Here is a 278471-nt window from a genome sequence, read left to right as displayed (position 1 = left end):
TGCTCCCAGCCCCTTTTACAATCATTCCCCAGGGAGCCCACAAATATGTTTGAAGCTGGGCCCACAAAAAGTTAGTCCGGCCCTGATGACCTCAGATTACCTTAATTTCTGTCATCTGCAGGACACATACTCAACATGGCCACCTCATAGAAAAAATTAATATAATTTTAAATGGTTAGTCTGATAATTTTTTGCTGACTTATTATAGAAAATTCAAATTTCAGTTCCATAGTGAGTAAATGTTCCAAATTTCAAGATTCTAGCTCACTGGGAACATGGAGATTTATTGTGTAAGCCAGTCACCATTAAAAGTATCTGCATTATGGAAACTTTTTAGCTACAACACAGTTTGCTCTGAGTTCTTAAATTAGGCACCAATCATGCAAGGAGAACACATGGGCAGAACACTAACGCCGCATGGACTACCTTGCACGAGGGGACGTACGTTGTAAGCTCTTTGGGGCAGGGATTATCTTTGATTGTCTAGCAGGAGAAGAGGCCTCTGCATACTACTGCAATGGAAATAATCAAAATAATAAGGCAAGTATTAAGTACTATGCAGTTAAATTGTGACACATTGTAGCCTGTAGGTTTCCTTTGGGCCTTTTGCTCCAATTCTAATAGCTAGCACTTGTACTCACAGCAAAACACTGAAATAAACCATTCTGAATGGGCTAGAAGACCAAAGAGTGGCAGAAGAAAGTGAAGCAGAGACAAGATGGAAGTTGGCAGTTCTGCATGGAACATAAGGAGAGAGTTAGTTGAATATCTATTCATGTGCTCTTCTCTCCTTCATAAAAACTATGTTTTCCGATGTTGACATTCTAGTGACTCAAGCTGTACCCTCTCCTCATTGCCTTCTAAAATATCTATTCTAATCATCAATCTCCAAAGTGCACTTTAACAGGCAGTTTAGCTTCATGAAGGAAATGTATTAAGTTAACAGCAATAAATGTGCTGAGTATTATTATAGTAACTAAGTTTTCCTGACTCATAATAGTAAATTTTCTACAACCGTTGGCAGAATATTACATATTATCTATTCCCATGTCATTCATCTAAAATCCATGCTATTTTTGTTTTCACTACTAATCAGTTGTTGAAGTGCTTGATTATCCTTCTCACGGAAGACCAAAATTGCAGCCAAAACAAGGGAATCAGTATTTTCATTCTGGGGGTCTGGGGGAGTAAATGTTTTATGCTGCCATCAAAGCAACACCTATTTCATTTGTATAAAGTGCTCAGAGCTAAGAGTTATCTCTGTGCTGCTAATGTAATATATATACATATGGGGTCTTCATGTTAGGCTATTTCCCTCCCTTCATCATTTACTGTGCATTTCACAACAAACTGAAGATACAAAATAAAGGAAAATTAAAATAGTTGCATTCAGTTTTAGTTTATGTTATATATCTGTAGGTCTATACTCATAAACCAAAGACTTGATCTTACTCCTATTAAGGTAAATGGCAACACTCTCACTGCCTTCTGTGGGAGCAGGAGTGGTTTTGAGTGTGCCCTGGATCTTGACATAAATCTTTTGCTCTTCCTATATGGTTTGCTGGTTGCCTGTGAATCTAAAGGCCAGATTCACACTGCAACTTAGGTGCTTAACTCTCATCGATTTGAAAGGAAGTTAGGTGCTAAAGTAGGTTTGTGAATCTAGGCAAGCCTCAGAGAAGAATTTTGCATCTAGTGAGAGGGAAAAAAATTCTTCCCTTTTCTGAAGCTAGAGAGTGGTGATGGTCTCTGAGCACAGACCTGTTAAGCTGCGTCTCTATCTAAAAAACAGATATATTAAGATCTGGGGACTAAATATTTGTTTGAACACCAGTGGACTTCATCTTGTACAAAAGGTTAGGCTCTCCCCCCACACTGCTGTCTGCATTTCATGTAGCTGGAGTAAAGAAATAAGGCAGTTCTTTATATACTTTTATTCCCTTGTGTGGCTGTGTAAGACAGCTCAGAGCCTGTCCCTATATGAGGTTGGGAACCATACAGAACAGAGTGCTGCTTCATTTTGTGTTTCCTTGCCTCTGATTATTTGTTTTACAATCATAGGACAAAAGGAGTTAGCCCTGCTTACAGTGGGTCTGAATTTGACTCTTCGGAATATAAAGCTGGATTTAGATATGACATAAAACCAACAAAAGTACCATAAATAATATTGTGTTACAACCTGAGCTAGTATGAATTTATATAACAAGTTTACTGTGCCAAATTCGTCTCTAATGCCACTCCACTGAAGGCCATGATATTTGCCCTAAGAGTTTTAAGGGGGAGACCAATATCAGACATCTTTGCAAAGCTTGGTCACACTCTAAAGAGAAGGAAGTCCTCTCTTTGGAAATGAAGCAGACCATATGAGAAAAAATCTTGGAGAAATAGCTTTTTGTGGCGTTTGTGACAATTCCTTTTTCCTCCCAGAATAAGTTAATTCCAAATACTCTTGAAAACTGCAGTGACCCAGTATGAATACATTAGATAATTAAGCATTTATTACATAAAAATAAATATATGTTCAAATTAATATTCAAATGAGTTTTGAGATATCCCTGTCATTGTTTCAGACCTCTACAAATATGCATGATCTCTCAGCAGAAGCTGTCTCTTCTGTGCCTCTGAGCAAGAGGCCCAATCTAATGAGGTAGAGCAGAATGCAGGGAATTCAGAACACATTGGCATAAAGATGAATTTTAAAGCTGTTGTAAAGTATGTTCAAATTTTATTAAAAAGTGGTTTAACTGGAGTCACTGGTGCAAGCAGCTAATATAGAAAGCTGACCAGAAATCCTGATGTACACTAGAGTAGTTCCTTTGAAGTTGATGACCCAATACTAATTTACGTTTCTCTCCCCTTACTGTAATAAAGAAGCAGAAAGGATCACTGAACTGTCACTCTTGGCTGGCAGGCTGATAGTTGAGAAATGCAGAATGAAGTTCTGCCTCTATTCTAAATCTTTTAAAGGGACTAGAGGGAAAGGTTAATGGCCTGTCATAGCCCAAGGAGTGAATCAGGCCGCAATATCTAGTTTGGAGTGAAATAAAATTCTGAATAGTTGAAGTCAGAAATTGGTGGATTTGATCATTACAGTAGAGGAAAAACTTTACAACTAAACAGAGACACCTACTGGAGCAGACAGAGACCGTCAAAAACTTCGAGGCAAGAGAAACAGTTTAATTGCACTTTAATTCAAAATATAAAAACTAGGTAGTATACTCTTAAAAACTGATGAGTCTTCATTGCAACTAGTATCAAGCCATCATTTTGCTAGCCAGGGTCTACTTCAGCCTATCTTGATTTCCCAGAAATTATTATGGGAATATTTTTGACTTGCTGCACAGAGTTTCAGCTAGACAGCTGACACTGAAGGTGAACTGCAAAGGTTTTACAAAGGAAAAGAAAAAGGGAAAAAAAACCCGACCCAGCTAATAGAATGGCATGCCAAGGTAAAAATCACAAGGACATTTAAAATATATTTAAAAAGCACTTCCTCCTTCACTTACCTGCCAAGACTTGAGTTCATCCTTGGTGCAGTCACACTGGGAGGTAATTTGGCCTGTATTTGGTTATGGGCCAATCCTATCCCTTCCCTGCTGACAGGTGGGCATGATTTACCCTTGGATGACCAGAGATGCAAAGCAGTTTTTAGCCCTTGCTGTTCCAATGTTAATGGAAGTCAAATGACTGCATAGCTGGACACTGTGGTGAAATTTCATACTTTTCACTGATTATTAATGGGGGCTCATGATTTTCAGACATACTGATAATGTTATTTTGCAGTGTGGCCACTTTCACTCCAGGTAGACTAACTCAAGAGAAGAATAGGATTGGCCCATAATCCATACAAGCCAATTACTTCGCAGTGTAATTGCACCAGGGCTGAATTTTGGCCCTATAAGTGCTGAATTCTGACGATATGACTACACTTTTTAAAAAGAAAAAAATCAATTTCTGTGTTACTTGCCTGACAAGATATGAGTTCAAGATTTTGTCTGAATCCTTCAAACAATCATGGCATCTGAACCTCCTCTGTAGTATTCCCTGTACTGTTTTTTGTAGTTGTGATATTATCAATAGTTGTACATTGAAAGACTTCTTTTAACTCTAATTTTATTTAAAATGTGTAATATACTAGAGCAAGGTGAATACTTGTTGTATCAACTAACAAACGTCAACAGGACTTTATTTTTAAAGTGGAAATCTCTTTACCAAGCTGCTGCTGCACCCTCTGTAACTCTCACTCTGCCTTCTCAACTCCTCCCCCTCCTTCCTGTTTCCTATCCTTTCAGACTCCCAACAGCCAGTGCTCCCAGTTCTAATAATCACAAACAACATCTAAAAACCACAATACTGCAAATAAATTCTGAAAATATTTGTTCTAATATTTACACAAATTTACTCCAGATGTGTTCATTCTCCTTTTGGGTTTGATGTCCACAAATATCCTAGAAGATTAGTTTACTAACAGGAATTGTGGAGTGGTTATGGAGTTCCTGGTCAACTACAGTTACCAAAGAGCAGTGGCGGATTAACAAATTTGGCGCTCCGGGCCCTCAAAAAATTGCCCCTCCCCAGCCCCGCCAGCTCATCTCTGCTCCCCCGTGGTAAGCCTTGGAGGGAGGGGAGAGAAGGGGAGTTGTGATGTGCTCAGAGGATGGCAGCGGTGGAGTGGAGGTGAGCTGAGGCAGGGAGCAGTTCCCTGCCACCCACACCCCCAAGAGTCACTCACCGCGCCCGCCAGCCCCAGCTCACCTTTGCTCCTGCTCCTCCAATCATGCCGCTACTTGCTTCTCCCTCACTCCCTCCCAGAGCTTTTGCGCAGCGAGCGTGGGAGGGAGTGGGGAAAAGGGGAGTTGCGGCACACTCGGGGGATGGCGGCGGTGGAGCGGAGGTGAGCTGGGGGCGGGGGGAGCGGTTCCCGGCCCCCTCCGCAGGTTACTCCTCGCGCCCGCAGGCCGCAGCTCACCGCTGCTCCGCCTCCTCCGAGTGCTGCTAGTCACTTCTCCCTCCCAGCACTTTCGCGCGGCAAGCCTAGGAGGGAGGTGGAAGGAGGGAAGCACGGTGTGCCTGGGGGAGGAGGCTGGCTGGGGATTTGAGGAAGGAGTAGAGTTGGGGAGGGGGCGTGAGCAAATTTGCAGCCCCTGCAAAATTGTCGCCCTAGGCCTAGGCCTTGTTGGCCTAGGCGATAATACACCATTGCCAAAGAGTGTTGCAAGGGGGGAGCTTAATCAACGAAGGAACTTCCTGGTTAGGGAGCTCTCAGGTTGCTGCTTAAAGCATGGCTCTTTGTGTCTATGTCTTCACACTACATGGTATCAAAAGTGCAAAAGTGAGAACAAGGTTTGGAAGACTACAGACTTGATAAGGACACATAGTGTAAAAACTGTAAATAGTTCTAAGAAATGTGAAGTTTATTTTGAACTGTTGTGCATATATACATTGGTTTATAATTTAAGTTTAAATCTTTTATTGTAAAGAAAGGGAAATGTGGAGTGGTTATAGAGTTGCTGATCCTCTACAATTATCAGTAAGGAGAGAACAGGATGTGTTGTAGCAGGAAAATTAATAAACATAGGAACTTTCTGGTTAGGGAGTTCTCTACTTGCTGCTTAAAGCATGGCTCTTCTTTGTGTTTATATCCTCACACTACAGGGATGATCATGGAAACAATTAATTTTAAGACAATATCAGAAAATGTTCACCAAAAGTGAATCTTGAATTCATAAACGCAAGGATCCTTCCTGATTCTCAGAGTTAAATTAATCCAGTCTGGGAACAGGAACAAACCATGTCACTATGTCCAACTAATTAATCAAAACAGCTCAAATTTTGAATACTGTACACATAATGAACTGCTCAAAGATTCATAGATTCTAGGGTCAGAAGGGACCAATGTGATCATCTAGTCCGACCCCCTGCACAAAGCAGGCCACAGAACCCTAACCATCCACTTCTATAACAAACCCCTAACCTATGCCTGAGTTATTGAAGTCTTCAAATTGTGGTCTGAAGACCTCAAGCTGCAGAGAATCCACCAGCAAGTGACCCATGCCCCACACTGCAGGGGAAGGTGAAAAACCTCCAGGGCCTCTGCCAATCTACCCTGGAGGAAAATTCCTTCCCGACCCCAAATATGGCAGTCAGCTAAACCCTGAGCATGTGGGCAAGACTCACCAGCCAGCAGTCAGGAAAGAATTCTCTGCAGTAACTGAGATCCCATCCCATCCAACATCCCATCACCAACTACTGGGCATACTTATCTGGCGATAATCAAAGATCAATTGCCAAAATTAGGCTCTCCCATCATACCATCCCTTCCATAAACTTATCAAGCTTAATCTTAAAGCCAGATATGTCTTTTGCCCCCACTACTCCCCTTGAAAGGCTGTTCCAGAACTTCACTCCTCTAATGGTTAGAAACCTTCGTCTAATTTCAAGTCTGAACTTTCTAGTGTCCAGTTTATACCCATTCGTTCTTGTGTCTACATTGGTACTAAGCTTAAATAATTCCTCTCCCTCCCTAATATTAATCCCTCTGATATATTTTTAGAGAGCAAGCATATCCCCCCTCAGCCTTCTTTTGGCTAGACTAAACAAGCCAAGTTCTTTGAGTCTCCTTTCATATGACAGGTTTTCCATTCCTCGGATCATCCTAGTAGCCCGTCTCTGAACCTGTTCCAGTTTGAATTCATCCTTCTTAAACATGGGAGACCAGAACTGCACACAGTATTCCAGGTGGGGCCTCACCAGCACCTTATATAACGGTACTAACACCTCCTTATCTTTGCTGGAAATACCTCGCCTAATGCATCCTAAAACCACATTAGCTTTTTTAACGGCCATATCACATTGGCGGCTCATAGTCATCCTGTGATCTACCAATACCCCAAGGTCCTTCTCCTCCTCCCTTGCTTCCAACTGATGCGTCCCCAATCTATATCTAAAGTTCTTATTATTAATCCCTAAGTGCATGACCTTGCACTTTTCACTATTAAATTTCATCCTATTACTATTACTTCAGTTTACAAAGTCGTCCAGATCTTCCTGTATGATATCCCGGTCCTTCTCCGTGTTAGTAATACCCCCCAGCTTCGTGTCATCCGTGAACTTTATTAGCACATTCCCACTTTTTGTGCCAAGGTCGGTAATAAAAAGGTTAAATAAGATTGGTCCCAATACCGATCCTTGAGGAACTCCACTAGTAACCTCCTTCCAGCCTGATAGTTCACCCTTCAGTATGACCCATTGTAGTCTCCCCTTTAACCAGTTCCTTATCCACCTTTCAATTCTCATATTGATCCCCATCTTTTCCAATTTGACTAATAATTCCGCATGTGGAACCGTGTCAAATGCCTTACTGAAATCTAGGTAAATTAGGTCTACCGCATTTCCTTTGTCTAAATAGTCTGTCACCTTCTCAAAGAAGGAGATCAGGTTGGTTTGGCACGATCTACCTTTAGTAAAACCATGTTGTACTTCGTCCCAATTACCATTGACCTCAATGTCCTTAACTACTTTCTCCTTCAAAATTTTTTCCAAGACCTTACATACTACAGATGTCAAACTAACAGGCCTATAGTTGCTCTCACACAATCTGTGGACCACAAGAATTATTTGTAGGAATTATTGAGCAAAAGATCAAATGCGAAATACATTTTAGAAAACTATAAGATTATGGAATATCCAAGATAAGGAAAAGAGGTACAATTATGTAAATAGAAAATTCACAATACTTATTTGTTCAGCTCTACAGAGGACAGAGTAATTATATATATATATATATATATATATATATATATATATATATATATGCCATTATGCTGAATGTATGAAATGTTAATTATGAATACAATACCTGTGGGATATACTTAACTAGTTATTTTTTATAATTTACAATATTTTAAGACTAGTTCAGGTTACTGAATGAGTGGAAAGAGGTTATCAATGTTAATTGACTTGTAAAGAGGCTGGGGCAGCCTTGTCACTTCACCATCTCATTTCCTTGACTCATCACAGAGTCCTTTTCAAACTACTCTCCTTGTGAAAGTGTTAATACTTCATAAAGCAATGACAGAGACTCTGCTCCAATTATCCTCTTTATCCTTCACCACTACAATCTTCTGAGTAGGCCATCTTGCTTGGACTACCCACCATTTTGTGACTTTCGATAGACATGCTTACCACAGGTGCAACATTTCACCTTTCAGTGCTTTGAGATATACCTTTGCATCTTCTAGCCGTGAATTTGTTATTGTCACTGAATTTTAAAAAAATTAAAATACCGACAGAACTTAATTTCTTTTTGGTATTTTAATTCATTATTACACTTTGTGCTCATTACCTTTTGATAGTCATCATATTACATTGGCTGTTTTTCTTAAGAATTTATGTTAGCCTAGATTCAGGACCAACTGTCAAAGTACATTAAAAATGTCAGAAAGTTTTATCATTTTAGTAGAATTGCAAGATTATAACTTTCTTTTTGCACAAAGGTGATTTACAGATTTTAATCTGCATATTTATAACATCATTGTTCAATTAATTTGCTTGATTACCCACTAAACTGATTGGCACACTTGAGCACATTTGCCAAGACCTGGATGTTGCTGTATTGTGTGTGAAGCATCACCTTAACTATGCATTTCCTGTTTTTGTAACACTAAAATTCCTTTCAGGGATATATGGGGAGACCTTAACTGGGCACTTTCTGGTGTGCAATAATAGATTATTGGTGCATATCTTGAATGTGTTGTGAGGCATGAGACTTATGTTGCTACTAATCTGGAGCTTGGTCATTTAAATTTGAAAAAAACCCACCATAACTTGAGGCCAGTTGTGCTATGCTGGCCTGGTGCATTCTCTTCTTCATAGTTCAAAGTAACAGAATTCTTTTAAACACAACAGGTGGTGGGATTCTCTTCTTGTGGGGGAGATGCCAATTGAGCACCATTCAGTGCTTGTACAGGTATGAGTTGGATTAAACTGCTTTGAAACTGGTATGTGTGAGAGAGACAGAAAAAGAAAGAGAGAGAGAGAGAGAGAGAGAGAGAGAGAGAAATGGGGTGTACAAGCCCCAAACTAGAAAGGAAGAGGTTAAATAGTTACTTTGGACCCAGGCAGTCCCATCCTGCCACACCTCCAAAGCATGTATGGGAGGGAGAAGGATCTTAAAAGGAAAGCGGAGCAGCTGAGTAGCTGACAGACAGCGTACACGTACTGACCTACACTCTGAGCCCTGGGAAGGAGCACTACAGGAACTCCTGCTGCTTGAGACCTGGCTATAGTGACTTTGCCAAACCCACAGAGAAGAGACTGGTGACTCTTGTTGGAAGGACTGACTGTTTAGTTATTTAAAGGCTTAACTTTATGTATTGTGAAAAGAGGTGACTGGTAGGAAATGATCAAGGGAGGCAGCAGGATAGCACTTTGGGGTGCAAAACTTGGCTGCTTACCACTCTGCCCTAGATTGGAACCCAGTGGAGAGGGTGGGCCCTGGTCCTCCTATGTACCTCTAGGGTTGCCAAAGGCATAAGTCAAACCATGATATGGGGAATGTAGATGAGAGAAAGCCCTAAAAACAGAAGGGTCAAGATCCTGGGATCCCTGACCATAGGGAGGCCCAGAGCCCCTCACCTATCCCAGAGAGCTACCCCGTTACTGGCCTCCTTGTATAACGTGAAAGGGGTGGACAGCAATGTGTGGCCTGGTTGTAGGGCTGAATCATGGAAAGGGCAGACTACTGCAGGGCCGGAATGACTGTCAGTTGGGGGCACAAGGAAAGAATGGAGACTGCTATGCCCTATCTGACCACTTCACAGTGTGTAACCACCACACTTCATTTGCCATTAAGCTCCTTTGTGGAACCAAGTGGTGAGACAATAGCATCCTCCAGCCCAAACACAGGCATGTCACTGCCAAAAACAAAGTCCCATCTCAGGAGGGGTTTCGCTAGCTGTTATTTTGTGAAGGTTCATGTGTCTCTGAGAGAGACAGTAGAAAGACCAGAGATGCTGAGAGGCAAGGCAGGAAGGAAGGTGGTCAGATGCTATGGTGATGAGTGCAGTATAAGAACTGAGAATAGGATTCATAGATTCATAGATACATAGACTCTAGGACTGGAAGGAACCTCGAGAGGTCATCGAGTCCAGTCCCCTGCCCTCATGGCAGGTCCAAATACCATCTAGACCATCCCTGATAGACATTTATCTAACCTACTCTTAAATATCTCCAGAGATGGAGATTCCACAACCTCCCTAGGCAATTTATTCCAGTGTTCAACCACCCTGACAGTTAGGAACTTTTTCCTAATGTCCAACCTAAATCTCCCTTGCTACAGTTTAAGCCCATTGCCTCTTGTTCTATCATTAGAGGCTAAGGTGAACAAGTTTTCTCCCTCCTCCTGATGACACTCTTTTAGATACCTGAAAACTGCTATCATGTCCACTCTCAGTCTTCTCTTTTCCAAACTAAACAAACCCAATTCTTTCAGTCTTCCTTCATAGGTCATGTTCTCAAGACCTTTAATCATTCTTGTTGCTCTTCTCTGGACCCTCTCCAATTTCTCCACATCTTTCTTGAAATGCGGTGCCCAGAACTGGACACAATACTCCAGCTGAGGCCTGACCAGCGCAGAGTAGAGCGGAAGAATGACTTTTCGTGTCTTGTTTGCAACACACCTGTTAATGCATCCCAGAATCACGTTTGCTTTTTTTGCAACAGTATCACACTGTTGACTCATATTTAGCTTGTGGTCCACTATGACCCGTAGATCTCTTTCTGCCATGCTCCTTCCTACACAGTCTCTTCCCATTCTGTATGTGTGAAACTGATTGTTCCTTCCTAAGTGGAGCACTTTGCATTTGTCTTTATTGATAGAAGGACCAGACGCAGCCTGAACAAGCACAGGTAACATGGCCCTGAGGAAAGCCTAGAGACAGAGCTTATTGGGCTATGTGTTGGCTGAAGGGGGCTAGAAGCTGCAAGCTAAAAAACTATCTCCTGTGTTTGATTCCTCCTGTATTCAGGGAAACAGGAGTTTGTACATTCTTTGTACATAAACAGGTACTATGCCTCACGATAGTGAAAACAGCAGCTCAAGTGAGAAAGCTTGTCAGTTTTTCTATGGACATTGTCCTGGCTGTTCATAACTGGTATGGGGCACTCCAGAGATGGAACTAATCCTTGTTTCCTTGAGATTGGCTGAGGTGTCTTGGACAGAATTGGAGCTATGTTTTTGCCCCGTTTGCCTGGTACATTAAGCAATTGTCAAATAGTTAAACTCCAATGTATATAGTATTCTGACTGAAACAACTAATTTCCAGGTTCTTATCAGATACAATATTTTTCTTCTTTCGTATGGAAGTAGCGACATTTACAAGTTCATAGAAAGGTTTGAAATCTATTTGTGGGCTTCAGGAGGATGCAGCAGTCAGCTTTGCTATGCTCATGAAAATGAAAAGATGGAGGTACTTGTTCATAAGATGTTCAATAGTTTGGAGGTCTCCATACTCACACTGTGGTGAATCCTTGATTCTCCATTTGTGCATTAGATGCATGCATATTCCATGTAATATCCTAATACAGTTATGGTCATCCGCTGTCTTTGGCAGAGCAAGAAACCAGGCAGCTGCTGGTGGGATAATCTATAAGGCATCCAGTGTTTTCTGGGTTGAAGCTGGGTGACAGAACACCTTGTCCAGCTGCCCAGAAAGGTTAGTGAAACGTAAGGTGAGTATAAGGCAGATTAACAAGTTTCTCTTGGCGTGGGAAGTTTTGGTTAGCAAGGATGTTGGGAAGAAGGATATTTGCAAGGACTGGAAGCCAAGACAGTGGACTTCAGGGTACCAGTCACAAGTCTCAAAGTTGCAATTAATTGAATATCAAGTGACAGTGTACAAACTTCTTGCCCAGATAGGTGTGCAGTACTCAGCCATGGAATAAACTAAAGCCAGCGTTGCCATTTGTAGCCTTTGAGCTCAGCTAGAGCCTGCTAGCTTTTGGATGATATTGATGCAACTCTTTATTTTATGGCTCACCTGCTTCAGATGTTGTTTATGCAATCAAGGATGACTCCTAGGTAGCAGAGGTTAGGATCATGGGTAATTGCCTTGCTACAAAAGTTTACATTCTGCATCTTCTTAGCTTCAGAAGTGCTCAGGTGGAAAGCTGACAAAAATGCAAAGGGAATTAAAACCAATAGTACAAGGTTCGATAGCCATATAAATAAGAAGAAAACAAAGAAAGAAGTGGAACCACTAAACACTGAGGATGGAGTGGAGGTTAAGGATAATCTAGGCATGGCCCAATATCTAAACAAATACTTTGCCTCAGTCTTTAATAAGGCTAATGAGGAGCTTAGGGACAATGGTAGGATGACAAATAGGAATGAGGATATGGAGGTAGATATTACCACATCCAAGGTAGAAGCCAAGCTTGAACAGCTTAATGAGGCGAAATCAGGGGGCCCGGATAATCTCCATTCAAGAATATTAAAGGAACTGGCACATGAAATTGCAAGCACATTAGCAAGAATTTTAAATGAATCTGTAAACTCAGGGGTTGTACCGTATGACTGGAGAATTGCTAACATAGTTCCTATCTTTAAAGGGGGAAAACGTGATCCGAGCAACTACAGGCCTGTCAGTTTGACATCTGTAGTATGCAAGTTCTTGGAAAAAAATTTGAAGGAAAAAGTGGTCAAGGACATTGAGGTCAATGGTAATTGGGACAAAATACAACATGGTTTTACAAAAGGTAGATTGTGCCAAACCAACCTGATCTCCTTCTTTGAGAAGGTAACAGATTTTTTAGACAAAGGAAATGCAGTGGATCTAATTTACCTCAATTTCAGTAAGGCATTTGATACGGTTCCACATGGGGAATTATTAGCTAAATTGGAAAAGATGAGGATCAATATGAAAATTGAAAGGTGAATAAGGAACTGGTTAAAGGGGAGATTACAACAGGTCGTACTCAAAGGTGAATTATGAGGCTGGAGGGAGGTTACTAGTGGAGTTCCTCAGGGATCGATTTTAGGACCAATCTTATTTAATCTTTTTATTACTGACCTTGGCACAAAAAGTGGAAATGTGCTAATAAAGTTTGTGGATGACACAAAGCTGGGAGGTAATGCCAATACAGAGAAGGACTGGGATATCATACAGGAAGATCTGGATGAACTTGTAAACTGGAATAATAGTAATAGGATGAAATTTAATAGTGAAAAATGCAGGGTCATGCATTTAGGGATTAATAACAAGAACTATTGTTATAAGATGGGGAAGCATCAGTTGGAAGTAACAGAAGAGGAGAAGGATCTGGGAGTACTGGTTGATCACAAGATGACTATGACCCGCCAATGTGATATGGCTGTGAAAAAAGCTAAAGTGGTCTTGGGATGCATCAGGCGAGGTATTTCCAGTAAAGATAAGGAGGTGTTAGTACCGTTATACAAGGCAGTGCTGAGACCTCATCTGGAATACTGTGTGCAGTTCTGGTCTCCCATGTTTAAGAAGGGTGAATTCAAACTGGAACAGCTTCATAGAAGGGCTACTAGGATGATCCGAGGAATGGAAAACCTGTCATATGAAAGGAGACTCAAAGAGCTTAGCTCGTTTGGCCTAACCAAAAGAAGGCTGAAAGGAGATATGATTGCTCTTTATAAATATATAAGAGGAATAAATACCAGAGAGGGAGAAGAATTATTTAAGCTCTGTACTAGTGTGGACACAAGAACAAATGGATATAAACTGGCTATCAGGAAGTTTAGAGTTGAAATTAGATGAAGATTTCTGACCATCAGAAGAGTGAAGTTCTGGAACAGCCTTCCAAGTGGAGTAGTGGGGGCAAAAGACATATCTGGCTTCAAGACTAAGCTTGATAAGTTTATGGAGGGGATGGTATAATGGAATAGCCTAATTTTGGCAATTAATTAGTCTTTGACTCCTAGTGGTAAATATGCGAAATGGCTTGTGATGGGATGTTAGATGGGGTGGGATCTGAGTTACTACACAGAATTCTTTCCTGGATGTCTGGCTGATGAGTCTTGCCCACATGCTCAGGGTTTAGCTGATCGCCATATTTGGGGTCTGGAAGGAATTTTCCTCCAGGGCAGATTGGCTGAAGCCCTGGGGGTTTTTCGCCTTCCTCTGCAGTGTGGGGCATGGCTCACTTGCTGGAAGGTTCTCTGCACCTTGAAGTCTTTAAACCATGATTTGAGGACTTCAATGGCTCAGACACAGGTTTGATACAGGAGTGGGTGGGTGAGATTCTGTGACCTGCATTGTGCAGGAGGTCAGACTAGATGATCATAATGGTCCCTTCTGACCTTAAAGTGTATGCTTCTATGATTCTATGTGTTTGATGGATTGGGTTTGAGTCATCACTGCAGAAAGTAGTTTTCCATCCTCTTCAGATCAACATTTAGGGTGTCTTCTGCTTCCACGAGTGTTGTAGCCTGTGTTGTTCATGCCAGGTCATCAGCGTAGATGAACTTGTGGCATGTCATTTCAGGTACATGACTTATGTATAAGTTAAAAAGAGACGTTACTAGTATTGATCCCTGTGGAAGGACATTGTGCAGACTCTGCTTTTTGCTAACCTGACTTTCTAACTGGACACAGAACATTCTGTTCAAAAGCACTGACCTAATGACACAAAATGGCAGGTCACACTGAAGCAGGTTGGGTAGCTTCAGCAGTAGGCCCTTGTGCCGGATGGTGTCATAGGCTGATGATGTTGATAAAAGCTGCAGCTATTTTAAGTTGCCCCCATCCTGGAGATTGCAATCCCCATGGAACAGGTAGGATTCAGAGAATGGTGATGCTGCTGTGACCAAGTGCTTGCACTGATACAATATTAAAATTTGGTATAATAATCACAATTCTCATTCATTATAGGCTACTGACAATAGGGAAAAATGCCCTATTTGAACTTTGATATTTGGCCTTTCCATCAGAGGTCACAAAAAGGTCACCAATTTGTTTTATTGATTTCAACTGTAACACTGTATACATTTGACACATCTCAGGCATGGCTTAACCAGCAAGATAGCAGAAAACAGGATGGCCTCTATTAAAAGGGAGGAATGGTGTTTGGGAAGCTGACTTCAGAAAGTTCTATCGTGGACAATGGTATGGAGTTGGGTGCAGGGCAGTTGAGGGAGAACCCTATGTACAAAAGTCCAGGAGGTCACCAACTCTGTTTCATAGATTTTACCCAAGAAAATGATCAAAGGCTAGTGACAGGTTTCAGAGTAGCAGCCGTGTCAGTCTGTATTTGCAAAAAGAACAGGAGTACTTGTGTCACCTTAGAGACTAACAAATTTATTTCAGCATGAGCTTTCATGAGCTACAGCCCACTTCTTTGGATGCATAGAATGGAACACACAGACAGGAGATATTTATACATACAGAGAACATGAAAAGGTGGAAGTATGCATACCAACAGGAAGAGTCTAATTAATTGAGATGAGCTATCATCAGCAGGAGAAAAAAAAACCTTTGAAGTGATCATTAAGATGACCCATAGAAGGTGTGAGGAGAACTTAACATAGGGAAATAGATTCAATTAGTGTAATGACCCAACCATTCCCAGTCTCTGTTTAGGTCTGAGTTAATTGTATCTAATTTGCATATTAATTCGAGTTCAGCAGTCTCTCTTTGGAATCTGTTTTTGAAGTTTTTTTGTTGCAAAATTGCCACCTTCAAGTCAGTCACTGAGGGTATGTCTACACCTACAATTTTGCAGCGCTGGTTGTTACAGCTGTGTTAGTACAGCTGTATAGGGCCAGCGCTGCAGAGTGGCCACACTTACAGCAACCAGCGCTGCAAGTGGTGTTAAATGTGGCCACACTGCAGCGCTGTTGGGAGTGGTGCATTGTGGGCGGCTATCCCACAGAGCACCTCGTCCCATTTCGGCGCTGTGGCTTGTGGGAAGGGGCAGGAAGTGTGATTGTCTTTCCGCTTCCTGTTCCAATGCCCCGTGGTGCTTTGGTACACATTCCGAGCAGTGTGGCAGCATTGTGATTGTACAGCGCTTTTTCTGCGATTTTTTTTATAAATGGATCCTGAGCAGCTGACGACCTTATTGATGAATGTTGCCAGCACATCACGCTTGGCAGTGGAGCTATTCCTTCAGTTGCAAAATGAGAGTGAGAGTGAGAGCGACAGTGAGAGTGACAGTGAGAGTGAGGAGTCAGACGATGATATTGAATCGCCTCACTGTGAAGACAGTAAATTGCTTTAAGCAGTAACAGACGTGCTCAGCTCCGTGGACCGGCGCGTTTGGGCTCGGGAAACCAGCACTCAGTGGTGGGATCAAATCGTCCTGCAATCCTGGGATGACGAGCAGTGGCTGCAGAACTTTTGGATGAGAAAAGCCACTTCCATGGCACTGTGTGCTGAGCTCGCCCCTACCCTGCGGCGCAGGGACACGAGATTTAGAGCTGCCCTGCCTGTGGAGAAGCGGGTGGCTATTGCAATCTGGAAGCTGGCAACTCCAGACTGCTTCAGATCGGTGGCGAACCAGTTTGGAGTGGGAAAGTCTACCGTTGGAATGGTGCCGATGCAAGTTTGCAGGGCCATTAATCGCACCCTGCTAAGAAGAACCGTGACTCTTGGGAACGTGCAGGACATTGTAGATGGCTTTGCAGAAATGTGGTTCCCTAACTGTGGAGGGGCAATAGATGGGACGCATATTCCTATTCTGGCACCACCCCACCTGGCATCAGAGTACGTTAATCGCAAGGGGTATTTCTCCGTGGTTCTGCAAGCACTTGTGGATCACCTTGGGCGTTTCACTGACATTTACTCAGGATGGCCTGGAAAGGTGCACGATGCATGCATATTTCGGAACAGTGCCCTGTTCAGGAGGCTGAGGGCCGGGACTTTTTTCCCAGACCGCAAGATCACAGTAGGGGATGTCGAAATGCCCACTGTGATTCTTGGAGACCCCGCTTACCCCTTAATGCCATGGCTCATGAAACCATATACAGGGAAGCTTGACAGGAGCAAGGACCGGTTCAACTACAGGCTGAGCCGGTGCAGAATGATTGTGGAGTGTGCTTTTGGCCGTTTGAAAGCTCGCTGGTGCTGTCTTTATGGGAAGCTAGATTTGGTGGAAAGCAGCATCACCGCTGTTATATCCGCATGCTGCACCCTCCGTAATATTTGTGAAGGGAAGGGTGAAAGATTCAGTGAGGAATGGACCTCCGAGGTTCGACGCCTGGAGGATGAGTTTGCTCAGCCAGAGAGCAGGGCTAATAGGGAGGCCCAGGAAAGGGCTTCAAGGATTAGGGATGCTTTAAGGGAGCAATTTGATGCTGAGAGCCAACAGTAATGTTTGATGCATTTGATGTGCTTTGCTTTACCTTGCTGTGTAATATTTACCACTTCCAGCAACAATAAAACGTAGTGAAAGAAATAGAAAAAAAAAACTTTTTTCAACATACAGTACATAACAGGCAAGGGGGTAGAGGTGGTGGACTGTACATTTACAGGTTTTAATATGTCCTATTTTGATCAATATTCACTGTCTGCTGCACTTCAGGATTACTATGCTGCAGAATAATGGGGGTGGAGTGAACAGGGTAAGAATTATAGTTATCAGGGCTGGTAGGTGATCTTATAGGTGTTGGGGGCAGCTGGGGATAATACGGAACTGGCTGCTGGAGAAAGTTGTTTTGTGGAAATACTGGGGAACAAGGAAGAGGGCTTTGGGAGGGCTGTGGGTTACCACGGTACATATTTGTCTGCATGGCTACAAGAGACTCGAAAGACTCAGTTTGGCAAGACAGGAGGCTTATCATCTGCTTTGTGGTTTTTTTGGCAGACAATTCCTTTCTCCTGCTTTCTGTTTGCCTCCATTCATGTACACTCTTTCTCCATTCATGTACAGTCTTTCTCCACTCATGTACACTGCTTCTCCATTCATAGGTCTTCTCTCTCCATTCCTCTGTCTTCCTACTTTCTCTGTTGTAGTGGCTCATTACAGACTTGATCAATTCCTCTTTTGATTTCCTAGGATTCCGTCTCAAGTTCTGCAACCTACGTGAGGCCGGTGATACGGCTGCAGTAGTCAAGGTCCCTAGAAAACAGAGAGATAGAACCATGTAATACACAGAGGCATCATTGTTTATTATCACAGTTTGAAGGACTTTTTAGACTTTTGGTAGCATCCTTCTCACATACCTCACATAACACAGGGAGGGCAGGCAAGCTAAGTCATGGCAAGCAATGGGGTGAGTGGTTTTGCCCCGATTTCCCCTTGGGAGTGGGAATTAACCGGGGGGGGGGGAACGCGGTGCTGGATGCCTGCTTGGAGGGGGGGTCTGGGAACACCAGAGCACACCGCGGGGCAGGATACCTGCTTGGAGGGGGGGTCGGGGAACACTGGAGCACACCGCGTGGCTGCCTACGTGCTGGGAAGGGGAGGGGTTAAAAACAGAGCGCCATGGGCTGGGGAACCGCGAATCTGGCGCCCTGCACTCAATTATCACTAAACTCTCAACAGGGTTTCCTACTGCCAGACATATCATTGCTGCGTGTTACCTGGGAAGAGAGGGAGGGTCTTCTACAGGAATGTGGATACCGCCCTGGCCCCTATGCAGCTTGCCTGTGTGCAGCCATGGTCCCCCCACCCCTCGCTGCACAGTGGATCGGACGAGTTAGCCTGACCGGGACAGGGACCACGGTGGCTCTCCCGATCAATTTGAGAAAGCAAATTGCAAACGCTCTTGCAGCAACATTTCAAGAGATTACCGAGGCAGATTACAGAGACGTTATAGATCAAATCAATGGGCTATTCCACGTTTAGGCATGCAAGCAGGCAGCCATAACCAAAATCCTCCTCTCCCAAAACATTGAAATCTACTTACCACGAGCACGATCCTCAGCTTCTTCCTCAACATCAGCTTCCAGCTGCTGCGACTGCCTAGCCTCCTCCGGGCTTGAGAAGAGCTCCTGGCTGCATGTGTCCTGGGACTCCGGGGTGTCTCCCTCCACGCCAGTAGCCTCACTGTCTCCGTCCTCTACAACATCCCCCACTTCTCCCTGCTCTGAACTCTCCATCGTGCTCCTAGGATTTGCAGTGGGGTCACACCCAAGTATGGCATCCAGCTCCTTGTAAAACCGGCAGGTTGTGGGGGCAGCTCCTGAGCGGCGATTTCCCTCACGGGCTTTGCAGTACGCACTCCTCAGCTCTTTAATTTTTACCCTGCACTGCAAGGCGTCCCGTTCATGGCCCCTTCTCATCAAGGACTGCGATATCTGCCCATACGTATCATAATTTCTCCTTCTGAAGCGCAGCTGTGTTTGCACAGCCTCCTCTCCCCAAACACTAATGACGTCCTGCAGCTCTGCATTGGTCCATGCTGGGGCTCGTTTGGTGCGTGGAGGCATGGTCGCTGAGTGATTGATAGATTAATTGCACTCCACACCTGGCTGAGCAAACAGGAAGGGGATTTTTAAAATTCCCGGGGCATTTAAAGGAGGGGTCAGGTGAGCACAGGGCAATGGAGTTTGCTTGATTACCAGAGAGGCTTCTTCAGGTATGCTGGGATACCTGCTTATGCCACGGAGGTCAACAAAAACGCTGGTGAGTGTCTACACCTGATGACAGCGCTGGATCCTCTACACCCGAGGCTCGACCGGGTGTACGGCCAGCGCTGCAAACAGGGAGTTGCAGCGCTGGTAGTGCCGTGCAGGTGTGTACACATCCTAAGTTGCAGCGCTGTAACCCCCTCACCAGCGCTGCAACGCTGTAGTGTAGACAAACCCTGAGTGGTTAGAGAGGTTGAAGTGTTCTCCCCCTGGTTTTTGAATGTTATGATTCCTGATGTCCTAGGCTATCCCTTTTATTGATGATTGTGTTGCCTATGTTTCAATGAAACATTTAAAACTTGATTCACTACTTTAAAAAAATTCTCCATAATTCAAATTGCCAATTTTTTTTATCCATGTTAGTATTTACCCCACATTTAGTTACAATATCATGCTAGTTGCATTTTGAAATAAAATATATAGCTACCATAATGTAGGAATGTATGTTTCTCAAACTCTTTGCAATTCACCTTTAAATGTCCTTTTTCATTTAGCAAAGATGATACGATATCTATAACTTTGTTTTAATTTTATCAATGAGAATGATACAAGGAAGGAATGGCCCACTTTAATTTCTAAAAATTATATACAAGAAGTTCCTAACTCAAAAAGTACTGGATCCCACACATGGGAATTCTCTGTTAGATCTCATCTAGACAGTTAATGAGGAACAGATCACAGGACTAAAAGCTAGTGGTAGTTAGGGCTTGACTAAACTGAATTATTAAACCACATCAAATCAAGTTAATACAGTTTGAAAACATTTGTGTACACACAATGCATCCCATCACTGTGTGATAACTAAGGCTACAATTTAGTCATGGGTACTTTTAGTAAAAAGCCATGGACAAGTCACTGGAAATAAACAAACAATTCAGGGTCCGTGATCTGTCCAGAACTTATACTATAAATACCCCTGACTAAATTTTGTGGGGAGGGACAATGCTGGGGGAGGGCCGCTGCTGGGGGTGGGGGGCTGAGGCCAGAGGTGCTAGTTGCCAGGGGCCGCTAGGCAGCGGCTGCCACGGACCGCCCCAGGACCGCTGCCAGGGGTCATCGGGCAACGGCTTCCCCAGGACTGCTTCCGGTTATCCCATGGTGCTTCGACTATTACCGAACTGTCCATTTACCTGTGTGCCCACCTCATGCTCCCAGGATGACACCTTCATCCCTTTAAAAGCTGACACAGAGCCAGATTTTCCTATTTGCTTCTGGATCCCAGTTCATCGTTCTTGCAATACAACCACAATTGCATCCCAGAAGCCACACAACATGCCTGGTGCAGCCGCCTGGAGCAGTGATGAGACCCTGGATCTTATCACCATCTGGGGAGAAGCATCGGTTCATGAAACTCTTGGGTGCAGCCAACAGAATCAAGGTCTTTTTGTGGACATTACAAAGTGGATGTTCATGAGGGGTCATGACCAGGATGTCGAGTGGAGCTGGAGAAAGAGCAAGCAGCTCAGGAGAAAATGCATTGAAACGCGGGACAAAAAGACATAATCCGTGAGCTGTCCATTGTTTATTCAAACAATCGTTTGTTGATAAATTGTATAGTCAGTTGCTTGACCACATTTTGGTTTGTTATGAAATATATTCAAGAGGCCAAATAATCAATGTCAGTCAGGTTTAATAATATAGCGCAGGAGAAAGGTTCAATGTGATACCAGTCTCTGGGAAGCGGTCTCACACAGCGATGTTACATTCACCTTACACAGAAGGTGGGCTCCCAAAGTTACACACTTCAGATGGTATCATTTATGAGATTTAACAAATTAAACATTTCTTTACACATCATTAAAATCCAGCCCACCAGTTTGTCCCAGTTCCCTAATCTTCCTTATCTTTGTTTGGGATACTAGCACTACAGGTACTGGTCCATGAAGATACTTACCTCATTTGTGTTAAGTCATAGAATGAACATACCTTGAATTTTCATAAGTTTCCTATTTGTTTATGCCAAATATTTACTTCAAAAAATGCAAGGTGTTATGAGATACATAGCATAGGTGAACATGATTTATGTCAAAGGTCTGTGTAACGGTAAAGGCCAGTTTAGGCTATATTACTGTTACAATATTTGTGCTTAATGTTATTGGCATACTAATATATATGTATACTAGTGAGTGTGTGAATAATACATATTATTAATATGATATTATGCTAACCAGCATGTATTAGTCAACAGAAAATTGGGTTAATGTTACTAGTTCACATGAGATACAATAATCATGATGTGATTACATTTGTTGTGTGCACACAGAATAAAGTGCAAAACAGTGATATATATACTTGGCACTTTAAAACAGCCAGTTTCTCAAAGGGGAAAAGAATTATGAGCCAAATGAGCTGGGAGAAACTATTATCATTCACATTCTTCTGTTTAAAATTCTATCTGTTTAGGAACATTTTAGTAGATGCCCAAAAACCAAAATTCCACAGTCTAGAAAGAAGACCACACTGATTTGAAAAAACCCAACCTAGCTTAGATGGGAAGTGAAAACAGCTATACATATATATAACAAATGTAAGAAAGGGAAAGCTAATAGTAATAAATATAAAATCAAAAGCTAGAGATTGTAGAAAATTGATAAGGGAAGTAAAAGGACACAAGAGGAAATCTGTGGCCAGTAAAGTTAAGGATAATAATGAATTTAAATATATTAGGAATTCTAACAATGGTATTGGTCCATTAATAGATGGAAATGGTGCAATTCTCAATAAAAATACACAAAAGACAAATGTATTCAAAAATATTTCTGTTCTGTATTTGGGATAAACCCAGGTGATGCAGCCATATCATGTTGATTATGTTATGATGAAATATTTTCCATACCAACAAAACCTAAAGATGTTAAACAGCGGTGACTAAAAAAGACATTTTAAAATCAGCAGGTCCAGATAACTTTCATCCAAGTGTTTTCCAAAAGCTGGCTGAGGAATTTTCTGGACTGTTAATGTTGATTTCATTGAGTCTTGGAACACTGGGGAAGTTCCAGAGTACTGGAAGAAAGCTAATGTGCCAATATTTAAAAAGGATAAATGGGACAATCTGGGTAATTATAGGCCTGTCACAAGTCTCCATTAGTCCATCTCCTGCTATTGGATGCTCTATTCAAATGGATTGAGGTAGGGCTGGTTGCGACACAGAGATCCAAATTCCAGTAGCTGTGGGTTTATCTTAGTAATTGTGGACTATGCCACTTGATACCTGGAAGTTGTGCCCTTGCACTTGGCAATGTCACAGGCCATAACTAATGAGCTATTTAAAGTATTTTCCAGAACAGGGATCCTGTATATGATATTAATTGATATGGGGAGTGCATTCATGTCCCAGCTAATCCAGGAGGTATGTTCCCCCCTTAATATATGATTAGTAAGAACCTCTGTTTACCACCCACAGACAGACAGGCCAGTAGAATGCGTTAGCAGGGAATTTAAGGGAATGCTATGAACATTTGAGACTACTGAATCCTGAAACTGGGATAAGATGCTATTGTACCTATTGTTTGTAGTCTGAGAAGTCCCACAGTCTTCTGTGGAGTTCTCGACATTCAAGTTACTATATGGGAGACAGCCCAGGGCCAGGGGTATTTAGACCTCTTGCAAGAATCCTGGCATGACCAAAGTACTGAGGCCCAGAATGTAACTCAGTATGTCCTCAGTCTACGGGAATGACTAGACTTAGTAGGGGCCTTTGCCAGAAAGATGATGTGGGCAAGACAACATTCCTAAAATACAGGAGGTCAGATTAGATTTTATGATCGCAATGGTCCCTTCTGGCTCTACAGTCTAACAACTATCTTTGATGGCCAGATTCACAACAGTACTTAGATGACTAATCTCTACAATTAGGTGTCTAACTCTCATTCTTAGGGCACCACTGTGATTCATAAAACTCCCATTAAGTTGCGGCCTAACTCTGCAGACATCTAAACTTGGTCAGAGCCTAAACTTTTGCAGCAAAGGCACCCATGTTTCTGCCTCTGGGCATACAGACTGCTCCCTCACTGTAGGCGCCCAAACACCTCACTCCTGCCTATGCCTCAGAGTGATTCATGAACCAGGTGAAGATAGGCACTCGCCTCACATATGGGGCCTGATATGGTAGGCTTGCTTAGAAGCTGTCTAACTCCTCACCACAACAAGTCATTCCTTTAGTCCTGGGGTTTGTGCACTCACCCAGTCTGTGGCAGACCACTGCTTCAAGTCCTCCTCTGCCCCATAAGAAGGGATTTGAACAGGGATCTACTACCTCATGGAAGAGTTCTCTAACTACTTGATTACAGTCAGTCTCACTCTTTCTGGCCCAATTAATGTTTAATTAAAGTGAAGCATCTTCAACAGGCAAGATTGAGGGAACCCCACATCAGTTCATTCTTTAGCTCAGGAGCTAGGGCACTTTCCTGAGGGCTTGGCTACACTTGCAGGTGTGCAGTGCTGGGAGTTACAGCTGTCTTCGTACAGCTGTGTAGGGAAAGCACTGGAGAGTGGCCACACTGACAGCTACCAGCGCTGCAGTGTAGCCACATTTGCAGCACTGCTGGGAGTGGTGCATTATGGGCAGCTATCCCACAGAGCACCTGGTCCCATTTTGGCGCCGTGGGTTGTGGGAAGGGGGCGGAAAGTGCAGGTCACTCTGCTTCCTGTCCCAACAACCCATGATGCATCGCTTCACATCCCAGCAATCTCTGTTTTTCCGTCCATGTTTGGCACCATCTTGACTCTCAACGGTTTCTGTGCAGCGTGATTTCTGTGGGAAATGGAGCCCGAACTGCTGAGGAGTATGCTGACGAGTCTCGCCAGCACATCACGTTTGGCAGTTGAGCTATTCCTTAAGATCCAAAGTGATGAGGAATCCGAAGATGATAGCGAGTCGCCTGATGCGTACGACACAAAATTGCTTCTGGTATTCACGGAAATGCTCAGCACCATGGAACGCTGCTTTTGGGCTCAGGAAACAAGCACTGAGTGGTGGGATCACATCGTCATGGAAGTCTGGGATGACGAGCAGTGGCTCCAGAACATTTGGATGAGAAAAGCCACTTTCGTGGGATTGTGTGCTGAGCTTGCCCCTACCCTGCGGCGCAAGGACACGTGATTGAGAGCTGCCCTGCCAGTGGAGAAGCGGGTGGCTATTGCAATCTGGAAGCTGGCAACTCCAGACAGCTACCGATCGGTTGGGAACCAGTTTGGAGTGGGAAAGTTGACCGTTGGAAACGTTTTGATGCAAGTTTGCAGGGCCATTAATCGCATCCTGCTAAGAAGAACCGTGATTCTGGGGAACGTGCAGGACATTGTGGATGGTTTTGCACAAATGAGTTTCCCTAACTGTGGAGGAGCGATAGGTGGGACGCATATTCCTATTCTGGCACCACCCCACCTAGCATCCGAGTATGTTAATCGGAAGGGGTATTTCTCTATGGTTCTCCAGGCGGTTGTGGATCACCGCGGGCATTTCACTGACATTAACACAGGCTGGACTGGATGGGTGCATGATGCACGCATCTTTCGGAACACTGGCCTGTTCAGGAAACTGCAGGCAGGAACTTTTTTCCCAGACTGGAAGATCACAGTAGGGGACGTTGAAATGCCCATTGTGATCCTTGGAGACCCTGCTTACCCGTTAATGCCTTGGCTCATGAAAGGTATACAGGGAAGCTTGAGAGGAGCAAGGACCAGTTCAACTACAGGCTGAGTTGGTGCCAAATGACTGTGGAGTGTGCTTCTGGCCGTTTAAAAGGGCACTGGCGATCTCTGTATGGGAAGTTAGCATCCCTGTGGTTATATCCAAGTGCTGTACTCTCCATAATATTTGTGAAGGAAAGGGTGAAACATTCAGTCAGGCATGGACCTCTGCAGTTCAATGCCTGGAGGCTGAATTTGCAGAGCCAGAGAGCAGGGCTACTAGAGAGGCCCAGCACAGGCCTTCAAGGATTAGGGATGCCTTGAGGGAGGAATTTGAAGCTGAAAACCAACAGTAATGTTTGCTGCCTTGCACAGGAGTGAACTGCAGTGGTTACAATGTTAGTAGGAATCTGTTTTTCCTAAGCTGATTTGCAGTGCCTGTTTCTTTCCTGGGCTAAGGTATCTTTATTATTGCACAAAGTCAAAGACTGTTCTCAAAGACAATAATTCATTTATTGAAAAGAAAATAACTTTCTTGACAGACACAACATTTTGGGAACCTAAAAGGGCAGGGGGGTGTGGTGGAGAACTGTACAGTCACAGGTTTGAATATGTCCTGTCTGGAGTGCTGTGCAATGACTACTGCACTTCAGGATGCCTATACTGCCTGGTGATGGGGGTTGAGTGCAGAGGGTGAGGGTCGTAGGTCTCAGGGCTGGTTGGTGAACGTACAGCTGTTGGAGGCAGCTGGTGGTGGTAAGAACCTGGATGCTGGAGAGGGGGGTTTGGAGCTGACATTGAGGCACAAGGGAAAGAGCTTTGGGACGGGGGTGGGGTCGGTGCGGTAGTGCTCTGCCTGCATGGCTACGAGCGCCTGGATAGAGTCAGCTTGGTGCGCCAGGATGCTTATCAGCTGCTTTGTGCTTTTCTTCCTGGCCACTGCGTTTCTCTGGCGGATCCTGCTTTCCCTTTCCCTCCATCCTGCACTTTTTGATTCTCTCTGGCAGAGTGATCCATAACTGTGATAGACCACTGTCATAAACAGATAGCTAAGGGTGATAGCTAAGGGTTAATGTCTCTTTCACCTGAAGCACCTGACCAGAGGACCAATCAGGAAACCGGATTTTTTCAACTTTGGGTGGAGGGAAGTTTGTGTCCGAGTCTTTGTTTTCTGTCTGCCTGCTTTCTCTGAGCTTTGGAGAAGTAGTTCTGCTTTCTAATCTTCTGTTTCTAAGTGTAAGGACAAAGAGATCAGATAGTAAGTTATATGGTTTCTTTTCTTTGGTATTTGCATGAATATAAGTGCTGGAGTGCTTTGATTTGTATTCTTTTTGAATAAGGCTGTTTATTCAATATTCTTTTAAGCAATTGACCCTGTATTTCGTCACCTTAATACAGAGAGACCATTTGTATGTATTTTTCTTTCTTTTTATATAAAGCTTTCTTTTAAGACCTGTTGGAGTTTTTCTTTACTGGGAAATTTCAGGGAAATTGAGTCTGTACTCACCAGGGAATTGGTGGGAGGAAGAAATCAGGGGGGAGATCTGTGTGTGTTGGATTTACTAGCCTGATTTTGCATTCCCTCTGGGTGAAGAGGAAAGTACTTTTTGTTTCCAGGACTGGGAACGGAGAGGGGGAGTTACTCTGTTTGGATTCACAGAGCTTGTGTCTGTGTATCTCTCCAGGAGCACCTGGAGGGGGGAAGGGAAAAAGGATTATTTCCCTTTGTTGTGAGACTCAAGGGATTTGGGTCTTGGGGTCCCCAGGGAAGGTTTTTCAGGGGGACCAGAGTGCCCCAAAACACTCTAATTTTTTGGGTGGTGGCAGCAAGTACCAGGTCCAAGCTGGTAACTAAGCTTGGAGGTTTTCATGCTAACCCCCATATTTTGGACGCTAAGGTCCAAATCTGGGACTAAGGTTATGACATGAGTAGCAGCGGTTGGGATATAGACAGAATCCAGAAGCCAGTAGGAATATTATATTTTTCTCTTCTCTGCTAAGGGCTTTTTAGCAGAGAGAAACAGTTTGGTTTTAAAAGGGAACCAGAGAGAATTTTTTTTTCTGCTCTCTCTGGCAGTTTGTGGCTTGCATGTTAAGCAAGAAACCATTAAGGTGCTATTAAGAGTCTTTTGTCACACAATAGCACTCCCATTGAGAGTCATTACCAGCACTATATATATGCAAATAAAGTGGTTTTTCAGGTTTACTTAACATTGAAGATTAGCTAAAGGCACTGTTGCTAGGCAGACTCCAGGAGGCAACAGAGCCTGCAGTTCAGAAGATAAACACCGGAGGGCACCCCAACACAGGAAAACAGGAATCATGACTTCTAAGGAAAAAATTGAGGCCGAAGAGCAATTCAAAGAAGCTGAACACAGGCGACAAATGGAGATGAAAGAAAGAGAAGAACAAGCCAAAGAGGCAGCACACAAAAGAAAACTAGAAGAAGAAGAGGTGGCCTACCGAAGGAAACAAGCAGAAGAAGAGGCGGCCCACCGCCGAGACATGGAAAAACACCAAAAAGAAATGGAAAAAACAACAAAAAGAGAATGAAGAGAAGGAAAAACAGAGAAAACATGAACTGGAGTTGGCAAAAGCTGGGCTGCATGTGCCAGCCAACCCTAACAACCCGGCGCCAATTATTGCTCCACAGCACAGGAAATTTCCCACCTACAAGGCAGGTGATGACACCGAGGCCTTCTTGGAAAATTTTGAAAGAGCCTGTCTTGGGTACAACAACCCCGAAGACCAGTACATGGTAGAATTGAGGTCACAGCTCAGTGGACCTTTAGCAGAGGTGGCAGCTGAAATGCCTAAGCAGCAAATGAATGACTATAAACTTTTTCAAACCAAGGCCAGATACAGAATGGGGATAACCCCAGATCATGCCCGTCGGCGCTTCAGAACCCAAAAGTGGAAACCAGAGGTGTCATTTCCCAAACACGCCTACTACATTGCAAAAAACTATGAGGCCTGGATAACAGGAAACAACGTTCAAACCTTGGAAGAACTGCACCTCCTCATACAAATGGAGCAGTTCTTGGATGGTGTTCCTGAAGACATCACACGGTACATACAAGATGGAAAACCCAAAGATCTCGCTGAGGCGGGGGAGATTGGAGCCAAATGGATGGAACTGGCAGAAAGCAAGAAAGCTACCGTCAAGGGGAACGATTACCCCAGGGGGCACACAGACCATAAACCCTACAACCGAGGACAGCCAAAGACCCCACATACCACCCAAGTAAAGCCACAGACACCCTACTCTTCCACCTCACCAGTCTCCAGTAACTCACCTCGGCCCAGTGACCCATCAGATGGAAGATGCTTTAAGTGTAATGAACTGGGACATATCAAGGCCAACTGTCCCAAGAACACCATGTGAGTGCAATTCATTACACCACCATCACACCAAAGATCCCCAGGCCCAGATGCCTCTCAAATACCCTTGGAGCGAAGGGAAAATTTGAGAGTGGGCGGAAAGAAGGTTACTGCGTGGAGAGACACGGGGGCACAAGTGTCAGCTATCCACCAATCCTTCGTTGACCCCAAATTCATCAACCCAAAGGCCAAAGTTACAATTTACCCCTTCATGTCACAAGCTGTAGACTTGCCTACAGCTCAACTGCCTGTCCAGTACAAAGGCTGGTCAGGAATGTGGACTTTTGCAGTCTATGACAATTATCCTATCCCCATGCTACTGGGGGAAGACTTGGCCAACCAGGTGAGGCGGGCCAAGAGAGTGGGAATGGTTACACGTAGCCAAACCAGGCAAGCTTCCAGACCCATTCCTGTTCCTGAGCCGTCCACAGAGGCCCCGTCTGTGTTACCAGAGACCCAGACAGAGGTAGTGGACTCGGATTCCATGCCTACCACTGAAACAGCCACAGCATCTCCAGTCCCAGGCCCGGAACTGGAACAGCAACCAGCACCAGCAAGTGCAACCACATCTTCAAACTCAACGCCAGAGGGCGCCAGCGAGCCAGAACTGGCAGAAGCAAAAGACAGCCATACCCAAAAGGCTCAGCCAGAGCCTGAAATACCCTCAGGTGCACCAGCGGAGAACGGTTCACCAGCAACGGAAACAACCCCATCACCTACATCGCTTCCAGAGGGACCAAGCCCAAGTCCACAGTCTGAGGAAGAACTGGTGACCCCAGCCTCAAGGGAACAGTTCCAGGCTGAGCAGGAAGCGGATGACAGCCTTCAGAAAGCTTGGGCGGCGGCACGGAGCACCCCACCGCCTCTCAGCTCTTCTAATCGATCCCGGTTTGTTATAGACCAAGGACTTTTATACAAGGAAATTCTTTCTGGTGGACACCGGGAAGAATGGCAGCCGCAAAAACAGTTGGTGGTTCCAACTAAGTACCGGGGGAGGCTCTTAAGCTTAGCCCATGATCATCCCAGTGGCCATGCTGGGGTGAACAGAACCAAGGACCAGTTGGGGAAGTCCTTCCACTGGGAGGGGATGGGCAAGGACATTGCCAAGTATGTCCGGTCTTGTGAGGTATGCCAAAGAGTGGGAAAGCCTCAAGACCAGGTCAAGGCCCCTCTCCAGCCACTCCCCATAATTGAGGTCCCATTTCAGCGAGTAGCTGTGGATATTCTGGGTCCTTTCCCAAAAAAGACACCCAGAGGAAAGCAGTATGTACTGACTTTAGTGGACTCTGCTACCCGATGGCCAGAGGCAGTAGCTCTAGGCAACACCAGGGCTAACACTGTGTGCCTGGCCCTAACAGACATCTTTGCCAGGGTAGGTTGGCCCTCAGACATCCTTACAGATTCAGGGTCTAATTTCCTGGCAGGGACCATGGAAAAACTGTGGGAAACTCATGGGGTGAATCACTTGGTTGCCACCCCATACCACCATCAAACCAATGGCCTGGTGGAAAGGTTCAATGGAACTTTGGGGGCCATGATACGAAAATTCATCAACGAATTCTCCAATAATTGGGACCTAGTGTTGCAGCAGTTGCTGTTTGCCTACAGGGCTGTACCACATCCCAGTTTAGGGTTTTCACTGTGATAGACCACATCAATGGGCTACTCCACATCTAGGCATGCATGCATACAGCGATAACCCTCCCTCCTCTCCCGAAACATTTCCATCCTGAAAATAAAAGCCGCTTACCGGGAACCCGCTCCTCTGCTTGTCCTTCACCAAGTACCGGCTGCTGCGACTGGCTGCCTTCCTCTTGGCTTGAGAAGAGCTCCTGGCTGCATGCCTCCTGGGACTTCAGGATGTCTACCCCCACTCCATTACCCTCACTCTCAGTTTCCTTCTCCCCCCGCTGCTCTGAAGTGTCCATCGTGGTCATCGGATTGGTGGTGGGGTCATCCGCAAGTATTGCGTCCAGCTCTTTCTAAAAACAGCAGGTCGTGGGGGCAGCGCGGGAGCGGCAGTTTCCCTCGCAGGCTTTGCAATAGGCACTCCGCAGCTCCTTCACTTTAACCCTGCACTGCAGCGCATCCTGGTCATGGCTCCCTTCCAGCATGGCCCTTGATATCTGCCCATAGGTATCGTAATTCCAAAGGCTGGAACGCAGCTGGGACTGCACAGCTTCCTCCCCCCAAACACTGATGAGGTCCAGCAACTCGCCATTGCTCCATGCTGGGGCTCGTTTGGCGTGTGGAGGCATGGTCACCTGGAAAGATTCACTGATTGCACTCCACACCTGGCTGAGCAAACAGGAATGGGATTTTTAAAATTCCCGGGGCATTTAAAGGGCGGGTCACCTGAGGCCAGGGCAGTAGAGTTCAAACTGATGAGCAGAGTGGCTGAACAGGCATTCTGGGATACTTCCGAATACCTCTGGAGGCCAATAACAGTGCTTTTGGTGGCCACACTGGCGGAGCAGCGCTGCATCACCAGCGCTGCAGTCATTATTCCCCAGGCAGAGGTGGAGTACATGCAGTGCTGTAGCCAGGGAGATACAGCGCTGTATGTGCCTTGCAAGTGTGGACGGTAAGTTGCAGTGCTGTAAAGCCACCACCAGGGCTGCAACTCTCCAGTGTAGCCAAGCCCTCAGAGGTGGCATATCCTTGTTCAAATGCTTTTGTCCTTATCATCAGAGTTGGGAACTCAAACCAGTGGTTTTCTGCATTCTGGTTGAGTGCTCCTCCTTTGGACTAAAGTTTGTAAGGGAGATCTACCACTGCCACAGCTGTTGGTTGTGGAGTTAGTTGGTCTGAGAGCATGCCTACCAGATTGGGCCCCACACACAAGTTAGATGGAGTAGCACCTATCTTCCCCAGTTCATGAATCGTTAGCAGAGATAGGCACGTAAGTTGGGCTGCAGGGAAGCCCCTATGAGAGAGGGGCAGAGCTTAGTACATGTTCCTGTCATTGGCATCTCCCATTAGCTAGGTGGCTCCCCACCTAGTATACTGGCCTTGTGAATCACATTGTAAGACACTTATCTCTTTCCATTGTATAGGGTGCCTTTGTGGATCACAGAATTGTTCCTGTGATTTTCTGGATGCCTAAAAATTAGGCATTGCAATGCTGAGAGTCACAACACCAAAGTCCCTTTATGAATCAGGGCCTGAGTGTGTTGGGACACTTATTCTTACACCTGGCACTCTTTAATCTGAAACCGTCTTTGGCCAATGGCTGATTCAAAATGCATTGAGTATAGCACAATCATATTGTTGCCCCTTTTGGCCCAAGTGGTCAGGCAATATTTGGGGACTTGCCAGGCTGCTTCCACTGGAAGGAGAAATTGACACTACAACTCAGGTACTTCTTTGATGCAAATGTGTTTATTTACAAAGAATGTACACCAAGTCCTGTTTCCATGATCATAGTAGAAATAAATAAACAGCAGGCAGCCCAAGTCTGCTTTTCCCACAAGCCGTGTGTCCAAAAGAAGCTCTGTCTCATCTTCCTCCCAGGGACACGCTTTGTCACAATTTCAGGGTAATTGCACCTGTATCCCTTTCCTCCATGATCCACTCCAGGAGTTTCTAGTTTGGTCTCAGGTCTCCAGCTGTCACCTGTTTCTGGGCAGGGACCCTTGTTCCATTCCCTTCTGACTGGTAGATTTTAAACCTGCACTGCTCCCTGCCTTATGCTGCAATATCTCCAGCAAGTCAGTCTGTCTAAAGGCCAACACTTGCTCTCTCCAAAGGCTATGAACAGTGTATTGCCAGCAGTTACAAATTACCACACAGCTCTTTCTAAGCAAGCCTATTTATTATTAAGGTAAAAGCATTACAGAGAAAACATAGAAAAATAAATAAAAACAATACACATGTTAAAAGCTTACCAAATGTCACCTATCAGTCTTATGGGACTCTGGTAAGCCAAAGTCTTTCCAACCCTTGGAACAAGGCATTTGAACAAGGATCTGCCACCTCTGAGGGCTTGGCTACACTGGAGAGTTGCAGCACTGGTGGTGGCTTTACAGCACTGCAACTTACCATCCAGATTTGCAAGGCTTGGGGCCTTTGGCCAGGAGGTCCCATTTGTTTGCTGGATCGGAGAGAAGACTGAAGTCAGCTTAAACACAGTGTTTTTATATCAAAAGGCCTTTCTTTCTCTGTTGGTTTCTCAAGAAACCAGTTTATGCAAGTATCAGAGGGGTAGCCGTGTTAGTCTGGATCTGCCAATATACAAAAACCTGTAGGAGAGCACTTCAACCTCCCTGGCCACACTATAGCAGACCTTAAGGTGGCCATCCTGCAGCAAAAAAACTTCAGGACCAGACTTCAAAGAGAAACTGCTGAGCTTCAGTTCATCTGCAAATTTGACACCATCAGCTCAGGATTGAACAAAGACTGTGAATGGCTTGCCAACTACAGAACCAGTTTCTCCTCTCTTGGTTTTCACACCTCAACTGCTAGAACAGGGCCTCATCCTCCCTGATTGAACTGACCTCATTATCTCTAGCTTGCTTGCTAGCATATATATACCTGCCCCTGGAAATTTCCACCACATGCATCTGAGGAAGTGGGTATTCACCCACGAAAGCTCATGCTCCAAAACGTCTGTTAGTCTATAAGGTGCCAAAGGATTCTTTGCTGCTTTTACAGTTTATGCAAGCTTCCTCCAGAGGTGATACCTCTCTGGAGGTGTTTATAATCTAAGTGATTCACCTTAATCACCCCCCATTTTTCTTGGCTCTTAGCAAAGCTGTGGCAATTCCCCGACCCCTCCAGAGTTGTATACATTCCCTGGCCCACAGTGATACATAAAAACACTCATACACTTAATACAATACAATCCACAAAGATATTGCATGTGGTTGCAATGTCTGTCACAACACTCACAATTGCTTCTCTCAGGGCAGATCTACACTACAGAAGGGATCCAGGCTCTGAAATCAAGCCACCGGCAGTCAATTTAGCAGCTCTAGTAAAGATCCGCCAAATCAGGCACAGATCACTCTCCAGTTGACCCCTGTACTCTACCCCTGATGAGAAGAGTAAGGTAAGTCGACAGGAGATTTTCTCCCATCGCCCCCCCCCCCACAGTGCAGACCCCGTGCTAATTCCACCTAAGATACTGTCAAATCCAACTACAATAGCCACACTTTCTGTCTCTAGCACACAAAGATGCATACTGTTACTACCAATCAATCCCCTCACCTGTGCACTTGCAACTAGTCTCAGGAAAACCCCTTCCATACTGCTTGATTACTTTGCTATGCTGTCCATTGCCTTGGGAGGTGGCTTCTGATTGTTTGCAGCTATCACTATCTTCAAGGGATATTTAATTGTTCTTTTTATTTAGTTTGAAGGAAGGGTGCTTAGCATACCCATCAGTATTAATGAGGTCTGTGATTGTCTATAGATCAAAGCCCCATTTCATGACAGCCATTAACACGTTCCAGCATAACAATAGACTGAAGAAGTATCTAGGGAAAAGTAATTTCCTAGTGATTAAAATCAATTTGTTCCATGAACATTTTCAGAAAAATCAAAATATTTTGTAAAACAAAGTGAAAAGAAAAGCATAATAAACATAATGTAAAAGTTAGTTGTGGAACTAACCCCATGTGTTATAGTTTCTAAAACACTCAACCACACAAAGATGTTCACAGGAAGCCTCATATGATCGTGGGTCCCAGTTTAAAGTCATTAGGATATTCACAAGCTACCCCAGAGGATCTTAGGTTGGTTTCAATGGAAGTTAGGAGCCTAAATACATTTGAAGACCTGGGCCTGTGCCTGCATGCTTTTACCACTGAAGGATGCAGGTTGAATGGGCAGAAATCCTGAAGTGAATGGTGTCAATTAGCTATTGTGGAATCATCAGTGGAACTTAACCACAGCAGCAACCTGTATCTGAGACTTCACCACAGGACCCACCTTAAATACCTGGCCCTTCCACTCCAGAAGTGTGCTTGGAACAATATTCCAAATTTCAGTAGGTTGTGAATTGCTTTTGAATCCTTCATGACGACAGCTGCTCTACCATACTCTCCAACATTAGAGGAAGATACAGAAAGATTTTGCATGTCTTAAAGAAAGCAACTGCTTTTTTCAGGAGTCAGAGGAGAGGCAGGAGACTTGCCACACCCCAAATATAGCCATTTGTCAACTTAATATGCAATTCCTTGTGATCTAGAAAGCACACCTCAAAATATAATTAACACCCCCGCCCCCAACACCTTACCAATGTAACTGGTGCCAGTCCTGGACCTGAAAAGGATTCAGCATACCTGCAGGAGGGTATGGCACGCACTATATACATATTCCCACAGCAATGAAACTACGTGACAATGCTTTTCAACAGGTAGGCTGGCAGGGCAGGGTCACCAGGGTTCATTCTACCAGCATAAAGCACCGTGTGCAAAGCCACAGGCTGCCTCCATCCTAGTAACACAAATTGGCAGGGGAGCCCTGCCATGTCGTGCCAGGAGAGTGGAAGCAAAAGCCCCCATGGGAGCTGGTGTGGAGGGAGCCCTGCCTCAAAACCAACGGCACGAGACAGCCCATTATTTCTCTTCCCTCCATGGCCCCCAAGTCCATGGCACGGAGCGAGGGGTGGGGGGGGCCTGCTTCCTCCCTTGCTGCCCCCCCCTCTGCTGGGCTCCAGGCCCTGCGGGGGAGGGAAGGTGCAGCTGGCTAGGCAGCCATGTTGTTGGGCTCGGGGACGAGCAGACACAGTCCTGCTGCCCGTGGTAACTTTCAGGGAAGTTTCTGTCACAGCCTCTGGGGGGATGTGAGCGAGGGGGAGGAGGGAAGGGGCCCGCTGCGGCTCCCTAGCGCGGCGCACACGGCCTGGAGCCCCCCTCCCGCCACCCAGCGAGCCCCTGTCTGCCGACACCAGGCACCCCCGCCAGCACAGGCGGGCAGGCCACCGCTGCGCTACCTCCCCCATCGGGCTGGGGACGGGAGCCTTATTCAGCGAGCGCTTTAGGCCGGCTCCCCTGCGCAGGCAGCGTACAGCCAGCAGCTTCCCCTTGCGTGCGCTGCGAGTCTCTCTCGGGCTAAGGCTCCGGCCCCGCCTCCCTTGCTCTTGCCTGAGTCTTGCATTGGCCAGCTGGTGCGTCACTCTCAGGCTGGACCCATCTCGCGCTCCCCATTCATGCAGTTTGGTTGCGTGTTGGTGTATTTTACTGTTTGCAATAAAGAGGGGGGGATTTTTTTTTTGTTCAGTTTCTGCTGCAATTAACTCTTGGTCCCTTATACGGTTTTTTTGGGCAATTTTGAAGAACGATTGAAACAGTTTTTTGTTTTGTGATTGCATTTATTTTTTAATAGATCTCTTATCTATTTTGCAATCAACTATTAAGGTGCAACTATGCCCAAAAGAAAGGTAAGTACAAAAATAGGGGGGAAGATAAATGGGGAATGAAGGGGAGAGATTAGAGGAGCGTTTGCAAAAATATCTATAATTTATGCGTGTGTATGTAGAGTTTTTGCATATTAATTTTTTGTGCATGTCCTAAAGTGGAGCTGGAACTGAAGGGCGATGATTAGAATGTGCGGTCGGGCTCATCTGTGGGAGCAGGGGAGCGTCTGAGTTCACTTTGGGCTGTTTTGTTTGCAAGGAGAAGGCTAAGCAGTGTCTCCATGCTGGATTACAAACAGCCATAGTGCTGCTGCTGCCCCTATGGAGAATACAGGCAGGCAGAGCTAGCCACGGAAGGCTGTGCTTCTCCAAGCGCCCCGAAAAGCGCACGGCTGGAGAGCCAGAACCTTCCCATTAATCGCCGAGGGCATTTTAGTGTTGATTGGGCCATTGCCTGGGAGAATTTGAGTCTAAACGGTGCCTCTTTCTCCTGCGTTTGTCTTTGTTCTCCCTTTTTTTTTCTCTCCCACTTCTTGTCATACCAGATGGTTGTGCAATGGTAATTTGGAGCCATTAGGCGGCGCAGAGTTTGAAACTGTCCTTGAAGGGAAGAGGGGCTGGGAAGGATTCACAACCAGAATTAGTAACTTTGGCTCTGCTCAGCAGCTGGGCTTCCCTAGCTCGCTCTTCAGCAAGCCCAGAGCTGTTTGCAAACGGGCAGCCTGCCCCCTAAAATTGCAACAGCTAAAATGCTGCCGCCTAGCAAACGGCAGTACAGCTTTGCCTGAGTGTGCATTTTGGTTATCTCAGCAACCCCCTTCATTTATCTGTGTTGCATGTTTGCAATTTGAAAGCATTCTGCTATTAAGTGACGACACGGGCATTCCCTGCCCTCTGAGAAATACACTTGCTTAGGGCTCTTATTTCCCTGGGTGTGCTGGAACTGGGTGTAGCCTGTGCTGCAATATCTGAAACGCCTCCCTTCCTCCCACTAATCCTGAGGGAACTAAAGCACGTCCCCATCCATCCAGCTGCTGCTGTCTCTTCCCCCTAGTGTAAGTGGGATGCCTCTAGGCGAAGCTAGTAGAGCCTTGTCCTTGTATAGCGCTGACAACGACCTTGTTGTTGCAGGTAATTTGGCGGGAACTTTTTAAATGTGAGGACGCTTTGACGCAATGACGTTTAACAAAAGTGGGAGTCCGAGGCATTCTGGGAGTTGTAGTCTTTTGTCTGGGAACTCTGAAGTGAGCTTAGGCTCTTGCACTGATCTGACTTGTAAGCACAGCTGCACGTTTTTAGCTGTGGGAAAGGTGGAGGAGAAGTTACACCTTTTTTTTTTTTTTTTTTTGCTTGATCACTTTGCAAACTTTATTTACTGCCAAGGATAGTATGACTAAAAAGTGCACAAGGTAGAAGGGCAAGGAGAAAAGTTGGTAATATGAGAAACAGCAGGGATATGAAACCAAGGAGAGCTGTTTTAACTGGTGAACTCGGACAAAAAGATAAAATTGACTGTGATATATTTGAAATTCGTGAGTTTACTTTTTAGTAGGTCTCCCCATGCTGCATGTAGACTTATTTAGAGAAAATGGCATGTTAGTATTTTCCAACCTCACACTTAAAATAGGTCCAGCATTAATTTTATTTTTACAGACTTTCTTTTTCTGGTCACTGCTATAATTTTCAAATGCCTGTTTGCTAGCATTTGGCATAATTTCCGCTTCATGACTGTAAAGAATGCAAATCTTTTATGTTTTCCTCTTTTAATTTTTTTATGTAGGCTGCAGCTGAAGGCGAGGTGAAGGAGGAGGTAGGTTTATAAAATTTTAATAAAGCAAACTTATTTCTCTCAGAACTTGTGTAGTGGTAAACAGTTTAAAACATTGATCACCAATGCGTAGATCACAATCGACTGGTCAATCCTGGAGCTTCTGACAGTTGATCATGATCTCCAGCTGCTGAAAATCCAGCAGCATAGGAGGGCTAAGGCAGGCTCCTTGCCTGCCCTGGTCCTGTGCCACAGAAACAGCCAGCATACCCCTGTAGCCCCAGGGGCGGGGGATTTGTTTCTGTGCTGCTCCTGCCTGAAAGCACTGCCCCTGCAGCTCCCCTTGGCCAGGAATGGTGAACTGCAGCCAATGGGAACTGTAGGGTGGTGCTTGCAGGGAGGGGCAGCGCACGGAGCCACGTGACCTCCTCCCTGCAGGGGCGTACTGGCTGCTTCTAGGAATGGCATGGGCCAGGACAGGCAGGAAGCCTGCCTTAGCCCCACTGCACTGCCGACCGGGATCCACCTGAGGCGAGTGCCATCCGGCAGGAGCCTGCACCCCTCTCACATCCCAGCCCGGAGCCAGCACCCTGTACCTCTCTTCTGCACCCCAACCCCCTGCCTCAGCCCTGAGCCCCCTTCCAGAGCCAGCACCCCATAACCACTGCTGCACTTGAACACTCTGCCCCAGCCCGGAGCCCCCTCCTGCACCCAAACTCCCAGAGCTTGCACCCCTCACCCCCTCCTGCACACCAACCTCCTGCCCCAGGATCAGTCCGGAGCCCCCTCCCACACTCCAAACCCTCGACCTCAGCCCAGAGCCTGCATCCCAGCCCCTTTCCATAGCCCGGTAAAAGTGAGAGAGTGAGGGTGGGGGAGAGTGAGAAAGGGAGGGAGAAGGGATGGAGTGGACAGGGCAGTGCCTTGGAAGGGGCGGCGTAGATCCTGGGTTGCTCTTAAATTCAAAAAGTGATCTTGTGCCTATAAAGGTTAGAGACCACTGGTTTAAAAGAAATTACTAACTGAGGCCCCCAACTTCCATAGATGTATCTGCTTGCACAGACCCTTGTCTGTGTGCACAGTCCCATGGGTCTGTGCTAGCAGATTTTGATGCAGGTTCTGGGTGTCAGGAATGAAATATCAGGTAATATGAAACCCTGGGTCCAGTCCATTGGACTATAACATGAGAGACATTTTGGAGAATTCACTGCCTATCCCAGCTGTTAAGCTGTCTGAAACTGGGAGCTTTGATGATCTAACATGCAGAGATTTAGAGAGAGCTGTTCCTGGTACAGGAGAATTTGCAGTTCCACAGCCAAAGATCATCAGTTTCAGGTTAAATGTGGTCCTTAGGCTACAGTCTTGAAGACTGCTTCTCTTAGGCACAGAGATCTAACTGTGCACAGGAGCTTACTATATTGGTTCATTACTATTTACCTGGGTTTGGTGAAAAGGGGGGAAACGGTGAAAGAAATAGCAATTCTGTTTTGCTTTTTAAAAAAAGGCAAACCTATTACATCCATAGCTCTATAAATGATCTTGGTATTTGTTTTAATGCTTCATTAACTAATGGTTGCATCAAATTATTTTATGATGATGATATAATTCTGAGAACGTATGGCTCTTTCTTTAAATTTTAGTGACACCTCTTTCTTTTATGCAGCCAAAAAGAAGGTCGGCTAGATTATCAGCTGTGAGTATCTTTTTTTTTAAATTGAATTTGTGATGTATGTGATGATGACAATTCAGGAAGATTGGAGTAGGAAGAACCTCATGCTGATGAGCAGAGTATATCTATATAGGTAGATATGTGTTCACACTTACATTTAAAAATAAAACTCATACTCCATGATTCCATGGCTTGTGTACCAACATACTGTAGAACCTATTGGCAGATTTTACATGTGAGATAAAGCCGCTATGCTAGTATGACACAAAAAACATCACATTCAGGAATGGCTGGATCCTGCAATCCTTACTCATAAGTGTAGTCCCATTGATTTCAGCAGCACAGCTCTTGGGAAAAAGAACTGCAGATTGGAGGCCCAAGATCTGCAAATACCAAAGAGGGCTTGCAGTTTGAATACAGGAAGGTTAAGGGCAAAGCCAAAGTACTATATAAGCCCATTCCTGTAAATGCTCTATGCCTGGGAGTCTTCTTCCATGTGCAGAACACTCAAAGGATTGGGATCAATGTTGTAATCAAGGAGATTACAACAGGAAACAAAGTACACCTCTACCCTGATATAACGCGGTCCTCAGGAGCCCAAGATCTCTACTGCGTTACAGGTGAAATCCCGTTATATTGGGGTAGTGGTGGCAGGGCTCCAGCAGTGATTTAAAGAGCCCAAGGTTCCGGCAGTGGGGAGCCCCAGGCCCTTTAAATCACCACCCAAGCCCTGCTGCCGGAGATCCGGGGTAGCAGCGGCAGGGCTCTGACGGTGATTTAAAGAGCCCGGGGCTCCCTACAGCGGCCAGAGCTCCGAGCTCTTTAAATCGCCAGCTGAGCCCTGCTGCCATAGCTCTGGGGTAGCAGAGGCAGGGCTGCAGTGGTGATTTAAAGGGCCCAGGGCTCCCCGCAGCAGCCAGAGCCCCGGGGTTACCGCACTATATGCGAACCCATGCTATATCGGGTCACATTATATCGGGGTAGAGATGTAAATGAATGCTGCCATATTGGTGAAAAGTTGCACCTCATTGTGGTAAAACAGAAGATACCTATGCATACCAGGAACCCTCTGCAAAGGATAGAGGTAAACGCCATCTCAGACGGCAAGAGACTTGAGAAAAGTTTAGTGTCCATTTCCACATCCTGTGGATCTTGATTTAAAATGCTGTCACGTGTAGTAGTGCAGGACTCTCATCTCTCCCGACACAGTACATGTACTTACTAAATATTTTAGCCATAACCACTTCCACATACTTCATTTTTTCCTCATGTATTTGAGTGAAATGACATACTAATTTATAAAAAGAACAGGAGTACTTGTGACACCTTAGAGATTAACATTCATTTGAGCATAAGTTTTCGTGGGCTACATGAGAGCTCAGTCTTAATCTTTCCCTGTTTGCTGTATAGGATGTTAATCAGGTACTCCTGTTGTTTTTGCAGATACAGACTAACACAGCTGCTACTCTGAAATATTAATTTATATATCTCAGTCTTGTAAATGATTATGGTTCGGATTCTTTTCTGGTCCTTTATATACAGGGGAGCATATAGCCCTGCATGTATGCTTTTCATATGTTTTAAATGTGTGTACGGAGTAAGTATGTTGAGGTTGTTAATACGACCACTGTAGTGCTCTTCAGGTGGTATATTTCTTATTTTACTATATGCTTTTTGTACAGAAACCTGCTCCACCTAAACCAGAGCCAAAGCCCAAAAAGGCAGCACCTAAGGTAAATATTTAAGACCTCTTTAATACAGCAGTTTTCTTTTTCAAAACATATTTACAGGAATAAAGCACATAGCAGGTCAACTAGCTTTTTAATATTTTTATGAGATTATGTATTTTGCCCAATTAGAGAAATCTCCATCAGTATCTTAGAAATTACAGATGGCAAAGAGCTATTGAGTGTTCTTTTTTGTCCTACTGCTAGTGCAGGAATATTGCCTATGGTAAAATCTTGAGTGATTTGTCTGATGAAATTTTAAACAAATTGTGATGATTCTTTCACTGCTTGCCATGGGAGACTGTTCAAAGCACCATTCTCTTAACAATATGTGTGAAATAGAGACCACAGAACCATAATTGTAGGCAATGCTGGTAGCTATGCCTATGAGTAAGTAAGTGTGCTTTACACTTACATAATAAGGCCCTATTTTCAGTTGCTTATTAATTTGTCAGACTTTAACCACTGGGATTAAAATTTTCCATGCTTTATCTCCTCCTCAGGCTAGATATATTTTTTAAAATGTTCAGCAAATATACCTTTTCTGAGAATGAAGTTAGCAAAACTATCTATTTTTTTCCTGCATCGTGATGCAGTCTAATTAAATGATCACATACTATTTGTTCTCCCAGAGTAGTGCCTCATTCATTGCACAGTGAATGAAGTAGTGGGTTGCAAGGAAAAAGAGCATGTTCTCTTGTAAGGCACTGGACTTGGACCCAGAAAAGCTGGGTTCTGTTCGTGGCTCTCTCAGAGACTCCGAGGAGATGCTGGGTAAGGCTATCAATATGTACACACAAGGGGAAGAAATGTAGGCTGCAGAAGCTACTGTAATTCTGGCACTGTCCAATTTTAATTTTGCATTCTTAACTGTGCTTAACTTTGCATCCTAAACATTCTTTTAACAGCTTTTTGTTTATAATTATAAGAATAACTTTCATCCTCTTAAATATATCCATATTAAATAAAGTAGGGCTGAAAAAAAAATCTATGATGTATTAATCAGCTGCTGTTGCCATCTTTGTGCTTCCCATCCATTCAGGAAAAATTAGTAAAATGACATTGTCCCTCCTCCCATAGAAACAGCTGCAGGAGGCAGCCTGGGAATGAAAAACTCCATCTGGATTCCGTTGTGCGGGATCATTCTGTTCTGGAGAGAGATATATCACACACCAGTGTTGCAGAATGGCCAGTAGTTTTGTCTCCAGAAGCCAGGGATTGACACTGATGTCGTGGGACCCTAGCAGGCTATGGCTTTCTGTGTAGAGATCCTTTGTCTCCAGTCAGATTCCCTGACAGCATGGCTCCATAAGAGTTGTGCAACCAAGGAATCCCCATCCATTGGCTGCTCCTGGAACCTCTTTTAAGATGGTGCTTTCTCAGTAAAGAGGGAGCTGTGGAACGGTTAATAAAACTCCATTAGTTTTGTGTGGGAGAGAGACAGGAATGGATTCCTTTCTTCAGCCATCAATCCCCAATCCTATGGAAAGGACTCCACAAGGAAGGTCCTATGAAGGTAGATCACCACTACCATTCTTTTGTTTGGGAAGTGGTGGAAGAGAGAGATACCATGAAGTGGACCCTCCACACCTCTAGTTCTGGGCAAATGTTTTAGCCTATTAACCTTTATGAAGGTCTCTTGAGGGTTTATACAAATGGTCCCATTTAGTGAGTTTTGCCACGTTAGTATAGTAATTGCCATACACTGCTAAGCTAAAAGTGTTAAAGAAATAGGTATGGTTGTAACTGTGTCAGTCCCAGGACATTAGAGAGACAAGGTGGGTGAGGTAATTGGTCCAATAAAAGATATTACCTCACTCACGTTGTCTCTTGAAGAAATAGATATTTTCATGAATTGTAATCTCTGAGACCACACCTTCTTTAAAGGATTTCTAATGAGCAGTAATTTTCCAAAGATTCATGGTTCCTCTGTCTTTTGGAGTGGAAGATGATGTTAGGGTTAGTATAATCAGAAGTTTTGGCACTCAGGTGCAAATCTTTGGAATTGAAATCAGTGGCAGTCTTGGTATTTACTATTATGAAGCAGTGGTTTGATCCAAAAGTATAGAGGCTGTTACAGGAACTCCTCACTTAACGGTGTAGTTATGTTCCTGAAAAATGCGACTTTAAGCGAATCCACTTTCCCCATAAGATTTCATGTAAATGAGGGGGTTTGGTTCCAGGGAAATTTTTTTCACCAGACAAGACTATGTATATACATATACACACACACGCAGTATAAGTTTTAAACAAACAATTTAATACTGGTACACAGCGATAATGATTGTGAAGCTGGGTTGAAGTGGTGAAGTCAGAGGGTGGGATAGTTCCCAGGGAATGCCTTTCTGCTAAATGAGGAACTAGCATTTGGCTGAGCCCTCAAGGGTTAACTGGTTGTTCATGTACAAGGGAGGAGGCATAGAGGGAGGGGAGAGAGCATAGAAGACAGAGACATGAGCAAGAGATGCACATTTCCTCTTTAAGTAGCTGACTCCAGTCTTAAGTACACTCCTTGTTAATTAGATCAGCTTGCTGAAATGCAGCTGCTCCTGGAAGCTCCCTCCATCCTGAGCCCTGTTGTGTGTACCCCTGCTCTATGGAAATGGGGTAAGCGGGGTGCAGGAGCAGGGGGACACCCTGACATTAGCCTCCCACTTCCCTTCTTTCCCCTGTACAGCAAGCAGGAGTCTGGGAGCAGCTCCAAGGCAGAGGGCGGGAGCAGCACATAGTGGTGGGGGAGGGACAGCTCAATGCTGGCAATTGCTGGCCTCCTGGGCAGCTGCAGCTCAGAGAACTTAGGGGAGTGGGGAGCTGATAGGGGGGCTGCCAGTACACCCTGGTTGCAAGCCTCCACCAACTAGCTCCAATGGGCTGCTCTTCCTGCAAGCAGTGGACAATGCAGGTGGCTGCCAAACGACGTTAGAAGGGAGCATTGCACAACTTTAAATGAGCATGTTCCCTAATTGTTCAGCAATGTAACAACGAAAGAACGTTAACCGGGACGTCTTTAAGTGAGGAGTTACTGTACTTCAAAGTTATGGTGTCAGAGGACTTTTTTCCTTCTTTTGATTTAATTGCGTCTCCCATATAAAAAGTTGCAATTATTGTAATATGCATTAAAACGTAATTTCAATGTTTTTTCTTTATATCTGTAGTGATTGTTGAATTTACCCAACTCATACATGATATATATTGCTTGGAACAACAAGGAATACTCTGCAATATTCTTTGGTGACTTCAGCTTTTCTCTCTCTCTCCTAATTTATATTTAGAGAATCTCTGAAGAATTCTAGTGTTTCCATTGACTGTGCATGCTCTTAGATTAGTCTTTTTTTTTTTAATGTCTTTTGGCAGGCAGCTCAACAGCCAAAATGCAAGCTCACCAACATTTTTAGCTAACTTAATAAAATTTATGTTTAAAATGGGAATTCCTTTAACCCCAGACATAGCTACCTTTGACCTTGTTTCTCTAGATTATTCATTCCCAGTAGTATATCAAGGACAGGATAGAGAATAAAGGATTTCTTGATAGAAATTTTCATCTGGTACACCTCACCTTCGTTAATTGTATTTCCGATAAGTAGTAGTAAGTTATACAAACTATAGACTTGAAAACATTGATGCTTTAATGCAATCTCCAGTTTTGTGTGCATCTATCATACATTTTTGTTCATGTGATTAACAGAAAGAGAAGGCAGCAAATGATAAAAAGGAGGACAAAAAGGCAGCAGCAAAAGGGAAGAAGGGAGCCAAAGGCAAAGATGAAACTAAGCAAGATGATGCTAAAGAAGAAAACCACTCTGAAAATGGAGATACCAAAACTAATGAGGTACCTTAACTGCAGTGAGTGAATATATTAAAAAACATAGTCACAACAACTTTGTTTTTATTGCAGCTGCAGAGACAAAGGATTCCTCTTACCTTTCAGAGGGTGGCATAATTAATTGATATCTATTGGGTAAGGGCCGGCAGCGATAATGGCAATAGGGGCCTCTTTCTGGAAGCAGTGAGAGAACTTTTTCTTCAAACACACATCTGCTCTGTGGCCTCATGCTTTCCTTTCTCCCATTGGGTCAGGGAAGAACCAGGTAGCTGCAGATCCCCTGATGTGTTCCCTCACCCACCCTGAGCTGGGCTTTGTGCAGGGTATATGCATACTCTGTGCAGCCTCTCCGAATCCTGTTATGCTGGTTCCACTCTGTAGGGCCTATTGCAGGTTTGTTTCTGTGCAGAAATTTATTCTGGGCTGGGAGTGGAGGAGAAAGAGGGATGTGGAATAGATATCATGTGTGGGTGATTCTTCTCTCTCCCTCTTCCCCCACTCTCCCAGCATGCTGCTTCTAGTATACAAGATTTCAGTTCAAAAAGGTCTCTCTTCAAGTCTTGAACATCTTTGTATTGTTTAATACCTTTAAAGAAAATGACTTTTTGACTCAACAGCCTGTATGATAAAAAGTGAATATTGGCGCAGTATGTGCAGAAGTGTCTTTCAAAGGCTGTGAGTATTTTTTTAAGGGGCAGGTGCAATCTGTTTTTAGCTAAGTTTGTTCTGCAGTAAGAACATTTTTGAAAACCAGTTGAAAGAACTATATTTGAAAAAGTTGGACAAAAGGGAAGCAGATCACTGCAGTTTTACATAGACATTTCAGATTTCCTTTCTGATCTATAGAAATGAGGTCTTGTATCCTGCCATCAGCATATGGTTGATGTGAATCTCAAAAATATTCCAAATCTCCACCTGTTTGGATTTACCTTAATATTGCAGTGTTAACTGCAGATCAATCCTGTTTTAAAATTTGTAACATTTGTCTACCAAGATTCCAGTGTGTTTATATCTCCCTGAATAATTTTGTATCTCTTTCTAGTTAGGTATGTTTTTTGCAAACTAACCTGTTCAGCCGGCAGGTTAGAATGGGGCTTTTCTAGAGTGAAAATGTAATATTTCTGTTCTTCCCAAACACTTTTAGGCACCAGCTGCTGAAGCATCCGATGATAAGGAAGCCAAGTCCGAGTAATGTTAAACTTGCCCTATATCTCCATCATCTGGTATCCATACCTCCATGCTGTATTGTTAACAGAGAGGAATATTTTTATCAACTATTTTATAAATGCAGGTTTTTTTAGCATGAATTTAATTATGGAACATCTTCATCTCGGTTACTTGGGAATTAAATCCCTAACAAAACAAAACAAAAAAAATCATTGTTTTTAAATTTTGTGATTGTAATAGTTTGTATGGTACATGGAAAGAATAAGTGGTGGTAGCTTTCGACTTCTGTCAGTGTGTCCCTTTTTGTGTAAGTCATGCTTACAGACTTCAGATTTTAATTTTACCCTTGTATGTGTTGTATGGTTTCTTAAAGTGGGGAGGTCTCAAAACAAATAACTGAGTTAAACATTCCAGTGGTTCTGTGGGTTGCTTTTATAAAGAAGGTGAGATATTTTCATGAAAATCCTAGGAGCTGGAAATCTGTTTCCCAAATGTAACTTTATTTTGTCAGTTTTGGAGAAAAAAATAAAGTGTAATCATGTTTTTAAATGAAATACAAACATTTATTTTAAAAGGGCAGGTTGGTTGTATGTACCCACTGTTAGGAATTTTGCTGGATTTATCTTAATAAAAAAGACTCCTCGAAAGTTGATTGTGGTTTGTTGCTTGTACTGTAAACTTGTATTGCTGGAAAAGTAATAAGTCTCCTAAAGGTGGTCAGTAGCACAATGCGTTATCTTGAAAAACATAGGTGATGAGCTTGAATTCACAATATGATCAATGCTTGGGCCTCTAAGCCATTTTCTCCAGCTGTGTAGATAAACACCACTTTATGGGCCATATCCTCAGTTGGTGGAGCTGGCATAGCTACATTGGTTTTTATGGAGTTTTGGTGTAAATCAGCATATCTGGTTCTACATCTTCACGTGAAGATTTATGTCCTATTTCACAAATGCTAATCCCTGTGAGCTACTTCTATCATTTAAGCAAAGATGATGTACTTGGCATTATTAAAATATATGGCAGAACCATTTTAGAAGTTAGGATGATTAATCTTCCCAAATTTAAAGAGTAGAACCTATTTAACTTAGACCTGCCTATGTCTCTGGTATGTTTTCTAAGGTCCTCCTTGCTGTAAGACCATTGCACAAGCTTCTGCATAGAGGCTTAAACGGTTTAACTCAAACCCTCAACAGTAAGAAAGGGCTTTCTGTAGTGCTAGGGGAATGTTCTACAGCACTGGATAAAATTATGAACTTTCACAATTGTTTATAATTTACTTATTTAAAAATGTATTGTGTACTCATGATATTCTTTTATAAGCCCCTTTACTCTCCTCTGTTAGGAGGCACACAGGTGCAAAAACGTGTTTTCCATTAATGCAACACTCTTCCTGATTAGTGTCAGCCTCGTTAAATTGGAAACCAGTAACTAGGCTAAGGGCCAGGGTTTGTATGGAGTAATAATAGTTTTCTATCTAATTTTATGCATGTGACTGTATATCAAGGATGTTTTAAATTTTCCTCCTAAAGTTTCCTTTTATTCAAAAGGCTCATTCCACACAGTTGGCCAGATATATCACATTTAGTCAGAAGCAAAATGACTGGCAGTGCAGAATTTAAAACCATTACTGTATAAGACAATCTAGCAAGCAGAAGCACGAAATACTATGTGCTTGTATTATTGTTTTTTAAATACAAGAAATTACTTGACATGATACATTTTAGTATAAGCCTTTGAAAATGCTAGGTTTGGTATAGGAAGGTACAGCAGAGAAAGAAACAGATAAAGCATACAGCTTATGAGAACAGAATATGTTCTGCACTTCTAGATTTATTTTTATAAGAGATGGGAAGGACAAAATGAGGATTTGTGAATTTGGCCCTTAGTGTGCAAAGTCAGAACTGCAGACAAACAGATGGGTGTATTAGGTGTGTTTAGTAAATAAATAAGTTGCAGCTCTCTAAACAGAATCTTTACTGGATATTTACGTGACTAACCTATTTTACTACATTGCATATAAATTGCAGAACTTGTTAGTATTTCTCTCCCTCCCTCCTCATCATTCTTGTACTCAAGGTCCCCATTTACATTACCATTATACCCAAGTGTCAACAGTTAGAAGTGATACTTAGCGGGAATGGGGCTTGTGCTATTCCTTGCCTTTTCTGCATTATAAATTCAATTCTTGTCTAACCGACCAGAGAACGAGTGAGGTTGTGGTCAGAGAGATACAACCTCTTGAGCTTCTTTCTGAATCATAAAGAAGCAACAGCAGCCAAACCATATAGACAGCTCCAATTCATGTGTGTTGCCAGGTCACTCTTAAAAGTCAATGCTGTAGACAGAATTTAACTTTTCCCTATATGTCAGTACAAGCCTTGGAATGTCCGTGATTTTTAACCCATTTATCTGATGTCATTATTATTTGGTTTGTATTGCAGTATTGTCCAAAGGATCTTTATAACACAGTCATGGGCCCTGCCCCAAAGAGCTGTTCAGTTGTGTAGAAGTGGCTTAAAAGAATGGTAGCCAGTAGCTAAAACTATTAAGTTTCAAGATGAATAGTTGAAAATTCCCCAGATCACCTTCAATCACTAGTATTTTAGTATCCTCCTAACTTTACTAAGAAGGATTGTAAATGGTTTAAGACCTGAGCTTTCCTTCCCATACGAAAAACTCCCAAGAGAAAGAATACTTGTGTTTTTATTCTTCTAACACAGCTGGTCCACCACTTTGTCTCCTCAGGTATGGGATAATGGCCTAGGGGAAGAAGCTGATGTCTCTCAACTGATTGGCCAGAACTCCTGTGAGTGACAAAATATCCCCTGTTCATTACTGAATAATCACCAATAGCTCAGCCAAGGGATATTAATAGATTTAGCTGGTGAAAGAGGGGAGTGGGTTGTCTTTTGGATCTTTATAAACTATTTTGATTTTAGTTCAGAAGAAACTCCATACCAGTTGGTGCCTATCAAAAGCTCTGGGAAGCCCTGCATACACTTCAAAACCTGATACCACAGAAGTAACCAAACATCAATCAAGGCAGCAGTGTTTCTTCTTCCCTTCACCCTATCACACCTCATCTGATCAGTCATGTGACCTCTAATAGGGTTTTAACCACCAACACCCCACCAGACAATCCCACCCACTGCTGCCTCAGTCCTCCACAAATGCCCACTGAAACAGATGGACTTTTTATGTGTGCCTGTCAATATATTTGGGCTGTTTTGGAACAGGTCGAAGAGAGAATATTGCAAAGGAAAAAGACCCTTACAGAGAATGCCAGGTCACCTTTTATTCTAAGGCAGATCCAACTCAAGCATTCTTGCTGATCTCAAATGGCAGCAGTATGGTATGGGGAGAGGGGTAAAGATTCCAGTCGCTTTATAGGTCAGACTATATTGTGAACTATCTTCTAACTTAAAAAACACCCTCAATGTTTGCCAAAAATGTTGCTGTCTCATTCTACAGATATTTGGCTGGACCATAGAATATTTATTTGGAGAAAGATAAATAAATTATACTAATCATCTTTCTCATTTCAAGGAATGGTTCCAGTGATAGCTACTAGTTTTCCAAACTTATTGCAAAATAGTATTTCATAATTGGCACTCTCATAAAAGGATATTGGGTACATGACAAATTCTAGTATTCATCTAGTTTCTTAGATGAACATCATAAAAGTTAAAAGTATTCTATCTTTGTCACTGGAAGTATGTGTTTAAATATAAGAAGTGATAACCAGCCAGAAGATAATTCATTACAATTCTACAAATGAAAAATGCTTTCTGAATTGAGCCTATTTTTGAATGAGTAAAGTTCTACCACAGTTCTGGGTGGCCTATTCTTTGGATGAACCCATGTCACATAGGACTTGATCCAAAGACTCCATTCCAAATGGAAAGACTCCCATTCATTTCAGTGGGCTCTGGAGCAGGTCCAGAATTCCATAAGAGGAAAATCTACTATGTTCTTATGCACATCTGAAAAAACAGTAATATAGTACCATGTATGCAATATACCTTACAAGATTATTTCTTCTAAAATTAACTTAAAATATCTGGACTGGATTTGCTAGAAATACAAGATGTTTCTTCAAACCAAAACACAAACTTTTCCCTTCACATTTAACCTGTATTTGCTTAAAGTGAAGTGCTTTCAAGTCTTGTGATCTAAATAATTGTAGGCATAAAGAATATAATATTTTCATTCTAGGTTAGGGCCATTCATATGCCAGGGTGTACATGTGTTAGTTATGGTCATTCTATGTCAAGTCATATTTCTGCATTTCAATATCCAGACTGTTACAGCGCTGTGTGTGTGTTTGGTATTGTACCTTTCCTCCTATTTGGTGCTAATGTAAGAGTTGTTCTTCGTTCTATAGTAATAGCAAGCATCAGATTCCATGTTTCCAACAAATAAAGAAAATTGCTTGAGAATTTTTACAGAAAAATCTCCTTGTGTGTTATTCATGGCTTTGCTATAGAAACTTGCACTCAAGAGAAGTTGCACAAAGTAAACAGATTACTTTTCTCCTAACAAATCCTCATCCCTAGTTGGTCCTGCCATTTGGACACTGGTTGACTGATTTGAAAAGCAAACACCACTTTGACATCTAGCGCTTTCTTGATTGGTTTATGGTATATATAGATCAGGTCCAAAGGGAAAAAAAGTCTTTAAACTGACAATCAGATGGATACACATTTTTTTATTATATGGAAAAGACTGGTGGCAATAAATTCAAGTATGATGACTCAGCAGGAATGCAAGGAGAAGACAATCATTACCTTTTATTGTGATTTGTGTTTTTTTTTAAATGAGTCATTTCCATAGGTGTAGAGGATTGATTTAGTTTTGCGATACCCAGAGCAAAAAGAATTTGATGTTGCGTCTTTAACGTCTGTTAAGAAAGAGTCACGGAGTTGCCAGCAATAATTGAACATGTGGGAGTTCAGTTATTGTTATTAAAAATAAACATCTTAGAAAAAAATATTATGTAATGAATGGATGTATGAGGCTACGTACAGCAACAGTTCTGAAGCGTTGTGGTTAATGTTAGCCAGCAGGATAGATTTAAGGTCAGGTTGGCAGCAATTTACAGTGCTAAAATGCCATTATAGCACTTGAATTATTATACAAGATGTGTATAAGAGTAAGTATGGACTTGGATTTTAAAATGAAACAGTAAATGCAGAATAGCAGAATGTAATATTTAGATATTAATCAGTGTCAGATAGGCACGGTTTGACAAGAATCAATTCCTTGTAAACACAAAAACTAGCAGCTATTGATGTTTTCATTTAATAAACATAAAACCTCTGAAACATTAAGGTTGAGATTTAAAGAAAACTTCTGAATTAAGGCTGCCACCACTTACTTAGCAAATTCTGTTTCGTCTAGATACGATAGCACATCTGCATTGTGAGTACAGGGTTGTGGAGACGATGTGTGAGGATGAAAGGGTGTCAATTCAGGTCTAGATAGGGTGACCATATTTCCTTATGCTGAATACAGGACACCTGGTAAGATTACTCGTATTCAAGCAAGTTCAACAGCAATCAATCAGAACTGTACAGTACAAACATTCAAATTAACATTGAGTTGACTGAGCCCATGTTAAAAAGAAATACTGCATAGTTGGATTCTTTTTATTTACCTTCTAAGACTTTAGGGGTTCACATGGGGAGAAGTGACACACACACACACATTGCCATACACCTCTCTCACCCGGGGTGACCAACTGACCCTGCCCGATGCTTTCCACCATTCATACTTGCTGGGCCCCTGAGATGGACCTGCCTCCCCTGCTTCCTGGTGCTGAGTCTTCCCAAGGCAACACGTGGGGGGGCACGCAGGTCACATGTCCCCCTTCCCTAGATTTCTGCCAGGATTCAAATCAGACTAGCCAGCAGCAGCCTTTGTGCACTGTGCAGGAGGGAAGGGACGGGAGCTGCTTCCAGCCACAGGGGACAAGGGGAAGGGATTACCTGGCCTGTGTCTTTGCAGAGCTCATCTCTTCTCCTCCCCACATGGCTAGAAGCAGCTTGTCATGTCCTGCCCGCACAGTGTCAAAAAGCAGCTAACACCTCCAGGCTGCTGCTGGCCACCGATATAACCCAGCTGCCTCCTGTCCCACTGACTACAACACAGGCAGGAAGGGGTTATACCCTAAGGATGCATTGTGCACTAGGGCCCAGGGAACCTGACTGCAGGAGCTTCAGCAAACCGGGCCAGAGAGGTTGCTCAGCAGGGGAGGGTGCCTAGGGACAGAGCAGCCGTGTGCTCCCTGGGGGCAGGATTCAGGGTGTGTGAAGAGGGTGCTAAGCCCCTGCCTGGGGGGCTGCTGTGGAGCCTGCAGGGTCAGGGCACAAACAGGCTGGAAATCGTTCTCCTCCCCTCCCCGCCATCACTCCAGAGCTTAGTTGAGGAGCAGGAGGCTTCCCCGTGCCAGCGCTTGGCGGGGCTTTGGCACATGCAGGGCTTGGCTCCTCCTGGCCTTGGCTCCTCCTGGCCAGTGCCTCAGGCTGATGGGTCTTGGGCTTTCTAGGGTGCTGGCCCAGCAAGAGGCAGTGGAGGAAGGAAGGAACCCACTGGCCAGGCTGCTAGTGAGCTGAGTGTTCTGACCAGGGGCTGGTTCTCCACCCAGCGCTAGGAGTGGGACGTGCCCCACTGAGGGGATAGGGAGGAGCAGCATGGTTGAAGGAGAGTGAAGGGGCAAAGCAGGGAAAGGACAGCAAGAAGGGGAGCACATAAAGGGTTGATGGGTGGTCAGCAGGGGTGACACGTAACTAGCTGCCACCTGGCACCTGTCCATACTCACCAGCCACCGCAGCTCGCAGTCACTCCTGGGCAGAAACGGGATGGGGGTGAGGCCCTGCTGGCTGAGAGCCAGCTCGCAGCAGGGGCTGTGCTGATGGACCAGCAGGGGAAGTGGCCAGCCCCAAAAGCTGCAGTTTTGCCCCATCACCAGCCTTGCACATCCACCCCCATTGTTCACTATTGGACCCCCCCATTCACCACTGGTGGGCGAGCATCTGGTGAACAGGGATCTGGCCAGCAGCAGGACATGCCAGTACTGATGGTGGGGAGAGAGGGACAGAAAATACAGGAAAATTTGCCCATTTTAAAGAAAAAGTCAGGACACCTGCAGAAGGGCTTAAAAACAGGACATCTGGTCACCCTAGGTCTAGAGAAATGACATAATGTCAAGATGGCAGCGAAGTGCTTCCGATGCAACTCAGTGGTGGTGACTACATTACCGAGTCAAAATGAAACATTGCCAGCACCAATCTAGAGAAAAAGTGTTACTATATCAAGAGGACAGCAAAGCAATTTCAGTGCAAGTCTGTAGCGAGCATGGTACCAGTTCAGACTCCCCATCTCCTTTCTAGGGAGATCCATCAGATGGCTTGGTTTAATAATAATTTTTAGACAATGTGATTTTTCCACATTACTATTTGTATTTTGCCTTTCAAATAATAATGTGACTGGGGATGTAACTGCAGTGTGGTAGTGAATTTACTTCAAGGTGATCTGATAATATTGTAGGAGAAAGATTAGCTAGGAATTTCCATATTCTAAACCTTCCCTTAATGTGTTGTTTTTCAACAGAATCAGTCCAAATGGGGAAAACAGAAGTTTCTTTGGTCACTTTGGAGGCATGCAGTCAGAACGGCCAAAAAGAGTATGGACCATGTCTCAGCACTGCTCTGAGTTCTGGAGGTGGTATTTTAAAAGTGGGAGAAAGGAACCACAGACTTGTCTTCCTGGTGTCTGTTAGTGGCAGAGTTCTGGAACTCTACAAATGGGGCAGTTAGGAAAGTAGGGTACAATCACCACACAAGAGACAAGGCCCATAAAGTTTGAAGTAGATGGTGCTTAACCACAATCTCTCTTTTTTTTACTATAAAAGTCAATTGTAACAACACACAAGGGACTCATGGTGCTTCAGTAACCTTTCACTGAAGTCTTATGGGATGTGTGTACACTCTGACCATGAGGAAGGAACCATGACAAGAAAGGAAAGTGAATACAGAACTAATTGATTAAAAAAAGGCAGAAAACAAGGAATGCTTTCGGGAGTTGCTACATTCTTAGGGCCATATTGTCCCCTTTGTGGGAAAAGACTACATAGGAATGAGGAAATTAGATTAGCCCGATTCTGTACTCAAATCAAAAGTAGCTCCTATGTAGTTAACAGAGTTATACCCGTGTGAACCTGGTGAAAGAAGAAATGTGTGTCCAGGAGTTGAAAATGATGGAGTTTCTTTCAAATGTCCCATTGGTAGTGTTGCCTCCCATGGAGCTTCTCAGGCTGCAGACCTTGAAACTTGCAGGTAGCTTGAGACCCATAGGGGTATTTCACAGATCCTGGGACATCCATGGAGGCCTATTGTCTAGCCAGGAGCCCCTCACATTTCATGAGAGTGCCATGCCACTGTGGTCTTCCTGCCAAGTGCTGTCCCAATCCCCTGAAGGTGAGAGGGGACCAGGTCATAACAAGGTAGTAGGGTGGGTGAAGGAGTCATCAGTATCTTACACTACTGAAATGCCCTGGGTTTGAAGGATGGAGTAAGGACAATGTGAGGAAGTGTGTCAGTCTCTCAGCTGTGCCCCCTACTGTCCTGGCTCCAGTGCCCTTCACAACAGTGGAGCTTGACTTTACAGACTTATGGCAGGAAGGAGGGAAGGAAACAGTATGTTGTTCAACCCACTCCAGATCTTCCCCATTTAGTTCTTCTTAGCCAGTGGAAATAGAGGATGACAACGTGGTGCTTTAGTAAGGGATCCCATGAGAGTTTATTATTGAATCTGTACTGAGTATTGAATGCTATAGATGGATAAGCTACTTTAAACAGTTAATGTGTCATGGAAATTCATAGGTGAAAGTGGTGGTGTACATTTATGACTCAGACAATATCAGACAAGTATTTAGCAAAACAAAACAAAAACAAAAATCCGAAGTTAGAAAGCTGTACTGCAAAAGAATAGAAATCAAGGTGAAACCTAACACCCATAAAGACACCTTCACTTAAGGGTGGACTCATCTTCAACGTTTCCAGACAATCTAAAGAACAATACAAATAAAAAGGAGATAACTATACAGCAGTGAAATGTAAAATTAAGGAATGGAGGCAATATTGAACCATTTCATTCGTAAAAGTTAAATATAATTTGTAATGATTGTTTTCAGAGGAGGAGACTAGGTGGCTCTGGGGATTGATAATATGGAGCAGAAATATACCAGTTGCTAGTGTGAACCTAATGTAGTAGTGGCTGAAAGTTATTATTTGATGGCTCTTCAGTTAGTCTCAGAATTTGATCCTCTCCATTCAGATCACAGTCAGATTTCCACATCACACAAATCACTACCACAAATGTCTGAAGACAGACTAAACTGCCATCTCACGGCTAGTCTAGGTTCCTCTGACATATTGATATGGAAGGAGAGGCTTGCATTATTGCTGCTGCTTCCCATATTGCATCTATTCTGTAGAAAACCAGAGGACTTAAGTGTTGACACTTGTTAGTCCAGCACTTTCACCTGTGCTTGGGGTCCTCATCCGACATCCTTGTTTAGAATCTTTGGATCTTTGAAATATAGTAAAGAACAAAATTGTCAGACACAGATGAACATAATTTGGAAGAGTCAACATGGTTTTTGTAAAGGGAAATCATGCCTTACCAATCTACTAGAATTCTTTGAGGGGGTCAACAAGCATGTGGACAAGGGAAAACAGTGTACTTTGATTTTTAGAAAGCCTTTGACAAGGTCTCTCACCAAAGGCTCTTAAGCAAAGTAAGTAGTCATAGGATAAGAGGGAAGGTCCTTTCATGGATTGGTAACTGGTTAAAAGATAGGAAACAAAGGGTAGGAATAAACGGTCAGTTTTCAGAATGGAGAGAGGAAAATAGTGGTGTCCCCCAGGTGTCTGTACTGGGACCAGTCCTATTCAACATATTCATAAATGATATGGAAAAAAGGGGTAAACAGTGAGGTGGAAAAATTTGCGGATGTTATAAAACTATTCAAGATAGTTAAGTCCCAGGCAGACTGCGAAGAGCTACAAAAGGATCTCACAAAACTGGGTGACTATGCAACAAAATGGCAGATGAAATTCAATGTTGATAAATGTGAAGTAATGCACATTAGAAAACATAATCCCAACTATACATATAAAATGATGAGGTCTGAATTAGCTGTTACCACTCAAGAAAAAGACCTTGGCGTCATTGTGCATAGTTCTATGAAAAGATCCACTCAATGTGCAGTGGCAGTCAAAAAGGCAAAAAGAATGTTGAGAATCATTAAGAAAGGGATAGATAATAAGACAGAAAATATCATATTGCCTCTATATAAATCCATGGTATGCTCACACCTTGAATACTGCGTGCAGATGTGGTCATCCCATCTCAAAAAAGATATACTAGAATTGGAAAAGGTTCAGAAAAGGGCAACAAAAATTATTAGGGGTATGGAAGGGTTTCCAGATGAGGAGCGATTAATAAGACTGGGACTTTTCAGCTTGGAAAAGAGATGACTAAGGTCCAACTGATCGCGGCTCCCACTGGCCGCGGATCGCTGCTCCAGACCAATGGGAGCTGCTGGAAGAGACGCCGCTTCCAGCAGCTCCCATAGGCCTGGAGCAGCAATGAGCGGCCAGTGAGAGCCGCAATCAGCCGGACCTGTGGATGGGGCAGGTAAACACACCGGCCCGGCCCGCTAGGGGCTTTCCCTACACAAGCAGTGACCCCTGTTTGAGAAACCCTGTGATAGAGGTCTATAAAATCATGACTGGTGTGGAGAGAGTAAATAAGGAAGTGTTATTTATTCCTTCTCAAAACACAAGAACTAGGGGTCACCAAATGAAATTAATAGGCAGCAGGTTTAAAACAAACACAAAGTATTTTTTCACACAACGCAGTCAGTCTGTGGAACTCTTTGCAGAGGATGTTGTGAAGGCCAAGATTATAACAAGGTTCAAAAATAGCTAGATAAACTCATGGAGGATAGGTCCATCAATGGCTATTAGCCAGGATGAGCATGGATGATGTCCCCACCCTATTTGCCAGAAGCTGGGAATGGGTGACAGCGGTGGATCACTTACTGATTATTTGTTCTGTTCATTCCCTCTGGGGCAACTGGCACTGGCCACTGTCGAAAGACAGGATACTGGGCTAGGTGCACCTTTGGTCTGACCCAGTATGGCCACTCTTATGATGCTACATCCATCCTTGTTGTTCATTTGTTTTTAATCTATTGTGTGTTCTGTGGCCTCTCCCCTTATTGAGAGGTGGGGCTTTCATTCTGGGTGGACCAAGGCCCACCTCCCAGGATTCAAACAGGCCAGCAGCTTTCCCTGTTCTCTGTTTCCCATCCACTTTCCTCATTTTAAACCTTTTATCTTCATTTCTGTTCCTGCTCTATCATTTGAGCCACATATTTATTTGATTTCTGAGCTCGGTGGCCCCTTCTTTTATTGGGTAGGGCAGAAGTTATTATATCCTAGGTTAGCTTAGACCCACTCTCCTGGGATTCAAATAAGACAGCACCTTTCCCTGCAACTAACAAACATCACATTAAAAAAAAAAAGGTTCTGAGAAAAGTAATAACTGATTTTACCAACAGCTGTAAGGTTACTCTTTGTAACTCCTCCCATTGACCGCAGTTTGTAGTGGACACACATTAGACACCATCTATGGCAGTAATGGAAATCAGGCCACTCATACATTTAAAAACGGCCTTAAAGGGAGAGAATAATAAAATCCAATACATTTTATAAAACTTTAAATATTACCTAAATTAGCTTTTCCATAGATCAGAACATCACTGCTTTAAACTCCAGTGTTTCACAATCAGTCAGAAATGAAAGCTTTAATCCCACCAGAAAGGAAGAGGGGATTCCTTATCTTCTAACAGTACACAGCTCCTGTTTCTAGCCTCTAGGACTCGGAAGAGATCAAAAACTTCATCCTGTTTCTTGTCCAGCACTGAATATTACCCATTTTAGCCAGTGCAGTTTTGAGGGGGGAGGGAGTTCCACATCATGTGAAGAAAGAAGAAAACATTTCTACGGATTTGATTGATGTGTTCAAGCAGCAATTGTCTGAAAGCTGATCAGAAGTTTGGAGTGCAACAGGTAGTGTGGGTGAAGTACAGGGGAGGTGAGCATAGGGTATAAATGCAGTTTATCACATGACACTTCAATTTATCAGAGATACACACGTGGTGTAATCTCTATCTCTATGTGTATACATACACATGCAGATTAATGTAAATTCTCTGCCATTACGATCACAGAGAAACAGCAAACCTAAAAGACAACCAGACTCAAATCTGCTTAACTTTGACAGACAGGATCAGGCCTATTCAGAGCACTAAAACCATCTGTTTTCAAGCATGCAGTTGCTGTCCCTTCAAATGCAATTTATTGCAACTCCTATAATGTATACATCCCAGAATGCATTTATATCTTGGTAATATCAGAACGTCATGCCATTAGCTTGAATGTTTAACATACCACTGCACAGACAATGAAATGCTGGGAATGGTTGTTATTATAAAGGGTGTTGTTCACCCAGAGTAAAATTTCTAATCTCTTTAGATGGCATGTAAATCTAAATTTCAGAATGATCTCCAAATCTGAAAGATTGCCAGGTGCAAACTGCCTCTTGCCTTTTATGATTGTATAGCTAAATAAAGGGATGTTTGGTGCATCACACTCAGATGTGTACTTAAATGAAAAAAGTAAAGTACTGCACATATTGAGTGCATGACTTTCTGTCTCTGAATGTTGGGGGGGAGGAGGAAAGGAGAGAGTGAGAAAGACTCTGGTCCACTGATTAGGCACCTATCTGGGAGGAATCATTCTTTCATTATTTATCCACAGTGAATCAGCTTCAACAGGAGAGATCAAGGGAGGCCCAGTTCAAAATATCCCACAGTTCCCCAACGCACATCACTTACTCTTGAATTCTATATTAGATCTTGTCTTGACAGATAAAGATAAACTGATCACAGAACTATAAATTAATGTAATGTAAGTACAAATTATCATGAATTGATCACATTTATAATATACAAACAGAATTGACTCCAGACCAGAGCTATCTATACTTTTGTGCTTTAAAGGGGCCAATTTCACAAAGCTCAAAACCCCTATGATACAAATCAGCTGAATGTAATCAAAAAAATGTGAATGATAAATGTGAATAGTTTAAGAACACTTTACTAGATGCTCCAAAAGTCACAACTGAGGAAGGGTTGATTCTGAAAGAGATTTGGGGGTCATGGTGGATAATCCGTTGAACTGAAGCTCCCAGTGCAACACTGTGGCCAAAGGAGCCATGTGCAGTGGGGCCAGCACAAGATCTATGGAGCACTTAAAAAATTCTTTAAGCCCCTGAAATAGACCTTGTGTTCCCCCTGTGCACAAGGATGAATTGCACTGGGAAGGTTCTGGTCTCCTGTGCCCCCCTCCAGGGATCATGGTTCTGAGGGCAGAAGCTTGGGGCATTTTAGGTAGAGGGACCCTTTGGTATGGGACCTGGGTACAGAACCTCAACCTTTCTATAGATCAAACAATCCAATGAAAATTCAGCAAGGAGATTTTTGTGGAGTTTTACCAGTCCAGCTCCCCCAAACCTCTTCCCACAGGGATTTCCATGAGGGGAGAGAAAGGCAGAGCTAAACCAAGGCTTGCACGGTTCTTACATTTCATTGCCCTTGTAGTCATAGAAGCAAAGTAAGAATTGTTAGATTGTAAACTCTTGGGGCAGAGACTATCATTTTGTTCTGTGTTTGTACAGCACCTATCACAACAAGGCTCCTAGGTACTATGGTAATACAAATAATAATAAGAGTTAAAGGGAAAGGCAGTGTATTGGTGCATTTTAGGAGTCACAGCTGATCATTGGAAACTTGGAAATGGCAGACATCCCTCAAACTGTTGGTATGCGGTGCACAGGTCTCATAGCTCACATTCAATAAAGCTTTAACTAACAATCCCTTTGATTCATTTGGACCCTTATTTTATCTAATATCCACTAGAATAAAGAAAGGAAAAATAGAAGTGGATCACAACTGAATTACCTGATTCGCTTAGTTACCAGTGGGTATCCCCACAAATATCTTCCCAATGTCAGGGGTATACAAGAGGAGGAGGACACCATATTGTCACTCTCAAAAGGTTCTCCCTAAACATACTACCTCTGGAGTGACATGTTAGCCTCCAGTCATCATTGGCAGATGTTGTCTCTTTCCTGGAAGGATTAGTTTGAAGCAAAGTTGCCAAAAATATTCAGCTTACACTGGGGGTCTCAGCTTCACAGTGGCTGGAGGTAGGCCAAAATGGTTCACACAAGTTTGGTTCTCTCAACTATAAATCTTATAGTTTAATTTATTATCTTGCCTCTAGGTGGTGTTCATGTCTGAGTATTCTTGTATAACTGCAGTGTAAGTTTAACTCAGTAATCACATACGGCATTGTGAGTAAAAAATTCAATCATCAGGTGGTGTCAGTTAACAATTAGCTGCCTATCAGGTTGGAAAGAAGTCTCTCACTACTACTCCAGCACCAGTGCAACTCCAGGGGTAGCAGCAACAGAGTGGGAGCACTAGTGTAGACAGGGCATAGGTATATTTACCACCATGTCATCTAACCTATCTCTGAGCAACTTTAGATACAACAGTGGTAAACACACCTATGTTCTACCTAGAGTAGCACTCGAACCAGTGTAGTTGCACTGGTGCTAGGACAACTATGGAGATTTCTCTATAGTCAGGGACATTGAGTGCTCCTCTGATGTGAAGCAAAATACAAACTCTGGGGCATAGGAAGGATGTCATTCTGAAGTGCCAGCACTTCTGTAGAACATTTCAAAGGCAGGCCACTGCATTCCACTGCTGCAGAGAAGCTGTGCCAGAAAACAGCACTGAAGGAGAAAATGGACACACCATGTTCTGTGTATGCCTTGTCCTGTCTTGAGTTGTTTTGCTTTGCCTTTAGATTTTAAGCCCTTTGTCAATAGAACTAAACAGTCAACCTGTGGAACTCCTTGCCAGAGGATGCTGTGAAGGCCAAGACTATAACAGAGTTCAAAAAAGAACTTAATAAGTTCATGGAGGATAGGTCCAAAAATGTCCATTAGCCAGGATAGGCAGGGATGGTGTCCCTAGCCTCTGTTTGCCGGAAGCTGGGAATGGGCGATAGGGGATGGATCACTTGATTACCTGTTCTGTTCATTTCCTCTGGGGCACCTAGCATTGGCCACTGTCAGAAGACAGGATACTGGGCTACATGGACCTTTGTTCTGACCCAGTATGGCCGTTCTTATGTTCTTAAACACTTACTGTCAGTATAATCAGAAAGGTGCTACATGATGCCACATTTTCCATGATGTGTCCTCAACTCTGGAATTTGATTTCCTCCTTGATCTAACAGAGTCCGAGGCTGATGACTAGTGGGACCCCTACAAGCTTTATCTATTTTTAAGGTTTCCCAGAAAGGGGTGAACTAGGAGTTTGCAGGTTTTTTAAAGGGCTGGTCATATTTAAAAATCCAGAGAGGACAGAGGGTGAGGAGAGTTCTGTTTGGTTTAATCTGTATGATCTGTTTATATTTTAATGGACATCAGCTTTAAGGCAAAAGGACTTTTTAAAAATCCAACTACATACTCTTACACTGGAGACTGGGCAATCACACATCCTCTGGAGGCTCCTGGGTGTGACAGCTAGCTTCCATTCAGCTTAAACAAGGAACAATTAAATACTCCTTTGTTGAAATAATGGAAAGCCACCATCCAAAGACTAGACTGCTTGCTAACTTGGGGAGTAGCTGGGCCATTTGGTCCACTGGGTTTCCCAAGAGTCTGATAAATGCAGGGGAAGGGGATTGATTTGATTACAGCTGTGTCTGTGTGGGAGAGAAGTAACAGAAACACCAGAGAAGCTGATGGGAAGGGGATTGATTTGATTACAGCTGTGTCTATGTGGGTGAGAGGCAGTAGAAACACCAGAGAAGCTGACAGAGAAACAGCAGGAAGCCAAGGGCATAGCCAGAGTGAAATGCACTTGCAGCATGACTCTGAGAAAAGTTAAGAGAACTTTTGAGTAAAGCACTGGTTGGAAAGATGCTTGGGAGTGTGAGAAAAAAAAACTGTCTCCTGCTGTTTGATTCCTTCTGTGTTGGGCGAAACAGAACTATCAGTTCATTCTTTGTAAATGAATAGGATTGTATCAGAGAATACCCGACTCCATCATCAATTTCTTCTCCTAATGGAAACAACCCACAAGGCCCTGAATTTTGGCTAACTATTCAGGTCAAAGGGGGTAACAATACTGTAGGTGAAATCCTGGCCCCATTCAAGTCAAAGAGAGTTTTGCTATTGACTTCAGTATGGTCAGGATTTCACACTGTGTATATGTATACTTAGAGTGCTGTATAAGTCAAAATGATTAATAAATCATAAATTAATATTCCAAATTACTTGAAAGACTATTAGCCTTACTAGGAATTCACGAAAACCATTAACTTAGCATAGAAACCCTATGTGCACTTTGTACTGTATGGAAGTTCTATGTACTGTATTTTATAATTCTGCCTGCAGTACCACAGTATTATTAGTGTCTCCCCAGGTTGATATTATCATTAAGGGACAGTAAAGCACTTCCATTATCATTTAATTTTTCCAGAGGTTTGTAATTCAGCTGCTGCAGTTTGCTACAACCTGAACTCTGAGGTCCATAGTCGAGCGCCTCATCATTTAACAAAAATTCTATTAAAACACACACAAGGAATGGGACTGGGTATCTCACAAAAATGGTATTGAACAGGAGCCTGGCACCAGCAAGTCATTTGGTTGAATCTGGCTTAGTTGGGTGGTATCTGAAAGTTGTTCCCATCTGATGGCTGTTCAGTGGCCTATGTAAAATGAGTTAATGGTCTCAGTCCAGGGATCTACATCGCAAAAACCACTGCCACAACTTACACTAATTAAAACCCTTGGTAGCCTTAGTAGGGAGGTAAAGGAACAAATTGGCAAGAAGACTAAAATACTCTCTCATCACGTAGAGGTGGGGTCCTCAAGGTCCAGGATGAGATACATCAGCTGGGTGGGACTGGGAAGTGGTAACAGGCAGGGAGTGGGGAAGCTTGCACTGTTGCTGCCAGGTATGCAGTAATTGCTACGTGCGGATAAAAGAGGACTTTGGACTCCAGGGGTGTCAGTCATTCCAGCCTCTTCCAGGAGAGAGACATTAATTTTAAATTTTAAACAAGAAATTTCCCTCCCCCCCAGTATGATATATTTTACATAGTACATAATTTCCAATTACATTATGGGATTTATTTGTGCTTTGATGCATGAAGAGTCACTCCTATGTAGTTCCACATTGAGATAAGGCTCTATATCAAACCCAGAAGAGCAAGGAAATTCCTAAATTAGGCTACCCCACATCCTTAACTCTTCATTGAGCCTAGTATAACGTAATCTGTAGCTCAGAGACTCCTACAGCACTTGGATGAGTGTAACATTACTCAGGTAACCTCTGCTTTGAAGTTTCCTTCTCTTGCTGGATTAAACCGAAGGTGAATTTCCTAGAGTAATTTATTATAGTTGATACTATAGCAGAACATATTCGTATCACCACAAAAGAACGCAGTTACTTTGGTTGAAACCTTGCTTCCATTGAAGTCAATGGAAAAACTCCCATTATTTCAAATGGGGCCAGGATTTCACCCTTTGTTACATTCAATGGCATGCCTGTGCTGGAAACAGCATATAGCATTCATATAGCCTATTCTTAGCTGACTGTAAGTAATGCTAAGGGTCTATTTTCATGTTATGCGAGTGTAGGATCATGTCTGTACCATGTCTGCAGCATATCTTCTGCAATTTTCAGCTATCTAAAACTAATTTGGCTGAGCTGCCTCTCAGATTATAATCTAACTGCATTTATATAGTCCAACTACAAGGTAGCGTTCTTATATGTAAAGACAATTTTCATTTATAAACACAATGGGCAGATAGATTTCTTTGTTCTTTCATTCCCCCTAGTCCTGATAATCAGTTGTAATTACTACAGTGGCAAGGCAGAAAACTTGATCCTGTAGGATCTCTATAAAGACATCAGCATTTAAACTTTTGTAATGTCAAGCTCTTTAGTCAATATTTTATGGCCATGGAGGGATCACAGTAATTGATAATCATGTAACCATGGTAACATTTATTTAGTCATTTGCATTTATTTACCGTGCCTCACTTATACTCTAGGTTTTTTATAAAAGAGGCTTCTTTCATATATTAAGAAAGTAGGGTGCCCAAACAAAGCTAACACACTAGATCTTAATAAAGGCCACCTACAACTTCCCAACTCCAAATAATATTACTCCAACCAAGTTCCCCAATTAATCACCCCCAGAAAAGGCCTGGGAAAGGTAACAACCTCAAGTTCACCAAATGTGTTGATGGAGAATAATGTTAAGGACAAGAATATCCAATGCCCGTTGAAGTAAATAGAAACCCATTTGTCCATTTATTTCAATGGCCTTTGGATCAGGCTCCAAGATATTATTTTAAAATATCTGCTACCTAATGAACATTGAACAGCTATACAGTGTAAGACTCCCAACTAGGATTGCCTGTTTAAATGGTACAGGTTCTGTTCTTTAAGAGGAACCATTTATCTGAGACTGGTGGAATTACACCTACTTCCCCCACCCCTACTGTGATATTGACAAAAAACTTGGTAATGGCTAGGCAGCTGGTGTACTGTGACCTCGCCTTACCTTGTTGACCAGTACTGACACATGATGTTCTTATGCTTCCCATCTGCTGGTTGCACCTACCTTTTGTCTCTGTTCTTATACTTGGATTGCAGCCATATCAGGGCAGGGACCATCTCTTTGTTCTGTCTTTATACAGCATCTAGCACAGTGGAGTCCTGGTCTATGGCTGGGGCCCCTAAGCAGTTCTGTAATACAAGTAATAATCAGGCACAACCACCAAAACACTGCCAGTAAGAAAATCTAAAATACTTCATATGCTGCAGGCGGCAACAGGGGTACTGGCTTTCTGGGTCTTACATCCCTGGGTTTACTTTTAACATTGCTCTCTATTCACTTCACCATTTTCATTAATAGGAATTTTGTATCCCCCACATTGCTCATCAAAATACCACAAAAAGGGCTATATTTAATGGGTCAGTATAAATATGTAAGGTACAGCAGCATCTACTCACTTGAACCAGGATTTTATTTGTCTCTTGATCTGATTCTCCCCACTGAATCAGCCTTTCTGCTGCCATAGCATGGACTGTGAGTGGGGTCACTTCCCTTTCCTCATTCTATACAGTCAGATGGTACATATAGGATTTTCCCTGCAATACTTATTTGTGTTTCATGGTCATACTTTATCACAGATGACTTCCTCTCTCTTTTAAATGAGGTTCAGAGGGTTGGAAATAACAGAAAAATCCTCAGACAGCTGCGGAGTGTTTTTTCTTTTACAGTCCATTTGTTCTGTTGCAAGATTCAACCAGTGTCTTTTGTATGACATAAAGCCTCTTGTTTGGCAGCTAGAAGTAGCATGACTTTTTGGGCACCTTGTACAGTATGTATTTTTGGCCATGAACTAGTTTTATGCTACACCAATAAGATATATCTATCGGGCATGCAGTTTTGGTGTTAGTTCTTAAAAAAAAAAAATAACCAAAATGCCCCTTGATTGGGCTGAATGAGGAGCTGTTCCTTTAAATGGGTGATATGAAATGGATGAACACTTACTTCAGTTTCTGTGAATAGTACTGTGCTTTATATCTTCAAAGTATTGTATAAGAATAAGTAATGAATACTCCTAAGCGCCTAGGAAAGCACCCACTCCCTGCCTGCTGTGGCATGGAGCAGTCATGGCTTCACTTCTGTTTCCCTCTTAGTCCCAACAGTAGTCCTGCAACAGGCCTACCATCCCACAAGGAAGCCCTCTCTAGTAGCAGCCTCTAGTACAAACAGCATAAAATAAAAGCATCTTCCACCTGTCTTGAGGTGCACTTCCACTCCACTCACTTGTAGAGCGCTGACCCTCCAGTTTCTTCCTGAAGGTCCACCTCTTACTCAAACCACTGACCTGCAGGGCTACTTTCCCAGAACTTTTCCAGTCCTTTATGGAAGTTACCCAACTCTTCCTCAGCTGTGCCTGATAATTGAATTGAGTCATCTGATCCTCAGACAGTCAGGATCAGCTAGGGATTGGTTAGCTGATCATGGCAAGTCAGGCTGAGCTTAACTTGCCTCAAAGGTAGGGTGACCAGATATCAAGTGTGAAAAATCAGGATAGGAGGAAGGGCGGGGGAGTGTAATAGGACCCTATATAAGAACAAGCCCCAAATATCAGGACTGTCCCTATAAAAGTCAGGACATCTGGTTACCCTGCTCAAAGGGCCAGTCAGCCTGTGACAGATTCATTTGAGCTATGTGAGGATAATTATTATTATCCTCAATTTACAGATGGAGAATATGAGACAGGGTGGGATTTGCTAAATCACCTAATTATCTTAGAAGCACAACACCCATTGATGTTCCCTATACAAGTTGAAATGGGCCATGTGCTCCTAAGTCACTTAGGCACTTCTGAAAAATTCCATTCTAAATGACTTGCCCAGTACAGGGAATCACTAGCAGAACTGGGATGAAAACTGAGGTAGTCCTGTTTGCACCACCACACTCAGTCCTCTAAACCACACACTCTGCTCCTTTTATAGGCTGATGATGATAACATGGTCTCTGTTACCCACACCTTTGTCACTTCTCAGATAGATCATAGCAATGTAATACACCTGGGCATGAAGCTTTCAACACTTAGGAAACTCCAACTAGTACAGAATGCTGCAGCACATCTCCTCAACAACAGAGGATCCCATGAACACATCACCCCTGTCCTCTCCTCTCCACATGGATATCCCACAGAATTTTGAATCAAGATCAAGGTCCCAGGAATGGCTCCACAAAGGTACTGAGGCACCTAACACTCATATTGTTTTTAGGTGTCACTGTGATCCACAAAACTGCTGTTTGGCTGCTGCCTATCCCCACAGGTGCCTAAATTTGCTCAGTGCCTACATTTTCGCAGTAATAGTTACCAAGGTGCCTAAGTTCTTGCCTCTGAGCATAAGCACTGCTGCCTCCCTCTAGGTACCTATTGCCTGCCTAAGCCCCAAGGAGCAATCCATGAACCATGGAAAGGCAGAGGTTCACTCCCTGTCTCCTGTGTAGGGCCCAATCTAGTAGGCATTCTTAGAGGACACCTAACTCCACACAAAAGAGGGGAGCTCCTTTCTTACAGCCAAGTGATTAGTGCACTCACCTAGGATGCAAAAAACCACAAGTTCAAGTCCCCTTTCTGCCTGATGAGGTGTCCAGCTGTAATTTTCGTAGGCCACCTCAACGTTTTATGCACTATTTCCATTTCTGTTAACTTGTTCTTCTTAAGGTTTTTATCCCTAGCTACAGTTACCCTGACCCCACTCAGTATTGCTCTTCTCCTCACTGTCTATGAACTACATTGTTTCAGTACAAGAACACTCACAGTAAGTGGCTGTGCAGAGACAAACCACCTCTTCATGGAAGTATTGTGCCTCAGTGAAAATTATAAATATATAGCAACACATACACGTTTTTTTTAAAATCTCCCTCCCCCACCCAGACTCTCCCAAAACAAGGGACTCCGCTGCACAGCTTCCACTGCACATGCATGTGACTGATATGTAGTCAAGTTGCTCAATGTGAAACTGGAAGGCACTCGCATACTATGGTGAGGAGCGCAGTATAAGAACCTATACAGAACAAGATAGAATAGAACAGTCTGGGATATCTCTGTATTAATGGCTAAATAACTTTACTGGTCATCAATCTGGCTTCAAATTAATTGCAGGGGCAAACCTGCAGAGATTCACTCTAATTGCTAGACCTTTCAGGGTTGATTTTTAAAGGAACCTCAACCTAACCTCCAGTTTTGTGCCCACAGTTAACTGCGGATACAAACCCAAGAATGTAGGAATCCAGCTCAGGGCCGGTGCAAGGATGTTTCACACCTTAGGTGAAACTTCCACCTTGCGCCCTCCCCCGTCCCCAAGCCCCTGCCCTGAGGCTCCCCACCTCCACCCTGAGGCGCCGCCCCCCACGGCAGCTCCTCCCCTCCACCCTGATGCACCCCCCCCATGGCAGCTCCCCACCCTCACCCTCACCCTCAAGTACCCTCCCTGCCCCAGCTCACCCCTGCTCCGCCTCCACTCCGAGCACGCCATTGTCACTTCACTTCTTCCGCCTCCCAGGCTTGCGGCGCCAATCAACTTAGGCACCGCAAGCCTGGGAGGCGGGAGAAGTGAAACAGCCACAGTGTGCTCGGCGAGGAGGCGGGGTAGGGGTGAGCTGGGGCGGGGAGTTCCCATGCATGCCGCCCCTCCCTTACTTGCTGTAGGCGGCTTTCCCCGCGCTTTCCTGCCCCAGCTCCCTCCGCCTAAATGCCGGTGGTGACCAGTACAGCCGAAGATCCGGCCGCCACAGTAGCTGTAGAAGAAAATGCCGCCCCCCAAATCCTAGCACCGTAGGCAACCACCTAGGTCGCCTAAATGGTTGCACTGGTCCTGATCCAGCTACTTGATTTGTACATGCAGGTCAGGTAGCCAGATGTCTAAATAATAGCATTTACACTTGTAATTACAGGAGGCTGGAAACTCAGTTTTACATGACATCAGGTCCTTCTTGATGTAAAACATGGCTGGAAATGGAGGTCCTGTCCTGAAATACCAGGAGAAAAGCTACCTCTAACTCAGCCCAGAAAGCACTGGAAATTTTGGTGTTCTGGTAGTTAGAAAAATACATTTTTTCATAAAGATAATTTGGCCTGTATTCAGTTCCTAGCTTCATTTATGTTGAATGGATCATATTGTACTGGCCTTTGTCAAGCAGCTAAGCCCAGTGCATTTGACCCTTTGTGGAATTTTGAAAATACTCTATAATACCTGGGATACTTAGAAGTAACCATTTAATAAGGATTTTGTGACCCACATCAATGTCTAAAAGCTGTCTGTCTTCATATTTATTTAGGGAACCACAAGGCTGCTGATGAAGACAATGAAAATTGTCTACAGCTTGTCTATGCAAACATTTAGTTCATAGCATGCTGGGATGTGAATCTACCTCGCACAAGCCTGCCACGGACTGTGTGTACCTTGCTGACATGCATTAGCAGTTGGTTAATGGGTGCCAGCAGGGTGCACATGGACAATTAGTCCGTGGCACGCTAATGTGAGGTAAATTTACACCCCAACTTGCAGTGATGAAATGTTTGCATAGGCAAGCCCTAAGAGTCTGAATGAATTCCTGCTGAAGCCAATGGGAGTCTTTCCATTGATTTTAATGAGGTTAAATCAGGGATTTCATTACAATTTAGATGATAAATCAAGATGAATCTCAAAATTTATTTGATATGTTTGAAAAAAATCAAATAAACTTTACACTACCAACAGCAATTGCTCCATATACGTTTTACAATGTATGGAATAAATTATACACGTTAAAAATTATCTAAATAAATGTTTAAACAGATGAAAGTACAATTTACCTTAGAGCTACTACAGGAGAGCAAATGAATAACCTTTGTTTTACCAACTCCGTGATTAATGTACATATTTGCGAGACTAGCCAGTTACAATCTACAGTGTCAATAGGCCTCATTTTGAACCGTTCTGGTCTTAGATCTCTGTTTCATGTTAAGAAGGAACTGATGATACATATTTGAATATCCTTGTCCGATGGTACAAAACTTTAATATAGTTTAAATGAATAATAATACTCATCACTTAGATAGTGCTTTTCATCCATAAAGCTCAGTGCTTTACAAAGCGTTAGGTCTCCTCTACGTGGCAATTTAGTGCATGGCAAGCTGGGGTATAAATCTACAGTGCACTAACACCATGCACGCTAAGTGACCATGTGGACTCTGCTGCTGCACACTGGGTCCATTGTGCACTTCGATCTACTGCTATGGAACTTTGTGTGTGCCAGGTTAGTGTTATAGATTTACAACCTAGCTTGCCATGCACTAAATTCCCATATAGACATGCCATTAGTCTCCCTGTTTTTACAGATGTAGAAAATAGGGCTCCTGTATTTTGGATCACAGGACCATAAAACTTTGGGAAAGCTTGAGTTCAGATCCAAACCCTACAACTGGCCACTTTCTCTAGAACTGATCAAATCAGAATCTTCATCCAAATACTTCTGAACTTTGGAAAGGTTCATATCTGGATCTGATCTTTGTAACTTGGACTAAGTTCTGATTTGTAAGGGAAATGTAGATTTTCAGGTGACCAAGAAGTTACTGTAGCAAGGTTCATTTGCAGGTAACGAGCCCAATGGTATTCAGTGCACAGAGGCTCAGTGCACAGTAGCAAGTGTAATAATATAATTTTGAAAGTCCATTTCTCATGGCAAACCCCTAGTTCCTTTTGTTTTAAGATCTATTAACTGATGTTGAGCACCAATTCTCCTGCACATAGTTAGCAGGAGAAAGTAAGTGGGTAAGTATGATGTTGGGCTGGGGGCAGTGGCGGATTAGCCACTGGGCTGACGGGGCAATTGGGGGACATGGAAAAATTGGTAGCCCTGTGCCCTGCTCCCTGGCACTAGCACCAGGCAGGTAGAGCAGGGCAAGCCCCTGTGCCCCAACCCCATTTCCCTGGCAGGAGCAGGGACGGATGGGGAGGTGGGTACTGCAAGTGGAAGAGGTGGTGAGTGGCCCCCACTTGTCCTTGCCCAGGGCCCCACTGTAGCCTGATTTGGGATGTGTTAGTAGTGTTGATTTAATTTATCCACTTAATTTAATTGTAATTAATTTTAATATATTAATAATTATTATTATGGTGTTAATTAGTATGGGTTTAGGTTCACCAATTTGTTTGATCAGAAGATAAAGTTCATCCTGAATCAGGCTTCACGGAGTTTATAAAAGGACCTTCAGGGGTATGATAGGAAGCTCACACTAAGACCTTTTATTAAAATCAATGAAATAGTAAGCAAATGGTAAAAAACAGTTAGAATTATAGAGTTACAATTTTCAGAGTAGCAGCCGTGTTAGTCTGTTTCCGCAAAAAGAACAGGAGTACTTGTGGCACCTTAGAGACTAACAAATTTATTTCAGCATGAGCTTTCGTGGGTTACAGCTCACTTCTTTGGATGCACAGAGTGGAACACACACAAGATATTTATACATACAGAGAACATGAAAAGGTGGAAGTACCCACACCAACTGTAAGAGTTCAATCAATAGTGGGTACTTCCACCTTTTCGTGTTCTCTGTATGCATAAATATCTTCTGTCTGTGTGTTCTACTCTATGCATCCGAAGAAGTGAGCTGTAGCCCACGAAAGCTCATGCTGAAATAAATTTGTTAGTCTCTAAGGTGCCACAAGTACTCCTGTTCTTTTTTTAGAGTTACAACTGTATTACTGTTATTCAAGAGATACATATGATAATACAATATTATGTGCTGCAAACTTTGGTTAATACTCAGACTCTGTTTTAATAACCTGGTGTTGGAAGATACAGAACCACACCTCTAGCAGTTCCGACTTCACGCCTCTAGCAAAGGAAGCTAATGCAGAGTTGTTAAAGCTGTTTACTCTCTAACTAAACTCAATAAACCTTAAACTGAAATAAAATGTAGGGAAACCAAGCTTAGCCTAGTCCCCTAAAGCTTAAAGTTTGAAAAGAAACAAAGTACAGCCTATTAATAGTTAATAGCCATCGTAGATGAGTAGCATTGATACGTTGTTGAAGATGGAGACAATGAAGATAGATTGCCTCTCAAATAGCGAGATGAATCGCCTTTTTATAGGGCATTGGTCAGAAATCCTTCGTCTTATGCCCAAATTTCATCCTTCCCACACAGAAGTGTTAGGGTACACTTACCCCATAGGCTAGTATGTATGTGCGTATGGATGACAGGTATGCACGCACTTGTGGTGTACTTGTTAAGTCTGTGGGTACAACGTTCAAAAATCCCCTTTGCCATCCTTCATTGTCTATTGGTTTAGGTAAAGGTCTCTAGACATCTGCGTAGGTGTTTTATCTATTTGGTTAACAAATATAGGTCATCTTTACTTTCCTAGGAAAAGTGTCCCAAAATATGCTAACTCTGCCTTAGCTTAACATACAGGGTTTTGGCCTGCAGGTCTCTTGCATTACAGCCAAACTTATTTTTAATATAAATCTATAAACCTATTACATCAAATACTCAAATTTATAAGAAAAGATATATCTATGCAAGCAAGCAGATTAAACTTTAGGGCTACACCACAAAACAGTAATTCGCCTCTAGCTGGGGGGCACAAAGAGCAAGTAGTGAAAGCAACTGTTTATCTGTGAGAACGTGACAGCAAGACTAGGATCACAGTAGAGCAGGCTTTGACTGCAACATATTCTACAAGAATTGCTTACCTTTATGCACAGGAGTTGTACCACCATTAGAATTACTTACATACACACAATATCCAGGCATGTTAGGTGCCCTGCCCTCATCTGGGTATCCTGCTGCATCCAGCTTTCATTTGTGTTCCCCACATTAACATTAGAACTTCACCTACAGAGATCATGTGTCTTAATTGGCAGAGTTCTTGGGCCAATAACTAGTCTCACTTTACTCCTTCGCTATTTAACCACCAGCCTTTCTCAAGTTTGTAATCTGTGAGCAGTTTCCAGTGATTTTTTTAATAAAATGTCTCTCTCTCTGACTCCCTCCATCGCCTGCCCTGTTCAGTCTGGTTTCTGAGAGAAGTCTTGTCTGGGTTCTGTCAGTGATCACAGAGCTTTCTGGTTTCCTGATTTCTTCCCTGGCTTCTTCCAGTATTTTTCCTCCTTCTTATGGGAAAATGTTTATTTAGTCATCTGTTCTCCATCAGCATTTGTGGCCTCTGAGGCATAACACTCAGTTAATTATTTCAGTAATCTCTAATGTTCCTGTTAATGTATTACCCAAGCCAAGTTTTGGAGGCCTGTCTTTCCTGGGCTGGGCCTCATTGATTTTGTGCTTTAAATAGTTTTTGTAGTTCATCCCATCTTGTGCAATGTTTCCTTTATTGTCTTTAGCCCAATCCCAATTTATAATAACCCTAATCCCACTCAGTATTTGGGTTTCTGTTACTTTTGGTGAACTACATTATCCCAATCGGAGAAAACTCACAGTAAGTGGCAGTGCAAAGACAAACTACCTCAGCACAGAAGTATTGTGGTTCAGTGAGACACACTAGAGAGGTGGACTAATAGCAGCTCTACTAGCCTGTACCAGTTCTGATGCTCAGGACAGTGCAAGGATGGCTTGTACTTGGCCTTTGCCTCTGTGTACAAGGGAGAAGACAGACTCTTTACCCAACCAACATTTGAATTCTTATAAATATTTTCCTTTGGGCCCCTGCACCCCAGGCTATATTATAATTTTCACTAATACTCTTTCCTATCAGTTCCCCATCTGCTTATAGAAGGGGGCTGTTTCCAGATATTTCACTGGTGCTGTACAATTGCCTGAATGCTTGTCCCTTCTTCTTACAGACTGATTTACATTAAGGTTGACTGAAAAATTTCCATCATAATTTGGTTTTTGACAGAAAATTTTTTTTCATTTAAAAACTTTATTTTATTTTATTTTATTATTATTATGCAGGAAGTGTCTGCATTACTCAAAGAAATTCAGTTTGTTCAGTTGAAAATTTCCAGGGAAAGTACCCCCCGCTATTTTGTGCCCAGCTTTAATTTACGTTCTCTGAGCCAGTACTCTGGTAAGCCTACTGTTTAGATGTAGGGAACCCCACCTGTTTGAAATTGATCGATTTCATAGAGAATTTAAGTGCCATAGGAACTGAAAAATCTTCTACTTGCATCATTTTTTAGTCACATATCCAAGTTCCTACTCCGCTGTTGTGATTCTTGGCCATAAGGATTTATAGTGCTGATATTACTCTTAAAGTTCTAGTCCCATCCTATTGTTCTCAGTAGATCTGCCTGATGGAAGTGAGCAGAGAATTTCTCGAATTTATTTCCAAATTCCACAAGCCTACAGCAGTTTGCATGATCCCTCTCAGTCTAATGAGAAAAAAGTACACTGCAGAGTATCCTTCTCTGTTAAATTAGAGACCAGGCTAATAATGCAAACTTCTATTTTCTCACTCTGGTGGTGGATGCCCATGGAGTGGTGCAACTTTTGGGGGACATGCTAGTGCAAAAGACTAAATAAGAGAACAGGACATTTATAGTTTATATACATAAGCCTCAGAACTTCAGATATTTTTGCAAGATAAAACCTCCTTATGATAAATGTCAACAGCAACATTCAAAAAAGGACATGTGTAAAGGTAACACACCTCAGTACGGGATCAGATATTGGTTTTGAGTGGGATAGTGAAGTTCCACTGGAGGGCGACAGTACCTCAAACAATTAGGAAGATTGTATTTGCCAGATGTGACAAAATTCCTCCTCTATCTTGGTGGGGCCTGCGCTTATTGGCAGATTTGCTCACCTCAGTGATCTTCCCCACAGTCTGGGTCAACTCCTCTTGTGTCTGATCAGGAGTTGGGAGGTTTGGGGGGAACCTGGGCCCACTGTCTACTCCAGGTTCCAGCCCAGGGCCCTGTGGATTGCAGCTGTCTATAGTGCCTCCTGTAACAGCTACATGGCAGCTACAACTCCCTGGGCTACTTCCCCATGGTCTTCTCCAAACACCTTCTTTATCCTCACCACAGGACCTTCCTTCTGGTGTCTGATAACGCTTGTACTTCTTAGTCCTCCAGCAGCACACCCACACCCTCACTGCTCCTTGTGCCTCTTGCTCCCAGCTACACACACACAGAAAACTACTCATCCAGTGACCAGTATATTTGCCCTCTATCAGACTCCTGTACCTGGAGGAGGTGGGGCAGGGCCTACAGTGCCTATGCACTCAGGTCCATGACTTCCACCTCCAGGCCCTGCAGAGGCTCCTGTATGGTGCAGGTAGTCCGGCGTGGAGCGTATTGGCGCACGCCTTCCTCCGCCGCTTCCGAGGGCTCCGATACAACCGGCAGCTCTTTTACCTCAGTCCGAGAGGTCTTCCGCAAGACCTCTCCGGCTGCTGGTCTTCTACCAAGACCTTCTCCGGACCTGGAAGCTCTTTTCAATGACCAGGTCCGTGGCGGCCACCGTGGGGGCCGATCTCCTCACGGAGTCCCTGCTACACAATCCCCAGCTTCATGTACAGGTGGCAGAGTCCCCCGTGGTGCGCCGGTGGCTGGTCTTGGCAGGAGTCACCAGAGTCGGAGACCTCCTGGACTACGACTGGGGAGACTGGCTGGATCCCCTGAAGCTCGCTTAGCGCATGGGGCTCTCCAGACCTCGTACTCCCCGGCGCGTACTTCAGGAGGTGAAGGCCGCTTTACTGCCTGCTGCTTGGGCTTACCTCGACCGGGTCCTGCGAGAGGGCACGCCCCGCCCACCCTCCACCCCAGGCCCCATGGACATTTTTATAGGGCCCCTGCCCCATGGACCCAATCGGCCCCCTCACCCTTTCACTGCGAGCCGGCTGCACGATCTGCAGCTGGTTCTGTTCCAGGCCGCGCTATGGAAACATCTGTACACGCTCGTGCTCCACACTCTCCACTACCTCACCCTCGCGTCCCACCCCGATACCAAATGGCGGGACCTCCTGCCACCTCTCAAGGGTGAGAAGCCCTGGTTGGCCAGCTTATACTCTGCCCTGGTCCCGAGGCCGGCCGGGGATGTAAGTTGGTGGCTTCTTCACGGGGCCGTGAGCACGGGCGTGTACTTGGCGCGGTTCACCCCTGTCCCCAACACCTGCCCTTTTTGTGGCGTGAAGGAGACCCTGGCGCACATTTATTTAGAGTGCGCCAGGTTGCAGCCCCTGTTTCGGCTCCTCTTGGACCTCCTATTGCGTTTTTGGTTGCACTTTTCCCCTGACCTGTTCATCTATGCACTCCCTATCCGTGGCCCCATGAAGTCGCGGGATCTCCTTATTAACCTCCTCTTAGCCCTAGCCAAACTAGCCATCTACAACACCAGGGAGAGGAGGTTGGCTGACGGGATTTCCTGTGACTGTAGGGTCTATTTCCGTTCCTCCGTCTGTTCACACATCCGGGCAGAGTTCCTCTGGGCAGAGTCCACTGGCTCCCTTGACGCCTTCGAGGAGCAGTGGGCGTTGTCCAGGGTTCCCTGCTCGGTGTCCCCATCAGGTTCCTATCGTTTAGCCCTCTGAACTCACTCCTGATCCTGTTTTTTCATTAGTTGTCCCACGGAATTACTTGGTGTCCCAGACCTGTGGGTCCTCCACTTAGGCTGGGGGGAGGTCCATTAGAAGTGGGTGGGCTTCGCCCGCCCACCCCCCCTGGATACCAATAGGACCAGACTCCTGTACCCCACTGGTCCGGGTCTGTCACATACTGTAGAGTTAATGGCATTCACTTATCTTTCTCTAGCCAGCCAAGCAGTTGCACAACCTATGATCTTATACTCTCTTGAGGGAGAAAAAACAAACCAAGGAATGCAAATGTTATTTCAAACATTTTCATTTCTTACCTAGCTGTACAAGCTATGCCATTGATGTTAGATATTACTTTTGAAAACATAAGTGCATAAGTGGGAGTGTGGGCTTTGGCTGGGGGTGTGGGCTCTAGGCTGGGGCTGGGGGGTTTGGAGTGTGGGGGCGTGCTCAGGGCTAGGACAAGAGATTGGGGTGTAGGAAGGGGTGCATGCTGCAGGCTTGGGGGGTGGGGCTCAGGGCTTAGGCAGAAGGTTGGGTGTGGGGTCTGGGAGGAAGTCAGGATGTGAGAGGGGGTTCTGACCTGGGGCAGGGAGTTCAGGGTGTGGGCTCCGCCTAGGCGGCGTTTACCTCAGGTAGCTCCTAGTCGGTGGAGCCACGGGGCTAAGACAGTCTCCCTGCCTGCCCTGGCTCCACACTGCTCCGGAAAGTGGCCGGCATGTCCAGCCCCTAGGCAGAGATGCGATGGTGGATCTGCACGGTGTGCACTGCCCACATCCATAGGTGCCATCCCTGCAGCTCCCATTGGCCACGGTCCCTGGCCAATGGGAGCTGTGGAGCCGGCGCTCAAGGCGAGGGCAGTGCCTAGAACTTCCCTGGACGCCTCTGTGCCTAGGGATTGCTTGGAGTGTTAGCTGCTGGATCTGGAGCCCTAACTGCACTTTGTTTACAGTTATGAACATCTCAGAGTTATGGACAACCTCCATTCCCAAGGTGTCCGTAACTCTGATGTTATACTGTATGTCACATTCCAAATTTATATTGCTTTTCCATACACTGATAGCATTTTACACCCAACTTGCACAGGTGTCAATGACCAGCAAAGAAAGCATGGGTGGAAGAGGACAGCAAAACAGCATTTGTAAGACTGAGGATATAATGGAAAGTGTGTCAAGAGAAGTTTGAAGGGAAAAGGATTGGAACTGTGTCACAGAGTGCTCTGCTTACTGTTAGGTGATGCCCCCTTTGGGCAATTCTGGGGATTAGCTCTGCTTGGCCAACACCCCTTTCCAGCAGTTGGACTTCATCCCTCTCTGTCTGCACCCCACTGTCTTGCTCCAGCAGGTGCTGCTTCCTCTGTGTGTCTCAACCGACTGGCCAGGTCACTAAGTGTTTTCCCCTTCCAAGATAGGATACTTTGCAAGTTTCTCTGGATAAGCAGTATTCAACAGTCCTCACGCCCACTACCCTGACTCCTGCTGTGACTCAGACAGTCTGCTAGTTCACTGCCCCTGGTAGTACCATTTGGCACTGGTTGGTGGGGGTACCCAGGCCTGCCTTCTAGAACTCTGGGTTCTAGTCCAGGGCCCTTTACCAAGCAGTGAAGGTGTGCAGCTTCCTTCCCCTTACTGCTCTTGCCACTGGACTACTGCCTATCATGCTTCCCCTCTTCCTAGTCAGACCCTCTCACCTAGTTCTCAGTGATTCCTATCCCTCAGAGAGAGTGACTACCACTCTTCAACCTTTCTCTGTTGCCAGTCTCTTGGGTTTATGTAAATCCCACCTGTTCCCTCACAGGTGACCTTGCTTCCAATTAGCTGCCTCCTCATAGCGTAAATCTCTCCCCTGTTTACTGCTTAATTGGTTGATTGGGCTTGTCTGTCCTAATTCAACCTCTCAGGGCCAGTGGCATCACAACTCCAAGATCTATGAACCCATGTCATAGACCAGGAGGAGTAGTGAAGAATTGTGGGCACCTCAGACCCTGTATAAACGAGAAATAGAGTTGAGAAATAAAGTTGCACAGGTGTCAATGAATATGTGTGGTGCAAGGCAGTGAAGAGCCAGGCTCTGAAGGAATTTGTTGTCATTGAAGAAATCGTGTGAGGTGTGGGCTAAAGAGACTTATTTTTTTCTCTCTTTTTGTAACTATAATTGTACAACTTGTATTGAGCACTAAAAGAGGAAGCTGTAATTTCTCACCTGAGATTCAGCCATCTAACATCGCTCACTCCAGTCCCTCTCTTTTCAGTGTTTGCCTGGAATATAATGAAAAGGCTGAACAAAAGAAGGGGCAAGGGTAGCAGTATTCTGTTTCCTTTGGCTTTTGATGTTGGACTCTTTTGAGGTTTCCTACATGGGGGCGGAAAATGCTGTGCTGCTACTTGGTGCAGTTAGATGGGGCTAGTGCTCCTTAGCTAAGGTTTTTATTGGTTAAATAAAGTGTACAAGTTGAACTCCATCAATTAGGGTTCCAGAAAACACCAGTGTGCTTAGTGTACGGTGCTTTATGACCCTGCTGTGAGAAGAAATGCAGATATTTGGCAGATCCTATCATTGATGTCATGTGACTCTAACAGATGCTGTTATCACTGTGACAAGGAAGCCAAGGAAATGTTGAGCCACTAGAGTCAGTTAGCTGTTGCTTTGAACTTGGTTAAAGCTTAGACTTAGTTTTACATAAGAACACACTGAAGGTTTCTGGGCACGCTCAGAGGGAAAAGATTCAGTCAGTAGCAAAGGGACTGCATAATTATTTGCCTAACAGCCACATAGACATGGAAATGTAAGCTATAGTGCTGCTTGAAGAACAGAGATACAGGCTGCCTGTCTGTGAGGTTCATGCCTGGCAAAGGGGTTGTGCCTATTCACTCACTCACTCTGCCTTTTACTATCCAAGCGAGCGATGATGATATAGGTTTGTATAGCTAATCAGTGTGAGCTAGTCAGAGGAGTGGTAATAATGTTAAACATTCCCTCTGCCTAATTTTCATTGTGTTGCATTTTGAATTTAATTATAGTATATGTTGTGCTCTAATAAGTGTAAAGAACCATAACCTTCCCTGTGGGGCCTCCTTCCATGTAGTAGCCAAGAATCTCAGTGAGTTTGCACATGGGGAGATTCCTTCACATTCTTTCATAAGGTCTGTGCAGTTTGCTCCTCAACACATGTCAGAAACAGGTGAGGGAAGGAGTCAGCCTCCAAAACCAACAGATCTCAGAGGTTCTGCTGAGGTCAGTTACATGGCTCCCCCTATTTCCTCTTCAATCCTTGGTAGCAGGACTCTTGGAGGAGTTGCGCCGCCAGGGGCTCCCCAAGCAGCTGCTACCTCCTCGGTATTTCTCTCAGTGGAATTTCCACATCGCTGAAGGAAATATAGGCCCCAGTTCAGCAAAACATTTACACACAGGCTAAACTTTAAGCATGGAAGTCAATGGGGCTTGTGACACTGCACCTCATGTTCTTCGTAAAAATATTGTTGTAATATGAATATGGCATAACTAAGATATGTTTTCTGTGAGGTGGGTCATGTGAGGTATCATTGGAAAGGTTATGATTTGCTGAATGTGTGCATGTATCAATTTGTAAGATAGGAATATTGACTATGTAACAATTACAACCGTATGTGCACTTGGGGAATGCCCGCCAGACAGTAGGCAATCAGCCTGAGTGGGCAATTAGGAAAGACAATATAATGGATCTTTGAAGATGCTGGGCTCTCATCTTCCTGGAGTTCTTTCCTGTGGACATTACAAATAAACCTTGTCCCATGGTGGCTTTAACACTGCAAGGTCATGTGATAATGTCACCTGGTATAGAGTACCACCTTGAACACTGCTGGTATTTCTGCACTGGAAACAAATTTTTACGTTAATCCAATTTAAGGCTGGGAAGTGAGTCAATCAGGGCTCTCCACCATTGCCTCCCTGCCCAAGAAGGAAGAATTCGTAATGCACCTGAAGAAACAAAGGAACTAAGCTGAGGAAAGGCAAGAGCTGAGTCCAGGCTGAGATAGAGGTCTAGCCTAGGAAGAGACATAACTGGAACTCTAAGCTGCAGAAACACTGCAACATGCCTAAAACAACATTTAGGGTGAAAAATTACTATTTGTAACCAGTTTCTTTAGTGAATTCAGCTTATGTTGTGTGTTGTTTTATTTGCTCAGTAATCTGCTTTGTTCTGCTTGCTATCCCTTATCACTTAAAATTTACCTTTTGTAATTAATAAACATATTTGTTGTTTATTCCAAAACCTAGTTTGTGCAATTCATAACTGGGGGAAAGAGCTGTGCATATCTCCCTCCACATTGAAGGAGGGGGCGATTTTTATGAGCTTACGCTATATAGATCTCTATACAATGCAAAACAATATAATGTTGGCTTTACACTCCAGAGGGTGTGTGCGCAGGAGAGCTGGGCATTCCCCTAGCTGAGCCATCCCACAAAGAGCTAATTGCAGACTCTGTGATTATACAGCTGGGTGTGTCCCTACCTGTGTGTGTGCTGGAAAGGGGCTTGAGAGCAGCACAAGCCAAGGAAAACCCAGGCTGGTTGGACAGGTGGGCTCAGTGGGACCCCAGCACATCCTGTGGCACCCCAAAAGGGGGGTCTAACCCGTCACAGGGCTATTCATGCTTAAGGTTAAATGTGAGTGCCTTGCTGAACTCAGGCCTTAATGCTGATGTCTCTCTATTTATCTTAGATCCTTATATGGCCCTGTTACCATATGCAAGTGCCTCACAATCTTTAATATATTATCCTCACAAGACCCCTGTGAGAAAGGGAAGTGTTGTTACTCACATTTTACAGATGGAGAACTGAGGCAAAACAGACTGAGTGACTTGCCAACAGTTACACAGAAAGTTTGTGACAAAGCAGGGAAGCTGGATTTGCCAAATCCCAGGCTAGCATTCCAACCACTACACCATGCATCCTCTCTCTATAGTTAGCACTAATTTCCTGTGGGGGCGGAGGGAGGTTCCCAGTCTCAACCTCTCCCAACCAGTGGAAGTCAATGCCCGTGGACCCCTCTTGGAGGAACTTCTGTGGGATTGGGAAAGGGGTATATTGCCATATAAACAGATCCCACTGGGTTTTTAACTTTTCTGCATCAAAGGAGGAGGGGATAATTTGGTTAGCAATTAAGTAATTTTATAGTGAATTACCACTGCAAAACACAGTTCACCAGTGCAGCTGGGGAGGAGGTGGGGAAGGCCACTTTTACATTTCTGGTCCCTATGAGGAGTTTTGTTATGAAAAATGAATGAGCCTGCACTGCTGGGACACATTGGGAAAACCAAACAGCAGAAGCTTGAATAAGCAAATTTCCCCGATGTAGGTAGAACTGCTATGTCAGAGGGAAGTTTTGCACTGATAGAACTTGTGAGGGGAGCCATAGCTACTGTGGCATTGGCTTGGAGTGGAGGAGAGGAGCTATGAGGTTGTTGATGTAAACAGGAGAAAGAGAGATACTAAATAAGCTGCACACAGCCTGTCTGTCTGCTTGCTCCTAATCATAGCTGGGCCAGAACTAGAACCACTGATAAACTTATCTACCCCCAAAACATTCAGAAAATGGGGACTGGACCTCAATCACCCCTGGGTTTTGCTTCTGCTCATAGCAGGAGTCCTGAAATAAACACATGACCCCCTTGAAAAATCAGAGGCTTACATCCTTCAGTATACTGGCTTTCTGGCACAAGGCAGCTGGCTCACTCCTTGACTAATGCTGGACATTCATTGGTCAATATGTAAACCAAACTTACATGTATTTCAATGTTTAAAGAGTTCCTTCTGCCCACAAAGAGATCTTCCACTTCCCTGAAGCCTCATTGTTCCCTGATTCACCACTCATCTCAAGCCTCCACTGTTCCCCTTCCCAACCCTTCATCCTTCAGGTACTCAACCACCATCCCTCCAGAGGCAGAGGGCTCCCTTTGATGTCTGGTATTAGCTGGCATGGTTACCACTTAGCAATCACAGACATTTCTTATCTCCAGCGGGTGTGAGTGGCTGCCTCCAAAGTAACACGAACCCCTGCTGGCCGAGCTACTAAGACTAGGAAAATGGCTGCTTCTCCCAGGAGAGCGTTACCGCACCAGGCCACTGGGCTAGTCCAGTATTTTGCTTTTGATTCCTGACTGATTATAAACACCCCCAGCAACAACTACCTTGTTTGTAATGCAGAAAAGTGCTGGCACATAACCAAAATGCTGAAGACTTTAGGATACTTAACCTCCTAAGGCTGACAATATGATCATATAACTATGCCAAAATGAATAAATATATATATACCTCCACATTTACTACTCAACAGTGAGTGACTATTTTCTCTGACTAGCATGCTTATATTTAATGATTTATTTGAAAACAAAATAGATACACAGTACAGGGTTTATGTATAAATCATCCATATTTTCTATTTACTTCACACACCTGTTCTGCATGAATGTGTATATATCTCTCTTTGTGCATTCTATGCCATTTAACCAGAAACAGACTTTAAACATTCTGCATTTACTATCTCTTCTTTAGTCTATATATTTTATAATGCTTATTTGGGTACCACAATCCCTCTCTCTCCACCCCTCAATAATGTAATAACAGTACACAAAAGCCTCAATACTAAGTATTACAATGCCAGGAAATATGGAATGAGAATATATTTATGCATAATGTTAACAGTGGCAGATTTCTGGTTAAATGGCATAGCATGCATGATTTCTCTTTCACTCAGTGAGACTGGCTGAACAGATAAACAGTGAAAGACATAGCAGCTTTAGTTGTTACCCGATTAGAGTATTTTAATCTCAGTTTCACTTAAAATCAAGAACCGCACTATACAACTGCAAGCTAAAGTTCATTTTAGTGATCACTTGCACCAGAAAGTGTATGAGTTTCATCAAAGGCTGGAATGATTTTAGGGTCTCAGTTTTTATTCGTTACAGCATTGGCTGACAAAACCCATTACATCATCCATTTGGAACAGAAATTCTCTGCAGCTGCTTGTGTTGTGTGATGGGTTTTGTTTAAAAAAAAACAAGACAGATTTTGGTTTCTTTCTTTCAGGGCAAGTTTCCTTTAAATTGCTGAAAACTGTATGCTAAAAGGCTTTAAAAGAAGTGAAAATGAAAAGGGCGGCACATAGCAGTTTTATCCATTCATTTTTTTAATTTCCCTTCCAAAAAGACCTAGGCGGGGAAAATAGCCCCATTACCCTGCATATCCAGTGAATCTAGTGAAGCATGAAAAGCAAAGCTCAGTGTCATGGCAATGGCAGATGGCACAAAGAAAGTAGGGAGGGGTCAAGCTCGGAAACATTTGTTCAATTTCTGACCTCAGAATGGACCATGGTATTAATTGGTTGAGTAGCAGAGAGTAATTAAACTGGAGGTGAGGAAAACTACTACTTTTCTTCAATGAGCAGAGGCACCGCACTCTAGGTTTATACAGAGAAAAACTGCGGCGGACTGGAGTGCCAGTGCCTCACATCCTGTTTCCTTCCCTTGAATATCCGTGGCTTTGTGCATATGAATGGTCTGCACTTGAGGCAGAGGGTTTTTTTAGTGTGCCAGGCAGTCCAAATGCTTTTCATAGCACGTGGCTGATATAGCCACATATTTAATTCTGAGATATCATTTTAGTTACAGCCAAGAACTCCTGCCCTCTCAGGGAACAACCGAACCAAAAAAGGCAATTTTGTTGTTTTATAAATGAACACAGGCTTTATATTAGGGAATAACAGACTATTGCAAGGGAATTGGGACAGGCAGTGTCTGGCTTCTATAGTTATGACATTAGAACATATTAAGAAATTAACATTTGTTGCAGTTCTAAATCATTTAGTATTGCTAGGGTGTCTAGCTTTTTAATGAATTTGCTTAAATCAGCCTGCAGTTTTAACCCTCTTTTCTCCTCACCATCCTTTTCTAATCATCCTGTCATGCAGAACAGATTCACTTTTTGGATCCAGTTCCCCCTGATTTTGATAGGAAACTGAATGATTTGAACGGAATTGTTTTGGTTACCTTTGAAATGGTTAGAGACCACCACACACAAAAGAATACATTTATAAACAGAAAGAAAAATGCTCATCTACTACTAAGACAAAATTAATTCCTTAATATTTGGAGTTTGCTGTCTATTATGATTAATGATTATTATTATTACAATAGACTTCACAGACTTCAGTCAGGACCAGTTCTAGGCACTCTACTAGCATAAATGAAGACGTGAGGCAGATCCTCAGCTGGTGTGAATTGTAGAGCTATAACAATTGACACCAGCAGAGGATCTGCCCCAGAGACCCTGCCTCTAAGAACTTCTCATATACTGTATTAAATAGATAAACACCTCACCTTTGGTCTCCAGCAGGTTACAAAATTGTAACAGTACCTAATCCTGCCAGGAAAATCAAAATATTCCTCAGTTCAAACATTCGACAGCAGGTTCACAGATTGTGCTGATGGGATGGTTACAGCTGTACCCTATGTGACCTTTACCCTACCTGGAATCCACTGCAGCCTGTAGCATGACTGGGACCTTGCTCTTTTACTGTGTTTAACCTGGCAATACCTTTCCTTTCTTCTTTGGACAGAAAGAAATTACGGAAAAATCTTCAATGCTTTCCTGTGACTGAGCAGTGTGGGTGTTTCTGTGATAGAGAAGGTAGAGGCAATACATGCTAAGTATTACATTTCCCCTCTCTACAATGCCTCTAAGGTCTCACAAGTCAAAGCCAGTGGTTCAACTCTATTTCTGAATCTGGGTGTCTCATAATAGGGCACAACATTTTGCAGAGAGGGCATCCATCTGGCTTTTCTTTAAGTGAACCATATCTTTTATAAAATAAGATGAATTAGTCAAATATTCCCATAATTCACAAGCCATGAGTTCATCACTAAAATGTGTAATGCACAGAAAGGTATTACAATTAAATTTATATAACATAATATACAAAAAAACACCTATGCTATAAGAATGCTAAGGTTGCGAAGTCGAGCACTCAGAAGTAAGGAAATGCCAGAATTAAGGTTCCCTGTGCATGCTCAATTTAACTCCCTTGTGCATATGCATTATAATAGGCTTTAATTACGTGGTAACATGATATTTTTTTCCCTGGGACCCCTGCCTCATTCAGTTCCCAATGGATGGTGCTCACTTAATGGGCAGTTATTCAAAATTTTGTTTTCGCCTCATTGTTCAATGCGTCGCTCTAGTCTAGGCCTTATTTACTGCACACTATTCCAACCCTGCTGTGAATACAGAATTATTAATTTCCTTATGGGCTTTTCTATGATGCTCTTCACTATAGTATGAGTGCTTCATAAACATCAACAAATATATCTTCAAAACACTTCTGTGAGGTGAGTGGCTTTTATTCCCATTTTACAGATGGAGAATGGAGATACACAGAGATTAATGTCAAAGGTGTCCACTAACTTCTGGTGCCCAATCTGAGATGCCTAGGGCCTGATTTTTCAGAACACTTCTCTTTATATAGTAGCAACTTCAGTTGCAGCTATAAGTGCTCAGCCTTAGGGTGTCAAATTGGTCACCCCTAAAACAGGGAACATACAGTTAGTGGTCACCTGTGAACAGTCTCATTTACATGCCTGGTCAAAGATGACATGGGAACTCTATGTCAGAGGCAAGAAGAGAATCCAGTTCTCCAGGGTAGCAGTCAACTGCTTTAACCATGAGATCATCCTTTCTCTTCCTGCAGTCCCTTGCCTCTTTCACAACACACCTTCCAGCTTCTGCAAGAAATGACACAGGGCTTCTATGGACAACAGCCTCCTGCACCACACCACCCTGATTCATCCCCAGAGCAGGTCTATGCTATGCACTCTAAGAGGAAGTGGGCCTTTGGAAAAAATAGTATGTGCTCATACAATTGAAGACTATCATAATGTATACATACCAGGGGCCTGAGTTAAGGTTTCACAAGCAAACTTAGTTCTGGCATTTCCTAACTTTTGAGTATGTGACTTTGCAGCTGTAATAGTGGTCTTTTAGTGTACTTATGTGTGTAGTTTCCTAGGGATTATTTTAAAACCAAACCGAAACCACAGAAATTCCATCTTTGACATCATATTGGTGTTCCTTTGTACTTAATGCAATGTGTCCTCCTGATCTGTGGTTTTATTTCATGTTTGAATTAATTTTATATTTTGGGATGTTAAGATTTTTATTCTACTGGGTTTTCTGTAAAGTGCTGTGTGCATTTTGGAGGTATAAGGGGCTATGTAATCGGGCGTGACTCACCCCCACGGCACCTCCTGCTGGTTGTCCTGGGAATTAGCTCAAATTCTAGCTCAGAGCACCCTCTGCAGGTCAGTGATCCGCCTTTCGGCTACTGGCCCCGTGTCCCTCCCTGGACCCCAGTGCTCCTTTTACATGGGGTTCTGCCCCCTGGCAGTAACCCCTTCCTCATTCTTAGGGGTTTCCCCTCCCTGGGAACCCCCCACCCTCTATCCCCACTTTGCCTCAGTGTCTTGGCAACTGCCCAGTCATTAGCTAGCCCCACACCCTTGGGCAGACTGCAGTATTAGTCTCTCATCATCAGCAAATGGGGTTTGACCTGCTGCCTTGGCCTATCCCTTGGTTGCACCCTGCAACACCCAGTATCTCTTAGCCTTCTGCTAGGCTGCAGCCTGGGGCTTTCCAGGCAGGAGCTCCCCAGACTATCTGGGCTCCTGGCTTCTCTGCCCTTATATAAGGGCCTGTAGCTCAGTTTGGGGCGTGGCCCCAGCTGCTGCCACTTCCCCAATCAGCCCAGCCTAAAAGGCTGCTTTCTCCAGCCACCAGCCCTTATCTAGGGCTGTTTTAACCCCTTCCGGGCTGGAGCAGAGACCTACTCTGTTACAGGCTACTTTATTCAAATAATTACTGGGCCAAATCTTGTTGTCTTTACTCAAAACATACTCATGCAAATTTTCCTCTCCATTACACCAGTGCAACAACGTTACACAGTAAAGCCACAGCAAAGAGAGTAGGGTTGCATTGGTATCCGTGAAGAATTTTGCCCACATGGAACTTTGCCTGAGTAGATTGTCTTGATCCTAACTTTTCCCAGTATGTTATTTACAGGGTTAAATATCAAAAGCATTATTAAAGTATTCAGTGTAACTACATTAGTTTGAGAACTATCTGGGATAACAGAGCAGAAGCTCTACTGATTTGAAATTACATAGGTGATGCTTTATTTTGATTCTATTCTATATAAATTTGATTGCATAGCACTTTGTCACTTGACAGGTAAGCTAGATAGCTGGCTTTAAAACTTACTCGCTACCCACTTATACTTTGGAAATGTATTCATTGTGCATATACTGCTGGTTATGAGCACAGGCACTTCTGCGTGCTATGCATGTATGTAGTCAGTATCATTGGACTGTGCAGAAGATGTTAGATAGCTTTACAGCTACCTTCTGATGAAACCTCTTGAGGCTGGCTATCAACACAGCAAAAGAACCCTTGACCTTGGCTGTCCTGTTTTGAGACATGAGAACTGCCATGATTACCTTATAAAGAAAAAGGGATGAGTTGAGGAAATTTCCAGTTTATTCCAGTGCTAATCAAAAAATGTAAGATTGTCATACAACATATGGCAGCATCACAGCTGGATTATATTTTACAGTAGTTTAGTCTTCTGAGGGCTCTCCTACTTTGGAGTAGTTCTAGTTTTTGGGTTTAGTGCACAGGTAGTTGGGTGGTGTTAATGGCTTGTGAGGAAATCAGTGTGGATGGTCTGGTGGTCCCTTCTGGCCTTAAACTGGACTCTAAACTTCACTCATGGAGAGCAGATAGGATTCATGAAGGAGAGAGTTGCACCAAATAAATTTGTGAGCGCCTTTGAGGAACCATCTTGCTCTTGCTTTCTCTTTTGATCCGGAAGAGACATGTAATAAGATTGAATAAATAGTGTTAATATTTATATTATAGGAACGCCCATGGCCCCTGTAGTATCTGGGATCCAATTTCAGGCTTCACGGCAGATGTTTGGTGTCTGCATACAAGAGGAAACTGTGTGATATGTGTGAGATAAGATGAATGCAGGAGGAGGCAAAAGGCAAGCTATCTGAATCTTGTTACACAATGTATGCACTTGGCTTTTGTGTATGTGTGTGAAAAAAATAATCTCCCACTGTTATTCTAGCACCACTGCTGCTCTACCAGTGCCAGCAACAGTGTGGGAGCATTTGACACAGCAGCTAGTGTTTTTGCCACTAGGTAACATGCTACAGATTTCCCTCCTGTTCAGATACTTGCAGCTTGAAAGTGGATTCTAGCTACTATCCTGGTCTAAGTAACATCCCTGGCACTTAGTAAATTCTCCCCTAGCCTCTTCCAAGCAGACACCACCCACAAGTTCTCACTCTTTTCCCACTACTGTTTTGTGCAAGTAGCCTCACAAGGGTACAATGTCTTCACATCTGTCCACCTGCAAACTTTGCAAGTGGCTGGGACCATTACCTGGATAACCAACCTGGGTTTGGGCTCATTGCAGCAGAATCTCAATTTTCATTTAAAAACAACAACAACAGGCAGGGGGTGGTAAGTTACTAGCCCTTCACTTTGTGAAAGCAGCTTGAAATGTAAACTAATCACTAGGGTTGACAGGATACAGCAGCTGGACTGTATTTCCACAGCAGAAGGCTAATGAACACCCTGAAGAGCCTCTGCCCCACATTTTTAAATATAAAAGGTCAGCCCAAATCATTGATCTCACTACAGTCCCGAGGCTGGGCCTGCACCTAGTGCTATGATAATGGTGGATAGGAATTGTGCCGGGGGAGGGGAAAGATGGCAACAAATTGGCTCATAGGCCCAGTCCCAAATATGCTAAACCCATGTCTGTGTGTTAAAGAGGTCAGTCCTCAGAGGCTGGGATTCAGCAACTGCTACCACACCATGGGGGTGCCTGCCACTGACAACAGTGCTGCAAAAGGAAATCTCTTCCTGTGTCCCCCACCAGCACCCTTAGGAAGAACACCAGGGGGAGAAGGGGCTCCAATTCCCCACTACCTTCTATGGAATATTTACTCCCTCATCTGAACCCCTACACCACCATAAGGGAGACACCCCCCACCCCTAAGAGTCACACCCACTATTGCCAACCCCACGTGTTCAAAAGCCACGAGTCAGCCAACCAAAGTCATAACTTTGGCTAAAAAATATATATTTTTCTAAAGTTTAGTGATTTATTATATGCCAGGTTCTTTTTGTTTGCCCCCTGGTTTCCAAGCCCTTGTAGTGCAGACGGGTCATGTTTTCCAGTTTTTCCTCCCATCTCATGAAGACTAGAAACACTTTTAAAATGAAAGCTCATGTTCTCAACTAAAGCAACAGACTCCATAAGCTGGGGCTTTAACGCCAAACATCATGAGATGCACAACAAAATTGAGAGAATTGGCCATGTTGCACACTCCCTTGACACAGGAGTGGTGGAAGCTCTCTGAAAGTGTGGGGGGGGAGAGAAAGGGGACACTGGGATTCAGCATTTCACAAGAATATTCCTTATCAAAGGATATTAAACAGCTTACCATGGCCCAATACAAAAGGTAATCTGCTGGAGTTTTAGGAAACCAAAATGGAGGATTAAAGATTAAAATAGATGAAAGGTGAGAGGAATGAAAACCTTCCACCCATTAATTCATTTTGAAGTCTTCCCAAGAAAAAATTAAACATCTGAGGACCATGCCTATGTTCTGCTTCAGATATTACTTGATCTTGCCTAGAAGGATTTATTATTAATAAGTTAACAAGGGCCTTCATGCCATCCCTTCCCCCGAGGCCCTGCCCACACACCACCCCTTCTTCTCAGGCTCCACCCCCTGCTCCTCTCCACCTTCAGTTGCTCACCCTTATGACCACCCTCCCACTTCTAAAAGTGATGGGGCCATGGCCCTTTGGTTGCCCCTGTTCCGGTGCTCCTGACCTGACACCACCATTATCAGCACGTGTCCCACACACTGCTGCCACCATCACTGTAGATGTGAGGAACAGCTGTCAGGTAGGGGAACCATAGACAGAATTTCCATGAGTGATGGGAAAGGGGATATACAGTTAGTTGAATAGAGTTAGAAGGATTGATGGATTTGGGTGCAAGGGAGGATTTATTTTTAGGCAGGGAGGGAAAAAAGATGACTAGTGAAATTAGCATGGGGGAAGGAAAGTATTAAATTGGAGGAAGCCTTGGGGACAAGAGCATCTTACTATTTTTCCCAGGGTACTACTGACTGAGGAAGTAAAATATCGAGAGAGCCCCTCGTTATGCTGGGGAAAAAAAGGTGTTATTAAAAAAAGTAAGGTCTAGACATATTGTTACTGCTGGAAATTCCTACTGGGCATTACAGCTGTTAAACTAGAATGATTGCGCACTTTATGATGAAATAAACATCCTGGACTTTATCAGTGCATTGTGTACATGTCTTTATCCTACTCATTTACCAAAGGGTAAATCCAATAAATCTCAGCATATCCTGGAGCATCCTTCAGCATATCAGAATGATCAGGAAATCAAACCCACACAGTTCGCTGCCTTCCAGCTGGAATACCCATCAAATGTTGTTTAAAGCATAACTTGACTTGATGAATGAATGGATTTATTTAGATCAGAAACTTACCACAGAGTAATCATGGGTGCACGTTAACCACAGCTACATTACACCCCTGAAAAACACGAGGACAGCTATGTGGAATAAAATAAACTCCTCTGAGCATTTGATCCGCAAGGTGTTGTACACACTCTTCAGCATTGATCCAGCAAAGCAAGTAAGCATGCGCTTAATGTTAAGCATGTGCATCATCCTGCTGAAGTCAACGGAAGCATGGCATTTGGTGTAATTAGAGCTAGTATGTGCCACATGGTGGAGCAATGGCCTACACTCTATTCCGGGTTCCAGCTCACAGACCATCTAATCAGCAGACAAAGTCTATTCCCTCCTGAACCTTGCTGCCCCTTTTCCTGTTCTTTTCTACCTGGCTGGCTTCTCCCCAACTCTGGGTTTGCCAGCATCCCAACTCCCAGAGAGTAGGCATAGACTACCTGCCTCTGTGGTCTCCAAACACACTTTCCTTCTCCCAACAAATGACTGCAGACTCTTCTGCTATCGGCTTCCTGCCTTTATAAAGCCAGTCCAACTGGGTCCTCCTCAGCTGGGCCCCCTCATTCAATGAGGGACCACCTGATTCCCTTCAGCTGTGGCCTGTCAGATTAATTGGCCCCCTTCGTCACCTATATTAACTCTTTCAGGGCAAGCATAGAGATGAACACACCATCACAATCTGTTTGAGATGCTTGCTCATCCCGCTTTGTCTACAACACTTCCCTATGAATTTTTTCCCCTTGGGATGCAGGCTTCAAAAAGATTCTGCAACTTTGACTTAAAACAGTGTTTCCCAAACTTCGGATGCCGCTTGCTTAGGAAAAGCCCCTGGTGGGCCAGGCTGGTTTGTTTACCTGCCGTGTCTGCAGGTTCGGCCGATTGCAGCTCCCAGTGGCCGCGGTTCACTGCTCCAAGAGCTCCCATTGGCCTGGAACGGCAAACTGCAGACAGTGGGAGCTGCAATTGGCTGAATGTGGATGCGGCAGGTAAACAAACCAGCCTGGCCCACCCGGGGCTTTCCCTACACAAGCAGTGTCCCAAGTTTGGGAAACACTGACTTAAAGTAATTCCAAGACTCCTCCTCATTCAGATCCTTGAATTCTTCAGTCTGTCTGCGTCCCTAACTAATTCCCTTAAATTTTTAAAGTTTGCCCTTCACTTCTATGTCAGAAATATTATGATTTAATTTTTAGTTACAAGTAACATATCTCTACTGTACAGTATTCTCATCATTCCATAATTAATATATTTTAAATTCTGTCTTTAACAGTACTTATAAGTTCTTATTACAAGAGAATAAAGAGAAAATAGAAAAGAAATAAAGAAAAAGAGATTTATACTAGTAATAACTGTATGAACTGAATTTAATACATCAGATGGAAGGATAGCATGTGGGCAAGTCTTTGGTATTTGTAAAGCAGCGTACATCTGCTACTAATGATGTTAATAGTCTGATTTATTTCAGTTGCTAAAATAGAGAATCTCAGTAAGTTAAGTCAGATGAGTGGGCTCTTTCTCTTCCAGCTGAATAGGACCACCTCCCTCACCCAGCGCGATAAGCCCATTTAGTATACAAAAAGGATTTAACATAAGATTTTGAGTATAATTGAAGGCTAATGCCAAACATAAACTGTAAAAATAGTGCCATCATTACAGCATGAAGAAATGGGTGAGAAATACATCAGAAATCAAAGGTAGGGTTTTTAAAAAAAAAAAATTTCAAAAATTATTTTATAACAAATGAAAAAGAAACCTAAGGTACAGCTAGAGCTGTCAATGTGAATCTTATGTTCAGTGTTATCCCAGGGGATGCAATGAGGTAAGATTAGCTGTACTTTGTGGTGAACATGGGCAGAATTTATTATCAGAAACATCCATGAATAAAGAAAGAAAAGAGGTTGATAGACTCGGATGACAGGTAAGCTGATGTGCTCTGAAAGTCTTGTGTCTTTAATGCCTTTCCTGTTATTATTCTACCCTTTCTTGATCTTACAACAGGGAAGCACAATTTTGGTCTCAGTGTTTTGTGACGTAGTGTCATTACCCTCATTTCTCCATTCCTTGATCCTAGAATGTGCAAGGATTAAAAGAAAGAAAGACCCACAACATCAAATCTCCAATATGGGCTAAACTGCATTTTATGCACAACCTTGTTTCACTGGCCCAGGAGACACCATGGGGTGGACTGTAGACTGTGTGGGGAAGTAATTTGCTAGAGCCTATTTGAGGGTGAAGCTTACTTCCTTGCCACAGAACCAGCAGCCCCTGTACTTCCCTTAGATTGGGGAAGCCCTACTATGACTCTTACTCCCTGCGTGGAGAAGTTAGGGCTAGTCACAATCTAGCCCTATAAACACAGCAGTTGGCTGTATCACTCATTCCACGAAACATAATGGCTGTTGTTTTGATTGTCATTTCTCAGAGGTCCAAATTAGAAAAATTCCCTGCTGAAGTTCGACATGCTCATTTTTTCAACATCTAAAATCTAAAAGAGGTGAAGTGAGTTGCTCAAGATCAAACAAAGAATCAGCCGCAGATTGAGGATGAGAATCCAGGAGTCTTCATTCTCAGTGCCTTGTTATATTCACTAAGCAACACTCTTTCACTGTGTTTAAGGCACAAAACATCTCTTATGGGCACACTATGGATTCAGAGCCAGATGTTCAAAGTATGTGAAACTCAGAAGCATATGCACAAACCCTTGATTGCACACAGCAGTGTACAAATGTACACGCACTCTGGACTTTGTCGGAACAAAGTGAAAATGGAAATTATGACCCTAGTTTTATTTGGTTCTAGGGCAGTGGTGCTTCTCAAACTTTTTTTTTCTTGGACCACTTGAAAATTGCTGAGGGTCTTGGCGGACCACTTAATGATCTTTCCAAATGTTGTTTGTACTGTTAGCTAACTATTGTAAAGCGCTTTGGATAAAAGTGCTATATAAAAAACCGTAGTAATTAAAAAAAATTGATCTACAAATAAAAGCACACAACTCATATTTTAATATCAGTAGTCTTACCTTTCTAATGTAGTGGATGTGCCCTCTCTCCCCACCATGGCAGCCCCAGAGCTGGGGCTAGGAAGGAGGGGGGTCTCTCTCCTGCCACAACAGCCACAGAGCTGAGGCTGAGAAGGAGGACTCCTTCTCCCCGGCAGCCGCAGCCCTGGAGCTGGGGAAAGTTGCCTTTCTCTGGACGCCGCAGCCCTGCACGTCCCAAATTCCCCTCACCTCCTCTTCTCATCCCACTTTCCCCTCCCACCTACCCCTATTCCCCCCAAGGCCACCACCTCACCTTACATGTACGTCTTCTCCAGGGTCCAGGCACCTAATTAGTGGAGCCACACCTGCACAGCTCCACTAATTAGGTGGGTGGCCCTCCATTCTTGTGTGCTGCTGCCCAGGCATGTACCTTAGAGGGAACTATCTGTGGACCACCTGAATGGAGCTCACGTACCACCCGGACCACAGTTTGAGAACCTCTGTTCTAAAGAACTCAGTTTTTGCCATATACTCAGTGAATAAAAACACACATCTTCTCTTTCATATTCCCTTGCTGGGGCTAAAGGAGGAGAGGAACTGTGCCAGTTCTTCCCCTTTCCCCCCCAACCATGTATGAGCTAGGTGTCTCATTATTTGGTGAAAACACATATAAATGAATCTCACTGTTGCATAATTTACGTGGACATATTTTCATGTCATTTTAGCTTACTTGAGAGAGAATGGGCCCTGAGTACCCTGCATATCCCATCATTAAAATTTTACTTGGTAGTCATGTGAATGCTTCATAAACTTCCATATGCTACATTTACTCCATTGTAATTAAACATTAATTGATGGAAATTTTACTTGATTTTGGCCATCCTCCTAATTGAAATAGTTTATTGCAATATGCAAGTTTGTTTTCTCTGATGCTCTTCTAAGCCTGATGGTTCTGCATATCATCAGTGGCGGAATACAGGTTGATACATATGAGGTGACCTGCACCATCTGGCTCTGTTCTAGGAGATGTTTGAGGGGATGCTTTGGTGGTTGTCTTTCCAGCTCAATAGATGGAGAGCAGAATTATGGTGATGCAGAGGGAGACATCCTGAGGAGGTGCATAACCCTCAACATATGATTTCCTCTACCTCAAGCATGCCATCTGCTCCTGAGATACAAAGGAAAACTCATTTAATCATCCCAGATCCATAAGTGTGGAAAGTAGGGTTGTCTTCCATGGCCATGTTGCTTCACTGTTGCTGAAGAGAAATGGCAGGCATTATGGTTCCCCATACACAAAGGAAACACTCTTTCATCTCAGTGGCTTTTATTTCAGATTAAAGAAAATAGAAAAGAAAGAATAAATATGAAGTCTCCATGAGAGAAACTCTAGTTGCTCACTCTTTCAGTTCGGCATCTCTGCACCAGGTGTGTAGATTTCTGTAGGTATAGATTTTAAATCAGTTCAGCTCTTAATAAGGGCAGTTAAAAAACTCCCACAACTATTCTCCATACTCTTCAATTCTTTAATTCCAGAAGGGAGGCCTTTCCTAGTCTGACTCCACCTCTACTGCCTGAAAACTAGGGTCCTTTCAGAAATAAATCCTCCCCCCTCCCCAGTGGAGGAGAAAACTGGGAAAGCCGCACTCAGTCTGATTCACCTTCCCCACAATAAGAGGGGCTCTCTTGGACTCAGTGTAAATCAGGAGTAACTCCAGTGTAGACAAGGCAGACAACAGCAGTGGTGGCCATGGCTGGTGACAGTAAAACTCATGAGGTCAGATCCAAGCCCTATAATTTAGTTTTAAACAAATGACTTTTTGGAGTGTGCTTACGCATAAGAACACCAATAAGCTCCAACCTCAATGTACATCCGCTCTAGCTGAGACTCTAACAATAACTCTAGCTTTAGCAGAGGCAGGGGGTGTGACTCAGACCCACAGAGTATAGCTAACAATAGCTGTGTGAAAGAGAGGTTCACGAGGCTTAAAATTTTAGTCAAAATGTTAAAATCACAATTAAAGGAGGGTTGAACTTTTAATGTAATTTTATGCACGGTAACCAGTTTTGATTATAACTTTATAACAAAAGACATACAGGCGAGTCTCATCTTACCCGGGGGTTCCGTTCCGCGGTTAGCGCGTAAAGTGAAAACTGCATATAGTCAAAATTACATTGAGTTGAATGGCGGGCGGAATCGCGATTCCGCCCGCACTACAGTTACAGTATTAAAAGTGTTATTTTTTCTTTTTTGTTTTTTTGTTTTTGCCGACCACGGAAAGCTGAAATCTCGCATGTTAAATGCGCGTAAGATGCGACAGATCTGTACTCTTAAAAACAATGCTAATATCCTTTGAAAGAACACTATTTCCTTCTTAGCATCATCCTGTTTAAAGAGTCACTGAGACCATATGTTGTCCAGAAGGAATTGGATTTATGAAATATACTAGAGAAAATAAAAAGAGGGTCTATGCTGAACAGTGTGAGCCTGGCATGGAGTCAGACCTGTGAAAAATATCTTGTCAGGTTTGCACCCAGGTCCCACCATTCTAGGAAGCACATTTAGATTTTGTTTTCTAGAAGACATGTCATACCTAAAGGGTCCCAAGGTTCTTCCCAAAGACCGGAGGCTGTGAGTTGTATGTTTTGGATTCAGGAACCAACCTTGCAACAAGATTTTAAGAAAAAAGTCTCTTCAGTATGCCACAGTCTTTAAGACAGGAGCAAACATAGTGAACTGAGGACCTTTGACCATAGCTGATGGCCTCACACCAGGCACGGTGTGAATCCATGTGAATCCATAACTCTCTGAGAAAGCCTCATAGGCAATGCTAGGTAGGGTCAGGGCGTGCATCTCTTAGTGTGTTGATGGAGAGTTTGAGAGCACAGGATTTGGCGCTGACAACACATACAGAATGCCTCTAGCCACTCCAACTCAGCCTGGAAGAGAGTCCAGGTTTCTGACCCATATAGCAATACTTTTTACATACACACAGGGCCCAACTGAAGTCATAATTTGGTTTCTGCTGAAGAGGTCAGTTTTGATGAATTTTTCGACTGAAAAATGTTGAGGTTTAGTTTGTAAATGGTCAAAACATTTTATTTTGTCATTTTCTAAATGACAAATTTCACTTTTCAACCGTGAAATAACTTTTTGGTGTGAAATGTAAGCTAATTATAGTAAGAAAAATGGCTGAAGACAAAACTAAACTTTTGGGGGGATTTTCGGTTCCTGAAAAATGTTCAAGATTTTGACTTTCAGCCCTGATTCAAGATGCCAAATTTTTTCAAAATCTCTCAGACTTTCAGAGGACAGGAACATTGTTTCCCACCCAGTTCTATTTGAAAACACAACCGCCCTGTAGAAACACAGGAGCATGGCTGATCTTCTTCCTCTTGCATTTGTATAAATTGAAAGATACTGCAATTTGCTGTTGGTATGGTTACATTTTTAATGGGAACAGGATTTGCACTTCAAGAGCTCCTCAGTTGGCTCCCATGACAGGGTGTCCAGGTTTCTCAGTAGCCCCTGGAGAGGATCATGCAATTCTGCCACACTCCCACCCAATAGTTTCTCTAGGAGCCCCAGAGAGGGCATGTCTACACTATGATAAAAAAACAGTGGCACCAAGCCTCAGAGCCTGGGTCAGCTGGCTTGGACTGTGGGACTAAAAATAGTAGTGTAGACATTTGGGCTTGAGACTCTCTCCCCTTGCAGGGTCTCAGAGCCCTAGCTCTTGCTTGACCCAAATATCTATGCTGCAATTTTATAGCTTTGCAGCCCAAGGCCATGAGCTCAAGTCAGCTGACTTGGACCAACTGCAGCTGTGCCGTGGGTCTTTTATTTAGCATAGACATACCCAGTGTGACCTTATTTTTAAGGGTGAGGGGAACATCCCAGCAAGGTTCAAAGTCAGCTCATTAATGCAATTCCAGCTGAGAGGTATTTAAATTCAGCACTATAAAGAGGGACTGGGTTACTTCCATGGGAGAGGGAAACAAGGCTCTTGCTAACCAGAAGCAAGAAGTGCTAGGAAAACTGAGGAGTGAGCTTTTCACTAACGTGTGTGTGTTTTCTGGTTTGGAATTTACTGGCTGTAATGCACCATGGCAGGAATGCAGCACCCACAGACTTTTGTCAAGTGTGTGAAGATCTTCTTCAACTACTCAAAAACCACATACAGAGGTTTTTGTGTCTAAACCTGACTCTCCCGTGATGTGTCCTTCTAACAGTCTAGACTCAACCTGGTCCTGGCAAAGGTACACATCTCTTAGGGCCAGATTTCCAGAGGTACTAAACATGCAAATTGGTGACTAGTTTCAAAAGTGCCTAAGCTGGTTAGGTGATTAACAACCAATGATTTCAAGGACACGGACATCTAACCTGCTTAAGTGCTTCAGGAAATCCCACTAGGTGCCTATCTGCATCTTTAGGCACCTAAATACTTCTGAAAATCTGGCCCTTAATACTAAAGTTTCATTGCTCTGCCCTGGAATTTATACACACAACTCTTGATATTATTAATAATAATGAATTTTTTGTTTTTTTTTGTTTTTTTCCCCAATAAGGCTTTTTAATCAAAATGGAAATAGCCATTTTCAACAAAATGTTTTTATTGAAAAAACTGAAAATGGAAGATTTCTTTGGTGGCTGAAAAATGAAAATATTCAGCTGACAACCAGCCCCATTCCCCTCTCCTTTTCTTTTGTCTGCAAAACCCAAAATATTTTGACCTGACCCTCAGACGTTTTAAAAAAAAAAGAACACCCAAAAACTTTCAAAGAAACATTTCTAAGAACATTAGACCTTTTTTCTGTCAAAAATGTTCATTGGACCAAAAAAAAATTTCTTGAGCTAGGCTGTGCTCTGTGGTGGCAGAAGTCAGAATAAGAAGCAACGGTCTCAAATTGCAGTGGGGGAGGTCTAGACTGGATATTAGGAAACACTATGTCACTAGGAGAGGGGTGTGGCACTGGGATGGGTTACTAGGCAGGTGGTGGAATCTCCATTCTTAGAGGTTTTTAAGGCCTGGTTTGCCAAAGCCCTGGCTGGGATGATTTAGTTGGCCCTGCTTTGAGCAGGGGATTGGACTACATAACCTCCTGAGGTTTCTTCCAACCCTAATATTCTATGATTCTATGATCAGCTCTAATCAATAATTATCAAAAAGTCAAAATACTTTGTCCTGGTGGACCAAAGGGGCTGGAAAACTGTATCAAACAGATAGACAGATTCCCCTGTGTAGGGGAATCCTTGAGTGGCATACAGTTGGTGTAGCCAGCTCTATGCAATCTACTCCTTGCCCAGAATGGTCCTTATACTGGAGACATGTGGTAGGGATAATCCAGCGCTGGCAGAACTACATAGGTTAGAACAATGGTTCTGAACTTTTTTCATAGTATTACCGCATGTTACAACAGAGAAACGTTTCAGGACTGCCCTTCCTCAAGAGATTTGGGACCACCTCTTGTCTAACTCTAAAGAGGGGGAAAATAATTTTGACATGTCTGGACTTGTTTGCATCTCTCCCTTTGGGTTCTGCGATGCCTAAGTGGATAACACATGAGTTGGTGCGTACCTGAAATGGCAGTAATAGGGACAAATTGGCTCCCTGCCAGGCCCAGGAGAGCACAAGGTGGCTTCCAGCCACCTTTACTGTTTTACTGGGCTTCTGTACCAATCAGGCTTGGGCAGGCCCAAGGATCTGGCCCAATGCCTTCTGCCTATAGAATCTCAGAGCATCTTACATATATTAATACAGTTAACTCACAAAGCCCCTATGAATTAGGCAGTAGTATTATGCCCATGAAAAGAGAGGTATTCTGTGACTGAAACTCCTATTTTCAAAAAAGGCCGCTGATTCTAGCTGCCTCTGTTTTCAGGTGCCCAGCTTGACACAGTTAGGACCTGACTTTCAGAAACGTCTGCCATTACAATTAGGGCTGTCGATTAATCACAGTCAACTCACGCAATTAACTCAAAAAAATTAACTGCGATTAAAATGTTAATCACAATTAATCACACTGTTAAACAATAGAATACCAATTGAAATTTATTAAATATTTTTGGATGTTTTTCTACATTTTCAAATATATTGATTTCTATTACAACACAGAATACACAGTATATAGTGCTCATTTTATAGTATTATTTTTTATTACAGATATTTGCACTGTAAAAATAATAAACAAAAGAAATAGTATTTTTCAGTTCACCTCATCCAAGTACTGTAGTGCAATCTCTTTATCGTGAAAGTGTAACTCACAACAGATTTTTTTATTACATAACTGCACTCAAAAACAAAATAATATAAAACTTTAGAGCCTACAAGTCCACTCAGTCCTACTTCTTGTTCAGCCAACCTCTAAGACAAACAAGTTTGTTTACATTTACAGGAGATACTACTGACTGCTTCTTATTTACAATGTCACCTGAAGATGAGAACAGGCATTTGCATGGCACTTTTATAGCTGGCATTGCAAGGTATTTACATGCCAGATATGCTAAACATTCATATGCCCCTTCATGCTTCGGCCACCATTCCAGAGGATATGTTTCCATGCTGATGATGCTCGTTAAAAAAATAATGTGTTAATTAAATTTGTGACTGAACTCCTTGAGGGAGAATTGTATGTCTCCTGTTCTGTTTTACCCACATTCTGCTATATATTTCATGTTAAAGCAGTCTCGGATAATGACCCAGCACGTGTTCGTTTTAAGAACGCTTTCACAGCAGATTTGACAAAACACAAAGAAGATACCAATGTGAGATTTCTAAGGATAGATACAGCACCCGACCCAGGGTTTAAGAATCTGAAGTGCCTTTCAAAATCTGGGAGGGATGAGGTGTGGGGAATGCTTTCAGAAGTCTTGAAAGAGCAACACTCCGATGCGGAAACTACAGAACCCGAACCATCAAAAAAAGAAAATCAATCTTCTGCTGGTGGCATCTGACTCAGATGATGAAAATGAACCTGCGTCGGTCTGCTCTGCTTTGGATTGTTATCGAGCAGAACCCAACATCAGCACGGACACATATATTCTGAAATGGTGGTTGAAACATGAAGGGACATATGACTCTTTAGCGTATCTGGCATGTAAATATCTTGCAATGCTGGCCACAACAGTGTTATGTGAATGCCTGTTCTCACTTTCAGGTGACATTGTAAACAAGACATGGGCAGCATTATCTCCTGAAAATTGTAACCAAACTTGTTTGTCTGAGCGACTGCTGAAGTAGGACTGAGTGGACTTGTAGTTCTAAAGTTTTACATTGTTTTATTTTTGAATGCAGTTATTTTTTGTACATAATTCTACATTTGTAAGTTTAACTTTCATTATAAAGAGATTGCACTACAGTACTTGTATTAGGTGCATTGAAATATATTATTTCTTTTGATTTTTACAGTGCAAATATTTGTAATCAAAGATAACTATAAAGTGAGGATTGTACACTTTATGTTCTGTGTTGTAACTGAAATCAATATATTTGAAAATGTAGAAAACATCCAAAATATTTAAATAAATGATATTTTATTATTGTTTAACAGTGTGATTAATCACGCAATTAATTTTTTTAATCGCTTGACAGTCCCAATAACAAGTGAAGTCAGTGGAAGTTGTGGAAGCTTCGACATAGGACTGAAAACCAGCTCTTTGAAAGATGCATAAAGATTGAGGCTCCTGGGGCTTGCCTATCAGGGCCCCTCAATACATTCAAGTTGCTTAGAAAAGTTATTTGACTGTTTGGATGCTCATCTCAATCCCAGCTGCAGTTCCAAATTACTATCCAAAACTACCTGTCACATTAGAAATTCTGAAAGAAAATATCTTCATTCTTTAAGGTCACATTCCCTGGTTTCGTTTGTGAGATCATCATTTTTGGAACATGGGTTGCATTATTTTAAGACTTCTCCTAGCAGAGGAGTTTTCAGTTGTGTTCAGTTCACACTTCATTTATCATAGAGAAGGTATTTTCCTTTTCTGAGTCAGCTTCTAGTAAACAGATAAAGAATCCAGAAATCAGTTAAAAAATGGTAGTATCTGTTTCCCTTAACAGCTGGAATACTGAGCACTTTTCCTTGCTTTGTGAAAACTTTGAAGGTAAGTTTTTTTTGTTGCCATAGTAAAATGCGCCCATCCAAAAATGTTATGATATTTGTTTTCCTTTAGGCTACACCTGTCACAGTCAGTCAGTATCCCTAGTCACTTCCTGTCGATGTGTATTACATAGTGTTGCAAATACCTTAAAACTTCAGTTTGAATCTGTAGGATGCATACTCAAATATCTTTGCTAAACACAGAATGCAGAAGCAAATGAACTATTCACAGTCAACTATGGGCTGCTAGGGCTGAGTGAAGTTGGGGAAAAAAACTCAGAAAATTCTTTCTCTGATTTGTTTTTCGAGTGTGTCCTGCTATGCAGAGTACCCCAGGAAGCACTCATGGCTCTCCTTAAATTCCTAGCGGTGTGCTGAGGCCACAAGCTCTGTTCCTTGTCACCCTTATCCTCTCAAAGGATGATTTGTCAATAGCTCTGCACGTTTCATTTCTTGTCCCTTTCCCCAATTTTTCCTTCACAAGAGATGATTTGGCTGACTTCAGTGGAGTTACACCACTGTTGAACATAGCCCATTATGTTTAGTAAAATGTATTACTTATTATTAAGGCAGTTAAGCGATTACAAAAATTGTGATTAACTGTGCGATTAATCACGCTGTTAAACAATAATAGAATACCATTTAATTAAATATTTTTGGATGTTTTCTACATTTTTAAATATATGGATTTCAGCTACAACACAGAATACAAGATGTACAGTGCTCACTTCCTATTTATTTTTATTACAAATATTTGCACTGTAAAAAAACAAAAGTAGTAGTATTTTTCAATTCCCCCATTACAAGTACTGGAGTCAAATCTCTTTATCGTGAAAGTTGAACTTACAAATGTAGAATTACGTACAAAAAATCTGCATTAAAAAATAAAGCAATGTAAAACTTTAGAGCCTACGTGTCCTCTAAGTCCTATTTCTTGTTCAGCCAATTGCTCAGACAAACAAGTTTGTTTACATTTGCAGGAGATAATGCTGCCCGCTTCTTGTTTACAATATCACCTGAAAGTGAGAAAAGGCATTCACATGGCACTGTTGTAGCCAGCATTGCAAGATATTTATATGACAGATGCGCTAAAGATTCGTATGTCTTTCATGCTTCAACCACCATTCCAGAGAACATGCATCCATGCTGATGATGGGTTCTGCTCGATAATGATTCAAAACAGTGCAGACCATGCATGTTCATTTTCCTTATCTGAGTCAGATGCCACCAACAGAAGGTTGATTTTCTCTTTGGTAGTCAGATTCTGTAGTTTCCACATGGGAGTGTTGCTCTTTTAAGACATCTGAAAGCATGCTCCACACCTTGTCCTTCTCAGGCTTTGGAAGGCACTTTAGAGTCTTCATCCTTGGGTTGACTGCTGTATCTATTCTTAGAAATCTCATATAGGTACTTTCTTTGCGTTTTGTCAGATCTGAAGTGAAAGTGTTCTTAAAATGAACAACAAGTGATGAGTCATCATCCGAGACTGCTATAACATGAAATATATTGCAGAGTGCAGGTAAAACAGAGCAAGGCACATACAATTCTCCCCGAAGGAATTCAGTCACTAATTTAATTAACACATTCTTTTTTAATGGGCATCATCAGCATGGAAGCACGTCCTCTGGAATGGTGGCCGAAGCATGAAGGTGCATATGAATGTTTAGCATATCTGGCATGTAAATACCTTGCAATGCCGACTACAAAAGTGCCATGTGAATGCCTGTTCTCACTTTCAGGTAACATTGTAAATAAGAAGCAGTCAGCATTATCTCCCGTAAATGTTAACAAACTTGTTTGTCTTAGAGGTTGGCTGAACAAGAAGTAGTACTGAGTGGACTTGTAGGCTCTAAAGTTTTACAATTTTGTTTTTGAGTGCAGTTATGTAATAAAAAAATCTAAATTTGTAAATTGCACTTTTATGGTAAAGAGATTGCACTACAGTACTTGTATGAGGTGAATTGAAAATTACTATTTCTTTTATCATTTTTACAGTGCAAATATTTGTAATAAAAATAATAATATAAAATACTGCACACTTTGTATTCTGAGCTGTAACTGAAGTCAATATATTTGATAATGTAGAAAAACATCCAAAAATATTTAATAAATTTCAATTGGTATTCTATTGTTTAACAGTGTGATTAAAACAGCAATTAATCATGATTGTTTTAATCATGATTAATTATTTGAGTTAATCGTGTCAGTTAACTGCAATTAATTGACAGTCCTACTTATTATTATTTATTTGTATTGCTGTAGTGCTCAGAGTCCCCAGTCAAGGGCTCATTGGGCTAGACACTTTACACTAAATCTGAATCCTTGTCGCACTGTCAGATGTCATTTAGGGCACAAACAAGGCTCCTCCACCCATCTATTATGCTGTTTGCTGGACTGGCTACCTTGTTGTTTCTATAACTAACTCTTTCATGAAGATAGATTGTTGGTCTATGGCTCAGCCCTCCAACTGGAGAACCAGTGATCTACTTTTCATCTGGTTCCTACTCTTTGACCTGTCCAGCTTGGGTGGCCTTACCAGGAGTTAAGACACATGCCAGCATAGCTCACAGGGTCAGTGGAACATACAAGCTTTCCCACAGCATCAAAGTTCCCAGGCAAAGAGATGCTGCACATACACATAACAAAAAAGGCAGTCGCTGCCCTCAAAGAGCTTACAATCTGAATAAATCCTGTTAATATTAATAGGATACCTTCCTACTGTTCCCTATGCCCCTGGCTGAGTTTAGCCGGTGTTATAAATGTATTCTATTATTGAGAAAACTGTTCTAAATATAAAGACTTTCAAACACCTCACCACTGATTTGAATGGGAAGACACAGTAATAGCACAGAGAAAGTTACGGGGAAAAAAAGAGCCCCTGGTTAGAACTACTTCTCTAGTCATTTAAGTGAGAAGTGTTTTTTTTAATTATTTTTTCTATGCTTTATTTCAGTTATTAAGGCACTTTTGCCACTGACTGTAATATGAAAGGTATGTTGCAGAGTATCTTGAAAGATAGTGTGTATGTGTCCTATTATATGATCAGACCACGGTGCACTTGTGCCAGTTGTTTCACTGCACAATCAGAGCTGATTAATGTAAATCAGTTTAGAAAGTCTATTTTTTAAAATTTTACTGAGAGTAAAACATTTTCAGATTCACAAATCAAGGGTACGTGCATGTAGCAGAAGACAGGTATCCATTTAAGCCTTTCAGATATTCAGACATCTGGAGAAATCCAGCATAGATTAATCAAGTCTGACTGTATAGCTTTCATTATGCAAACTCTCATTGAAATGAATAGGACGCTTGCATTGTTCTCACTGTGAAATTATATAGGTAAGTACAACGGATAGTAACACTGAGTAGGAAACTAATATGGAATAAGAATAATTTGGTGGTTATACCTCAAGGCAACAGTATTGGTCTGTAAACAGTTATGTTGCAAAATTTTTAAAAAGCAGAAGGAATTAAATACACAAGCTATTAAAATAACATGACAAGTCTAAACACACTAGGAGTCCAGAATAAAGCAGCAGTCTTAACACTGAGTTTCTTTGCTTTTATACGTTTTAGTCAAACCCTTTGTATTATTTTAACACCCTTTTTTGTATTTAAATTTCTAATTTCTTTGATTGGGGAAGGGTGAAAGGGGGGCAACCAATTTAATTCCATAATCCTCCTAAGCCTTACTTAATACAGTCACTTTATCTTGTGTCTGTGAATTTCATAATGATGCTTGTGGAGTTGCAGCACTTCACAGGAAAAAGTCCATCATCTCCATTCAAGGCAAATTGTTTACTCTGGTAAGCACCCTATTCATACCATTCATATTGCCAAAAACCAAACCAAAACATAAAAGATACCCACCCCATTTATGGTCAGGTCTCTTTGCTGCTGTAACTATTTATGATTAAGGAAGCTCATATTCTATTTGCAAGTCATTATAATAATAAATTACAAACAGGAACATTTCTCAGAATGAGGAATTCCATTGAGGTTCCTCAGCGATACAATGGATAGGCTCCCAGGAACCAGCTGTTAAAATAATAGCATGGAACCATGAGAGGGTGAAGGGGATTTTCATGACTCCAGTGAAGTTTGCCTTTTTGAATGCTGCTAAACCGCCCTTGCCAGACAGGACTTTTCCCTGGAGCTCATACAATGGGGCTGAAAAGCAAACTTTTTGCCTTAGATGGATGATGGCTGAAATAACAAATATTTAAGAAAAAAACAAGGGAGAAGAAACTTCCTACAAGAACTTCATCTACAGCCCCCTCTTTAAATTACACAAGTGGGATGCTCTCTTATGCTATCAATATACACCAGGGGTTCTCAAACTGGGGGTCGGGACTCCTCAGGGGGTCGCGAGGTTATTACATGGGGGGTTGCAAGCTGTCAGCCTCCACCCCAACCCCCCTTTTGCCTCCAGTATTTATAATGGTGTTAAATATATTAAAAAGTGTTTTTAATTTATAAGGGGTGGGGGGGTTGCGCTCAAAGGCTTGCTATGTGAAAGAGGTCACCAGAACAAAAGTTTGAGAACCACTGATATACACAGTGTAGTTAGCAGCACAGGGTATGATTTTCAAAGCTCCTTAAGTGACTCATGCACACAAGTCCTGTAGAAAGTCAATGGGATTTGAGGGTGGGATTTTTAAAAACTCCTAAGTGTCTTAGAAACTTGTGCTCCTAAATCACTTGGAAGCTTCTGAAAATCCTACTCAGTATGTTTTTCAGGAGCAAGGTATGAATATTTCCAGCAAAATGCAGCTTAATAGAATGTGTTGTATCCTTATATGGTTGTGGCTATGCTGAAACATTTTGGTTTAAATGAGGAAACAAATGAATAGATTCCCTCAGTTAGCTAACTACTTGACAGATAATATCAACTAGACCAGGGGTGCCCAACCTACACCCCATGGACCATGCACAGTCCACCAGAGCATTTCATGAGGCCCGTGGCCTGCTTCAACATAATACACTAATGGCTGATTTATTAGCGTTTTGTCATCATGTTTATATCATTTTAATTTACACAAGTGTGTAAACAGACAATACTGAACATAGAAACAACCTCTCTAAATACATACAAAACAAGCTGAACTTAAAATATAAATCAATGTAGGTGACTTTAAATCTTATTAAAATATGTAGAATCTGTTTGGCCCATACAAGGTTGTGCTTATATTCAGGGGTGGCTCCAGTCACCAGTGCACCAAGTCCGTGCCTGTGGCAGCAACCCGCAGGGGGCAGTCTGCCAGTCACTGTGAGGGTGGCAGGCAGGTGGCTTTTGGTGGCACGCCTGCGGGAGGTCCGCCGGTCCTGCGGCTTCGACGGCAATTCAGCAGCGGGGACGCCAATGGCACGGCACCGGTGGACCTCCTGCAGGCACGCCGCTGAATCCATGTGACCAGCAAACCGCCTGCAGGCACACTGCCGAAAGCCGTCTGCCTGCCGTGCTTGGGGGGGCAAAAAACATAGAGCCACTCCTGCTTATATTTATGTGGTCCTCCTGTGTAATAAGGTTGGACACTACTGAACTAGACCCTTGGTAGCCTATCTGATGAAATGGACACTGTGTCAGAGCAGGGGGAAGCAAAGAATCATCTGTGCTGCAATCTATGCTACACCACCACAGCCCTCCTCCACAGACAGAGTCCTCATACTTCTGATGTTCTCTATCTGCACTGCTCATTTCCCACCATATCTCTGAGGTTCATTCAAAGTACTGGATGGAAGTTCCAAATGTGCAGACAAAATTTTACTCAACCACCTATGAATTAAGCAAAAGCTGGTTACTAATTAAAGTCTGTGGTGAGAGGTTGGGTTCATTGAAAGGAGCTGATAATGCCTCTCTTAAAGCTAGACTGTATCCCACAAGCACAGGATGCTGCTGCATTGCTGTGCCACTCCAGGATCATCCCAGGATAGGAGTTGTAGCAAGGACAAGAAGTTTGGACTTAACATGGGGATAGAGATGGGACGGGGGGGAGGGGGTCACTTGGTTAGATTAATGAAGAACAGTGACAAAGGGTGGAGAAGAGAGGGGTTTGGAGAACAGATCAGGAATGCAGTTTTGGCCCTGTTAATTTTAACTTGCCAGTGCAGCAGCTAAATGTCAGAGAGACAATCTGAGATGCAAGACACTTTTGGGATGCAGGATTGGATGGTGAGAGTTAAATAAGGAACAAAGAGATGGTAGCTGAAACTGTGTGATGTTGACCTGAATTTTTGGACTAGTTTATTATGGCTTGCCATTGATCTGGCCAGAAGATACTTAGGTTCCTGTCCCATTTCAGGCTACAGGGTTAGAAAACTCAGAGAGTTCAAAGCCGTGAAAGGACCCTCAGGTTATGTGGAAAGGACACATATGGAGGACAATACCAAAATGTTAAGATCTTTATTAAAATGAATGAAAGAATAATCAAAAATATAAAGCACTGAGTCAAAAAGCAGTAATACAATTCTATGGCCCAGGGTGCTAACATTTCTATTCTAAAAGACTACCTAAACTAACATACTCAAACCCTTCCCTGAAGACCTGGTAGTGGGAGACAGAGGACCAGCTTCATCTCTGGCATACCTGATGAATTCGATGGTCCAGGCTTCCCAAGTTGGTAGGGATCAGTCTCGAGTGTTGAGTAGCTAAGCTGTACTGCAAAGCTGAGTTGATAGCTTGATAGAAGCTAGGAAAGAGCGATCTCCTGCTTGGTTGTTTACCCTCTTATAGGGTCCTGGCCCTGCCTTAATCAGGGCCCAACCTACCATGCCCAAATCCTGTTTCCTCACCCAGATAAATCTTCAGGTACACTTATTCTATAGGTTAACATATTATGACATATATTCATATGTATTAATATCAATTATCTCATCCCCGAAACTGTTACCTTTGGCCTAAATCATGACTTCCATGTTCTGTGGTGTACCCTGCGGTTACCGGTCTGTTCCTGACTTATGGTAAACACATTCAGTTCTTTGTTTGGTTCCATACTCAGTTCCCCAAAGTCAAAAGGGGTAACCGGTACGCCATTTATCTATGCCAAAGGTTAAAAACACTTATACTAACTTACTCTAGCTAATCATACAGAATACAGCCTTGTAGGTTCCTTGCATTACAGCCAACTATTATGAGTAACATATACTGAAATTCAGCATAAACAAAACCCAAGAAAATAACAATATAATCAACCAAACCAATGAAGAAAACACATTATACAAGGTAGCAACTAGCTGACTGGCCTTATGGGCTATAGTGAACAGATGAAATCATCCAAAGAGAGACTGCAGAAGGAGAAAAGAAAAAGGCCCCAAGAACAGAACTAGGGTGACCAGATGTCCCGATTTTAGGGTCTTTTTCTTATATAGGCTCCTATTACCCCCCACCCCATCCCGATTTTTCCCATTTGCTGTCTGGTCACTCTATGTGGAACCCTCACAAAAATGGGTGGAAAAGGACCCTCCAAGGAGATGCTGAAGGAGTGAATAGAGGGGTAGAAGGAGAACCTGGAGAGGACAATGCCATGAGGGAGAGGAAGTGATTGACAGTGTTAAAAGCAGCAGAGACATCCAGGAGAATGAGGCTGAAGGAGAGGCACTGAGATTTGGCTAAGAGGAGGGTGTCAGAAACCTTGTGAGAGCAGTTTAGGGTGTGCAACAGGCAGGAGCCAGACTGTAGGAGATCCAGGATGGAGATGGAGGAGGAGAACATTTAAAAGTAAGGCTTATTAAAGGCTCTTTCAATAAGCTAACAAGTGAATGGGAAAAAGGAGAGGGTATGGCAGGTGCATCATTTTATTTCAGTAAATGAAGGTAACATTTTAGGTACCCATTATAACATCATTTTAGACAGCCAATCATGAAGGCTCCTGGTAGGGTGACCAGATGGTAAGTGTGAAAAATCGGGACAGGGAGGGTGGTAATAGGAGCCTATCTAATAAAAAGACCCAAAAATCGTGACTGTCCCTATAAAATCGGGACATCTGGTCACTTTAGCCCCTGGGCACCTTAACAAAAATAGCTGATTGTATCATTCTGGTACAGATGATATACAAAAACTACATGATTTTTAAAAATCCTCAACACTTAATCTAAGAAAGGGGGAAAAAAACAGGCAATATTTAGCACAACATAACTATCAGCTAGATCAGGGTTAGGCAACCTATAGCACGCGTGCCGAAAGCGGCACCCGAGCTGATTTTCAGTGGCGCTCACACGGCCCAGGTCCTGGCCATCGGTCCAGGGGGCTCTGCATTTTAATTTAATTTTAAATGAAGCTTCTGAAACAGTTTAAAAATCTTATTTACTTTACATACAACAATAGTTTAGTTATATATTATAGACTTACAAAAAGAGACCTTCTAAAAAGATTAAAATGTATTACTGGCACGCGAAACCTTAAATTAGAGTGAATAAATGAAGACTTGGCACACCACTTCTGAAAGGTTGCTGACTCCTGAGCTAGATCCATAATTCTGTTAAAATTAAAGTAAGGTTTGTAAATACAGTGACATTGCTACAGAGATACTCTGAGTCATATATTCAGGTGCTAACGGTCCAGTCCTGAAAGGTACGGAGTGCCTTCAGCTCCTATTTACTGCAGTGGAAGTTGAGGGTACACTGGATTAGCCTTTAAAAAGGGATCCACTTTTTTTAAGGTTTGCAGCTGTCCAAGTACCTTATCAAGGAAATGTCATTACTGTTTCTAGGCGTAAGCGCCCTTCTGGGCACTGTCAACTTCCTAGAATTGGAGCTAAAGCTATAATGGTAGCAATTTGCATGAGAAGAAATGTCTTAGCTAACTAGAGCAGCGGTTCTCAACTGGGGATCCACGGCCCCCTAGGGGTCCATGAGCCCTTTCGGGGGGCTGCAGAGCCCCGTGGCTGAAACCCAGTGCCCCGAGCCCCAGTGCCGAAGCTGGGAGCGGCACGGGGCTGAAGCCAATGGCCCCACCTCAAACCCTTGAAGCCGGGAGCAGCGTGGGGCTGAAGCTGGCAAACCTCCCTCCCCAAGCCAGGAGCAGCGGCAGGCTGAAGCTGGAAGCCACACTGGGAGCGCCCCCCACCCATACACAACCCCTAGCTACTCCCTCTCTGCACTCTGAGCTACCCCCTGCCCACACATAGCCCCAAGCTACTTCTTTCCCTGCACCCTGAGCTACCCCTGCCTGCACACAGCCCTTAGCTACCCATCTCCCTGCACCCTGACCTAACCCCCCTGCCTGCACACCGCCCCTAGATACTCCTCTCCCTGCACTGAGCTACCCCCTGCCTGCACACAGCCCCTAGTTACCTCTCTCCTGCACCCTGAGCTACTCCCCTGCCTGCACACAGTCCCTAGCTACCCCCTCCCTGCACCCTGAGCTACCCCCCCACCTGCACACAGCCCCTACCTACCTCTCTCCCTGCACCCTGAGCTACCCCCGCCTGCACACAGCCCCTAGCTACCCCCTCCCTGCACCAAACTACCCTCCTGCCCACACACAGCCCCTAGCTACTCTCTCCCTGCACCCTGAGTGGTTTTCAAACTCTTTGAACTGAGTCCTCTCTGAGTTATATTTTTTGGCTGTGTCCCCCCATAGCCCAGACAGGCTCGGTGGCCTCCTGAGTGAGTCATGGGGCGGAGATGGCGCTCCCTCCCTGGATCCCGCTGTGCGGAGCTAGGTTGATCCCTGCCGGCCCTTAACCCCACCCCCAACTAGAAGTAAAACTATGCCTATGCCCAAGGGTCCCCCCTGGCTCGGAGCCCCAAGTTCCCCCTCCTGCTCCACTGGGCCCCGGCATTTTTATAGCATGTTGAAGAGGGCCTCAGCAAGAAAAAGGTTGGGAACCCATGAACTAGAGAATGTGTGAACATTCAGGGCCCAATCCAAAACTCACTGAAGGCAGTGGAAAGACTCCTGACGATGGATCAGGCCCTTAAACATGGATGTGTAAAAGGAGAATTCTAATACCAAAAATAATGAAAATTAGACAGTCAGTTAGGACCTATTCTGCTTTTTCCTAGTTTGAAAAGAACTGAATAACTTGTGAGTTTTCCTGTATACATTTTGTCTCAGCAATGTTGTGATACATATATTAATTAAATGGTAAAATTATTTATCTTGGTCTCTAATATATATTTCTATATCTGCGTGTACATATATGGACACACATTACCACTGTTGTTAGAATTACTTGTTTTCTTATACACTACATCCAATATAAACACTTGCACCTACATGTGTGTGTATTACATATTTAGAGAGATAATTATATTATCTGTGACCTTTGTAAATAAAAATTATCAATATTAAATCAATGACATACATACCATCTAGCAGCTCAACAGGACACTGAACAGCTCACACCACTTAATGGCTGCCATAACAGACATGAGATATGGATCAGTCCACAGCGGATCAGATGATATTATTCCACACAGATGGCATTTTGTGTTATGGTGCATAGGTTTTAAGATTTGCAAGAGCAATAAATAATGTATTTCTATTTTACTGAATCAGAAGTCTGTAAATTGCAGTACAAATGGAATTATTATAATACAGAATTTAGAGACAAAGGAGACTGTCTTCTTGACTAAGACTATTTCTCGGGAGTCTTTAGAATGGGATAGTATTAAATGTAATTCTTGATTATGGAGCACCATCTAGAGGAACATTTGTATGGCACAGAAGTAAAATGAAATGGTATCAAATTGAAACAAATAGCAAAAATGCAAACTAAGATACTCTAGAATATCACAACTATTTATTTAATAGTCACCAAGACAGCACGTTATAAAACAAGGGTCGGCAACCTTTCAGAAGTGGTGTGCCAAGTCTTCATTTATTCACTCTAATTTATGGTTTTGCGTGCCAGTAATACATTTTAACCTTTTTAGAAGGTCTCTTTCTATAAGTCTATAATATATAACTAAACAATTGTTATATGTAAATTAAATAAGGTTTCAAAATGTTTCAGAAGCTTCATTTAAAATTAAGTTAAAATGCAGAGCCTTCCGGACCGGTGGCCAGGACCCGGGCAGTGTGAATGCCACTGAAAATCAGCTCGTGTGCCGCGGTCATGTTATATCAGGTCGCGTTATATCGGGGTAGAGATGTATTTGCTAGGTATGTGATATGCAAGGCAGACATGTACAAAGGACAACGGTGAATGTATAAAAGCATTAAAAACTGCTTATGTTGTATAAATTCTGTAGCCTTTAAACTTCACATGGACACATATACCTATTTGTATATATCTAAGAGTCAAGGCAAATCCAGATCCAGACATATACCCATTTTGTATATATTTAAGGATGGAGGCAAATCTTCTCCCTAGCATGCCTATTCAATTCTGCTCTGGACAACAGGATTTGTTTTGATTCATTTCTCCTCTCAGAGCTGATCTGAACAGGATATAGCCCTAGACCTTCAGTCACATGACAAAACATATCCTTAAATCTTTCAAAAACACTATTTTCTGGAAGTATGTTATTTTTAGAGCATATTAAGGCAAGAAAGTGATATTACTGACTAGACACAAGTACAGTGCATGTTGGTGCCATGTAGAGCTGGGCAAATCTATTTTGGCTAATAGTAAATTTGCCAAAAATGCATTTTTTCAAGGAATCTAAACTATTTGTGAGTTCAGGTTGAATTCAGTGAATAGTTTTGGTTGAAAAAAATATGACGACTTTTTTTTTTAGAAATGTCAATATTTTTTTAATCTACATTTTGTTTAAAAAATGTCATTTTGAAATGATGTTTGAAACTTTTTGTTCAACACAAACAAATTTGTTTTGGCCACTGAAAAATGGCTCGGCTTTAATGCTGTGCCAACTCTCCCTCCTAGCACTATCAGTGAACTTCAGTCCTGATCTGGTCGGCATGTTTTGAGCAAAGACAATCATTTAAAATATATGGTGGTGTCAATTAGACTTGAAAAGTTGGTCCTAGATATTACAGTGGAATTCTATCATATTTCAGACAGGCTATCCTGCTGGGATCAGAGCTACACACCTCTGTGTTACAAATAGGGTTGCACAGGTATAATTGAGGACAGAATGTGATCTGTTATGAGTAAAGTGCTCCACAAATACATTTAACTGACAATGTTGAAAAATTTAATTGATAGTGTTGGGCTGGACTGTATGAGAGACATGAACCCTCCTCAGGAACTATGCTTCAGTGTTCTAGGACCTTCCGCACCTTCCAACCCCACAGGAGGTTATTTCATTGAAAACAAATGGACGAATTCTGCTGCCCTTATTCAGTCCATTGTAAATCCAGTCTAACTCTGCTGAAGTCTGTGAAGCTTCCCTGGATGTGTATAGCCAAGCGATGCATAGAGTGTAATGTACTGCCTGCTGTCCCTAATGATTTCTATCTTAGACTCTTTCTACCGACTGAGCTTTCCATCGTTTTGTTTCTTCTTTATGAAATTTGATCTTCATTCTTCATTAAAAGTAAAACTTTCAAAAGCACTTAAGAGACTTAGGAGCCAAAATCCTATTGAAAATCAGTGGTAATTAGGCTCCCAAAGCACTGTTATCTTTATGAAAAAATTCATGTAACTGTTTCCTCTGTATCACATGACCATGTGGAATGTGCTTTCTTCATGCAACAAATGCTTCTGCTGACAGGCTGCTAGGTGGGGAGGAGGACAGAGACAAGTACTTGGGCTCCACACAGGATATGCCGTTCTGTGAGCTGGCATGGGGAAGCGGACTTGGTTTCAGGAGAAAGGGGAAGTACCACCAGCTGAACCCACCCATCAGCTGCAAACTACAATGGGGATGCTGCAGAATTAATAGCATTAAGTGGAACATAAATTCCACGAGGGTTTAGATCAGGATGGGCAACCTGAAGCCAGTCAGGGTAATTTGCTGACGGGCCGCGAGACAGTTTGTTTACATTGACCATTTGCAGGTCTGGCTGCCCGCAGTTCCCAGTGGCTGAGGTTCGCCGTTCCTGGCCAATAGGAATTGCGGGAAGTGGTGCGGGCTGGCCACCGCTTCCTGCAGCTCCCTTTGGCCAGGAACGGTGAACTGCGGCCACTGTGAGCTGCGGGAAGCCATGCCTGTGGATTGTCAATGTAAACAAACTGTCTTGCGGCCCACCAGCAGATTACCCTGATGGGTCGCAGGCTGCCCACCACTGGTTTAGATGGAGATACTTACAGTTCAGGACCAGATATGAGCAGAAGCTCTTCCACACAGCAACACATACACATCACTGCCTCTATTCCAGCTACAGAGCCACTCCCTCTTCTCCCCCATCAGCAGTGCCATTTCAGACCACACTATCCTCTGCCATTCACACTACCACCTGCTGTCCAGCATCAACCCTATCCTTCAGCCAGCCAGACTTCCAATCTCTCTTCTGGCTCTAGCGTCCTTCCTTCTTTCCACCATCCCCAGCAGCTGCAAGTAGAACATTGCTTATATAGAACAGGACTGTAAGTTTTCACATACAACTTCCATGTGTAAGTTCTGTGTGAATACAAAAGACTGCAGTCTAAAGCATGTATTACTTACCAAGTATTGCTTTCCACACTATCATTGATGATCAGTTATAAGCACAACTTTCCCAGGAGGAGCACTGACCCATCTGTCTTTGACTACAATGATTCTTACTGCCAAGTGTATTACAACCAGAAGGTCTAAACTTTCCTTTTATAAAAGAATGCTACCACATCTCTATCTTAGCAGGATGCTGCAAAAAGAGTAGAAGTTTCTAGGATGCTGTAAAAGAATGATTGCTATTGGTTGCAGGGTGTACCTGCTGTGGTATTTTCCTGATTACTGCTCAGATAGGCCACACAATACATGGGATCCCGATGGAACACAGAGATGGGTACTCTCTTTCTCTCTCTTCCTATTGGCTGCCACTTTTGCTGTCTCTCATTTTCTTATTTCAGTTCACATTCCTCTCCCTTTCTGTGGTCTCCTCACACACTTTATCTTTTTACTATGGGAGATTGCTTCACCTTGGCCATGTTTTGGCATAGGTTGGTCACTCCCTTTCTCTTCTGCTTTTCAAGCGTTTTTCTGAAGGACCTCGGAAAGCTGGATCCCTTTGAAATGTAACTTTTAAATGGCCTGTATTTCATTACATTCATAGATTTCGAGGCCAGAAGGGACCATTCTGATCATCCAGTCTGGCCTACTGTATAATACAGGTCAGAGAACTTCCCCAACATATTTCCTTTTGCACTACAGCGTATCTTTTAAAAAAATCAATCTTGATTTAAATATTGCCGGTCACAGAGAATCCACCATAACCCTTGATAAATTATCCCAATGGTTAATTACTCCCACAGTTAAAAACGTACACCTTATTTCAAATCTGGATTTGTTAAGCTTCAACTCACAGCCATTGGATCTTGTTTTTAAGAGGCCAGATCTACACTAGGAGTGCATTGCCAATATAGCTATATTGATTTACTATACTGGCAACACACTCCTAGTGTGGACTGGCTAAACTGCACTTTTGTGGTACGACCCCCTTGAGCAAAATAAGTGGTACTGAAAAAAGTGCACTTGCTGATATAACTGTATCTACACTAGGCACTTTTGCCAACACAGCTATGTTGGTCACAAATCATATCTCATTACACCTCTGACCCAAATAGCTATGCTGGCACAAGTCTGTAGTGTAGAGCTGGCGTTAGTATACAACAAGCTACGTAAAAGGCTACTAATAGACAGAGCGTAAGAGGAACCCTGATAGACAAGAATGCAAACAACCCTGGTGTAGCAGAATGAGGCTGCTGGTTGGAGCAGAATGGCCTGCCTCTAAAAATTGATGTTTGTTCCTCTCACTAATAAATGTGAATGCAAGAGAAGTTCCTGATATTATCAAATGCAAGTATGGGTGAAGAAAGGAAGTGTTTGTGCGTTGCTGGCTAGGGTTTCTTAGGCTATGTGTACACTACAGACTTCCAGCAGCAGAGCTGTACTGCTACAGCTGCATTGCTGTGAGGTCTCCCGTGTAGCCGCTCTTTGCTAGCAAGAGAGAGCTCTCCTGCCAGCATAATTAAACCACCCACAACAAGTGGTGTTAGCTATGTCAGCAGGAGAGCCTCTCCTGCTGACATAGCACTGTCCACACCAGCACTTTTGCCAGTGACACTTATGTCGGGTCAGGAGGGTGTTTTTTTCACAACCGTGGACAACAAAAGTTTTACTGACAAAAGTGGTAGTGTAGATAAAGCCTTGGGCTTTGACTGGTCAAGTTGTATTAAGTATGATGACAAGGCACTTGTATTTTGAAGATGGGTCTGGTGAGTTTACACAGTAAATGGTGTAATGAGAGAATTATGAGGGAGTTTTTCTTCCTACCTCCCAAATATTTTTTATTTGACATACCGCTAATATATGGAGACAAGGTATGTTGGGGAAGGATGTTTAATTACATCCATGACAGAGGGAGATCAAAGATGAAGTGAGCAAAAGCAAAGGGAACTCATTAACACGTAGCTATATGAGAAAATGCACATACATATAACACATGGAAACATCATAAATCAACTTGAGACCTACATCAATATCAACCAGCTCTTCTCTTTCATAGTAATATAATTTCAGTTCGTGTGTAAAGGTTCATTACCTACCATTCCTACACTGTGTTTATCTGGGAGATTACTATAAACCATGAACTGTGTCTGGTAAAAGATCCATGCTCTCTTATCATCATCTTAGAGGGATAATGAACGAGACCCTCGAGTATAGAGATTAACTAGGTATGTTAGCAGTGACTCAACTATTTTACATTGGCATAAGGAAGTTGGCTTTAATCTGTTGTAGGGTTTGTGGAGATGTGAACCTGTATTTAAAAGGAGATGACCAGAGAGAAGCAATTGTGTATGAATGGGAGATATCCTTTAAATACGGCTCGCTGATAATTTATAATCATAAAGGAGCAGCAAGGATGCTGAGTAGACCTCTTTGTGTCAGCCTTTACAGCTAAGGCACAGAAAGATGTATAAATCCAGGGCTGTCTTCCTCTTCTTGCTATTTAAAAACATTAACAAACCTGGCAAATAAAGTTTTCCCCATACTCCTTCCATTTGATTTCCATAGTATGTAATCCTGGGATCAAACAACTGTTGAGGCTCCCCATTATCACAAAAAACTGGGGGGGTGGGGAGAGAGGATGTAGTTGTTAAACTTGGTCACATGGTGCTACATGGCTTTCTATGACCTTTTTCTCCCCTTATCAAAATGATCCTGCAGATATCACTGCACTGCTTCAATTTTCCCCATCTCTCTCCAGTTGCTAAAGAATCAACTGATTCCAACCTTCCATCTCTCCTCCTTTCAAATGTGGTACCCCAAACACCTACTTTACAACTGAAAAGATGTAAAGAAAAATAAAATAAAGGAGAATGTAATGAAAACCGAGAGAGGTAAACTTCAGCTAACTTCTTTCAATCTCCCCCTCCTCTTTGACAATTTTGCTCTCTTGCTTAGTAGCAAAAATTATCACGCTAATTAAGGTTCATGTTCTTCTTTATTTTTCCATACTGCTTCCCTCATTAGTCCATTTGTATAATAAAATTTGGATGTGGAGCAATTTGCGTAAGTGGACATTGGCATAGCACCTTGCTGTGGCTAAGAGACTCCCTGGTCCTCCAAAAGTGGTGTTTCTTGGATGAGGAGGAGCCAGAAAGAAGTGGGTCATGGAACTGCAGGTAGGAACCATTAGTGGAATAATTTTAGTATGCCTGGGGAGATGCAGGGTGGTGGTGGTGAGGAAACAGTGCTCGAGGGCAAGCAGGCATCACTCACCAGAAAGCAAAGACCACTTAGGATGAGATCTGTGGGCATGTGCAAAGCAGCACTGTTCACAGTCAAGGGCCTCATAACTAGAGGGGTACTAGAAGGTGGCTGGCAGAATGGGAACAATGTGAAGATATAGTAGCTTAGAACCTGACACATGAAAGAAAAGATTCCAAGGGCGGGAGGCTGCCCAGCAGTAGTATACGCAAAAATAATCTCTTGGATTGGAGGCTGGCCAGGGGCGGAGCTATGCAGCTGCCGGTAGGGACATGACTAATGACCGGTTTTTATTTGATTTGTACACATAGTGCCATGTTCCAAATATCTGTACTCCGTGAACATGAATTAACAAACAGTCATGTGAGTATTAAGGTGATGCCTTCTTGCTGATGAATTATTAAATCTGAACATTAGGGAATACTATACAGAGCTGTCATATGGCAGGTTTGTGAGTACAGTGACTAGGAATCCTGTGAAATCTTGCAGCATTTGGCAAGAGACCTCTATTTTGAATGTGTGGGAAGCATATGAGCAATAGAAAGGTGTGCCAAGCGTGGGAATTTTTTCAACCTGTATTAGGCTTTCAGTCTAAAGCCCACTGAAGTTAATGGAAAGATTCAGTGGGCTTTGGAATAGACCCTACGAAAATAATTGTGCCAAAGCTAAATATAGAAATGGCAAAGCCACTCTGTTGCAGTGGTGCAGTTTCAGGGTATGTTACAATTGCCATGGTGAAGTAAGTGCAGGTCAGGCATGCAGAGATATATTAAGACTGACACATCAATCAAATGGTTGCCAAGGAAACCTATCTTTTTCCAGATGAAATATGCTGGGTGACTGTTAACACTCAGAAGAAGGCCTGGGCCATGAAAGGACATGGTGCTACACAATGCTCTTGGTGAGATATTTGCACATGATATGGATCTATATTCAACTTTGGAAGACAAGGGATTTGTTATATTGCAGAGTATTTTCAAACCATATTATAAAATCTCTTCTTAGTTTTTGTTCAATCAAATTTCTGACATCCGTGAAAGAATATGCCTATAACTATTAATGCTGGGGGCGAGAGAAATATTACTTATGTTCTTCACCACTGACGCATAGCTCCAGAATAACACAACATGGTTCTTCATTAGTTTTCTTGTCTCCTACGTTGAGAACTAATTTAACAGAACTGCACTCTCTCTCTCACAAGTGCAGGTATGGTGACTTTCAAGAGTTTTGGGGGAAATATTGGGAAAAAAAAGTTACAGAGAGGAGATAATGTTGGAAACAAACACCAAATCTGATATTTACAGTTCAGCCTGTTTGTGCACAGCTTGCATCTCTGTCAGTAATGATGCTTTATCCAGCCACTATTTCATATCTGCTATCAAGGGCTGGAAGCTTCTTGGCTATTTTAAACCCCTAGCATTAGCAATTTCTATACTACCATGTATACAAAAGACTATGCCTACCCACCAACCAATTAATTCAAGATGCTGTAACAACATGGAACTACTATGTTAAAATGTCTCATAGAAAACAAACCAGCTTGGGAGTGTGAACAGTGCAGAGCAACCAAATTCCATAAATCTGATTCCTTCCCAATGGACTATTGCTGAAACTAGGGCAGATAATACTGAAGTCATCTGAAAACCTAACAGGAAAAAATTAATGTAGGCCAGACTGCATCTCTGTAATAACAGCACTGAGGGCTTTGAAACTGTACTTCACAAAAGTTTTTAAACTATGCATAAATCTAATGAAAGCAGAAACAATTAAATTGTTTCTCATGTTTCAGCTATGCTGAAGCAGAACACTGGGATTCAGCTACTTGTGTACTAGATCCATGTGTTTATTTTTTCAGCTTGAATGGCAACTTCTCTGATGCCAAAGCAGCCATTCAAAGCATTGTTAAACAGATACTGCTAGAGAATACCAAATATATCAAAATACAACTTCAAAATAAAGAATTATTAGTAAATAAGTGAAGAAACAAGTAACGAGAAGGTAGGACTAAGGAGATGTTCCCACAAAAATATAGAGGATCTGTAGTGAATAGCTGTCATTTTATCCGACAGAACGATACATTTTGGCAACCCCTTAAAAATATAAAGCTATCAGGTTTTGACATCTTTTGGTATGGCGAAGTCATTTTCTGAAGCTTTGCCAAGCCATGTTTCCTATGGGAAATTATCAGCTGTCCTTGAGGATCTTTAAGTTGGTTGCTATTGCATCCGTCTTCCTCTGATGGTTGCAATCCTTTTTTTAAAAAAATGCAATTTAACAATAATGTCTGTTTTCTTGAACACTGAGGGCAAATCATTTTTACTTGAGTGACTAAAGGTAGCCTAAGTGTGGCCCTGATCCTGGAACTGGATGAGGGTAGGTGGACCCTGGCACCTACATGGAATCTCATTGAATTCAGGGGTCGGTCCACATTGAGCTGACTGCAGGACTGAGGCTGGTCTGAACTTCAGAACAGTTGAACACTTGCAGGTCCAAGTCCTACTTAATCCAATAGGAAAAATGAGTGCACAGCACTTCTGACGATCAGACCATTTATTTAGGTACCTATCTATAGGCTCCCAAATTTGAACATTGTGGCTTGAATACCTTTATTTAACAGTTATAGCAGAGAGTAAATCACTACAAACATATACTGGTATTATTTATAGGTCTATTTAAGTTCTTTATATATCATTAGAAAACACTAACATGCACATTGTTGTGTATCTTAGTTTAAGAAAACTTTGACTCATGAACAATGCACATTATTTTTTAAAGTTAATACTTATTTCCAAATGGCTGCTGTATTCATGCTATCAAATGATCAGACATTGTCTTCAAAGCCCTACTTATCAGTAGCAACTATTTGGTAACCAGTCAAACAACAAAAATAAGCATGACAAGGTGGGTGAGGTAATATCTTTTATTGGACCAACTTCTGTTGGCGAGAGAGACAAGCGTGTAAGCTCAAAAACTTGTATCTCTTGCCAACAGAAGTTGGTCTAATAAATGATATTACCTCACCCACCTTGTCTTTCTCATATCTTGGGACTAACACACCTACAACACTGCATACAAAAACAGGCATCACATCCGTAAAATCCCTATTACTTTGGACTGCTGTTACCACTGCAGCTAAGCTTTACCTCTTTTCAGGTTGCCTAGACTAGATGACCTAATACTTTTTCCACCTCTCATTCATATAATAAAGTAGAACAATAACTGAATTTCATGAATTTCAGTCTTATATGTTAAGGGCTGAGAAAGGTCTGTTCTTGGCCTCACTCTTTCTTAACTACTTCCTTGTGTGGGCAGCAGGACTGTAATGTACTTCTGTAATCACACTTCTTCTGTATCCCAGTGCTTGAAATACCTGCCTCTTATACCAGAGGTGCTTAAAATATTATACATACTTTGTAAAATGCTTAGAGATAAACAGGTATTCATACAGATATGTAAAACATAGCTCAAAAAGGGATAAATGAACTTCCTTAAAACTTAGAAGTGTGTATTTGTGTGTGTAAAGGTCACTTCCTATCAAAACACTATATTTCAACCATGGGGAAAGACATGCAGATCAAAACCAAGGCACCTTTAATTTAAGCAGACATGACATTAGGCATAAGCAGACTAAACAATTGCTTAGGATCCAGGCAGCGCAGCTCAGCTCCCTCCCACCCATTAGTACTACTCCCCAAAATACCATTCATCTTAGTTAATGTGGGCTTTTTAACACGTGTACATAAGTGCTGTGTTGATGGATTGTCTGGCCCGGGAAATAATACAATTAGGTCACTGGCTGGACAGCACTACAATAAATGGTGGATGATCAGGCACAGGTTATGGGCCTGCTGCAGACAGATGAACAGGATGGTTCCTTCTCGCCTTACAGCCTGGGGGAGGAGTGATCTTGCTTAGAGCCCCCGTTGGGCAGGCACCACCTCTGACCCTACAGGCCTGCCATGTTTGAAGGCATCCGCCTCCCCTGGGTGCAGCCGGCCCCAGGATTCCGAACCGGGTTTCACTGGCAGCTCGGTCAGGCTGCGCTGAGCCAGCTCAGCCCGATCTCCTGGCTGGGCGCGGTCGAGGAGGCCCAGCGCGAGGCCGGCCGCCCGGGCAGCACGTCAGCCGGCCACAGGGCAGCCGGCGGCCAGGGGGCGCTGTGTGCCAGGGCTTACAATGGCGGGACTCAGCATCGCCCCCCGCAGGGGGAGGGACCAAGTCACAGCGCGCAGGACGCAGACCCGGAAGCCGCATAATCACCGAGTTTCCGGAATACTCGTACCAGAGCGTCGTGCTTCTGTCCCAGCACGTCCCCCGAGTCCGTCCGTCCTTCCTTCCGCTTGGACTTTCACCTGCCTGGGCGGCCGCCCCCTAGCGCCGGGCGGCAGCGCTACACCCTGCTCGGCCGCTGCCTCGGGCCGGGATATCTATGGGGCGAAACGAGATGCAATGAACCCGAGAGCGAGCGAGACAGCGACGAGCGCGGCGGATACGCACCGGAGCTGCTCCATGGGGGATCGGCCGCAGTAGGAGCGGCTCCCCTCGGGTACGATCCGCCCCTGTCCCCCACTCGGGCCTCTGGAGGAGGATGGCGACAGCGGCCGCCCCGACCCAGCTGGAAGCCGGTGGGTATCGCTGGCGGGGGGAGGCGGGCGGCGCTCCCTGACGGGTGTCCCCCTTGTAACCGCGGCCCCTTCTTCTCCGCAGAGCTCTACTACCTGATCGCCCGGTTCCTGCAGTCCGGACCCTGCAGGAAATCCGCCCAGGTGAGCGGCCAGCGCGGGGCTCCGGCCGGCCCGGCCCCGCCGCCGGGGCCAGCGGGGGGACGGGCTTGGGCGGATGGGGCGGCGGAGCCGCAGCTCGCTCGCTCGGTGGGTGCCGGACTCACGTCCTTTGTGTCTCTCCCCAGGTGCTGGTGGAGGAGCTGGAGGCGCACCAGGTAGGGACTACGGGCTGGGGCGGGCGGGCAGGTGAGAGTCGCCCGGCTCCGCAGCGGGCCCCCCTGCGGCTCCTGGGGACCCTTCGGGCGGCAGCGGGGAGGGGTCGGGGGGGTGCCCTGCGGCGGGCGCATCTCCAGGTGCTACCCGCGCGGGGGTGGGCAGGGCCTACGAGTGGGGTAAAGATCAGTCCCCGCTCGGCCCCCGCGCGCCCCTCGTCTGGGGCCGGGCCGTGGAGCAGCCGGGGCGCGGGGCAGGGCTGGCTGGCTGGCTGGGAAGGGGGCTGGGGGAGTTGCGGGAGAGGCCGTGCCTGCGCTGACTGCCCCGTCCCCTGCCGCAGCTGATCCCCCGCCGCCTGGACTGGCAGGGCAAGGAGCATCGGAGGAGCTTCGAGGATCTGGTAAGTGAAGTTTCGCTCCAACTTCCCGGTAAGTTCCCCCGCCTGGCTGCCGCTCCCCACCGTGGGGTGAGCGCTGAGCCCGGGGTGGGGCGGGGGGCGGCCGCCTCGCCGGTCACTGGGGTGGGGGAGTTACTGCCCCCGGCGCGTGTGTGCGGGAGGCTGCGAGCGAGGTGCCTGTTGTGGAGGGTTATCTGAGGGCACGAGAAAGAACTGGGGGGGAGCCTGGCGAATGGCACAACGCTTAACAAGCTGTAGTTCCGTGTTTGGGAATGGAAGCTGCCTTCTGATTGGCTGAAGCTCCAAAATACGGGAACTGAGGACAGGGCCAGTGTTTCTGCGTGGGGGAGCGGGGAGGACACCATGGCCCTGGCACAGTGGGGGGCTGCTGGCAGCCAGAGGGGTAGCTGGAGCCCAAGAGTCACTTACTGCGGCTGAGTAATAACGCTGTGAGCTGTGGGCCCCTCGTCATCAATGATGACAATACCAGCCACACTTCTTTGGCCTTCTAGGATTTCAAAGCACTAACACACTGTCACCTTTAAATGGGATCTAAATAAACCTTTTGGGAAACCCACCAACTACAGTGCTATTTCCACTTAAAAAAAAATCAATGTAAATAGTTTTTTTCCTCCATTTAAAAACAACAAGTAAACATTCCCCTGCAGTGCTGGAAACCCAGCCATCACAAGCAACACTAAGAACTTGAATGTGAAACCATCAATCAACAAATAACACTTTGCATTGGTTGCTCTTGTCCCAGATGAGAGGAAATGCCAAATGTAAACAAAATATAGTAACAAGAAAACAGATTATTAGAACTGAAAGAACTTCCCTGAAATCCAATATTACTGGTAAGGCAAAGAGAGTTTACAACATAAGATACTGCAATAGCTTTTTAATATCCTCAGAATGTTCCCTGTGAAGTAAGACACTAGCACCTACAGTTTGCAAGAGGGGAACTAAAAGGCAGGTTGATTGTTTAAGTGATACACAGGAAGTCACTGGACAGAGACAATATTATGATTCAAGGGTTCCTGACTCCTGGCCTATGTTCAATCCACCACACCACACTGATGTAATTGACTGCCTTATTTAAACAATAAATCCTGCACAAGGTCACTTAAATGTTTCAGGATTATGTAGTAAAAATATGAAATGTTTCATATTATAGTTAGCAAGTCCAGAGATTCCATGTGCAGAGACACAAGGCAGTCAGAGAGAATGACTCGTTTCTAGAGGAGTTGGCTCCCCTCTGCAGTGGAGCTACATATGGCCTTTAGGCCTCTGGAGGCTCTGTGGGCCTGATTTTCAGAGAGGTGGCACCTGAAGCCCTTGTTGACTGCAGATGAAGTACTTGGGCTTTAGACACTCAAAGTCTAATTTTCAGAGGTAGCGGGCATCTGCAGTTCCTGCTGACAGTATATGAAGTCGTGGTGGTTCTATATGGAGGCAGCAAAGACTGGAAGAAATGAGTTGGTTTTCATTGCCTTTGGAGGGTACATATCTCTTCCCTCTCCCCCCCCCCCCCCCCCCCCCCCGCTCTGCGCTTTTAAAGTTACCAGGAGTTACATACAATAAAGCTTGGCACCAGTATAGGACTTTGAAGTTCAGAATGACATTAAATCGTTTGAATTAATTTTCACAACACCCATATTTTGCACACACATGATCTTGACTTTCCCTGCTTGTCAGAAACTGAAGATAAGCACCTGTTTCCCTCCCCACCCCACAAATTATAATGATTGTGTGGAAGGGTGACATGGTATTACTCAAACTTTACTACATTGTTATTGACTGAATAATAAGTTTTTCATGTGGCAGTGTCCCCTGGAATAGTAACTTTGAAGTTAAACTAAAAAATGGAAAGGCCCCCTTACAGAGGGGACTTGCAGCATCCATACCTTGTGGTTTTTCTTTTCCCTAAGCTATGGAGAGTTGAAGGAGAATATCATACTCCATCTAACCTCTGTCAGATGGTAGTCTGGCCTGATATTTAAACTGAAAGAAAGAGAAGAGAGTAAGTACAGTGGTGAATAAAACTTCAGTGTAATATTTTTTTCTAGGGAACCAAATATCTAGCTGCTAGGTTATTTCATGTTTGCTCTGCTATTATATCTGTTACCTGAAATGAACTCTAACAGTAAGGGAGACCGAATCTGATTTCAGGCATATATGGCATTTGCTTCAACAGTAACATTAATCTTTGCATTTTTGTTCTTTATATTATTAAATCTATCCACACTTTCTGGAACACATTGGGGCACCTCTGGATTACCTTGTTTGTTCATCTAATGACATTTTTTGAGGCCACATAAAATTCTTTAACCTTGTACCAGTAAAATGAAGACAATAAAAGTCAGGTGGGGAAAAAAACAGAGAAAAAACAAGGTTTTGGAATTGTTTGCAAGTGGTTGTGATTTCTAGATTTTAATAGATAATTAAAAGGTTTTGCTTTCTGACTTTAAAACAGGCAGGAAATTTCCCTCATTTGCATTTTGTGTTAATATTACATAACTAATTAAGGTGGGTTACAGTAGAGTAAAGGAGTATAAATTAAATATTGTGTGTTTGTAGCTCCCTGTTTTGGCTGCCTTCATGTTGTTCATTTTCTTTCTGCTAGCCTTTTCTATCAGTTCCCAGAATAAAGCTTTATCTCACCTGAGGATGTTAGAGGAGTGGCTTTTCTCCAGCCATCATCATTCAGTGTTTGGTATACTTGATGTCTGGATTCTTGAATGTACGTGACTATATATATTTGGACTACTTGTCTGGCCTCCAGTGTTATGGGGGGAGTCAGACATTTTGAAGGTATTGAACCGAACAGTGCCACCATCATGAGGTGCCCAGGTCAAAGTGAAATTCATTGTAATAGTCTTTCTTGGAAATGTAACTGGGGATCTTGGAGATGCAGTTACCACTCCTTACCAATCACTTGCACACTCAGTTACAAACCTCTCTTTAAAAAGTTGCAGCATCGCTGTTCCTTCATGCTGATGCCAATATTGACAATATAGAGAAGGCAGATAGGTGAACTGCAAAGGAAGAACTTTTATTTTTGCTTGCTCCTATAGTGTATAAAGAGAGGCCTCTTTTATTTTTTCATTTTTTTTCCTGTCTTTTCCAAATCTTAAAAAAAATTAACTATCAAGTCTTGATTTCACTGTTCTTGCTGCAGGATTTGAATAGAGAAGGGGTTGTTTTACATCTTTTACAAAAGAAGCTTTTCTCCTAAATGATAGTCAGGAGCTTGAATTCAACAGGTTTTAACAAACTCGGTGTTTTATACAGTCTGACTAAATATTTGGCTTTTGGGACATGACCAGGGATATATCTTAAAAACCTGCTTTGTAGACTTTCCCTCTATTTTATAATTTTGTTTTTAACGGTATTCATAAGCAATTTTTAAAAGTACATTTTTAAAAACAGAGTTTTCTTTGTTAAATTTTAGAAAAAAAAGTTGCCCTCTGATTCTGTATAATTAACAATAAGAATATAATTAACAGGGATAAGAGAACTCTGGTTAGTTCTTGCCAACAATCTGCTCAAACTTCTGTGTTCTATCCAAAATTTTCTGAACTTCTGTGAAGATTTCTCTGTATTTCTATTCTGTTTGGACCTGGTCTTGTATTTAAATGGCAGATGATATGGGACATGAGAAGTCATTTAAAATGTGCTTAAGGGCAAGTAAGAATTTTAAACATACTTACTGAACAAAAAACTGTAGAGCTTTCTGGCCAAGTGTATATGTGTATTACTCTTCTTTGAAAAGATGGGGGCGGAGGAAACAACAATTTTGGGCACTTTTACGCAAGTGCTGTGACTAATGCTGTGCAACTGCTTGCATATGCAACATGAACAACTCAGTGAACTCTAGCAGGGATAGTCAATAGGCGGACTGTGGGCCAAATCTGGACCACTAGAAGCTTTTGAACGGCCCCCAAAATCTTTTTATTTACTTATAATTAGTATTGTGGATTTTTTTTCTTTGCTCTGGAGTGTGGACCTTGACCAAGAAATTTGGACCTTAACAAAAAATAATTCACTACCCGACTCTAAAGGCTTGTCTTCACTAGACTTTTTTTTTAACCTTGAGCTATAGATAACCAGTGAACTTTTGAGCTACCTCTGGTGCTTTTGTAAAGGCTAACGTGGATGCTCTCCATGTGTTTGTTACAGCCTATGTCCACACTAGCCTTCAGAAACTCTCGAAGTGCTTAGAGTTCATTGACAATCAATAATTTGAAATTTGGATTGTGGGAGATCTAGTGAACACACCTGCTTGGTGGTTGTGCAGGCTGATTATCCCAGCTGGCTTGCCTCTAGCTGACTACTTTTACAGGTTTTGTTTGTTACATTTAAAAATAGATTTGCTGTGTCCTGGTTTCTGATGTGCCATCTTATTTTATTAGAGGTCTGTCTGTCTGAAGATGTGTACATGGTTTCCTGGGTTCCCTGAGACCTACTGGTTTTGCGTACTAATCCTGCAGTTTGATCTATGTAGGCATTAATTCAATGGGACTTCATACCAATTAAAGGCTCTGCCAGTATGGATCGGATTGTGGGACTGGATCCCAAGTTCTTACCTTGTCTATCTAAGTTACTTAAAACTAGTTGTGAGATTGTGAGGCTGTTATTGACTGACATTGTCAATGCCAATTCTAGCAAGGGAGAAGATATTGGAAATCCTTGTAAGTCAGTTTGCCTCAACTCAAACAAACAACATTGCTTTATAATAGAGTGCTTGTAACCCATTCTGAAACCTTTTTCTTTTAGAGAAGGTAGTTGAGTGGATGGTGGCTTTACAGCCACAGGTGCATTTGAACACCAGTGACATCCTGGGTGAGTTCTAGATTCTGAACTTCCTTTTGAGTTGAAACTCCACTCATCAGGGTCTTGACTAACTTCCTGCTTACCTTATATAACAGTCAGTTATTTATTTGGGTCCTTCTGGACTTGGTTGCTTTTTGATACAGTTGACCATTGGCTGTTTCTTTGGGAGCTGAGGGAAACTGGGTTTGGGTGAAAGATTTCTCCCCTCTGCTCTAGATATGACTATCATTGATGACAACTGTCCATCCACAAGGAATTTGGTATGCAGGGTGTCTCAAGATGCTATGCTATCTCCTGTATTAAATACATATGAAACTGGTGAGATCACTTCAAAGAAGAAAGTGGGGTCTGATCAATATGCTAATGAGATGCAAGTTATTAGTTCCTGCACCACAACTCCGCAAAGTCAGTCTCTAATATGAATGAGTTTGCCTAATGAATATGTTGGCGCTATCTACTCTCCATCTCTGGGAAGAAAGAAGTTTTGCTTGTGGATAAAAGCTGTCATGAAGACTCATTTTTCTTTTATTGAGGGGCCTCTTTTACAGACAGTGAACAACGTTAAGAGTTTAGTCACTTTTGACTTAATTGTATTATGATGACCCTTAACAGAACAATATACTCTTGTGATTGTGAGGCTTGATAGTTGAAGCTCCCTTCTAGCACTGGTTCCAGCTGCTCTTCTTCATTGCTGGCAGCAACTTGTTTGCTGCCTAGTTTGGGCAATCATGGTCATATTACATTCACACAGTGTTCTTTATGTTGGCTGCTTATGAAGTGACAGATTCACTTTAATCAGTTCTGTTTGCTCTTTAAATCCTTAAGTGTATTGGGTGTGGCTCTTCCATGAGCCTTATCTTGCTATTAAATCCAGAATCTTTGGGAGAGCTTAGCATTACTGGAATTATTGCTGGTTTCTCTGAGTGCTACTTTTCCTTTTGAGAAGCAATGGTTGCTCAGGTGGCACTGAAGGACCTGATTTTCTGATCCCCCTCATAGTTGAATCAGAAGCATTTTATTTCTTTTAATCAAGTATTACGTTGTATTTGTCATTAGAAAATCCTCCTTTTTCATTGGCCTATTGATGTTACTTGTGGAAGTGTATTGTAGAGGATGTAGCTCATCATGTTGTGCCAGGATAATACCACTGCTATTGACCATTTAGAATCCTAATGTCATAATAATCCACTTGACAAACTATCCAGGTTGGAATGAGAGTGCTCTGTGCATGCATATCGCTTCTTTGCAATGGATGCAATTCCAGAACTTCTGGCTCTACTTTAGTAATAAGTAGTTAGTTCTGCTGTTTGATGAAATTAAAAGACAGATTACAGTATAGCGGGACAAGGTGAGGTGAGATAATAATTCTTATTGACTTGACTTCTTTTGATGTGAGACAAACTTTCGAGGTTACACAGAGCTCTTCTTCCATAGACTCATTTTAGCTAATGGAAATTTTTTTCATTGCATCGGAGCATGTGGGATATAACCTATAAATGCTTGCAGTGTTATTGTAGTACTGTTGGTCCCAGGATGTTAGTGAGATGAGGTGGGTGAAGTGATATCTTTTATTAGACCAGCTTCTGTTGGTGAAAGAGAGAAGCTTACACAGAGCTCTTCTTCAGGCCTGGGAAATAGCTATTAGTGATACAGTGTATTTTCTGGTTTTCAAATCTGCAGTATGTAATTATGAATGTTCCCTTGATGTTGACCATAAAAAGGAGGTGGAAGCAACTGTGTGTTCTATGTTGGAAGAACAATTTAAACTGAAAATCTTAACACTGAATTTTAAATGAAATGTATTAGAAATAGCAAAAGAAAAGTTGGCTTAGGAAATTTCAGATGGCCAGAGCTACTTGCTTGCTAGTCATACTGGCTAATGAAGAAGTGATTTGCTTGTTTTTGTATTGGGGAAATAGGCTATCTTTGTCTAGGAAAGGACAATACTGAAGAAGAGGGCAGACCATTTTCTTATGATGGGAGACTTGAATCTTACACCATGGGTATGGAGTAAGCTCAGTTAATGTCAGATCTTAATTGAATCCATTCACAACAGCTAAAAACTGAGCAGACAGATCTTGTGGCTGTTGTAATGTTTTCAGGTTATCCCCCACTTCCTATTGTTTAGGATTTAAATGGAACATGTTTGTAACAGTATGGGGTTAAAATGTCTGGCAAGTGAGAAAGGCCATAGTTGCTTAGCTGAGTAGCAGATACTTTATGTAAAAAGAATAAACTGGTGTGGTAAAATAGAAAATGATTCCCCAAACTGCTCTCTGCTTATTCAAAGTTCTCCTTTGAAAACACTGAGGTTTGGGGGATTCATGTTTCTTCCTCTCTGGCTTTCAGAATTTGAAGTCCTCATGTTATACTTGAAACTATAATACAAACTATTGAGTTGGCTGTTCGCATGACCTTACTGGTCAATTTTTTTAGTGTCCAAGATATTTACAGGATTCTGTTAGATATACTGGGTATAATTTATGTTGAGTTTTAAAAAAATTGTTCTTGCTTGTCTGTGTACGTAAATATTTAAATATGAACTAAACAAATAAAATGTTAAATGGAAAAAGCTCAGATGAAGAGGAAAGAAATATTTTTTCTACCCTTCCAATTTAAGGAAAAATAAAAATGGTGTGTGGTGTTTCATGTGTTTAGGTGGCAGCCAATACACACATCCCTCCAGACTATCTTCTGAAAATCTGTGAGAGAATTGGACCCCTCTTAGACAAAGAGATCCCACAGAGTGTTCTTGGAGTGCAGACATTACTAGGTGTAGGACGGCAATCTTTGCTAAGGGCAGCAAAAGGTAAGATTTAAAAGTCCACATAATCACAACTAATTTAAACAGTTAAGAATGATTAATATTTAATGCAAAGTATCTTTTAAGTTTAGTATCTGAGGTGTTTGCATACTTGTGTGAGCACTCCTCATGCTACTTTACATGGACAGTTTCTATGTTCTAGTTACAAACTTGCTAAAACACAACCACTAGGAGAAAGTTTGGCCTTCTCTAAGGCCAGGATTACACTAGAAAAGGTTTGCTGGTACATTATAGCTATAATGATAAACCCTCCAAGTTTATACTGGCAAAAAAGTGCATTCACTGATGAGGCTTATATTGGTTCTAGAAGCAAAATATGCTATACTGCCAAAAGCCTTTTTATACCAATATAGAGTATCAGGGTTGGAAGGGACCTCAGGAGGTCATCTAGTCCAAACCCCTAATAAAAGCAGGACCAATCCCCAGACAGATTTTTTTTCTCCAAATGGCCCTCTCAAGGATTGAATTCACAACCCTGGGTTTAGCAGGCCAATGCTCAAACCACTGAGCTATCCCTCCTCCAAGGAGTTCTGACAGTACAATGTTGCAAAAACCCATTGCCCCTAAACAGCACTGGCAAAAGGCATACTGGCCTGAGGCTATGTCTACAGTAGCACTTTTGTTGGTAAACTTGTTGATCAGGGGTGTGGGAAAAAAAAACACTCTCCCAACTGACGTAAGTTTCACCAACAAAAGCCCCAGTGTAGACAGCACTATGTTGGCAGCTTATATGGGAGATCTTATAGGAGTGCAGCTGCAGCAGTACATCTGTGCCACTGTAAGGTCTGTAGTGTAGAAATAGCCTAAAGTTGGTAGGAGGTGTAGAAGCGGGATGTGTGCAATATCCAAACTGGACATAGGGGCCATTGCTTTGCTTGTAAGCCATCAGCTATTGTCATCCTGAAGAATGGGAGTCTTGAGATGTTGCCAGCAACTTGTTAATTATATCCCAGACTTCAATATGTCATGAAAAAACCCAAACCATAAACTCAGCATCCAAACCCCACCATATACTTATAAATTTAAGGTGCTATAGTTCAACATGCAATAACCTGTGAGATAGAGCTTTTCTTGGGAGAGAATACACATTGCCACTTAGCACTATGCAGGTCATCCGAAGCAAGTGTCCATAAAACCTTTTATACCATACCAGCTTTTATTCTGTCTATGGATATGTGTACAGAAAATTATTTTCGAAATATTCAGTTATTTTAAAAGATGTTGCTGAAACAGTGTTTAGTATCCCTGTTCCTGTAAAACTAGGTACTTAGTTTTGAATGTACATTACTAGATACATTACTTTGAATGTAATTGTGTAGCATTTAGAAGGAGAAGAAATGAAGCAGCTGTAAAAATGAAGAGCTATATCTGGTCCTTTCATGACTACAAGTGAGTGCTGGGTCCCATTGGGAATCTGGGAGTCTCCTCTTTCATTTGGATGTTGTCCCTGAGGGTGGTCCTGCTAAACCATGGGATATCCTTTAAAATTGTGCCATTTTTTAGGTACAGAAAAGCTGCTGCAAGCCCAGGGCTTAATCTTGCCTGACGTGGGCCCTTGGCAGGTGTAATGTAATGGAGAAATTCCATACTTGTAGGGAGAAGAAGAAAACATTTCTGTGGCAGATTGATAAAGCAAACAAAAGAAAAAAACAATGGCTGGTTGCAAACCCCTGTTCCAGTTTCAATGTTAGAATAAATCTCAGGGCAGATGATTACTGGGCAGAGCTCAGATGAGTCAGTCAGAGATATAGGATAACTTGAAGAGCAATGTGATGAGTTACAGGGAGATTTCTTCCATGTATTTGACTTTCTGTATAGAGAAAATATATTGGCCTTGAGCCACTTGGTGAGTAAACAATATCTTTGTTCTAAGAAGTAGTTGTTCTTTCCAGATGACAGTTTTATGGATCTTTTAAAGTTGCACTTGAGTAATCTAAATCAGGGCTTTTCAAAGCCAGTCCGCTTGTTTGGGGAAAGCCCCTGGCGGTCCGGGCCGGTTTGTTTACCTGCCGTGTCCCCAGGTCTGGCCGATCGCAGCTCCCACTAGCCACGGTTCACTGCTCCAGGCCAATGGGGGCTGCCGGAAGTGGCACAGGCCAAGGGATGTGTTGGGCACCCTTCCTGCAGCCCCCATTGGCTTGAAGCGGTGAACCGCGGCCAATGGGAGCTGCGATTGGCTGGACCTGGGGACACGGCAGGTAAACAAACCAGCCCAGATGGCCAGGGACTTTCACTGAACAAGCAGTGGATTGGCTTTGAGAAGTACTGGTCTAGATAGTGACAGAAAATAGAGAGCTCACGCCTTTGTTCTAGAAAGCTTAAGTTGCACTTCTATATATAATTATTACAATAAGAGAAAGCTGAGAATAAGAGAAATTTTGGGTTGTTATATGTTCCATCAGGGTTCTGCCTGGATTTGGACACTCCGTGTTCATGGATTCAATGGTGATGCATGAGTCCATCCATCACTGGCATTAGCCTTCTGCTCCACAGACCTTCCTCTTCATAGAAGTTCATTTCTCTCCTTCCAGATGGCCACTAATGGAAAATGCCCAACTGTGATTTCCGAGGCACTTTGTTGAGCGGGCTCTGAAAATGCTCTATTTTTTCCATTAGAGGGAAGGCTGTCTGAGGCCAACTGGCAGCAGAGTGGCTGGAGAACCTTAAAAGAAAATGGCCTTAATTCTAAAAACAATGTTTTAAAAGAGAGAGAATGTGGAAAGCACATTACCACCAATTAAAGGAAACCAAATTTATTAAAACAAAAATCTTACTCACTCCCATCTCAAGTATAAAGTATTGGTGTGTACTGTCTCCCAGATGTATAATACACTGGGATTTTCTTAATGCAAATTAAGATGAAAAGTTGAGATTGTTACTTTTTAGTGTTCCTTCCTCATGTGAAGTTTATTAAATGTTATTACACTGTTAATTACATGTACTCTTATTCTCTCGCACTTTTTTTACCCCATCAAATTTAGACTTTCTAAACCTGAGAAGCCAAGTAAATAAAGATAGAAATGTTTCCAAATTCTAAGACTTTATCACATAGTAAATACAAATCAGAGTTTCAACATCACTAGTTTGTCTGAAACCTGACTCTTTAAAATGATTTAGCTGCGTTTTATGAAAACTCTGATTCTCTGTAGCCAGGACATACTAGATAGTTAGGGGATGAGTTTTTGGTGTTATCAGTATTCGGACAAATGGGTCAGCTGAATGCAGAACCCACCTCTGCTGCTCTTTTATTTTTTTTTTTGATCAACTGTTAATTTCATTGATCTAGACTGCAGGCATACGCTATGGAAGGGATCTGCATTTGCAGCTCTTCACAGAGGCCGTCCTCCTGAACTACCTGTAAATTATGGGAAGCCACCGAATGTTGGTAAGTAATATCCCATTAAAATATAAAGTGTTTTGGATTTTATTTGTATCTTTATTAGCTTTTTCAATTGAAACTTTTGTTATTAATCCAGATGCTACTTTAGGTTTTCATTTACATTTTTTGATGAGTTTCAAGATGAACTCATCCCAAAAGCTTTTAATTTATTCTACAAGTGTTTTGCTTCTTGAGTCTTTTTCATATGCTCTCTTGCTTTCTCATTTTTAAATCTGTGTGTGCTTGCACGCACACCTGTATATACATAAATTATATTGTTGCCCCTCTGCCAAGTGGTGGTGGATGTCAGAGCCTGACTTGTTAGCATCCCTTTGGAGGAGAAATCAGTGATATGAAATCGAGGTATGTTCTTGTTTGTTTAACCTATACATGAGAGTCTTTTCAACAGACTTGGTCAGAAAGAGCATACAGGCAATTCCTTATTCCAGGAATCTCAGCCAAAACACCAGTTCTTGGTTCCTCGGGAACACTTCTGCCTCAAGGATTGATTAGAGAGATTAAGACAAAGCGAACTGCTTGTCATAGCTCTCTCAAAGAGAAATTGAATCACAAAACTAAGAACCCAAGCATTGTGTCAGTCTGAACAGCGTACATATGTTAAGGAAAAATAACTTGTAAGACTATGTATAATAGCACCAATGGTGATTCCCACCATAACTATAAGACATGTAGGCATTGAACTGTTTAAGCCCTTTTCTACGTCGGAGTGCTTTATTAGATATACAGCTATAGTTATATTGGTATAGTTCGTGCTCCCCCTCCTTCCCCAGTGAAGATGCTTTTATTCTGATATAAACATTCCTTTTGTTGGTTTTAGTAGAGACACCTTCCCAAGTGATTTAAAATAAACTAAAATAACAGAAGGAATGCTTATACCAATACAAATCCTAATGTGGACACTCTTATTGTGATATAACTACATGGATTTACATTCATGCCGTAGTCTGTGCTGAAAAAAAACCTCTCTTCTGTAGACAAGGGCTAAAACTTAAACTAGCCATTGTTACAGCAAAGAAACCAACTTGATGGCTTGCCGGAGGACAAGCAGCTGCCCTCTGCGCACACCTTCTTTGTTGTTTTATTATTTTATTTTTCAGATGGGCACACACAAGTGCACACTTTTTTTATTGTCTGTTGAGGAATCTGCTGTCACCCTCACATCTCTCAAATAGAGCAAGCTGACAAATGTAACAGGGAAGATTTTCTAGGTTTCTGTAGCATCTAGTCCAACTATTGTTTTTAATTTAAAATATCAAAAAAAAAAAGTTTTTTTTTCTTTTTTGTCTCTCTTCCTTCCCACTATCCCTGCTTTAGCCTTTTTGGAAATTTTCCCCTTCACCTTCTTAGTGAGTTTCTCTATCCGCGGTCCAAAGCTAGGACCCTCCCATCTGGGATTATTTTGATTTTCTTCTTCATGTTGAGGATGCTTATTTTTTGTTCCTACTGTCCCCATTCCATTTTTTGTGTTTCTGGTCTCCATCCCAACCTTTTTCCTCCTTTATTTCCTAAAATTAACATCTGCTGAGAATGAAACCCCGTCAGTGTCACTCTGCACAAGATGTGTGTTATATAAGTAACAGAATGTCTCATTATTACTTCTATTCTGTCAATGAGTGGGTGAGGTGATATCTTTTGTTGAACCAACTTCTGTTGGTGGGAGAGAGAGAGATGCTTCCGAGTTTACACTTGAAGAAGAGCTCTTTGTAAGCTCGAAAGCTTCTGTCTCTCACCAACAGAAGTTGGTCCAATAGAAGATATCACCTCACGGCCTTGTCTCTCTAATATCCCGACAAATAATATGCAACAATGTAACATTTGTAAATTTTCCTTGTGTTGGCTAATAACTCATATGTGATCCTGATAGTTAGAGGTCACAAAGGGATTATGACTTTGTATTACATGATAACGTCTCTCCATTTATTCTTTTAAAGTAGCCTAGTAATGATAAAGCAACAGTTGTGTTAATGGACTGTTAATGGGTCTGACCTTAATTATTAACATACAACTCCTATTGATAGAAATAGAAGTAATACATATGTAAAGGCTTCTGGATCATAACCTTAATTAGGTGATTCAGCCAATCAAAATACAGCTGGTTTTGGATAATTTATATTACCATTCGTTAATTATAGTTAGGCTCAAAAGTTTGATCTGTTTTCTTCATGGCTGTTATGTCAAAGAGCTATATATTACCTCTGACATAACAGTTGTAAAATGACTTCAGGGTGGTAAAGAGCAGAAGAGTTTTCTGTTTTTTTGCATCCTTACTGCTTCATCTCTTGTCACTTCTGAACCCACCAAGATAAAACTGTGATGATAGAAGCAGCTGTTATGTACTTTTGAATTCATTGTATAAATATTAATATGTGTGGTTACAACTTAAAGAGTTTTTTCTGCTTTCCATATGTATGCATAACTGCTGTTAGGTGAGACAGGAAACTTAGTGTACAGGTATGTGTAAAAAACACACTCCCTAAAACTTGGTTATAGTTGAACTATATGGTCATTTTGGGATATGATTTCACAACAATTCCTACTCCCGTTTCTGAACTGTTTTCCGAATTCTCCTCTTGTACATAATAGGTTTTCGTGGATCTGATAGGCTGTAAAGTTTTTAAAGATGTCCCATTGTATGTTTGTTAAGTACCAAGCAAACTTATAATGTTGTACTTAAAAATCTTGTTGCTTAGAAGGCAAGATGAGTGTCAGTGTTACATGCTTTGTAGAATGGGTTGAATTCCGGTAAACAAGCAGGTTAATATTTAAACTAGAAATGTTAAGCTCCTGACTGCCGCTGTGACAGGCGGAGATGCTGCAGAATAAACGTTTTATCTTAAAATTGACAAATTCCCCTTTCCTTCCACATCCCCCTATTTTTTCTTTATACAAATACATTCCAGTGGGTACGCTTGAGAAGAGAGCCTTCCAAATGTGAACTCATGTATTCCGGTCTTAGACAGCTGGAAACAGCTCAAAGTGAACAGGGTACTTCACAGATCTTTTAAATAATAAGTTAATTCTGAAGCCTAATGTTGCTTTAAGTGTCAAATTTCCAGTAACATAGGCACATAATTGTTTCGTTTGTTTATGAAATTGTGGTTGTGCATACAAATGATTTACACTTGAAGATTAGACAAATAAACAAAGGGCAGAAATAGCAGGTGTAAAAGTGTCCAATATCATTTTTCCCCTCCGTGAGTAATGTTGACTTCAGTAGTAACTTAACCAAGGACTTGATTATGCAAAAATTTACTAACCGATATGATGCTACTTCTGTGGGAGTGCTCATAGTTATCTCCTCATCCTTCAGTTGTGTGCTGCACAGCACCTAGATCCTTTCCCTCCAGGTCAGGGGATTTGTGGAGAGTGAGGTAAGATTGGGAATGATACAGATCATTTCTTCCCCCTCCAACAAATACAAACACTCAACTTACAACTGGGAGATTGGGGAGGGAATGCAGTAAGAGTACTGGTATGTAGTGCAGTTGTGTGCTTATACATAGTGTGCGTTAGGAAACTCTTTGGGACAGGAGGAAGATGTGTCTGCGGAAACTACCAGCTACCAGGAATCATGCTGCCGGCCCCTAGATAGGGGCTTATACCACAGGGATGTGGAGTTTCCTTGTTGATTCTCTGAGACGTGTGCTGATGTCCTCTTCCCCCACTAACAGAATAACTGGGATGAAATTTCCATGAGGACAACCTCATCGATATAAATGCTCTTTAATCTGCTCCTTCAGAAGTGGGAAATGAGGCCACTTTTGTGCCATCACAGCTGGGAGATGGAGAATGAGTTGTGAACTTTCTAGGGCTCCTGGGGGAATTATGGTGGAGAGAGAGTTGAGAGTTCTAACAGCCCTTTCAGTGGGTGGCACAAACCTACTCCTAGGCACCTGTTACATCTTGCAGGAGACAGGTGTCCTTTGTGCAGACATAAGGAAGCAGGCAGGCTTCCCTTCTCTGTCCCATGTTAGAACTGTTCTTAAAAAAGTTAGTGCTGAGAGTATGGATCAGTAACTTAAGGGTGAACATTATTATGTAATCACTGTAGGTAGTACAAAAAAAATTAAACCAGAAAATTCATAGTTTAACATCAATATACAAGAAACACAATTGCATGTATGGAAATTCATTGTTAAGGTATCCAAACTACCTTAAGTCTGCCCACATAGCAATGCTCTGAGAAAATCAGAAACTCTGAAGATTTACCTATCCATAAAAAAAGAACTTTGTCATATCAGTGACTATGAAGGCTAAAATGCTCTATTCTTACAGTAGGTGTTCCAAATTCTGCTCCTTTTTTTGGCCATATGCAGTCCACAAAAATATTTTACAAATATTTCACTATAAAAAAAATGTGTTGAAGGCAATTATTCCCCAACTCAGAGCCCAATTCCCTCATGTGTGGTGTTCCTAGTCTCCTTGCTAAATCAGGCCTTCTGATTGGGTTAGCTAGCCAGGCAGGTTTCATTCTCCATGTAAAACTCCATATGTCCAGATTATGAAATTACAGTGCTTACATTAAAAGAACAAATGCTAATGTGGTGCAAAGGCACCACACCTAGTATTGGAGACATGTATATATAGTGCTGACATTGGCGTTAATGTTCTGTGGCTCATGTTTTCAGTTCTCCACCCATAAGGAAGGGATCTAAAGTAGTTCAAGCATTTGTACAATTGAGCAACTGTTTCTGTATTTTCAGATTTTTGTGTTTCAACCGTTAACTCAATTTCTTGGGTGTGTATTTTTTTAATTGTGTTTTATTTAAATAACATGCTTGTTGGGAATTTTACGCATAAATTACTAATATGTGTTCATGGCTTGGACTCTAGTTTAAGTATTTTTGTCTAGGAATTGGCGTAATGTAAGAATGTGTGTGTATATCTATGCATTGAGGGAGTGGAGCTAGCTGTCAGGGGAAAGCAGGAGAACAGCCACACCTAAAGCATGCTCCTCTAGTTTATAGGCAGATTTTTCAGATGGAAAGTTCATCCAAAGTTAATGCTGTTCCTTAATAAGGTGAGGAGGGTTAATATACCATGTGGATCAGGGAATTCAGTGTCAGCACAGCCACAGAGCTAGTTGTGCTGCCTTTGGGTGGGAGAGGAGAGCTAGGACATTCAACAAAGGGGTTGGCTTCCCCTTGAGATGTCCCAACATCTATGAGTTGGAATTATAAATTCTCAATGGATCTACAAGCTTCATGTACAAGGGAAGCTGCAGATTCCTCCTCTGAGAGAAGAATCCTCTCCTTCCTGAGGGGAGAATAACTCAGGTTATCTGTGGCATCAAACAATTGATATTTTTGGGAGCATGGATCTCAATGTGTAAATGAATATTATGGCTGCAAATGGCAGTAAATAACCAGAAGATTTGCTGGCACCTATATGTCTAAGTGATGAATCATTTAAGCAGCTAGAAATTAAACTCTTACACAAGAGGAACACTCTAAGGAAGCACTTGTTTTTTTTAAAGAGTGAACTGGATGTGCTTGTGTTCTGTGCACCATGCCATCTGCAGTTAGAGAGAGCCCATCCTATGAGGGGGTGCTACATGGAAATACAGTTTAAAAAGGTCCTCCCAGGAGAAATAATTGTGGTCAGATAGACTATTTGGCTGCTGTTACGCCCGATATAGCATGAAGTAAAGCAACTAGTGAGAGATGTTGCTAAAATTTCTTAGGGCTGGTATGTTGCCTATTTTCTATGTGGGAATCCCAGTTTTAAAGCTTTAAGCATTATGAGCACAATAACATCATTGTACTGAAGGAACCAGCCTTCAGAAAGGCTTTTTGGAGAGTGTGTGTTTGTGCATGCATGCAATTCCTTGTTATATCTAAACTTGTTTTAATCCTCCACTGAAAGATGTGAGAGCTGGGATTGCGTATTTTTTGTTTGCAATTTATCTGAAAACAGCAATTCACTGAAATATAAGAATATAGAAAACCAATTGCAGCCTAATTTTGTGTGTGTGTGTGTGTGTGGTATGCGTGTGTTTTAATATTGGCTGCTTTTTTAAAAAAAAAAATGGGAATCCAGTGTGTGAACACTTCAAAACTGCTAACCATCTTCTTTTTGCTTAATGGTACAATAATACTTGATATTTCTTAAGCACTTTTTAGTCAAAGATATCCAAGCACTCTACAAACATGAATATATTTAAGTTTTATTATCATCCACTTAAAGTCGGGAAGTAATAGTATCTCCATTTTACACATGGAGGAAGTGGAAACAGAGAGAAGTTAAAGGGGCTTTCACATGGTCAAGGTGTGAGCGAACTGCAAACCTGAGAATAAACCTAGGATTCTAAGCGGGGAGATAGATGCCAGATTGCCATTGACTTTCAGTTGGAGTTCAGCACCTCACTGCTGTTTGTTTTTGAAAATTTCCCTGATATTGTATATAGCAAATGTGAAGGAGGGGAGGATGCTAACATTTTCAAAATAAATCACATAGATGCTTTTAAGTTAAAATTTTCAACAAAATAAACCATGTTCTACTTTTCTTAAAATAGGGTTTCTGATATATTTAATTTTAAGATGAATAACACGGTGAGAAAAGGGTTGTGGAATTTATAGTAGAGGGAAGATAGTATTTTCTAGCATATTTTGATATGTATGTGAAACTTCCTGGTTCATGCTACTATTAAATCTTTTAAACATTTATGTTCCAGAAACAAAACTCTGGTGCAAAGCTGTTTGAAATTGCTAAAAGGCAAATACATTGTTGCCTATCATATTATTTACAAAACCTAAGCACTGAAAAGCAAGGAAGAATGGTCGAGGTTAAAGGACTACACCTTTATATTGTTATGACTGTGTGCACACTAGGGAGTTGTACTGCTTTGACAATATAGGTTTAGAAACTGATCTAGTTAAAATAGTACAAAAACTGTGTGTAGGCAAGCCCTTCCTATGTATATACAGAACCTAGCACAATAGAACCTCTATGCACTACTGTAGTAATGGGGGAAAAAGATACATGAATAGTTAAGAACATTATTATGTAGGCAGTGTAAGAATTAACACAATGTTCTCAGGTACAGTTAAATGGAAAATATCAGTTAATATTTTGGCATAGTACTGTTTCCTGAGAAGAAAGTTGAATATGTATTTTAATAGGTAAAGTGTAAGTTGATGGACGGTAAAATTATGTTACTTGTATTGTGGACTTGTATTTAAGGCTGATCACTGTGTGTAATGTGCACTTACTATAGATAACTCTGAAATACAACAAATACCATTTTTCATCACTAATGTCAAAACACTACTCATCTGGAGTTGTCTGATATGAAATAAATATTTCTTTGTACTTGAAAACAATGTTTTGGTTGTCTGGGCAGTTTCTTTATTACCTTGCTTCTATGTGCTTGGGATTTGTAAATGATGTGATAGGTGTGTATATATATATATTGTTGTATGCAGTGTTTTTGTAGCTGTGTTGGTCCCAGAATGTGTAGAGAGACAAGGTGGATGAGGAATATCTTTTATTGGACCGTCTAGTCAGTTGGCAACCTTAATTGGCTTCTGAAATAATGTCATTCTCCCACTCCCTACCTCCCCCTTTCATAAAAATTCTTCATAATCTTTTGTGTATGTAGCTAAAGGATGATAAAATTAAAAACAAATTATAAATGGGACAAACAGTTCACCAGATTTTTAAACTAAAGGAGTGAGAGGCGCTAATAGTGGCTACAGAGGAGACCTTCATCCTTCAACGTTCAGTTGATAAGATAAGCTTAAATTAATAGGATATGTCTACATTGCAATTAAAAACCCACGGCTGGCTCATGTCAGCTGATGCAGGCTCGTAGGGCTCATGTTAAGGGGAGGTTTCATTGCAGTGTAGACATTTGGGCTTGGGCTGGAGCTTGGGCTCTGGCAGCCTCCCACCTTCCTGTGTCCTAGAGCTCCGCGAGTCTAGCCTGCGCCCGAACATCTACACTGCAATTAAACAGCCTCTTAGCATGAGCCAGCTGATACAGGGCAGCCAGGGGGTTTTAATTGCATTGTAGACCATAGATTCCAAGGCTGGAAGGGACTGCTGTGATCATCTAGTCTGACTTCCTATATAATACAGGCCTTAAACTCCCCCAAAATAATTAGTAGAGCATATCTTTTAGAAAAAACATACAATCTTGATTTTAAAAATTGTCAGTGATGGCGAATTTAGCCCTTGGTAAATTTGTTCCACTGGTTAATTAAAGTCACTGTTAAAAATGTGTGTGTGTTATTTCCAATCTGATTTTTTTCTAGCTTTAACTTCCAGCCATTGGATCATGTTATGCCTTTCTCTGCTAGTTTGAAAACCCATTTTCAAATATTTACTCCTCATGTAAATACTCATAGACTATGATCAAGTCACCTCCTAAGCTCCTTGAGTCTGTCACTATAAGGCATGTTTTCTAATTCTTTAATTATTTTCATGGCTGTTCTCTGAACTCTCTCCAGTTTATCCCTATCATTCTTGAATTGTGAGTAGAACTTGACATAGTATTCTAGCAGTAGTCACGCCATTACGAAAGACAGAGGTAAAATAACCTCTCTACTTTTACTTGAGCTGTTGGGAGCTCTTTACAAAGCCAAAGCCATGTATGCACAACAAAACCCTATCGATGCTGTGATACAGACCTTTAGCTGGTATAAGTTTGCCTATGCTGATAGACACCAAATGAGTATCTGGTCCTGAATATTGGTTTAAAAAATATACTGAAAACAATAGCAAGTAAGCACCAAACCCAGGATTGGAACTCTGATCACTGTTTGGTTCTACAGCCAGTGCCTGTTCTATTAGGCCACAGTGCTTCCCAGCCAAGTCATTCACCCTCTTATTCCTTAGTTACCTCATCTGGAAGGAGGGAAAAAAGCCTAATAATAGTGTTTTTAATTTATTTAGCATGTTATGTAAATAGAACTTGTGGTACTCTACCAAAGTGTTATCAGTTCGTCTAAAAAAAGATTAAGTAATTTTGTGTGAGAGGCCCTGATCTAGGGCGGTGGCTCCCAACCTTTCCAGATTACTGTACCTCTCTCAGGTGTCTGATTTGTCTTGCATACCTCAAGTTTCAACGTATTTAAATAACTACTTGCTCACAAAATCAGACATAAAAATACAGAAGTGTCGCTGCACACTGTTACTGAAAAATTGCTTACTTTCTCATATTTACCATATAATTATAAAATAAATCAATTGGAATATAAACATTGTACCTACATTTCAGTGTATAGTACATGAAACAGTATAAACAAGTCATTGTCTATATGAAATTTTAGTTTTTACTGACTTTACTAATGCTTTTTATGTAGCCCGTTGTAACACTAGGCAAACTAGTTGTCAAACTAGGCAGGGGACTGGACTCGATGACCTCTCGAGGTCCCTTCCAGTCCTGGAATCTGTGAATCTATGAAATATCCCTGATGAATTGGATGCATCCCCTGAAAGATCTCTGAATATCTCCAGGGGTACGTGTACCTCTGGTTGAGAACCACTGATCTAGGGGATAGGCTGTGGGGCTAATGTTTCTTAGATCAGGACTATGTTCCCAGTTGCACCACAAATTTCCCATGTCTTTTTTTTTTTTTTCTTCTTTTTTTCAAGTCACTTAGGGAAACTTAGGGCTGGTCTACACTACGGGGGGAAATCCATCTTAGATACGCAACTTCAGCTACGTGAATAACGTAGCTGAAGTTGAATATCTAAGATCGGATTACTCACCCATCCTCACCGCGCGGGATCGATGTCCGCAGCTCCCCCTGTCGATTCCGTAACTCCGCTGGGGTTGGTGGAGTTCCGGAATCGATATAAGCGCGCTTGGGGATCGATATATCACGTCTAGATGAGACGCGATATATCGATCCCCGAGCAATCGATTTTAACCCGCCGATACGGCGAGTAGTCTAGACGTAGCCTAAGCAACAGAGATTCCATCTGGAAAATGGCCCTGTACTCCTTCTCTATAGGCTGTGGGGAATGTATGTGAAGAGGCCATTTTATTGGGTCCTGGAGGTAGTTCTTTTCATTTGTGAAAAGTAGTCTAAGCCCGTTCAGAGGGTAATTATAAGCATTCTCTATCACCATATTCTCCATCACGTACTTCAATTACATCAAATCGTAACTTATTTTTAAATAATGGCACCCGCTTTGAAAATTGCTTCTTACTACTGTTTTAATGTTTGTGTTAAAAGCAATTTATTGAATGTGGTAATTTAAAAAATTAAAAATAGGAGCATCCATTCTGCTTCAAGTTGGTAGCTTCTTAAAATGTGCAAGAGATACATTGTAAGTGCTCCCGTTTGCATGTGTATAAAGATCAATTTTGCACTCTTCGTTGACCTACAGGAATTTTTCTCTTATCTACAGAATGTACGTTAAGGGTTGGGAAATTCTTCCTGTGTGTGTTGCTTTAGTGTTGTTCATTTTTATTGATGAATTACATGTTGACTTGCCTACAGCGTTGAATAGAGATGCTTCATTTTTTACCATTGACCCTTTCTTATTCTTCTCAGAAAGCCAATGATGATGATGATACAACTGAAAATTTATCTTAAGTTCCTCCTTCCAGTTCTTCACTTTTCATTTATCTGGGTTTGATTTTGTTCATTCTTGTTTCTCTTTGATATTTCTATATGATTAAAATATCTGATTTAATTTTTGCTTATTAACACAACTAAGCTGTTTCTTAGAAGGATGGTTAAATATGAGAAGCATAGAAAGGATTGTAGTTATGGTCTTTAGCTACCTCCCCACCCCCGGTGGTCTGATTAAAAAGACACTGACTTTATTTTTATTTTTTTGCCTTAATTTTTGCCAGTGCGAGCTGCTGTTCTTATTATTTGCATTGTCATAACCCTCGGAGGCCTCAATCACGATTGGGTTTCCATAGTACTAGGTGATATACAGATATATGTAAGAAATGGGAGAGTCAGTCTTAAAAAGCTGTGGAATCATACTTTCCTACTAAATGTGATATATTTAAATTAAAATCCAGGCCAAACAAGGTCTTAGGAGATGATTATGTATTTTTTTTTCCCCCAGTAAATATAATTTCTGCCAAGCAATTAACTGGATATGGGCGCTTCAACCATTTATTCCCATCATCCAACTATCAACATATGAAGATGCACAAGAGGATTCTGGGGCACTTATCATCAGTATATTGTGTGGCATTTGACCGCAGTGGGAGACGAATTTTCACAGTGAGTTTAAAAATTGTAATATCTTGGATCACTGAATGTTTGTTTTTATTATTTTTTTCCCTTGATGCCCTAAACATGTCTTCCTGGCTTACAGAGAATGAACTTTGTCATCGAGGAAGAAATAAAAACAAAGGTTATGAAAGGCTTAGAAATTCAACTCTTTCTGCACTACCTCTCCCAGAATTTCCACCTTCCCACGCGCAGAGTCTGTGTAGTATACTTGTTTTATCTTTGTGTTTTTTAGAACAGCTCACCGCGTCAGGGAACAGGCAACTGAAACTATTAGTCAACTATCCACTTCCCCACACAGAACTATAGGAGAGTTGTTTACAGCTCAAAGCTGTGTGATTTGTATCAATAAATGTGTTATGTTTATAAGCTTTTCTGCTCAATGGTGCCAGATTCCTGTGATACTCTGGGGTTTGGAAATACTTCAGATGCATCTTACTTGAATGAGTCTGGTTTGTTTTTAAACCATTCACAGAAGTCCCTCACTAGCGTGCATTTTGTTAAGCTACACGCTTTGAAAAACTGGAAGGCTTTCCCTTATCTCTTATTTAAAAACTAGATAGCAGATGCTATAGTGAGGTCTTTTATTACTGAAGTTTCATTATTAAGATTATCTAGCTTCTTTAAAAAATAAAAACCTCTCATACATTTATTAACATACTATGAGGTATAAAAAATAAAACTAAACTGCAGCTGTCAAAATAAGTGAACAAAATATATTTTGTGATGTTATTCCTTACCTTTTATTGTGTGTATTCACTTACTAATCCACAAGAGTTTATCTTGCAGCTGTAAATCTGAATTTGTGAGGTTTTTATTGTCGTTCCATGTTCAAAGGCAGCTTTTTCCCACACTGTAGAAAAAACGTATACATTATCAATACAAACTGTTCTGTTTTTATTTTAATCTTCTTTCTCTTTTCTGCCTGTATTCCCAGCAACAGATACATGCTGTCATGTAACACACCTATCTCTGTAATTTTATTCACTAGAGTGGAATTAAATGTGAATCCCCATTACACTTCACATTATATTCAATTGTGCTAGTATATTGGGTTACACTTTAAAAAATATGCTGGCAAGATTCTCTCCTGTGCTGAGCAGAGCTTTGGGAAGGCAGAGCCACAGACCTGGATCCAAAACAGTAATGCTCAGCAGAGAATTCCCCTGCACCATGAAACTTTTCTGATGGGTATTAGTGTCTAGATTATGCTGAGTGGTATACAGGGCCATAAACTGTGAGCCCTAAGTGTTTGGTTGTGTTACAGTTTCTATTACAGGGTTGTGGGGTTTTTTAGTGTAAAGTCAAGTCTTGTAGACAGTATAATATGTAATGGTATTTGTTTAATCTGGGTAAAAAGGTGTTTAACAAATTCAGTATACCTGGGATTCACTGTACTTACATGTAAGAAGGATGAAAAAGAAGAGAAATCCTATTCACACTACCTTAATGACCAAATTCAGTCCTGATGAGCAGCTTTTTCTCGATTAGCTTTCATGGAATTACACCTGCTTCTGCTAGGACTGCATTTGGGCCATTATTTTGAAGTGTGTATGTGTCATATAGAGTGATGTGGTTTGGATAAAGGCTTCATTGGCATGAAATTGGGATGGCTATGTCTTTCCTGGATGGTGAGGCCATGAGCATGTTGTGTGTTGTCATAAGACCTTTTCTAGCACATAACACTAACCTATATTAATCTCTTTAAAAGAGTTTTTAAAACATGTTGTGGCTTGGGTTTTTTTTGTATCATTGCATCTCTAAATCTTGGTGCCTCATTTATTACTAGTCCAATTATACTCAATTCAAGGGGAGCCAGAGAACCATTTTAAAACCAGCCAAACAAAAACCACCTCCTAACCTTAAATGCTTTTCTGTATGTTAAAATGTCATGATTTTAAAGTCCACAGCTTCTATCAGAACTAGAAGTGAATGCTGGAATCTCGTCTTTTAAGGGTTTGAAGCTCTTTTTCTACTGTTTGGAGGTGTGTGCAGTATTGTTGGTCCTGTTTACAGAAGAGCTGAATGACCATCGCTCCAGCTAGTCAGTGTAAGCTGTAGGTGTTCCATGACATTGTTGGGTATCAAAAAACTATCAGAGGCTCAGGGCTGAGTCTTATCCCAAGACCTTGGGTGGTGTAATTTGGTTGGAGAAATTCCACGCTTGAAGTTTCATTTAAAAATATTCAAGGTGTACGAAATGGTTCACAGTTTGGAATGGTAGCTAATAAATCCTGATAGGGATGGATTATTGATCAGAGATCCCCTTAGACAAATTTATTTATTACATAGCTCTGAAACTTCATGTGGGTCTTTAGTCTATCAGATACGGATCATTTCCACAAATGTGATGTGTATATGATTTTATTATATAGAATAAAATGATTGAAAATATATGTGGTAGGTTCCTATGTGTACCTCAGTTATTGCTGACCTGATCATATTGCAGAAGGTAATATTAACAGCAGTAGTCTTCCTTTTGTGTTCCATGTTCAGATATTTTTGTCATTTTAAGAAATATTTAAAGTCCTGATCCTGCAAAGGCATCCACGAGCTTAGACTCTTATGTTCGTTGGAGCCCTCTTGTAGTCATTTCTTGCAGACATGGCCCAGCGACTGTTGTTTTGTTTTGGATTCTGATCTGTCTAAAATATATGGAAATATCATTGCCTAATCTTTGTGTTTGTGTAATATTAGGGCTCAGATGATTGTTTGGTGAAAATTTGGGCTACAGATGATGGTCGTCTGCTCTCAACGTTGCGAGGACACTCAGCTGAAATTTCTGACATGGCTGTTAACTATGAAAACACACTGCTGGCTGCAGGCAGCTGTGATAAGGTAGTCAGAGTATGGTGTCTTCGAACCTGTGCACCAGTTGCAGTGCTGCAGGGCCATTCATCTTCCATTACGTCCATACAGGTAAGGGATAACACTTGCTCCAGATTCCCAAGTGTCTTTTAAAATGGTGGGGAAGGGTGTGGAGTAGCAGTGGGAAACAGACCTCTTTCACATCTGAGTCAGCAGTTCAAATCTGCCTCAGCTTGAGAGTTGTTGCCGTGTAACCACTTTTCTGTGGTTTGTGTAAAATCCATTGATTGGTGTAGTTCCTAGTGATCAGGTATCTCAAAGGCTGTCATCACAACTGTCATCCTTTTGGCAGTCTGCACAGAGGGTTGTGACTGAATGGACGCACCTAGAGGTTTATTTACTTTTAGCAGATATTTTTTGAAAAAGCTTTTTATTTCAGATCACTTGCATTTGATTTGCATATATTTTAATCTGAACTTCAGAGAACTGTGCTGGAAACTGTGGCATATGTAGATAGAGGGCAGTATAACTACAATGGTGTGGCACATGCAAGTGTGGATAAGGGACAAAACTGAAATAGCATGGTCACTGTGTGCAGACTTCTCTGGTAGTACTTGCACTGTTACATCCTCCGTTACGTTACCAGCAGTTCCATTCTATAGTGGCAGTGTAGTCTGTAATAGCGGATGAAATCATGTTACATTGTTGTAGTTAGTTTAAACATGGTGCCAAGTTCAAACACAGTTCCCTAATATGGGAGGAGGCACAGTGCAGACTGAAGTTTATGCTACTGGGTTATAAATGGAAACAACTAATTTACACTAATACAATTTCATGTAGGTGGATGTTGAAAGGAGCACATAAATATGAACACATAATTGGAAAATGAATTCATTCAGGAGTTTATTCAGTAACTGTTGGATGTTTCAGAGCTTTGTGTCCAAAGAGAGTCAGTTTTTTACTTCTGAATCAATGGTTTTCATTTAAAATATTTGACTTTTTTTGCCATGTTATAATGAATCATACAATATGTAGCTCCTTTGGAGGTTTACATACATGTACTGAATGCAGAAACTGGTTGTAATAGCTTTCTGTGACATTCCTATACAAGTTTACAATTTGTGTAAAGAATGTATGCTGTTTTAAATTGGTTTTATTGTTTATAAGCAGAGCTTAAGCAATTTATGAAATACTTAGTTTCAAGAGCATTAAACTTCCTATCTAGACGGTGTCACCAAAGACAAACCCGTGGCCACAGGGTGACACCCTGGTGAAAAGTGTCATTCCCCCTCTACTCCCCCCCTCCCCCGAAAAACAAAACCAAACAACAACCTGCTGGGAAGTGGGAGGGTGCTCAAATTCCTGTCAGAGTGCTATCCTGGATCATACTGGATCCAGTGTCCAGTTTTCTATTACTCTTTGCTAAAGTGTGTCAGATAAGTCTCAGCTGCTGGAAAGGAGGGGTATTCTCTCACTTTGTCTTGTAAGAAAGGAAGGTCTAGGCTACTCTTACCTTCTCCCGGCCTCCTAGCTTCTGAGTGCCTTCGCTACTCAAAACATACACATGCTCCACTCCCTTTGTTTGATTTTTATGAAAGCTTAAATTTTGGAGCTATGCTTGTTTAGTCTTTTTTTACACTCAGAGAAAGTTTATACTGTCAGTGGCAAGTAGATTCTTTTCATAAGATACCTGTATTTAAGAGGTCAGGGAAGTCAGCTGATTTAACTGCCATAACTGTATTTTTAGTTTTCTCCAGCAAGAAAAGGAATAACCCGATACCTCACTTCTACTGGTGCTGATGGAGCAATCTGTTTCTGGCAGTGGCATGCCAATACAATTAAATTTAAGTAAGCTCATTTTGATGATTTATAATCATTCAGTTAAAGAAGCAATTTATGTTAACTTATTTTAGAAAGTGTTGAAGCGTGTGGAACCAGAGAGGGGGCAGTGAGATGTGTGCAAAGAAAAGGTGTGTGTTCTTTTTGGGGTTGATAAATGAAAAGAGAGCAGTTTGCCTTGCTGTTTATTCCTTTGCCTGATTGGCATGATGCTTTCAGTGAAGAACTCAATCTGCAATTCCCCATTCCCCAGTGCCCGATTGCCATACTGCTCTTTGGACAGTGTGGAGTGTGAGAAGCGATTGAGGGGGTAGCCACATAAGCCTTTGCAGCTATCTTAGAGAGTGTGCTTTCTCCTTGTGTGCTGTGATTTCCACAGGGCTGCAAAGGATTGGTCCCTGAGTTCTTTGCTCTATGCTTTGCAAGTCATAGTATGTTTAGGCCCAAATTCTTCTCTAAAATGTGCAGGAATGCAAATTCCATTGACTTTAATTGGAGATGTACACCTCTTTAGACAGAATTTCATCCCTAAGAAGTATGAGTTTGATGACATGCTACAGGCTGGTGACTTGTCAGTTTCTATTTTAAGTGTTTGGCTTGTTGAATATAAACAAAGAAATGTAAAAAGGTTAAAAGACCTTTTTTAACTCTTAAAAGTAGAAAGCATGAGTTACTTTTTTATTAAATATCAGAGGGGTAGCCGTGTTAGTCTGGATCCGTAAAAGCAGCAGAGTCCTGTGGCACCTTATAGACTAACAGACGTATTGGAGCATGAGCTTTCGTGGGTGAATACCCACTTCGTCAGAATACATGCATCTATAGAAGTGGGTATTCACTCATGAAAGCTCATGCTCCAATACGACTGTTAGTCTATAAGGTGCCACATGACTCTCTGCTTTTTTATTAAACTGATTTTAAGGGTATCTAGCTGATGGCAAACTTCAAGTTACAAATTCTGTAATAAAAGAACTTAAATTGGAAACACTGACCTTAATTTTAACCACAGAGTTACTCTAATACTGCTCTTCTTAGGGGACATGAAGATAAGGTCATAAAATTAAAATTGTCATGTTATTTTCTTGTATTTAGGGATCGCCCTGTGAAATTTGCTGAGAGATCCAGGCCTGTGGTTCAGATATCTTGTTCATCTTTCAGCTCTGGTATGTATAGAAGTCAAGAAATAGCACTTCAGTTTTACTGTGTGTGTGTGTGAACATAAACAAAAAATGAAGGTTAGCTTTAAAACAATCTCTGGTCCTCTGTAGCTACTGAAAAATAATGAAGACAATATATCTGGGAATACATTGATATTCTACAGAACAAAGTTTGCTAATCTGAGATTTTTTGGGGAGAAACAAAGTGATTTAAATTAAATATTCAGTGGCAATTTGTACATTTAAATTGGCTAATTCTTCAGTAGGAAAGATGATTAGCTTAATTTTGCCGTCATGTGGAAAGTGGGGGGAAATCTGTAGTTAAGAAGCATTAATTTTTCATATGCTCAAATCACAAAGTCCATATTTAGAAATAACGCCTATTGACTTCAGAGGGAATTTTGCTTCAGCATGATGGCTGGTAGAAAAGAATCTCCATCTCCTTTTAAATTTATCTTTAATATTAAACTCTTTATTGCAGTATAATGTAAAGGAATTACTATTTAGCTCCTGTCTGTGACATTGGTAGTGTTATAAAACTCTGAGTCAAACTTTAACTCATTCCTCAATAAGAGTCCAGAGTTTTCTAATTTTTTTTTTTTTTAAAATAAGATCTGTTTCCGAACTGGGAAGTAATGTTGTTCTCAGCCTGTATTTCCTGCCACTGTTGTGTTCATGGCTTTGTCCAACATTCTATGGTTCAAAAGAAAATGTATTTTTTTTTTACCTTCCTTTCCCTTTTTAAAATCTTTGTACTTTTAAAGAGCATTCTATGAACTTGAAATTGGATAGAAAACAGTTTCATATTGAAAAGATCACATGTGTTCCCTATAGTAGATATCATAGGCACAGCTTGAGCACTCCCTACTATTATGGTAGTCTGACACTTCCCATTATAAGATCCTATTTTATTTTTCTGTTGCTTATAACTTTGCTAAACTTCAAATTTTCTGTCCTTAGGTGTTTTTAAATTTCAGCCAACATAGTTAATCCGTTTCTGAGAATGAGACTGGGGAAAAATACAATATTTTGCCCGTGTAAAAAAACTCTGGTGACTTTTTTGTTGAAAAGCTCTCTCATGCCCCTCCGTAATTTGTAGCGCAGACTTGAAATTTAGCAGTGGTGTGGCCTCTGTGTCAGAGCTGTTCCTTTTGCTATCCCTGTGAAAAATCTGCCCAAATTTGGCCAAATCTGGGAGGGAAAGTATATGATTTAGTTAATTAGACTGTGTCATCATGCAGATGCTCAGCATGCTGAATTAAACTTATACAGGCCTCCTTAATTTGGGCATTTCCTAACTTTTAGGTCCTTGACTTTGCATCCTGAATAATGTTCTTTTGACATTTTTTGTGTGTAATAGTTCGTCATGTAACATAGATGATATTGTAGATTATAAGTAACAAAACTAATCCAAAAGTGTCAGGGACTTGGTTCAATAACACTTCAGTCACAGGGCCATTTTTTGTGGTAATGTATGTTTTTGTGTCACGCTGTGTCTTTCAAGATATATACTCTGTTTCCCTGTTTTGATCCAGGCTTGTAGTTTGCAAGAGAGAAGATATCTTACTGTGGTACTTACTACAGAGTGAAACAAAATCATTTACCTGTAATTATCTTTATGTGAAATTGCTAGTCTGTTTCACGTCCACACTAACCGTGCCTTTTCTCCCTTATGAAAGTTAGGATTTCAGAAATCACTAGAGCACTTTCACTCTCACAAGTCAGGCATCCCGTTCTGAATAATGACTCTCTGTGTGACACTGTCATCGGACAACAATCATTACAGGAAAATAGTTTATGCTGTCAGCCCCGATTCAACAAGCATGTGAAATCACTTCAATAAGAATTTGCTTGAGTCCTAAGTCTTTTGCTAAATTTGGGCCTAGAGATTTGTAAACCATTCTTCGCCTTTTATTTCTGCGTATTGATCTGGCTGATAGAACTGCGGTAGACTTGCTGTAACTAAATGCTGTATTTTGAAATGTTATCCTTGTTTGTTCAGTAACAGGTCCAGTAATTTCAACCCTTCTTTAGCAGTAAGGAGATACGTTGAAGTGTAAATGGTCTCAGAAGGTGCAGATCAGGGAAACATTTAAACCAAGATTAAATATTTATGAACAAGTTTAATTCGACTGAAAATCCTCAATTTAAAACTGTGAATTATGCTCCTCTAGCAGTAACACCATGCTCACAAAGTTTTTAGTTCCTTTAGTGGCTTTTCTTCTCACAGAAAATACTGTCTTTCTCAGGTGGCATGTTCATTGCGACAGGTAGCACTGACCATATGATAAGAATATATTATTTGGGCTCGGAATCGCCAGAGAAAATCGCTGAGTTAGAGTCCCATACGGTAAGAGCTGAAAGAGAAATTAAATCTCTTTCCATTTTTAACTCACCCTGGGTATTTAGGTTTGGTCTTGTAAATCCTGTTGGACTAATTTCTGTCTGTCTTTGGTGATGGGGGCCGTATAAGTAGCTTAGTATCTGAGCACATGACAGTCTTTAATGTATTTATCTTTACAACAAACGTATAAGGTAGGGAAGTGCTATTGAACGAACAAACTTGCCAGGGGTGATAATACTTATCCTGCTGGGGACTGGAGTAGAAGATCTCTTGAGGTCTGTTCCAGTCCTGTGAGTCCGTTCTGTGATTTTATTATTCCCATCTTACAGATGGGGAACTGAAGCACAGAAAGGCAAAGTGACCTGCCCAAGGTCGCATGAGAGGTCCGTGGCAAAGTAGAAAACCAAACCTGGACCCCCTATGCTAGTGCCTCAACTACTTGACTACACCCTCACCCTCTTCATTTTATTTTTAAGTATCTGACTTTAATATTGATATAGATCAGAAATGCCTGTAATGAGAGAGAACAAGTGTTCTGGTTTTAGAGTGTGAAATCAAACAGAGCATACAAGTGTGGTTTCATTTTGAAAGAAAAAGATTAATGAGAATCCTTTTAACAAACAGCATTTTTTGAAAAATGTTTTAAATATCAATCTGTCTTTAACGAAGTTATGAGTCTCAGTGGCTTTTGTTATAACTAATGTATTTCTCAATTTTGATGAAGGGTGATGGAAATTGCTAAACCCAGCATTAGAACATTTCTTAATACCCATTTGATATTGAGCCCTGGCAGTGTGCTTAGCGGTTGGACAGCGCATGTTAACATCACATGTTCTCTATATGGTTCCTGCTCTCTGCTTTATAGCCCCAGCCTTGCTCCTCTTAACTCTACAAACTGCTGTCAGCATGTTCCTGAAAGGTTGAAACATCGGAGACTTGTTCAGGATAAATCTTCATTATTATTTTTCTTTTTAATTATAGTCATCCAGTCAGGGAACAGAATCAAAACCATGTGATTAAAATAAGCAGTCAGGAATGGTGAATAAGAAAGGCACATGGCCAACATGTCATGGGAGCAGTCCATAAGCTGACTCTTGTTTGCATGAAATATTAATCAAAAATATGAATTGTGAGCAAATTTTTAATAATGTGTCTAGCTGAACAATTCAAAAATGGGAATATGGTTGAAATTTGAGGAATAAATTGATCTCACATCCTGAAATAATCGATCCAGAAACACCAGCAACCGTTATGGCTTTGAACTAAAATACAGTCTTCCCCAGCCTCCTTGGGAGTTGGCACTCACTGGGCCTCAGTAGCTGAGAAAGGCTCTGGTCCTAGCAATTCCCCAGTTATTGTGAGTTCATAAAATATACAGGCTCCCAGCCTTGATTCCATCTTATGCTCATGGCAGTATAGCTATATCAACGCATCTGGGAGTGTGTGCTGTGACAAATATACATCTTTTGCAGCACACCCCCTCACAAGAATAGGTAGCGAGATTGTGATTTCCTAAGCCAGTTTCCTTCCCAGGCTGCTCCAGTGGCAGTACAATAACTACTACTTAACTAACGGTATAGATCATAATGTCTAGTAATATTTGTTTCTGGAAATTTAACTCCAAATATTTTTACTTCCGTATTCTGAAATTCTATGAGATCCAATTTAGTATTTTTAAAACTAGTCAAAAACAATTCCTGACTTACAAAATGCTTTCTGCTGTTTGTTTGTTTTTAGGACAAAGTAGTTGCAGTTCAGTTCTGTAACAATGGTGACAGGTAAGCATGTATTCTGGGCTTTTTCCAGTATGTTGTTGTTGTAGTAGTAGTATTTAATTTTCCAAACAACTTTTTGAGAAAGAGTCTTTTGTTTTCTAACAGTAGTCGTACTTTACACAGGGTCCTCTCATTTTAATTGACTTGTCCAAGGTTATATAGCTAGCCAATGGCAGACCTGAGTCTGGATTCAGTCTCCTAGTTTTAACCACTACTTTTGCAGAATTCTGCACCAAAGAATTAATTAAAAATTCTACACACAATATTTAAAAATTCTGCATATTTTGTCATAATAACTCAATATAGTCATGCCAGTTTCAGTTATTTTGGTAATTTATTTCAAAATACCTGTCAGCAAGTATGTCTGCAACAATATAGACAACAAAAAAGATTTCCCCAGGAGTAGAGAGTTAAAGAAACCTCTACGACTGTCCAAGTCCTGTTTCTCTGTTGTTCCTTTGTCAGGTGCCTCTGTCTGGGTGTGTCACGTGCCAGTGGGGCACATCTTGGAGGGGAAAACTCTGCACCTCCAGTCTTTTAGTCAGTTCTCATTTTTTTCACCTTGCTCTCATAGGATTACTATATTTCAAGTTCCCAAATAATGGAAGCTGCCTGGGGGAAGCGGAGTTGGAGGGGAGATATGTTTGGGGGATACTGGAGGTGTATTTGGGGGTGCAGGAGGGGTCTGTGTACTGGGAGAGGATATTGGGGATGCTGGAAGGGGCTCCGTGGGGCTCCCCAGACCAGAAGCCTGCACGCGCACACACCCCTCCCGAGCTCAGCTGCAGGCTCCGCTCTGCATAGCTTTATTACTGTCCTGCCAGGGGAAATGGTGCAGCCCTGCCCTTCCTTACCCTTTGCCAGAGCTGGGTCTCCGAGGCCCACTCCCGTCCCCAGGCAGATGAGGATCAAGCCCAGCAGCCAAAGCATGCAGAGCCACAGGGCTCCATTCCTGCTAGGCCAGGTGCTCTGCTCACTGCAAGCTGGGGAGCCTGGCTCTGCTGGGTCCAGTGGCCCCTAGTTGTGGCCAGCAGTTATGCATCACCGATTCTGTGGGGAAAAATTAAATTCAGTGCTTCTGCGCAAATTCTGCATTGCACGGTGGCACAGAATTCCCTCAGGAGTAAACCACTAAAAATAGTAAGTTCTTTTTTTTTATGCTTTAGAAAAAACAAATCGGGTGCTCAGTTCCGTATCCTTATTTCTGTTTAGTAGACTTGTACTCCACATGTAGCGTTATTGAGTACAGTGGGATTGCATAAAACAATAAGAATGGGCATGCTGGGTCAGAACAACAGTCTATCTAGTGCAGTATCCTGTCTTCCGACAGTGGCTGGTTCCAGATGCTTCAGAAGGAATGACCAGAACTGGGCAATTATCAAATGATCCATCCTCTGTCATCCAGTTCCAGCTTTTGGCAGTCTGGAGTTTAGGGATACCCAGAAGAAGGGATTGTGTCCGTGACTAGCTTGGCTAATAGACATTAATGGACCTATCCTTCATGAACTTATCCATTTCTCTCTCTTTTTTTTTTTTTTTTTTTAAAACCCAGTTGAACTTTTGGCCTTCACCACATCCCCTGGCAAATAATTCCACAGCTTGCGTTGTGTGAAGAAATATTTCTTTACGTTTGTTTTAAACCTGCTGCCTGTTAATTTCATTGGGTGACGCCTGGTTCTTGTATTTTGTGAAGGGGTAAATAACACTTCTCTGTTCACTTTCTCCACACCATGCATGATTTTATAAATCTCTGTCACATCCCCTCCACCCCCCCGAGTCATCTCTTTTCTAAGATGAACATCATACTCATGGACTGTGGTACTATTCCACATGACTAAGGGTATTGGAATCTGGCCCTAAATGAAAGATTAACAAAAATGGTAGACTTATCATGGATACACAGGTTACCCAGCAAGTAAACTTGACATCATGCTTTAGAGGATTGTGATGCTGCAAAGTGCTTAGCACCCTCAGTCTTCTTTGAGTTTAACAGGAATTTAGGGTTCTAAGCATCTCATGGGAGATGCTCTATGCGTTATAGGATTAGGTTCACATTGAGTGACATGTCTGTATTTTTTTTAATTAATTCTAGTAGGACCAACTCTGCCAGTAAGCCTAGGTTTCTGTACATCTCCTAACATTAATAACTTCTCAGCTGGAAATTGCATCAGGTTAAAACATGGCATCTAGTTTTTCAGCGCTGTGGCTTTAGTCACATTTAGAGCAAGTTTTTAAAAATATGCAAGTTGTGAGGGGTTTGTTTGCTTTAGTGCAGACTAACACCCTTAGAGCAGTGGTTCTTAACCTGGGGGTGCGAGATGCCCTTTCTGGGAGTGCGAGACATGTCAGATTTTTTTAGAAGGTAAATCATCAAAAACACAAATTAAGCTCAGGCACGTCAGTAAAACTACTTTGTTTCATCAAACCTGTGTATTTATTAACATTATACATTTTTTTAACAATTACTGTAATATACAAACAAATATATCTAGGTTTAAAGAACTGACCTACTTCAATGATTTTTGATAAGGGCTACGAGAACATATTTTGAGAACCAAAGAGGTGCAGGCTGCAGTAAAGGTTAAGAACCACTGCCTTAGAGCAACAATGTTTCTTACAGAAAGTAGGATCAAAGCTTCCTGGAACTCCAGAGATCACAAGGAGAGTGGTTACTGTACCACCCTTGCAATGGTCAGCCAGCTTTGATGGCTATTTCAGAAGAGGTGAGGCCATAACCACAGCCCCTATTTGGAGAAGCTACCACTGGCATTAGTGCTTTGTTAATGTAGTTCTCGAATTCAGATGAGCTGTATTTTTCCCACTTCCTACATTGAGACACAGAAGAGGAGGCTACTTGTGTCCTCTTCCCCCACTATTCATTGCACAATCCTGCCTTTGCATTAGGCACAATGCAGAATTCTTTGATTTCAAAAGAAATGTGCTTGGATCAACATCCTAGTGATGCAATCAACAGTGCAGCTGGCCAAAAGAACTCATGAACCCAATGTGATACTGAATGAAAAGGCAGTTTTATTTCTCCTTTTTTCCCTTTGTTAGTTTTTTAAAGGTGGTGTGGGAAGGCAATTAATTTAATTTAGACTCTCTTTTTTTCTTAATTTCCTTGCTTTTATTAAATATGAAATGCTAAATTAAGAGCTAAGGCTCACTTTTTTTGTCCTGACCCCATCATATACTGATCTCACTTCTGTAAGAGAGATATTGGGATTGAGGGCTATTTTATTTTTGCATCTGATTTAATAGAAAAATATGCCCCCGTTGCATAGTCTTCTTGGGGGCATTTCCATTAGTGTTGTTTTTTTTGTAAGTGAATAGTTGGCATATTTTAAAATGCTTTCCAAATGGATAAAACTGCTGATATGCTACTGCAAGACAAGAACAGCAACCGCTACTGACTATCTGACCTAATTCCTTGACATCTGATTTCTTCTGTCAGGCCTATCTTGGGCAATGGCGTGAGTAAGCAAATAGTCCTTTCCCATGCCCTGAAGTTCAGCAAAACAGAGTTCTGAAAATCATGCGAGAGAAGCACGTTTTTAGTTACTAACATGCTGCCTCCCATCCCCATGTATTCAGATGTACATGCTGTTCAGTGAAGCACCTTAGCTGATCTCAACTTTTGGGAGGTTCTGTTGGGAAAGATGTACTGTGTAGGGGTAGCCAGGAAACTCCCCATCCCCCATGTTTTTGGCTTGGGATTTGTGTTGGTTTGTATGTAAAGGACAAAGCAGAGGACCATGCTCCAAGAGGAGTGGGAGATGCAGTTTATCTTCATGTACAAATGTCAGATTACATCTGTTTGTAAAATAGATAACAGTTCACTTAAACAAAATCATATTTCATCCCTCCTATTTCAGATATATTGAAAATTACCTAAAAGCAGCTCTCAGTTAATTGTTCTTGTAATCAGCAGCAGAGAGCACTACAGTCCAATTTTCACAAGAATACAGATGCTCCATGTATTGCTTAGTATTCTCTCCACATTTTATTGGTCATTTATGTACACTTTTTTCCCCAAGTGTCATTGTGTGGAGGAACCGTATTAATAGAGTTTAATATTGTGTAACAGTCTTAATATTTCCTAAGCTGAAATACCTCTTATGTGTCTGGCATGAATTATTATGAACGCTGGTACAGATTTTTAGTAAGACTATTACCCTGTGTACTCTATTGTGGATCCATATTACAATAAGTAAAATAGTTAATATACGTAAGCAGCATCTGCTCTCTAAACTCCCAGCCTTCTACTGGCTCCACTTTTGTAGGATCAGGATTTAAAACCTTAATATCCTGGCTATCATTCCTTTGGTATGTTTTATTCACATTTGTTTCCTGTCCTCTGACTATGTCACTGGCACTCTGCAGAAAACTAATATATACGCTGTCCCTACTTGCAGGACCTTTTGAACTAGAAGATAAACACTGGAGGAAAGTTAGAGAATAAAACCAAAAGGCCCATGGTAGAATTTTCAAAAGTTCCTAAGGCCAGCTCTGCTCTACAAATCTTTGCTGGCATACCTCTGTCAGTCAGTGGTGTGAAGAGGTGTGATTTCTGACCAACGTAGCTGTGCCAGCAAAAACTCCTACTGTAGTTTATACTGGCAGAACTGTGCCCTTTTTGCCAGTATAAGCTATGTAGACCGTAGGAGTGCTTTGCCTGTGTAGTGTTCTGGTATAGGTATACCAGGAAAGTGCTCCTAATGCAGATCTGGCCTAAGTGATGTAGGTATAAAAGTCTCACTGAAAGTCCTAAGTCACTTAGACAGTTTGAAAATTCCTCAATCAGCCTATTATATTGATGCTTTTAATATAAATTCCACAACCCCCGTTTAGATTACAGGAGTAATGAAAAGTCCTTGAAAGAAAATAAAGTCAAAATAAAGGAAGAATCTAGCATAAATGTATTTATAGGTGATTTTTCCCTTCTTTCTCCATTACAGTAAAAATTAAACTTTTAAAAAAAAGAAACTATCACTTATTAAAATTCTGTAGGCTTGCATTTTTACACAGAAAGCTTCAGGTGATTTTTTTTTTTCGTAAGAGTAAAAAATGTTGCTGGGCATCCTTGAATTAAATGTACAATACTTGGGGAATTTCTCTATGACAAGAAAAACTAAATATTGTTTCGTTGATGACCATGACAGTTTTATGTGGGTGTGTCATTTTATTAAATATTTAACATTTTAACCTAAAATAGTTTGAAAAATAAAGCTGTGTACATTCATCTTCACAAACAGGACTATTCTTGTGCAGATTTGGGCATAATCTGTACAAATGTTAATACAGTATAATTCATAGTAGAACCTGGCCATATATTTTCTTTTCTGCTGCCGTTATAAACTGTTTCAAGGGATTTTCTGCTCTCATTAAAAAGAGAAAGTGCAGCTTATATGAAATACAACATTGAATTCGCTCCAAGGCCATCTGCTAGCTGTAACTGTAATTAATCTTGTGTACAATATCTAATAGAAAAAATATAAACTCATTGTTTTCTCATTATACTCTGGAACAGAGATGTACAAACAAAATAGAAAGAAAGATTAAATATTCTCTGGCTTTGATGCTAACAAATTACGTGACTTATTTTTTCCCCATTTGTCTACAGTTTAAGGTTTGTCAGTGGGAGCAGAGATGGAACAGCAAGAATATGGCAATACCAGCAGCAGGAATGGAAGAGTATAGTCCTGGATATGGCTACTAAAATGACAGGGTAAAAGAAAACAAAACACTAATTTATATTGTGCCATCATCTATGTGTAACAACAAAACCTTTCCAGCAACTAATTTGAAAAATGTTGTATTTTATATTTTGAATTAATCTCAGTGCATGTAGTTTAATGTGTATTGAAAGAGCTGTGCCCTTGTCCATTAAATAACACAATTCTTTTGAACATTTTAATTAAACTTGAAATTAATCTCTGTTAACATATCTACTCAGCAGTTTCATCGCTCCCATGGATGGCACATTCTTCCTATTTTACATAAGAAACTAGAATGTTGAATAGTCTCTCTCTCGTAAAGAAGCTGTAGTGCAGGGGTGGGCAAACTTTGTGGCCCGAGGGCCCCATTGGCTTTAAAAAACTGCATGGAGGGCCCCCCGAACCTCTGCCCCATCCAGCCACCCCCTGTCCCCTGACTGACCCCCCTGACTGACCCCCAGGAGCAACATGTCTGGCAGCTGTGCTGCCCGGCCGGAGCCAGGCACGCTGCCGCGCTGCTTGGCAGGAGCACACAACCCTGCTGCCCAGAGCACTGCCCACGTGGCTGCGGGGTGGGGGGTGGGGCTAGCATCCCCAGCCGGGAGCTCAAGGACCAGGCAGGACAGTCTGGCCTGTGGGCCGTAGTTTGCCCACCTCTGCTGTAGTGGAACCTCACTTGTGTGCAGTTTGAGCTGCATATTTTATAAGACGCACAAAAAAAGTATGGTCTCTCCCACCTATGTGAAGATTCAATTGTAGTTACTGTAGTGTGGCCTTAAATTCCAAAGATTTCTTTATTTTTTACAAAATATGCCATATTTTATATTTATTATATACTATGAAGTATTAAAATAAACATTTAAATTAAACTAAGAATGGACAAAAATAAACAAAGGACATTGTGTGATTCATCTTGGTGTTGAATCCTATGAATTCAATAATTTTTCATGGATCACCCTGTCATTAGTGTATAGTGAAGATTTCCTGCAATTACAGTTAGAATACTAGTGAATTAATGTTTTCAGTAAAAGGGTGTGAGGTCATTTTGAAAATTGTCTTATATAGTTGAAAACAAAGGGCAGAGAGCAGAAAAGTGCTGAAAAGGTCTGAACTTAGTTCTTTTATTTTTTTCCATATTATGTCCCTTTTAAAATATATTTTGGGATTTCTTATTGCTTCATTTAATATGGTTATAAGACTTTTATCTGAATGTTTTCATAGTGTTTCTTAACATTTTTTTTTCCTGTTGGAGATGCAACATGATGTAAGATTTGATATGCTGGTTGGGTTTTTAATTTTTTAGGGTAGTTTTTTTTTGCATGTTCTTCAAATGACTTCAATAAGTGGCCCAGTATTAGAACAAACACAAGCACAGAAAATAGAGATGGAAAAAACCTACTGGAGAATTCTGTCCATTTCCCTCTGCTGTTGCAGAAAATATATATCTCAAAAGTTACATGTGTAGTACTAAACATCTTTAAGGTGGCCATCTAACTGTAATTTAGATTTATGTAACTAGTAGGTACTTGTGATGGAGTTTACTATAGCACAGAACAGTGGTGGGTGGTTTTTTGTTTTTTTTTCCAAGTGCCTACTGAAAAAAGGGGAGAATAATTGATTGATTTTGTAGGAAAAAGAATGATCTGTTACACAGAACAGAAAGTGAAACTACTTCTGCTTTTCAAAGAAAGTGAAAATCTTTCAATATAAACCAACTTTTCCACAGTTTTTTATAAATATGTTTATGAATTCCAAATGTTTATAAATTGCATGGATGTGCATGCATCTCTCAAATTTCCACAGTTTCAAAACAAAAATTTATTTTAAGACTAAGGAGAGAGACATTCTTTCCACTTCAATTGTAAGCTCCTTGGGGCAAAGTCTGTCATTCATTATATGTTTGTACAGCACCTAACGCAATGGAGCTGAAGCTGGTTGCAGCCTGTAAGTGCTGCTGCAATGTAAATGTTTAATAATAGTAAGAGCTGCTTTACTCAAGTAGAGAAATGAAGGATTAAGGTTAATGTCAAATGTATTAAATATTTCCTGTATCCTGCTTCCACCACAACAAAATATATTCTAGAATTGCATGAACCATTATTTATTTTCAAATTCAATCAAACTTCACTGTCCTGTTATACGCAATAGTATACAGCAGAGATTGGCAACCTTTGGCACGTGGCCCATCAGGGAAATCTGCTGGTGGGCCGGGATGGTTTGTTTACCTACAATATCTGCAGGTTCGGCCAATCGCAGCTCCCATTGGCCGTGGCTTCCCGTTCCAGGCCAATGGGGGCTCGAGGAAGTGGTGGCCAGCGCATCCCTCAGCCCACACCCTGACGGGCCACATGCCAAAGGCTGCCGATCTCTGATATACAATATAGTGGTGACAGCCAATCGCCCACTAATTTCCAATTGAATTGCTACTGAGAGGTTTTGCTATAGTTACTGAGGTATGATTTGTACTTTTCAATTATGAATTTCCACAGTAACAACTTGGTATCTGGGGAGGACAAAGTAACTAAACTGAAGGTTACTATGGTGGCTTGGGATCGATATGATACCACTGTCATCACTGCGGTCAACAACTTCCTTTTGAAAGTATGGAACTCTACCACGGGACAGCTTCTTCATAGTTTATCTGTGAGTGAAAATCCAGTGTATATTTCAAAATTCTGTACTTCTGTGACCAGAACAAGATTAAGGAGTGGAGTCTGCCATCCTTCCAGGCACTAAGTAATGTCTTACTTCTGAAGTAAGTCAGCTGTATGCTTCTCCTGAGTCCTGGTTTAAGGAGTGTGTATTATGGAGAGAGAGGAAATTATCACGGTGCTGCTGCTCTCCAGAAATTGCTGGTTGACATAAGGGCCTCAGCCCCATAGCCAGCTTGTATTAAAGTAGCTCCAAGATCAGAGCTGCAACTGTCCTTTTTGTTGGCCTCCACTTTACCTTTGACCAGCTGGGAATCTGGGCTAAGAGATAGTGAATGATAGTAAATGGACCTAAAAGTCCTCAGAACAGTGACTGAAAAGTGATGCGCTTACATATCACTGACCACAAAATAAATATTTAGTTGCACATTAAGCTGTTATGTAGAAACATTACTTTCCTTTCCCACTTTGCTTTCATCACAGGGCCATGATGATGAAGTTTTTGTTTTGGAAGCACATCCATTTGACCAAAGGATCATGCTTTCTGCAGGTCATGATGGGAACATTTTTGTTTGGGACCTTGATAAAGGAACAAAAATTCGCAATTACTTTAACATGGTAAGAATATTTTCACACTTGTATGAAACTAGGCTTTAGGAAGGAAGGAAGGATTTTAAGAATTACTTTAAGAATAATACTAAGTCATTTGGTAATCTATCATGTTTACATCTCTGAAAATCAGTGGAATGTTTTTGACCAACTTTTTCACAATGGAGCTTAAGAGCATTGGTATTAAGGTTTAGGAAAGATGGGACACTAATTTAAAACTTAACTGAGAATTGTAAATGTTAAAAAATAGCTAAATGGGGGAGGGAGGGAATTAGTGAAATTCCATTTCATTGGTGTGAGATGGATCTTACATTAAACTGGGACCTATATATAGAATGTGTGCTGTTATATAATGATATTTGAAGAATCTGAAGTAGGGCAGATTAAATCGTCATATTGAAGCTAGTGTAGAAAATAAATGATTTTAAATGGGTATGCGATGTTTGTATGTTTCAGATTGAAGGCCAAGGCCATGGTGCTGTTTTTGATTGCAAATTCTCACCAGATGGACAGCATTTTGCCTGCACAGACTCACATGGGCATCTGCTATTATTTGGTTTTGGATGCAATAAATATTATGAAAAGGTGGGTTGACTGAATCTTAGAATTTTCTGCATTTTGGGCTGGTTTTGTTTGGGAAGTGTTGTTTATGGTACTTCTCTCATGCTGAGCTCTAAATGGTACTTGAATTATGTGTCAGTCACTGGTTTTCTAAATCAAAATCTGCATGTATTTAAATATCCCACAGTAAATTTTCCTTTGGTAGTGGGAATAGAGGAGGTTTGGCAGACCTGGAGAGAATGATGCAAGCCTGCACTACATGTTGTTGTTAACTTAACGTGGCAAGGAAAAGTGTCACTTTCTGAAAAAGCACTCAGAACACCAAAGAAGGTCTGTAGGCATCTTAAGAAAGAGATAAGGGTTTTATTTGATCAAAATTTGTCACTGGTATTCTTTTAAGTTTTACACAAGTTCTTTTCTCCATCATAGGTGGTCAGTTGGTGTCATGTTCTGTGAGATCCAATAAAATCCTTTCCTCCATGTTGAAACTGAACAGAAAATTGACTATGTAAAACTAGATTTTCAAAAACATAGTGTTTAGATGTTCCCTTATGCCAGTGTTTCCCAAACTTGGGACGCCGCTTGTGTAGGGAAAGCCCCAGCGGTCCGGACTGTTTTGTTTATCTGCCGCATCTGCAGGTTTGGCCAGTCGTGGCTCCCACTGGCTGTGGTTCGCCACTCCAGGCCAATGGGAGCTGCTGGGAGCGGCGGCCAGTACGTCCTTTGGACCGTGCCACTTCCAGCAGCTCCCATTGGCCTGGAACATGCTCAGCTTGCCAGGAGCTTTCCCTACACAAGCGGCATCCCAAGTTTGGGAAAGACTGCCTTACGCTAATAAGGGTCATTATCGAGGTGTGCTGGCTCCTTATTAGCCGTGTAAGAGCACAGCACTAAGGGTTGACAAAGGGGCATTCCCCACACCACCTCCCATTCCCCACACCTCGTCCACTGCTCTAACACAGCCCTGCATTCCCCCACTCTCCTCTGATCTCCCTCTATTCCTTAGCTCTGCACCAAAATAGTTATAAGAATCAGAAAATCTTATGAGCAACTTTTCTTTGATCCCACGTAGTCCCATTGTTCAGAAGGTTGAGACAGGAGTGCATTATCCTAACTGCTTACTATAGTTGTTCATCTTTCCTCTGTTTAATTAACACTAATTTTCTTGACAACGCTTCTACAGTAGAATCAGTGTCTCCTTGTGGATTTTAGAGCTCTGTAAAGTAGATATATTCATCTCAGCGACAAACTTCCAAAAAGAGCCTTTGCAGAGTGCAGGCAAAGAGCAAGGAACGTGTACAGGGCACACTTGGAAGCTGCAAAGGGTAGGGTTTGCCCTTGTGGTACATGAGTGTAGCTCAGATTCAGTGACCATAGGATGTCACCTCCCAGCATTTGTAATAACTGTCTGGAAGCCCTCTGGCTTTGCCAGGGACCATGGTCTGGTTTTGTTCTCTTTGGCATGTCAGTTTTACTCATGCTGACCTGGAGTTTTAAACTTTACCCTCAATAGCTTTTGAAATGTGCTTCTCCAAAGGGGCAGTGGGTCCAAGCACTAGATAAATTCCTAAGGGTGATACCAGTTTGGAGAGGATCAGAGCTATAGTTTGAGTCTGAGACCCATGTGTGGGCAAAAGGAGTTAGAACCACCAATTGACTTTTGTAAACACCACCATTTTGTGGGGCAGTATCTCAGGAACCCTTTGCACACATGAACCTGAATTTGGACCTCTCACTCATGAGATACAGTCAGCATGTGGATTTTAGTGCACTTACAATAGTTGCCTTTTAAACAGTGACTCTGAACCTTAAATAGAGCAGAACTGCTGCTCTACCATAGTAAAAATGAAATGAGGCCTTTTCAGATATATTCTAGGATATGAGTAGCGGTGGGACCAGTAGTGGTTTTGGCTTTGGGGTTTTTTTTCGTAACCTATAATAGAATTATGTTTAGTTTACAGGAAATGTGAAACTTGGTCTTCTGAGCTTCTGTTGGCACCTGGCTACCTCATTCTCACTCTCTTCCCCATCTACTTACATGTTTAATTTTTGTTATTTCTCCATTTGCTCTTCATTATGGCGAGTGGAGGACTGCATGCTTACTTCCAGAATCCAGCAATGTCATTCTCTAAGCTGTCCAAGGAGAATCATTAGAAAGGGCTACAAGGCAGTCTTCCTGCCTCGCTTGGTATATCCTGCTGCTGAAGTTTGATCCATGGTGTCAGAATTTTCAAGCCTTGGGTATAGAATGCATTTGTGTTCTTCATCATGTAATTGGCTCTGCAGATCCCCAGTGTTGGAGTTGTGTTCTGTGGGTGCAGAAACCGTTCCAAAGCAGACTGCAGTTAGTGGACACTCACCTATTACTAAATTGTCCTTCATGTAGATTCCAGATCAGATGTTCTTCCATACGGATTATCGACCACTGATCCGTGATGCTAATAACTATGTGCTGGATGAACAGACCCAACAGGCTCCACATCTCATGCCTCCCCCATTCCTGGTGGATGTGGATGGAAATCCACATCCCACAAGATACCAACGTCTTGTACCAGGACGTGAAAATTGTAAGGATGAGCAACTTATTCCTCAACTGGGATATGTGGCTAATGGTATGTTATCTAAAATTCTTGTTTAACAAACTTATTGAAAAGTATATAAATGCTAATTAACTAGGGCAACACTAGAGGGAATGATCTATTATCACTCTTCTTCAGCTAGATAGTGATCTTCAGTCCAGTGTTAATATGTGGGGGATGAATTACAACATGAATGAAGCAATGTAAGTGAACGGATTGGCCTGTCTTAAAATCAGAGACAGGATTTGAGTTACTGTAGAGTATCTGTAGCACTCAAACATTAGTGAGCCTTATTCTGTATAGTCAACGAATCCATTAATTTCAGTGGGGCTGTATGCCAGGCTGGCAGAATAGGGCTCTGTATTTTTTTAATACAGTAGTTATAAAGTAGTCTTTGAAAAGGAAGAGGGTTTTTGGTTTTGGAATCAGATTTGTTCTTTGTAATATAAACTTTGCTACAGGAGGATTTCTGTAAAAAATCTGACTGTTAATACCAAGTGAAACATTAGTACAGTATTTGTTTTCTCTGCTGCTAAATGTGGCTTTAGGCTTAATACTTGCAACGGGTGGGGAGAATCTTTTTAATTTTGGACTCTGTGTAGAAAAGTAGTTCCCTGTATGACAAGAGAAATTTGGGTAACAAATAACAAGGTATAAGAACCAGATCGCAAGAAGACTTCTCTTGGTTCTTTTATGAATATATGCTTTCATACAAACTCATAGTCTTTGGCTCTTGCTGCTATCCATATGAATGATAAAAATAGTTTTTAAAATCTGTGGCATGAGTGGAATGAGAACCCACTAGAGCTGAACTTAATGGGAGAGTATTCAGAGGAGCTTGGTATCTCATGGAAATCTTTGTAGTCTACCACCTTGTTGAAATTAGTTGGTAAGCAATGTATTTTACAATAGAAAAGTCAGCTTGGCTCTATACAAATGAAATGCAAAATTATATAGTGTATGTGAATGGAAGGCACTTGGTGCGGAGTTTGAGTTGTTAGTAAAACTGGTGTTTTTGTTCTCACTAAGGTGATGGTGAAGTGATTGAACAGGTGATAGGGCAGCAAACGAATGACCACGATGAGAGTATTCTGGATGGAATGATTAGGGAGCTGCAGAGAGAACAAGATCTGAGGAGAATGAATGAAGGAGAAGCTATCCCAAACCCTCCATACAGTAGATCACACTCTATTAATGGTGGTAAGTTTTCCCCCCTTGTCTTGATTACTCATTTAGTCAGACTGCTAGGAAAACACTTGAACTACTGTGACTAGGTGCCTGGATTGGCTGCACCGAGAATGCCAGTGCTTTTGCAAATTTGACCCAATAGTTTCAGCTGAGGAAATGTTTTTCAGGGCCAACTTCAGAAAAGCGTGTGTGTTTGTCTGTGTCCATCCAGATTCAGATCTTCTCTCTGTCTGTTTCAGAGGATTGATTTCAATCCACATCACCTATCTCACAGATGAGTGTGTTAATCACCAGGCTATGGAGGCATTCTTTCTCTCTCTCTCCTTGCTGAGTGAATATTTATGCAAAGTGGAACAGCTTCAGCCAGAGAGATTCAGAGCAGAATAGCCTATAGCCTGGTGGTTAGGATGGTTACAAAGAAGGAGAGAGATGTGAATTCAGATCCCTGCTTCAGACTGGGGATTCAAATGTGAGTCTCCCAATCCCAGACAAGTGCATTAACCGCTGGCTAAAGGTTATCAAGGGACACCACACACACACTCCCTCAAAGTCTGTTCCCCCTCCATCCCCTGAAAATGGACTTTTTTCTGTTTTTTTGACAAATGCCTAACATTTTACAGAATATTTTCTCTGTTTTTTTCAGTTTGCTGATTTTAACCAGAATATCATTTATTCACCCAGTTCTACCATAATTCTGTCTTGTGTGTGCTGTCTTTCCCTGTCTTGCCCTATTCATTTAAGCCAGGGGGTCTCAACCTTCATTGCACCGTGACCCCCCCCACTTCTGACTACAAAAATTACTTCATGACCCCAGGCGGGTGGGCTGAAGCCCTAGCCACACTGCCCTGGGCTGAAGCCCTTGGCTTTGGCCCCAGGCGGTGGGGGTCGGGCTTTGGCGCTGGGCCCCAGCAAGTCTAAGTCCAGCCCAAGCAACCCCATTAAAATGAGGTTGTGACCCGCAGTTTGAGAACCACTGATTTAAGCATTAGTAACCCATCCAGAGGTCTTTGGACCTCAAGTGATGACTTAAAGAACTGAGAGTGTGAGGTACAAATGAGGGCACTTGATGATCTAGCTGGGCAGTGCCTGACTGCTTAAGATAATTAGACCATAATTCTCTTACAAACTTATTTTAATATAAACTTTTACTATATTATCTTATTATCATATATTTGCTGCAGGGATGATGCTTTCTAACTTTTCATGTCTTAATGTCATCACAACAGTGTATAAGTAATATTTAGACAAAGTTATTAGAGTACAGTGCTGCAAAAGGTTAATGCTCTCTTGCTGCTGCCTATGTATAAAAAAAAAAAAATCTGCTTTGTCCCAGTGTTTCATTTCAAAGCTTGAATTTGTTCTCCTGTCCCACTGTTCTGTTTCCCTGACTTCTCTTCTGATATTGACCATGATTAAAAACTAAAATCAAACCCAGTCAGATCTGACCAGCTGATTACAAAGCAGCTTACTGTCTGTTGTAACAGATGCTGTGGACTTGTGCTGTAAGTCAGCTAGTCACAAATCAGTTTATTCATAGTATCCAAAGCTCTTAAAAAGTTTACTGTACATTTGCTAGTAATCTGGTTTTAGGTTTTAAATGACTGAGTGACTTGCTTATATTTAAACTATCTGCCACTGGTACAGATCCATGGGAGCAGTATGCTTAGAACTGCCTTTCCTTAAACCAAAGTGATAGGAAAGGATTACCAACAGAACACCTAATTTTATTTTGATCTAAACCAGTGGTTCCAAACACCTAGCTCACAAGCCAGATCCAGCCTGCTTGAGGTTCTTATCTGGCCCTTGTGACCGATTTTAAATTTTGCATAGTGCAACGTTTCATTTAAAAAAAAAAAATCTAGTCCATATGGTTAAGATAACCCTCCAAACACGAACAGAGTGTAAACAGATGCCCCATTGCCTTCCAGAGTTTGCAGGCCACTTTAAACAGTAGCTGTGGGACACATTAACTACCCGTATTCACCTCAATGAGATGTTTACATTTAAGCCTAATTGACACTTTAAGAACTAGATTTTCATACGACTTTGCCTAATTATGAGTATACTTTCCATGTGCACCATATTTGTGCATATAGAAATTAGATAATTTCACTTCTAAATAGCCAGGTAAACCAAAGATAGGAATAGCTGTGGTACTAATACAGCACAGCATCTTCTTATCCCCACTTGACTGACTAAAGGAAAGATTCAGACTTTGTCTGGCTCTGGGTAAGTGGCAGCATATAGCTGTGCTGCCTTGAGAGCAGCTCAGGGACAGAGTTGTGTTGAGAACATAAGAATGGCCATACTGGATCAGAGCAAAGGACTATCTAGCCTAGTATCCTGTTTTCCGACAGTGGCCAATGCCACGTCCTTCAGAGGGGATGAACAGAACAGGTAATCATCTAATGAGCCATCCCCTGTCGCCCATTCTGAGCTTCTGGCAAACAGAGGGTAGGGCCACCATCCCTGCCCATCCTGGCTAATAGCCATTGATGGAACTATTGACCATTAATTTATCTAGTTCTTTTCTGAACCCTCAAAAAAGGCACAACAAGGTAGGTTATAGAAACAGAGCAAGTGGGTGTGTTGGATCCTACAGTGATCTCATCCGCTTTTGTAGCGTGACACTTTCAAAAGCTCCTAAGTCAAAGTCCTATTGAAAATCAATGGGACTTTGGCCCCTAGGTACTTACAAAAACTTTACATATACATCTTATGTTGGCCTAGTTGTTACTTGGCTGAGACATCTCCTCAAAAACTCCAGGTACCTGACTGATCACATTTTTTATGAGTGTGCAAAGTGGTTGGTAACATTCCAGCGACATATAGAAGTAGGTATTCCCCTAGATATTCATCAAAAGCATCAAACCCCCTCACCTCATGTTAGTCACTGATTTTCAGTTTATCAGTAACTGTAATAAAACTGCCCTCCTCTGGACCAGCACAGCTATGCTCTGCCACTTGCAGAGGGCTGAGAAGAAACTCTCTGTCTGGCTCTAAATTTTATTTTTATTAAAATAGTTGTGGAAATGAAAGAGATCTTCATTTTTGTGTTTTAGCTCTTAGAAGTCCAGGTTTGGACTCCCCACCAAACGTTGGTCTCAGACGTAGTGGTCAGATTGAGGGGGTCCGGCAAATGCATCTCAATGCTCCTCGCAGTCAGATAGCCACAGAGAGAGATCTCATGGCTTGGAGCAGAAGAGTAGTGGTGAATGAGCTGCATCCAGGGGTTAGCAGGTAAGATGAAGCCATTGATGCTGAATTTCTGTTGGAACCATCTCCATTCCTTTGCAATACAAGAATACTAAAACATTGAGTTAATTTGTTCCTATTTCTTTATGAATCCAATATGTGCTGTCCATATGGAATCAATTGTACAAACATTATGAACTATATATACTAGTAAAGATCATATTGTGTGCATGTATAATGTTCCAAAGCATGCTTGGGGGAGAAAGAGAATAAATCATGTAGTGTTTCAATGATGCCTCTTTCAAAAATGAGAGATTTACGGTTTTTTTTAATAAATTGATTTTTCAGTTCCATATTTTCTTCAGACTTAGACTTTAAAAATTAGGATTATATTCTGCTTGGGAATTCGAAGACTGATAATTTCTTACCTATGTGCTTATTTAATTCCTTCTTTGCTGGTTCAGATACTCCATTCTTACCTTTTTGGGGCCAGTTTTATTTCGACTGTTCTTTCTCTAAAGGTTTGTTTTTCCTACTGCAGCTTTTAAAAATTTTAATAGGTCGTCATGCTCAGTGAAAGATTTCTTGAACTATTATCAAACATCCAGCCAGCTCCCCTTTTATAGGGAAATGACTAATGGCATCAAAAGAGTTGTTTTTGTTTTTAAACAAAGCAAAATCTCTGGGTGCTAGGAGGACTTAAGCCCATTGAGCTGGTAGCAAGGAAGCAAATATCGTTGCTAGTCTGTTTAATGATTTAGTGAATAGGCTGAATGTCTGCTGTATGTTTTAAGGGTTCAGGAAGAATGCCGAGCTGCCAAAGGTGATATGGAAGTTAATCTTTACACTGTTGAAAAGAAGAGAAAACCGTCCTACACTTTGCAAAGAGTGAGTAATTTTCACTAGAAGAAAAGGGAAAATAAGCATGGAGACCATTTTAAGCCATTATGCAAAAAAAAGTCCAACAGCAATTTTTCTAGATGTTTTAATATCATTGCTACTTAATCTTTCTAATTTTACTATATGTAGCTCCATTTTTAATTTAGTCTGTGCTGTTAGCTGTGTAGACCATTGTTATGGGAGGGGAAACGGTGAAGTACATGGTTTAAGTGAGAAAAGGCTTATCTTACATTTAAAAAAAAAACATTGGTACTAAGATCTAGATCCTGCAGCTTGCAATATTTGGGCAAATGCTGCATCCACATGAAGCCTCCTGTTCTTTAGTGGGGCTCTGTGTGGATGGAAAGAGGTCTTTCCACATGGTGATTTTTGCAGGATGAGGGCCTAAGGTATTTTCAGGCTCTCGGAAATGTAATAAATATTTTGTTATGCATAGACTTTGAGGACCAAATATGTTGGATTTTAAATTGAAAAATAGTTTAAATGGCTGACTGCTTGACAAATTATCTGTTGTATATGTGTAACTGCTTTACTCATTTTTTAAAAGGGATTCATATAACATCTCTATTCTACAACTTCTATCCTGGGTCTATGTGAAGTCCCTGTGTTTGGGCACAGAGGCCCCTAAATTGCAGCAGCACTGTTCTATGAGTTCATATTACACAGCCAGTTTAAGATACCACATCAAAGATCTGTTTTGTACGCCTACCAGATAATATTGATATCATTCAAAGACGAAGTCACACACCCTGCTGTAAGGGCTTTTTAAAAAGTGCCATTAATTAAAATACAAAACACCATTTTTAGTACGTCTGTATTGGATGAAATCCTGTCCCCACTGAAGTCATTGGAAAAAAACTCCCATTGATTTCATTGGACGTGGATTTCACCCATTGTATGCAAGTATTGCAGCTGATAGGATCCTTTTTTCAGGGATCTTCAGTCCCGCCTTCCTCCTCTCTATTAATATTATTTGGATTACCATAGTGCCTAGAAGTTCACTGTGCTAGTTTCTGAACAAATACAGAGTAAAAAGACTGTTCCTGCCTGAAAGGGCTTTCAGTGATGGAGACCTTTTACTTCGTTAAAAAACACACATTGTTCATGTTTGTTACAAGTAAAAGAGATGAGGTTCTTTTTCCAAGTGCCAATTCTGTAAACTCAACCTGAGAGCTGAAAGTCAAGCTGGCTTCATTGCTGCTGATGCGTAATCAATAAAATCATATGTTCAATCCTATGTTTTTCTTTGGAATCAGACATGTAATAGAGGGTAGGCTTTCTCTTCTTGAACAGCAGTGGGAAGGTTATTTGAACCTTTTGTGCTTTTATGCCAGCAAGCTACATCCACACTAGTACTAAAATGGTGTTGACTGAAACAGTATTTAGAGTCTTATTGAAAGCAAGTCTAATCTCACAGTTTGATGTGTGGCATTTTTATCCATGCATTATACAAGTACGCTAGAGGAACCACACAATTCTTAGAACAGTAATTTCCTTTTTTGTAGTCAAGACCACAGGGAACAGCTGTTCAGCAAGAAAGTGGTATTTTTGCATTACCAATTTTTCAGGGTCAAATCACTTCTTAAAACAATGGGCAATATTTTTTCCAGCAATACCTAGCCAAGCCAGAGTAAGTTAGGGTTGGCATTTCAGCCGGAACTCCAGATTTTCTGGTTTTCGGTTGAGAGTTGGACACTATCCATTCCTTTTTGATATGGCATATTTTTGTAGTGTGTATATATATTTAACTGCTAAAAAATCTAATCTTTGTCTTTTCCCCCCCAATAACAAAAGAATGATTATCAACCTGGGAGTGGACGATCTTTGAGAAGAAACCAACGCAAACGCCAGCATGCCTACCAAACACGCTCCACCATTGAACACAATCAGCAGGGAGCAAGTCAAAATCCACATACAAAGGAAGAATCTGAAAGCTCCTCTGAGGTATGATACATCAAGTGATTGTTTCAATAGGTTCCTTGTTCATAGATTGTGTGGTTTGACTACAGATGTTCTCAAAATGGTGTTATTAAGACTCAAGATTTTCTCTTCCTTTGTGAAGAAGGATTTGATTCATATTGTTTTTAGGATTCATGCCATTATTTTATTAAATCAGTCTGGGAAGGAGATGAGCTATTTATTTCAGTGCCTAAATTGGCAGAAATATAAATATAAAAGTATTCAAATCTAGTTAAAAATGGATTGTTTTATGGACATCATCTGCTAGGAAGTCTTGAAGTGTTGTCAGGTTAATTTAATTGGCCTGGACATTTGCTATTCTGGTGTTTCATGCAAATAAGAGACTTCATATTGCACGTGTATTGTAGATGTCACTAAGTAGGTTGGTTTCGTGTACATCTGTGCAGCAACTTTTAAAGATACTGTGTTGGTGTTAGTGGTTGATATTGGTGAGAGTAAGGACTGAAAATTTCACAGATTAAATGGAATTTCCTCTCAGCAAGGAAAGGGGAGCATGTAAAATAAGACGACACATTATACATATTCTAAGTATGCACTGCTTTCTCCTGCTCTAACTTAAAACTAAAATACCTGTGAATTAAATTCTCAGTTAAAAGCTCTCCATAGTTATCAGAATTCTGATGAGAAGAAAAAGCTTAGTATTTGATTAATGGCCATACTTATATATTAATGGATATATGTTTCAGATATTAGAAATTAATACCTTTTAAGCTTTTAAGAAAAAAACATTTTAAGTATTTTTTTTAATTGTTTTAACATCTGATGATATGAAGTTCTTCCTCATGCATCTGCTTTTGCAACTCTCCACTGTAGGAGCTCTTTGCCTTGCAGACCACAAACCTTCAGTAGCAGCAAGAACCATTAAAGGCTATGTGCATCACCCCCCAAAAAATCAGGCTTTTCTTCTTCCACCTGTTCTGCAGAGGCAACTTTGTGAGAAAGGAACGATGGTCATGTACCAGTAACTGGAATTCTCTGAATATATTTTGGGTCTGTAGATCTGCGATGACCACATCCAGCCTTTTCCTTTCCTGTGGATTTTGGGTTTGGTTTTCTGAGGTTGCAAGGACCTGAAGGACAGTTTAATAGGGGTGTGAAATTATATATATTGGTTCTAGAATGCCGCAAGGGTGGGTGCTGTCCCATGCCTTTAGTAGTTCATGCTACTATCAAAGGTTCAGTGGTTTGTGAGGGGAGTCATGTCTTGTAACTCCTCCTACATCACTCTGGAGAGACCTTTTTTTGAGAACTTGAGTTTCCTTTGACAAATGACATCTAAGTGTTTGCATCATGACATTTTTAGGCGAATACAGTAGAACCTCGGATATTAACACCTTGGGAGTGGAGGTTATTCATAACTCTGAAACGTTCGTAACTCTGAACAAAATGTTATGGTTGTTCTCTCAAAAGTTTACAGCTGAACATTGACTTAATACAGCTCTGAAACTTTACTATGCAGAAGAAGAATGCTGCTTTTAACCATCTTAATTTAAATTAAACAAGCACAGAAACAGTTTCCTTACTGTCAAATCTTTTTTTTTATACTTTCCCTCTTTTAGTAGTTTGTGTTTAACATAGTACTGTACTGTATTTGTGGTGGTTTTATTTTCTTTGTCTCTACTGCTGCCTGATTGCATATTTCCTGTTCCAAATGAGGTGTGTGATTGACTGGTCTGTTCATAACTCTGGTGTACTGTGAAAGAGAAAATATTTGGTGAAAGTGTGGCAGCAGGAATAACAACATGACTCTTTTGTTTTTAATGCAGGAAGATGAAACAGTTGGCACAAGTGATGCCTCTGTGGACGACGCTGTAGCTGTGTGGCAAAGTGAAAGCAGTTCCAGGTAGCTTTTCCTGTCCTAAATATTTCTTCTTTATCTAGTGATTATGTAGTCTTAGAAAGCCATACCGTAATGGCTGGTATTTCTGGAGCCATGACTGCAATATTGAAATGAGTATCTAGGACTTATTTCACTATAAAATAAGTAAATCTGTTACTCCTGTGAGAGATTGGTAAGGAGGAGAATCACACCTTGTTTAGTAGACTTTTGCGCTCTGCACTGCTCACCATTGAAGTTCACAAGCTCCATCACTCTGGACAGAATGTTTGTGTCTCTTTAACTAGGAAATATCATAGTGAAACTGACCAAGTAATTATAAAAGTGTTAACAAAAGGTAAGTGCTTTTGTAAACACTTTTAAAGGCAGTGTGAAAGATCTGTACTTTCAAATGTTGTTTAGTCTGAAGACTTTCTTCTTTTTTTCTTATCCTCTATACAGTTTTTTGTATTCTCTGTGCAAGATTAGGAGCTAGGATGAAGTAGATCTGCAAAATGAAGCGTTTTCATATTTGTGAGTCAGCTATCCAAAACACAAATGTTACGTGATTATTTGACTAGTGAAGTAATAGTATTGACACAGGATGACTGCATTGTGCTAAAGTGGCCAAATCTGTTCTGCTCTCTGTAATGAATTTGTTAAAATATCTTGGTGCATAATTTTTAGAATTTTTTAAAAATACAATGCTTGGTGGTATACAATGCTACTATAGGCTAAAACTTTGGCAAATTCCAGTAATAAATCCATTAAGAATTTATGTGAAACCATGAGGGCAGTAAAATATGTTCCTACAGCCTTCTGTGAATGAGTGGAATCATTACTATGATGCAAATATTAAATATAATGCTGGCTTGTATATGAATTTGCAAATGAAATAGTATGCTGAAATGTCTAAATTATGCACAATTTAGGCTTTCTATAGACTTCATGTGAATATAGTTCTAATCCTGCCAGCTGTCCTCTCAACCACAGGAATCCACCTGCATGGAGCAGCATGGGGATGAGGCCTAGGACTGTATTGTGTGAAAGTCAGAGTTATGGTTTTCTTGACACCTTTTTGTTTAGCTTTTTACTTTGTAATATTTACAGTGATTCTTCAAGTGAATATTCTGACTGGACAGCAGATGCTGGAATTAATCTCCAGCCTCCAAAGAGACAAACCAGACAGGCGACTCGGAAGATCTGTAGCAGCTCTGAAGATGAAAACATGAAGGAAACTAAAGGATTGGAAGAGAAACGAAGGAAACCCAAACAGACTAGAAAAAAGGTTAGCTTTTTTTTTTTTTTTTTTTTTTTAAATGGCTTTATGGCTATAAATCTTTCATAAATGGTTGTCTTCAAATTAATTTTTTTTCATTAACAGTTATATATGAAAGATGACTGACTGATAACACAGTAGTCACAGTTCACTTTAAAGTAGAACAGAATAGGATTCTGGATGTGTAACTTTGTTATGCTATTGTTGTGTAGTGGTAATTTTGATATTTTAGTGATTTGTAATTAGGATGCTGAAAAGAACAGACTTTTATAAAAGAGCTAGGTTAGTGAGAGAGACTTTTATATTTACTCGCTACAGACCAAGTTATTTTGTGTTTTCTGAATAACTGTGGCCAGAGCCAGGCCCACATGAAGGACCTTTTTTTGTCTGAGGATTTCCTTGTCTAGTGCAAAGCCAACACAGTACACTCCATGCATAGGAGAAGGGGTGTAGTGTTTTGAGGATTGGAGAGGTAGGGCCAGAACTCAGTTGTGCTCCAGCAGTCCCCACTGCTGCAACATCCCTTGGAGTCACGACAAACGAGAAGTAAGTCAAAGCATATTCATGGCTGCTGTAACTTGCACCAGGGGCCAGTTCAACCCCTAGCCAGCGTGAGGATCTTTGCCACAAAGGTGACTTGGAGCCACTTTTGTCTTACCTCAGTGGAACAGATGAGCAGTTAGTCCTTAGATTCTCAAATTTTTCAGCTGTCTATTTTACTTTTACTCTTATGTATATATTGGGAGTGGAGAGGATGGAAAAGAGAAAAACAAGTGATTAACACCCCCTGACATCTTTCCTTTTGTATAACTTCATCTCAAAGGGCAAATGTAAAGGGTCAGATTCACACCAGAAGTGAGCCTATTGACTTTGAATGATGTCCCAAATAGACAGAACTACAAAGGGTTAGTGGAAGGGCTGCAACATTAAAGGAGTTATGTTAGTTCCTTATTTTAAATGTTTTTATTATACACTTCTCTTGAAGAATGTTTGGTTTTTGTCGAGGCAGATGTTTAGCATGCTGTTAGGCCTGTTTTTATTTATATATATATATAATATATATATATATATATAATATATATATAATATATATATATATATATAATATATATATATAATATATATATATAATATATATATATATAATCTATAATATGAAATGAATTCTTTCCTTACTCTGCCATTATATTGATGATTATGGGTGATCACTTGATCTTCTTGGAGACTTGGCATTTCAGGATTTGCTTTGCTTATAATATTTAATCAGCTTTGTTTTACATAATGACTTATTGACATGCCTTGCCAATAGTAATTACAGCTTGTTCCCTAAAAGTAATGTAATTTGTTTAAGAAACCAAGTGGATTACTTTCGATGGAAGGTGAACCCAGTGAAGAATGGTTTGCACCCCAGTGGATCTTGGATACCATACCACGTCGTTCACCCTTTGTCCCACAAATGGGAGATGAGGTAATGTGCATGTTCTCGCTGACAGCAGGTGAAATTGCCTTAACTAGGGCCAATAAAGATGTTTCAGATGCCTAAATATAAATATCCTGCTGCTCAGGAGGAATAAGAGTGTTTTCCAACAAAATAATCATTATGGAAATAGCCTGTAGAATTTAAGAGGGATGGTCCTTGTTTGTAGATATCTTTAAAAAAAAAAAAAAAAAACCCTATGGATTAACTGTATGAATAGAATGAAATCTACACATTCCCTTTTCTTTTCTTTAAGATTATATATTTTAGGCAAGGCCATGAGGCTTATGTGCGGGCAGTAAGGAAGGCAAAAATTTACAATGTTAACATGCAAAAACAACCTTGGAACAAAATGGAACTCAGGGTAAGTCAACTTAAAAAAAAAAATACTTCCATGATCTGTGAATTATGTCATTAACTTCTGCATTAAAGTCAAATGTGAATAAATAAAAGAAAAATGCTGTTTAAAAATGTTGTCTTGGAAACCAAACTTTAAAGATTTTTTATGACATACACCAATCAATCAATCACTGATGGTGGGAACTCAGCAGGAGCTTCAAGTTGAAGGAAGATGTTTACCTAGAATGGTATCTTCACTAACAAAAGTTAAGACAACTGTAATTTGAAATATTACCTTTTCTTGCATTCTAACTCATGTAGAACTAGCAACTCTCAAGTTGTTAATGTAGTCACTTCAGCATTCTTAGAATGAATGAACATACAGCTACTGCTCATTGTTCAGAACCTGAGAGTAACAAATAGGGGTCCCAACTATATATATATACTTAAGAGGAGTAAATTCTTTCCCATCCCCTTCAAACTGAAGACGTCTTTGAAGACTCGTAGTTGGCCCCAAACAGCCACCACTGACCCAAATTTTTATATCTATCTATATCTATATATAATTTATTATTATATATTATATATAAAATCTCTCTCTATGTATTATATAATAATAGATATAGATAGATATAAAAATTTGGGTCAGTGGTGGCTGTTTGGGGCCAACTACGAGTCTTCAAAGACGTCTTCAGTTTGAAGGGGATGGGAAAGAACTTACTCCTCTTAAGTTACATCCACATTTGGAACTAGAGTGTGATTCCTAGCTCAACTAGACATACTTATGCTGGTTATCATTGAGCTAGTGCCCTAACAATAATATTGTACCTGTGGTGACATGAGCTAGCAGTCCCAAGAACATACCCATGGGATCCAGGTGGGTTTGTGCTCGGGAGCGGTTAGCCTGTGCCACCGCTCGCCGCTGCCTGTGCTGCCACAACTACACTTCCGGTTTTGACATGCCCATTGGATGAGAGCTAGCACGAGCATGTCTCTGTGAGGTGGGACTCACACCCCTAATTCCAAGTGCAAACATAGCCTTAGAGAGGCATAATGCCATCAGGTATTGCCTCTCAAGTCCTAGCACTTCCAGAGGCATTCATTTAGCTCATGCTGAACCTTCTTTTTAAAAAGACCATACTTTGCTTCCTCTAGTGCTGCCTCCTGATGTGCAAAGGTTTGAGGTTGTGGCCTTGGCCAGAGATGCCCACCTGGGGCCACTACTGCTTCTGGAAGAACAAATGCACTATCCCCAATACACTTTCCAGTGCAGTTAACCAAATTATGACCTGCCTTGTGGAATGTGTTACCGGGGAGGAGTACCATGTACCCTCTACCCTCTCATCCTTCTTTGTTAGAGAGACCATTATGCTCTTGGATTTTTGGGAGTGAAGCATATGACTGATAGAAGGATCTAGGCAGGAAGGAAGAAGCAATCTATAAATACATACCTTTCTTTGCACATATATATGAGTGAGTTTAAACATGAATATGCTGCTTTTAAACCCTAAACATTGACCCACACTGTGTTTTGATCATTAGGAACAAGAACTTGTGAAGACTGTAGGAATTAAATATGAAGTCGGACCTCCTACACTTTGCTGCTTGAAGCTTGCATTTCTAGATCCAATCTCAGGCAAAATGACAGGAGACTCTTTTTCCATTAAGTGAGTAATTGACTAAATCATTTCTCCAAAAAAAACAAATATTCTTACGAAGTGTCTAGAATCCCTTTTTTTCTGATCTCCTTGCACTTGAAGGCTTTATGTAAGCACTTGCCATTGCTGCAGTGAACATGAAATAGTATTTGAAGACTAAAAAGATGGCCTATGGGATTCCACAAGAACAATTACTGTTGAAGCAGTATCTTGTTTAGAAGTAAGATTGTTTTCTGTTATTCATAGGTACCATGATATGCCAGATGTTATTGATTTCCTTGTGCTGCATCAGTTTTATAATGAAGCCAAAGAAAGGAACTGGCAGATTGGTAAGTACCGTTTTACCACATCCATGTGTTTGGCATGCTGAATACCAATATTGGACGGGATGCAATTCATTATCTTTATTCTAAATCTAAAATGTAAATATTTGCCCAGTTTTAATGAAAGAGGCACTTGTAAGTCATTGGTTGTTCACTTTTAAATGTACTGATTATTTTTCAAGTGCAGTCTTCTCTTTGAGAGCATTCTAACACACCTTTTGATGTGAACACCTTATGTTTTATTTTCTAGCATTTTAAACTTACTTAAAAAAATTATAGTTTGTCACTTCTACAATTTACGTATTAATAATTTCTGATCATGACTGGTATGTTTTAATGCCAGAATGCTCAGATATGCTTGTGATAGGAGCCATATAAATACTCACACAGAATACAGTTGTGACTTTCAGAGAGAGAGTCTGTATTTGTGATCCACCATCACCAAGTTAGCGGAGGCTGGTGTGCTGGTAGGATCATGTACTTGGTCAGTATCAAATTATGTAAAATACACTGACTTCTCTAACTTCTACAACAGGGATCGGCAGCCTTTTGCATGCAGCCCGCCAGGGTAAGCTCCCGGCAGGCCGTGATGGTTTGGTCACCTGCTGCGTCTGCATGTTTGGCTGATTGCAGCCCCCGTTGGCCGCAGTTCGCTGCTCCAGGCCAATGGGGGCTGTGGGAAGCAATGCGGGACGAGGGATGTGCTGGCTGCCGCTTCCTGCAGCCCCATTGGCCTGGGATGGCGAACTGCAGCCAGTGGGAGCTGTGATCAGCTGAACCTGCGGACGCGGCAGGTAAACAAACCGGCCTGGGCCCCCAGGGTGCTTACCCTGGTGGGCCACATGCCAAAGGTTGCTGATCCCTGTTCTACTATATGATAATGATTGAATCTTTATGGCACCAATGGAAGCTGTGCTTTCAGCAGCAAGGTGACTAACAGCAGCAGTAGGAGGAGAGGAAGAGAAATGTTATAATATTGGAGGAAAAAGTCAATAGGTCCATAATGACTGGAAGAATCTGTGGCTAGGTTGTGGTGTGAGGCTAGGGGAAATCTGCTGTCAGTCTCCAACCATGTAAAGATGCTCTCCTTTGGTCTTTTTTGGCCCCTGTATGCTGCTGTGATGAAGGAGGCAGACATGCAGATCCTTGTAAATTATTTACTTTATTATGTAAGTAAAGTGTTTTAGCTGTTACATAAGAAATGGATATATTATTATCTGCATTACTCCATTGCTAAATGTAACTTTTTTTTAAAAAAAATTTTATTACAGGGGATAGGTTTCGCAGTATAATAGATGATGCTTGGTGGTTTGGAATGGTGGAGAGTCAGCAGCCTTTCCAGGCAGAATATCCTGATAGTTCCTTCCAGTGCTACAGCGTTCAGTAAGGATTACTGTAGTTGCAATATATCAGATATATCTAAGCATGTATGGGTCTCGTCTCCTCTGCGTATTTATATGTAATTTACATGTTTGCATCAAGGAAAAAACAATTAGGTGAACAAACAGCCCTCCTTTCTTTCTGACCTACCTACTCCCAAAACTATAATTTTGCACTAAAATCCCAATTTGATATGAATGAGAGCCCCAGACAACTGCACTGAGTTCCTGGTTCTTGCTACGCTGGAATTGCCTTACCAGATCAGACTGTGGTCTTTTTCGTCCAGTATCCCGTTTCTGACAGCGACACTAAATGCTTCAGAAGAAGGTTCAAGAAACCATGTAGTGGGAGTTATGAAATAACCTGCTCATAAGGAAGGTTTCATTCTTACTCTGGCCACTGGTTGTCTTTTATGTGCTAGAGCAAGAAGCTTAAAATGTTTTTAAGAAATTAATCCTATCTAATGTAACTGTGACGTTCTCGTCTACAAAAATGTAGAATTCCCTTTCTGAATCCTACTCAACTTTAGCCTCACTGATCATGTGACAGTGAGTTCCACAGCTGAATTATGTTGTCTTTTTTAAAAGTTTCTTTTTATTAGTTTTTAACTTTGCCTTTCAATTTCATTGACTGTCCCTTAGTTTTATTATAAGGTTAAATAGGAACACCTGATTGCCTCTGTATACCATTCGTTATTTTGTATACGTCTGTCTCCTTTTTATTAGTCTCCTTTCTAACAAGTCCCAGTCTTTGTAATTGCTTCTCATATGGAAGTCTTTCCCTGCATCTAATAAATTTCATCACCGGTCTCTGGACCCCTTCTTTTTCTGTCATCTCTTTTGAGATGGGGCGACCAGAACTGAGCCAATGTTCCAGGTGAGGGCATACTATTGATTTGTATTATGGCATAATAATATTGACAGTGTTATTGTCTATTCCATTAATTTATGCTTAACATTTTGTTTGCTGCACATGCAGCAGATGCATTTCAGTGTTTAAAGATGTAATATAATTAACATTGAAAATAATAATTTGAACTATTCATATACAATGTTGAATTCTGTGACAACTCAGGCTTTTAACCTGAATAGTTACAGTTAATTTGAAACCCAGTAGTGTGTGTAAATAGTTCAGATTTGTCCTTTGATGTGCATTACCTTACATTTGTCAACACTGAATTTCATTTAATGTTGTGCTGCCCATTGGCCTGGTTCTCTTGGATCCTTCTAGTGCAGGGGTGGGCAAACTTTTTGGCCTGAGAGTCGCATCGGGTTTCAGAAATTGTATGGAGGGCCAGTTAGGGGAGGTTGTGCCTCCTTAAATAGCCAGGCATGTTCCAGCCCTGCCCCCTATCCATCCCCTCCTGCTTCTTGCCCCTTGATGCCCCCTCCACCCCGGGACTCCTGCCCCATCCATCCCCACCGTGTTCCCTGATGACCCACCTGGGACCCCTGCCCCATCCACCCCCCCAGTCTCTGTCCCCTGACTGCCCCCCACTGTCCCATCCAACCCCTCCTCTCATTCCTGACTGCCCCCCGGGGACCCCTGCCCCATCCAACCACCCCTTCCTCCTGTCCCCTTGACCACCCCCAGAACCCCTGCCCCTGACTGCCGCCTGCCACCCCATCCAACCCCCCATCTCCTTCCTGACTCCCCCCCCTCCCCCTGGAACCCCTGCCCCATCCAACCACCCCTTCTCCCTGTCTCCTGACCGCCCCTGGAATCCCTGCCCTTGTTTGCCCCGTGCCACCCCATCCAACCCCCAATCTCCTTCCTGACTGTCCCCCGGGACTCTTTGCCCCATTTAACCTCCCTGTTCCCTTGCCTCTGACCGCTACATCCCTGCCTCCTGACCGCCACCCCAAACTCTGTCCAACTCCCTTCCCCCTTACCGCGCTGCCTGGAGCACCGGTGGCTGTCGGTGCTACAGCCGCGCATGCCTGCTGGAGCCAGCCATGCCACCGTGCAGCACAGAGCACTGGGTGAGGCCAGGCTCTGCAGCTTCGCTGCCTCAGGAGCTCGTAGCCCCACCGCCCAGAGCATTGCGCTGGCGGCACAGTGAGCTGAAGCTGCCGGGGAGAGGGGACATCAGGGGAGGGGCTGGAAGCTAGCCTCCTGGGCCAGGAGCTCAGGGGCCTGCGGGCCGTAGTTTGCCCACCTCTGTTCTAGTGTTTCTTAGTCTTCTTTAGTTTTAACTAACATCATTTGAGTCATCTGCAATTTGTGTCACCTAATTGTTTCCACACTTTTTCAGATCATTGCTAAATATATGTGTAAAATAGCTGTCCTAGTGTGGTTCTTTGGGACATCCGACTGTTAATGTTTTGTCACACTGAAAAACAAGGATTTGTCCCTATAGTGGCTTTTTTGGGGTTGGTGGGGGTGGGGGTTTGTGGTGTTAGCCAGTTGCTAGTGTATGGCAGGACTGTGCCTTGTCCCGTGACAAAATAGTTCCTTAATAGCCTCGTGTTTAGTCAAAGGATTAATTTAAAAGTTCAAATAAATAAAATCAACCATTTTTCCATTATCCACCCTCTTGTCGACGTGTTCAAAGTGTGCTACCAAGTTGGAAAAGCTCCATTTTCTGTTACAGAAGCTGTGCGGGTTTCTTCCTTGCATATCACTGTTCATGTAGTAGTAGTAACCAAAATGCTATGTTGTTCTGGAGCGCTACTGGGATTCTCAAAAGTGATCTGTAGCTATTATATTACAGCCTTTTCTGGTAGATATCATCTGACAAAAACATTTGTTAAAAATATTAATCTATCAGTTACTGGTTGCAAAAATAATCTGTGGTTAGTGGTTACAGAAATGTTCTGACTATTTTTCTCTCGTGATGGTAGTTATTGATTGCTGTAAAACAATCTTCCCAAACATTAGGTTTTATTAATTGTTGTCATTGCTAAGGCAAATACGTTGCTGAGATTTGACCTGTACTCTGTGTATTAGAGATGGGCTTGAATTAAAACCCTGGATCTAAATACCCCCAATGATAATGGAAGCTGAGATCCACTTGTGACTCTGGCCCATCTCTAATATACTTCTGGGAAGATCACACTGCCATTTTATTTCATGTCTCTTTTGGAAGAAATTTTACACCCTACGTGCATCAGTGAAAATAGGTAAAAATTAAATATTTGCATGTAAGTAATATGGTTTTCATTTGTTTTAAATAGCTGGGACAACAACGAAAGAGAAAAGATGAGTCCATGGGACATGGAACCAGTTCCAGAAGGAAGTAAATATGCTTTTGAATTCATTATACACCGCAACCCCAATATAACACGACCCCATATAACACGATTCGGATATAATGCGGTAAAGCTGTGCTCCGGGGGGGGGCCCTAGGAGGGGGGGCTTCGCACTCTGGCGGATCAAAGCAAGTTCGATATAACGTGGTTTCACCTGTAATGCAGTAAGATTTTTTTTTTTTTGGCTCCCGAGGACAGTGTTATATCGAGGTAGAGATTATACCAGGATAGCATTAATGGCTCACTGTTTTTGAATTCTTCACCTTTCTTGTAGCTGCTTATCCAGATGAGGTTGGTGCTGGAGTTCCCGTGTCCCCAGAGGAACTGACATCTCTGCTGTATAAACCCCAAGAAGGAGAATGGGGGGCCCATTCCAGAGATGAAGAATGTGAACGAGTTATTAGGGGAATTGATTATCTTCTGACCCTTGGTATGTTGGGCGTGAAATAAATTACAGGAGCATCCAGAAAATCAGCGTGATGCCAAATGACTCTTTGGGGGGAAAATTTATTTAACAAAAAACCATTGGAAATAGCCTCTTATTCCTCTAGGTACCCTTTGCAGGCACACTTTCATTTTTATACCTGCTCCCATTCATGTCTAATGATAGCAAGCGAGCTAGACGGAGTCCCTATTGAACAAAATGTAATTAGTTTTAACTAATCTTGGTATGAAACTATTTTATTTAAATGTTGTTAAACAAGGAAGGAATCTGGTTTACAATTTCTGATGTTGGACACCCCTACTTCAAAGTTTATATGAGATGGCAGTTTTCAGCAACAGCTACTGGCATTGAAATCTCAAATGCAGTTTTTAACTAAAAATGCATTTTTTAAATGTAGTAGTTCATACAGGGGGAAATTCATTTTCATCCCTTGGGCATTCAGAATGGCTCACTGAGCAACATGACTGTAGATATATTTATCGTTGGGCCAATGATTGCTGGATTTTTCTTTTTATGAGGGATCTAATTCTGTTGTTGTTATACGGCCAGGGCTGTAATCCGCAGAGCCTAACTGTTTCTGATCTTTTTGTTTTTAGATATTTCTAACCCCTTTGCTGTTCCAGTGGATCTTAGTGCCTATCCCATGTATTGCACTGTAGTTGCTTACCCAACTGACCTCACCACAATCAGGAGGAGACTTGAAAACAGATTTTATAGGTCAGTTTGATTTGTATCTCATTTAAATTCCTGTGTATTTTATCATGTATCCCACTAGAACAGGGGTTCTCAAACGTCATTGCACTGTGATCCCCTTTGGACAATAAAAATTACTACATGACCCTAGGAGGGGGGAACTGATGCCTGAGCCAGCCCTTGGGCTTTGATTGCAGTTCACAGCAAATCTAAGCCAGCTTTTGGGGTCCCAACCCACAATTTGAGAACCGCTGGACTAGAATGATCTGCTGAGCTGAATGTATTACAACTCAACAAATTAACTTCAGTGACTATTATCACTTACTGTAATCAGTGTCCTCAGCGAGTCTAGCATAAGACCATACCATACTCCATCTTCAAAAAATAGGTCTTGATAATTTTATTTATTTATTTATTTATTTATTTATTGGCATATTGCAAAAACAAAACCAGATTTCTGGATCTTGATCTCTTTCCTGAATCTGAGACATCTGCCTTGTGTCTTCCATCCTGCAAATATTGGAGGCAGTTCAGACTTGCTTGATCACGCCTCTTCGTGCTCTCGCACCTGATTCTTTCTCTGCAGTGCAGCAAACTTAGAGGCAGTTCAATATTCCTGCCTTCATGTAGTAGCATCTCAACTTTTTGAGCTGATTTTGGGGCAGCAGCAAATAATACCTTTGTTAGCCCCATCTCCTTTCCCTAGGAGGACAAACATTTACCATCGGGACCACTCAGCCATGTTCCTTCACTGCATTTGTTTCCACCTGGGGTAATTCCATTCATTGTTGATTGTGGCATGTGAGTTCCCTTACCATATAATAGGCCATGGAGCCTGCCACTGCCAACCTGGCATGTGCCAGACATCCTGGCCATCTGAAGAGAGGCTTTGTGTCTTGGTGCTGGGCTTGCAGGGACTATCTCTTTTCTAACTTAAGTTTTTTATGGCACCAAAGGAAAGTAACATTTTTCTTTCATCTCCTTCCCCCCGCTCAGGAGAATCTCAGCATTGATGTGGGAGGTTCGATACATTGAGCATAATGCTAGGACTTTCAATGAGCCAGACAGTCCTATAGTTAAAGCAGCCAAAATTGTAACAGATGTCTTACTTCGCTATATTGGGTGAGTACTTTGTGTTTCCTTAGGCCAGCATTTCTGGGTTTCTAAACCAGTTCTGAAATGTATTTTGACTTGTCCTGTTGCTCTGCAGGGATCAGAGTTGTAGTGATATATTGGATATATATAATAAAGTGAAAGCAGAAGATCTAAGCAGTACTGATGAAGAGGAGGAGGTAAGAGCAGTAAGCATGATCATCAGAAGCATAACTAGCTCCTTTTTTATTCAATAGATAGATGGAGTTTAAAGATTGTTATGGGGTTTTTTTACATGGTTTTTTGGGGTTTGATGCAAGAATGGTGGTTATGTAACTTGTGTTGCATGGTCTTGGATGATAAACTCTCCTCATTTAGTAAGATTGATTCTTTGAAGTCTGGCTAGCCATCTGGATCTTCACAGAGTGCCTGAGTTTCACAGAGGAAATGCTAAGAGTCAAGGGGAAATGCATGAGGTAATGTAATATTATATTACTCACTGCAAAGAAACCAGGCGGACAGTCATCTCTCTGCAATCTGTCCACCTTCCAAGTGGCACCATCGTGGATTTTGTCTATTGAGACTTTACTTTTTTTCATTTCTTGGTTTTGCCTTGTAAAGATGACTGACAGACAGAAACTGCTCCAAAGTTTAACACAATTGTCCTGTTTTTATCTATTTAAAAAATGCAGTTTTCAAGAATATTACAGTGTAGCACTTTCCATTGTGATGTGGTGACTGCCAATAACTAGAACTTCTTAGTTTTACCTTTAGTTCTTTCAGAATCTGGTGTATGTGCCTTTGACAGTGGGATACATTTATGATGGTCACTTGCATCCACCCTCTCCAACCCCCTTACCCCAATATATCTATTATTCAAATCTTTGAATGAAAACTGATTGCTGGATGAACATCTGTACCAAATGAATAAACATCACACATCATTCATAGCTTTTTATAGTAGACCAGAATGAATACAGTGGAATGATTGTGTTTGAGGGTAAGAAAGGAGTGGTTGTTACTTTTGTCCTAATCACTATTGTTGTGAATGCAAGTTTTTTTTCCTCTAAACGTGAGTAGGTTGAGGGAAGGAGTTGACAGGCCTGGTGGGGGAAACGCAGTTTTCCCCATCCTCTGGCACCACGCAGCTCACCCAGAAAAGATAATAGTATAGGCCTGTATTAGTTTTTTATGAAGCCCTCTCTACAGTGAGGATTTTCCTTTTGAGGGAGGTCCCTGGGTGCAGCTGCAGTTACGGTGAATCCTTGACAATAATGCTGCTCACTAGAATTGCTGGGACTGGTGCCGGAGCCACTCATCCGCACAGATGCTGCTGGCCTCCTACAGATACCCTGGGATCCACATTTACTTGGCAAACTTTGTGGCTTATTGCTCAGGGCAGCAAATCCTACTTCTCCCCAGCAGAACAATGTGGGAGTCTCCACAAGGGCTCACCATGGAGTTTTCCACCCTGTAAGCTTCCTCCCATGGTTTTTTTTTGGGGGGGAGGTTTTTTTTTGTTTGTTTGTTTTTGCTTTTTTTTGGTGGACAAGAAGGGGACTGTCAATCAGGGCTTTCATGTTTAAATGTTTAGCTTCATTGAAAAAGTCCAGCGTAAGTGTATTGTGCTAGACATGTTCGTTAATATTAGTAATATAAAAAGCACAAAACATCTCTGAATTTTCTCTTTCCTCACAAATGTGGGATAAATAATTTTAATAAAATGTTTTGTTGCATATTTTTGTAGTACAATACTCTTGCATTTTACCTGTCAAGTAAGGTGTTTTTCTGTTTGTGCTCCTGTGCTATTTCTTGTTCTAGTAACATGTATGTAATTAAATGAATAGAGACTTCTTCAAAAATAAGAGAGCACTGAACATACATTGTATATTCTCTTTGGGGTCTTACAAGACTCCACCTCATCCATCCATCCATCCATTTTAATTTTTGTATTTATATCTATATAGATATATTTATTTACGCCCACACACATCAGAAACAAACTCATGCTCCAATACATCTGTTAGTCTATAAGCTGCCAAAGGACTCTGTTGCTTTAAACTCAGGGAGTTGAAGCAGCTTTTCTGTTTAAAGATACTAAAATATAAAAAGTGAAAGTTCTAGTAAAAAAAAAACAAAAACCACTCTAGTTTTGCTTAAATCATTTTTTTTATTGCAATTTTACCCAACATGTTTATTCTCACAGTAATAGTTTGGTTTTGTTCTTTGTGTTCATGCTAACATTTGTTTGAGCATAATCATTATCGTTTCCTTTAGGTGGCAGAAGTAGATGTGGATTCAGATGGGCCTGGAACTTCATCTGGGAAAAGAAGAGTGAGTAAATAACTTATTTGTGTCCAGTTTATGCTGCAGGAGTTGGGTTGGTCCACGGAATTAACAACCCTCACTTAGGGTCTAATCCTGGAAAAATTTAACTTTACACAGGCCATTGTCAAACTGCTTGTACGTATTAAGTTTAAGCACATGTGTAAGTGTTGGCAGAATCAGGACCTTATATTACTATAGAAATAATTTGATGATTGCTTAGTGGCTGTTACTGTCCTGATGCTTTGTATAGCTGTACAAAGAGCATTAACCAACAATATGCAAGCTGTTTGTGCTGCTTCAGTCATGGAAGTGGACAGAAAAATATTGAATTTTTTTACTTTATAAATACATACTATTCTAAATTAATGACCATGGAAGGCTGCCTCTATTACATGTAATAGATAAAAGTTTAACTCTCAAAAAGCAATTATTTTCCTATGGTAATTAATGGGCAACTTTCCCTTAAGCCAGTAAGGCATTGTGGCCTTTCTGAAATATACAAAGCTCTGAACCACAGCTCTTGGCAACTAAAATGTTGTGTGGATATTGAGTTGGGTATTTTTATATTATTAAAAGAGAAAATGCATTCTTCAGTAAATTGCATAGTCCATACTGTTATATCACTCAACTTTTGTTGCATGTTTTTAGTTATGGATTTCAATTTTGAACCATTCTCTGAGCACATTGATAGTAATTTAAAGCCAAGACCAGTAGATACGAAAACCTTTACACTTTAAAAGTTATTAAAATACAACTTTTATTTTGTTCCCTTAAAATCTTCAGGTAAGACGACCAATAAAAAAGCAGCCCTTCAAAGCAAGCCCTGATGCTTGGAAAGAACAGTGCAAGCAGTTGTTAAGCCTTATATATGAACGTGAGGACTCCGAGCCTTTTAGACAGCCAGTTGATCTCTTCTCCTATCCTGTAAATATATTTCAACTTTTTGTAATTAAAAATCATTCTTATCATAATATTTCAGTCTTTTAAGAATCCATATATTCTTCATGCTGCTGGATACATTACTGAGCTCCTCTTTGTCAGTCACAGTCGGTCGTCTTTCATGAGTGCTAAATTAATTCCCTCAGAGAAAATGAGGGACCCGTAGCCTTGGATTGAGCAGGAATAGGGCCACCTTCTTCAGAGAGCTCAGCCAGTGCGCTTCAGACTCTCCTGTGGTTCCTACATCTCACGATCTCTTGAGCAGAGACTGCCAGACACATTCTATTAGTGCTATTTGAATGGAGGAACATGGATTAGCCCATTAAACTTATTTTCACCTCTGATGGAATGTGAACCCTTGAGTGCCAGCAAAGCCCCTTGGAATCTGTAAATAGACTCTTGTAGCTAGAAGATTTAAGTTTCTAAAACAGAGTTTGTGAAACAATTCGATTATTTTGTGGGTTAGGATAAATTTGAGAGCTATTGGACTGTATAGGGACATGAAGCAAAACACATATAATGTTTACTTAACCAGTTCATGGCAGCTAGTGATAACTTTACCTAGTTGTTAATATTACATATGTTATTTTTGTAGGACTATCGAGATATTGTAGATACTCCAATGGATTTCAGCACTGTGAAAGAAACTTTGGAAGCAGGAAATTACACCAATCCTCTGGAATTTTACAAGGACGTTCGCTTAATATTCTGCAACTCTAAAGCTTACACACCTAATAAAAAGTCACGGGTAAGTGATTTAAAATGTGGATACGTGACGTCTCAGGCCATTTCTGCTAAGATCTTCAATCACACTTTCATATAAGGAATGAATGGCACTTGGAATGTGCAGATCGAGGTTGTAGCATAATATTTTTAAATATAAATGAACAGTGTTTGTCATTTTAAGGACCTTGGATGATGATTCCTCTTTGCAAAGCCCTCCCAGAACATGTTTCAGGTGACTGTCTCCGTTTCTTGAAAACTTTCAGGCACAACATTCACAGATATTGTAGTTATAGTCTAGATCAGTGGTTCTCAAACTATGTACCATTGTGGGCCGCATCCACACCCTATATATACTACCTGTATGGATCTTAGGATGTCATATGGACTGCAGCGCTGTGCTGATGGGGACACAAGTGGGCCATGGGTTGAGAACTACTGATCTAGATATTATAGGTATATCTACACTGTAGGAAAAACCCATGGCAGTGAGTTGGAGAGCCTGGGTCAACTGACTTGGGCTCATACTGTGGGGCTAAAAATAGTAGTGTTAATACTATATATATCTGGAACATCATCAGTGTTAAAGTTACCCAGACTGGCAGGTGTAGTTACTAAAACTACTTTTAATTCATCTGTTGACACTGTCTGAAGTTGGAGCTGTTTTTGTTCTGGTAATATATGCGAGAGCTGAAAGTCAGTAATGTTACTGTGATTCCAGAAGCCAAGCAAAACCAATGTAGGCATGACTGTTAGTAATGCAGGAAAATAATGCATATTAAAAAAACAGTGCCCTTGTCCCGGCACACTCATTTAATGCCACCATTTAACATACTTGGAAAGAATGCCGGTTCCCATTTCAGGTACCTCTGCCATGTAGGAAATAGCCAGGCCCATTGGTTTACTTGCGGCTTCTGCAGATTCGGTTGATCATAGCTCCCAGTGGCCACAGTTCACTGCTACAGGCCAATGGGAGCTGCTGGAAGTGGCAGCCAGTATGTCCCTCGGCCCGCCCCACTTCTAGCAGCTCCCATTGGCTGGGAGCCACAATCTGCCGAACCTGCGGAGGCGGCAGTACACAAACCAGTCCAGCCCGCCAGGGACTTTCCCTGCACAAGCAGTGGAACAAGTTTGGGAACCAATGATCTAGTGCACTTTGAATTCACATTCTATCTTACCATGCACTAACTTCCCCATGTAGACAAGCCCTTAGAGTCTCAAGTGTTCTCCCCTTTTTTCTGGTGTGGAGGAAATTACTTCACCCTTTCTTGGGGTAAAGCTTCCCCCCACCTCCATACAATCTGCTAGCCACTGTATATGGAGGTAAAGCTGTGGCTTCTCCCACTCTCCTCCCCTTCCTCTCCACTCACTCACAGTAGGGGAGTATCAGATGTACAGTCCCTGCTTTTCCCTCTTCGTACCGGAGGCATGACCCAAGCAGCGCTAACTTGGCTGCTCAGAGGGTGAGATGCCTTGGCTATACTTACAGTGAACTTACCAGGCTTCTCTCTCAGCTGTATTGGGGCTAATAAAAAAAATCTATCCTTTGATTAAATAGGCTGAACTTGACTTCATGCAAAAAAAGAAAATAAAAATGATGTTCAACTTCACTTGAGACTTTGGGAGGTTTAATGAATTGTTTTCACCCTTTCTTATTAGGGGTACCCCCTAACTTGTTTATCTAGTTTGTCATCTATTTGGTTTGTACAATAAATAAGATTGATTATATTTTAAGACCATAAACTCTGAAATACTTCATTCTTGATTTCTATAGCTAGATACAGATGACTTCCATATACTAGTACATGTGTTATGATCTTTCCAGTTGTCTGTCGGTATGGATTTTGCTTTTGGAATATTGAGGTTGATATATTTCTGTGAATCTTTACAATGTTGTTTTGCTTGGAATTGATCTCCACAAGTTAGAGGAATCAGTAAATATGGCCATAATTTCTTTCTCCAGATCTATAGCATGACGCTTAGACTATCTGCCTTATTTGAAAATCATATTAAAAACATCATCTCTGAATACAAGCTGGCCATGCAGTGTCAGAAGAGGAATAGGCAACGCTATAGAAAACGACTAAGGAGCAGTAGTAGTTCGCCATCTAGTAGCAGAGCATCCAGGTAACCTTAATAATGAAACTCTCTATCTGCATTGTGAGAGGGTAGATCACAGAACCGCCCCCCACCCCCAGGAGCTGCCACCCAATGTGCCAAGATTACTTCTACCCCTGCTTTCCCTGCCAGCTCAGGGCTCCAGCACCCTGTCTTGCTGAACCAGACACTCCCGTATGCTCCAACAAAGACCCAGGATCTGAATTACTTATTCCAAAACTGCAGGTTTACCTGAAAGCAGCTCATAGAAGCGTGCTTGTCTTTAGCACTCAGACACCCAACTCCCAATGGCATCTAAACCCAAATAAGTCCATTTTACCCTGTATAAAGCTTATGCAGGATAAATTGTTAGCCCTCTGTAACACTGATAGAGAGAGAGATGCACAGTTGTTTGCTCCCCCGGGTATTAATACATACTCTGAGTTAATTTAATAAGTAAAAAGTGATTTTACTACATACAGAAAGTAGGATTTAAGTGGTTCCAAGTAGTAACAGACAGAACAAAGTAAGTCACCAAGCAAAATAAAATAAGATGTGCAAATCTATGTTTAATCAAACTGAATACAGATAATCTCACCCTTAGAGATGCTTCAGTAAGTTTTTTTTCCTCAGACTGGACACCTTCCAGGCCTGGGCACAATTCTTTCCCCTGGTATAGCTCTTGTTCCAGCTCAGGTGGTAGCTAGGAGATTCTTCATGATGGCTTCTCTCTCCTTTGTTCTGTTCCACCTCTTTTTATATATTGTTTGCATAAGGCGGGGATTCTTTGTCCCTCTCTGGGTTCCCACCCCCTCCTTCTCAATGGAGAGACACCAGGTTAAAGATGGATTCCAGTTCAGGTGACATGATCACATGTCACTGCAAGACTTCATTGCCCATTTGCCAGCACACAGGTATACAGGAAGACTTACAGGTAAAACACAGCCATTTGCACACAGTGGTCCTAGTTAATGGGAATCATCAAGACTCCAAACCACCATTAATGACCCACACTTTGCATAATTACAATAGGCCCTCAGAGTTTTATTTCACATTTCTAGTTTCAGATAAAAGAGTGGTACATTTATACAAATAGGATGATCACACTCAGTAGATTCTAAGCTTTGTAATGATACCTTACAAAAGATCTTTTGTGTGAAGCATATTCCAGTTACCTTTTATTCACTCATTAGCATATTTTTATAAAATTATATAGGCCTGGTCTACACTACGCATTTAAACTGATTTTAGCAGCGTTAAACCGATTTAACGGCGCACCCGTCCACACTACGAGGCCCTTTATATCGATATAGGACTCTTTAAATCGGTTTCTGTACTCCTCCCCAACGAGAGGAGTAGTGCTAAAATGGTTATTACCATATCGGATTAGGGTTAGTATGGCCGCAAATCAACGGTATTGGCCTCCGGGCGGTATCCCACAGTGCACCACTGTGACCACTCTGGACAGCAATCTGAACTCAGATACAGTGGCCAGGTAAACAGGAAAAGCCCCGCGAACTTTTGAATTACATTTCCTGTTTGCCCAGCGTGGAGCTCTGATCAGCACAGTTGGCGATGCAGTCCCAAATCCAAAAAGAGCTCCAGCATGGACCGTACGGGAGATACTGGATCTGATCGCTGTATGGGGAGACAAATCTGTTCTATCAGAGCTCCGTTACAGAAGACGAAATGCCAAAGCATTTGAAAAAAATCTCCAGGCTACACAGTGCTGCATGACAAGCATAACGGAAAGCCAAAGAATCAAATAGACGCTCATGGAGGGAGGGAGGGGGTACTGAGGACTCCAGCTATCCCACAGTTCACAGCAGTCTCCGAAAACTATTTGCATTCTTGGCTGAGCTCCCAGTGCCTGTAGGTTCAAACACATTGTCCGGCGTGGTTCAGGGTATAGCTCGTCAATTTACTCCCTCCCCCCATCACGTGAAAGAAAAGGGAAAGAAATCGTTTCTTGACTTTTTTCAGTGTCACCCTGTGTCTACTGAATGCTGGTGGTAGACGCGATGCTGCAGCATGAAGAGCAGTATCCGCTCCTCTCCCCTTCCCGGTGGGAGATGGTACAATATGACTGCTATCCGTCGTCACAATCAGCCCGTGAGTGCTCCTGGCTGGCCTTAGGTGAGGCTGGCCGGGGGCGCCTGGGTAAAAATAGGAATGATTCCTGGTCATTCCCAGTAGATGGTACAGAACGGCTGGTAACCGTCCTCATCATAGCAGCTGGGGGCTGAGCTCCATCAGCCCCCTCCCTTTCCTGTGTCAAGAAAAGATTCTGTCCTGCCTGGACTGTCATAGCAGCGGTAGGCTGCCTCCCCCTCATTTTATCTCACTAACAAGTCACTGTTTCTTATTCCTGCATTCTTTATAATTTCATGACACAAATGGGGGGGACACTGCCACAGTAGCTCAGGAAGGTTGAGGGAGGAGGGAAGCAACGAGTGGGGTTGTTGCAGGGGTACCCCCTGTGAATGGCATGCAGCTCATCATTTTTGTGGGATCTGACATGGAGCAGCTGTGCTGTCTGATACACTGGTTCTCTAGTACACTTGCCCCATATTCTAGGCAGGACTGACTCTATTTTTAGAAACCATAAAGGAGGGATTGACTCGGGGAGTCATTCCCAGTTTTGCCTTTGCGCCCCCGGCCGACCTCAGCCAGGGGCACCCATGATAGCAACAGACAGTACAGGACGACAGATAACCGTCATCTTACTGCCAATTTACAATGGCAGCAGACAGTACAGAACGACTGATAACTGTCTCTGCTATCATGCAAAAGCAAACGAATGCTGCTGTGTAGCACTGCAGTAATGCCTCTGTTAGCGGCATCCAGTAGATATACGGTGACAGTGTAAAAAAAAAAAAAAAAACCTGAATGGGCTCCATGGTTGCCGTGCTATGGTGTCTGCCAGGACAATCCAGGGAAAAAGGGCATGAAATGATTCTCTGCCGTTGTTTTCCCGGAGGAAGGAATGAGTGATGACATTTACCCAGAACCACCCGCGACAATGATTTTTGCCCCATCAGGCACTGGGATCTCAACCCAGAATTCCAAGGGGCGGGGGAGACTGCGGGAACTATGGGATAGCTACCCACAGTGCAACACTCCAGAAATCGACGCTAGCCTCGGACCATGGACGCACACCACCGAATTAATGTGCTTAGTGTGGCCGCATGCACTCGACTTTATACAATCTGTTTTACAAAACCGGTTTATGTAAAATCGGAATAATCCCGTAGTGGAGACGTACGCATAGACTGCAATGTCACATGCATATTTTGAAATCCTCCGTTTTAGGGGGAAATAAACGTTCAGATAAGAAGGCAGTAACAATATGGCTTATTTTATAGTACAGTCTCTCCTGTGAGTGACCAGATTGAGAGTATAAACACTGGAACTCGTGCGTAATCCTAGCAAGGGGAGGGGTGCTTTATAAAAGTGTGAAAGGAGCTGTATAAAAGCCATATTAATTTCTATAACACTTTAACAAAGCAAACTATATGTTCCTTTTAGGAAAGCAAGATAAAATCTTGTTCTTGAACAGTTGTATTCCTTTAATAAATTCCCCCATATTTTTTCTCTATTATATATTTTAGAGTACTACAACTATGTAATCTTTGGGATAGAAAATCAGATGCTCCATGTTACATTTAAATATCACACTTATACTGATAACCTGGTAACAGTGTTATATGTGGTTTTGTTTTTTAAGTCCTTTTGCATTAACATTTGTATATTTTTGGGGATGTTTCATATCTTCAGCCCTAAAGGGAAACAGAAACAAGTGAAGGTGCAACCTAAAATCAACCAGAATACCTCACTGCCTTTGACTAGGACTAGCTCTTCAGTTTCATCTCATGGTAAGTAGAATAAAAAATGGTGTACATGGCAGAACCAAATTCTGAAAACAGGAGTGCCTAAAGTATTTCCACTGCTGCTTCCTAATAACTGCAATCTGAAGAAAAGCTGAGGGGTATTTATTGCTGATCTTAAACAAATTCGTAGTCATCTATCAAAGGCTAGTATCTAATTGCTGTATAATTAAAGATTTTGGTTATGTAAGTATGTTTGGCATAGATTACATGCAAACTAGATACATCCCTCAAGTTCTTGATAAATTACTAGTATATCAAAAATTTGGTTTCCTCTGCATTAGTTAAAGAAAAGATTGAGCCATATTGGACCTTTGAAATCTGATTGTTTGCACTGTGCCCTAGCACGTCAGTATAAGGAGAGGTTAAGGAAATCGTTTGAGGTTTATGCTGTCCTGTTTTAAGTTTCAGATACTACAGAGGAGGCTCTGGGTTCAGCCATTGGTGAAGAAACTGAGGGCCAGCCATCCTCATCTGGGTTAAATACACAGAACCGAAGTGGAAATAACATTGATCCAGGGAAAAATAGACTAGTCAGGAGTAAATCCACACCAGTTAAACAAGGTTGGAAGTTATATGCTTTCTGTGGATGACTAATTTTACTAGAAAAGAAATCTGCTTCTGGTATCTATGAACTACTGTAGACAAACACTTACTGCACTGCAAGCTGTGGTATAAATCTATAGTTCTCCAGTGTGCTCCTCAAACTCCATGAGGACTATGGTCACCAACTTTCTAATTGTTTAAAACCAGAGACCCCTGTTCTCTCTTCCCCAAAGATGCCCCCTCCTCCCCTGCTCACTGTCCCCTCCCAGGAAGCTGGTGTGATTGAGCAAGATGGTGCTGAATTTTGAGACTTAGAACAGCGTGAGAAGTTTAAAAAGTGTTTGCTCTTTGCCTTTTGGAAAACTTTGTTTTCTCATACTTGATACCTTTCTACAACAAAATTCTCCACTGAAAAATCATGTAGAAAAAACCTCTAGCCTTAGGAGCGTTCATTAAATGTCTCATCTATTCTGTAGGCAGGCTTTCCCCACACACGTTTTCAGGGACTTTTTTTATTTTTAAAAGAGAAGCCTGATTACACACTCAAATGAAGCAAACATAATGAACTGATTCAGTGTGGTATTATACAAATACATATGGACATTTACCCAATGTGCACGTATTTGCAATTGTGTCCTAATGCTTAGAGCTTGTCTATATTTGTACAACTTTTCTATCTTAACTAAATTAATGTTGAAGTCTGTGTAGTTAAATAGATGATACCCCCTAATGTAGATGCACTTCAACCCATTTAATCCTTGTTTAGCATGTACTAGTAAACTATTACATCAAATTAAACTGATTTAAGTGAGAGTTAAACACATTTAAGTGCATCTACATTAAGTGAGATGTAGCACTGCCACTAATATCCAAAAAAAAGTTTACAGATTTTCCTATAACTTGGTTAAAAGCCTATCCCACCTCTTTTCTATGTGTTAGATACCAAATGGTACAGGAATGTGAGTTTTTTCTTGGGGTGAAGGTGAATGAGAAGTTCCACAAACTTAGAAAAGGCAAGTTTCAGCTGTACAAACAAGAATGCCTTTCTATAACATCATATATCAAGATCACGCCAAACAAACCTGGCAGCATATGTAATGCTGCTATAAAATGCAGCAAACCATTTGCCAGGGTACTGCTAACTACCAGGCCCATTTTCCATACTCCTGATCATCTCGTTTCTGTTTTAGAGTCTATCTAAATTTGGTACAAATTTTATGGCTTTTGGCGTACTATGCACATTAAGATTTGTTTTTGTAGAAATTAAGTCTTTTTAGGTGTCTAAATAGTTCTTTGAAAAGCTGGGAAATGATTTTTGGCTGTTTTAAGAAACTATTATATTTGAAGTCAAACTTATTTTAAAAGCTGTCGCTAGAATAGGCATCTCAGAATATTGTTTGACTAGAAATGTATTAATCGACACTCTTGATAACTCACAGAAAAGTAGCCTTGCCCTACTTCCCAAGTGTGTGTTGGGGGGTGGGAGCAGTAACTGGCATTGAAGAGTGCTGGTACTGTAGGGGCACTAACTGGTATTGAGGGGGGGAATGCTGTGTGTGGGCACTAGAATTTTAGGGAGAGCAGTAAGTGTCACTGAGGGGGTTCTGGGGGTGTGGAGGGAGCAGTACATGTCATTGAGGAGGGGTATGAGGGGATGACTAACTGGAATTGATGGAGCATGCTGTGGGTGGGGGCACTAACTGGCAGAGAGAGGGCGGTGGAATTGGGGGAACCATTAACTGGCAATGGTGGGGTGGGGTGTGTGTGATGGGGTTGGGGAAATCGGGCCACAGTGGGGTGAGGTCGGTCCCCAGAGCAAGAGGCCAGGGCAAGAAAATGAGGGCACAGCGGTGCAGATATGGGGGACAGACAGGATCTCCCCTCTGGTAGTGGCTGTTCCAGTACCTATCTCTCCACACGAGAGGCTGGAGCTGGGTCTGGGAGACAGCCAGTTCTCCCCATTAGCATCTGAGTAGCTGCCGTTCTTCCTGCCATCTTGGCGTAGAAGCTGATCACAGTTACTCTGGTAACCGGACTTTTAGTGTCCAGTCAGCAATGCTGAACAGACACTGCCAGGTCCGCTTTTTGATTGGACTTTGTGGTAGAAAACTGGACACCTGGCAACCCTAGAGTGAACCCTGTACTGAAAAAGTTACCTAGTGGGCTTAAACCCTGCTGTTTCAAACAGCTAAATGTACTTGTGATCTCTCCACCTGAGTACAGTATTAAATTGAGCTTATTTCCCTGCTTTGTCATGTTTCCAGACACATTTTTTACAATTCTGAAATCTGTTATCTAAACTATGGGATAAATGTTCTCCAAAGATTCAACCAACACCCCTAAAATGTTGCCAAGATGGGAAAAGTTGATAATTCTCAAAGAAAGTTAGCAAAGAATCCTGTGGCACCTTATAGACTAACAGACGTTTTGGAGCATGAGCTTTCGTGGGTGAATACCCACTTCCTCAGATGCATGTAGTGGAAATTTCCAGGGGCAGGTATATATATGCTAGCAAGCAAGCTAGAGATAACGAGGTCAGTTTAATCAGGGAGGATGAGGCCCTGTTCTAGCAGTTGAGGTGTGAAAACCAAGAGAGGAGAAACTGGTTCTGTAGTTGGCAAGCCATTCACAGTCTTTGTTCAATCCTGAGCTGATGGTGTCAAATTTGCAGATGAACTGAAGCTCAGCAGTTTCTCTTTGAAGTCTGGTCCTGAAGTTTTTTTGCTGCAGGATGGCCAGCTTAAGGTCTGCTATAGTGTGGCCAGGGAGGTTGAAGTGCTCTCCTACAGGTTTTTGTATATTGCCATTCCTAATGTCTGATTTGTGTCCATTTATCCTTTTCCATAGAGACTGTCTAGTTTGGCCGATGTACATAGCAGAGGGGCATTGCTGGCATATGATGGCGTATATTACATTGGTGGATGTGCAGGTGAATGAACCAGTGATGGTGTGGCTGATCTGGTTAGGTCCTGTGATGGTGTCGCTGGTGTAGATATGTGGGCAGAGTTGGCATCGAGGTTTGTTGCATGGATTGGTTCCTGAGCTAGAGTTATTATGGTGCGGTGTGCAGTTACTGGTGAGAATATGTTTCAGGTTGGCAGGTTGTCTGTAGGCAAGGACTGGCCTGCCACTCAAGGCCTGTGAAAGTGTGGGATCATTGTCCAAGATGGGTTGTAGATCCTTGATGATGCGTTGGAGGGGTTTTAGCTGGGGGCTGTATGTGATGGCCAGTGGAGTCCTGTTGGTTTCTTTCTTGGGTTTGTCTTGCAGTAGGAGGCTTCTGGGTACACGTCTGGCTCTGCTGATCTGTTTCCTTACTTCCTCGTGCGGGTATTGTAGTTTTGAGAATGCTTGGTGGAGCTTTTGTAAGTGTTGGTCTCTGTCTGAGGGGTTAGAGCAGATGCGGTTGTACCTCAGTGCTTGGCTGTAGACAATGGATCGTGTGATGTGTCCGGGATGGAAGCTGGAGGCATGAAGGTAGGCATAGCGGTCGGTAGGTTTTCGATATAGGGTGATGTTAATGTGACCATCACTTATTTGCACCGTGGTGTCAAGAAAGTGGACCTCCCGTGTAGATTGGTCCAGGCTGAGGTTGATGGTGGGGTGGAAGCTGTTGAAATCATGGTGGAATTTTTCCAGAGTCTCCTTCCCATGGGTCCAGATGATGAAGATGTCATCAATGTAGCGTAGGTAGAGAAGGGGCGTGAGTGGACGAGAGCTGAGGAAGCGTTGTTCCAGGTCGGCCATAAAGATATTGGCATATTGTGGGGCCATGCGGGTGCCCATAGCAGTGCCACTGATCTGGAGATATATATTGTCATCACATTTGAAATAGTTGTGTGTAAGTATAAAGGCACAGAGCTCAGCAGCCAGTTGTGCTGTGGCATCATCAGGGATAGTGTTCCTGACAGCTTGTATTCCATCTGTGTGTGGGATGTTTGTGTAGAGAGCCTCTACATCCATGGTGGCTAGGATGGTGTTTTCTGGGAGGTGACCAATGCATTGTAGTTTCCTCAGGAAATCAGTGGTGTCACGGAGATAGCTGGGAGCGCTGGTGGCGTAGGGTCTGAGTAGAGAGTCTATCTATCCAGACAGTCCTTCAGTGAGAGTGCCAATGCCCGAGATGATGGGGCGTCCAGGATTTCCGGGTTTGTGGATCTTGGGTAGTAGATAGAATAACCCTGGTCGGGGCTCTAGGGGTATGTTGATTTCTTCTGGTGTTAGTGTAGGGAGTGTCCTGAGTAGATGCTGTAGTTTCTTAGTGTATTTCTCAGTGGGATCTGAGGGAAGTGGCCTGTAGAATTTGGTATTGGAGAGTTGTCTGGCGGCCTCCTTTTGGTAGTCAGACCTGTTCATGATGACCACGGCACCTCCTTTATCAGCCTCTTTGATGATAATGTCAGGGTGGTTTCTGAGGCTGTGGATGGCATTGCGTTCTGCACGACTTAGGTTGTGAGGCAAGCGATGTTGTTGTTCCATGATTTCTGCCTGTGCACGCCGGCGGAAGCATTCAATGTATAGGTCCAGACTGTCATTTCGACCCTCAGGAAAGTTAGGAGTTTCCCAAAGGCTTTTAGGAAATTGCTGACATTTTATTTGGCATGTTAAAGCTGAAGAGAAGGGAAAAAATATTTTGAAAGTTGAACAGAAATGTTCTGACTAGCTCATGGCTTTTTTAATCAGAGGTTACACAGTGGTTAGAATTTTCACAGGTATAAGTGTTTCAGTCTTCTGAAACTGTCAAAGAGTACACACATCTTTGTGAACATATGAATATTTTTGTAAATAAAATTGCTATCATATTAAGGTGCACTTATAAAAATGTGTTATTTGTTATGGGGTATGGCTTCACTTTTCCAGCATTAATGTAATTTTTCAAACTTCACAAGCAGCATATGTTAACTGTGAAAGGAGAAACATTTTAAGCCCCAACACAGCAAAGGCGCTAAAGCATGTGCTGAGCTTTCAGTACCTAGTAATCCCATTGATTTCAGTTGACTACTCACATGCTTAATATTAAGTATGTATTGAAATGCTGATTGGGGCCTTACAGAACAGATGTTTGATGAGGGCTGATAGCACAAGCTATTTGAGAGAAATGTAAATTTTAATAGAAAATCCTTTTTATATTGGAAAAGAATTTTTCCCTTGAACTGCAGCAGTTCAGATTTAACTTTTTCACACTGTTAACAAGTGCTTTGTTTTTTGTGTTTGTTTAGATCAGTCTCTTGATGGACCACTTACAAATGGTGATAGCCGAGAGCCTCGGATAGCAGTCAAGCGAAAGTTAGTAAGTGCCTCAGAAGAGGAGGAACACCTAGAGGAAGAGGAGAAGAAGAGAGAATTAAAAGAAAAACCTGGTTTATCTTCATCAGAAAGTGGCGAGTCAGAATCCAGTTCAAGCTCTGAAAGCAGATGTGGCTCTGATTCAGATTCTGAATCAACCTCTAGAACAGATCAGGATTACATTGATGGAGATCATGACTACAGTAAAGTTGTGCAAACTAAACCCAAAAGAAAAATTAAAAGGAAAATTGCTGGTGGGAAAAGAAACTGGCAGGGCAGAGGAACAGGGAGGAGAGGTAGATGGGGCAGATGGGGTAGATGGAGCAGAGGGGGAAGAGGTGGCAGAGGAGGAAGAGGAGGCTGCGGCAGAGGAAGAAGAGGAGGCAGGGGAGGAAGAAGAGGCAGAGGAGGTAGAGGAGCTTCACGAGGAGCAACCAGAGCCAAACGTGCACGAATGGCAGATGATGAATTTGAGAATCTGTTTGGCGGCCGATTTGGCGAGAATATGTTTGGAGGACGATTCAGTAGGCCACCACGAATTAAAACAAGGAACGAAGGCAGGAGAACTGTTTTATATAATGACGATTCAGATAATGACAACTTTGTGCACACCGAGGATCCTCTGAATCTTGGTACTTCCAGATCGGGCAGGGTGCGGAAAATGACAGAAAAAGCCAGGGTCAGCCATCTCATGGGATGGAATTATTGACAGATAAACATCTTTGAAAAATTTCAAACGAACTTCAAAGGCCTTCTACTGCAGGGATTTTACCAGAAAATCTACCAAGCAAGCTGTGGGGGGACTCCACTCACTTTCTACAGTGGTGCTTTTCCATTATGCCAGTATACATTTGTTTTAAGACTTCAGATTGCCACACTTCATTGGTCAAAAAAAGCCTTACTTAATAGGCCTTAAATTACAGAAATTCTTCCCCACGCACTACAAGTTCATTTTGTTTCAAGGAGCTTCCAGCTTCTCAATAATAGCATGACCTTTTGAATCATGATTATGAAATCTCTCCCTTCTTTTGTTTTTTTTGTATTATAGAAATAGCACCTTCTTACAGAGTTTTTATATGGTTTGTCATAAATCCTTATACACAGTAATAATTATAACTTTTGCACAATACACCAATCCTAAAGGCAGCTATAAAATGTTTACCGTTTCTATATTGTAAGAAGGATCTGGATTATTTTAATCTTCCCAGGCCAAACTTTCATGAATTGTGCTGAACTGAAGTATGTTTGTACTACAGTTTAGGAGGGTTTGAAATGCTTTCTGTTGGTTTGTAATTCGTGTAAAAAGTGAGAAAAGGGTTGGTGCCTTGTAAATATGTAGCAAACCTTTGATGTGGTGTGTCCTAATGTGTGCATTAACTTTATTAAAAAGAGAATACTTGAGAAGTATGAATATCTAGACAGAAGGTGCCAAATGCAAAAGTTACTTGCATCTATTTTCTTTTTGTCGTCTCATATTTTTATAACATTGATAGAGATTGTGCAGCAAAGGGTTAATGTCAACATTTGAAAGGTTTCTCCTCTTCAAAGCATAACATGTCTTAATAGTAGCTCAGCTACCTCTGTTTACAACTAGTGGAAACTTAAAAGAAAATGTTATTTTGCAGTGCTTATTGAAGAAGAGGCAAGAATGAGTATAGCAGGGATGGAATTGCTCAAATTGTGAAGTAACTATTTCTTCATCATATTGACACTCTGAAACAAACCTTAGTGTAGCCATCTATGCTTTCACAAGCCTAATATACTTTTAGCAGATGGTAATTTGTTGGGCAAACAGCCAGTAGGCACTCTCACATTTCTGGTATTGCTTATTCAGTGAAAGTCTGTGTTCTGTTTTTAATTTGATTATTGAAACGTTCAAAGAAACCTAAATTGAGCTATCGTGTCTCTATTGGCTACTCATATTTTTGTATCATTACTGATAAGTTTCCATTCATATCATTGACAAGAGTCCTTGTAGCTCAAGCTTCCAGAAGAGAATTCACATTGTACTGTACTCTTAGCTTGTAAGTGTTGCATTGAAAAATAATAACTTGCAGACTAAGGTAATTCTGGCAGTAATACAGTATGCAATGCTATGAGGGAAATGTAGGGTTAGGAGATTACTCTGTATCTTGCTCTTCAGACTGAGTGACTGGCTGTGTTTTAATTAATTGGAACATGCTTGTTCTTGTGGAGTGAGAAGGAGAGTTGCAGCCTTCTACTTTGTAGGGTCCAGTTAAGATTTGTGGGACTCTGTCATGTTACACCAAGGAAGAGACACCTAGCTGACATCTCTAGCTGAGTTGAGCTAGTGAGTCATTGATTACATATGGAGAAAAAGGGATGAGAGAGGAGGTTTGGAAATCGAAATAAATGAGGGATGCAATTCTGAAATTTCTTCCTCAATGTGCAACTTTTATCACTTTGTCAATAATTCTGGAAAACCTGGGCGGGGTGGCGGAAGGAATAGTGAAGTGTATATTCTCATACATAAGTAGATTTGGTTCTGGCCTTTTTTCTATGACAAACATTAGCAGGCTGATCACTCTTTGCAACAGTTCTAGTCAGGTGAAAGATAACTGGAACAAAGGCTGTGATGATCATCAGGCTTGGGAGTGGGGAGAAGAAAGCAGTCTAAGTAGTATATGGTAAAGATCTGAATTTATGGTACAGTAAAAATCTCTCAAACTTTTTGTTACAGTCATTGTCCTGATTATGCCAAAACTAATTTCTGGGCATGACTCAGATGCTCCATTTAACAAAGAAATGGATACAGAGGATCTCCTAGCGCTGTATTGGGCTTTAAAATACAAATGCCTGTCCTATCATTTCGTACAGTATGTATTCTTCCCTAGAGTTATTGGTCCCCATATCTATGTAATCAGGAAAAGCATGGATATGTCAGTTCCTAGACATAACCATACACATTCTAGATCAAAGTTCTTTTCAACCAATATAAATGCTAAGATTCCTATGCTAAAGTCCTGAGATTCTGAAGAAATGCTATTCATATGTTTCTGGCTGGCTGAAGCTGTAATTATTAATTTATTGGGGTGGGGGGAGGAAAAACATGGATTCCTGAAAAAATCATGATTTCCTAAGTTTAAATGTATTTTTAGCAACAATTAGAATAAGAGTAAATATGTTCTTAAATGTATCTTTTATATGTCTATTGGAATAGATTGCCTAGGGAAGTTGTGGAATCTCCATCTCTGGAGATATTTAAGAGTAGGTTAGATAAATGTCTATCAGGGATGGTCTAGACAGTATTTGGTCCTGCCGTGAGGGCAGGGGACTGGACTCGATGACCTCTCGAGGTCCCTTCCAGTCCTAGAGTCCTAGAGTCTATGAGTCTATGTAATGAAGTACTGTGAAGATAACAGTAAAACGGCACTTTGCTGTGGTGTAAGTATTAATCTAAAATGTGTTGTGATTAAGAGCCAGACAGCAGGGTGTGCTAGAACAACAGATCTATTACTTATTGTAAAGAATATGAGGATTTTTTATTTTATTTTATTTTATTTTGTGCATGAAAACCTTTTTATAAGCCTGAAAGAAATAACTTATATTTTTGAATGCTATTTTTACTTGATTTCGTATCTGGATTTTTTTCCCAATTTAAATATTTGATTTCTCTCGCAGCCTCATTCTGTGGATGAATTATAATTTGTAATAAGTTGGACACTTTTTTTTTTTAAACTCAGACGTTAAATTCAATTAGAAGCCACTTACTTAAAGCTGCATGACACTTGATTTTACCCTGACAGCTGCAGCAGGAGCAATGAAACAAGAATAGCCCTTGCACCAAAAGGGTTGCAACCCAGTCCTTCAGACCCCAATCCAAAACTTCTGTGCCCATGTAATGCCTCATTGAAATCAATGGGTTCCATGCAGGCAGAGAGCTCTGTCCACGCTGAGTTCATTGCAGAATCATCAGCATTGACTTTATTCATACAGTTTTAACCAAAAGTAACTTCTGTGTGTATCTACTCTTTAACACTTGTGTATGAAGGTGATTTGAGCATATATTTAAGATACAAATGGCTAACAACATCCGTAGTCGGGCTGTAGATTGCTGATATTTAGTTACTATTTAAGTACCGGTGCTTCAAGACTTTCTCCAGGAATAGGTATGAATGAATGGTCTCACTCCCTAGTGTCAGCAGTTTGAGGGCATCCCATTACCAGGCTTAGGAAACAGGACTGCAAATAGAGCCACCAGTCAGCAGTTACATGTGATTTGTGGGTGTTGGAGGGCTCCTTTGGCCCCCACCAACAACACACTTTCAAGAGCAGGGAGCTGAATGAACATTTGTGTGTGTGTTTGATTCTTGTGTGTTTTGAATACTAGCTTACTACCTCTGGAGCACGCCCAGCTCCTGCAGGCCCAGGGTACACAAGCCCAAGCTTGGTCCTGAACACTGATATGCTGTCACTAGGCCTTCAGCCCAGTCCCACACTTCCATTTTGCCTCCCCTTATTTTGCATGTCTCTGCTCTGTCCCCTTCTGGTTTTGTGGCTTTGTTCCATCCCTTTTTCTTTCCGTTCTTTGTTTCTCTGTCCTCTCCTACGAGCCTGCCTGTGCTGCTGCTCCTGCACTCCATAGTATTCTCCCCATTTGTGTCAGCAGGATCAGCTGCAACTTAAACTCTGATGCTCTTGCTGGGCCATTAGGAATACATTAAGTTCTTTCTCATTTGTCCACCTAACAAACCTTCCAAAAGTGGTGTTAGTAAATGAATAGAAATGTAGAAGGTTACTGGGCCTGATTCTCCATTGTCCTGCACTTTAGGTCTTCATTTACACCAGTGTAAACACTCAAATCAGAGCCAATACTGTTTGCACTCACTCTGAGGTAAAGGTACAGGCCCGTTCTGACTATTTGAATTAAAAATTTAGGTCTCACCTGGCCTGTATAAATTGTTTCATGCTATTATCTGAATTATCACATTTTCTTTATCTGAACGTGAGTTAATGTAACACCTGTAAAGCTCATGTGTTTCCTTTCTAATGTCTGAGATAGTGGGATTAGCATACAATTTTACCTGCACTTTGGAATATTCAGTTACAACACAGCATCACAAACACCAATCAGCATGGTATATGTTGAAGGTTTAGGTTATCTGTTTATTTTGGGGCGGGGGGAGTTTTTGAAAATTAAATCTTTTATGGTACGTGAAACATTCTGAAATGCTGAAAATAGCTGAATAGCATTAGGCAATTACTAAAAAGTGTTTTCTCCATTGCCTTTAGTGTATGTGTATTTTTTGAAATCTTGGATTTTCAGTTGGATCTTTCAGTTGCAAGCAACCTATACTACTTTATTCAGGTTCTTACACAACATGGATCACTGTAGTATCTGATTTTAAGTTTCTCAGTCCCTTTTTTCATTTTGTGTCAAGAGTCTAGAGGATTCATGGCTTTTTAGCTGTTAGCTGGTCTACACTAGGGGGGGAAATTGATCTAAGATATGCAACTTCAGCTACGTGAATAGTGTAGCTGAAGTCGAAGCATCTTAGATCAAGTTACCTACCATCCTCACGGTGCAGGATCGACGTCTGTAACTCCCCCTGTTGACTCCACTACCGCTGTTCGCGTTGGTGGAGTTCCGGAGTCGACAGGAGCTCATTCGGGGATTGATATATCGTGTCTAGATGAGACGCGATATATCGATCCCCGAGAAATCGATTGCTACCCGCCGATACAGCCGGTAGTGAAGACGTACTCTTACAGAGCATGAGGTGTACTTAAGCTTCCCAATGAAGTTTCTTCCATCTCAATATCACATCCTTTCTGATGTCTTACTTATCCCCACTTGTTTTTTGTTGTTGTTTTTAAAAAGAGTACAAACCTTACAAAATTACTCATGGCTATAGTCTGTGCAGGCTTGAGCCCTACAATAGCAGGGTCTTGCTAGGACAAAAGTAAAGTGTAATAACTGAACTGTGTGAGGAAGTTAACTCAGACCTATGTGTATTTATATCTGCTTCACGTCTGTAATCCTCACTTTCAAACCTACTAATTTCACAAACTGCAAAGCAAAGATTAAAAAGGAGAGACATGATGGTATGTTTGCTTGAAAAAGAGAAGTATTAGAGGACTAATTCACCTGAAAAATGAACCATGTAGGAAAATTATCAGTCATATTTGTAATACAAGAATTGTAATATGTAAAAGAAAGGAGGCAAAATATTTACAGTTAGGAAACCAACTTGTGGGTGATTTTAGTTTAAGTTCTTTATACTGTTTGTTTTAATCAACTTCCCTTATGATTAAAAAATAAATGTAGACCTGGCTGTTTCTACTGCACATAAATATGAAAACTGTATAGTATATAAATACTGAAGAGAATTGAAGTCAGGTGTGTGGTGGGTAAAATATCCATGTACAGTAATGAAACATTAAGGAAAGACAAATTAAAATGTATTGCTTCTGACAATGTTTTTGAGGAACTGATTACTAAAAGTGAGATGAATCTTGGCAAATATTTGAAAATATGGCTCCGAGATGTCTATAGAATGTGTCTGATGAACATTCCAAATCATACAGTATTAAAATGAGAAAATACATTTAACTAACTCAAGACTAATAATTCACCCTTAACCTCTGCAGATGATGACAGAGTAAACAAACCAGTTTTAGGTTAAGGATGTTATCAGCCTTAACTTAGTGTGTCCTACTATTGTTGGTCTGTATCACAACTTTAATGTTTTTAAGATGTACTTTTGTGTTTACATTTCTTGGTGTTTGTTTTTTTAAACTGTCACAGGAAGTTTTATGAAATGCTCATTATTTACTTGATAGACTGAAGGAGCAGTTAACAATCTACAGATAACTTTATGTTTAGTAATGTATGAAGCTGTCGTGTTATTACAAGTATGTATTATAGAAAATTACTGCTCAGGTGCGGTAGTTAACTTTCAAATATTAATATATCAGATGTTTACACATTTTTTTAAAAAAACCTCCTTTATGTATAGTAAGTAATAGCCTACAAAATTTTGGTTTACAAAGTTGTCTTTTTTGGTAATAGAAACACACAGACCTGTTGGAAGCTTGTACATTTTTACTATGTTATGCTTCAGCCCACAGCAAATTTCTGCAACTGCTATGAATCCCTGAAAAATTAGATTTCCAGTGGAATTGCTGTCACAGCCTTAACTCTAGTATGAAAATGGTGCTTAAATACATATATATGCATGGATGTGGGTACCTCAAATCTGATAAGAGTGTTTAAATGAGAACTTCCAAGTTCAGCGTTTGGTGCTGAAAATGCAGACAAACTAATGCTCCTGTTAGATAAGGACAGCCATGTTTTGTGAATTCATCATTAAATATTTTAGCTTCCAGACCTATTAGAACAATTTCCGAGTCTCTTAAAATAAGAGGATAGTGCATACCTTCCTGGTTTCTGGGTGCATTAAACATTTGTGAAACTAAGAGCAGGGCAAAAGGAAAGCACTTGAAGTGTTAGAGAATGAAAGGGTCCATTTGAATGCAAGATAAATTGGTGTTTCTATGCTATGTGGTGTTACCATTCATAGAAGTTTTCTTTTGACGGACAAATACCCCACTTAGTTTTTCAAAATGCTTTCTCAGTAAGTGGCATTCACTCCTCATACTCCTGTATCTAAGGCTGATTTTTTAATTTTCCCTAGGAACATTAATATAGGTTATTCATTCTTTACATAAGAATCATTACGCAGATTTCATTTAGAAATATCAGTTTTTACAGTTGAGGGGCTTGGAACAATGAAATAGTGCTGTCTAGCCTCGCTCATTTCGATGTTCTTGACCGTTTAAAATACTCCACCAAAAATGCACAAAACTGATTTGAACTGATATGTCTATAGTTTCCGTATTGATTTTTTTCAAGGGGATATTTATGCCCCTATCTTCACATCCACTATCTCAGGTCCCTTTAAATGAATACTTCAGGGATTTTTAATGCCACTTGATGGCAGACCAAATGTAATATTTATATGCAACGAGCTGTTAGTTTTTGTATTGTAAAAATGTAAATTTGTAAAGATTTTTTTGTAGAGTTTTTTGAAGTCACTTATGTAATTTAGGATGTTTCATTTTTCCAGCTGTGGGATTGTCTTAATAAAAAACGTAAATCTTACTTTGATTTTGCATTACTTATTAAACAGTTTAGACATTAAAAAGACAAGTGAACTAGTTAGAACTTTAAGCATACCTAAAATTCACCTTTTGATTTAGCTCTGGATAATTCTACATTGAAGTTAGAGAAAATTGTTCTTTTAATACTGTAGTAATCATTGGAACATTGGTTGGTTGATGGAAAGCTCCCACATTCCTTATTTAAGGTCTTTGGGCCGTACAGGATAAGCCAGGATGGAGGAAAGGAAATACGCCAAGAGTGGGAACTGATTATGTACTTTGAATTTTTGTCAGCAGGAGGGGAGCAGACACTGGCACAGAAAGGGCACAGAATACCATAGACATCCATGCTTCCTAGCAGCATTTTGTGCCCAGGTATTAATAGCAACTGCTTCCTCCAAGTCACCGGTGTGGAAGTTTTCCACTGTGTCAGGTCTCATGGTACTGGGCCCCTTCTCCCCCAGCAGCAGCCTGCAATCTTAACCAGCATTTCTCCCTCATGTAGGAGTGGAGAGTAATGCTGAATAGTTTGTTCCCCATGGAGCACTTGGCTAGTGGCATCTGTCAGGTCAGAGAAAGGAAACAATGCTGTGGAGCTGACCCTGCTCAGAAACATTGGGTCTGGGTCACCTCCGTTTATGGGAATGGAGGGGACAATCTAGCACTTTCTAATACCATTAATCTGAAAATTGCTCATTTAGGATGGAATTTGCATTGTAAAGCTTGAGTTATTTGGCTTCCTGTGGGGAAGCATGAAAGGACTCGAGGAGATTAAATTCACCTGCAACTACAAAGCAGGAAGAGTAGGTCAGGAAGGGTGCATTGTAGACCACAGCCCGGGACAGTTATTTCTATCTCAGCAGGAAGGCAGGGCTCCTGACTTCCTCCATCCTCTCACAGCGACAACATGGTGTTATGTGATGAAGACAGCTTTGTGTTGGCTCCCAGCCCCAGGGTGAATTTCACATCTTAGAGTGATATTTTGAGGAACACAGTGAGCAGAGCCCTGGCAGTGGTTTTAGTTTGCCCAGGTGCTTTTGGAAGAAGATTTTTAGCATTGTACCAGTTACAATTTAAAGCAAAACTGTGAAATACAGTTACTCTTAACATTGTAGTTATGTTCCTGAAAAATGTGACTTTAAGTGAAACAATGTTAAGCGAATCCATTTTCCCTATAAGAATTAATGTAAATGTGGGGGTTAGGTTCCAGGGAAATTTTTCTCTCTCTCTCTCTCTCTCACACACACACACACACACAACGTTTTAAACAATTTACTACTGTGTACAGCAATGATGATTGTGAAGCTTGGTTGAGGTGGTGAAGTCAGAAGGTGAAAGAGGGTGGGATATTTCCCAGGGAATGCCTTACTGCTAAATGAACTAAACAGCTGAGCCCTCAAGGGTTAGCACATTGTTGTTAATATAGCCTCACACTCTACAAGGCAGCACAAATGTATGGAGGGGAGACAGCGTGTCAGGCAGAGACCAAGACACACACCCTGTGTGTGTGAGAGAGAGAGAGAGAGGGGTGCATTTCCGCTTTAAGTTTGCTGACCCCACTCTAAGTACGTTGCCTTTTTAAATAGATCAGCAAGTTGAGACAGCAGCTGCTGTCGGCAAGCTCCCTCCATCCTGAGCCCTGTTCTGTCACCCCCCGCTCTATGGAGATGGGGTAAGCAGGGAGCAGGAGCAGGGGGTAGGGGGACACCCTGACATTAGCCCCCTTTCCTGCTCTCCCTCCCTTGCATAGCAAGCAGGCTCCCAGGAGCAGCTCCAAGGCAGTGGGCAGGAGCAGCACAGGGCGGTGGAGGGAGGGACAGCTGAACTGCCCGGCAGTTGATAGCCTGCTGGGCAGTTGTGGCGCAGGGAACTTGGGGCGGAGGGAGCTGATGGGGGGCTGCCAGTCCACCCTGGTTCCAAGGCCCCACAAGCTAGCTCGAACGGGCTGCTGTTTCTGTAAGCAGTGGACAAAGCAGGTGGCTGCCAAACAACGTTATAAGGGAGCATTGCGCAACTTTAAACAAGCATGTTCTCTAATTGATCAGCAATGTAACAATGAAATGTTAACTGGGAGGACTTTAAGTGAGGAGTTACTGTACCTAATTAGCAGAGCACATAGTCTTTCCAAGGGGCATGGAATTATGAAGGTAAAAACCCATTCTAATGGAAATGCTGGTGGACTCCATTCGCCTCTTCCAGCTGGTCTTGGATTTCTGCAGGGTGGCCAATAGACTAATAAATCCAAGATTACCTGGCACGTTGCAGCCCTTCTCTAAGAATTATACTTATGGGAGGAGCAGATGCTGTCCTCATGATTAGTTTCTCACTTGTAATTTTGTTAACATTTTTTGTGTAAATTCTTATCCACCTTCTAAGCATCTGCCACAAACCTCCTGCTCTGACCTCCTGACTGTTGTGCACTATTCATGAACATGGATACCGGTGTGATTCTCTTGCTCACGTGGGAGTAATGGAATTTCAGAACGGTTTTAAAGACTATTCTCTTTGGCTCTGCAGGGATTGTGTGGGTGTCTGGAGTCAAAGGGACAGGTTAGACAAGCTAACTTCAAAGCACCAACATCTGTCTAGCTTGTATTAGTACATTTTTATGGTGCTGGAGGACCACAGAAGTTCCCAAGACCCTAAATAAGGAAGGAGCAGCTGGCTTTCTATGCTGTAAGGGAAAAGGGAAGTTGGGGGCAAGATTTCTAGAGTGATGGGAGGAATTCTGGGATAGGGTGACCACCCTATGCAGGACTGAAAGGAGTTAAAGTAGCTGGTCAGGCCACTCAACTCCACAGGCTGCACCTGTAGGAAGAGCCAGAGAGCAGGGAACTAATTAGAAGCAGGTTCAGCTGTGCTGGAACAGGTGGGGCCTGTATGAAGACAGGTAGCTGGAAACAGACTGGGGCTGCGGAAGGCTTCAGGAAAGCGGGCAGCAGTCACTTTCTGGGAAAAGGGAAGCGGGTTTGAGGCTGATATACCCAGAGAGAGAAAGGGAACGAGGTTTGCTAGGAAGCAGTTCAGGGAAGGAGCAGTAAGGGTTGAGAGGGCAAAGCCCAGAACTGCTGAGCTGAGGGTCCCTGGACTGGAACCTGGAGTAGAGGGCGGACCATGGTTCCCCTACCAGCCATTGAGGGAGTGGCACCGAGGCAGTGGAAGGGAAGACTTCCTAGAACTGCTGGGGAGAAGGGATTTTGCTACCCCAGAAAGGGGAACACTGAGTGATCCAGCCAAAGGGCTGAGTCACAAAGAGGACACTGCGGTTCCTGGGGCTGAGAGAGGGACTTCAGACCAGAGGTGGGGGAGAGCATGTTGGTGTGCAAACTGCAGACAGGGGCATCAACCTCAAGAGTTAATCACCAGAGTGACCAGGAGGAGATTCCAGGCCAGGAGTGAGTGGTGCACCCCATGACAGAGGGATGAGAGGAGGGTTTGGGGGGAAGAAAAAAGAGACTGACAGAAAGGAATGGAAAGGAAAGTGGCAAAGAGAGAGAACCCCAACCCTTAATTTGTTTTGTTTGGAGTTTGGCAACTCAGAGAATAAGAGGAGAAGACAGAAGGAATGAAAATATTGTAAGTGTAAAGGAAAAGGAATGAAAATTGAAAAGGTCTGATGGAATGAAACTAAAATGGGAAAAAGTCAGAGAATCCCAATAACATATTGCAAGTTTGTTTTTCCACTTCCCTTCTTTTTATCAAAAGATGAAGGAAAATCTACAGAGGAAAAGATTAAAAAGAGTACATAAGAACGGCCGTAGGGGGTCAGACCAAAGGTCCATCTAGCCCAGTATCCTGTCTACCGACAGTGGCCAATGCCAGGTGCCCCAGAAGGGAAAAAGGAAGCGTAATCTCTTCTCTTGTATGTGTTATTTTGATTATAATAGTTGGCTAAGAAAGTGCCCATTTATGTACTCAGAATAAGGTGGTGGCACATGTTTTCTAGAGACTTTTTTCATGCGGTCACACGTTGCCAGATTTGGCGCAGAGAGAGGTCCTATTTGGACTCCACTCTTGTACGGAAAATAGCAATATTTCTTGCTGTGAATATACTGGATTATGATGAACCCTGAAGGAGAGGGCAATAGAGTATTTCCATATTTTTTCCCAGGATGTTAGTACAATAAATCCTATTGTGCAGTGGAATTGCACATAATTGCTGCTTGTATTTCAAAGAGATCATAATGATGCCTGTTATTAAGTTATCATATAATAATCTCCTTTTGTTGCTACTGTAAAGAGTTGGGAACAAATTATATGCACAGCTCTGAGCAGCATTCTAAGATGATTATAAGCTTTTGATTATATACCTATAAAAGTCAGCAAGATAAAAGTTAAAGATGCATGATAACACTTTTCCTGGAGCGAACCAGTGAGGAATGTAAAGATTTAATGTGAAAAGGTTGCATCAAAGGCAAATACAATAATTAGTAGCAGACATGAAATTGTCACAGCAGCATTCTTCACCACTGCTGTGTAGCATAACGGTGGGCTACAGACTGAATCCTAAAGACATCAGTAACTGCCTGGGGCTATTCTAAGGACTAAGGCTGGATGCAACTCCTGCTCCTTAAGGATCTTGACCTCTCTAGGCTGTAATGTGGTCCCTTTATGTACATAAACATCCTTGATATTTAAACAAATCTTCAAGGGAAATGCTAATAACTGCTTTTAGCAGAGTGCAACTTTCAAATACTAAGTACCAAATACCTGGCCATTCTGTAGTCTGCAGCATGTGGTCCAATGTTCTGGTCTGCTATTGGGAGATAACGATGCACTGAAAGAGTGACATTTATGTAAACTTGAAAAGCTGTAGATTCCAAGGTAGCGCAGAAAGCAAATGCATGTTCGCGCTCTCTCTTTCTCCTTCCTGGGGCCCTGCCCAGCAGAGCCATGAACCTGTGGTACTGACACTGGAACGAGCTGAAGGGGGCATGAGTTCTAGAACATAGAGAAGAGTGCCCTTGCCAAGCCAGGGATGTTTCACTTCTTTCTTTCGAACAGCAGTCATGAACCAAGGCTCTGCTGTGCTCCGTGCTGCACACACACACAGCAAGAAAGATGGGCCCTGCCTCGACATACAGAGTGATTGATTGATTATTTCTGTCTGAGTACTTAGCCCCACACTCCAGAGTGGATTTCCCATAAGACTTCGACAATGGCACTCTTTTGACTTAAGATCATTCTCCCTAATGACCCAGCTTCAGCACTGAAGCTGTAAAATCCGGTGTTTATAGCTTCACAGTGTATCACCAAGGAAATTATCCTGCAGAGAAGTCACAGTACTGAATTTGTGATATCACAATCAAGACTTGTAAGGAGGAGAACCCTAGCTGCATAGGAGAAAGCCCTTATTTAAACAATAATATCTCTAATATTTAGTAAGAGGGCAAGGAAAACTAATGACAGGGGAATGGTTTTGTATTTTAAGTGCGATGTACTTTAAAGTTGTGCACAGCCTGAGAGTCCTCTTTAAAACCCACAAGTATTAGCTGGATTCAGAGTCTGCTTGAATAATTTAAAATTGAAATGGCAGGAAGATCTATATGGGTCAGTTTCATCACGGGTACAGCTTAACTCAAGAGATTAATTTGGGCCAATATTTTCAGAAATCCAATATTAAGATTCTTAAATCAGCTAAAGAGGTAAAATTAAAATTCCTACTGTAAAATATCCTTTCTGTGTATATTGGTCATCAGCCAAGCTAAAACTGGTTGAGATAACCGTTTTACGTGCAAAGAAATGAAATTTGGCAGTGGACATATGCTGTGGAGCGGCATCATTTAGATAATAGAAAATACAGCCTATGTAGCAGGGCTAGAGAAATCTTCACTTACTTGCTGCGTGATTTCAGTGATGTAGCAAATTCTAATGAGATTATTCTAGTCAGGACTTACAATTCTGAGAGTATTTCCTAGAGGCCCCCCCGCCCCTGCCTGCCCCCAACATGCTATGAAAACTCCAGCAGGGTCGAAAATATTTACTGGAGCTCCGCTCTGGACAGCTCCAGCTGAATTTAAGTCCTGATTCTAGTAGTACATGAGCACACAAGACAGCTTAATATTAAGGGCCACATTTTCAGTGCTTGTGCCAATCCTCACATAGCATTTATTTTTACAAGTGGAAGAGAGGTATACATGGGATTTTCAGATAAAGCTACTGGGCACGATAATGGTAAAATAATTATTGTAATCTGGCCTAGTACCATCCCAGGAAGCTTTAAAGAACCATCTGCTTTAGCCGATCCAGTAACATTGAATAAACAGCCCCAAAAGTTGAAAACTCGGAAGTCCAACTCGCCACCCCCCTCTGAAAAAGAAATCAAGACCATTAAGTCAGGGGGAAGGGGAGGGCTGGATGTCTACTGATTTTTTTTTTAAACTCCCCCTGCTTACTCCCAATATCTGTGTGACAACTGCAGTGTTGCCAACTCTCACAAACATATAGTAAGGTAATTTTGGTCCTCACTGCAGGAGCTCTTACAGACAGAGAACCCAACTAAGATGGGGTCTGTATTGTGCCAGGCACTGCACAAACATGCATAGTGGGAACTTACAACCTGGTGCTAAGTCTAGTGAAGGTTTGCAACATGCAAGCTGGAATTGGCACCGATTAATCTCCTCTCAGATAGGGACCACTCAGCATCTTCTAGGTTGGAGCAACTTTGAATCTCTGCTGAGTTGAACTGGATTCAAACAGACAACTGTAAGGATGAAAGACTCCATAGCTCAAAGTGTGAACAGTACAAATGAAACAATAAAACAAACTGTGATGTTGTACGCCATATGTTTACGGAAATATGCTTATGAGTGTGAATATAATGTAACTGGAATATGCTTTATGCAAAAGATCTCTTTACAAAGCTTATAATCTGAGTGTGTTTGTCCTATTTATATGAATGTATCATTCTTGTATCTGAAGCTAGAAATGTGAAGTATTATTCTGAAGTCCTATTGTAACTATGCAAACTGTGGGCCATTAATGGTGGTTTAGAATATTGATGGCTCCCATTAACCAGGACAACTTGTTGTAAATGGCTCTGTTTACTTGTAAGCCTTCCTGTATTCATATGAGTCAGGCAGGAAAGAATGGAGGCTGAGTCTCACAGAACATGTGGCCATGTCACCTGGTACTGGAATCCATCTTAAACCTGGTGCTTTTCAATTTAGAACGAAGGGTGGGGATCCAGAGAGACAAGAGTCCTGCCTTGTGTCAAAGCTATAAAAGGAGATGGAACAGAACAAAGGAGGCTGCCAGTCATGAGAAGTCCCCTAGCTACCACCTGAGATGGAACTAACAAGAACTGTACTGGGGAAAGGATTGGGCCCAGACTAAGAGAGAGTCGTCTGTGAAAGAAGCTTATTGGAACGTCTCTGAGGGTGAGATTTAATCTGTATTAAGAAACTGAATGTATTAGGCTTAGACTTGCGTGTTTTTGTTTTATTTTGCTTGGTAACTTACTTTGCTTGGTTAACTTGAAACCACTTAAATCCTACTTTTTATACTTAATAAAATCACTTTTGTTTATTACTAAACCTAGAGTAAGTGATTAATCCCTGGGGAAGCAAACAGCTGTACATATCTCTCTATCAGTGTTACAGAGAGCAAACAATTTTAAATTTTATACAGAGTAAAACAGGTTTATTTGGAATTTGGATCCCATTGGGAACTGGGTGTCTGGGTGCTGAAGATAGGTAACCTGCTGAGTGGTTTTCAGTTAAAACCTTCAGCTTTGTGGGCGTGGTTCAGACCTGGATCTGTGTTGCAGCAGACTAGCATGTTTGGCTCAATAAGACAGAGTTCTAGAGTCCCAAGCCATCAGGGACAATGGGCTCAGAGGTAATTTCTGCACATCATCCAAATTCATTACTAAATACCATGTTCTGCCACACCCCAAAATCACCCCAACAATTACTCCATGGCCCTTATACTAACTTTATATATAGGTGCATGTATATTTTTTCATTCCCACAAGGGTCATTAGCAGAATTTGAACCTGCAGAGCCGCTGCACAGATCTCTTGCCCTTCAGCTATAGGAGTAACTGGTGGGAGAAAGCATGCTATTATAAACAGTTTAGATATTAGGCAGGATTATATTCCAAAACCCTTGGAGGGGTTAACTCACAGACCAAATGCTGGTCCTCCAGGGTATGCTACAGTAACCAACTGTGAGTCCACAGAATAAATACAGTGTCTCATTCACGCCGCCAGTCATTCTTAGGCTCTGTAGGCAGGTGTCCTCTTGACCCAGGTACAGTGTGCTTCTCCCGTGAAGTCTTCAAACGGGTTCTACCCAGAGCCAAAACACTTCTATGGAACTACTGCTTCCCACATGCGGTTCAGCATCTTCCTCCCCCTCTAAAACTTCCCTGCAAGGAAGCTCACTAACCACTTCCCCCTTTTGCTGTGGACACAGCACCTACATCTTGTATTATTATTTTTGTTTGTTATGGTAGCACCTAGGTGACCTAGTTATGTGTCTGTCCATCCCCCACCCACAGCCTACCATGGGTTGCCTTGGGACAGGTTTAAAAAGAAATCCCATAACAAGATACCATTTTCTTGTTAACTTTCTCTCTTCCCAGGATATTGTACATTTAGAATAACACCTTCATTCAGATGGATCCCATCAGGGCGGGGAGGAAAGGGAAATAGCTCTTCTTTGTTAGTCTCAAGATGTATTTGCCTTAACCTTTCAAGTGACCAGGCAATTATATATTTTTTTCTCACTTACTTTCTTCTTGTTGCACTTTCCTCCTGCTGTTCTAGTCTTAGTATAGGCCCCAATCCTGCAAACATTTGAGGGAGTGATAAGATTTACCCATTTGAGCAGCCTCATGGAGAAGCCAATGGAGTTGAACCAGGAATGAATTTGGACCTGTGTGGTCACTATCTAACATCTTCCCAAAAATCTGAACAAGTAATTCTCTGCCCAAGTCTAGAGCATAATTGGGGAGGTGTATTACTTGATAATATGCCATACAAGGAGCTTTGTTTGAGGAGCTGTCTGTGGAGCCAACCCAGCGTTTTTCATGCACTACAAATATCTCCTGAAGTCAGCTTTATGTGCATGAGGAAAGCAGGATCTAGCCCCAAATGAACTATGGAGGGTTTTCTGAGCTGAATGTGGCCTGTGAAGTGCTTTTGGTCTTACTTCAGAAAATTGTTTTCTGAACTCCAGGTTTCCTGATTGTCGTCCCACTCTAGAGCTTCAGTGGTGCCTTTACACTGAGGAGTGGAGACTCCTAGGCTAGCAGCCCTCCTTTATAGGGCCCACCTCTCTTTGCACTTATCATTGTGTATGTACTTACTGCAAATATGAAATCTGTGTTTTTGAAATCTATCCCTCACTCTTCACTGATGTTACTGTTTCTATTAATCAAGAATATTACAACCAGCTTGTCCTACTTTCGTTACATTCAGTATGGTTGTTTTTCCGTTTTCTTTTTTATTTATATACATCTTTTATTTCAGATTTACTCCCGAGCCATAAGTTTTTGCTTCTTCAGCTTCTTTTGAGAGATCTTTTTCTTCTGAGCAACTTCCTCTTCTGGCTTTGTCAGCCATAATAGAGCTTTGCCAGTCTCCTTGCTTTCATTTTACGTAGCTAGTTGATTATAATGATTCAGGGAAACTCACTGTGCACCTGAGGTGAAACAAACAGGGCCTTTTTTCAGATGCATCTCATAAAAAGCACTTTTAACAAACAGAGCTCAGCCCTCATGTTTGCTACCAGTTTTGCCATTTATTTTTGTTATATTTTTAATAAGTCAAATTAATTAGGCTCATTGTGACTGAAGCTTCATGTTCGTCATGACCATGTCTGCCTGTGGCTGAATAAGATGTTTTCATGAGCTGCAAACTCTTCTCTGTACCTGTCCAGCAAAGAGGAGTGTAGGGGAAAGTATAGGTTTCAATTGTAAACCCATCATTCCCCCGTAAAGTACTATATATTTTCCTCAAAAAGAATGTGCCCTCATGATTTTTAATTTTTTTTCCTGTGCCCTTTCTAGTGGTGGCATTTTTTGCCATGATTTTTCCTATATTTTGCAGTTACAAACAACCAGTCTTAGTTGTGACCATAAAATACAATTTCCTGTTGGACACAATCTAAAATCTCTTAATCATTAGAGTGCTGGATGTTTTTCCAGAAAGTTTTTTTTTTTTCAGCTAGAGTAACAAAGGAAAGTGATCACGTTGTTTTTTTATTCTGATTAATTATTTCTCACAATATTTTGATTTTTTTTAATATAGGGAGGCAGTGTGGCTTAGTGAATAGAGCACTGGATGACAGCTCAGGAGAACGAGTTCTATTCCCAGCTCTGTTACTAACCTGCTGGTTGACCTTGGACAGGTCGAGTCATTGCTCTCTGCCTCAGTTTCCCCATCAGTAAAATGAGAAGAATGATCCCTGCTTTCACAGAAATGTAGGGATGGAAGGGGCCTTGACAAATCATCAAGTCCAACCTCCTGCACCAGATAGACCTAGACCATCCCTGATGGGTATTTGTTGAACCTGTTCTTAAAAACATCCAATTGCAGGGATTCCACCACTTCTCTTGGCAGCCCATTCCTGAGCTTAACTACTCTTATAGTTGGAAATTTGTTCCAAATATCTGACCTAAATCTCCCTTACTGCAGATTAAGCCCATTCATGTCCTACCACCAAAGGACATGGAGAACCATTGATCACCATCCTCTTTATAACTGCCCTTAACATATTTGAAGACTATCAGGTCTCCCCTCAGTCTTCTTTTCTCAAGATTAAGCATAATCAGTTTTTAAAATCTTTTCCCATAGGTCAGGTTTTCTAAACCTTGTATAATTTTTGTTCTGTCCTCTGGACTCTCTCCAATATATCCTCATCTTTCCTAAAGGGTGGTGCTCAGAATTGGACACAATATGTCAGCTGAAGCCTCACCAGTGCCAGGTAGAGCAGGACAGTTACCTCCTGTGTCTTACATACAACACTCCTCTTAATACACTCTAGAATGAAGATAGTCCTTTTAGCAACTCCATCACACATTGGCTCATATTCACTTTGTGGTGTACTAGAACCCTCAGATCCTTTTCAGCAGTACTACCGCCTAGCCAGTTACACCCCATTTTGAAGTTGTGCATTTGACTTTTCCTTCCTCACTGTAGTACTTTGCACTTGTCTTTATTGAGTATCTTCTTGTTTATTTCAGACCAGTTCTCCAATTTGTCAAGCTCGTTTTGAATTCTAATCCTGTTCTCCAAAATGCTTGCAAGTGCTTGTAACGTGTTTTAAGATCTAAGTAAAGTTGCCACCACTGGAAGTCCTAACTCATATATAACAGCTAAACTCTAATATAGTATAGTAGTAGCCTTTGAGCCAATGGTACCAGAAATAGATATAAGAGGGAAGAAATATTGATTCTGGGTAATACAACCAGTATCTGAAAAATACAATCTATATAATATGTAGTTCTTGCAGTGTTGCCAATTTTGCTATATTTGCTGCTAGATCTAGTAACTTCTAGATGCCTCCTAAAGAGCTGTCATGGTTGAGGTAGGTTTGAGGATGAGCTCTCATTCCCTAGAAAATGCCTCATGCAGCTGGCGTAATATGTAGTCTCTGACAGCTAATACCTGCCACTTGCCTTTTTGTGGTAGAGGTGTTCTTAAATGAAAATGTGCATGGTGGTGAAATGTAGGTTTTTGGTGCCCTTTAACTAGATTGCTCCAGGGCTTGTTAGCCATTGTAGGCAGTCCGCCTTGAAGAAGAGACTCCAACTTCAAATTAAGAATGTCAAACCCGGCCAACTCTTTTTTGTAAAAATTGTGTCAATTACACATGACCTAAGAGTCTTCGTCTTCAGGGAATATATTTGTACAATGCTAGGACATTCCCCGGAAGTGATGCACAACCCCTTTGCTGGATGACTGTAGAATGTGGGAAAAGGCTATTGAATTTTGGACACATGGCTAAAAAAGTGTGTCCAGGAAATAAATTTGTCTTCCCTGATCTGTGTGAACAGTGACTGGGAAACCAAGAGAAGTAGCCAAGACATTAAAAAGGAGAGTGTACATTGGCTGTATACAAGAGACAAAATGGAAGTGGTCAAAATCCATGAACAGGAAGGGTTAGAAGATAATGTATCATGGTTCAGCAGCAAGGAGTAATGGAATAGGATTAATGGTAGTAGAAATAATACAAGATACGTAATGGATATCCAAAGGAAGAGTGACCAGCTGATGAAAGTCAGAATAGCACTGAGCAGAGAACAGAATGGAGCCGAGAACAAATATTTAATGTTGGATGGAGATGCATGCTGTAGGTTGGTTGTATGAGTGAGGAGAAGGAGGAATTCCAAATAGCACTGGACCAAATGGTAAAGCGAATTACCGCAAGCTGAGTACTTGATTATTGGAGCAGATCTCAATGAATGGGTGGGAGAACACAATGAAGGCTACGATGATTGTCATAGAGCACGAGGCTTGGAAACAAGAAATGAATGGGGAGAGATGCCTTTGAATTAGCCAGCGACCATGGCCTGATTGTTGACAATACATACTCTGTAAAGAGGGAGAAGCACTTGATTACATACAAGAGGAGGTGCCAACAGGTCCAGCGATGTGCAGGAGGCAGCGGAGGAGGAAAGGTTTACGCAATGACAGAAGTAAGAATGGTAGAAAGTTATGAGGATTACAAGCTGGGGAAGTGGGTAAAGAAAAGAGTGGTTGTGGAAGCTGAAGGTCAGGCATTTTAAGCCTTGTACACAGGACTACTGATGAAGGATGGGGGAAAAAGAATTATATAGATTAGCAAGGATTAGGCAAAGAAGTGCAGAGGGCTTGGGAGCTGTGAAGTGTATCACAGATGAAAACAGAAGAGTACTGGTAGAAGACAATGACATCACTGGGTGGCATCTGTTCTCTAAGACACTGCTCAATGAAGGGAATGTGAAGAAGCCATCGAGGGGGAGTATGTGCAAGCAACAACTTCACAAGACTTATCACCGTGGTGGAGACTTAAGGAGCACTAAATATGATGAAATGGGGGAAGATGGTGAGACTGGAAGGAGTATCCAATTGAGACATGTAAAGCATTAGGCCATGAGGGAAGGTAACAATTGATAACAATTTTTTCAACTTAATTCTCCTTACTGGCAAAATGCCCAATGAGTTGAGGAAGAGAACATTGGTCACATCTTCAAGTGTAAAGGAGATGTGCAAGAATGTAGTTGTTTACTGACTGAGACATACCAGGGTGCAATCCAGACCAGTGAGGGTCTGGATCATCCCTATCCCGCTACCTTGGGTGCCTTACAATGCCTTGTTGCAGTAGCTCCCACCTGGGCTGCTCACAGACAGCCTTCCAGCATGCAGGCCACACTCTGAGTGTCTGTGTGTAACTGCAGCCTGCCAGCCACACTTGAGTTGCACTCTCTTTTACCAGCTGTGGTTGCTTCTGCCAGGTGACCCCAACAGACTCCCAGTCCCAGATTTTCCCCCAAAATGGTTTATAAATCAGCCGACAAAAGACAAAATACACACAATGCTTCACTGAGAGGAACAATGAGAAGACAGTAAAATTAGCTGGGATAGAGTTAAAGTCTGCAGCAGTTTGAATACCTTAGTTCAGTGCTGAGCCATGATGGAATGTAGAGTGGATGTTAGGAGCCACATGAAGAGTGCTTAGTATAAGTGGAGGGAGTTGCATATTCTCTGCAATAAGAATGTCAAGTAGGAGCAAAGCGTATAAGATCATAATTAGACCGGCCATGATGTATGGGTTGGAATGCTGGACAACGAGTAAGAGAGGGGTGCTACTACTTCACACTGTTGAAATGAGAATACTCAGGTGAATGCTGGGGAAGATGAGAACTGATGAACTATGCAATGAAACAGTACAAACCCTGTTATAGGTAGCCCCATCATCAAAAAGCTTGAGAGAGTATTGACTGAGCTGGTTGGGTGATGTGACAATGAGATGTGGGATATATTGGCTAGAGAGTATAACAGCTATTTTGTCATGGGACAAAGAGCATAAGGAAGACCTGAAAAAAGTGATTTGAAATGCTGAAGGAGCACACGAAGAAGGTTGGTGTGTCAGCTTTGAAGACAAACTTGACAAGAACACTTGGAGACAAAGAACAAGAGCTGCCAACTTTGGCAAAGAAGATCTAGCAACTTTTTAGGTCTGCTAGAGATTTTTCAAGCTTTGCTTGTGGTGGTACGGAGCAGGGCTTAAAAGCCTCAGGATTCACTTCAGTTTTATGAATTATATTCCTAAAGCACATGCTTCAGGGTTTCAGCAGGTCACTGACAGGGGATCAGGAAGGGATTCCTCATGCCATGTATTCTGGGAGGTGTTTTTAAATCTCCTTCCTCTGAAATATTAGAGAGGGCCACAGCTGGAGATGGGACACTATAGTAGGGTGGGCCAGGGCTTTGAGGTGGCACCAAGCATTCTGTCTCTGAAATGCTTGGCTGACTGGTTCTCACTTACATGCTCAGGGTCTAACTGATCGCCATATGTGGGGTTGGGAAAGAATTTTTCTCCGGGTCAGATTGGCAGTGACTGTGGGGGTTTTCTCCTTCCTACCCAGCATGTGGGCATGGGTCACTTGCCAATATTATCTGGCTGTATCTTACTCATTTTCCTGCCATTACAGGGGCCTCAAGCACCTCGGTTCCTCCTATTCTCTGCCTGTGGCAAATAATAGTGTAATCTCCTGTGGGCTGTAATGCTTTGGTCTCATTTCCTGTGGGGTTAGTGTGCAGGTGCTGGGTGGTGGCCTGGGATGTACAGGCGGCCAGACTAGATGTAATGGTGACTCCCAGCCTTGAACTCTGACACAAGTCACTAACCTGTGACTTGTAATCTAGTCTGGTAACATTCTAGTAACGTTCCATAATCTTAAGTATAGAAGAAAAGATTCTGTGACATGTCTGCCCGGGCTCAGGGATGGGCTGAGTTTAGACTTTTCTAGAGCAGTGTTGCTGTTGGAGGCACTTGTACACTGGAGGGCATGGGTGTGAGGTGGAGTGTTCAAAAAGCCCTTTGTTTGATGGCTACTCTGTTTACCGAGTTTACTCTTTAATCTCAATTTATTTGCTGTGACGGTGGGGCACTTTGAAGCAGCAAGAAAGCATAGCACTTCAATCAGCAGAGGACTCCCCTTCCTCCCCCACTGGCTAGTCCAGGATGGTCCTGAGACCCAGGCACAGATGAATTCTTTTGCAGCATGAAAGTGTGTGTGTGTGTGTGTGTGTAATAGCCCATGTATGCAGGAATTCTTTCTTGCTCAGAGTTGAGTGGTTTGCCAGAACCTCTTCATGCCTGTCAGACTGAACATGGTGCAGGTTCTGGGAGGGAGTTTGGGTGCTGGGTGCAGGCTCTGGGCTGGGGCAGAGGGTGGGTGTGCAGGAGGGGGTGAGGGGTGCAGGCTTTGGAACGGAGTTTGGGTGCAGGCTCGGCTGGGAGTGGGGGTGTAGGAAAGGGGAGCCCCCAGCCAAAGCCCTCATCCCCCTGCACCCCTCATCCTCAGCCCCAACCCTCATTCCCCTGCAGGCTCGGCTGGGGCAGAGGATCAGGCTGCAGGGGAATGAGGGTTGGGGCTGAGAATGAGGGGTTCATGATGCGGGGGGGGGGCTCAGAGATGAGGCAGAGGATTAGGGTGCAGGGGGATGAGGGCTCTGTCTGGGGATGAGGATTAGGGTGCAGGGGGATGAGGGCTCTGTCTGGGGATGAGGATTAGGGTGCAGGGGGATGAGGGCTCTGTCTGGGGATGAGGATTAGGGTGCAGGGGGATGAGGGCTCTGTCTGGGGATGAGGATTAGGGTGCAGGGGGATGAGGGCTCTGTCTGGAGTTGAGGATTAGGGTGCAGGGGAATGAGGGCTCTGTCTGGGGATGAGGATTAGGGTGCAGGGGGGTGAGGGCTCTGTCTGGGGATGAAGATTAGGGTGCAGGGGGGTGAGGGCTCTGGCTGGGGATGAGGATTAGGGTGCAGGGGGATGAGGGCTCGGGATGGGGATGAGGATTAGGGTGCAGGGGGATGAGGGCTCGGGATGGGAATGAGGATTAGGGTGCAGGGGAATGAGGGCTCTGGCTGGAGATGAGGATTAGGGTGCAGGGGGATGAGGGCTCTGGCTGGGAATGAGGGGTTTGGGGCATTGGAGAGGTTCAGGGCTTGGGCAGAAGAGCAGGGTAAGGGCAGCCTGGCTTGCCATTAGCGGATGGCAGGCGCTAGGACCCTGGAGCAGTAGACAGCAGTTCTGCCGGGAGCCGTTCTCTGGCAGCACGAGCAGGCAGGGACGCGGCGGAGGGGGGATGCAGGGGGAAGGGTGGAAGCCGGATGCCGGGACCCGCTCCAGGCAGGGGCGGGGTTGTGCGGGGGAGACCCGCGGGGGCCGGGGTCGGGGCCGGGGCCCGATCCAGGCAGGGCAGGGGGAGAGACCCAGCTCCAAATATTGCTGGAGCAGGGCCTCTAGCCCTGACTATTCCTGGAGCCCATATAACCTGCCGCCTATGCCTGAGCTATGTTGTGGGAGTGGTGACCTGCAGGTAACTGACCATTGTTGCTCCCTTCCTTCTTGCAGTGGCATGCATTAAACTGGAAGGGAGAGAAGCACCTCCTGGCTGCTTCTGTCACTGAACAGACAGAGACACAGTGCATGATTACACTGCTCTACAGCCAAAATGCTTCTGAAATAAATGTAGTCCAACTTTACTAATTCTAGGTCACTGAGAACGAAAATGATGCTTAAAATTGTTGATTGGCTCTAGTTTTCAAGATATGCTATTGGGTCAGTATATATGACCCTTGACTTGGGAATGGCAGAGGATAAGTGAATTATAAAGGGAAGGGATCTCGATTTAAACCAGAAATGACTAAAATACATCTTTGACTGGATTTATGAATAAATCTATGACTGGGTTTGGCCAATACTTGCTTTTGAGGCAAAACAATGAATGATGCAATCTGAAGCTGGTATGTGTCATACATGATATGAATTGCATCATGTTATTCCTAGAAGTCATGGATGATGCAGTCATAACGACACTTACATCACTCTGCTGAACAAATTGCCCTATATCAGCTCTAGAAATCATACAGCGTGGTGCTCTCTTATTTGTCAGTGTTTGATTTTGCAAAGGGACACATTTCTGTTTAGCCAAAGTGAGCAGAGATGCCTCGTACTTGTGTGAACAGTGCAGATAACTTCTGCTATGTTTGTGGTGAAGTGACTTTTGCATCACAAAAGCGCAGTCTAACCACTATGGTTAAGAAAGCCTATCACCTTTATTTTGGCTGCAAAATTGGAGATCAGGACAAGAGGTGGGCCCCACACATATGCTGCAACACTTGTGCAACAAATCTTCGCCAGTGGTTGAACAGGAAAAGGAAATCTATGTCTTTTGCAGTGCCAATGATTTGGAGAGAGCCAGCAGATCATACCAGCAATTGTTACTTCTGCATGGTGCCTCCAGTTGGGAAAGGTGTGTCAAAAAAGAAAAAGTGGACTGTGCATTATCCAAACATTCCATCAGCTATACGCCCAGTACCCCATGGAGAAGGACTGCCGGTTCCTGATGCACCAGAATCATTCTCACTTGAGTCAGATGAGGAAGAGGAAGAGGATGAAACTTCTGGTCCTGAACCATCAATGTCACAGGACCCCCATTTTCTCCCATCCTCCTCCTCTGAACCACACCTCATAACACAAGGTGAACTGAATGACCTTGTCAGGGATTTGGAACTACTCAAGAGTAAGGCAGAGCTGTTGGGCTCCAGACTACAGCAGTGGAATCTCCTGGCAGGCTATCAGGGCAAATGGAGCCCATCAATGCTTGCAGACTATTGCTGGACAGTGATAAGAGATGCTCCATTTAATGAATACAAGAGACAAGCCAAGAAGCCCCGAGTAGACACTGAATAGGACTAAACTATGTACAAAATAGTTTTTTGCCTTTTGTTTCATAATACATTTTATTTATATAACCCTTTTGCTGATTTTTAAAGTGTTACATAAATAGGACAGGTGAACTATTATCATGTAAAGCAACCAAAAACACATGAAAAGACCTAGGTTTACAATTTATGATTAAAACTCTACTATCTACACAATATACATAGACATAAAATGTAAAAACTTCAATATCTTAGAAACAGTAGCCAATCAGTTGTTTTAATTCTCATATTTGAATTCAGCACATCAAAATACATAATAAATATCACATTTTATCTCTGAAGCAGACGACTTCTCAAAAATTGTAGACCAGTGTTATTTGTACAGGGTCTCTGGAGTTGTGGTGGTGTTTTTTTGTGCTATTCTAATGACTTTTCAAGGCTTATCCAGTGACTTTCACTAAGTGGCAGTTGGGCAGGGTGGCCACTCATGCGTTCCCAGAATATTGGACATGCCAGTACTTCTGGGAATGGCGAGGGCTCGTCCCTGCTGGCATGTCCCCACCCCTGCTTGCATGACCTTGTGCGTATGAAGTCACACCACATGAAGAATGCTATTTTGAAGAGCGTGATTTCTTATGCATGGTGAATGTGAGGTCATGCCAGTGGAAGCAGAGCAGCACAGCATGGGGTGCTCTTCAAAATGGCATTCCATGCCTGATATTGGACAAAGCCACCTCTGGTTTTGTCTCAGTATCAGACAGGGGACAAACCACCCAAAAAGAGGACTGTTTGGTTTAAAACTGAACGAATGACTTGCCTACTTGGCAACACTGTGGCCTGCTCTCCTAAACCTCCCCAGTAACAATGGACAAAAGCTGAGGACCCTCTGGTTTACTGTTTCCCTCATGGGGACTATGTGACAATGAAAACAAGAAACAAAGACTTTGAAAAGGAATTTCTAAACACACATGATTTATGAATAGCAGAAGAGATATAGAGATCTGCAGAAAAACAAAATCTGCATGCAAGCCCCTGCCTCAGTTTAGTGACCTCTCCAAGAACCTTTTGGGATTAGGTCACTGTCTTTTCAGGAGGTCCAAGATTCCCTGCCTCTTCCTGCCCTACCTTATCTTTTTCTGGGCCTGGTCTGCTCCCCATGCCTTGCTGGAGTGAATCTTTTTTATAAATTGTAGTCCTCTCTGTCAGTTGTCCACCACCCTGAGCAGCTTCAAGTCCCTTTCACGTGATCCATTGCTTGGTTATGTCTGGTAGAATGGGATCATCTGGATGGTGGCCACTTCATGTCTTATTGATCTTCCATTTGATGGAAGATCATCCTGGTAAACAACTCTGGATTGCTTTCCATTGTGAGCCCTCTGCTAGCTGCAGGGATTTCTCCTGACACCTCCTGATGTTTTCCACTTAAGGCAGAGGTTAAAAGACAACAGTGAAGGTACAGTGCAGTCTACAGTCAAAATTGCATTCACAGAACAAAATGGAGTTGATAGTTTGATGATAGAGATACAACAAATCCATCACTGGGACTTACTAAAGATGGCAGATTTTTTTTCATAGGTAAACACTACGGGCCACATCCTTTGTGCAGCAAGAGTTTGTGTTCTTTAGGGAAAAGAAAATCCCTAAGCAACAACATAGTTGGAAATCTTTTTATTAGAGCTGGGCAGAATTCCTCCTCCCCCCCAAAATTATGAAAATTAAAAAATATTTTTTTGTTGAAATTTTCAACTCAAAATTTTGACTCTGTCAAGAGTCCATGGAAAAGACCCAAAATTATTTTGATGTGTTTTGGTGCAAAATAGAAGTAGGCGACACTTTTTTTGGAGCATGAACTTCTTGAACAACATGTTATGCTGGAAGGTGTTAATGACTATCATCAAGTGTGTCTTTGATTTATAGATCAGTTGCAAACTTAGGGCTAGTCTACACTGGCAATGCTAAAGTGCTGCCATGGCAGCGCTTTAACATGCCTTGTGTGGTTGCAGCGCAGCGCTGGGAGAGAGCTCTTCCAGTGCTCTAAAAAACCCACCTCCATGAGGGGCGTAGCTACCAGTGCTGGGAGCGTGGCTCCCAGTGCTGATGCACTGTCTACACTGGTGCTTTACAACGCTGAAACTTGCTGCTCTCAGGGAGGTGTTTTTTCACCCCCTTGAGCCAGAAAGTTGCAGCGCTGTAAAGTGCCAGTGTCAAGCCCTGAAGTCAACCACCTTTCATTCAGGCTAAACAGAAGGAAAACTGAAAGACTCTTTGTGCAGTGGTAGCTGAAACAATAGAAAGTCATCACCCAAGACAATGAGTGGGAAAGCAAGGCCTGAGCAGAAGCTACGCTGTGTGGGTTAAAGGGCTTTCTTGGGGACTAACTGCAGGTGCTGGGGGATTGATTGATTACACTCATGTGCGTCTGTGCCTGAGAGAAGCAGAAAGCCAAGAGAAAGCAGTTGTGAGCATGGTCTTGTGAGGAAGTCAAGAGACTGAGTTTCTTTTGGGCACAGGATTTGCTGGAAAGGCAGACTTTGATTTCTGAGCAAGGAAACTGCCTGCTGTTGTTTGTTCCAACCGTTTTCAGGGAAACAGGACTTTGTGTACGTTCTCTGTAAATAAATGGGATTGCACCAGTAAAATGCCTGACTCCATCACCAATTTCTCCTCCTAATGCAAGCAACCCAGCTTGGCTAACCACTCAGACTAAAAGGGGCAACAATGGCCTGTTGTAACCTCAGGCCCAAACAAAATGCCTTAGAGGGAATATAAATGAAATGTTCTACAGCTATGGGGGAGCCATTAAAAATATCAAAAGGGCTGACACGGAGACCTGAGAGATTCTGAGACTGTGGCTGTGTCCATCTCATTAGAATTTTGCCAAAGGTGTCAACTTTAGTGTCAAAATAGGCCGTGGTGGCATTTAACACCACTGAGTGTCTAGCCCTGCTAAAAGCAGGTCTAACATTAACATTTTTTACTTAGACTGCAAGCTGTCTGGGGCATGGACCATCTTTTTGTTCTCTTTGTATAGTGCTTAGTACAATGGAGTTCTGGTGCATGACTAGGGCTCTTAGGCACTACTGCAATGCAAATAAACAATAACAGGAATGTACACTGGTGGATGAGGGAAGATATCTGTCTGTCTATCTATCTCAGGTATTTATATTGATCTCATCTGTGTAGCACCTCAGTGCCTCCCCCAGTCTGTAATGTATTTATCCTCACCTCAGTCCCATGCTATTGTCCCCATTTTACAGATGGTGAACGGAGACAGAGAGAGAGAGAGACCAATGACTTGCCCAAGGTGACACAGGGAAGTCTGTGGTTCAGCTGAGAAATGAGCCCAGGTCTCCAAAGTCTCAGGCTAGTGCCCTAACCCTTGCATTATCCTTTCTCTCTACTAGCCTTGTCTGCACAAGCGCTTTTCACCACTGTTATTGCTAGTTGAGCTGAATCTGTGTTTGCAACGGCGAGAATATTTTTGTCAAGAAACTCTATTATAGACCAGGTCTGAGGGAAATGGCAAGTAGCTGTAGAGATACAGAGCTTCTTGCCAAGGTGCCATCTTGCTTTAGCCAATACCTTGTAATTTCGAGATCCAATCTAGCTATGCTTCCAGTGTAGTCCGGGCCTTGTTGTGATTACACTCTCCTCAGCTTTCATTTGCTGCAAAACACATTTGTATTGTAAGGCAATTGGAATTGGTGATTGATGTGTTATGGGACAGTTGCTCATGGACACCTGCCAGAGATAAAGTGCCAGGGTTTCAAAAGAGCTCCTCTTCCATTTAGGCACTGAAATAAATGGCTGGATTTTCAAGAGAGGCTCTTAATGATGACAATTTATTTTTAATATTGCCCAAAGCTGCATTAGGTACTTTACAGAATGAATGAATTCATGACCTCTGCCCTAAAGAAACCTAAAGTCTATCATGTGACCTGGAGAGAGCAAGGGATAAGGATGGTGGCATGGGCGTCTTGGGGGTAACTGCAGGTCTGCTCCCCAAAAGGTGTTTCAGTGGTGCAGGGGGAACACTGGGAAAGCTTAAAGATCAGGAGGCGAGCTAAGCCTCAGTACAGTTGGTGAGGTCTGATGTGTGTGTCTATATGTATTGGGAGCTCAACTGCTGAGACTTTCCCATCTTGTCGGGTAATGCCTTTCTCTAGGAAACGTCACAAATCTCACATGGGAAAAGCGTCATTTTGGTGAAATCAGTGCTGGATGTTGCCACATTGCAAAATTGACTCTATGGGATGATTCAGTGCCAGGGAAGGTCCTAAGAACTCAATCACTGCGATGTGCAGTCACCCACGCAATGCTTGCTAGTAATAGCTTGGCTATGTGTGAGGGCTCTCTCATTCACAAGCACTCACTTTAAAAACAGCAATGGTAGCACATCCACTAGACTGTCAATCAATGTGAACTGCAGTATGGCGTAATTACTTTTGTGTGTAAGCTGTTTAAATGATCACCTAGTTGTACCTGTTCCCTCCTGTTAACAATCAGATCCTCTTGTATAAAACTAAGTAATATATCAAGTACCTCCAGAGGCACTCTGTAGAGAAAGTAAGAAAACTAGCTCTTATTAACACAGCACAGCTGTTAACATCTGCTTGGGCTTTGCAAACCTTAATTAATTAATCCTTCCACAGCACCAGCGAGACAGGTACATACTATTATCCTGATTTAACAAATGGAGGAAGTGGGAAACAGATATTAACTTGTGTTCGCCATGATTTTTGCACAGATGGTTTGTGTTTAGTGAGGCTTTCACTGAGGACGATATTTTGAAAAAAACCCAACCAATTAAAAGGAACAGGCTGGTTCAGGCAGGAAGGAGCAGAGGGGAGATTCTTCTGGCACTCTACAGAAGCTATAATTTGTGTGAGCAAAATGATCCATTAAATATATTGATGATAAATGCTCAGATATTTTTGGACTGTTTTTGTTGAAGTACACTTCATACGATGCCAGTACTAAGTTAACTCAAGCGTTTAATTGTCTATGACTATCAGTTATGTGGTGATGCATCCATCTCTGTGTTTATCATCCTCAAATAATATTTTCAAAGTACCCAGATATAGCACAGAGAGCTGGCTTAGCTGGAAGCTTGTTGACCACTCCTTCGTCTGACTTCCTGGAGGGAGGCAAATAGGCTCCCTGCTTCCTAAATAACAAGGTTTTCTGGGATGCAGAGAGCCTGCCCACTCATTTCTGCTTTGGACAGTAGCAGGGCAGGAACTTCTGCTCCTAAAGCTGTTACATTCAGCCCTCGACCAACCTGAGAGGTCTTTAGCTGCCCTATCTGGTAACTGGAGTTTCCGCTTTAGTATCCTGAAAGGAATTTTTTTCCTAATCTCCATCCTAAACCTCCCTTGCTGCAATTTAAGCCCACTGCGTCTTGTCCTATCCTTAGAGGTTAATAAGAACCATTTTCACTTTCGTCCTTGTATAACAACCTTTTACATACTTGAAAACTGTTGTCATGTCCCCAATCAGTCTTCTCTATTTCAGACTAAACAAACCCATTTTTTCCCCAATTTTTTTTGTAGATTAAGTTTTCTAGACGTTTCATCAGTTTTGTGGCTTTAGTCATTGCTTTAATAATTTTTGTTGAAGAGCTGTATGCAAAGGACCTTCCCAGCAACCATTCATTTCTGCGTAGGGCCACAGCTATAGTAATGAGCGTTAAAAGTGCAGGAGTTTTTACTTTCAATTACTGCTCACTCCTATATAATTAAAGTGAAAAAGACAAGAAATGGATTATTTGATGGTGGTTGTCATAAACAGATAAGTAAGAGTTAATAGAACAGAAGTACTTCATATCTCTTTTGCCTGTAAAGGGTTAACAAGATCAGTGAGCCTGGCTGTTACCTGACCAGAGGACCAATCAGGGGACAGGATACTTTCAAATCTTGAGGGAGGGAAGTTTTGTGTGTGCTGTTAGTTTATGGTTGTTGTTCTCTCTGGGTTCTGAGAGTGACCAGACGTGCAACTAGGTTTCTCTCCAATCTCTCTGATACAGTCTCTTATACGTCCAGAATAGTAAGTACTAGGTAGATAAGGCGAGTTAGGCTTATGTTTGTTTTCTTTATTTGCAAATGTGTATTTGGCTGGAAGGAGTTCAAATATGTATTTTGCTGAAAGGATTTTACTTTGTACTTGTATACTTATGCTGGGAGGGTATTCCCAGTGTCTATAGCTGAAAGACCCTGTAACATGTTCCATCTTAAATTTACAAAGATAATTTTTCCTGTTTTTTCTTTCTTTAATTAAAAGCTTTTCTTGTTTAAGAACCTGATTGTTTTTTTATTCTGGTATGAGATCCCAGGGGACGGGGTCTGGATTCACCAGGGAATTGGTGGGGAGAAAGGAAGGAAGGGGGAGAGAAAGGTTAATTTTCTCTCTGTGTTAGGATTATGTTCTCTCTCAGGGAGAGTCTGGGAGGGGGAGAGAGAAGGAGGGGGGAAGGTGAATTTTCCTCTTTGTGTTAAGATTCATGGAGTCTGAATCACAGGGTAACCCAGGGAGGGGAAGCCTGGGAGAAGCAACGGTGAGAGAAAGGGTTTACTTTCCTTGTGTTAAGATCCAGAGGGTCTGGGTCTTGGGGGTCCCCGGGCAAGGTTGTGGGGGGACCAGAGTGTACCAGGCACTGGAATTCCTGGTTGATGGCAGTGCTACAAGTACTAAGCTGGTAATTGAGCTTAGAGGAATTCATGCTGGTACCCCATCTTTTTGACGCTAAGGTTCAGAGTGGGGAATTATATCATAACAGTGGTCAATCGGACAGACTGCAGTGGAACCATGTCACTCTCAAGCCTTTCAGCCCCGAGACAGAACTGAAGAACTTTGGCAGTACTTGGAAGAGGAAATGACAGCAGTGGGCAAGCAGGGCACATAAGTTCAGGCTCAAAGCCATCATCCATTGAACTCTTCCAGCATATTGGATAAGCAGATATATTATCATTGGTCTTGCTTAGTAGATGCATCTCAGTATGTTGCCTTTTGATGTAATAGTTCCATTCTCTTGATTTCCACATTTAAACATTTTCTTTTGAAGGTGGTTAAGTGGGAAACATCAATGGCTATATTGATCAACTGATTATAGTGGTTTTTGATTAAATATTTATATTGACTGTTTAAGGAGAAGACTATATATGTAGTTTAATGGGAAAGTGTACAACAGTTGATTTATGGTAAAATTATGCCTGGGGACTTGTTTTTGAGGCTGATCATTGTGTGCATATCTAATGTTGATGTTTCTTTTTCAGGAAAGTTTTTTTTGAGTTTGATATTTTGAAATTACTGATGAACAATAGTATTTTAAGGGGGATCTGGTAAGAGGTTCTGTTGAGATTAAATGAACATTTCTTTATAATTGAGGAGAATGCTCATATGGATATGCGTGAGACTTATGATATCCTTAACTATTCATTACCTTGCTGTGAAGGGCTTGGGTTTGTATGTGATGGGGTAGTTGAGTGGATTGCTGTCACTTATAAAACTTAACGATTTTTAAAACAAAGTTTTTTGTGTTTGGAATATACTAGTTCTGGTTCCCTGATTGCTGGAGACTAACCCAAATGATCAAGAGACAGTTTTGCCTGTATTTCTCTAAGGAAGAGGCTGCAGTTATGCTTGTCTGATGAGATAATAAAAAGGTGCTGTTTTTTTACAATCAGAACAGCACTGGGAACAGATCAGTGATTTGTTTCGCAGTGTCTGTGGCCTTTTCCTCACACTTACTCAGTGCGCACTGCTCTTTCCTGGGACATTGCAGGTCCAGAAGCCTCTCTCTTGTGTCCCAGTGCTTCTCTGCCTGCTGCCAGCATCTGCAAGCCCCACCCCCGCAGCTCTGATTGGGCAGAAGGGAGCCAGTGCCTCTGTGACTAGGGGCTGTCCATACTGCAGGCTCCTGCTGGTGGGTGGGTGCCAGGAGCTGCCCCAGGAAGCATCACCAGCCCCGGGACTTTGTTAGGGTTACCATACATCTGTATTTTCCTGGACATTTTTAGATATTTAAAAATTCCTCCTGGATGGCGATTTAAGAACTAAAAAGCTGGACATGTCCAGGGAAATACAGACATATAGTAACCCTAATTTATAAGTGACCCTGAGAAATAGCTGAGAAAGACAGAGCTTTTGGGTAAAGTGGTGTCTGGAAAGAGGCTTGGAACTGTGAGCAAAGAAACTGTCTTCTGTTGTTTGATTTCTCCTATGTACATATGAAATAGGACTTTATGTACATTCTTAGTAAATAAACAGGTTTGCGTGAGCCTAAATCATCAATTTCACCTCCTAACAGAAACAACCTGCAAGACCCTGAATATTGGATATTTGGGTCAAAAGGAGTAACAATAACAATGTATTGGCTCACGCTTTCAGTTTTTTTCAAAGTCAGATTTTTGCCCTCTTTGTACTTGTTTAAAACTTGCTTCCAAAATGTACTGTATTCCCCCACTCCAATCCAAAGACATTTGTTTGAGGCTCCTCTTAAATCAGTTTCTTATTCATCAGGCACAATATTTTAAGCTGTAAATCTCAGTAAATCCTGAGAGATCACACAATGGAATACTTTAGAACCACAAACAATGCAGTGGGAGGAAAGAAAGACTTTCTGCGCATTCATAACTCTGAAAAATACTTGATTGCCTTAATTAATGTTTGAAAAGTTTTAATTGTGCTTGTACAGTAGTCACTATTAAAAAGTAAACAGCAGCATCTGAGATACTACCATATTCTTAAAAACAGGAAAGAACCACTGTTTATTAGAGAGCACTATTTGTTAACATCTTATCAACAGTGACTCTTAATGGCAGCCACTGTAAGTTGCCAAGCAAGTTTCTGCACCTTTGTAATGCTCAGTGATGTCCTCTTGTCAAATACTGAGATCAAATACTGCTTTTGGTTGTGGTGTGCCAGCTATACTGTCCAATTTCAATACTCAAGATCAGTAGGATTAGACAGTTTGAAGACTGAAAGGCAAAGACTGTGATGTTCAAATATTAAACAACTTTTGAAAACTTTGGGTCAGATTTTCTCTCTGGCCAGAGCTCTGCTCGGTGAAGGAGATTGAGATGGTATCAGACAACCAGTTACAGCTACTGGAGTCTCAGCGCTGCACCTAAAGGACCAATCTAGCCCTAAACCTTTAAGAGGGTTTTGGAATATTCAGGTTGTCTATGTGCATGATGATCTTGCCTGCTCTTCTGTGGCACTCTTTGGGGAGGGAGACTGCAGCCTTTTCCATGACTTACAGACCTTTGTACTGCAGCTGTTAATTATTCCTGGCACTGCCTCCCTGAAGTTCTTGATTTTTCTCTCTCCATGGTGACCATCAATAACCACCATCTTTGATCCTCCCCCTGGGGTCCTCACCTTTGGCTAACAAACAGACCCTATATACACAACTTAAGCATATTCCTGTTTCCGTTGAGATCACTGAAGTCTTGTCAACATACAGTGGACAATGTAAGAATCTAAACATGTAACAACTTTACTGCCTGTTCTGAAAGTCCTACCTGTACAACATAAACAGTATGATATGCACTAGAATGACATCTCTGCATCCATGTATGAGGTGGTGTAGCCATGTTGGTCTCAGGATATTAGAGACACAAGGTGAGTGAGATAATATCTTTTACTGAACCAACTTCTGTTGGTGAGAGAGACAGGCTTTTGAGCTTACATAGAGGTCTTCAGAAGCTCTCTGCTCCCTTCAGTTAAAATATCAAGCTACAAGGGTTATTTTAATGAACTTTTGTGCCTAATATACTTCCTGCTCCAAAAGAGACCTTCCTGATTCCACAGTATGTTCTGAATCCAAAAGAGAGAGCACCAGCTGTTCACATTCATTGAGTACCACAATGGCCTATATCGGAAGCCTTGCTCTAGAGCACTACATCAGAATGGAACCATTGTCTCTTGGATTCCTTCGTGCATGTACTGAGGAAGTAGATAATAAAGCTGACTCATAGTACAAGAAAAGCTCCCGCTTGAGTCTACTAATGCATTGAAACATACTAGCCTGCACTTTGTAAAATGTACCTCTAATCTACTCTCTTCATTTCCCAGCTTGTCATTCCCATCTCATTTTCATGGTTTCTTATGTTTATTTCCATCCTTTGTATAATATATTTTTGTAGCAATTTTCATTTTTTTATATTCTTTCTGCATTGCAGTCACATCTGCAGATGTTCAGACAGTGACTTACTTCACAGAATCATAGAGTCCTAGACTTTAAGGTCAGAAGGTACCATTATGATCATCTAGTCTGACCTCCTGCACAATGCAGGCCATAGAATCTCATCCACTAACTCCTATAGCAAACCTGTGTCTGAGCCACTGAAGTCCTCAAATCATGGTTTAAAGACTTCAAGATGCAGAGAATTTTCCAGCAAGTGACCCATGCCACATGTTACAGAGAAAGGCGAAACCCCCCCAGGGCCTCTGCCAATCTGCCCTGGTGGAAAATTCCTTCCCGACCCCAAATATGGCGATCAGCTAAACCCTGAGCATGTGGGCAAGACTCACCAGCCAGACACCCAGGAAAGAATTCTTTGTAGTAACTCAGATCCCACCCCATCTAACATCTTATCACAAGCCATTGGGCATATTTACTGCTAATAGTCAAATAGTACGGTGTGGAGGGGAAAGCCCTCTTGTATATACCCAAATCTCTGAGGGCAAGATCATGCCACCTTTACTCACACTTGAGTAGTAACTTCCTCCAGGAGTTGTTCCCATTGATTTCAATGTTAATACTTGTTGAGTAAAGTACTACTCAGTGTGAGTAAGTAACACTACTTGTGTTCTTTCTTAAATTTGAAGTTCATGTCATGGTGCATCAAGGCTGCTCCCATTAAATGATTGTAAAGTGAAACACACACTGTTTGATAAAAGAATAAGCAATTGGAAAGTGATCCAGTATAGTGGTATCTAAGACAGGCCATTTTAAGCTACCAAAAAACTAAGTTAGGGGCACATTGGTTTCATATTCTGGTACCCTGTACTCTGGCTCATTAAATTAGCTTGTCTAAATATTTTGCCCTTGCCAGAATATCAAACTACTTTTTATCCCTTGTATTGTTAAATATGATTCCTCCTTAGAGTTGAGTGTGTTGCTCTTTATCTGACCTCCTTTCTTATCCACAGAGCAGGTACTGGCAGCAGTAGGCCATCTTCTTCCATTGTCTGCCTTCACTGTGCCTCAGGCCTGACCAAGAGGTCAGTATCTGACAGTTTCTGTATGCATTGATTCACTGGCACTCTTGGGCTGGTGGCTGCTTTGTGATGTGGACACCTGTCTTTGGGTGCCATTTACTTGGAGAAGGGTTTCCACAATATTCATATTTTGGGCGCTTGACTATCTTGCTTGTTACCTCATGCTCCTTGAACTCATCACTGGTATTTCCCCAGCATCTTTCAGGTTACAGTCCCTCAAACAACATCCCTATGGGGAAAGGACTCCATTCTCCATGGACTGTTGATCAGGAATCTCCAGTGGGCTGGGCTCCAGATACTCTCCCTGCCTCACCTCCTCTAACTTCTAAGGGTTATTCCACCTTTCTGAGGTGGCTTAAGTACCATTCCCAAACAACACTCTGATCCAAATGCTGAATTGAAAACTATTCTTATTCACCATAGATGGAGAAGATCAGATTAAAACCAAATGAATGGGCCACGTAAGATATTTAGTCTGAACTCCCCTGTACTATAGATAGGCTAGGGGTCAGAGTTAAATTTAGTTACAGTGAATAAAAAAAAAAATTCAAACACATCTATCAAATGCTGCTGTTCTCTTCTCTTACCCTAAGGGCAGGTTAACCTGTCAGCAAGGCAGAGTTTGGTATTAGGTGTCTCCCCTTCTCTTGTTTCTCAGCCTCGTTATATTTTTTATACTCCTTTGGTGTTCCTGGGAGGTTGTTGTGACAAAAATGAGGCCTTCGAAGAGTGGACACTTCGAGGCTACTTGTAACATGGTGGCCTGCCTCTTCAAAGGCCCGGATGCCTGGGGCTAGTCAGCCTTGTTCAGTTAGCCCCATGCTCAAAGGTGAAAGTAAGCCAGTCCAGTCTGGCATACCGGAAATAGCTGGTATGCTGTGCCAGACTTGACCGGCTTCTCCGGCAGTGATTTAAAGGGCCCAGGGCTCCAGCCACCGCAGGGAGCCCTGGGCCCTTTAAATCACCGCTGGAGCTCCAGCAGCCAGGCTTGGGAGGGGATTTAAAGGTCCTGGAGCTCCAGTCCTTTAAATCACTGCTGGAGCCCTGCCACTGCTACCCCAGCGGCGGCAGGGCTCTGGCGGAGATTTAAAGGGCCCAGGGCTCCCCACAGTGGCAGGAGCCCCGGACCCTTTAAATCACCACTGGAGCCCTGCCATCACTATCCTAGTGGTGGCAGGGCTCTGGTGGGAATTTAAAGGGCCTGGGGCTCCCCGCAGCAGCCGGAGCCCCAGGCCCTTTAATTTGCCTCTGAGCCCCAGGACTCCTAGCCACCTCTGCAGCTGGTAGCTCCGGGGTGATTTAAAGGCCCTGGGGCTCCTTTAAATCTTGAAAGGCCCCGCCTCTTCTCATTGAGGCCCCACCTCTGCCAGTTGAGGCCATGGCCCACTCAGGACTCCAGCGTACTGGTAAGTCCTTTAAGTTACTTTCACCCCTGCTCACGCTGCTACGCCTGTGCTGGTTAGTGGAGTTAAGAAGGGGAAAGCCCAGCGGCAGAGAGGAGGAGAGTGCACAGACTGCTCCTGTCATAAACAGATAGCTAAGGGTTAATGTCTCTTTCACCTGAAGCACCTGACCAGAGGACCAATCAGGAAACCGGATTTTTTCAACTTTGGGTGGAGGGAATTGTGTGTCTGAGGTCTTCTGTCTGTCTGCCTGCTTTCTCTGAGCTTTGGAGAAGTAGTTTCTACTTTCTAGTCTTCTGTTTCTAAGTGTAAGGACAAAGAGATCAGATAGTAAGTTATATGGTTTCTTTTCTTTGGTATTTGCATGAATATAAGTGCTGGAGTGCTTTGATTTGTATTCTTTTTGAATAAGGCTGTTTATTCAATATTCTTTTAAGCAATTGACCCTGTATTGTATCATCTTAATACAGAGAGCACATTTGTATGTATTTTTCTTTCTTTTTATATAAAGCTTTCTTTTAAGACCTGTTGAAGTTTTTCTTTACTTCAGGGAAATTGAGTCTGTACTCACCAGGGAATTGGTGGGAGGAAGAAATCAAGGGGAGATCTCTGTGTTGGATTGCTAGCCTGATTTTGCATTCCCTCTGGGGGAATAGGAAAGTACTTTTTGTTTCCAGGATTGGGAACAGAGAGGGAGAGTCTCTCTGTGTAGTTTCACAGAGCTTGTGTCTGTGTATCTCTCCAGGAGCACCTGGAGGGGGGAAGGGAAAAAGGATTATTTCCCTTTGTTGTGAGACTCAAGGGATTTGGGTCTTGGGGTCCCAGGGAAGGTTTTTCAGGGGGACCAGAGTGCCCCAAAACACTCTAATTTTTTGGGTGGTGGCAGCAGGTACCAGGTCCAAGCTGGTAACTAAGCTTGGAGGTTTTCATGCTAACCCCCATATTTTGGACGCTAAGGTCCAAATCTGGGATTAAGGTTGTGATATGGTGTAGCAGCGGGTGGGATATAGACAGAATCCAGAAGCCAGTAGGAATATTATATTTTTCTTTTCTCTGCTAAGGGCTTTTTAGCAGAGAGAAACAGTTGGTTTTAAAAAGGGAACCAGAGAGAATTTTTTTTTTCTGCTCTCTCTGGCAGTTTGTGGCTTGCATGTTAAGCAAGAAGCCATTACCAGACTGTTAAGGGTCTTTTGTCACACAATAGCACTCCCATTGAGAGTCATTACCAGCACTATATATATATGCAAATAAAGTGGTTTTTCTAGTTTACGCTAGAGAGAGAAAAGGAAAAAAGCACTGTTGCTAGGCAGACTCCAGGAGGCAACAGAGCCTGCAGTTCAGAAGATAAACACCGGAGGGCACCCCAACACAAGAAAACAGGAATCATGACTTCTAAGGCAAAAATTGAGGCCGAAGAGCAAATCAAAGAAGCTGAACACAGGCGACAACTGGAAATAAAACAAAAAGAGATGGAGATGAAAGAAAGAGAAGAACAAATCAAACAGGCAGCACACAAAAGAAAACTAGAAGAAGAAGAGTTCGCCCACCGAAGGAAACAAGAAGAAGAAGAGTTGGCCCACCGCCGAGAAATGGAAAAGCACCAAAAAGAAATGGAAAAACAACAAAAAGAGAATGAAGAGAAGGAAAAACAGAGAAAACATGAACTGGAGTTGGCAAAAGCTGGGCTGCATGTGCCAGCCAACCCTAACAACCCGGCGCCAATTATTGCTCCACAGCACAGGAAATTTCCCACCTACAAGGCAGGTGATGACACCGAGGCCTTCTTGGAAAATTTTGAAAGAGCCTGTCTTGGGTACAGCATTCCCGAAGACCAGTACATGGTAGAATTGAGGTCACAGCTCAGTGGACCTTTAGCAGAGGTGGCAGCTGAAATGCCTAAGCAGCAAATGAATGACTATAAACTTTTTCAAACCAAGGCCAGATACAGAATGGGGATAACCCCAGATCATGCCCGTCGGCGCTTCAGAACCCAAAAGTGGAAACCAGAGGTGTCATTTCCCAAACACGCCTACTACATTGCAAAAAACTATGAGGCCTGGATAACAGGAAACAACATTCAAACCTTGGAAGAACTGAACCTCCTCATACAAATGGAGCAGTTCTTGGATGGTGTTCCTGAAGACATCACACGGTACATACAAGATGGAAATCCCAAAGATATCGCTGAGGCGGGGGAGATTGGAGCCAAATGGATGGAACTGGCAGAAAGCAAGAAAGCTACTGTCAAGGGGAACGATTACCCCAGGGGGCACACAGACCATAAACCCTACAACCGTGAACAGAACCAAAGACCGGTTGGGGAAGTCCTTCCACTGGGAGGGGATGGGCAAGGACGTTGCCAAGTATGTCCGGTCTTGTGAGGTATGCCAAAGAGTGGGAAAGCCTCAAGACCAGGTCAAGGCCCCTCTCCAGCCACTCCCCATAATTGAGGTCCCATTTCAGCGAGTAGCTGTGGATATTCTGGTCCCTTTCCCAAAAAAGACGCCCAGAGGAAAGCAGTACGTACTGACTTTAGTGGACTTTGCTACCCGATGGCCGGAAGCAGTAGCTCTAGGCAACACCCGGGCTAACACTGTGTGCCTGGCCTTAACAGACATCTTTGCCAGGGTAGGTTGGCCCTCCGACATCCTTACAGATTCAGGGTCTAATTTCCTGGCAGGGACCATGGAAAACCTGTGGGAAACTCATGGGGTGAATCACTTGGTTGCCACCCCGTACCACCATCAAACCAATGGCCTGGTGGAAAGGTTCAATGGAACTTTGGGGGCCATGATACGAAAATTCATCAACGAATTCTCCAATAATTGGGACCTAGTGTTGCAGCAGTTGCTGTTTGCCTACAGGGCTGTACCACATCCCAGTTTAGGGTTTTCACCATTTGAACTTGTGTATGGTCACGAGGTTAAGGGGCCATTACAGTTGGTGAAGCAGCAATGGGAGGGGTTTACGCCTTCTCCAGGAACTAACATTCTGGACTTTGTAAGCAACCTACAAAGCACCCTCTGACACTCTTTAGCCCTTGCTAGAGAGAACCTAAAGGATGCTCAAGAAGAGCAAAAGGCCTGGTATGACAGACATGCCAGAGAACGTTCCTTCAAGGTAGGAGACCAGGTTATGGTCTTGAAGGCGCAACAGGCCCATAAGATGGAAGCATCATGGGAAGGGCCATTCACGGTCCAAGAGCGCCTGGGAGCTGTAAACTACCTCATAGCATTTCCCAATTCCTCACTAAAGCCTAAAGTGTACCATGTTAATTCTCTCAAGCCTTTCTATTCCAGAGATTTACAGGTTTGTCAGTTTACAGTCCAGGGAGATGATGCTGAGTGGCCTGACGGTGTCTACTACGACGGGAAAAAAGACGGTGGCGTGGAAGAGGTGAACCTCTCAACCACCCTGGAACGTCTGCAGCGGCAACAAATCAAGGAGCTGTGCACTAGCTTCGCCCCATTGTTCTCAGCCACCCCAGGACGGACTGAATGGGCATACCACTCCATTGATACAGGTAATGCTCACCCAATCAGAACCCCACCCTACCGAGTGTCTCCTCATGCCCAAGCTGCTATAGAACGGGAGATCCAGAACATGCTACAGATGGGTATAATCCGCCCATCTACCAGTGCATGGGCATCTCCAGTGGTTCTGGTACCCAAGCCAGATGGGGAAATACGCTTTTGCGTGGACTACCGTAAGCTAAATGCGGTAACTCGTCCGGACAACTATCCAATGCCACGCACCGATGAGCTATTGGAGAAGTTGGGACGTGCCCAGTTCATCTCTACAATAGACTTAACCAAGGGGTACTGGCAAGTACCGCTAGATGAACCTGCCAAGGAGAGGTCAGCATTCGTCACCCATGCGGGGGTATATGAATTCAATGTCCTTCCTTTCGGCCTTCAAAATGCACCCGCCACCTTCCAAAGGCTGGTAGATGGTCTACTAGCTGGACTGGGAGAATTTGCAGTTGCCTACCTCGATGATGTGGCCATTTTTTCAGACTCCTGGCCCGAACACCTACTACACCTGGAAAAGGTCTTTGAGCGCATCAGGCAGGCAGGACTAACTGTTAAGGCCAAAAAGTGTCAAATAGGCCAAAACAGAGTGACTTACCTGGGGCACCAGGTGGGTCGAGGAACCATAAACCCCCTACAGGCCAAGGTAGATGCTATCCAAAAGTGGCCTGTCCCACGGTCCAAGAAGCAGGTCCAATCCTTCTTAGGCTTGGCCGGATACTACAGGCGATTTGTACCACACTACAGCCAAATCGCTGCCCCATTGACCGACCTGACCAAAAAGACCCAGCCAAATGCCGTTAGATGGACTGATGAGTGTCAAAAGGCCTTTACCCAGCTTAAGGCGATGCTCATGTCTGACCCTGTGCTCAGGGCCCCGGACTTTGACAAGCCATTCCTAGTAACCACAGATGCATCTGAGCGTCGTATAGGAGCAGTGCTCATGCAGGAAGCAACAGATCACAACTTCCATCCTGTCGTGTTTCTCAGCAAGAAACTGTCTGAGAGGGAAAGTCACTGGTCAGTCAGTGAAAAGGAATGCTATGCCATTGTGTACGCCCTGGAAAAGCTACGCCCATATGTTTGGGGACGGCGGTTCCAACTACAAACTGACCATGCTGCACTAAAGTGGCTTCATACTGCCAAGGGGAACAACAAGAAACTTCTTCGTTGGAGTTTAGCTCTCCAAGATTTTGATTTTGAAATTCAACACATCACAGGAGCTTCTAACAAAGTAGCTGATGCACTCTCCCGTGAGAGTTTCCCAGAATTCAGTAGTTAAAAAGTGTTCTTAAAATGTCGAAGTCTGTTAGTTATATACTTAGGAGTATATGTAAAGGTGTATGTGTTGTATTAATCTGTTTATTTTCAAGTTCTAGAAGGAAATCGCCGCCAGTGAGCTTCCCCACTGTCTGCAATTTGGGGGGCGTGTCATAAACAGATAGCTAAGGGTTAATGTCTCTTTCACCTGAAGCACCTGACCAGAGGACCAATCAGGAAACCGGATTTTTTCAACTTTGGGTGGAGGGAATTGTGTGTCTGAGGTCTTCTGTCTGTCTGCCTGCTTTCTCTGAGCTTTGGAGAAGTAGTTTCTACTTTCTAGTCTTCTGTTTCTAAGTGTAAGGACAAAGAGATCAGATAGTAAGTTATATGGTTTCTTTTCTTTGGTATTTGCATGAATATAAGTGCTGGAGTGCTTTGATTTGTATTCTTTTTGAATAAGGCTGTTTATTCAATATTCTTTTAAGCAATTGACCCTGTATTGTATCATCTTAATACAGAGAGCACATTTGTATGTATTTTTCTTTCTTTTTATATAAAGCTTTCTTTTAAGACCTGTTGAAGTTTTTCTTTACTTCAGGGAAATTGAGTCTGTACTCACCAGGGAATTGGTGGGAGGAAGAAATCAAGGGGAGATCTCTGTGTTGGATTGCTAGCCTGATTTTGCATTCCCTCTGGGGGAATAGGAAAGTACTTTTTGTTTCCAGGATTGGGAACAGAGAGGGAGAGTCTCTCTGTGTAGTTTCACAGAGCTTGTGTCTGTGTATCTCTCCAGGAGCACCTGGAGGGGGGAAGGGAAAAAGGATTATTTCCCTTTGTTGTGAGACTCAAGGGATTTGGGTCTTGGGGTCCCAGGGAAGGTTTTTCAGGGGGACCAGAGTGCCCCAAAACACTCTAATTTTTTGGGTGGTGGCAGCAGGTACCAGGTCCAAGCTGGTAACTAAGCTTGGAGGTTTTCATGCTAACCCCCATATTTTGGACGCTAAGGTCCAAATCTGGGACTAAGGTTATGATAGCTCCTACCTGGGGGCAAGGAAGTAAGGATTGTATGAAGATGGTGACCTGCCAGAGCCCTTTACAGGATGATGTTGAGTGGACCAGAGCCCAGCTACCTGTTGGAGGACACTGAGATAGGCTATCCCAGCTAAGGTCTGCCTCTGAAGAAGGCCAGCTATCTCAGCTGAGGCCAGCTGAGCTGAAGAGTCCTTTGTTTTGTGCTTTTGTTAGACTTGTTACCCTGAGAGGTGTGGAATTCTTTAAAGTAGCTTGGACTATATGACTAGAGTAGGTAAAAAACTTTTGTGGCAAAACTGAGGCAGAGTGCTGCAACACCAGGTCTTCCTGTTTAGGGTGCTCCGAGACGGTGAGTCTGGTCACACTGTTATATTGAGATGTGCCAGACACGATGGGTATGTGGGATTGTCAATATCTGTATGCTGTATCCATGTACCATAACATGTACCTTTACGTTCCTGCCTCACTGAGTGGGTTTTCTGTGGAATCTAAAATCACTCTGGGTCAGTAATTAATACAAATCTCCAATACTGGTTATGCAGATATCCAGCTCTCTGTAGCTTTGCCAAGAGGGGAGTAAGGTGGCTGGAGATTCTGGTACTTTTGGGAATGTCATGACCCTGCCCCTGCTGGTGTAACCTCACACGCACTGTGCACACCAGTGGGGGAGGGGCAGCAGACGCTTCAGAACAGCATCCCCAATTTGTGATACTAGACAAAACCACATCTGGTTTTGTCTTCGTACTGGAGAGGGGACAAACGTTAGCAAAAGAGGACTGTCTTGCTTATAACTAGATGAATGGCCTGCCCACTGTGGGAAGTAGCAATGACTGATCCTGGTTTATGAGGCCTGGGAAATAAACCCCTCCAAACTGTGGAAAGTCTCAGCCTGATCTGACTTGTGAACAGACTCGCTCTGGAACTGATAAACTTGCGTGCGTGTCTCCTCCTAGGAGCCCATGCTGATGATGGCTAATACCTGATACATTTAGTGTGCATGAAGATGGTTTGTTGGGTTATAAATGTTTTCCCTGTGATGCTTTTATCCTAAATACATGTACTGTGCTTTATGAAGGTTGTCTGGGCACTGGTTAACTCTGTCATTTTCCCTGAGAGAGAGCAGAAGTGAAGGTACTGAACGAAAGTCAGACCTACTGGGATAAATAATACAGTGAACTGCACGGGGATAGCAGCCCTAAAATTCTCAGCTGGAGGGAGAGGATTGTGATTTCCTGCTTGAGAAAGGTGGCAGCTAGACGTCTGAGTTCTAAGGGGCACCTTTGAAGAGGCCATAGAAAGGGGCAGCAGAGGCATAGGCGCCAGTTTTCTAATGTGCTGGGGGTGCTCCTCCTGGCTCTGCCCAAGGCCCCACCCCCACTCCACCCCTTCTCCCTAGTGCCCATCTCTGCCCTGACTCCTCTCACTCTGCCCCTGCCCCGTCTCTTCCTGCCCTGTTCTGTCCCCTCCCCTGAGCGTGCCCTGCTCTTGCTCCTACCCCCTGCCCCCCAGCACTCCTGCATGCCACCGAATAGCTGATCGCAGTGGGGAGAGGGGGAGGCACTGGGGAGAGGGGGAGGTGCTGCTTGTCGGGGCTGCTGGTGGGAGATACTGATGGGGAGGATGCCGGTGGGTGCTAAGTACCCACCATTTTTTTTTTCATGAGTGCTCCAGGACTGGAGAACCCATGGAGTTGACCCCTGTGGGCAGAGGTGCAGTTAACCCCAGGGCTGTGACAATTGTCGTACCAGACAAGCCTGGTGCCCCCTCGTGTCTCTCAAGCCACGCCTCCTGGCTGGATCTCATATCCATTCAGGATTGTACTCACTGCTTTGGAATAGAGTTCAGTTCCTGGTTTTCTTGTTCCATCTTTGCATCTTATTACCCCCAACATCCTGCAAGGGCCGAATGTACCCTTTTTTTCCTGCCAACCACAATGGTTTTTTTGTGTTAATTTTCCTGAATGGGGTGTTAATTCCAGACTCTGGCTATTCAAGTACAAGACTCATAATTCATTTTAACATTAATTTCACTCGCTATCAAATATGAATAGGACAGATTAGAGTACCTGTCACATGGCTGTATTTTAGGCATATATGCAGTGAAAGCTTGCCATCCTTCGATTTTATCAGTCATAGGTGGATGGTTTAATACTCAAAAATACTTATTAAAAGATATCTTTCATTAATTGAATGCCTGTGATAACCTCACACTTAAACATTCAGCTATCTCTCAAAATAAATGTATCCTGTGCTATTTCTGCAACAGATCATTTTAAGTGCATTCAGGCTTTTTCTGTATTTCGTCTAATGATTTATTTGACACTTGTCAGACAAGATCTCCCAGTCAAATGAAAATTCCCTTCTTTTGTGCATCTGTCTCTTCATTTACGACATCTGTATTCCAGGCTCCAAAAACAGAGATGCCTTTTTCTTTAGGGTCACCAAGAGCAAGATTAAACCCATATTTCACATGTATTGAAAAATAACTAGGATATCTGTCAAATAGCTATAATAGGAGGAAATAATGCTCCTTTTAGAGCCAATCCCACTTTAGTCAATCCACACCAGCTGTAATACTAGTTTATGTTCCTGTAAGTTATCAGTGGTGAAAGGATTTGATTAGGATTCTCAAGTGCTTGGAAAATCTTAAGGTTTTGCAGAAATAACTTTTATCCATGGTGTGTGTGTGTTTGGGTTTTTATTTTATTCTGGCACATTTCAGTTGAGTCCGTGGGCAGGATGTGGGAGTTACAGGCTGAAATTCAGTGGCCTGTGTTATGCAGGTCAGACTAGATGATCATCCTGATGCCTTCTAGCCTTGAAATCTCTGAAACAGGCTGCATAAAATTTATCCATAGCTTGTACATTGTTAAAATCTCTCATCTTGTCACAATTAGGATTTTACTCATGCTCCCTCCAACAGTATTCTGAAAAGTGAGCTTCTGTGTTGTATACCATGGCCGTGGAAAACTGCATAACGTACTTTACAATGGAAACCGATCAACTTCCCCCATTTTGGCAAAGGGGAAAAATAATGTGTTAAAAGCTCAGTCCATCATTTTCAAATGAAGTTTCTTAAAAGTTAAAGGCCTAATTCAATATTTAGCCACCTACAGGCAAACCAGAGTAGCTTGATTTTTTTTTTCCAGAAATGAATTCAGTGGGTGCAGACCATTTTGATTTAAGTGTGTACACTTTTTGCTACACCAATCTGAAAATGCAGACACTTCCATATATCTATTTATTTGCAGTTATTAAAACCCTGTATATTCTATTGCAAACTGCACCCACATTCAGCAGGTTCCTAGATTCTGTAGCACTCTGATGAAAAGAATAAAAATTCTTTGCAGATCCACTGAAGTTAGAAATGACAGTAGCCCCTTGTGTTTTTTATTTTGATATTACATCTATTTTATGCTGTTGCCCCCTTTCTGGAGTTGGAGATTGCAAAGGATATTGCAAAGGTTTTTCTACTGACAACCCACAACTATAGTGTAGAGAGCCTGGTGATTTTGGCTTATGGCCTGGGGTCAGATGGCGCATGGGTGCCTGGCCCCTGAGATGTAGGAAGCAGTTTGGACTAAGCATGTTATCCAGCTGTTTCTACTCTTACTAACTTCCTTCAAGCACAGTGAGAAACTGAATTATAAAAACATCTCTTCAAAGGTTGAAATAAATAAAAACCACCTGGTTGATTAATCTGCAGAATGTTATACAGTAAAGCTTTTTGTCTAACATGTTAAAAGCTCATATTTGCTTCACGTGAGCACACTGACCTCAATTAATGTCAAGTCTGAAAACACCCATGAAAGTGCACTGCAGACGGCAGTGGTTGTCATGCTGCTAAAGCCTCACAGCTTCATAAATGCATTCAGTTGAACAGTTCTCTTTTCTGTCCCCCTCCAAGACTGTATCTCTGCCCTGGAGGATTTCTGGTCTCTGATGGGGGCAGTGAGGTGGGTAGGAGGAGAGACAATATTGGTTGCCTGCAGACATTATTCCTGCTGAGACTAAGCTTTTTCTCTACTGTGTGCTTTAATCAGATCAGCAGCAATAGCCACTTGCTCAAACCAGGCCTAAGATTGGGTGTTCACATAGTGGTACTCTCCAAAGCTCCACCCACTTGCGGTGCCAAAATTAGATGCCACTTACAGTAGAATGAGAAAGTGTTTAAAAAAGGATTTCAAACCCTTCATTCTTGGTTTTTCCTTGGGGGAGGGGGCGTTGGATGTACTATGAGGCAGGACTAGATCAATGCACAGGCTTAACTTGAGGCTCAAACCACTGAGAGGAGACAAGGGTTGCTAAATGGTTTTTGTTTTGTTCTAAAAGTGTTGAAAATGTGCAAAACTAAAATAAACGTTAAACCCCATATTGGGGGATTACTAAACCTAACATTTAAAGTATATACGTAATTCTGTGATGAAATTGCCTTTTTAATTTTATGATTATGTTGTGCCGAACCCTTTTAGCATGGGTGCCGAGAGCCAGCACCCCAGCCATTTGCTGCTTACTTCCTACATTATATGATGGCTAAGTGACCCATGTGGGATTGCTGGTGTTAGAGTTCAGGGCAACTGCACCTGTATTCCCCCTCCCCGGTCTAGCAAGGATACCTACTCTAGGCCCTGGCTCCTCAGCCATCACCTATCTTGGAGGAGATCCACATCTAGCTTCCTCCTGACTGGTGTTATTTCAGGCTGCACAGTTCCCTGCATACACTGTATTATTCCTCACAACTCAGACTGCCTAGACAGGCCAGCCAGGGCTGGATTAACCCTTTGTGGGCCCAGTGCCAAACATGTTTGTGGGCCTTCGTGGGGGCAATGGAGCATGGCGCAGGGGGTTCAGTCCCTGGAGCGAGGGCCCAGCCAGGGGCAATGGTGCATGGCATGGCAGGGGCAGCCCCGCTTCGCCCAGCTCAGTGCGAGGGTGCTAATTACAAACTGGCAGTTGCCAGATGCACAATGGCCCACCCAGTCCAGTGTTGCAAGTATGTCCCTTCCCCTTGGGGTGGGCCCATGTCATGCCACGCCACACAGGCCCCTGCCCAACACCGAACACCCTCCGCCAATTCCCTATGGCCAACTCCCACCCCCCGAGCTGCTATGCCTAGCCCCACCTCAACCCTGCCACAAATGCGCAGCATCCTGCACTCCACCACAACTGCCCAGCACCCCACATAGAACCCCTACTCCCTAGTGCCCCAACACACAGAGATCTTCCCTGTCCCCTCACAGTCCAGCACACCCCAAGACCCTACAGAGACCCACTCCCCGACACCCCGCCTCCTGGCCCCAGTCACTGGCCCTGCTGGGAGGCGACTGTGTCTTCTGGGCTGAGCCGCCAGTGTCCTGGGGCAGGGAATAACTCTGGCCCCTCGGAAGTGGCGCGATCAGCCAGGCCTGCCCTACCCGGGCTCCCTCAGGACCCACTTGCCTGGGAGGGTTCAGCCAAGCCCCCCACGCTGTTCCCCTCCCCCCCAGCTGGCCAGGCTTCTGCATCAGTCCCAGGGCCCAGGGAGACAGGTGGTGGGAAGCAGAGACTGCCTGGAGCTGAAGGTGCACTGAGGTCCAGCCAGGAGGCAGAGAGAAGCCGGCAGATGAGGCCAAGGGGTGGAGAAGAGCCCTTGGGCAGGTCGAGAGGAGCAAGTGGTGGGCAGGGTGCGGGGCGGGGGAGTGGGCTGGTGGGGTCTCAGGGCACAGTGCAGGCAGAGCAGGTCAGGGCCCCTTCTGAGCATCAGTGCTGCCCAAAGGATTCAGGGGGCCTGGGGCAAAGCAATTTTGGGGCCCCTTCCATAAAAAGAAGTTTCAATACTATAAAATACTATATTCTCATGGGGGCCCCTGTGGGGCCTGAGACAAATTGTCCCACTTGCCCCCCCCCTCTGGATGGCCCTGTTGAGCATGGGCCCAGCTCAATGGCACCCAGCAGTGATGCCAGAATCTGCACTTTTGTTTTTCCTGGCAGGCTATGAACCAGGGATGTAAATATTGTTTTTAAAAGTACCTATTTAAACTATTAAAATCATATTGGTTAATCATTTAGTTGTTAATGAGTTCACAATGTAGCCCACATATATATTATCTTTGTCAAGTGTCTTTACTAACAACAAAAAACAGACAGTCTTATGGGCAGGGTTTGGTCTGAGTCTGGGGTTGGGGGCTGCCACCTGGCCCTGCCCAGCAAGGGTCAGGATCTGTCACCCATCCCCACCCAGCAGGGGTTGGTGTCGTGGTTGGGGCTGCCACTTCCTGGTCTCTCACATGGTGGGGTCCAGGGTGCTGCCAATCTGTTTTAAACACTAAATGTAATATATTAATGGTAAGACTGTTACTTATTGGTTAACCACTTAACAGTTTACATCCCTCCTAATTCCCCCTCCCCTCTGTTATATCACACTCAGGGCTGGCTCTAGCCATTTCGCCGCCCCAAGCACGGCGGCATGCCGCGGGGCGCGCTCTGCCGCTCACCGGTCCTGCGGCTTCGGTGGATCTCCCGCAGGCGTCCCTGCAGAGGGTCCGCCGGTCCCGCGGCTCCAGTAGACCTCCCGCAGTCATGCCTGCGGATGCTCCACCGGAGCCGCAGGACCAGCGGACTCTCCACAGGGATGGCTGCGGGAGGTCCACCGGAGCCACCTGCTGCTCTCCCGGCAACCGGCAGAGCGCCCCCCGCAGCATGCCGCCACAAGCATGCGCTTGGCGCGCTGGGGCCTGGAGCCACCCTGTCATAAACAGATAGCTAAGGGTTAATGTCTCTTTCACCTGAAGCACCTGACCAGAGGACCAATCAGAAAACCGGATTTTTTTTTTCAACTCTGGGTGGAGGGAAGTTTGTGTCTGAGTCTTTTGTCTGTCTGCCTGCTTTCTCTGAGCTTTGGAGAAGTAGTTTCTACTTTCTAGTCTTCTGTTTCTAAGTGTAAGGACAAAGAGATCAGATAGTAAGTTATATGGTTTCTTTTCTTTGGTATTTGCATGAATATAAGTGCTGGAGTGCTTTGATTTGTATTCTTTTTGAATAAGGCTGTTTATTCAATATTCTTTTAAGCAATTGACCCTGTATTTCGTCACCTAAATACAGAGAGACCATTTGTATGTATTTTTCCTTTCTTTTTTATATAAAGCTTTCTTTTAAGACCTGTTGGAGTTTTTCTTTACTTCAGGGAAATTGAGTCTGTACTCACCAGGGAATTGGTGGGAGGAAGAAATCAGGGGAGATCTGTGTGTTGGATTTGCTAGCCTGATTTTGCATTCCCTCTGGGGGAATAGGAAAGTACTTTTTGTTTCCAGGATTGGGAACAGAGAGGGGGAGTCACTCTGTTTGGATTCACAGAGCTTGTGTCTGTGTATCTCTCCAGGAGCACCTGGAGGGGGGAAGGGAAAAAGGATTATTTCCCTCTGTTTTGAGACTCAAGGGATTTGGGTCTTGGGGTCCCCAGGGAAGGTTTTTCAGGGGGACCAGAGTGCCCCAAAACACTCTAATTTTTTGGGTGGTGGCAGCAAGTACCAGGTCCAAGCTGGTAACTAAGCTTGGAGGTTTTCATGCTAACCCCCATATTTTGGACGCTAAGGTCCAAATCTGGGACTAAGGTTATGACACACCCTGATCACGCTGCTCTTTCTAAGGAAGCACATTTATTCTTAAGGGGAAGGCATGCTTCCCTGAATTCCCATTTACATGCTAAAAGCTTAGCAACAGTCTCTCATCAGTTTTATGGGGCCTCTGTAGACCAAAGTCCTTCCAAGCCTTACCAGGAGGGATTAGGGGGGCCCCTGTCTGTTTGCTAGATCAGAAAAAGCCCTGAGTTAGTTGAAACTCAGGCTGTTTATCCAAAAGTCTTTCCTTGTGTTAGTTGGTTTCTGGAGACTTCAGATTGAAGAAGTATGTACAAGTGTAGCCAAATGGTAGAACCTCTCTGGAGCTGTTACAACCTGGGGAAATTTGCCTAATTTCTGCACCTCCCTCTCTGGCTGTTCTTAATTCCTGGTGGGTTATAATCATCCTCCCTAGAGGAATTACATAAATACCTGGCCCACAATGATACATGGAAACTTAACACAGTAAGATCTCACAAAGATATTGCAGGAATTGCCATATCTGCCTCAGCTAGAAGAGACATCTCAACAGGGACAGTCTTACAGGAGGTGTATTTACTGTTGCTGATGCTTGTTCTGGATGAGCAGTAGGAGGGCAACAACATGGGAATTGCCCCAACCCTACAAACCTCTGCGTGGCCTCTGTCCTTGCAGAAAAAACTTATTTTCCTTTCCCACCAGAAAGCATCTGAGCTTTGTCTTTGGTAACTGACTGAGGTCTGCAGTTGCTACTGTAACATAAAAAGGGTGAAAAAATATGAATGCTTGCTGTGAAACTCCTCCTGCTAAACCACTTCATTTTAGCCAGCATTTCCCAGAAACACCCTCCTGCTCCTCCCTCATCTCCTCAGGAGGAATGGGCTCCATGGCAGCCTTTTGTTCGTTTGCAATAACCACATAATGAGGCTTCCTGCCCAGACGAACGCTCTTTTCCAGAGTCTGCAACAGCTGCGTTATCAGAATTCACCTACGTGCAGACACTGCATCCTTCAACCTTAAAAAATGCTCTGGTTGACTGGTTGTTTCAGTTGCAAATTAGCCATAAATTCCTTTGTGGCAGCTCTCTGTGGCTGGCTGCATCCAAAGCTGCCAGACTGGGAAGTGATGATGCAAACCTGGCCTTTTGCCTTTTCTGAAAGCTTCTCTCTCCCCTTTCCTAGTGGATTCTGACCATTGCTACCACTCCCCCCTCCATTTCATTGGGGTGAAAGTTACTCCTGTGCTGAGGCCTATGCTCTTACCCTCCCCACAGTGAGTGATCTGCCCCATGTTTTATTTGTCATTTGGGATGACATGCATTGCTCATTTGCAGGTTCACAACTCGTGAATGCTGCTGCTATTCCAAACATGTGCAAATAAAACCTTTATATCACATTATACCATCATGCATTGCCGCCCCCCCACCCCCGGATACAAATGGAGATAGCTAAAATGTCTCTCTCTATAGCAAGATTGTGTCTTCATTTCCGGTAGTGCCTCCCTACAACCTTTCAGCAGATCTGACATGCATATGCATACAGTACACAGGCATGTCAAAATGAGCATGCCCTGTAGATTAATTACAAGGCATTCAAAGGTTGCCTTCAGGAGCCAGTCTGCAGTCATTTATACTCCTCCATAGACACCAAATGTAAAGTCCATGTAAACTTTAAGAAAACTCCATAGAAAAGTTTTGGTGCATTCACTGGGAATTGTTCTCAATGCTTTTAGGCATCAGTGCCTGTCTTACCCAGTCCCTACTTCTCTTTCTTGGATTTTAACTCTTTTCTGAATTCCCAAGATTCCAGGGAGCAATATTTTTCCAGTGATCTCAATCATGTCAGAATGTCTCCAACAGAACAGCTCTGCAGCTGTCAATGATTTGTTCTCTGCCTTTCCCAGAGCAGGTGACTCATTTCAACTATAATTATTTGGGGCTCTGGGAGGTAACTATTAATCCAAAAAGTAAGAGCTTGTTACACTCAACCTCTGATTATTATTATTATTATTTTTAAATTTTTAACAAAATTTTAGTTAAATGTCAAAGAAGGAAGAGGTGTTGCAAAACCTGCCAATGAAGTGAGTGAGGATCGTTAAAAGAAAGCATTCAGGGAGTGTCAGTGTTCTCCAGCATTTATTGCTGTAACCATGTCAGAGATGGAAAACCACAACAATCAAGTGAGTAGCACTGCTGGTTTATTTGCATTAATCCCATACTGTATGCAGATAAAGATGCCAGTCGAGGGGAGTAGTATGCCTCCAGTGATCAGCTGTGAAAGTCACTTAAAGGGAAAACACTAGTAAGGATAATTTGTGGGAGGGCAGTAAGGAAGGCCAGAGACAAATACGAAGAGCAAAGCGATAGGACCTTAGACAGAAATGACTTCAACAATGCATTTTCCCTTTATTTAAGCCTTCTCACCTTTCCCTATAGCACTATTTGAGGTTAGAACTGATTCAAGGGAGATTGTTTGAGAGAGAACTTAATAGTTTATGCTTTATATAGAGCTTTTTCATTTGTAGATCTCAAAGCTCTTTACATGGGTGGGTAAGCATTATCCTCCATTTTACTGAGGGGGAATGCTTAAATACAGAGCAGTTAAGTAACTTGCCCAATAGCACAAGTAAAAGCACTGTCTGAACCACGGTTGGAGCCTTGGTATGCTGGTTTCTAAGCCTATGTTTAATTCAGTAGGCCACAGTGCATAGGACATCCAGGTGAGTGATACACAAGCGGCTTCAGTGCGAATGGGCTGACATTTAGCTCAGAGCTGATGGACATTTTGGCCTCCAAACGACTTCCAAAGCAATGTGATGATACCTTTCCCACATACATCCTTCACAAAGAGCATGATGTGGCAATACTGAGTGAATGGTGCTCTGATGCTATAGCTTGAAGTGAATCTTCCATGATGTGAGGTTCTGTGAGGATGGGACTGGAAGCTGGATCTGTAGGGTAAGGGTGACTGATGCCTCCGCACCACTTCCTGGCAGCCATGGTAGGCCTGCATGCAATTACCACATAGACCCTGTGGAGATAAATACCTCAGGAAGTACTGCCTTGGAAGATGAATGACAGCTTCTCTTATGGCGCCTGAGTGGTCCAGGCGCCCTACTTAAGCCCAGGAGGAGTTCCAGGAAGTGTCTGTGCAACAAAGTGGACTTCTCCATCAGCCATAATGATGGACTTACCTCTTGGACTCCTGGCCCCAGTTCCGACTCTTGGCTCTGGTTCCTGACTCCAGCTCTGACCTTTGGTGCAGCTTCTGACCCCACTGCTCTGGCCATTAGGCCTGACCACCTCAGAGTCATCATTGGTTGTTTTCTGAAAACATCTGCTCAGTGTACAGTGGCAGTAAAAAAAGGCTAACAATGTTAGGAGCTGTTAGTAAAGGGATAGAAAATAAGACAGAAAATATAATCATGTCATTATATAAATCCATGGTACATCCACACTTTGAATACTGCATGCAGTTCTGGTGACCCTATGTCAAAAGAAAAAGACTAGAATTAGAAAAAAAATCACAAAGAAGGACAACAAAAATCACTACGGGAATGGAACAGCTTCCATATGAGAGATTAAAAAGACTTGGACTGTTCAGCTTAGACAAGAGATGACTCTAGAGGATATGATGGAGGTCTATACAATCATGGATGATGTGTAGAAAATGAATAATGAAGTGTTACATAAGGACATACTTCTTCACACAATGCACAGTCAGCCTGTGAAACTTGTTGCCAGGGGATGGTGTGAAGGACAAAAGTATAACTAGGTTTAAAAAAGAATTAGATAAGTTAATGGGGGATAGGTCCATCATTGCCAGAATCAAGATAGTTAGGGATGCAACCCCATGCTCTGGGTGTCCCTAAACCTCTGATTGCCAGAAGCTGGGACTGGACAATAGGGAATGGATCACTCAATAATTGCCCTGTTTTGTTCATTTCCTCTGAAGCATCTGGCACTGGACACTGTCAGAAGACAGGATACCGGGCTTAGATGGACCATTGGTATGACCGGTATGGACATTCTTATACCATTGCTCTGACCACTGTGCCTGGATGCCCAAGCCCCGGTCATGATACGACACTATATATTAATACCACAAATGAGATACTGAAATGCCTTATCTCACTAGTTCAGACCATCCATAGATAAAGAAAGTATTTTGGAATCATCTGATCTAAAATGTATCTGGAAAGCTGGTGGGCCTAATGCATCCTGTATATAGCTTTCAGTAAATATAGGCACAGATGGGAGAATGGGAATAGAAGAGAAAGGGAGAAACTAGATGAGAAAAGTAGGCAAAGTGCAGGGGAGAGACGAGATGAGCTACAAGCAGGGATAGAGTGGTGCAGTGTTTCAAAAGGAGGTTTAAACCCGTCCTTATTGAAGTCAGGGGGAGTTTTGCCGTAGCCTTCACTGGGGTCAGGACTTCACTCATGGAGTTCAAAATATATGTGAAAAGAGAGAGAGTCCACAAAGGAACTTAAGCATGATCAGAGCAGCAGGATAGGATTTTAGCTGCTGGAGGTTGAAGGGTGAAGAGGGGAACTGGAATGGAGGAGGTTACAGTAGGATAGGGAAGCTAGAATCATGGTATGAACCAAGGTTTTGGTAGTGGAGAGTGGGGAAAAGGGGAGTTTTATAGAAAGATATTACTGAGGGAGAAACAAGTATTCCTGGAAAGAGCTTGGATGTGAGGAGGGAAGGAAAAGGGAGAGTCAAGCATAACCCCAAGGATGGGAGTTTGAGTTATTGGAATAGCAGAGATTCAAAGGAAAATTCGGGGGTGTTTATGGGAATCCCTACTGAAAATGAGCGAGAGTGTCAGAAAAGGCCTTACGTGTTCTGTGATGGGGACACTCACTCAAGCTCACCTGCTCCAGACACCCCTTGTAGCTTGTTGACCTTACTAGGTTTTCGGTGGCTCAGCCCTCCAGCCAAGTCATTCAGTCAAAAATGGATGAACCTCTCCTGGGATAGCAAAGAATTCATCACACTGTCTGCCCTCACCAGGATCTTCAACCCTGTCTCTGGACCCTTTCAATTCCTGCTCTTCACTTGGGCTTCAAACAGAGCCTAGTCCTTCTATGGGTTCAGGCCACTTGGCTTGTAGGTAGGTGGAGGACCCAGGCCCAGCCACTACTTTGATTCCAGCCCAGCAACCCTACACACAGCAGCCACATACTGCTTCCTTCAGTTTGCTGCTGCTATTCCCTGGGCCTGTTCCCATGTAGCCCCTTTTTTCTTCACCTTGACCTCAGGACTGAAGCTCTCAAATCCTTTTCCTCCTCACTGAACATAAGTATCATTAGAACCCATCTTCTGGTTCTCTTCTGGCACTCCCACAACAAGCACCCTTCCTTGCCCATCTTGTCCCAGCCAGGAACTGCCCTGCTCAGCTCCTGTAGCTCCTTTTATCTGAGCCTGATGGGCCCTGTCTGGCAGTGTCTATGCAGCCTCTCTAGGTAGGCCTGGAGGACCCACCTTTGCTACTGCTTTCCTGGGGCCTGATGTAGTAGGACTGTGGGGCCTCTAGCAGGGGGCCACAAAGGCCAAGTACATCCCATCACACATTTTTACAAATCCTTGTTGCTTTTCAATGGATGGCACAGCATGTAGGGTCAGAGTAACTAGAGAAGGAAAAGACTTAGTAGATTGCTGCATCCATTTCTCTACCAGTGGAATAGAGGACTTGACAGAGACTAAATGGGCACTATAATGAACCTTAGTCAAAAAGATAGCAAGCAGCCCTTTTAATAATTGTTTGGTATTTCATATATTAAACTGAGGTCTACATTAAATGCATATGGGGGAAACTTAAAATGGTAACTATTATAGATTTTGTTACAAGACCAGAAAGCTGACTGGTCTGCAACAAAATGAGCTCTTGAGGTAAAAAGGAAAATGTCTGTTCCAAAAAGAACCTTTTCATCCTTAAAATAAACACTCTGTGACCTTTACGCTAAAAGTCTCTTACATTTCCAAGTGCTTGGCCAACCAGAGAGTGTCAGAAGCTGAGCACAAAGCCTCAGTAGTATTAATAAAAGCGGGCTTATCCGTCTTTTAACGTTAAAGTGTAAGGGTTACTTCAAGGAGCTGAGATATATACATCTGGATGGGTGGTAGATGTTGTGCACAGCGAATAATTAGCTCACTAACAAAATGTCAGTATGAGCTCTGGGAAGAGTTGGGGGGAAGGAGAAGGAAAAGGATGGGATGGTAGGGAGCAGAAAATAAAGTTTTAACATAAGTGAAGGGGAAAGAAGAGAGCAATGCAAGTTGGTGTGGGTAAAGCATTTGCATTCATTACAGACCAGGTTTCTCTAAAGTACAACAAAGAGAGAGGATCAAGTCACCTCCAGAGCTGATTGGAGTCTTGAAAGAGGCTAGGGGTGTGTGTGTGTGTGTGTGTGTAAGAGTAAAATATATTATTTTGTTAGCTTGCTTTAATATAAATATATGGGATTCCTCTAATAGTGTAGTTTATGAGTCAGGTTCAGCACCCTGTTAAATCTGAATGACTTCACTGGAACGGAGAGCATATGGATTTATTCTGGATTTACACCATTGTAACCGAAAGCAGAATATGAATGGATGGCCCTGATTCTAAGCTGCATTCCAGACCCTTCCTCCTTATACTGCCTCAGATGATAAAGAAGCTCAAATCCAGGCAGATTTCTCCGAAATGTGTGTATGTGGGGAGAAAAGGTGGTTCTATAGGGCTGGCAAAGGAACCCCTCACAATTTCTGGTATAGAGTCTTGCCCAATGGTGGGAATGTACATTGCCGGAGCACTCTGGTCTGCAGCCATTCAGGCCATCATAATCGACAGCCATTCCAGTGGTTGCTCTAAATTGTGCTGAGGGCTGATTAGGAATTTGGAAGAAGCAAAGGTGATTTGTCTGGGATGTGCCACCTGAGCTGCGACATTCATAGTCAGAGATACCAGTGCCCCTAGATTTCCATGTGTCATAAACAGATAGTTAAGGGTTAATAGAGCAGGAGTACTTCATATCTCTTTTGCCTGTAAAGGGTTAACAAGTTCAGTGAGCCTGGCTGTCACCTGACCAGAGGACCAATCAGAGGACACAATACTTTCAAATCTTGAGGGACGGAAGTTTTGTGTGTGTGCTGTTAGATTTTGGTGGTTGTTCTCTCTGGGTTCTGAGAGCTACCAGATGTGCAACCAGGTTTCTCTCCAATCTCTCTGATACAGTCTCTTATATGTCCAGAAAAGTGAGTACTAGGTAAATAAGGCAAGTTAGGCTTATGTTTGTTTTCTTTATTTGCAAATGTGTATTTGGCTGGAAGGAGTCCAAATTTGTATTTTGCTGAAAGGATTTTACTTTGTACTTGTATACTTATGCTGGGAGGGTATTCCCAGTGTCTGTAGCTGAAAGACCCTGTAACATATTCCATCTTAAATTTACAAAGATAATTTTTCCTATTTTTTCTTTCTTTAATTAAAAGCTTTTCTTGTTTAAGAACCTGATTGTTTTTTTTTATTCTGGTGAGACCCCAGGGGACTGGGTCTGGATCCACCAGGGAATTGGTGGGGAAAAAGGAGGGAAGGGGGAGAGAAAGGTTAATTTTCTCTCTGTGTTAGGATTACTTTCTCTCTCAGGAAGAGTCTGGGAGGGGGAGAGAGAAAGAGGGGGGAAGGTGAATTTTCCTCTCTGTGTTAAGATTCATGGAGTTTGAATCACAGTGATCTTCCAGGGTAACCCAGGGAGGGGAAGTCTGGGAGAGGCAACGGTGAGGGAAAGGGTTTACTTTCCTTGTGTTACGATCCAGAGGGACTGGGTCTTGGGGGTCCCTGGGCAAGGTTTTGGGGCGGGGGGGCCGGAGTGTACCAGGCACTGGAATTCCTGGTTGGTGGCAGCGCTACAAGTACTAAGCTGGTAATTGAGCTTAGAGGAATTCATGCTGATACCCCATCTTTTGGACGCTAAGGTTCAGAGTGGGGAATTATACCATGAATGATGGCTTTGGTTTTTAATGTGACCAGCTATAAGCAAGTAAAACTATAACTAAATCTGCTCACCTATATATGTTAATTACAGCTGGACCCAGCTAGGAGTCTAGTGTCCAAACCACCTGCTAACTCACTCTGGAGCTAGCTTGGAACTGATTCAATTTCTGGAGTGAACAACTCGAGCTCCCCTACAGCACTCATAGACAACTAAAATATGAGCTTCCAATATGTTTGGATGCATGTTGTTGTTTTTTGGTCTGTGTGTTTATATGTCATGTCTGTGATATTAAGACTATACTGACAGATATTTAAAGGAGTGACTTAAAAAATGAACCCTACTTGCAATCTCAATACTGAGTCTAATGGCTAGGTCAGTAGCAAAGTCTTTTTTCTAAACAAAAACTGCAAGGAAATTTGCAAAATTTGCCTCTGCCAGGAAATGGGCAGTGGTTCTTCTAAGTCCCACAGGAATGGATGAAGTGGGCAACGAACGTGGACAGAAAGAAATGTAGTGCTCATAACACAATGTCTCATGTTCATCCCAGTTAGTCTAGGAAGGCAAAGAGGTCCAGTGGATGGGATATTGATTGGGGATGGATGGGCAGACTTGGTTTCTACTCTCAGATCTGTTTATGGATTACAGTGGTCTCAATCTAACAAAATACTTCAGCACAAGCCTAACTTTAAACATGTGAGTCATCCCATTGAAGTTACTGGGACTACTGGTGTTTAATTAATCGTGTGCTTAAAGTGCTTTGTTGGCTCTGTGTCTGTGTGACTTTGAGCAAGTCAATGAGGGCTGATTCTGCAAAGTGCCTGCCACGCACTTTGGCTCCAATCCAGCAAAGCAAACCATTGTAGCACTAATCATGCGCTTAATGTTAAGCACATGCTTAAATACTTTGCTGGGGTGGGGCTAAAATGCGCAGCACCTTGCAGGATTGAGACCTTAATCACTCCGTGACTCAGTTTCCTTTTTTCAGCAATTGATATACTAATATTTTGCAAGGTGCTTTGAGACCTGTGGATGAAAAGTGTTATATAAGGGGTGGGAAATATGTGTTCCTATGTCTGGAAGGTGCCTAGCACATTGTGAGCACACCTACAACATGCAAAATAATACTTGTTATTGTTAGTTCAGTGATATTACAGCAGAAATGAACTAGTCTCATAAAATCTGTGTGACCAGATACAGTGATTTACAGGTGGAATTAAAAAGAGCTGAGGCTTCCATTTCACCTGGAATCTCTGCACTCTATCTCTGAAATTTCTGATAATTACCAGTTATCATCCCATCAGCCATTCTCCTTTTTTAAAATGCTTTCAGCCTTTTTCAGTGGTGGGGGAAACAAATGATTTTTCCTAAATCTGATCTTTTCAATAAAAGTTTGTCATGAAATATGGTCATTTCCTTCCCCCCAATTATATCATTACTGAGAGCTGTTTTGCAAGGCACATTGATAGCTCTCAGATGGGTTATTATACGAATGTGGTTTATAAATGGACTTTTATTACTCATTGCAGTTAGTTTGAAGGGGTCAGGTTCTTCCTTTCAGTGCATTGATGCCTTTACCTTTTTTAACAGTCATCTCTGGTCAGTCATAGCCATACAGAAATAATAGGATAGCTGTCAAAAGTTAAATAGTCCTAACCTTAATTTTTATTGTGATTAAAAAAGTGGGGTTTTTTTTGCTATTGGTATCAGGAGTAATGGTGCATCTTTCCAAAAGTTTAAACTGCCCCTTCAGCATATATTAAATATGTATTTATTCTTCATAGACAACAGGAAATTTCAGCACAAGTACCACAATGATGCAAAAAATAGAGTTCAAGTAGGGTTGAACTAGAGTTGCCAAGACTGGTGATAAAGGGTTTTATTTTTCTCATTGGGTTGCTAGATTTACAGGGCCAAATTCTGCTCTCAGCCACACTAGTGTAAACTTGAGGTAGCTGATTTCAGTGGAGCTAATTCAGATTTGCACAGGTGTAAATGAGATCAGTCTGTGGCCCATAGCATTCTAGCTCAGCAGGAAGTCAAGGATTTGGCAGAAAGAGAGAGATTGTAGGTGGTTAGACTAGGTGAATGAGAGCCAGGACTCTTGACCTGCAGTACTCGCTGGGTAAATCATTTAACTTCTCTGTGTCTCAGTTTATCCATTTTTAAAGTAAGTCTAATACTATTTGCTATTTTTCCAGGGGTGTTTTGAATGGTAGTTGACATCAATGGGCTTTGGATCAGGACTTTAATTAATTAAGATTAGTAAACTGCCCTAACATTCTCTGATGACAGGCAATATAGAAATGCAAAGTTATGATTTCATTTTGTGACTTACTATGAACCTGTTAAAAGACAGGTAAACCAATGCCAGTTTACTAGTGTTGCGGAAACCAACAATCATAAGCTTTGAGCTTTACCATAACCCATAGAGTGAATCACAGAAAATTATCCATGCACCAAAGAAAAAACTGATGCTCTTAGTCTGAGTTAGAGATCTTAGAGTCTGGAGTGCTGCCAAAGTTCTGGCCTGGGACTTAGTGATCTCTGAAACACACAACTGTTCATTGTTGTTGTCCTGGGTACTCTTACGTACTTTAGCTGCAATAAGTAACATACCATTTAAAGAATATTTGCAGGAAGAGGGAATTAACTCCTGTCATATGACTTTATGGCACAAGAAAATGTAACAGGAGAAGTCAATAGGCAATGATGTCAGGTGAACTTTGCTGAAATGACATGGATAGAATGTACTCTGTGGAAAAGCAAAAGAAGCATCTTACTAACTCTCTGCACTAGTCTTAACCCTTACTGCTTCAAGACTGAATGTAGTCCTCCAGAGTAGGCTTTATAGAGGAAATGCAACCTTAGGGTATGTCTACATTAAAAACCCTATGGGGTGCAGCTGTGCCACTGTAGTGCTTCAGTGTAGAGATTACCTATGCCAACAGGTGTAGGTAATCCACCTTCCAGAGAGGCTGTAGTTAGGTTGATGGAAGAATTCTTCCCTTGACCTAGTGCTAGTTAGTATAGCTATCTCTCAGGGGTGTGGATTTTTCACACCTCTGAGAGACATAGCTGCACCCAGGTAAGTTTCCAGTTTAGACCAGGCCTCATAAACATGTCTCTAGTCTTTCTCCCTTTCCCTCAATAGATTGGTATGCTTCTCCACTGCTCTTTCTTGCTTCTCTTAAACATGGCATAAAACAGTTATTTATGACTGGGGGGAATCAGCCTTTAAGTGATGATTTTTTTTCTTGACAAACAGATTCTGATTGATAATCTCCAAGACAATAAGATTTCAAACAAACTCAGCAGACACATCCTTATTTGATCCTATACTTTGAAAGTCAAAAAGAGTTTTGTATGATGGCATTTATGTGAATTCTGGTTTTTCTTGTATCTGATCAGAGTGCTGTGGTTTTTTCAGAACTAGCATTCTGTCACCTTGTTATCAGGTTAGTTGACTATATGCTCTTCTCTTTCCTTAATGTTTCCCTGTGATTGTTATAACAAAGTTGGTTCCTGCAGTGAAGCGTGTTCCGCCCACTGTTGGCATGCAATCTAACCTAGCCGGTATTAGTTAGCCATGTGATGCAGAGTAAACTCAGGGTAAGCCTATTGCCTTGGTCAATATTTGCTCTAGCTCTGGGAGGGAAGATTTTAACAGCTCCACTGACGCAAAAGATTCTAACTCTCTCTGACTTCTTTACAAAGCTGATGTGTGCATTTTGTGTCCCTCTGCCACAGATGTGGCCAGCAGCTAGAGCTGAAGATGAAGGACAGACTGGAGGAATTGAGGATCCGAGTTAATGAAGATGAGGACTCTTTGGATATTGATGATACTCTCTCATTTGATAATCCTGTTTTCAAGGAGGATGAGACCAATCCCATGAGCAAAATATTCCAGGACGTGTCAGATCTCTCACTGGGCCTGAGTAAACTGGAGGAGTTATCAGAGAGCATCCACAAGAAGCAGCAGCGGGTGCTGTGCTGCACCACCGAGGAGAGCGTTTATGAAGAAAAGAAAGAGCTAAGTAACATTAAAGCCTCCTTCACTAGTCAGGCTAAAGTCATCCAGCCTCAGCTCTATGGGATTCAAGACACACTGTCCCGAGACAGCAAACCGTGGCTGGCAGGATACCGCATCCACCAGAACCAGCTCTCTGTCCTAATCAGCAGGTACCGAGACATCATCACTCACCATTATGCCAAGGAGATGGAGTACGTGGAGAAGTTGAAGGAGCAGATCATTAGGCAAACTGAGCTGGCAGGCTTAAGCCTACGTGAAGAGGACATTAATCAGCTAGTGGAAAGCCCTGTGGCTCCTCGGATTGTGGGCCAGGACCTGGAAGTGCTCAAGGCCAAGCAGCACTTGGCCATGGCCCAAGTACGCCACCAACAACTGCTGGACCTAGAGGCCCAGATCAGTGAGCTGCACTCACTCTTCCTGCACTTGGAGATGCTGGTTTCAGAGCAGCATGAGGTCATCAATAACATTGAGTACAACGTCCTGCATACCCTTGATTACGTGTCTCAGTCCAACGAGGAGGTGAAGAAAGCCCTGAAGTACGAGCGCCAGTCGCGGATCTCGGCAGCACTGTCGGCAGTGCTGGGCCTCTGTGCCTGTTGCATGTGCTTATCATGCGCAGCTGGCACAGTGTAGTGAGACGGACATGGACTCTGCAAGGGAAGGGAGTGGCTATGTTACATGGAACTTGGTAGCAGCCGGGCTCTTTGAGGGCAGTGAGCATGGATTAGCCCTGCAGACTCATTGGAAGGGAATCTCTCATGATTTGGATGGATTTGAAGGCAGGTTGTATTGTGTCTTTCATATGAAGAAGAATTTTACTGAGTGTTTTGGTAGGACACTAGCAATCAAGCTCATGTTTCCACTATTCTTTGATGATTGCATATTCTATCTTCAACAGTGTCCTTAAGACATTTAATATATGTTAATAAGAGAGGCATATTTGAGTTTCTGATCAAATATAGCTTTAAAAAGAAATAATAAAACTTTGCATAAAAAAGCCCCTGCTAAAATTTGCATTGTATCATCGGTCATTATAAAGCACACAAAGAAACACAACATCTCGGTTTCCCAGGTTGACTATAATGCTTCTTCACCCAGGTTTAAAACCATAATCTTTGCACTTTGTCAAGTTTTTATTACTTGGATTTTTAATATGGAATTGTCTCATTGTTTATCGTATTTTGTTGTAAAACAAGCAAGTGTTTAGGATTGCAAAATGCTTCCACTCCTGGTGCCATCACTCTCCCAGTGACTGGAAATACCTGCAGTATGAATGAAGTGTGTTGATGTTTACATAAGTAGTTTTTGTTTCAAACTCCTGTTACAGGGCTATGCTTTCCTTCACACTGTATGTGTGGATTTGAAATGAGGGGAAAGGATTAAATGCAACTGTGGTTTTTAATCCTTTGCAATGCCATTTTACAGTTTTCTGGTGGAGCTGCCATCAGGCACAATTTCAGACTTGTTCTTTCATTTGATTCACTTTCTGTTTCCATGATACTTTCAAGATAGAAACAAAACCAGCTCTTATTATATTATCAGTAATTTTGCAATTGTTCATTTAGTGCTCGCTGACCGTGCAGGCTAACAATATTACAGCTCAAAATTCATGTTTTATGTACCCATTGATTCGGTGTAGTGCAAAAGTAATGCATGTGAGCATGTTGGCAAAATCTCTCAAGGCTGTTTTCCCAAGGATCGGATCTGATCTAATCTAATCTAATCTAGTCATCTTCGTAAGAATTCAGTCTAATGTTGTTAGAGAGAGACAAGGGGTATGTCTTCACTACCAATGTTAAAGCGCTGCTGTGGGTGTAGTCGAGGCACCAGAGAGCTCTCCCAGTGCTGTAAAAAAACCAGCCCCACTTTAGAGTGCTGAAACTTTCTCACTCAGAGAGGTGAAAAAACACCCCCTGAGCGATGCAAGTTTCAGCACTCTAAAGTGTCAGTGTAGACAAGGCCAAGGTGGGTGAGGTAATATCTTTTATTGGACCAACTTCTGTGGGTGAGAGAGACAAGCTCTGTGGAAGCTCAAAAGCTCTTTTTCAGGTCTGGGAAAGGTACTCAGAGTGTCACAGCTAAATAGAAGGTGGAACAGATTGTTTAGTATAAGTAGTTGGTTTTTCTTCTGCCTTCTCACCCCCCACCCCCCATGACTGGAGGCAGGGCCGGCTCCAGGCACCAGCCCAGCAAGCAGGTGCTTGGTGCAGCAAAGAGGAAGGGGCGGCACGCCGGGCACTTTAGCGGCAATTTGACAGCGGATCCCTCGGTCCCTCTCGGAGGGAAGGACCTGCCACTGAATTGCCGCCGAAGAAGAGAGCGGTGCGATGGAGCTACTGCTGATCGTGATCGTGGCTTTTTTTTTTTTTTTTTTTTTTTTTTTGCCTCTTGGGGCAGCAAAAACCCTGGAGCAGGCCCTGACGGGAGAGGTATTAACGGGCCACTTCACCTTGAATGGTCCCTTGAAATATGTGTTAACTACTTCTGCTAAACAAGCTGTTCCACCTTCTATGCAGGGCCAGCTCCAGGCACCAGCAAAGGAAGCAGGTGCTTGGGGCAGCCAATACAAAGGGGCGGCACCCTGTCCGGTATCGGGGTCTTCAGTGAGAATTCGGCAGTGGGTCCCTCAGTCCCTCTCTTCATCTTTGAGGTGCCACTGAAGTGCCGCCGAAGAGGAAGAGAAGGAGTGAAGGACCCACTGCCGAACTGCTGCCAAAGAATGAGCTGCGTGATTGAGCTGCTGCCGAAGTGCCGCCGATCAGTATTATTATTTTTTTTGCTTGGGGCCGCAGAAAAGCTGGAGCCGGCCCTGCTTCTATGTAGCTGTGACGCTCTTTCCCAGACCTGAAGAAGAGCTCTTTGTGAGCTCAAAAACTTCTCTCTTACCAACAGAAGGTGGGATAGATAGATAGATATTCCCTCACCCACCATGACTCTTTCATATCCTGGGACCAACATGGCCACAACAACACTGCATACAGTCTGTTACAACATTCTGAGGGGAGTTTATATGCAAAAAATCAGTTTTCTAAGGAATAACTGAATTATGTGGTGATGTCTTAATTGAAAATACATGTTGTCACATAAGCAAAGCTGAACAGCACATGTATTTGAAACTCTAAAAGTAGTTTCCCATAAACACTGTACATGTAAATAATATAATGGGGATTTTTGATGGACTGTCTAAATAGTGACATTTCAGTAAAATAGGGGCCAGGTTAAGATTCTCAGGAATTCTTGGAGGAACGTCCATTTATGTATTGGGCATTTTCTTGTGTTGTGTCTAGACTAACTCTCCCATCTTTGAGATGATATTTTCTTGTATTAGCCTTAATAAAAACATTGCTGTAATATTCTTGTGGATGGTTAAATTATTTCTTGGAAAGCAGTTACTTCAAAATTCATGAAGAGTTGAAATTAATTTGATTGGGGTTTGGATTTATGGTTTATTCCCTGGTATTAAATTTTTCTGAATCTATTCAGAGAACATTTGGCTTCCAAACAAGTGAGAAATTGTGTAACTTTTATCTATCTACAGCTATTTGTTGTATTGAGCTAAACAACAACCTCCATTTTATTTGGTCTTATGAGAAGAACTTCAGTTGAGAGAACTGTGGATAAGCTGCTTTGCATGCCAGATTAGTGCTTTCAGCTCCCACTAACTTCTTTACAATATTGGACATACATTCAACAAATGCATTTCAACTTCTGTTTTACAATGGGTTCCTATCAAATCTTGAATCTAGTTATTGAACGCAGGAGGCAATTAAGCTGGTTGCTTTTGCAACTCCGTTATTGAGTCACAGTATGCTTATCCCTATATTAGGTCTGTTGGTGTCACTAAGCATAACCCTACGTAACTCGGGAGGGTGGAAGGCCACAAGAGTATGGAGCCTTCCTGGTTTTAGGCCTCAGCAGACAAGAGTCCCTCCATGTTTGAACTTTAATCGACCTAAAAGGCCAGGTGTAACAGCCGTTATCAGTTGCAACAGTTCTAACTGGTCTAAAGCAGAAATAATGAGGCCTGTGCACCTTTAGCAGAAGGACAAGATAACTTGCAGAAGGAAAACTTACTAACGAGCTGCCGCGGCCAAGATTACTTAATGCACCTGCGCTTACGTAATTGCTACAAGGGGAGGAAGGAGGAGGAGGGAGGGGAAACGGGGGATTGCTAGTCAGTGAGAAAAGTTCTCATGGATATAAAGGAACAGACTGCTTGTTTTAGGTGTGCTTGATCTGAGTCAATCTCCCTGCACCGCTTTGAGATCTCAAATAAACTTGGTTTGCTTCTCCACCCTGCTGTGTTTATTGGCGCGGCACACCAGGCGACGGACCCCCCGCTGTTGCTTGGCCTCAGGCAGTTATCTGCCGGCAACAGGTCTGTTTATGAGTGGGGGAGTTGAGGGGGGAGGAAAGAGGTTGTCTGATATTGCTTAGTGTGGGTGGAAGGTCACTTTATGAATCTTCTCTCTATCTCCTGCTGTGTGGCTGTTTAGATTATTCTGAATGTCTAGCCATCAGATTAACCCCTCTCCACCCCATTCCATCGTCAAATATTTCTCATTGTTAGAAGTTTTTCATCCATTTCACAGAAGAGATCAGTTGGATCAAGGGCAGACTTTCCAGTTCCACTGTTGTGTGTCAGAGCAGGAAGGAGACCATGTGTTAACTTTTCTGGGTGCGTTTCATCTAGTTCTAGGGTCACAAATGGAGGTTTTTTAATGTGCTAGTGGGGAGGGTCCATTCAACTACCTGGCAGATGGATCCAAGCTGGAAGTTAGTGGGGAGTGCTTAGGGCTATTTTTAATGGGATTTGGTACTGAGTTCAATCCTTGAGGGGGCCATTTAGGGATCTGGGGCAAAAATTGTGGATTGGTCCTGCTTTGAGCAGGGGGTTGGACTAGATGACCTCCTGAGATCCCTTCTAACCCTTATATTCTATGATGCCCTTACAGTTGTAATCTGAAGATTTTAAAATGATTCCATGCCTGTTGTCTATTGGTGACTCCAGAACAAATCGGTTCAATTTACAACCACACGCTATAATTTTTTAAAATTTTCTGGCCAGCAGACTCACCCTGGGACTTGTAGTCAAGCTGGGTTCTTTCTGGCTTGTGAATCTTTACCAGTAATAGATATTCCAGTTAGAACTTGAGAAAACAGTTCTGTTGCTGATGTGAGTCCAAATAGAATCTAAATTGTTCTCTCACAGTTGTGTTGTCTGTGTAGTATCCCTGGAGTTAAAAGAAAAAACAAACAAACCCAAGCCTACAATAATACGAACAAAACCCAGCAACACCCAACAAAACTTCTTTGTCACCAAAAGAACTCTGAATGTACACATGGTGCAGATATATGGATTACAAAGCTGCCATTTTTACATAGTGTCTCTTCTGACTATAACCACACTTTGGGCATACTGTGGACCTGATCTTGCTGAGGAGAAAACATTCTAATGACTTCACCACTTCTTTCTGCTCCCTCCCCCAATCTCTATTCGTCCTTTTGTAGCAGAAGGTTATTCAGAATGTGGTGAGTGGCGTGGATGGGGTCACATGATAGGGCAGGGGTCGGCAACCTTTCAGAAGTGGTGTGCTGAGTCTTCATTTATTCACTCTGATTTAACTTTTCACATGCCAGTAACACATTTTAACGTTTTTAGAAGGTCTCTTTCTATAAGTCTATAATATATAACTAAACTATTGCTGTATGCAAAGTAAATAAGGTTTTAAAAATGTTTGAGAAGCTTGATTTAAAATTAAATGAAAATGCAGAGCCCCCTGGACCGGTGGCCAGGACCCGGGCAGTGTGAGTGCCACTGAAAATCAGCTTGCGTGCTGCCTTTGGCATGCATGCCATAGGTTGCCTACCCCAGGATAGGGTTTGTTTTTCCTCCCTTTTGAATGATACCAGAGAGTTATGAGGGGCAATTGCTCATCTTCTCAAGAAGATCTCTGCTGTGAGTTCCTACAGCATTCCACTATCACTCCTCATGTTAAATGTACATATGGGGCTGCAAAAGGGGATTGGGAGACAGTTTGAGAGGGACATCAATATATTAAGGATTTTTTTCTATGCCTCAGTATTTCATGCTGAACGAAGGTGTTGCTGTTTCTTGGATTTGCTGGTATCTGGCCAAGATAGGAACCTGGATGAAATCCAGCTAGCATAGTTTCAGTCCAGAGAAGTCTGAGGTGATGCTGTTTGTTGCCAGGAGTTGTGCCTGTACTTTCCAACTGAGGCCAAAGTGGTGTCTTATTGAATTGATTTCTGATTTTGGGTCCCTAGTAACAGAGATGGGTGAAAAGTGGGTTTTCCTTTATTGGCCAATCTGAGAGTTGGTGACATTTCATCTCAGATGTAGCCTTAGACATAGTTTTCCAAGCCTTTGTCAAATCCAGGTTAGTTTACTACAAATGGCTCTACAGCAGATATCATCATAAACTGCTCAGAAGGCATATAGCTGCTTTTGCACTAATTAGCTTGCAAGTAGGATACTAATAATGAAAAGCATTTTATTACAGCTAATTATCAGTAGATCTCAATGCTCACCTATAAAGGATGGCAATATCCTTATCCCCATTTTACAGATGGGGAAACTGAAGTACAAAGAAGTTACAGTGACTTGCCCAAGGTCACCCAGCAGGTCAGCAAGAGAGCTGGGAATAGATCATAGATCTTCTGAATCCCAGTCCAGTGCTCTGTCTACTAGGCCACATGGCCAAAAGCACATTCTATCACTGCTCTGTACTCTCTGTACTTGTTCCCAATTCACTTCTGGGTGCCATATAAAGTGGCATTAAAATAATTTATAAGATCCTGACAATCTTAGAGGAAGTCCCTCCCGTATTACACTTGCTGGGATCAATAGGAATAGTTCAGCAGTTGATCCCCAGAATGGAAGTTGTGAGGGCTAATACTAGAGCACTCTTTGGATGGGAGGCTCTACTATGGAATTCATTCCTATTGGCCGGCTATCAGAAGGTGATCTCTTGCCATTTTCAGGGTAAGACACATCTACTTTGGTCAGTCTTTTTTTTTTTATTGGGTTTCTCTTTCATAGTCCTGCAGTGAGATTTGCCCTCACAGATTTTATTGAAAGACTGAGGGTACTTCTACACTTTGAGCTTGGGAATGTAATTTCCATCGTGAGTAGACATACCTGTGCTAGCTCTGATCAAGCTAATGCACTAAAAATAGAATGTAGTCCCAGCAGTGCAAGTGCTGGGAGAGGCTAGCTATCCTGAGTATATGCCTAGTGTTTCTCATGGGTACATATTCAGGGCAGCTAATGCCTCCTGTCATACTGAGGGTGGCTAGCCCCTCCTGCTGCTCATGCCGTCACAGCTACATTCTATTTATAGCACTCTAGCTTGATCAGAGCTAGCATAGGAGCTGGGAATCACAGCTGGAAGTGTGGACATGGCTTTCATTTCTGTTCTTTTCATTGTGGGGTGTGTGTTTTATTTGTTCTGTTGGAAAGTGAAGAGTAATGGAAAGTAGGATTAATTTGGTCTCCATTTTTGGACAATGTTATTGTTTTGTCTTAATTATTGAACCTGCCCATACACACTGTGATCAAACATTTTTATCATGAATAATCTCCAGGAGAGTTGATGAATTTCTTTGTGTACGTACATACACATGCATATGTGAGTCCTTTGTATAGGTGGTAATTAGCTTTTTCTAGTCTATTCATTTTTTATAGGTTCTTACCCCACCCTCATCACCATTGCATCTGAGCTCGTTCCAGCATGGCATTTATAAGTGACATGACCAACAGCTGTCACGTGGTTTGTTCTCTCTCTCATCTTCTCCCCAGAACCCTGTTTGTTTTTCAGATGCTATGCTCTAGTAATGATGGGGAAGGGAGAAATAAGTTAAAGCAGCCTGCCTTGTGCAAAGTGTAAATGGAGATGGGCCATGCAGGCCACTGCAAAGTGGATTCCAACCAACAAAGACCAATACAGTAGAATACACAAAGGACTGGGTAAATTGATAGCCAATCCAGCTGGAGTATGATCTGTAAAACAGATACAAACATTCAACAGTACTTCCAGTTGGCGAAAGCCCAAGTTCATCAGCTGATTGCACATTGAACAGTTTATCTTGCCAGGACTGGAAGGCTGCTGCAAAGGAGGAAGAGAACTTAGTTCAGTTTGATTACAGCCATGAGTCTTCTAACTAGAATTGGTTGGGACATTTTTGATGACTTTTTTTTTTGTTGGAAATGACAATTCATTGAAACAAAATCTTTTTGCTGGAAGGTTTTGGATAAAAAATCCTGAAAATGTCAAAATTGTGAAAACATTCCACTTTGGCATTTTCTAAACAATGTCCTGTGTAAAAATTGAAGCTAAATTTAGTAGAAAACAAATAAAAATGGTCGTCATTGAAACAAAACCTTTTAAAGTAATGGAAAGGAAACTTTTCAATTGACCCCAGCTAATTTTTTTTTCATACATTTGATTGGGAAAAAAATGAGTTTTACTTTTTGGCCTGATTTGGTTTACACAAAATTTTCCTGGGCCAGGAAACCATTTCCTGCCCAGTTGTACTTTTAACCTCTTCAATAAGCTTCTCGGGGCAGGATCTTCAACTAGCATAAACTGGCATAGACCCATGGGGTTTAGTTGCACTATGCCCATTATGTCAGTGGAGGACTGGGCCTTAATTTTTTAATTAATTTATTAATATGGGTAACTTTCTTGTACAGAATTTTTTCACATTTATTTGTTAGTAGAACAATATAGCTAAAAGTAATTTGCTTTATGGTTGATTCAAAACTTCACTTGCTTTATTATATTATCTCAAAGTAATTACTGATTGGAATTTATAGTTTGGTTGCTTTCAATACATAATATAAGAAGTCTTTAAATTATTTTTATTTCAGAACTGTTTTGTGTATAAAACTTCCAAACTCTGCTTGTGAGAGCTAAATGAATATTAACTTTTAATTCTTGATTTGCAGTAATGCAGGTGATATTTTTATTTCAATTTCAGTTGTGTTTTTTTTTAAACAAAACTCTTAATTTAACAGGAATTTTTTTTAACAGATAATTAAATGGCAGCTTTAAAGGAAATTTGAGGTGATGAGCACAGA

At 42.3% G+C, this 278471-nt stretch overlaps 4 protein-coding genes and 2 long non-coding RNA genes across 10 annotated transcripts; 3 read left to right on the top strand and 3 right to left on the bottom strand.

The window, feature by feature from the left end:
• Positions 1-17333: 17333 nt before the first annotated feature.
• Positions 17334-19451, bottom strand: LOC127056798 (zinc finger and SCAN domain-containing protein 29-like). Its single transcript, XM_050965093.1, has 2 exons — positions 18878-19451; positions 17334-18087 (listed from the first exon to the last, which is right to left on the bottom strand). The coding sequence occupies exons 1-2, from the start codon at positions 19398-19400 to the stop codon at positions 17504-17506; spliced, it is 1107 nt and encodes a 368-aa protein (XP_050821050.1). The 5' UTR covers positions 19401-19451; the 3' UTR covers positions 17334-17503.
• Positions 19452-35785: 16334 nt separating this feature from the next.
• Positions 35786-46774, top strand: HMGN5 (high mobility group nucleosome binding domain 5). 2 transcript variants are annotated; one of them, XM_050965150.1, is made up of 6 exons: positions 35786-35994; positions 37751-37780; positions 39402-39431; positions 41090-41140; positions 44820-44977; positions 46102-46774. In XM_050965150.1, exons 1-5 carry the CDS (start codon positions 35980-35982, stop codon positions 44970-44972), a joined length of 279 nt encoding a protein of 92 aa, XP_050821107.1. In that variant the 5' UTR covers positions 35786-35979; the 3' UTR covers positions 44973-44977; positions 46102-46774. The 2 variants fall into 2 exon arrangements, with proteins under 2 accessions (XP_050821107.1, XP_050821106.1); XM_050965149.1 differs by having other exon boundaries at positions 35794-35994; positions 44820-44963.
• Positions 46775-54628: 7854 nt separating this feature from the next.
• On the bottom strand, positions 54629-112682 carry LOC127056841 (uncharacterized). Of its 3 annotated transcripts, XR_007775934.1 has the most exons (5): positions 112429-112682; positions 91056-91101; positions 64976-65100; positions 57751-57824; positions 54629-55194 (listed from the first exon to the last, which is right to left on the bottom strand). It is a non-coding gene; the product is annotated as an uncharacterized LOC127056841 (long non-coding RNA). The 3 variants fall into 3 exon arrangements; XR_007775935.1 differs by lacking the exon at positions 91056-91101; XR_007775936.1 differs by lacking the exons at positions 91056-91101; positions 112429-112682 and adding an exon at positions 72623-72946.
• Positions 112683-121464: 8782 nt separating this feature from the next.
• On the bottom strand, positions 121465-123753 carry LOC127056842 (uncharacterized). Its single transcript, XR_007775937.1, has 2 exons — positions 123594-123753; positions 121465-123302 (listed from the first exon to the last, which is right to left on the bottom strand). It is a non-coding gene; the product is annotated as an uncharacterized LOC127056842 (long non-coding RNA).
• BRWD3 (bromodomain and WD repeat domain containing 3) lies at positions 123295-207223 on the top strand. Of its 2 annotated transcripts, XM_050965120.1 has the most exons (40): positions 123295-123500; positions 123583-123641; positions 123785-123814; positions 124153-124212; positions 131701-131851; positions 135153-135251; positions 146301-146461; positions 149168-149389; positions 151026-151126; positions 152207-152277; positions 154521-154621; positions 156353-156393; positions 162014-162118; positions 164597-164750; positions 165242-165376; positions 165824-165952; positions 168315-168540; positions 169537-169707; positions 172758-172935; positions 173685-173778; positions 175585-175734; positions 177537-177613; positions 178697-178874; positions 180217-180333; positions 180599-180706; positions 182224-182348; positions 182586-182668; positions 183934-184045; positions 187219-187280; positions 187568-187723; positions 188335-188455; positions 189428-189553; positions 189642-189723; positions 191801-191857; positions 192635-192775; positions 193386-193538; positions 195477-195640; positions 199388-199485; positions 199903-200061; positions 205263-207223. In XM_050965120.1, exons 1-40 carry the CDS (start codon positions 123464-123466, stop codon positions 206036-206038), a joined length of 5370 nt encoding a protein of 1789 aa, XP_050821077.1. In that variant the 5' UTR covers positions 123295-123463; the 3' UTR covers positions 206039-207223. The 2 variants fall into 2 exon arrangements, with proteins under 2 accessions (XP_050821077.1, XP_050821078.1); XM_050965121.1 differs by lacking the exon at positions 199903-200061.
• Positions 207224-269016: 61793 nt separating this feature from the next.
• Positions 269017-271717, top strand: LOC127056836 (syntaxin-3-like). Its single transcript, XM_050965144.1, has one exon. The coding sequence runs from the start codon at positions 269111-269113 to the stop codon at positions 269999-270001; it is 891 nt and encodes a 296-aa protein (XP_050821101.1). The 5' UTR covers positions 269017-269110; the 3' UTR covers positions 270002-271717.
• Positions 271718-278471: the final 6754 nt, after the last annotated feature.

Source organism: Gopherus flavomarginatus, chromosome 8 (genome assembly GCF_025201925.1).
Source record: "Gopherus flavomarginatus isolate rGopFla2 chromosome 8, rGopFla2.mat.asm, whole genome shotgun sequence".
NCBI classification, from domain to species: Eukaryota; Metazoa; Chordata; order Testudines; family Testudinidae; genus Gopherus; species Gopherus flavomarginatus.
The sequence above is the reverse complement of the archived record's forward strand: the minus strand, read 5'-3'. Positions and strand labels throughout refer to the sequence as shown.

Excerpts from the sequence above, each read along its gene's own strand:
- BRWD3 (XM_050965120.1), top strand. The coding sequence starts at position 123,464 with ATGGCGACAGCGGCCGCCCCGACCCAGCTGGAAGCCG. Across the intron at positions 149,390-151,025 it reads CTTCCATTACGTCCATACAG|TTTTCTCCAGCAAGAAAAGG; the intron begins GTAAGGGATAAC and ends CTGTATTTTTAG. Across the intron at positions 175,735-177,536 it reads AATCTGAAAGCTCCTCTGAG|GAAGATGAAACAGTTGGCAC; the intron begins GTATGATACATC and ends TTTTTAATGCAG.
- HMGN5 (XM_050965149.1), top strand. Across the intron at positions 41,141-44,819 it reads CCAAAAAGGCAGCACCTAAG|AAAGAGAAGGCAGCAAATGA; the intron begins GTAAATATTTAA and ends TGTGATTAACAG. Across the intron at positions 44,964-46,101 it reads GAGATACCAAAACTAATGAG|GCACCAGCTGCTGAAGCATC; the intron begins GTACCTTAACTG and ends AAACACTTTTAG.
- LOC127056798 (XM_050965093.1), bottom strand. The coding sequence starts at position 19,400 with ATGCCTCCACGCACCAAACGAGCCCCAGCATGGACCAATGCAGAGCTG. Across the intron at positions 18,088-18,877 it reads AGCTGAGGATCGTGCTCGTG|GGACCTTGACTACTGCAGCC; the intron begins GTAAGTAGATTT and ends TCTGTTTTCTAG.
- LOC127056836 (XM_050965144.1), top strand. The coding sequence starts at position 269,111 with ATGAAGGACAGACTGGAGGAATTGAGGATCCGAGTTAATGAAGATGAG.